Consider the following 288,358-nt stretch of genomic DNA (forward strand, 5'->3'; position numbering starts at 1 on the left):
GGCCCCACGAACTCCACCTATATTTCATATGATTTGTTATATTGTCCCATACATGAATATATATGGTTTAGGTGTGGGGATCTCGACCGTTTCCAAGTTCTCAAACAGGTGGGGTGGGATGACCCACAGGAACTCTCCCTGTATTTCATTTGATTGGTTATATTGTCCCATACATGAATAAATATGGTTGAGGGGTAGGGATCTCCACTGTTTCCAAGTTCTAAAGCAGGAGGTGGTGGGTGACTCTAGGGACCTCGCCTATATTTTATTTGATTAGTTATATAGTCCCATACATGAATGTATATATATGGTTGAGAGGTGGGGATCTCATCCGTTTCAAAGATATCAAACAGGAGGGGATAGAGTGCCCCTAAGGGCACATACATATCATGCGATTTGCTTACATTCAGATATCATATAATCTAGTTGCACTATATGTGTAAAATAAGAAACTTCCAGCTATTTTAACTGACCCATCAAAATTGAGAAAAAAAAATACCCATTGAAATTGCAGTAATATGTTTACACTTTAAAAGCATCTAACTTGCTTTACCAACATTTATTACTGATAAAGAAAATTTATACTGTCACCGGACCATATTTGTTGTTAGATATACTGTTCCCAGCTGTCACAAAGACTCACATTGTATTGGATTTTGACATTAAAATTTGTCAAAAATCATCTGTCTGATTTTTTTTAAAGTTCAAATATGTTTTCACATAGCAATAAATTCATACAAGTGACAAAATCAGTTTGTTTGGTAAGGAGTTTATTTCAACTATCGGTTTGTGAAGGAAAATGTGCCCGTTTGTCAGGATGTTAAATATATAATGACGGGATTAAGGCAGCAACCATTTGATTTTCGGGGGGGGGGGGGGGGTGGTTATGCATTTTTTTTCCGGACAAACAATCTATTTTTTGGTCGACAAGTCGAAAACATTTTTTTTCTTTCAATTTTTTTCAGGGTCAAAAACAAATTATTTTTTTCTCCAAAAAACTGGAAACAAACTTTTTTTTCCAAAAAAATCCATAGCCCCCCCCCGAAAATCAAATGGTTTCAAAAAAAAAGTATCATTATACCCAAGCGCCTGTGCTTTATCCAGTTCTTTAATTTTCCCAAATTTTCCAATTCTTTAATTTTCTCATATTTCCAATTCAGTTTATATTTAAGCACTCCTTATTCTCTATTCTTTATAATTTTTTGCCAATTAATTAGATTAAATTAATGATTATTATTCTATATTCGGGAAACCCCTGATTTTCACGGTTCATGTCACTACGTGCATTCTGTGTTTTTTGTTGGCTACTATTGGCGGGATTTACTATATAAGTAACAGTTTTCAACTCTTTCCGGCGTATCCATTTTGAACTGAAGGACTGTTCATACCGAGGTTCATACATTTGTTTTGAAAGTTTCGTCTTAAAGGTAGGTTTTATTATTTCTTTAAATGTATAGATAAGATATGTCATAGTATTGTTACCAGTATAAATATCAAGTTTTAAATATTACACAATATCGGCGGAGTCTCAATTTTAGTTTGGTGAGTGACTCTCAGGAGTAACTGTCGAAAACCTTTTTTGAGATATTCATTTGACGTGACTCTGTGCTTATGTATACCATCATGCTTTGAACGACAACATTATTTTATTTAAGAATTGAATGCTTCTTTTTGTAAAATATATTGGGGTGTGAAAGCGTTGACCGAAGTACATTTTGTATGAAGCGCGGAACGCGGAAGCGCTTCATTCTAAAAATGTGCGCACGGTCAACGCTTTTACAACCATATCAAGTTACAAAAAGAAGCATTCAATACTTATAATTACATTTTTTAGCTATGATCATAAAAACACGAATTTTATGTATTTTTTTTATTTAATTCACCTGTGCACTTTATTGTTGGGCCATATATATAATATGTATCTTGTCATATTTTGAATGACAAAGCTATTTTATTTATTAATACTACTTTTTCTGTTAAGTCTGTTTGTTTGGGATAAATATATTTGACGTGACTCTGAAATTACAAAAATGTATCCCGTCATATTTTGAACGACACAATTATTTTATGTTATAGTTATTGACCAAGCAAGTCGGTATATGCTATTTAATCTGCACAGCACGAGATGACCCAATAACCCGAACGACGTAGGATTAAATTCATTTACCGATTTGAATTTAACACATGACGCAATCAATTTACGTGAACGTTTTAGAAATTTTGACGTTTTTCCGCAATCTACGGGTCCTAGGAAAGTTTCTTGTAGGGGAAATACTACTTTGGTAAGTCAGTTTAAATTTATATAGACTCATTCGAATTCTAAAATAGCGATTTAATGGTATATTTGTTTTTATCGTTTCCGTTAAATTTATTCCCAATTTCTTATTGTGTACTTTCAAATTGGTGTATAAAAAAAATTACTGCAAGGGTTATTGAGTTTAAATTAGATTAATTGCTTTTGAGTTTCTTTCCCTCAATGCATATTAGAGAAAAAAAAGAAACCGAGGAAGATGTTAAAATATTACCTAAATTTAAAATGTAAGATAAACAGAAAATACATTTCTCTGTTAAAACCTTTAACTTCCCGCACCCATCCCCCATTTTCAAACAGCAATTATACACCAGTACTGAACACTTTCCATCCTATGGGTGGATTTTACATAAATAAATAAATCGTATAACATAAGCAAATTGACGATGTTAAATTTGATGTATGCCTCTTTGTGCTTCTTCGTTACATTTGTTGTTTTATAGTGATTAAGATAATAACACAAAATTGACTGCTGTACCCCTATTTTTGACATTTGTACTATTGTGTCTGTTTGTTTTGTTCACGCATAGTTGACAATGTAACGGAATTTGATGCGACTGTCATACAAGTGAGAGGTTTAGCTAGCTATAAAACCATGTTCAATCCACCATTTTCTACATAAGAAAATGCCTGAACATAAACCAAGTCAGGAATATGACAGTTGTTTTCCATTCGTTTGATGTGTTTGGACTTTTGAATTTGCCATTTCATTTGGGACTTTCCTTTTTGAATTTTCCTCGGAGTTGAGTATTTTTGTGTTTTTACTTTTTATTATCACATAATCATTAACGTAAAGTCCTCGCTTTGGCCTACGGACAGGGCTTACTAGGACAAGTTTAATGAATTATTTATTGGTAGTGTGTCTGAATATTCATACATTGGTTGTCGTGACAATGTGAAATGTCATTTCTCACTGATAAAATAAAACGTGTCAGCTAGTGTTATCTTTAAGTAGATGTGTGTATTTTTCCGCTTTTATACACATGTATAATAAATTGTAAAAAGTAACAACGATTTCGTCGTAATATTCCAAAAATAACATATATTAATATGCGGGATTATTAACTATTGATCAAACTGTTCCTTTAATATTGTATACTTCAAAACTGCCTGTCCAAAATTGAACTTTTACCATTGATTAACATTGAAAGTAAATTATCAAGGAAATTCAATGATCGAGATAACAATCCAGCGTTGCTCGGAAGATAGCGAGTTATACGTTTGGACTAGTAGACTTGTCCTTTTACGACACGGGCTGGAATAGTAAGACGCTTTATATTTTAGTAACCATAGTATGATGCTAGTAGTTTTTGTAGTGTGTATTATAATAATAATAATATATGTTTGATTCAAGCTGATCAATGACGATCAACAGTACACAAATTGTTACCGGGAAATGTATAAAGTGTAAAATAATGTAAAATAATTTTATCTCTTTCCTTATTTTTAATAAATGTTTATACATGAACAGGAAAAGCTGATATAATAATTATTTATGGTGTGCATGTGTTATTTATCAATTCATGAAAAGACAAAAGTCATTTTAATTTTTAAATAGTTAAAAATATTAACATGATTAATAAAGCTATACTGACCATGCATGTATCGTTCCCAGATTACATTAGGGATCATTAGTTTTATATTTATTTTGAATAGGTCTATCTTAGTTTTGTGCACTGTTACATTCAGTGTGATGAGCGTAATGAAAATGTGTATAAACATGATAAATCAATCGATCATCAAATAGTTTTACCCACGTGTGTAGTTGGTGTGTGCAGCTGATATCAGAGATAAACCCGTTACATCGATGCTGATACGAATCGATTAAGATGTGTATATGATAATACTTTAAATGAATGATAAGAAAGAATTAGACGGGCAAACATACATGACATACACTGTTTGGGGTTAATCAGTACTGTACAGGAGGATGAAAACGCAAGTAAAACTGATTATATGTACATTCAATTATTGAATCAATTTACAAAAAAAATGTGCGTGTGTGGGGGGGGGGAGGACTTCAATATTCTTTTGGTAGGGGCCAGCTTTGCTAGTTTTGCCTGATAAAAACGTACATATTTTAAAATAACATTAAAAAAAAATTAAGAATTACCTATACTTATATACAAGCACTCCTCCCCAACCCCCTTATGTCTGGAAGAAGAACAATGTCGATACTTTGTGGTTTAGTGTTTCGCAATTAAAAGGTCTTAAAACCAGACTTGTTGCATCTGATAAATTAAGGATTAGAATAATGTATTGTACCTGCTGTATGCTGAACATTGAATTTCGAATACTTATTTCAAGACTCATGACCACAACGGGTTGAAAATACATATTCTGACCCCAAAAATGAAAGATAATTGTGCACTCCTCCAGAATCCCTATGATTGTCCTTTTGTAGTCATTAGATTTGCTGAAAATTTGTGTGTATTACACTTTTATAAATCAAAGTTCAGGGGTATTAAAAAAAACAGAATTTTCTTATACTTTGCCAAATTGAAGATTTTACTATGCTTTTTTCAGAACAATAATAATTAAGTCCACCGCGCTATTTTTGAAGGTACGAGTCGTTCTAAATTGTCAAAATTTGCTTAGGTCGTTCATGAAAAATGACATTTTCGTGGATAAAAAGAAATCTATTTGACAGAATTTTGAAATAGAATATAAGAAGATATGTTTTAACGTATATTTTAAGAAAATGAAAAGAAAAAATGGTGTCACCGAACTTGTTTTCTTGCTACGAGCAAACAATTAAATTTCCCTATAGGGAAAACGGTACTATATTTATTCTGCCATAGGCGACAATACAAACATTTTCTAAATTTACCACTTTTTATAATATAAACCTGGATAAAACAGTTATGTGTGGTGTTAGTACTTTATTGAATATTCTACTTTAAAAATTGAAGCCAAATAGTATCATGAACAATTTCCAACGGAGCTTGTTTATGTTAATATCCTTGCCCGCCGTCATTTTGAACCAAATTTATGAAACTTTCAAGAAAGTCTTTTCAAATAATTCTCTAGAAAATATTCAATAGGTTTCAAAATTTATATTGTAAATAAACACACTGCAGTTATTCATAGTTAGATAAAAAAAAATTGTACCTTACATTCAATCACAGCGCTCCTAATTTGACTTCCTTCACCTGCCTTCACCTGCTACACCAAAGGCCAACCTAAAGCTGGGAAAATGTAATAGTACCGTTTTCCCTATAGTATATGTCCATGCAGTATAAATTTTGTACTAAAAGATTTATCTCTCCTAATATGGTTTACTTGAAAAATTAATTCTAAAAACACAAATATTTGGTATATTGTAACGTTTATCATGGTCATCGTAAATTTCCCTTTTTCTATTTTTAGATATACTCTATATATAACTATAGTTGTCCGGTCACTTTTTCGCGGGGATCGTTTTTTCTCGTGCTTGAAACTCAATGTCCAGACTTGGATACTTTTAACCTCGTCAGGTCAGTATTTCTTTAGGCCTGTTTTTTTTTTAATTCTGAACCATTAACCTGGTTTTAAACACTTTTATGGTTAGCAGTTTTTTAACGGGTCATTCTTATTAAACCATGTGGTTAAATAGTTAAAGAACATTTCAACCAGGATGAAAAGCATGTTTTATATATTTTAAAACTGGTTTATATTATAGATTAAACATTTTTTCAGCCGTTGCATTTTTCACCTCCCTTTTAACATGTTTATGGTGTAAGCTAAACAGGTTGATTTTAACCAGTAACAAGTTTGAGTATAAAAATCAAAGCACTGTAAGCAGTGTAGGCAGTTAACCAAAAATCAACGTTTCATAATAATGAAAACTGGCAATATTGCTTCAATTTGTTCGCGCCTGTTTCCAAGTTCTCAAACAAGAGGGTGTGATGACCGCAAGGACTCCCCCGACATTTCATTTGATTGTTATATAGTCCCATACATGAGTACAAAATGTATATATGGTTAAGGGGTGAGGATCTAAACAGTTTCCAATTTTCAAACAGGAGGATGTACAGTGACCCAAGGGACTCCTACTATAATTCATTTGATTTGTTATATTGTCCCATACATGAATATATATGGTTTAAGGGTGGAGATCTCGACCGTTTTCAAATTCTCAAACAGGAAGGGATAGAGTGGCCCCACGAACTCCACCTATATTTTATATGATTTGTTATATTGTCCCATACATGAATATATATTGTTTAGGGGTGGAGATTTCGACCGTTTCCAAGTTCTCATACAGGAGGGTGTGGATCTCTGCCGTTTTCCAAGTTCTCATACAGGAGGGTGGGATGACCCCCCCCCCCCCCCCGGTAGACTCCCCCTATATTTCATTTGAATTATTATATTGTTCCATACATGAATATATATGGTTAAGGGGTGGGGGTGTCAACAGTTCCTACGACTTTTGCTATTTGGGAAATATAAACTACTTGTCTTTAGAGATTTTCGGCGATTAAATATTTCATACATTTGTTCTTTGACATCTTAGACAAACGTTCAGGGGATAATAAACTACATAAGGATTCGTAATGTGTTCTACTTCCTATGTGCAACTTCAAAACTTTTGTGATTCGTCAATCATTTAAGGTTTTTCTGGACATATTTGTTGTAATCCAGAATTAAAACTATGAAACACATGTCCAATTAGTTATAAAAAACATAATATCCAGCTAGAACAATGGCACGTATTTCAGCATTTATTGGGTAGAACACAAATCTAGGGTGCTCGCATAAGGCAGCTTAACTGCCTAAAAACCATCTTGCATGACTCGACTCAAATAAAAAATAAAACATTTATTTAACGTCTTCCTCTTTAAAATATTTTGTTGGATTTCATAAAATTTGAGATGTGTATTGAGGAATGTGTCAAATATACAAAATCCCGATCAAAATTGCCGAAGGCCACCATATTCAGTAATAATTATACTTCGATCTCGTAATTCTCGTAGGTGTTTTCTTTAAAGACATGCAGCATATGTAAGTATCGATGTATATGCCATCGTAATTAACTTTATTTTGTGACATATGGTCACCCTGAGCAAAGTGATTATTGATATATATATATATATATACCTGTTTCCTTTGAAAGAACAAAATCATTATATCTGTTTGAATCAGATACATCTATCCAAGTAAGTCAGGTAGGTTGTGTGAATAAACACAGGGATCAAATGCTATAGCAAGAGTAAATACCGATACTTATATACATATATATATACGCCATAATCATATGTACATTGATTGAACGTGTATAAGTATTCACGTTTTTTCTTTTAGAACGACTCGTGTATCAGAAACAATCTCATCCGTCAAAACTGATAAGTGACGTTTGCGGTAGAATCAAATTTACGGGGTCAATTATTAACGTTTCGTCGGTAACCACGACTCGTGTCTCGCCGTCAAAACAGAAACTAATATTTATAGTAAAATACTTTTACGTCAGAATCATACCTACGTGTATAATTATTGACCATGTCAACGTTTGTTCTGTAACCATGACTCGTGTGTCGGGAATAATTCCATCTGTCAAAACTGATACTAATACTTATCATACTTATAGTAAGTAACGTTTGCGCCAGAATCATATTTTACAGTACATTGAATGCAGGTGTATAAGTATCGATGTATCTTCTGTAAGCACGGCTCGTGTCTCGGGAACCATCTCATCCGTCAAAACTGTTACTTTTCATTAAGGTAAGTGATTTTTGTGTCAGAATCATGTATTTTGGTTGCACGTGTATAAGTATTCACGTTTCTTCTGTAGGAACGACTCGTGTCTCGTCCGTCAAAACTGTTACTTTTACTTTAATAAGGTTTTAGTGATTTTTGTGTCAGAATCATCCGTCAAAACTGATACTTGTACTAAGATAAGGGATTTTTGCGCCAGAATCATATGTTACAGTACATTTATTGTACGTGTATAAGTATCGATGTTTCTTCTGTAAGCACGGCTCGTGTCTCGGGAACCATCTCATCCGTCAAAACTGTTACTTTTCATTAAGGTAAGTGATTTTTGTGTCAGAATCATATGTATTTTGGTTGCACGTGTATAAGTATTCACTTTTCTTCTGTAGGAACGACTCGTGTCTCGTCCGTCAAAACTGTTACTTTTACTTTAATAAGGTTTAAGTGATTTTTGTGTCAGAATCATCCGTCAAAACTGATACTTGTACTAAGATAAGGGAGTTTTGCGCCAGAATCATATGTAACAGTACATTGATTGTACGTGTATAAGTATTCATGTTTCTTCTGAAAGCACGGCTCGTGTCTCGGGAACAATCTCATCCGTCAAAACTGTTACTTTTACTTAAGGTAAGTGATTTTTGTGCCAGAACCATATGTACATTGATTGTACGTTTATAAGTAACGTTTGTTCTGTAAGCACGGCTTGTGTCTCGGAAAAAACCCATCCGATCTCATTCGTCAAAACTGATACTTTTATGGAAAACTAGCAGTCCGACTAACTATCTATGGAAAGCAAACGAGGTCAAGATATTTAATTCGTATAGAAAATCGTCACTTTGTAACTTGTAACTGAGAAATTTCAGAATTCTTGGTAATTTGTTACTTGTATCTTTGAACTTTCAAGATTCTTTTTTCGTAAATTGTCAATGTGTAACTTGTTTTTTGTAATACAATATTCTTAATTAGCAAATTGTCAATTTGTTACAGTAACTTGTATCATGGTCGAATGAGCTTTAACTTAATTATGAAAGTTTTATGAATGTCAAAAGAAAGGCAACACTTATTTGAATTAAAGTTCTTCTGACAAAAGCCGCAAACATATTGAGCGAGCGAGCAAACTTTTTTGATGGTATTTTTTTCTTGAAAATGAGTTTTTGTGTGAAACGAGGGGTATTTATATATATATTTTTTTTAATTATGTTCATCGTAACACTTGGTTACTTCATAAAATAAACGAGGGGAAACATGCTCTAATACATATAATTTGATGTATAGGTGCCTGTACCATATACGAATGTCTTGTATCGTTGGTGTTTAGTTCAATTTGTTTATTTTCATCAAATAATCTTTGTCTTGTCTGTGTAAATTTTTATTAAAATCCATTTATGTTTATATATTAAGGAAGCATAGGAGGTGCAGTTCTCCAAGAGGAATTATTAAAGTGGAATTTAAAATCTTTTAATAACAGATGACCACAATTATTTCAATATGGTAAACCGAAGATTACTCTGACGTCTAACGACTGTTTTGCTAGACAAGCTGGGGCTCGGTCGCAGCTTGTCTAGAACAAAACAGCCGTTGGACGTCTGAGTAATTTCCGACTTTAACGAATATTGTTGTGATTATGGTATCTAACGAAAGATTTTTTAACTTTTGCCTCCTAGAACTATGGTGGTCGGATGCGGCTTTTTCGCGTTTTCATGTTTTCTTTTTCACATTGCAAACGCGAAATCGGGAAATCGAAACTGTGTGTTCATTAACTATACTTGTCAACGGCAATGAGCTGACACAACTTCATGATAGCATCCCGATTTTTGACAAATCGATTTATCCTGGTAAATTAACTTAAAGTCCTGGTTTCTATGATGAGTGTATTCACATGTGCGTTTCAATCGATAGAAGCAATATAAGCACAAGAAAAACGTGTATGTGGAAAAAAACCTAAGAGAAACTAATTTTGGAGTGGTATGCTGAAAAGTCAATTTCTCCAAAACAGGAGCGGGAAAACCCAAAGAACTATATGACAGTTGTTATCCATTCGTTTGATGTGTTTGGACTTTTGATTAAATGCCTTTTGATTTTGGATTTTCCTTTTTGAATTTTTTTTTTTCAGTATTTTTGTGTTTTTACTTTTTAATCAAATGTGTGTGGCCTTAAACTATTTAACTATTATATAACATTAATATTTTTTGCAGCCTGTCACCTACATAACAAAAATGGCAGACGAGAAAGCATTAAGCTATATAGAGGCTAGTCCCCAAGAGGATGCGAGTGCATATGGTGCTAATTATGGAGCCCACAGAGAAGGGATGACTAAAGAAGAGGTCGCAGAATACTATTCAAAATGGGGATATAGCGGAAAATATGAAGAGGTAAACAAAACTGAGAAATTAAAATAAAATTGAAAGGTACATCCAAGTGATCGATTGAAACGATGTGAAGTGTGCAGTGACTTTCAGTTAAAAATAACACGTCGATTTACAGTTTTATTGTGATAGTTCTTTTACGTACAAAGAATGTTGCTCAAAAGAGAAAAATGAAAAACAAAAGTGTTAGTTTTGCTACATCTGCATGTTCCGTGTATTTTTTTTAAATTGAAGTAAAATATGTTTGCTATTTTTTCCAATAATCGCTTAATCTGAATGAGTTTGTATGTTGAACTACTATATATAAGAATATGTGGTATGAGTGCCACTGAGCAATCAAATTAGAATTAAATCTCCTCACTCGCTTTAAAAAATGAGCGAGTGAGGAGATTTAATTTAAATTAGATTGACCACTGAAACAACTCTCTCATCCTAGCCACAATTATGGAAGTAAATCTTTATGGGTCAAAATGGGTCTTCAACACGGAGCCTTAGCTAAGTTTCTAGTCTTTACAATTTGCAACGCTTATTCAAACGATTGAAGGCCATAAGATACTCCATTGTGCTTACAGGTACATCCACCACTTTTGGAATTGTAGGATATCTATATCATTTGAAATAATTTCACATCTCCATTTTTTTTTAAATTATATACTGAGTGCCAATGAAAACGCAACACTTGGTTTTTCAAAAATAAAAGTTATATTAGAAATGATAATCTTTCAAAATAAATTGTTTTTGAAAATAACCAATCCTAACAATAGATCGATATAAAACAAAAATGTTTCATTGTCATCTTTTAGACGTTATATGTAAACGAAACATTCAATGTCGAATCATCAACTTACAGTCCTAACAAAACATGTTACAACACCGTTGTGCAGCGCAATCTCGACAGCGCCGTGGTATTAATCATTCCGGACGTTTAATGTGATCTCGAGGAATGTTGTTCCACTTGTCCCGCATATCAAACACAATCTCACTTTATGATATTGGTGGTGGTTTTCATCGTCTAAACCGTGTCTAACCTGATGCAAAATTTGCTCGGTCGGACCAAAATCGGACAAAACACATGAATTTTGGCCAAGATGGGTGCCAAATGTCTATGTAACCGCCACTGACGGTTTTTGGTACACAATGAATGATTTTTGGTCTACAGAATTCGATATTTACGTCTTACGGCCGTTAAGATGTCACTAAGGAAAGACTTTGGTGCTCTTTAACAATTTTTGCACAAATGGTGCTTTACTTAAATTGCTCCAAAGGATCTACTGTGACCACCATTGAACTCTCGTGACCTTTGTACACCCATATCAGAGTCAATATCGAATATGTTTAAGACCAAATGTATCGGTCTGGCTGAGCGTTTCTTGCGTTTTGTACCCGGGATGTCGCTTATCATTAAATGATTCATTTTGGTTGAATTTGTGGATGATTTAGGTTATTGTAGAGGATACAACTTCAGTCTTCTCGTAATTGTATGCAGTGAAAGGCTTCATGTGATCATGCCCAAAACTGCATGTCGCTGGTTGTCAGACAGTCCTGGGATTTACTCAGATGTTTATTGCAGTATCCTCAAAATAAGGGCGGGAAAATTCATGACATCAGCCAAGCTTTAAATGACAAAATCGTGAAAATGATGCGTATGTTGAAAAGCGGTGAACTCGGTTTATGTCCGTTCAAAATAATCCGTACTTCGCATTTGTTCCAAAAATCACTCAACCGTAAAGTTGTCGTCAATTGTCATTTTAAACCAACTGTACAAAGTTCTCATATAAATAAAATAAAAATCATAAGATTTTTTTGAAAAACAAAAGTGTTGCGTTTTCATTGGCACTCAGTATAGTAAACTTAAAGTTCTGTCCTGTCCATCACAGGTCTCGACACGAGTTTGCGACAAAGATATACATTTAGTTTAATCATGCAGTTTGTTTATTCAAATTAATTGAATTTGCTTTGGGCAACAAACAAAGCCTATATAAGCTCTTTACAGATCTAACATTGTTGGGTTGATGTTTAGACGAGTTGTATATACATTATGTACACAGCCATGTATCACCATCATTGATGGCGATCCGATGGATACATCTGTTGTAGGGTTGTCACCGACTCAGACGTACTTATAAGCTCTCTCTTATATATATATATAACATTTTTAGTTCGTTTTTGAAAGACGATTGATTGTATACTACATCTAGGGAATACAAATATTTATTAGTAATTTATGTTTTAACTTTACTAAATAGGATCTTTGTCCAGAGAGATATAACGGTCCAAAATATGGTGCCGAGACCTTAGTAGAGGCGTATCCAGGCAACCGAGACTCTATAAACATCTTGGACATAGCTGCAGGGACTGGATTTTTAGGAGAAGAGGCAAGTTAACATAATAGCATCAATTGTTATTGTTATTATTATAATTATCAGCACATCTCGCTTTTTAATGTAAATCGACTAATACAGAATACTTTCATACACGATTATGTTACCCCTTTTCGCAGATATATTAGGTATTAAATACAAATATATGGCCATGTGCTTGCTTGGTTTTTTACATATAATTCATTGGTTAAATTAGAATTTATGGATTGATATCAGATGTGTTTTGATTTTTCGTATGAAACAGTAGTAAACGTATTTCAGTCTGAAACAGCAATTTCGATAAATCCTAAACAGTAAATTCTTAAAGTTGAAATCAGTTTTTTTTATAAAAATTTCAGACTTGCGGTAAGTAGTGTAGTAATTCAGACATCTGCAACAGATTTGCCATAACGGTTAACACAATCATAATGGCATAAATGGTGTCCATTAAACTGAGAGGAAAAATAGCGAAAAATGTATAATTAAATATATATTTACTTATACAATTCTTATTTTATTAATAGTTGCATAAGCGTGGATTTAGAAAAATAGACGCTTTGGATCCAGCAGAAGGCATGCTTGCAATGGCAAGAAAAAAGAACGTGTATGATAGACTTCTCTGTGAATTTATGTGCGAAAAAAGACTTCCGGTTGAAAATGGTAAGATAGCTCATCTCCTTACACTTATTAGACCTTGTCATCAAGGTTTAGCTCATCTCCTTACACCTATTTGTTCTTGTAGTCAAGGTTGAACTCATCTCCTTTCACGTATTTGTCCTTGTCGTCGATGAGCTCATCTGGCGCTCATCTTCTTACACGTATTTGTCCCTGACGTCGATGAGCTAATCTCCTTACACGTATTTGTCCTTGTAGTTAAGGTTGAACTCATCTCCTTTCACGTATTTGTCCTTGTCGTCGATGAGCTCATCTGGCGCTCATCTTCTTACACGCATTTGTCCCTGACGTCAAAAATGACCTCATCTCCTTACACTTATTTGTTCTTGATGACAAGGATGAGTTTACACGTATTTGTCCTTGTCGCCAAGGGTTGATCTCATCTTCTTACACGTAGTTGTCCTTGTCGTCAAGGTTGAGGTCATCTCATTACACTTATTTGTCCTTGTCGCCAAGGGTTGATCTCATCTTCTAACACGTATTTGTCCTTGTCGTCAAGGTTGAGGTCATCTCATTACACTTATTTGTCCTTGACGCCAAGGTTGAGCTCATCTTATAACACGTATTTGTCTTTGTTAAGGTTGAGCTCATCTCTTTACATGTGTTGGTCCTTGTCGTTAAGTTTGAGCTCATCTTCTTACACGTATTTGTCCTTGTCGTTAAGGTTGAGCTCATCTCCTTACATGTGTTGGTCCTTGTCGTTAAGTTTGAGGTCATCTTCTAACACGTATTTGTCATTGTCGTTAAGGTTGGGCTCATCTTATTACATTTATTTGTCCTCGACGCCAAGGTTGAGCTCATCTTATAACACGTATTTGTCTTTGTTAAGGTTGATCTCATCTCCTTACATGTGTTGGTCCTTGTTGTCGAGTTTGAGGTCATCTTCTAACACGTATTTGTCCTTGTCGTCAAGATTGAGCTCATCTTCTTACACGTGATTTTCCTTGTCGTCAAGGTTACAGGTGAGGATATTATTGGTTGATTATACGAGTAACTATGACTTCAACTGATAGAGATATACATCAGTTCTAAACATAGTTGCGATCGTTTTTGAAGCAGACCTGTCCTAATTTGGATTTTAAAAAAATTACTATTATACAAACTGATGATCTTCAATTCCCGTTTTATTATAAACTGGGAAAAGGTACAAAAGAAATCTTTGAAATTACACGTATATGAAAAAGCCTCAGTAAGGAGTTCGGTGTGTAAAGACAAGCGTATAAGAGCCACTTCCAATGATACAGAACTTTAAGCTCTTTACAAAGACTTTGACCTTGGTATTTGCTGTTTTTGCGACAAACTCGTTGCAGTAAGAAAGAGATAAGACTGGTTGGTCTGTAATCAGACAAACAGTCAAACAAAATAAAACCTACCTATAATTTTACATTTTGTTAATCATCTTAACAACATTGTTATACACATGTGTAAATTCAAGGTCGTACAACCTGTCGATAGCCATATGCTCCCATTGCACAAGATCATATTTTTTTTCTCTCTGATTAGTAATGAAATTTTTACGATAAATTAAAAATGTGGGTGCTGAATGTGTACTGACTGATATTGTAGCCTTGGATAAATGATTTCTGAATTACTTGTTGTGGTTATCGGCTCCTATGAGACGATATTAAGAATTGAATGATGGACAGTCAGTGCGTGAATGTTTCTTACTACCTGATTGGAAGATATTACGAGACGTATATAATCAAAGTAAATTGATTGGTTAGGACGATTCAAACCTGAAAATGTCCTTCAATCCCGTAATGTATCGGATTTGTCCTCTCTATTTTAGCAAATAGATTTTGCCTGGTCATTAATCATGCATATTCATGATATTGGTACACTGGTAACTTTTATCTATAAATAGCCGAATCTTCTGGAGTTTCGTAAACAACAACGTTAAACGATATATACTACTTCATAAAGTGTGACCTCACGTGTGTGCTAAAATTTGTTGATTGATGCACGGGGCTATTCTGGTAACTGAATTAATCTACAAAGCGAGATCACTTTGAAAGGCTAATACTTGTCTTGAAACTATCTTCCACTAACTGTGATTATCGGTAATTCGTATATTTTTCCTTTGATCTAACTGCTAATATTTTCGAGTATCAACGTACTTGCTGTATCACTGAAAATATTAGGCAATACATTGTGTGACGGTCAAAACTACCGATAAACAGAATAATAGGTAGTTTTGTTTTTGATACTTGTTCTCTTTTGTGTTTTGTTAAGTTTTTGATGAATTGTATTGCATAATTTTGATAAATTAAGCCATTTTAAACTGATTTTTATAGTTTGTTCAATTGCTGTTCAATTGCTGTACTGTTATACCACTGCGCCCGTTAGCGTATTTAAACTATAGACTCTCTTTTGGTTTACAATTATCGAAATTATACCGAATTTATTTACTATAGATTTATCATTACCTCCTTGGTGTTCTTATATATCGTGCGGCCGGATTCTAAGGGTTAATACAAGTCCAACTCATTGTTTTGTTCCAGTAAACAATTATAATATTTAATCATTTCAGATACGTATGACTGTACAATCATTGCTGGGGGTATGGGTGAAGGTCACATTCCATGTGTAGCTTTACATGAAATGGTCAGAATTACAAAACCAGGTAAGTTGTGTACTATGGGTTGATATTTACCCTCATACATTCATTCTATTGTAGATAAAAACTATAAGGGGAAACAAAATCCGTGGTTTAAACATTACACAAACGACACGAATGGCCCCGTCTAAAAAAGTTGAAAATCTGTAATTTCAACAAAACATGTGGACACAAATATGATGGTAGTCTCACATTTCAAAAAATAGCTCAAAATCTCAAGGTGTATAGAAAACAAATAGAATTGTATTATAACTGATTTTCAATATTTTTCAAAGTCGTAAACCCTTAATTTCGGCAAAAATGAGCTTAGTAGAACTTTACTTAAACTTGATCTGTAATTCATCATGGTTAACTCACATACCAAAATTCAGCCAAATATCTGAAGGTGTTTAGAAAAAAGTACGTAAAACTGTGATTTCCTAATAATTGATGGAAGTCCAAAGCCCGTCATTTCGACCAAAATTAGCGGAGCGGAACGAACCTTAAACTTGATCTGTAACTCATCATGGTTAACTCGCATACGAAAAATCTCTGTACAGGTTTAGAAAAAAAGTCTTGAGAATGGTTTGTTGCGGAAAGACAGAATGACGGACAAGGGTAAAACTATATGGCACCGACAACTTTGCTGCGGGGCCATAAAAACAGACAGTAACTGTAGACCTTCATATTCAAACCGTCGTTAGGCGCTAAATCCCGAGATGGTGCTAATTATTAAGAGTTTATATTTCATTTTTGAAATCCGCGTATGTATACTCACGACATGTTAAAAAAATGCCAAAACAACGTCAAACACAAATAGATATACCGTAAGAATAAATCACCTTGTTTTTAATTTAATTTCATCCTGTTGTAGGTGGTTTAGTTGTTATAGTCATGAGAGAAGAATATTTGGACTACGTTCAAGAATATAAAGACAGACTAGAGGTTCTGATGCAAGAATTAGAAGATGCGGGAAAATGGGAAAGCGTCTCAAGAGTTATCGTTCCTAATTATTCATTTGACAATAATGGTGTTATATTTAAATATAGAGTATGTTGATTTCTAGGACATCAACTATTGGGATTTTGTTGTTACTATTTAAATTGCGGGTTTTATTTTATTGACAAATGCAAACATGAATCTGATTTTCAATTAAACATTGTTTATCTCGGTTATTTGAATACATGAGAATGACTCTGCAGATATTTATATTTTCCACGTTTAATATCGGATATCACTCTGATGAGGTGTTCCAGTATGCTTACACTTGTTCCGAATGGAGGCAGCTTAGGATGAAATCAAATGTATGTTTATCAAGTAAATGAATCTCAATTGCATATGATATATTATCAGATTTTTCACATCATTTTTCATATCGCATGTATTATCAGCCGTAGGTTCAATATCAGCCAAAGCCACATGGCTCGAGGGCTGATTTTGACCGAGGGCTGATAATACATGAGATATGAAAAATAACATGCAATGATTCTTTTTATCAAATGCTTCGACATTGCAGATTGATATATAAATAGAAATAGAAAAATAGGAGTTCAAAGAATGAAAAGTTTACAGACGTCAAACCCCTAAGATAGTACATTCAAAATGAAATCTTTCTGTCAAATGCCTGAACTGAGAAGAATAACAATAGTATGATCTATTCTAATCAGAACGATTAAACAAATAATTCAACAATATATATACTGTTTGCAAAAGTCATCTTTTTAAAGTAACTTTCTACAATATGTTGGAAATTTATAGAGTGAGTTTATTTTATCATTTTAAGTTCGTTTGTTAAATTGTTTGTTTGTTTGTTATTTTTTTTATTGAATTTTACACAATATACTTTCCTGTATCTAATTATTTGTTTTGTACCCTACTTTGTTATGTTTTTCACTAAAAAAGTATCATTGATGTGTATTTTTCGGAATTTGCCGAGTATCACCGGACTTCATGTGCGATAACGCCGAGACTACTATAACACATGTCATATAGTTGTCTCAGGATAACGTTACGGAAAGGCATGTGATAATATTTGAAGCATGTGATAAATATTTCATACCAGCCCGCTAAGCACCAATTCGAAAAAATATGGAATTGACGTGATTTTAATGCTATTGTCATACGGTAAAAATCATGTTATTAAGCATAAGTATATGATAATGATTTTTATTTGTTTGTATAATGTTATTTTATATGAACAATGTTGCAGTAAATACCCCATGATGATACATTGATTTCAGATGAATATATGAAGAGATAACAAGAGTATAATATATCCGTCAGCTGTGGTAAAATATATATATTAATACGCATTTTAAATGAATTAAAAAATTTAAATCAAGCTGTCACTTGTTTATTTTTCATTTATTTCCTGCCTGTTTAATACATGGAGTTTTAACCCCATGATAATTATATTACTCATAATAACGAAAGAACAAAAAACAAGTTTAACTTGATATTTAATACGTTTTCAATTCCCAAATGGATATAATGCGTCATACATTTACAAGGCATATGACATATTTTGAAAATTATTGAATTGAAATTTGTTACATTTCATTAGTTTGTTACCAAAACAAAAGAGTTATAATTGCATTTGTTTAATCTATAGATAGTCTATCTAAAAATTGGGGTACTTTTTTATATGGCCTTCCAAATGCTGTTTCCATCCCTAACATCATTGAAGAGACATTTGTCGTCGAAATCCGGATCTGGTGTACTAAACAAATATTGACACCTTATTTTTGTGGCATAACATCGTGGCCACAAGTAAAAAAGAATCTGTTTAGTATTAAATTTATATTAAGATTCATTTTGTTACATCTTGTGATCAATTTTATTTGGCAATCGCCAATGGCAGTCAGCAGGGTTAAAGAACATCAGTTGTTCGACCTGTTAATCAAATGCGTTTTGTTAAAATATACTTTTCACTTTTTGGGTCTTTTGGAAAATGTTGTTTGTGCTGTTTTTAGATCTCAATATAAATTTTATACTAAATAGAAAACCGAATAAACTTGTGGCCACGATGTTATGATATATAATGCCTAGAAAATCAATATATAATATATGTTTCATTTAATTGCTTAATCTATTGAAAGGTATATAATTTTAATTTCCAATAGAGGACCTATAATAGGCAAAAGCAATACATTTACAATACTGATAATACATGAGCAACAGATCGGTCAAGTAAAATCAATAAGAAATAAACAACAGAACGACATGATTTTAGTATAGAAATTTTACCTAGAATTGTTGTGTGCCAATCTTAATATGGTTAACATAATTTTATGGTATTAAATTTCTTAAACGTTTTGCAAAGACGATCTGAGTATCTACTTATAAATACTCGGTATACTGATAATTATAAAATAAAAAGATGTGGTTTGAATGCCAATTAGACAACTATTCACAAGAGACCAAAATGACACAGAAATTAAAAGAAGTAATGGTATACATTTTCGCACGAAGAAACATAAATATGTATATCAGTGGACCTTTACTTATAGCCCATTTGCAAACTAACAACAGGGACTATAAACGCTGCATATACTTTTAAGGACATGATGCAATATATAACTTTAAGACTTAACAAGAATGTATCCAAAGAACAAGGATGCCCCATTCGCACTATCATTTTACATGTTCAATGGACCGTGAAAGTGGGTCAAAAGTCTAATTTGGCATAAAAATTAGAAAGATCATATCATAAGGAACATGTGTACTAAGTTACAAGTTGATTGGACTACAGCTTCATCAAAACAGCTTTTACCAAAAAAATTAACATGAAGCGGGATAGACGGACGAACGAACAAACGAACGCACAGACCAGTAAACATAAAGCCCCTCTGCCATCGTAGATGGAGCATACACATAACACGGTTTTGCCATCATCTTACTTTTACAGTATGACATTTGCTCATGGTTGAAGGTTGTACGGTGACCTGCAGTTAACCGTATCGTCTCATTGGCAATTGTCCCACATCAGACTGGGCATACTAATTAATTCAAAATATTATATAAAACCCGATGACACCATACTGAAACTCACATAAGGTCTTCCTACAATTTCTACATGACTTGAGCATAAAAATTACAATACTTAATTTTTACAAGTTCGAATACCTGAGAACCAGCATTTCCTCATTTGAAAATTCAGGTAGAACTAAATACACACAAACGGGAATATAATCTGCACCAAACATTAGGGTCAAGGTTATTCGCCCCCCCCCCCCCTTTTTTTTTATTCAAACGCATGGGCAGATCCAGGATTTGGGCACAATACCACAAAAAAACTTTACTTTATATATATAACAGAAAACTTTACTACCTTAGCTAAAAAAAAATATATTTGTTTTCCAATATTACCCCACTTAAAATATTTCACTCCATGGCTATCCAACCTGGATAAAAATGATCAGAATAATTTGAATGAAACTGGGATGCGAACTCTGATCCCTGCACATACGGGTGTTTATAATATATAGTTATCCCCCTTGTCAACCATGCTACCATCCAGCCGTATGTTCCAACTGTCATAATCGTATGGTTAGTCAACGATAATAATGCCATGTCTACTGGAGCCGAATTTCCTTCACTTATATAAACATCAGTCATTCCTGATAGCACACGTTTAGTCCATATAACTTCATTCGTGCACACTATGAAAAATGGATGAATAAATCTTTCTTTGAAATATTTCATCGCAGAGAATATATACTCTTTTGGTGCGATGTTATAGCCATACCCTCCAAATTTTCGTGTATAATCTCCATTTCGTATGTGAACGCCCACAATTACTTGACCTTGGGATATTTTTATATTTTTCTGAGTCAGAACACTCCTCATCTGATTTTGAGCTTCGATCGTAATATTATCATTAAAAGTAAATAGTTTTCGTAGTTTATTTTCGTTCTTTCTCCAATATTTCCAAGACTGAACGTAACCAATTATCGATAAATCGTTCAAAGGTAACTTGTCCAAACGTTCATCGTAACCACAGTTTTTATCATTCTCCCGCGTCCGGAAACACCAACATGTCTCACTGTTGTAACCATGGTCTTCAAAAGTATTAGAACTTATATCAAAGTAGTTTGTTAACATATTGCTTCTTTGCACAATGAGCTGACTGTTTCTACTTTCCGCCATGGCATAACCAAATGCATACTGGAACATATGGTTAGCTAAGCCACCTACGAAGTTTACGCAAAAAAATGTAGGTCGCGGCTTCCCAATAAAATCATCGAAAAGAATTTGTCCACAACGTGAAAAGCACAGGTATATGTAGTATATGCAAAATAATGCTGCAACTATAAATAAGTATCTGATGGAAGTTTTTCCTGAAAAAAAATCGATTTAAGGTTAAAATTAAACTGAAATCATCACAATATATAGCAACAGGCATTTACAAAGGAGGGAGTACCTGTCGGGGTGACATTCAACGTTGTATGTTTCGGAGAGTTATGTAAGTGTTAAAATAAATGAGTCAACTAACTTACAGCACTGAGTTTCACAATTTGTCTATTAATAATATATATATACCACATCCTTATGACATAGGTGAATAAATTAAACAGACTTAGAGACTACAAACAATCTGTATCTGCTATCAACATCGGAACTATATTTACCAATACTCTTAAAGAAAACATTCCTCGACCTAAACCAAAAATTAACCACTGGCGAGGTTCTCAACTAAGACCAGACGCATTAAAACATGACAAAGCTAGGGATATGACCCCTTTTTCAAAAAGCATTGAACAACACTCTTACTAAAATAATAATTTTTGACGAAAAGACCAATCTACTAACAATACGGAGAAAATTAAAGTTTGAGCACCACAAACACCATAAACAAATCGATGGAGACTTTAGGTGCTCGGCAGCAGTCAGCATTTCCTGTTCTTTTAATAAAATCATTCGAGCAACTCATACTAAAATCAGATGATAAATATATCAAACAGAACGGGATTCGATAGTAAGTAAGAGCCAAAAGTCTAACGATGTTCAAATTTCACAAAACATTCAGAATATACAAATCAAAATAAACCTGAAGAAATGGAGTGCACTCGACAAAGAGTGAGATCAAGAGCGTTGAGGGGATGCATTTCCTGTTGAGACGTGACGGCGTCCAAACTAGGTGCAAGGAACACGACGGAATCGAGTGAGATCAAGAGCGTCGAGGGGATGCATCTCCTGTTGAGACGTGACGGCGTCCAAACTAGGCGCACGGAATATGAAAGAATCGAGTGATATCAAGAGCGTCGAGGGGATGCATCTCCTATTGAGACGTGACGGCGTCCAAACTAAGTGCAAGGAACATGAAGGAATCGAGTGAGATCAAGAGCGTCGAGGGGATGCATCTCCTATTTAGACGTTACGGCGTCCAAACTAGGTGTAAGGAATAGGAAAGAATCGAGTGAGATCAAGAGCGTCGAGGGGATGCATCTCCTGTTGAGACGTGACGGCGTCAAAACAAGGTGCAAGAAACATGAAGGAATCGAGTGAGATCAAGAGCGTCAAGGGTATGCATCTGATGTTGAGACGTGAAGGCGTCCAAAGTTGGTGCAAAGAACATGAAGGAATCGAGTGAGATCAAGAGCTTCGAGGGGATGCATCTCCTGTTGAGACGTGAAGGCGTCCAAACTTAGTGCAAGGAACATGAAGGAATATAGTGAGATCAAGAGCGTTGGGTGGATGCCTTTCCTGTTGAGACGTGACGGCGTCCAAACTAGGTGCAAGGAACATGAAGGAATCGAGTGAGATCAAGAGCGTCGAGGGGATGCTATTTCAAATTGTAAAGATAGTAAAACTATTTGGAAGTATGTCAAAAGTCTTAATCCTAAAAAAATACATAATAATATCACGCATTTAGAATATAAAAATAATGTAATTCAAAATGATGTTGATATAGCAAATACATTTAATTTGCATTTCACAAATATTGCTGAAGGTTTAGTTGATAACAAATTATGTAATAGTCATGATGGTGCCAATTTTGATACACTAAATAAATTTGTAAAATCAAAGTTACAAAGGGGTAGTGAAAAATTCATTATACCAGAAATGAGTATTTTAGATGTAAATATGTATTTAAAAAAACTTGACAAGTCGAAAGCAACTGGTTTAGATGATGTCGGACCAAATATTTTGAGTATGTGCAGCGATGTCATAGCACCAGCTTTGACATATATATTTAATCTAAGTATCAAATGTGGTAAATTTCCAAGTATTTTTAAAACTGCAAGAGTATGCCCAATTTTTAAAAGTGGCGATGCCTGTAATCCTGATAATTATAGACCAATAGCAGTTTTGCCTTGTCTCTCTAAAATCATAGAACGACATATAGCTAATAGTTTGTATATATTTTTAAATAGCAATGACCTTCTTAATACTACACAGTCAGGTTTCAGACCTAAGCATTCGTGTACTACTGCACTTACTAAATTACTAGATGAATGGTTAGCAAATATAGATAATGGAGAGATAAACAGAGTTATATTTTTAGATTTAAAGAAAGCTTTTGATCTGGTTAATCATATAATTTTATTGAAAAAACTTGAATATTATAATGTTTCAAATAGTACACTAGACTGGTTTAAGTCATACTTGTTTGAACGAAGTCAACAAGTTAAGGTCAATAACGTCATGTCTAATACTAAATGCATAAAAACTGGTGTACCACAAGGTTCTATCCTGGGCCCTCTGTTATTTATTTTATATATCAATGATTTACCACTTAATATAGAACATTCATTAATAGATTTATATGCAGATGATTCTACATTACATTGTAGAGGTAATGATGTAATTCAGATAGCTTCTAACCTTCAAAATGATATTCATGTTATTGAAAACTGGTGTTTGCAAAATTGTATGAAATTAAATGCCAAAAAGTGTAAATCAATGATTATTGGTTCAAAACAAAGGCTTTGTTTAACTGGAAACAGTTTAGATATAAATATTTCAAATGAACAAATAGAAAATGTAGATTGTGAAAAACTACTTGGTTTATATATTGACAAAAACTTAAATTGGAATCAGCAAATAGATAAAATGTCAATTACTATATCAAATAGAATCAACTTATTACAAAAGATAAGAAAATATTTACCTATGCATATACGTATTATCTATTTTAATGCTTATATTCTGCCATTATTTGATTATTGTTGCAATATATGGGGAAGTTGTTGTGAAAGTGGAATAAATAAACTTAAGGATGTATTCTTCTGACATTTCAGTCTCGTTCAGTCTCGTTGAAATCTCGTTCTGGAATTATGTCTAAAACATGAAATACAAGTGTAAAATATGAATGAATTTAAAAAATGTAATAATCAAACTCAACTCTGTAAAAAAAATTGGGTATTTCCAATGAGTAGTTTTTGAGTAATACATTTTTCAAATTTTATTACCAATCGAGTCAGTCTTTTTAGCCAAAATATTGAGAAAATAGGTGAGGGATACAAAAAATGATTTTACCAGAAACATGTACATCCCACATCCCTTTTTTCTTTTCAAATTTCTTAGATATGTATGTTTTCAATCATTTATAACAAAGAAGTTGAAAAAATATGCAATTTGTACTTAAAACGAAGAAAAATCACAAATTTACAAAATTGACAACATGGTAAATTTGACACAAAAAAGCATCAAAATATGATAAAACTTTCTTATATTAACACCTACCTATAGTTTTTGAAATTAAAATTTATTCAGATTGGTCCCCTTCATCTTTATTGAAAGTATGACAAAAAGTTTAATTGTGGAAATGTGATTTTTTTTCATGATTAGAGCCCAAAAATAGGTAAAAACTGATGAAAAATGGGAAAATCATGAAAATTGGGTACTTTCAAAGGGCCGTAGCAAAAAAAGAAGTGCACCACCATATGATTTTTTCTTCACCAATTATTTTTTTACAGTCATATGAACACAAAAAACAGGTTTAGAAAAAAAGTTTAATTCTAGAAATTTTTGGCTCCTCAGAGGTGTATATCCTTAATAAATTATTAAAGAAATCTGCTAGGGTTATAGTAGAAGCTGACATAATGACATCATCCAGTTTATTGTTTAAAAGTTTACACTGGTTAAATGTGGAAAAACGAATTCAATACCAAAAGGCAATACTTGTATTTAAATCAGTTAATGGCATGGTTCCTAACTATTTAGAAGAAAATTTTCATTTTACTAATAATCAAAACTATAACTTACGTTCAGCTGATGAAAAACTATTAAATCTTCCAAAACCAAAAACAAATTTTTTAAAGAAAACATTTACATATTCAGGTTCTCAAATATGGAACAGTTTACCAAATGAAATCAAAATGAGTGATACACTTGTATCTTTTAAAACAAAATGTTACAAATTTTTCATCAATTGTGCAGATTAATATGCATTTTCATTATTATTTCAATACAATTGTATATTGTGTATAATATAACTTTATTATACTGTTTGTACTTATAACTATGTTATTATTATTTTGAGGACTCTCAGGAAGATTAGTTTTAACTAATGGGATCATCCTCTTGAAATAAAGATTATTTATTTATTTATTTTATTTATTTAATCTATTGAGATCAAGAGCGTCGAGGGGATGCATCTCCTGTTGAGACGTGACGGCGTCCAAACTAAGTGCAAGGAACATGAAGGAATCGAGTGAGATCAAGAGCGTCGAGGGGATGCATCTCCTGTTGAGACGTGAAGGCGTCCAAACTAAGTACAATGGATGGATGGATGGTTGTTTAACGTCCAGTGGCAAGTCAGATGCATATTCAGGACGAGAACATGATAATGATAAATGAATATTAACCCCGCTTTGTACTAGACCGACACGCTAAGCCGGATTTTTAACGTGCTAGCTCACAAGGTAACAGTTCGCAGGAAGACATGTCACCTTACCCGGACACATTATTCTGACTCCGGGCCGACCAGTCTTTGCTCTAACTCCTTAATGCCGCGTGCTTGGCGGAGAAGCAGCAAATACCAATTTTCAAGTCTTTGGTGTGACCCGGCCGAGGGTCGAACCCACGACCTACCGCACTCGAGGCGAGCACGCTAACCATTACACCACCGAGGCGGTCAACTAAGTACAAGGACCATGAAGGAATCTATTGAGATCAAGAGCGTCGAGGGGATGCATCTCCTGTTGAGACGTGAATGCGTCCAAACTTAGTGCAAGGAACATGAAGTAATCTAGTGAGATCAAGAGCGTCGAGGGAATGCATCTCCTATTGAGACGTGACGGCGTCCAAACTAGGTGCAAGGAACATGAAGGAATCGAGTGAGATCGAGAGAGTCGAGGGGATGCATCTCCTGTTGAGACGTGACGGCGTCCAAACTAAGTGCAAGGAACATGAAGTAATCGAGTGAGATCAAGAGCGTCGAGGGGATGCATCTCCTATTGAGACGTGACGGCGTCCAAACTAGGTGCAAGGAACATGAAGAACGTAAAGCTACACATAAATTATGTATGACTGCTGCCACATCAGCAATCAAGTTACATCATTAAAATAAATCGTTCATACAGATGAAATTGTACCGGTGACATTTTTAATTTGTAAAAGAGAATATCTGATTTCGTGGGTGTAGGTCTTATTAATAAATGTAACCTGTCATAATTCAAGTGTTTATGTTCGATCATCAATTACCCGTAGTGTAGGAAGGAACAGATGGTATCGAATTTGAGTATGGTTCGATACAAAAAGATACATGAAACAATTGTTAAAAAACTGTATCTACATGGCGTTTTGAAAATTCAATTGTATCACCTTGTCTGAATTAATATAAAATAACTGTACTTATTTGGAAGCTATTTGTTTAAGAGATAAGATTGAACAGTTTATATTGTCATTGATAAATTTACAGATCTATGTTTTATAGCCGTTATCCATCCGGCTGTCTTGCAGGTCAGAGGAGTCAGATTCAGCTTCAGAGTTTTCCTCAGAGGAGTCAGATTCAGCTTCAGAGTTTTCCTCAGAGGAGTCAGATTCAGCTTCAGAATTTTCCTCAGAGGAGTCCGATTCGCTGATCCAAGATCGATACCACCTATTTTTTTTAAGTATGGAAAAATTTCATAGCGATCCATAAACTTATACACAAGTTATTGTCCTGCAACAAGAAACGTTTATTCGTTTGCCCGATTGCCCCATAAAATCGATCCTAACCTTCTCCATACACTAATATACATGGTATAATTGACTGGAAACAATGAGTCTTCAAACGACGATGACATACCATTATACGACCGCATAGAATAGCTGGTTGAATAAAAACTGTCAACACACATTCTAATATAAACCCAAATATTGAATTTCCAATAGTATATTTAAACGCAGATTTAAGCTTACCGTTTAATTTGATAGACATGATCATTAACAACAATCAGTTTGGACTTGATCTTCAATCTGTTTTCTACCTGTTAACCGGAATAGACAACATAAAGTTAAACTAAGCCATTGTAGCTGTTACCGGATGTAGTTATAAAGGCGTTGAAGCTGTCCTTATTTTGGTGGGTTGTCACCTCTAAAATTAAAAACTTTACACAGCTTAATTTTTAAATAGATCAGTTAATAAAGGGTTATATTCTCCAGGCAAACCAGTCTTTAAAATTTTGCTTCTTTACGATTGGTTCTGAGTGATTGACGGAGGAGCAAATAACAAAGATATTATTTGCTTTATCCTTTCGGGGATCAAACCACAGGCCTTCTGCACTAAAGGTCAAGCTACAACAGTTACACATAGCTATTTGATTTGAATAGAAAACATTGGTTAGCATGTCAGCTATATGATTATAACAAATTAAATAAGGACTAAATGTCTATAAGAATTCAAACAGGATACTCTGATGAGTCTGATTTCGATGTATTCTATATACATGTATCTATAATAGTGTTTATTCCCAGAAAAATCCAAAAATGCTAAATGGGTTAAAATGGTCTTTTATTGGATATAAATTATACAAGCAGTAAAATCATTATTTGGTCATTTGACTAATGTGTTCATACACGTAGTATATATCTTGCTAATTAGTTTTGCATATACATAATTTCAATATGTCCAGTTTCTCTATCTATCATAGTTTTTAGAGATAACAAACAAAGAGCGGGGGAAAACATCGCGTAAGGACTTTTAACTCCAATGATGCGTCAAATATGGGGATGTTGACCTTTTTGTGGATCTCATCTTGCTGATCAATGTTGGTGTTTATTCTGCCAATAAAGAAGTGTGTAAAAGCTGAAATACCCCGTCTGCTATACTAATGAGGATTAGATTCATGTTGTACGTCTTTAAAATAAAGAGTTTACCACAAGTATTACATAAACAAATCATCTTGTCACATGTATACAGACATGTAACAAGATGTTTTTTTTTTTTTTATAGATTAGACCGTTGGTTTTCCCGTTTGAATGGTTTAACACTAGTAATTTTGGGCCCTTTATAGCTTGTTGTTCCATGTGAGCCAAGGATCCGTGTTGAAAAGGCTGTACATTGACCTATAATGGTTTACTTTTTTAATTTGTTATTTTGATGGAGAGTTGTTTCATTGACACTCACACCATATCTTCCTATATATATGTACACATTGAATCACCTAAATATAAATTACGTATTCCGTATAGTATTTGTATGAAACGGTTTAACAACGAAAACTAAAAATTGACTGTGTCACATTTCAACCATTAAATTGAGTTCAAGGTCAGATGAACCTAACAAGATGTTAAATCATTACCTTGAATATTCACCCATGTAATTAGGTCAAGATTAGGCGAATAATGTCTAAGAGTGAAATATAGTTATCCCAATACTTAAAATAAGTAAAAAATTCAACTGATGAAAAAAAAAAAAAAAAACATTTTTAAGCAGCAACTGAACCTTAAAAAATCGGTCGTGTACAATGCACATATGACACAGAAACTCCAGAACGTAAGTTTTTTTCTTGGTGTTTCACCCAATTTTTCTACTGAAAGCTATTTCATGGCAGACAATTTTTGTTGGACAACATGTAGTAAAAATGGAGATTAAAATCATAAGTCAAATTCACCTTGAAAGGAGTGGGGTTCAAAACCTCAGCAGTGACAGATCCAGAAATGTTCTGGGGGTGGAGGCACTGACTGCCAGTGCCTCAGAGGGGGCCTGCTCAAGTCATGCTCAAGTCATGCTTCAGTGATACCATCAACCAAATTTTCCCAACAAATCTTTCCCACATCACAGTGGGCTCCCCTCTAAATCCATCTCTGCTCAGTGGTGACAGGCTGTTGATTAACTTTAGACCACTTTGCTACCAAGGACCTCTAGAACATTTGTAAACAAGATTTAAGGTATCCATTTTAGATGAGACAATAAGAACAAAGCAAAGTTATATACTAAATCTTTAATATAGAACTAAATTCATAAATAAAAAAAATTAAAAAAATCTTTTTTGCTTAGATAAATTGATATAAATATATAAAATCAAATAAAGAAATTATTGACCACTTACATGTATATATTCTATATTTTTTGTATTTCAGTATACATTCCCTTATCAGGAATTAAATCCCCTTTCAAAAATCCTTGATCTGCCCTTACATAGACATGATAGACAAAGGTTGAAAAATAAGTACAAGGTGTTTTTTTATGGATATTTTGTTCCATGCAAGCTGTGGATTTCTAAAAATAAAAACATTAAAGGAATATCAAGATGGAAAATATTGAATTCCACTACTTCTTATTTCAATTTAGAAAATATTTTAGCAATAGGGGGTCTTACTGTGACCTATAGTTTCTAATGTCTGTGTCATTTTGGTCTCTTGTGGGTACATTTGTGTAGTTGTCTCATTGGCAATCATACCACATCTTCTTTTTTTTTTAAATAGCATACAGGGAACAAAAAAGGCATTCATGCAATAAACATATAATACATAAAAGCTATATATAAGGGAGACCACATGCAATGATGCATAATAATGTGTTAGTTCATGTAGCACTTACACCAAATGCTAACTCTTAGTTCAAATTTGACAATATATGAACATGCAAGACTTAAAAAATGGAATAGGAATCCTGTAAGTTCAGATATTATTGCAAGGTTTTTATAAATGACTATATAAATGTAACTTCTTGATTAATTATCGCAATAATAAGAACTTGCATTCTTATATCAAACACATATTCATGTATATGTATGTAAAGCTTTTCTTAAAATTGCAATAATTAAAGTTGCATTTTTGTTAATTTTTCAAAATTCACTAAAATAAATGCATGTACTAATTCAGATATTTATGATTTTTGTGCGGATTTTCTATCCCATTTGCATAATCAACTGACAAAAAGGCTAGGGTGAATACTGGGATTTTAGAAATTATAGCATACATATTTTGCAATAAGAATATTAATTCAAAATGCAGTTCTTATTAATGCAATCCCATGTTTTTGCAAAATTTAATTAAAATCTCAAATATTTTTTATATTTACAGTACATATTATGCAAAAGAAATCTGGAGACTATTTAAGATTGTACCAAACACTTCACTAAAATTAGTTTGGCTCGTTTAATTTAAAAAAAAAAATGTCAATGTAAATCCTTTTTAAAACAAAAATACACAAAATTTAAAAAATTTAAACCAAGCATTTTATCAGAAAAATTACACTGGTTATATATAGCAGTTTGACAAACACTTATTTTGATAATTGAGAATCTTTAAGGGGCACCAGCTGCCAAATTCATGATCACCGATTTGACTCAACGTAATTAAAACGTTTAGCTGATTTTACGGAGTTATCTCCCTGTAGTGTTAGGTACCACCTTAAAACATGTTCAAGTACAAGTACATCATATAGATTTATAAAATCTTTGGAATGGTTTGAACATATGAACAAATATTATAACTAAAAAATTAACACTCTAAATGTCATTGACACAAAGTAAAAGTCTGGAGCAAATATTTCCAGTTAATAAATATATTTGTCAGTATATAATATCACATGATTTGTAATTTTATATCTCTAGAAACAAAATATCATTCATTTATGTAAAGATCAATATCTGTGAGGTAACATGGCTGTCTGAATAAATTACTAACCATTGGTGACCATCAAGGGTAGTCAAAGTCTTTAAACATCTCCAAGTAGATGTGTCAACAATTTTCATAATAAAAAAAAAGATTTGGATTTCTACAAAATCAAAGAATTCAACATTTTGGGATTTCCAATTGTCATGATAGTAAGGATTAAAAAATGTTCACTTTTCTCTCCAAAATTTCTTAAGTACATAAAGGAAAAATATTTGGGCACAACAAGGGATGCAACCAACTTATCAAATGATATTAATTCTTCATTAAAAAAAGTGTAAAATATATCTTTATACACATTTAATATATATATGCTAATACACATACTCTATTGTTTTGTATGTTACATGTACATTGTATATATAAGAGCTGCATTATAATAATAAATGATATCACATATATTTTCATTACTGCATCCCATTTGCGTGAAAAAAAACAACCAAAAAAACACTTTATAAATTTAATGCATCTCAAAGACCAATATATATGTGAATCCAAGGAATGGATGTATAAGAACCAAAACAATTAAAGCTAAAAATATGACAAAAAAATAATACATGTACATGTAGTATCCTAATTCATCCAAGGTCAGCATTATATAACACATATGTAAAGGTCAATTATAGAATTCTGTGAACAATACTTGTCAATATTATATGATGTATTAACCATCAAACAATATCAGCCCTTGGGCCTTATTATTAATATTATAAGGCCCAATAATAGGTCTTTCTTTTATATTTTCACATAAAAGCAAAAGAAATCACACTTATATACCAGTGTTTCAAGTCTATTTTCATTATTTCACACTTCAAAGAAAAAGTTAGGGGGTTTCAGATCATAAAGGAAAACATCTTATATATTTTTATTGAAATCTCATAAGGTTAGACAGATACCCTGGATGACGCTATAAATATTCATCTAAATGCAAACAAATTGGCCATCAACATACCCTACAATTTTGTAAACTTTCAACTTATTAAGGCAGTTTATAAACAAATAAAGTAAAAGTAAAGATGTAAATAAACAAATTAACAAAATTCAACTACTGACATTGAGGCTTGAAACATCAAAACTTATTTTCAAAACAAAATTAAAATATCCTTTCTGAAATCAAATAGTTTCTATAGTTATAACCAGACAAGAATAGTGAACATGGTCAATTTATAAATTTCTAGAAAAAAAATGTAGTAATTTACAAATCAAAGCGCTTTGCAGAATTTTTCTAGAATTACAGAATTTAAACACAAGATGAGGGAAATTATTTTTTTAAATATGTCACAGAAAGGATAATAACCTGTGGGAATATATCAATTACATAAAATTATGTTACTGAATAGATAACCAAGCTACTGTCACCAAATCAGTATATTTAATACAATATAGAAAATCTATATCCCACAAAAAAAGACTATTAAATAGATAAAGGTTTAAACATTATAATCAATGTCAATTAAATAACAATAAATGTTCAGTGAGCAAAAATATGATTACATATTGGAATGAAAAATATAATAAATAAAATTACAGGTATAAAAATGTATATGTGAATGTAAAATTTCACATGTCATCCCCCTATATGATTGATTATTTACAAAATTAATAGAACAAATCCCAGTTTAATTTTGAAATTAAAACCAGAGACAGATCCAACCATTTTTAAGAGGGCAGGTTCCAAACTTAAGTCCCAATTCAAAAGAATTGATTGTAAAATAAGGGATTTGAAAAATTTTGACAGTATCTCCCATTTCTTTTATATTATCAATTTACCTGCAAAGAGTATAATTATTACTGTATGAATATAAAAGAGAAAAAAGAAATATGTTCTTTGGTATATATACCACTAAAAAAGAATCCCACTGATGGCTATTGGGACCTCCTGTGCTGTGCTGTAGTAAATAAAATGTTTTCATCTTGATTCATTTTTCGAAGGTCTATTGGGTTGAAGGGTGTACCGTTATAACAGACCTTGTAAAAATGAATCAAGGTCTATTGAATTGAAGGATGTACAGTAATAACAGATGGTGAGACCTTGGAAAATTATCCAAGGTCTATTGGGTTAATGGATGTACAGTTATTCCTATGTATGGTTTAACACTAGAAATTTTGGGGCCCTTTATAGCTTTTTGTTCGGTGTGAGCCAAGGCTCCGTTTTGAAGGCCATACATTGACCTGTAATGGATCACTTTTATAAATTGTTATTTGGATGGAGAGTTGTCTCATTGGCACTCACACCACATCTTCCTATATCTATATAACCGACCTTGGAAAAATGAATCAAGAACTATTGGGTTGAAGGATGTACATTTATAACAGACCTTGGAAAAATTATCCAAGGTCTATCAGGTTGAAGGATGTACAGTTATAACATACCTTGGAAAAATTATCCAAGATCTATCAGGTTGAAGGATGTACAGTTATAACATACCTTGGAAAAATTATCCAAGATCTATCAGGTTGAAGGATGTACAGTTATAACAGACCTTGGAAAAATTATCCAAGATCTATCAGGTTGAAGGATGTACAGTTATAAAATTCCTTGGAAAAATTATCCAAGATCTATCAGGTTGAAGGATGTACAGTTATAACATTCCTTGGAAAAATTATCCAAGATCTATCAGGTTGAAGGATGTACAGTTAAAACATACCTTGGAAAAATTATCCAAGATCTATCAGGTTGAAGGATGTACAGTTATAACATACCTTGGAAAAATTATCCAAGGTCTATCAGGTTGAAGGATGTACAGTTATAACATACCTTGGAAAAATTATCCAAGGTCTATCAGGTTGAAGGATGTACAGTTATAACAGACCTTGGAAAAATTATCCAAGATCTATCAGGTTGAAGGATGTACAGTTATAACAGACCTTGGAAAAATTATCCAAGGTCTATCAGGTTGAAGGATGTACAGTTATAACATACCTTGGAAAAAATATCCTACATGTTAAATTAAAGATGTTGGAATTTTTTTTAAATGTCATGAATGTAGGGTTTAAGCTTAAAAATTCAATAATTTTTTAATCAAAGACTTAAAATTTAACCAGAGTTTCTTTTGAATTCATCATTTCTTGAAACAAAAAGTGGAATTGGAGTTGACAGGAGTGGACTGCTCATTATGGGTAGGTGGAAGCAACTGAATCAAGATAAGCTGTTTGCAAAAACTTTGCATATATAAAGTACCCCTATTTCTTATTTACAATTACAATGTTTTAATAAACCTGATTGCTTCTATTAAAACATCTTAAGTTTTAATGCTGCCATGGTATGCATGTGATGCTGTATAAAGTTATAAACTTTGATTATTGGAAAATGTTATGATTAAAACTATGGGTATAAAAGTCATCATTGTTTTTTGAAATTATACAATTATAAAATTCATCAGATCTTAAATACCAATAAATAATCTCAATGTTCAACTTCATTCCATTGCAATCCATCCAGGATAAAAATGATCTGAATAATTGGAATGAAATTGTTTAGAAAAATCTGATCCAATGACATAGGGATATTTGTAATGAATAGTTATTCCCCTTGTCAACCAAGATATGAACCAACCATAGGTTCCGACAGTCATCACGGTGTGATTTGTCAATGATAATAGCGCCATATCTACAGGCGCTGGATTGCCAGCGGGTGTTAGGTAAATATCCTTTTCTTTTCCAATAATCTGAGAAGTCCATTTTAAATCATTAGTGCAAACAATAAATAAAACTTTATTAAAACGATTCCTGAAATAATCCATGGCATTTTTTAAATAACTTGCAGGAGCCAATCTGTATCCAAACTCAGCGAAATGTTTATTTGAATAATCACCATTTCGGACATGAACCCCAATGAATGTTGTACCATCCTTGTAGGTGGCATTTCTTTTGGTCATAATATTACGTATTTGCTTATCAGCCATTTCTGATATCCATGGCTTAAATGTAAAAGCTTTTCGTAGTTCATTTTCATATCGTATCCAGTACTTCCATGACTGAAAATAGCCTTTAAATGAAAGATCTATAGAAGGTAATTTTTGGAAACTGCTATCATAACCACAATCAAGAATGTCTTCATATTGACGGGTGCAAAAACCTGATCCACTATGGAAGCCATGATCGTTAAACGTATTTGGCGTAATATTGAAAATCTCAGTCAGCATCATATCTTTTGGTACAATATATTCTAGATTTCTTTGTATTGACATACTAAGACCAAACGCATACATAAACATTTGGTTTGCCATTCCACCATGAAAGTCTATGCATAAAAATTTGGGTCGATTTGTTCCCATGCAATCTTTCCATAAAATTGATCCACATTTTGTTAAGTAATGATATGTGTACAAACAGAAACTTCCTAGTAAAACTCCTAGTACAATATTTCCTATTAAAAAATAAAATATTCAAATGCAACAACATACATGAATGACATGGAAGTACATGATTACAATACAATAAATACATTGTACCGCCTTCCTCGACCTTATATACAGGTTCAATGCCTTTTTTTATTGTTTGATGGAGTTATAAAAATGGGTCCCTGGGCTGGCATTTATCTCAGAAAAAAAAGTTTATTTATTTACTTGAGACAAGTGCCTCAGGCATGGAAACCTGCTTTCTTCTTTTTTTATTGTGCAAGATATTTTTTGAAATTTCCCTTTAAACTAAATATTATTTCTCCTTATTTCATGTATTGCACTTATTGAATCCATTGAGTTTCTTTCTCCTCCCTTATCCCAACACATTTTCAAATATAAATAAATCAAAAGGGTACATGCTTATAATACCTATAAAATTTGCCATTCTAACATGCACACCAATACATTATAAAATACCATGCTACATGCAAATGATTATTTCATTGATTGTTTTGATTATGTGATTACTTGACAATTTTTTACAGTGACTATTTCAATACCAGTACATATTAGGAGTAATTTTTGTTATGATTAAAATTTTTCCTCAAATGGGACAGACAGACACTCAGACATAATGCCCCTTATTTTAATAGATGGGGCATAAATATTTCTTAGTTATCATATTTGTTTACAAAAGGTATGTTTGCATAAATCAAATTATTGACAGAACAAGCTGGGTTTTTTTTCTCCATGTTAAATTTGCATGTTTAAAATTCTTGACAGTTACAAGGGAGACAACTAGAAGATAATATTTTCACATGCCATCATCAGAACTGAAAAAAATTTAACAAAATTTAGATGAATAAAAACCTATGTCTCTTATTCATCTATGAGAGTATTATAACTCAAGTAAATCAAAAAGCCAAAACCTTTGGCCTCCTGAGTGGAAAGACTGTGTCATTCAGATTTTAAGGTTAAAAGGTGGCAATTAATGTTTTAGGAGTGGGGATCTCCACGGTTTGTGCATTACTTAACTTATTATTGACATATCATAATCCCCCATCCCTTAAACAAACCCATAGATGTTATAGAAAAATGTGGTATTCATCAGGCATAAAAATAAACTGATTTTTATTTATAATTAGTACTACATTGTAGGTAGACCAAAAAATCAGTGACTTTTTTTTAAATAATTGCAATGATTTTTTTTGTATATATATATAGACACAATGTACATGTACAAGAGTGCTAATGCTGCAACTCTCCATCAAAGTCACAATTTGTAAAGTAAACAATTATATACATGTAGGTCAAAGTGAGGTTTCAAAATGGAGCCTTGGCTCACAGTCACACCTAACAGAAAGCTATTTAGAGCTTAAAAAATACTAGTGCAAAACTATTCAAACAAATCCATAGGCGGATCCAGGGGGCCCCCCCTTTCATGGAAAAAAAATTTGGTTGATTATATAGGGAATCATTGAAGCATGCATGACTGGAGCGGGCCCCCTCTTAGGTCAGTCAGCAGGCCCCCCCTTAGGAAAAGTTCTGGATCCGCCACTGAAACCAGTACATTGATTATACTGGGTTTTTTTAAATACTATCTAATGAATTATCTTTTACTTACTTATTTTCCACTTAACAGGACCAGCCATTGTCTTCTCACTAAACTAAAAATAAAATGAAATCTTGGTGTAAATAGGTTTTGTGTCATTTTCATTGTTGTTGATTTTTTTGTTCCAACTGCTTCCTAAAATGTATAACATGAATGACAAATTTATAATTTTATTATATTGAATTATTCCATACCTTTGCCAAATCATAGTTGCCAACGTCAGGACATGGCAAACTGGTGTAAAACCTGCAGCATCTTTTGTCACAGTTTGAAGATTGCCTCTGTGCTGATAGCCAATTTATCACTCACCAAGGATATAATTATAATCTATTTGCACCTGCCAGCTGGAATGGTGAAACAGTTTGGCTGAATGTTAACAGCAACAAGTTTCTAAACTTTTTAAAATGTTTGCATGTCTAATTTCTATTTTCCCTTTGGCTGAATGTTAGCAGCAACAAGTTTCCATACTTATTAAAATGTTTGCATGCCTAATTTCTATTTTTCCTTTTACCATGATTATTTTTGCACATTATACATGTATATTCAATCAACATTTAGATTTCTTCTTGGGGCCTCAGTGGCCGAGTGGTCTTAGTACATTTGTAGTTACTACTGTAATCACTAACCAGTCATATCTGAGTTTTGAACCCACAATTGTGTGATGCACTTGAATCTAATCTTAATATGACTATTATTGTCAGTTTTCCTATTGAAGGTGTGTGGTTTTCTCCGGGCACTCCAGCTTCCTCCACTGATAAAAACTGACAGCCATGAAATAGGCTTTGTGTGGTGCTTAAAAGTAGCGTTAAAACAACAAAAATCAAATCAAGTGATCTGTACAATTTCAGAGCTGAAGGGGGGCGTTCCCCACTTTTAGGTTTGCAGAGGTTTTGAAAAATACATAGTGATGAAAATTGATTGTGTAAATAGTTGGGGCATATAATTATAGAATAACAAGAATGTGTCCCCAGTACATGAATGCCCCACTCCCACTTTCATTTTCTATGTTCAGTGGACCTTGAAAATGGGGTAAAGTATAATTTAACATTAAAATTAGAAAGATCATATTCTAGGGTCCATGTGTACTCAGTTTCAAATTGATTCGACTTCAACTTCAACAAAAACTACCTTGAACAAAAACTTTATCTAAAGGAATGGACGGATGAAGGAATGCTCACACAGACCAGAAAAAATAATGCCTTTCTTCTATCGTAGGTGGGGCATAAAAATGTGTGAGATGCCTAGTTTTTTTTGCCTGTACGTTTGAAGTTTTGAACATACATTTAACAGTAGAAATACAGTGTAAGACTTTTTTATACAAACTGTATTTAACTAAAAAAATAAAGGCACTTGTTTTCTATCCATGGCAAAATCTTCTATACCTACAAATGTAGCTATATATCATCCATCATGTGACTTCTTTCACCACATGATCAAAACTTGTGCATCATCACTTCCATCACATATTACGAAAATGGGTGAAAAAGTTTTATTTCATACTGCACAGAATATTTGGGAAATTAAAATCCAATAAGATGGTCACCCTTCCTCAGTCTTATGGGAATCAAGATTATGTACTTCAGGGCTCATTCTTGTTCAGAATCATAGGAAGAAGTGACTTCTCTTTTAGAAACTGAGAGGGAGAAGTGGTGATATTTGAGAGAGAAGTGTTTGTTCACTGACCACGCTACAATGATTGGTTTTTACAATACATGTACATGTATACATGTATATATAATACAAAGAGACAAGACATATGTATCTAAAAGGCGCTTGAGATACGGTATAAATTTGTGTTACTGTCAATCGCTTAGACAATTTTTTTTTAAACCAGACTCTGATCAGGGCAAAATTTCTTAAATGTATGGTTGCCAGGTCTTCAATGTTCTAATAGCCCAAATAGCGACCAGTAATGAATGTTTTGTTGCCAACCATCTTTTTAAGTTGCCCAGGCGACCAATTCAGTAGACTACATGTAAATTGAGGGCTGTCCAATTCCTATCAGTAGTTCAATCAAAAATTTCAATGGTGGACAAAGAAATTTGAAATTTCAATATTAGCACATATTGGAGACTTTTAAACATTGATTATTGAATAATAATATAATCGATGCATTTTATAACTTAAAAATTATTTAAAGATAGCAGATGATTTCAAAAAGATCATTTTAAATTTAGTGTGAACAATGAATATGGTGGCCATTGTGATTTCCTGTATCAGGTGCGTTCGCACCAATTTTCAATGTGCACACTATTTAAAATTTGAAAAGTTTTTTGTGAACTTATTCTTTTTGTTAATCATTTTTAAGTTATAAAATAAATCCATAATATATAATTATTCAATAATCAAAGTTCAAAAGTCACCAATATGTGCCAATATCAAAAGTTAAAGTGTTATTCAGTCATTTCAAGTGTTATTTGGATACATGTATTAACAGTGTTATTCAGTCATTCGAGGTACTGCTTGCCATTGCTACGGTATCATAGCTCTTATGTTATTTTTTGACGTTTTGAAGGTCGTAGGTCCTTTTATGTTATTTTTTTACTTGCAGTACACAAAAAGTAAAAAAATTACATAAGGAAATAAGAGCTACGATACCGCAGCTACATGTAATCTTGTCATGAATAGAAAACAAGTGTTAAACTCGGGTCACACATTCAAGATTTTTACTACCGTCCTTGACAGGACCATTCACGATTAAAATTTTCCAAAAGTCTGATCAAGATCCTGTGAATCGTGGATGGAAATTCAAACTTTAATTAGAATTTGTAAAACAAATAATTTAATCACGACAACAATCAGATATTGTTCAGGAAGCGTCGACATTCAACTGTTTCCAAGCGAATTTATCCCAATAATCCTGTTCTCAATCCGCTTCTAATCCAATTTGTATCTTTCGCCAGGTAAAATTCGACCGAGTCTGTTACGACTGCGTTTTGATTTTACCGAATGTAATCCCACAGAGATCAGACAGTGAACGGACGCTGACGGAAATTATCCGTTCGAAAACAGCTGTTGACCATAATCCGGATGACCAGGTACTGTCGGAACAGGTCCACTCTATTGCATTGCAACAAGCATTGTCTGGTCTCAGTTGTATTGTATTCTGCAATTGTCGGGACTCTGACGTGGGTATTATTGACGAATTTCGTAATAATAGAGGGACAGCTCTGGACAGTTTCGGCAAAAAAGTTCGCAATCCTCAAAAGATTTGGATGCAATCTTGACTCAATCAGCAGAAAAACAGCAATGAAAAATTTCTCCAGATCATTCCCTTTCCATAGGACACCGTCCAGAATACAACAGAACATTGTTAGGATTTTGATCCGATACAGCAGAATCTGTCACGACATAAACATGATTGTAATCCGACTATACTAAGTCGGCTGAGTTACCCAGAATGTTATGGCAGGGACTAAACTTGGGAATTTCAAACTGGAAGCCCAGACCAGATATTTCATAATTATTTTCTATATGTTCAACTTAACTTTATCTGAAAGTTTAGGGGCCCAGCTCAAAATCTAGGAGCCATGGGCGACTGGGCTCCCTTTAACTTTTTCCCTGTATTGGACGCACCTAACTGTCGGGGTGCTTCGCCAAACTATTCAGACTATTCCCGACTGAATCTGTTACGAACTTAAACGACTGCGTTCAGACAATGATAGGACATTCCAGATAATTGAGGATAGTTATCCGACTTTTTCACTTTTCGTTTTGTATCGCTGTCTGATCTCAAGTGGGAGCAATAATCGGCAATGTGTGAACCCCGCATTAGGAAGGTGTTTCTAATGCCAGTTTTACATGAGTAATGCTGGAAAATCACAATTTAACAGACATAATTGATGAGAAGTCAGAAGAACATCATTGTTGTAGACAAGAGCTCGGAAAATCACAATTTAACAGAATAATTGATGAGAAGTCAGAAGAACATCATTGTTGAAGACAAGAGCTCAGAAAATCACAATTTAAGGTTCATCATAACAAACGGACAAATATGGCTGGATTTACATGCCAAAAATTACTCTGAGTACTGACTTACCTGTAAAGTTGGAAAAGTTTTAATGCCTAGCATCCACTAGATATAATAAAGTTAAATCCATTTTGTGTTTCAGAAAGATAAAATCTCTTTTGGATTTTGATGGGCATTTTTTTTCCTTCATGCAAAAGGTGTGAAAATTGACTAAGTTGTGGAACAACTATGAAATGCTCCCTCAGGTAAAAAACCGGTTTGTATTGTTTTCATTGTCCTTATTGACATGGACACCAGGTATCTTCAGGTGAGTTAAAGAGTTTATCTGAGTCAGTGAGTGGACAGTATCAAAGTAATTCAGCTGTTTGTTTATTTTTGCACCTTCTGAAAAAAGGAAAAAAAATGCCCATCAAAAACCAAATAAGATTTTATCTTTCTTAAACACAAAATGCATTTAACTTTTATATATCTAGTGGATGCTAGGCATTAAAACTTTCCAAACAGCACAGGTAAGTCTGTACACAGAGTAGTTTTTCAGGTAAAAATACGGCCATATTTGTCCATTTGATGAACCTTAACAGACATAATTGATGAGAAGTCAGAAGAACATCATTGTTGAAGACAAGAGATGTCTCTTACCTTTATAACAATATTTTCCTTTCTTTGGTTTAAAACAAATGTTTCTAAGGAAAAGCAATTATATGAAACTGTTAAATTGTTTTTTTACTCGTTAAAACAAGTTGTCCATGCCGCAAGGCAACAGTCAACAAAAATTTAATTAACCGGAAACGATGGAATCAATAGAATTTTAGAAAGTATTCAGGAAATGAGCTCGAATATCCGAAAATATTATATCATATAAAGTTATTTATTATAAAAATATTTTTTATATTCCAAATTAGGTCCCTTCATATTTCTTTTAAATTCAAAGACTGATAGCTAGTTTCTTTTAAAAAAAAATCGATACTATGCCGCATATAAAAGTCTTGTGTGTTTTATAAAAAGGCCCTTGAAACATTTTGTTTTATGGTGTTTATCATGTGTAAATTATATTGTACAGTGCGCAAATGGGAACTTGTACACATATTTTGTTTTGTACTGAATAACCAAGTTATACTGTTTTATTTTCTCCTTCTTTTTTTTCTTTTTTTGGTGTCCAAAAATCCCTATAAAATGTACATTGTGTTTTTATCGTTCAGTAAGGCTAAGTTTTAGATGATGCGTTCATTTTATTAAGATTTAAGATTTTATTTGAACACTCAGACACAGATACATGTGTAACATGAGGTCATACATAATAGCATTATATAAACATGACGAAGATTACGATGCATTGCAAATTTGTAAACTATATAAAAATTTCGTGTGTACTTATGAAATTATAAGCTGGTTCTCGGCTGACTACTACACTTTGTTCATTGTTTTAGTAATAATTTTATTACAAAGCTAAAATATCTCTTTTGAATTTCAGTAAATAAATAACTTTATCGGTCGTCCCACTGTCTATATCACTCTGTTCAGCTCTTAATATTATTCAGTACTGAGACTACTATAACACATGTGTTATAGTAGTCTCAGTTCAGTATCATGTCTTTGTGACGTCAAATACGTTGACCCGGCCTTAATAACTTTGACCCGGACATATCAGCGACGTCATAATGTTTGAACCGACGTTAATAACTTTGACCCGAACTTATCAAGTCATCTTTTGTGTACCGGTGAAGCAAAGAAAACACTTCTAAAACACGCAAATATAGCCCGATAAAACGATTATCAGATTATCTGCATATTGATATTGTAAAATATCAGCTGCTTGACATTATATGAAGGCTTTTTGATCTCGTTCGCTACGCTCACTCGACAAAAAGCTTCATATTATGTCTCGCAGCTGATATTTTACGATATCAACATGCAGATAACCCGATAATCGGTACTTATTTCGAAGCTAAAATATCTCTTTTGATTTTTAGTAATAAATATCTTTTGAATTTCAGTAATAACTTTATTTTAAAGCTAAAATATCTCTTTTGAATTTCAGTAATAACTTTTATTCAAAGCTAAAATATCTCGTTTGAATTTCAGTAATAATTTTATTTTAAAGCTAAAATATCTCTTTTGAATTTCAGTAATAACTTTTATTCAAAGCTAAAATATCTCTTTTGAATTTCAGTAATAATTTTATTTCAAAGCTAAAATATCTCTTTTGAATTTCAGTAAATAAATAACTTTATTTCGAAGCTTAAATATCTCTTTTGATTTTTAGTAATAACTTTATTTCGAAGCTAAAAAATCTCTTTTGAATTTCAGTAATAACTTTATTTTAAAGCTAAAATATCTCTTTTGAATTTCACTGTTTTCAGTTATAACTTTATTTCAAAGCTAAACTATATTTTTTGGATTTCAGTAATAACTTTAATTCAAAGCTAAAATATCTCTTTTGTATATCAGTAATAACTTTATTTAGAAGCTAAAATATCTCTTTTGAACTTTAGGGAAAATAACGTTGGGAAAAAGGGGGGGGGGGGGGGGGGGGGTACAAAAAAATAAATAAAACATAGACGTGTTATAAGACTATAAGTGAATACATTAGTAAAAGTAGTATATATAGACAACATTAAAAGTATTATTCATCAGTTTATCATGTAAGTTTCTTTGTACATGTAACTATTACATGTAGGGTATAATAATGGACAATTATGTACATGTCAATTTTACATGATATTAATGCACATTAGGGTTTGATGAGTGTCACAAAGGTGTAAATCGATTTGTTTCTGCTCTTTCTCAGAAGTATACAGTTTTTTAAAGTCGAAAGTAATGTACAGTTTTGAACGGAAAGTTTTTATCCTCCTTCTTTTATATTATGGTAAGTTTTTTTATTATCTTTTATCTTTTAATAATACTGAATGTTGATTTATAAGAAAACAAATAATCTGTTGCATTTCTTCCGAAAAGTAGATGGAACATTGCATGTTAGTAAGTAAACATATGCATGAAAATTGGTTTGATCTTAAAACGTATAGAAGACCGTACTTTGACCTACAATGTTATACAGTGACTTGGATACTCAAACCACATTTTCTTATATGTTACAGTGAATTTGTATTATTAGGGATTATGTAGAATCCGTGATTTTTCAGAGAATACACAGAATCACTTGACTAAAATCATTAGTAATTATATATAATCCCTGAAAATGACCAGTGATTTTATATAATCACTGAACATTTTAATAATTTTATTATATCAGGAATTATGAATAATTTAATGATCCTTTGTTTGATATTGTTCTTATATATATTTTTAGACAAATAACCATTTTTTACTTTCATATTACTTGGCAGATGAAATAACTTTGCTTTTAAACACAGAGGATGATCTTAAAGATATAACCAACACAGGGTTTTGAGATAAAGTTCAAGATTTCAAAATTTATAATATCAATATTCCCTTTATAGCGATAAAGTGTGACGGTCAAATGGATATGTATGTTTTATTAGTAAACCCACAGACCATGCATGTAACTGTTATTTGTGATATATGTAAAACAAATTGTGAAGAAGATTATGAAACTTTTTATTTTGTTCAACTGAACAAGTGATTCAAACAGAGAGAACTTGCGCAACTAAATGTGTAGAAAAACTAAGGATTGACAATTAGAACAAAATTTTAGAGGAAGCTGACATTTGGTGTTATATTCTCATAGCAATTCCACAGGGTAAAAAAGGAAAGGGAATCCAAAAAAGCATAATGGTAATTGTTCACCAAAAGTCTGAAAAAAGGATATCGCCTGACCAAAAATACATGCATGGTCTCTTGCTCGAAACAGTTCGAGGCTGTTAATTCCCATGGGTTTTGACCTGAAATGGTATATTATATAGAAATAGTAGATTAAAGACGATGTAATACAATTTAAAAGTTTACATGATACAAATTATATTATTTACTAGACATATAAAAAAAAACGCTTTCATTAAAATCGGTGTATCGCTAAAGATTTCGGTATAGAAACAATTTGCAAAATCTGTGTTTCCGTTTATTTGGAATGAGTGTATAATTATTATAAAGAGAGAACTGAACATTAAACGTTGTTGGAGCCTTTTCTTCTATTATGACATTTATTTCTTCTCTTTTAGTTGATCTGAGCATAGGATGTGAGTTATACAAATGTGGGGCACAACGGAGAACAGCAGAAAATTCATTTAATAAAGATAAATATATCTTTTGCAGGTAAATTTGCTTTTCTTTTGGTTTTTTCTTTTGTTGTTGTCTTGTCACCAAATGCAGCGGCGTTATCAATCAATACAAATACCAATGTATAAATAAATGAAGGAAACACGGATTGCAGCAACACAATAAATAAACATAGTTTACTTTTATAAATTGTTATTTGGATGGAGAGTTGGCACTCACACCATATCTTCATATATCTATGGAAATTTATAAGCTCATCATAGATACTGAAAAAAGATAGCTGCAGAAAAAGGAATACGCATGATTGTTTGTTGCTTTTTATCATATTTGTTAAGCGTTTTGATCATTGTTGAAGAAGGCAGTACAATCGGTTTTAATTAGATTGGATAATCTATTGTTGATAACATTCTACGTCTAATGGTCTCTGATGAACCATTGTCTCATTGACAATAAAACTTCATATCATCGTCTTATTTCAATATGGGAAAGATAACCGCAGCAAAAAAAAGCTGTAAAAAAATAATTTGACATGCATTGTATTTCGCGGGTTGATTATATTTTCTTCACTTCATACAGGTCTTTACAAAGTTATTTGGTGTGTTTGAGAAAATTGTCCACTACGTGTATCCATGACAACCACGTTAAGCAAGTTCTGTCAAGATACAGTTTAACCTGTCATAAAAACCCATGGGAGGAAACAATTGGTAAGTATAATTCTCGTTCTAAGCATTTATTTTATTTCACTATTTATTGGTATTTTTGTCCTTTTTTTATGCTCTAGCAGCATTCAAATAAATCGTCTGTATGGCATTTGCTGAGCAAATAGTTATCAAAGGTATCAGGATTATAATTTAATACGCCAGAAGTGCGTTTCGTCTACATAAGACTCATCAGTGACGCTCGTATCAAAATATTTATAAACACAAACACGTACAAAGTTGAAGAGCATTGAGGATTCAAAATCAAAAAAAGTTGTGCCATATACGGCTAAGGACTTGAAATCAACATTTGGAACAAGAACTAGGGAAGAGAGAACAAAAACATCTGCAAAGCCGTGATTTTCCTCAGAGCAATGGTATTTATCATTCATATCTTGTCTTTCAATATATTTTGAATATTGCTAAAGATTACCGATCCATCCTTTGAAAGTATTGAATTCCTGCTTTAATTTCAAAAGACTTTTATATAATGGATAGATATCAGTAACATATAAATAATACAACATTGCCCTTACGTTTGACTACTGCAATGTTTAACATTACACGGCTTCAGATAAAAAGTTGATTTAATACTAGTATTATGCATTAAAAGCATGTGATACGCATGTGAAATATACAGTTCTGTTACCGATTTATGTTTCGAATAAGAATAACAAAATGTTGTATGATTGCCATGATATACGTTTTAAGGCAACTAACACCCCACCCCAAACTATTTGAATTAAGTTCATTATCCTTCATAGATTTTTTTATGTCGTCCCTAAAACAAAATATAAATAAATGACAAGTGTAACATTGCAACTTTGAATTCATGTGGAAGAATCAAGCACAGAACTATCGATACCAATTTAAGTAAGATATTTTCTTTTACATTTCAGATGTGCAAGTCTCTTATTTTGAAAATAATAAAATTAGAAAGGCACAAAGAACTGACGACCTGTATGATGATCTTGGAGAGAAAATGGCCGCCAAAAGAAATAAGAACACAAAGAAAGACGATCAGTTCGATGATTTTGGAGAGAAAATGAAGGCCAGAGCAAATAAACCCACCATCAAAGACGACAAATTCGATGACATTAAAGAAAAAACAAGGAAAAGAAAAAATAGTAAACGTAATAAACCTGACGATATTTACGATGATATTGGTGAAAAAATGAAAAAAGGGAAAGAACAAAAAACAGATGATAAATTTGATGATTTTGGAGAAACCAGACGAAATAAAATACGTCAGAAGGCATTCAAAGATGGAAAGAAAGATGATTTATATGACGATTTTGACGAAAAAAATAGACGCGAAAGGGATGATGTCTTTGATGACAAAGGTGACAGTCGAATTGGCAACAGGCAAACGTACAGATCTCGATTTAATGCCGGTGTAGGAGATAGACGAAATCGACAATTTTCATCTAGATTTGGAAAATTTTCACTAAACGATTACATTGATAGGGGAGATGATGACGAGGATGAAGATTTTACATCGGAAAATGACGAAATTGAATATGATGAAAGTTATGTTAATAACCATATCAGGGGCCATTTTGAGTCTGCAGAGGTCAATGATTTTGATTCATATACAAGTGAAGTAGCAGACGACAGTATAGACAGCTCTGATGAGAGCGATAGGAAAATCGTGCGCATGCACTCAAGTAACAAAACCATTAACGCAGCACACTACAAACCTGCATTTCCCAATAGAAACTTTGGAGCCGATCTCGACGATTACTTTGACGATATATACGATTTCGACAATGAATTACCTGATTTAGAAGATATCATGAAAAGCCGTTACCTTCATGGAAATTATATGAATATGATGTCATATGGTGGGAATTATCCGAATAGAATGTCAAACGGCCACAGTTACCTGAATAGAATGGCAAACGGGGGAAATTATCCGAATAGAATGTCAAACGAGGGAAATTATCCGAATAGAATGTCAAACGGGGGAAGTTATCCGAATAGAATGTCAAACCGGCAAAGTTATCTGAATAGAATGTCAAATAGTGGAAATTATCGGAATGGAATGTTCAATGGACCCTTCAACCCTTTCTTCTTTGATAACGACGATTTGTACGATGACGATTTGATGGAATTCGACGATTTTGAAGATGGATTTTACAGGAACGGTTTTGAAAATGATGCTTTTGATGATATAAATGAAAATTTTCTTAAATACAAAAAAATTGGAAAACAAAGACCCTTAATTAGAACCGATTCTGATAGCTCGAGTGAAGAATTTGGGATGGTCAATAATAGATTTCAAACAAATAAATCTGTTTTCGACGAATATGATTCAAATGAGAATAGGTTAATCTTTGGACAAAGAGGAATAAAATCGAAACTTTCGGATGTCGATGATTATTTTGACGATGTAAAAGATGACATCAATGACGATGATTTTTACGGGGAAGGAACAAAACCTCATCATTACGCTTCTTCTGAAAGTGACAGTGATTCCAATGAACAAAGAATTCCAAATTTTAACTTTTTAACAAAATCTTCTAATAAAAGAAACACAAGAATAAAACCAAGCAAAAATTCAACAAGTTCCCACAGCAAAAGACAAATATTAAGTCAATATAATAATTTCCCAGAAGGAATGAAATTTCCGTCAAATGATGTCCCACTTTCGAAGAAATTAGGTATAAATCTAGATAGCCAACCAAAACGCAGGGCTTTACAAATGAGTGAGGGATTTACTCCTGATGTAAAGAAAGAACGACTGCCCAGAAAAGGTAATTAAGCAAAATTTACATTGGAAAAATTAATAAAATTTCAAAGAGGTCATAGAAACAATTTCATGAAAAATGTATGTCCTCAAAAACACATGTTTTCTCGTTATTTCGGTTTATTTAAAACAAATAAATACAAAGCACTTGATACAAAAATAAAATCTATTAGTTATATTTAATTAGGTCCCGGGACGACCATTTCAGTATCTGATGTTTGCAGGAGAATTTTTGCGGATCGACTATTCATTTTCCTTTAGTAATAAACATGCTTATTTTTTTTGCGTTAGAAAAGTTTTCACTTTTAAACATATGTTGCGTGTACTCTATGTTGCAGAATATACATTTTTAGCCGTAACAAGGCCAGGATATTCATTTTCAAACACCAACCTTTCTAAAATCAAATGATCATTCCTTAAAAAATCACTATTCAGACATGTAAGTTTCTAATACGCATATTGTGAACAGCGTAAACAAATTTGACGTAGTAAACATTTTGTCATTTTGTTTGGTTTTTTTTGGTTACTTATTCTGACATCGGACTCGGACTTCTTTTAAACTGAGTTTTACTGTGCATATTATTGTGTGTTTGTTTTTTTTACATTGGCTAAAGAGGTACAGGGAGAGGTTTGAGATCTGAAAAAAAAACATGTATAATCCCGCAGCTTTTTTTTCTCTCGCAAAACCCGCTACATTTTTACCTGTCTTAAGTCAGGAGCCTATGGCCTTTGTAAGTCTTGTATGTTTCTAATTTTAGTTCATTTTAATATTTCGAACTTAGGTATGACGTCCATCATCACTTCATTGGTGCATGGTCTATATAGTCGGGTTGTTGACGCTTTGATACATTCCCTATTTCCATTCTCAATTTCATTCAATAATAAATAAAATGAAATAACATAACATAAAACGCTTTAATCATCGCACTGACTACACCAGCCACCCAAACCAAGCTCTTACAAAAAACAGACAAACACTAACGACGTGATTTAGATAGTCTGACTTGGTAAAGACATACAATGGATGGAGAAAACACGTTTTGCGAAGGCACAAACCTCTCCAGTTGTCTCTCTGGACCATATGTTTAAAACAAAACAATGAAAATCCCGTTTAATGCTGCTACTAATAGGATGACCGGTAACTTACTTGAACAAGGAGGTATGACAAGCAGACGGTAAAAAACACAATGAAAAACCCGCACAATGATGCTTCCAACAGGATGATCGGTAACTTACTTAAACAAGGACGCATGACAAGCAGACGGCCAACACGTGCTTGCTTCTGTTAGTTGCAATTTCGAAACGAATTACATGTCATGGTCAACACACAAAACAACATTTAATGGGATGTAATTCAGTAGAAACAATATGAATTGACAATTGTTTTTGGCTGTTAAATAGAGCACACAAGTACATAACTGCTGTGTAAGAATTTTTTTTCTCAATATCCTCGATAATTGGTATACACCAAAATAGATAAATTGAATCATTGTAGTTTTTTTAGAACTCGGACTTCTCTTGAACTGAATTTTAATGTGCGTATTGTTATGCGTTTACTTTTCTACATTGGTTAGAGGTATAGGGGGAGGGTTGAGATCTCACAAACATGTTTAACCCCGCCGCATTTTTGCGCCTGTCCCAAGTCAGGAGCCTCTGGCCTTTGTTAGTCTTGTATTATTTTAATTTTAGTTTCTTGTGTACAATTTGGAAATTAGTATGGCGTTCATTATCACTGAACTAGTATATATTTGTTTAGGGGCCAGCTGAAGGACGCCTCCGGGTGCGGGAATTTCTCGCTACATTGGAGACCTGTTGGTGACCTTCTGCTGTTGTTTTTTTATTTGGTCGGGTTGTTGTTTGACACATTCCCCATTTCCATTCTCAATTTTATTTTGTATTGTTTTGTTAACTCGTAAGAACCATGGTATATATAGTACTTGTATTGCTGTCCTGTTGATGTTTCAACATATATCCTTTATTCATAATAATATTTTTCTTCTTCAGCATCCTTTCTAAAGCCAACAAATCATAGAAGTGTCGAACCTTCATTATTTACGAATGAACATTTTCGTACAGAAAGGTTAAAGACGGGTACGTATTTTTCCATGTTATTTAATTGGGGTTTTTAACGGCAAGTATTTTAAAACGCCCTCAGCTTCATATTAACCCTTTTCTTAAAATGTATAAAGTAACAATAAATATTTATTCAACATCACTTGCAAGAAGATTTTTTTCATACCAATCTAATTAAAATATAGATCTCTGATTTCGTTATACTGCATTTGTAGTAGCTGTTTCTCAACATTAAGATATATGGTTTTATTTTCAGGTCTTGATAGTGGCAGCTTCGTACTAAGTCCATACAACTTTGTTCTACTCATATCTGTGCTTTTAGTTATTGTATAACTTATGTCTACATCAAAGTGGTATACAGTGTAAGTTAACCTGTCTGAGTATTCCAACATTCTGCTTTAATTGACGCATTTTCGTGGTCCCAAAATGTGACTATTCTTGTTAAAATAAAAATTAGTGTTCCGACACCCTGCTTATCCGATTTTTTTCTGGTTCCACAGTGTGACGGTTTACACTGTTATTAATACTAACGTTACATGTTTCTGCTTGATGACAATATATTCGAATTTGGTATGCGGAGCATTTAAGTTATGCTAAACTTTCAGGGGCACCTCATATATCAATTTAGGGGTTTGGGGTTCAGTGGCGGATCCCAGATGTTCAAAACGTTTGCCTTTATGGAGGTTCTGAATTCACAAAAAATGAAAAATGAACTACTAAATCTGACAATGGTAAAGCTTGACATTGGCCAATAAAGTAAAATTATTAAGTTTTGGATAAAACGAAGGGAAGCTTCGATATACATTCTGACTGTTTTAGTATGTGTTGATAGTTAACCAAACACGTTATCATTCGTAGACTTTGGTATGGCCACGTGAGCACAATGGCTCACTCGGATTTTACAATGTTTTGTCTCAGATTTCTTTTAAAAATGGCGTTTCTATTTTATATCTATTTATGTATTCATGTATATGTTATGTTGTGTAATGTTAATGGTGAGACGTAATAAACAAAATGTATTATTTTGTATTTTTTTTATTTAAATTTGATTATGTGAACTATATCAAAGAATTGAACTTAAAATAATGTTACTGTAATTACAATGTATTTGTTGCGATTGTATTGGAAATAGGGAAATATTTGCATTATTTACAACGATATTCTCTTTAAAAGACAATAATTGAGTCATAATTCATCATTCAGTAACATAAGTTAATTAAAAACTTTAATTTAAGTTTAACACTCCTGGGAACCAATTATCTGCCTCCTAACTAGAAATGTACTGAGTTTTAAAAAAAAACATCTCATAAGACATAAGAGATGATAAGACATTTGATTTCACTAAAGCCCCCACATGGTGTATGTTAGTACAACATTTTTTTAACAAACTATAAAAGTATGAACATATTTACATTAGAACATTGTTAACAAAGGTGCAATAATAGTATATTTAATTAATACAGATATTTGACAGGAAGTACAAAATATAGTAACATGATTAAGCACAGGTTTTAATAACACTTTTACAAAATTTTGCTATTCCAGTAAGTGTGAATAAATCTGATGTATTCATCAATTCTTTAAATTTCAAATCATTTGGGTTTTTACATATATCTAAAGGTAAACATTTAGCTCTAACATTGTCGAAAAAGGTACATTTGAATAAGTAATGGAACTCATCACCAAGTTCATTAGCATTACACAGATTACAATGTCTATCAATATTAAAAAATCTCCCCGTTTTAATGGGCATTTATTACTAAGGCAACGGAATTTACATAAATACATTCTTAGATCAGATGGTAACACAGTTAAATATTTCTCAAAACAAAAATCAGACTTGTATATTCTGTAATTAAGACATTTTGCAGAATTCATAACATTATTATTCCAGTTCAACATAAGTTTATCACTTAAACATTTCTTGACATTCTTACTAATATTATCAGATTTAGCAATTATCTGATATTAAGAATATAATTGGAATAATTGGGTTACCTTTCTTATTACAAGCAGTTAAACATTTGCTAATCTTAACAAATTGTTTAATTTTATAAATTTACCGCTTATTTTAATTGAAAAATTCCCCTATAAAAAGTGCATCAAGTCCTTTTTGTCTGTTTTTTTGTCTGAGGTATGAAAGGATGTTAAAATAGGGATATGCTGAAACAATTTGACATGTTTTCATCTGGGTATAAAGGGTTACGGAAGATTTAGTGGGAAGTGGGAGTTGGAAAAAGTTTTATTTAACATGCTCGGTTCTAAGGTGTGTCTTTTCTCGTTGACCCGCATTCCTTTATTTTTTCTTGCAACAACTAAATATCCATTCATTATCATCCTGAATCCGACTTTTTTTTTATCACAGTTGGTCTTGTGTCGTTGAACGATGAAGCGGATAGATTTGTTGATTTTTTTATGATGATATTAGTAAGAAACATTGACCATTACGCTATTGTGAAATGTCTAATAACAAGATATGACCGAAAGATGTCACTAGAAGAGCAGGAACTGCTGCCATTCCTAACATCCTAAGTCCACCTACGCTTGTATTGAGGTAAAAGGCTATGTGAGTCAAATCGTTAGTTTTATAAAATCTGTGACGTATTTTGTGTTTAAAAATTTTATTTACCCGATACGATTCAGAGCTCAAACTGATAGAAATACAGATCAATCGGAACTTACGTCCAAAGAGATCTATATTACATTTTGCTGTGTCATTAACGTAAATAAAGACAACAGTAGTATACCGGTGTTCGAAAGTCATAAGTCGTTTGAGAGAAAACAAATCCTTGTTACAAACTAAAACTTAGGGAAACACATTAATTATAAGTGGAAAACCACGAAACAACAGAAACACTAAAGTGCAACAACAAAAAACATGACAATGCAACACACAAAGAAACGAACTATAAGATAACATTTGCCTTATACATGACTTGGTACAGGACATTTTAAGGGAAAATGGTCTGTTGATCCTGGTTTTGTAGCTAGCCAAAGCAACCGCTTTTATGTCAATGTTAACTTCAGGTTGCACTTTGTAAATACAGCTGTTTCTCAAACCACGCCTCTTTTGGGAAGATCTTGAATATTCATAGAAGTTTAATTTTGTTTACATACTGGTTCCCTGTTATGCTCTCTGTGTTCCAGCTCAAAGAGACATCACTTGGGAATGTTACCAGTAAATATACATGAGCGTATTGTTTATATTAAAATATGTTGTAACCCTTCATTCGAGGTAGGCCCGGGGTAGTTAAGAAAATTAGTGGTAGTTTAAACTCTGAAAAGTTCAGGGCTGTGGCACCGTTAAAGTCCACAAGTCCACAACACCGCTAAAGTCCACAACAATTTTCCGCTAAAGTCCACAACGCCGCTTAAGTCCACAAACTTTCCGCTAAAGTCCACAAAATGACCTCCGCTAAAGTCCACAAGAAAACGCCGTTAAAGTCCACAATAACAAGTTCCGCTAAAGTCCACAAAAAAACACCGTTAAAGTTCAAACATTTATTTTTTATTATCAGAAGATCAATTCGCTTTTTTTTTACTCCCAATAGTATATTATATTTCTAATAAAAATCATGAACCCTTGTTTTTTCAAAGTATTTCTTACGAAAGCGTATTAGGGACATAGTAAACATAAAATTTGTAATGACAAATTTTCAAAGTCGAGTTTTTTTAAAACTCGAAATTTCTACTTTTCTCAAACGCAAAATTTCGACTTTACTTCAAACTCAAAAAATTACTTTAAACTCCGAATTTTGACTTTTCTTATGATGCGTTCATACGTAATTCGCTTTACTGTCCGAACGTCGTTAACTTTTAATTCGTAACAACAAAAACGGATTTCTAAGGCGAATTGGTTAGTGCGAATTAGACAATTCAAATCAATTCGAATTAAAAAGGAAGAGTGTGTGAACACGATTAGCGAATTCGATTGGCCTTCGATTCGAATAAAATGTACGTGTGAACAAGGCATTAAACTCAACATATCGACTTTTTTTAAAACAAAAACAAAAAACTTTTAAAACTGAAAATATTCGTCGTTTCCTCACTATTTAAACATAGACTGTTAGTAATCAAACACAGCTACTAGTATTACAATTTTAGGAGGAGAAGACATGGACGCAAATTAAAAAGCAACCGAGGATCCACACATTTTGGCAATTTATTTTCAGAAATTCGTTTGGTTCTAAAAATATGACAAGGATAATCATTTTATATTGAAAAGTTTCATACGGAAAGAACATGCATGTTGATAGAAATTTTTAGTAATGTCAAAATTTCAAGTTAAAGTCAAAATTTCGAGATTTGAATAGTTAAAATTTCGAGTTAAAGTCGAAATTTACAGATTTGAAATGCCAAAATTTTGACTTTGAAAAAAGAAGTTCATTGCTAATTTTATTTCTACTATATATTAAAAGAAGATGTGGTATTATTGCCAATGAGACGGCCTTATTATGTCCCTTTTGTGGGGCCTTAAACTAACGGGTAAAAGATACAAATTAGATAAGAAGCGGATTGAGAACGGGATTATAGGGATACATTCGCTTGGAAACGGTTGAATATCGAAGCTTCCTGAACAATATCTGACTGTTGTCGTGATTAAATTTTTTTTTACAAATTTTAATTAAGGTTTGAATTTCCATCCACGATTCACAGGATTTATCAGACTTTTGACAAATTTTAATCGGGAATGGTCCTGTCAAACTGAGACGGCAGTAAAAAAAACGTGAATATGTGACCCAAGCTAAAGCCCCAGTCCCACTAGACCACGATTGCACCATGCTCACCTCGATCTAAAAAAAATCAGAACGTGGTGAGGTCGCGGTATGGGCATGATTAATATCGCACTAGTATCTGTTAAAAAAATACAAATTTTGATGATCGTAGTGTAGATCGCAGTAAGGTCGTATCACGGTCATGGTGAGATCTTCAAGATCGTGATGAGCGTGGCTAACTTTGAACATAGTATTTTTGGTAATTTACCTTCTGCTTATATTGAAAATATTTTTTAAAACTAAATAAAAATATATATAAAAAATCTTGCATGTCTGCTTTTTTTTTTTTTTTTTTTATCAAAATCACTCACGTGTACGTTAAAATGTCATTTGTTTGAAGTTAAGTCGAAATTTTGATTTTGAGAAAAGGCGAAATTTGCGTTTGAGAAAAGTCGAGATTTCGAGTTTTAAAAAAAATCAAAATTTTGAATTTTTACTTAGTCGTAATTCAAAAATTTGAGAAGGTCAAATATTCGAGATTAAGTCAAAATTTCGACTTTGAAAAATATTTCATTACAAATTTTATGTTTACTATGTCCCTAATACGCTTTCGTAAGAAATACTTTGAAAAAACAAGGGTTCATGATTTTTATTAGATATATATACTATTGGGAGTAAAAAAAACAGCGAATTAATCTTTTGATAATAAAAAAAAATGTGTGGACTTTAACGGCGTTTTCTTGTGGACTTTAGCGGAGGTCATTTTGTGGACTTAAGCGGAAAGTTTGTGGACTTTAGCGGCGTTGTGGACTTTAGCGGAAAATTGTTGTGGACTTTAGAGGAATTGTGGACTTTAACGGTGCCACACAGGGCATATAAACGTTGAAAATATGCCGCACAGCCCGATATTTTGACCTTTGAAAAAAATTGTAGTGCATATGAACTTCCAATTCTAGGATAAAAAAAATCAAAACTTCATAGTAAAAGTGGTACAGTGTTAGCCGTAAAAGGAGTTCCTATGGGAAATTGCATTGTCACTATTTACAGAAATGCAACCTATAACACTAAAATGACAACATTACGCGACAGGACTACAATACAAATAAATATAAGAACATTCGGGACAGATAGTTTATCATTATAATTGTATGAAAATGTGTTTCTCAAATGGTCTCTTTATGAAATGCCATCCTTTAAATCTGTTTGCTTTTTTAATTATATAGTCCAAACTGGTTTGAAATTGTGTATAGTTTATTTTATCTCCAAGATATATACATATTTGTTTCGTCAGATTCTTGCCATTTATAAATAGTTTTTTTTTATTACTTTAAATCAAACAGGACCATTCTTGTACTTCAGTTAAAAGTTTGGAAAATTACACGACCATCCTCAAGACGAAAAATTGAAAGTCCTAAATAGAGTCAAATAAATCGTTTTTGATAAAACTTTCTCTATGGTGTTGTAACTTTGGTTTTTATAAGATATCAAGAGTTTTCTAGATCTTTCTTAAAAAAATTACATTTCTAAATAAATTGTTCATGTTATGCTTTTATAAATACTAAAGTAGTAATGAAATATTAACTCATTTCCTTACAGGAACGCCTTTCTCCAGTTACACAAAGTTTAAACCAAAGAGAAATGCATTTTATCATTTGTACTATCTGATATATATGATCATCTTAATTGGAAACATTTTTTAAATTAGCTATGTCTTCTGAAAAAAGTGATATAATTGCTTGTGAATGCATCCAGATGTTTCCACGTAATTGTTATAATGCATTAATTTAGAACAATCTGTACTATAATAGTTCGTTTTTCCACGTTATTGTTATAATGTATTAATTCAGATCAATTTGTACTATATTTCATATGTAACCGTTTAACTTTGAACTGGCAAGTCAGCATAAAAAATGATACAGCTTGGTTATGTCCTATAAGCTTTAGTTAAATATGTATCTTGCGTTTTGTTTTTTGTTCCAGTTTGACATTTAGTACAGAAAAAAACGTATTGCACATGAAAGCTACACTACTAACAACTTTAAACTCTTTTGACATTTTATTAGGGCTAAAATTTGAAAGAGAACTTTTTATCATTTGATATTGCCATTTGATTAGGGACTTTCCGTTTTGAATTTTCCTCAGAGTTTAGTATTTTTGAGATTTTACTGTTTTTCATTTGGATTATTTATGTCCAGTAAAGTAATTTCTTCCGTTTATTTTTTTTTAAGAAGACATAACATGTGTTTGTCGAATCGTTAGCTTTATAATATCTGCGACGTAATTTTTGTTTAAAAATGTTATTTACCCGCGACGATTCAGAGCTCAAACTGATAGAAATACAGATCTAAAGAGATCTATAATTTCAATTTGATTTGTATGATGCATACCATTAATTTTTCCGTTCTCAATCTGGATTTTACTATTCATGTACCAGATTGTTCGATTTGTAAACTGGGAATGACTTATAGATACGAGGGGTTTATAGCGCTGAATAAAAATCTTGGGATGACTTTCTATCACTCTAGACCTCTGTGTTGGAGATCATTACAACTTTTGTTCCTTATATCTTCTTGTTTCATCTTAGTTTAGTATTGCTTGTGGTTGTTATATTCATATTAAACATCAGGCTCAGAATGAGAATAATTGTAAGAAACATGTTGTATTTTTTTTTATATGTTTATGAATAATAAAGGCAACAGTTGTATACCGTTCTTCGAAATTCATAAATCGATTGAGAAAAAAAACAAATCTGGGTTACAACCTTAAACTTAGGTAAACACATCAAATATAAGAGGAGAACTACAACACAACACTAAAATGGAACGCATACAGAAACGAACTATATATATACCAATGGTCATTATTTTCTGACTATGTACATGACATTTTAAGAAGCAAATGGTGGGTTGAACCTGGTTTAGTGGCTAGCCAAACCTTCCGCTTTTATGGCAATATTAGATATAACATTAATATGACATTAAATGAAATACTACTTAGATTGATAGGCGGCTTGTGTTAAGTACCACTTGTATCAAACGGGAGGATTCGTGTTAGTCTCTTGTGACTTTTGAGTCAATATAAAGAGCTGCGCCGCGTCACATTTACACAATAATAATAATTTCATTCTTGTTCTAACGTCTCAGTTTTTTTTATGCCCCACCTACGATACTATTAATTGGTTTTGGCTTTTAACTAGCTGTCAGTAATTGCGAGTACTCTCAAATCGTATTTTCTTGTTAATTCGACCTGTTGATACTGTTTATAATGCTTTTTTGTCATTTTTTATTTATATGGATCTTGGCTGTATACCAGCTTTGATTATTTGTAATATCTTCAATTTTTCACTTATTCTTACAACATTTGTATAAACTTCAAGATTATAAAAAAACGGTTTTTTTCTAAAGTGAACATTGATTGGTTAAATATTTCTCAGTGTGTTTGAATTTGTTTGATAGCCTTTTGGTCATGACTGTTTGTCTCTAATATTTAATTAACTGTGCATTTGTATTCAGATATCGCAGATCAAATTTATTCGTTCTTTGTGTAATCATACGTTTTTTGATTGAGTTAAGTCTGCTAATTGATATTTTATCGTATGTTTTTATATGTTGTGATGTTATGCTATTGTTTCAGAAAAAGGGAGAAGGTTTGGGCCCATTAAAACGTTTAATCCCGCTGCAAATGTTTGCACCTGTCCTAAGTCAGGAATCTGATGTACAGTAGTTGTCGTTTGTTTATGTAATATATACGTGTTTCTCGTTTCTCGTTTTGTTTATATAGATTAGACCGTTGGTTTTCCCGTTTGAATGGTTTTACACTAGTAATTTTGGGGCCCTTTATAGCTTGTTGTTCGGTGTGAGCCAAGGCTCCGTGTTGAAGGCCGTACTTTAACCTATAATGGTTTAATTTTTAAATTGTTATTTGGATGGAGAGTTGTCTCATTGGCACTCACACCACATCTTCCTATATCTATTTAGTTTTCTGTGGTGTACATTGTGTCCAATTTTTTTTTTGTCTTTGTTTTTAAAAGCCATGGCATTGTCAGTTTATATTCGATCTATGAGTTTGACAGTCCGCTGGGTTTTTTTTCGACCCACTTTTGTAATCCTTTTCAATTTAAGGATAGTTTGATCTGTATTTGATTTTGATAAAATTTGGTAATGTATCATTTTAATTATATTTTTGATACGAGTGCAAGTGAAATTAGCATGAAGATTAAATAGGTATTAATATATTAAGATACTGATATACAGTTTTATTTATCTCCCAAATGGTAGTTTTATGATAACCTTTTTTTCAAAGTTATATACGAATATGACTGTTGTTTCTTTTTTGTTTCACTTCAGTGTTCTGTTATTTTGTTGTTTCCCTCTGTTTTAGTTTGTAACTCGGATTTGTTTTCTCTCAATCGATTTATGACTTTTGAACAGCGGTATACTGCTGCCCATAATACCAATCTATTATTACTTTATGAAAAAGCCAGATTGGCTGTGCCTATGCAATCACCTTTCACCAGAGACCAAATGGATAAAATATTATTGTAAAAACTGTAAATAACTGTAACAGCCTTCAACAATGAGAAATATTCTAAAAGAGTAAGTAGCGCTAACAGTTCTGGACATTACAAAATTTAAAACTATTCGAGCTTATTTTTTTCCCTTTATATAAATGCCGGTTACTTCTCACTTTCCTAGTTTGATACTTACAAATATTCTTACATAAAGTGTATGTCTAGCCATGGCGGTTATTATCATTAATACTATACAGCAATGCTAGTGAACACTTAAAAGAGTTACTATTTAAACTTCAAGTATGCAGAAACCAACTGCACATATAACTAATCATAATTATAATCAAAATTTCCTCTTACATCTCCTTTCTTGCACTTTAGACAGCCTTATAGCAATTACTTATAATGATTGGTATAAGTGTTGCACCTCGTACAAAGAAAACATTCTAGATGCATTGTATATAAAGTGATCAACAAAAACTGGATATTCAGCAGTACAAAAGTTTGAGAGACAACAACAAATACATCTTTGAAAAGAAATAATTTAAAACTCAAAATAAAAGGGTAACACACCACTAGAAAGTAAGATTCCAGGGAATCACTATTTGTAAAAGACTATCTAGTGATAAAAGTACCAACATTGAATATCAGGAGAAGTTGTATGTGTGTAAATGAGAAAACTATCAGCTAGACTCAAACTTTATAACCGTAAAAGACTAAATGACCAAATGAACGAAAAATAAATATCTACCTACGTTCATAACTGCATTACAGCCTGCAGATTCGGTACATCAACATTAGGAATAAAGGGTTTGTAAACATGTTTGTGCGCGCTCAAACCTCTCATAACCATAGAACATGGTAATGAGCAGCACAAATTACGAACAAGATGTAAAACAGACGAAAGGCTAGAACCATCCGATCAGCACAAGTCATAAAAAGACAAAACACGAAGTATAAACGATCCAGGATTACTTGTTGCTACTCGAATATTGTTCAGAACCAAAAGTTCCAAGATAGTTCAACTGCATAAATCAATAAACCATGCATGATTGCCTAAACTAAATAGGTTATCGAGCACCCATCCGCGTTGTTATGGTTATTTCATATCTTTTGAATAGTTTTGTGATGTTTCGTAAATGATACCATAGCTTTTGCTGAAACCCACCAAGACGAAAATTGCATAACAGTCTGAGAAAACCATGACCTTGTTAAAGGGAAATCACACTATTGTTTATACGCATCGCTCTCGGCGCCGCTATAGTGTCGTAACCGTATTATGACGTCGCCGTTTTCGAGTCCGCCGATTTCTAAAATGGCGGCCCGCTCGAATGGTCGTTTCACGAAGGCAGGAGAATGCAAACGACGTATTGATTTAAGTGTAAAAATGAAAATTATATACGAAACGGACAATTTGTTTGAAGCTGAAATCAATGAACCAAGACAGTTAGACTCATGTATCTGGATACCGGGAGAGAGGCGTGTTTTTGAACCATATGAGATGGACAAACAGCTAAAAGCAGGTTGTGTAGACTGTGAATTACCACTTCAGTTTACCAACGTTACCGAAGAAACAAAGTGTGGTCTAGGGTGCATTCTGTATGTGGCATGTTCTTGTGGTGTGATAAATAAAATCTACTCCGGAAAGGTCCATTATGATGCAAAAAAACAGAAGACAAGACCAATATTTGATGTAAATTCGAAAGCAGCAGTAGGTAAGATAAATCGGTAAAAGAAATGAGTGATTCAAGTTTTTGAAATAATGTTACTGTTCCTTTATTCTTTACAAAAAAAAAAGAAAACGTTGTTTTATTGGCACTAATGCCACATCTTCTCATTTCTAATAAGTGAAGAAGAAAACTATCAGAATAAAAAGCTCAACAAAAATGCAACTAACTACTTGAACTAGCTGTTCCTTTGTCCAAAGGACTCCAAACAAACAGTTTATTTATAAATAACATACTGCATGTATGTATTAATGATACTAGAAAAAAAATGACCATCAAAGTTCTATGAATAACATAGTATTTCTCCATTTATTCCCTAAATATTACACTGTAAAACGTTGTCACAGATACAGTATATTTTGAATTCGTACGTTGTGCAATATGACGTCATGTTTATCATTATGACGTTACCGCATCAACCCATCCACCGCATAGCTACAAAGGAAAAGCAGGTGCTTCTTACCTTTTTGTGTATTGCACTGTATAGCATAAATTAATGTACAAATTAAAACAAGGAACATTTTGTAATTGATATGAGAACAATGTCAGAGCATACCAATAACAAATAATTACATGTAATGACAATGATATATTTATTTGTTCAATGAACAGATTGTATAACCATGTCTTTTAAACTATACTATATTACTACAGATTTTATATATTTTTTGAATGGATATTGTTTGAGATGATCCTTTATACGATCATTCTTTAATTTTTTATTACAAATTCGGTTTGCGCCTCCGTGACGGCATTTTTGAAAGACAATGAATTTTTACAAATAACGGAAATGTTTTCTTACATTAATTTTATACGGCTATTCTACACCCTTTACTGACCTTTATAGGTACTGCGGGATCGGGTGTTTTTAAGCTCGGGATTTCGGGATTGACCCTTGCGGGATCCGGGAATTCTGTCTCGAATTTCGGATTGTCGGGAATTGTATAAATCAGAGAAATCGGGATTTCGTGTTTTTAAGCTCGGGATTTCGGGATCAGGAACCTTGCGGGATCCGGGAATTCTGTCTCGAATTTCGGATTGTCGGGAATTGTATAAATCAGAGAAATCGGGATTTCGTGTTTTTAAGCACGGGATTTCGGGATCAGGACCCTCCTACCACACTCTATAGTTTAAGAAATTAATAAAAAAATGTGACCTCCGACGCATAAGCTGATGTTTAACAATTCAATGGCAGTAGTCCTTCTAGTGAACGTCGATTTTCATTGGGTTGGGGGCTCCAGACTTGTGTGATTAAGACAGCGATTTCGGAGTGAGACTGTTATGGTTTTCCAGCATAGGACCGATCCCACTTTTTTCATGTGGTTTCCATTCGGTCCAAACATTGTATCCTAATTTGATTTAAAAAAATTGTCATTTTGCCTGATCTCAATAAAAGAGCGTAAAAATCGTTCAAAAGATAAAAGAAACCCGTTCCATTTTTAACTATTTCTGTACTTTACTAACTAACAACAACATATTGGAAAGAAGTTGTCTAGAAGATGTTGGTACTAATTTCGATATGAGTTATCCGATCATGCGGTGCACTATTTATTGAACGCGCAGAGTGATACATTTATTTCGGTGGTTACCTCCTTCCTTTCTGAATAGTATATGTGAAATATTCGATTTCCCGGACTATGCGGTATGGGCTTTGCTCATTATTGAAGGCCGTACGGTGACCTATAGTTGTTAATGTCTGTTTTATTTTTTGTCTCTGGTGGACAGTTGTCTCATTGGCAATCCTACCACATCTTCTTTTCTATATAAGACATCATAAAATATTTCAAAACATCAAATATAGTTGATCTTTTGCATACAGTATTTATTTAGATAAATAGATCAAACTTAAAAACTCAACTTTGACCACCGAACACTGAAAATGAGATCAATGTCCGATATCACCTACCAGCCAGAAGCGCACATCTTACAATCATTAAATACACCAAATAAAGTAGATCTATTGCATACAGTAATAGTAAAAACAGACCTTAACACAAAAACTTAACTTAAACCACTGATGAAAATGAGGTCAAGCTCAGATGGCACATGCCAGTTTGACATGTACACCTTACAGTTTTTTCATACATCAAATATACTTTAGGCCATTGCTTATAGTTTCTTCAGATATGAACTGGACCTAAACCTATTAATCATATTAAGACAATAATTAAATTTACAAAAAACCTGAACTTTTTTTAAAACTAGTCACTTAAGCATGAAAATGAGGTCAAGAACAATGGACATGTGACAGACGGAAACTTCGTAATATAATGCATCTATATGCAAAGTATGAATCATCCAGGTCTTCCACCTCCTAAAATGTAAAGCTTTTTTAAGAAGTTAGCTAACGCCGCCGCCGCCGCCGGATTACTATCCCTTGGTCGAACTTTCTGCGACTAAAGTCATCGGCTCGACAAACACACATTCGTTGTCCGGTTTTTCATTCTAAAAAAAGAAACATGCTTCTGTAAACCTACCCCCCCCCCCCCCCCCCCCCCCCCCCGAGAACAATAATTCCTTCTTTGTGGTTAATAGTTTTACATACATCCCAAATAAGAGGCGTTTTCCAAATCATCCCAGGAATCATCCCAGGAATCATCCCAAAAAAACAAATATCAAACCTCGAATAAGTCTCGAACGGATATTGGTCGAGGGATGATATCCGGACACGCATTAAACTTTCATAATTTTATCATATACTAACGACCCACTAACGCAACAAGGCTAATAACCAAATAACAGCCCTACCATGCGATATTGCATACTGCTGATATGGGTATTCTGACCGGTTTTTAAGTTATAATAATAATTGATAGTTTTCTCCCGCTCATCACACGCATATATATGTATTTCATATAATCTAGAATAGCAATGCAAGTATAATTTTCAACGTATGATGCACATCAAATTGAAAGTATATCTAAGACTCGATCATTACTTTTATAGCTATGTATGACACTGGTCTTGGACCTGCAGAAGTAAACAGATATTTAGCTAATTTAAATATAAATGGGATGTCACAATCTGCTTTCAAGAAAAGAGAAAAAGAAGTGTACGAGCCTATAAGAAAAGTTGCACAAAATTCACTAGATACATCTTTAGAGGAGGAGAAGAGCAAATCTCCAGTAATAGAAGATAGGTATGTACATTTTTTTACGTGTATGAAGTTTACAACCACATGCAGTCAAACACCAAACTAAGTAACGACATAAACGTTACCAATATCATTGCATAAGATGCGGATTTTAACAAGTGGTTTCTCGCCAGTAATGCTCGCCGAGATCAAAATATGTGAAAACAGAAAACATGAAAAGCAAATAAAAATTGACATTAAGTATAGCTTAATCCGAAGAAGGATAAATTCTTAATCTTTCAAATATGTTAAAACTAAAGAATATTATTAGGGCTCATTCATTCTTAATTTGAACCTTGATTTGCTCAAGTGGGTTAATAATCCAGCGTTCTTCTTTGCATTCAACTGTTCTTTTCATTTGCACAAATGCACTCGACGTAGTGAATAATTTGGGTTTGTTTAAAGCTTACTAATTGATGTGAGAAAGGGCTCCGCGTTGATTGCATCACCTTGGCCAATATAATTGCTTACATCGACGATATTTTATATTTTGTCTTGGAGATGAATGGAGATATTTCTCATTGGCAATCATACCACATCCTCTTATTTTATTAAACACAAAGGTCTTACAGTTTGTTTTCTTTTTAAGTCCATGTTAGATGAATAAAAAAAAAACACTCCACAGAAAACGTTATGATATTCATTGGACAGGTTTTTTTTTTTTTTTGAAATGTTTTTCCGATAATGAGTTTTTCAATTATTTGTAGTGAAAATGGTGAAGATGTTAGTCTGGTAATTTTTTTCAAATGCGTAAATTGTTACATTTTAAAAGAAGGACGAGTCATAAATAAGTGTCATTTTCCACGTCAGACTGCATTCGTTGATCATATATTAGATACCATAAACTTCCACTGTTCAAATGTTGTCAAACAAATGAACACGGACAAAAGATTTACGCTTTATTTTCACAGAGCCCTTCAATTTTCGATAATCAACTTGGATGAACATGTCTCTTTAATTTTCTCGTCTTGACGAAATCACAAAGAAAAGTATCAACATTTGTTGAACATGTCTGTTTAATGTTCTCATCTTGACGAAAACACAAAGGAACAGTATCACGAGATATCTTTGCCATATATATTACCTCCTTTGTAGTGAAAATACAGATATCATCACTCTACTTTGTTGATATCATCCCTTTTTCTTTGTTGCAAAAATGGACATGTCATTTTAACTAATGAGCAACATGTGATAAAGGATCAATTACTAATGTACCGCAAAGGTATTTGCCACCATGATCGAATAAAAACTCAAAGAGCAATAGGACTAATTAATAATCAGTAAGATCATATTTAGACACACCAGACGGGTGCATTGTTTATAGACCAAATATGGGATCAAAAGATTAATACCTTTGTCGCGTTCATTTGGTGTAAATTACTTTAATTATTGAATAAAACAAAAAGCTTTTCAACCACAATTCTGATATTCAACTACAGCTATACAGTGACATGGCTTTTAAATTGAATTTTAACCTAATGGTCAATGCTAATTGGTATATATTTTGATAGGGTTGTAGACTTCCAGTCGACTTAGGGTTATAAAGTTCTAAAATCGGTTCACAATGCACATTAGTTGTAATGCTTTAATTGGTTGGAGGTGACTGTATTCTATACTTATGTCGATTTGGGGTTATGCTGTTTCATTTTGATCGAACTAGACTACAGTCTATATTTACATATATAAATTTATCTATATTAGTGCCGATATTTAATTAAACAACATATCTTCCTTCAGATTTTGATCATTCTAGTCGGTGTGGTTTGAAAGAATAAGAAGACCATCTCATTCTGGGACAATTACCAAGCCATATATCAAAGCAGACAATATTATGACCAATTTATAAATTAGACCGGAGAATGAGCCCTCCTGTAGCATACGTATACAGAACATAGAAAACAAATGAGAGATTTTGATAGTTGTACATGTAATATTATTATGTGTCGGCAAGACATATATAATGACAGTACTTGTGACATTAAATATACGATTGCATTGACAAAAATCGAAGGTACTACTGGTAGCTTGTAGACTCAGCCAGTTGATTACTGGTAGCTTGTAGACTCAGCCAGTTGATATCATTGTAGCAATAAAAGCATTAGATAAACTCCCCCTCCCCTTAAATGTAACACTAGTAATTGATAGAAAAAATAAAGATAATTAAATGATTTCTACATGCATATCTTATTCTCAGGCAAAATTGTTCTACAAAACAAAAATATGTTCTTATTTTGGCGCATTTTTGCGACTGTCCCAAGCTAGAAGTCTCTAGCCTTTGTTGGTTTTCAAATTGTATGATTTTTAATTTAAGTTCATTTATATTTTTGTACTTTTGTGCGACTTTACGTTCATTTTCACAGAACGTGTACACATTTTTGTTTAGGTGCCTTCTGAAGCTCGCCTCCGGGTCAGGCATTTTCTCGATATGTCGAAGAGCCATATTGTGGACTTCGTCTGTTTTTCTGCTCTTTGATCGGGTTTATTTTTTGTTGTTGACACATTCACCATTTTCATTCTCAATTGTAGCTATCATGTAAGCATTACGATAGCATCGTTGTTCCCATGAAATTATTTCTCAGCGAGACAGTTTGTTTTTCATGTAAGTTTCAAACTATTTACACCACAGATCCGATGCCACTGCTGGTGGACGTTTCGTTTATAACCAGCCTAGTACTCATCACTTTGTTGTTGACATTAATATCAATCATTATGGTCTTTTTTTTATAAATTAACTGTTCACAAAAGTATGTATTATTCGAAATACTAAGATGTTTCTCATCCCAGACATAGATTACCTTAGCCGTATTTAGCACAACTTTTTTGTAAATTTTGGGTCCTCAATGCCCTTCAACTTTATACTTGTTTGGCTTTATAACTGTTTTTGATTAATGCGTAATTGATAAGTCTGCTGTACACGAAACGCGCGTCTAGCGTATAAAATTATAAGCCTGTTACCTTTAATAACTATTTACACAACTGGATTGATACGTTTCGTCTCCGAGAATATATAAATATGTATATTTCGAAACTTAGTACACATGTTCCCTATGATATGATCTTTCTTTTTTTAATGTCCAATTAAAGTATTGGCCCCATTTTCATGGTCCACTGAACAAAGAAAAAGATAGTGTGAAGCTCAGGTTAAAGTTTTTGGTCAAGGTAGTTTTTGGTGAAGTTGAAGTCCAATCAACTTAAAACTTAGAACACATGTTAACTATGATATGATCGTTCTAATTTTAATGCCAAATTAAAGTATTGACCCCAATTTCACGGTCCACTGAACATGGAAAATGATAGTGCGAGTGGGGCATCCGTGTACTATGGACACATTCTTGTTTTTATATAAATTAACTGTTAAAAAAAGTATGAATAAATAAAGGCAACAGTAGCATACCGCTGTTCGAGAGTCATAAATCGATTGAGAGAAAACAAATCTGCGTTACAAACTAAAACTGAGGTAAACACATTAACTGTTAAAGGAAAGGCAACGAAACAATAGAAACCCTCTATGCAACAAAAAAAAACAACGACAATGCAACACACACAGAAACGAACTATAAGATAACAAATGTCATTTTCCTTACTTGGTACTGGTCATTTTAAGAAAAAAAATGGGGTGTTGAACCTTGTTTTGCGGCAAGTCAAACCTCGCCATTTTATGGCACGGATTTTCTTAACCGAGGCATATATTACCTTAGCCGTATTTGGCCAAACGTTTTGGAATTTTTGGTCCTCAATTTATGCTCTTCAACTTGAAACTATCTTTGATCTGAGCGTCACTGATGAGTCTAATATATAGACTGAACGTGCGACTGGCGTATCAAATTATACGTCTGGTATACGTACCTTTGATAACTTTTGACATTGTGCATTGAGTTTCTGTCGACTTTACGCTTATTGCAGATACTTTATTTTAACCAACTATCTAGTGTATTTAACACGTGCATTGGTTTGGAGCCATTGCGGAGGTCAACTCTCCCTGAGGGATTTGTAACCTTGAATTTGGTAAGTTTCTGTACTGATTTTCTCCACCTTTTTAATTTAATTGTTTTTCAAATGAAATATTGTTACAGTATGATAACAACATGTTGGACTGGAGTAAGTAGATTTCAACATATTTGGTGGTTGAACGACCGTTAAAACAATCATATCACAAACCATAGTAACTTTTCGAGGTGTAAAGTGATAATGTATTTTTAAGTCTGTAAAGCCTTTTATTGTAATAAATTGTTTCTTATCAGTTTACAAATATATAAATATAATAACTTCTGAAAATATTAGTTTTTTGTCACAAAACATACATGCTTCATTACACAACAATAAAAAAGATAATATCATACAGTTTCACATAAATGCTGACTTTGTTTCATGTAAAAGCTATACAATACGACATTTATACAAAATGTTCAACATTCATTTGATACAATCAACGCTAAACATTTATCAGCTTAAAGCAAAAATATTACATTTGAATAAAGAAGTTTCAGTCAAATCTGAGGTTACGATCAAAGTCATTCACACTTTAAAACACAGGGCATTTACAGTATGAAAAATCGTCTGTTGAATATCAAGTTTTAGGAAATTTTACACTAAACAAAAAACTAAAGATAATATTACTACGAGTTTCAAAAATGTGTCATATATTTTACTTTTTAAAAGTCGTAATATAAAAAAGCAAATCACCTTAAAATTATACAATTTAAAACTCCTTTCTAATTGATCATATTTTCTCTCTATTAACATTTAAAATATCTATAAAATGAAACGTCACCTTGGTATCATTTACTAGTAGTTAGCATTCAAAAGGGATTATTAAAAAGCTGTTTAAATTAACAGAAGACAAGTATAATGGTACGAAAGATCCTTAAATGGAGGAACTTAAGAAACTTGGCTTCAACTTGAGAAAAGAGTTAAATAAGAATAAATACTGCAAAAGGAATATCATAAATTTAAAACAACCTTGGAATTTTCTTCTTGGTGATTTTGCCGCATACAAAAGCACACATATACTAACGAAAATACAAATAAATGATGACAAATAATTGTTTAAATAGTTACCTACCATATCAATATATTAATTTATAGAAATTGGAATATTCAATGTATACATTTTCAATTTTATTTTATCCTATACGATTTGCATATCCGAACCCGTAGATTTATATCCGAGTTGGTCCAGTAAAATCGGCAGACGTAATTCAATAATATAAAAAAGCGCCATATGACACATTACATTAGGAACTTTGTTTGTTTGACCCCGAGGTAGAGTTTTCATTTTCTTTCTTTTATTCAAGAATGTGTATATCAAATACTTCATATGATAAGAAAGCTTTAAATAAGCTAATTTTTCAGTCAATATTAAGACTTAAACAAGTAAATTCCCACATACATCTTTATGGTTTATGTCATTTGCAGAAATATCTCTTTTTTCAAAATAACCATTTACCGTGGGCGCCAATAAAATCAAATGCATAATGGAAAAAGAAGATAGAAATGGTCCCTTGAAATGAAACTTTATGTCATATAAAATGTGTGTGTTGTTGGGCTGCTGTTTCATATTATTCATACAAAATATAATAACTATTGTTATATTATTTGTTTTCCGTTTCGAGGTTATTATTTTATAATTTGATTTATATTATATTAAATTAACTTAAATATTAAGAAATACAAATAGAGTAATGAATAAATGTTATTTATGAACAATTAAAAATGTCAAAAATAACAATTTGGATATTATTCATTTCCAATACATTAAAAAAAAGCAACACATACAATCGCATGCAATGATAGAAAAACATGATGTGGTTAACTTTAAACAAAAATATGTCAGTACACAATTTTAAGGTGGTCATAAGTTTTAACATTTTTCCTGATTTTATAAAAAATAATATTGAATACAGTACATTAAAAAAAAACATTTGATTTTCGAGAAAAAATATGTATGGTTACATTTTAGTGTTTCTTTTTAAACATATCAAGTCTTTGGTAATAATGAAAGACAAAGCAGAACAAAACAATTTGATTGTAACATCACATTAAAGTACAACTCAGAAATCTGGACAAGATGTACAAACAATGTCTAAATACAGAAAATACGAACGATTCTCACAAAATACTATGTAATTTACAGTTTGTTATCCTTGCATAGTATCCTGAATAATGTAGATCACAATTCATACCATTGTTTTCAAATGAAATCTCGGGTACAAATAAACTCGGATTGACTTCAAGCTAAAAAAAAAAGTACATGTTTTATTATATCGTGTGAAATATAATAGATGAGATATGAATTGTATGTTTGTAAACTAGCGGTTCATTAGATGGAAATCAATTATACAAAACTCTTTTTAAAATCGACTACTTCAGTGAAATATTTTCAAAATCAAAAAACAAATTATACAAAACATATCTTTTAATTCACATCAAAATTTATGTTTTTTAGTTAAAGAGAAAAAGTGCACTTAACTCTACAATAATTTGAGAAGTCAGAAGCTTGACTTGTTTTCACTTTGTTAAAAGATCTTTTAATACAAAAGAACATAAATTTCTTTCACATTTTTATCTTGATTTTAATAATTAAAAACCCAATATAAAGAAATGTCGTTATATTGATAGCTGACTAAGCTAATTAAAAACTATAAAAGAAAAAAAAGGAATTATCTTTCAATCTCATTGCGTAATTGTTAGAGAGTAAAATGGGAAGAAAACATTATCTTAAAAGAGTGCACGGATCAAAGTGACTACAAAGCTGTATGCAGATCAAGATTGATTTTTATCCCTGACCTGAAGACCTATATATGTGTTTAAGAAGACAGAAGATAGTGCCCACAAAACAAAATTTAAATGAAAATGTTCGTTACGTGCAAGATCATTTCGATTATAAAATACGCTACCATTATTAAGCTTGAATTTGAAACCGTTTGACTGACTGCATGACTTTGTCATACAGTATGTCTCTTTTACAGATTATTATATTATATTTTAAATGATATAGGTCACGTTATGCTCATAATAGTCTTTCCTTTTTCTAGTGCAAAGAACAAACTGAATTATAATACTTTTTTGCGTCGATTACAATGTCAGTAATTAGTTTAAAGACTGAAATTGTAATTCATACAGAGGGAAATATAAAGCTAGTGTTTTAAAATGTACAGATATTTGAACATATTTTAAGAGTCGTTTATTGTATAATATGTATGCTATACTGCTTTTGAAAGCTGGACAAAACTTCAAAATTATTTTTAAGAAATAAAACACTAACCAAAAGTAACATATTGGGTTTCACATCTAATTTATGATGCAAGCACTTTAAAACATTAGAAGTATCAGAGACATTATATGCATGTTTCTCCAATATTTTGCTTGTCATTGTTTTTGATGTTGGGACTTTCCTTTCCTTAATGTGTTGTTTTAAAATTTTCTGTAAAAAAACCCACATGATAATCATAAACTATTAGGTGACGTATAGTTGTTAATTTCTGTGTCATTTGTTGGTCTCTCATGGTACGTTATCGCATTGGCAATCATGCCACATCTTATCTTTATAGTAAGTATAAAAGTACTTACCTTAAATTTAAAATTTCCTGGTTTTAAGTCAGTAATATCTATCCATTGACAGTCTATATCAGCCATATAGTTATCTGAACAACCTACTGATATACCTACAAAACAAACAATTGTTTTAGAGATTGTTGCTTGAATATTGCTTGGTTAATGTTCAGTGCAAATATTTTATTCCAATTGAAGACAAACATTAGACAGGTCTGAACATTGGAACGACAGGGATGCAGTGCGGGGAATTTAGACGCTTACTAAATTACAATGGTATGTCTGCTTGGGACAAAAAAAATGACTTTTAATTCTACAGATCAAAACACGATAGTTACAAACAGTCTAAACAATCCTGGTATCTTTGATGAGTTTATTTATCCATATCCTTTCGCCAAAGTATGTAGAAGTACTTATATTTCAAGGTACATGTATGCACGTTTGCATTTAAATATCTTTCCATAGTTTCCGCAGGATTTACAACAATAAAACAATTACCTTGTTCGCCATATCCTTGGCAACTAAATTTTGGATGTACACCTCTGTCACAGGCAGAATCTTCTAAACAAAAACTAGCCTTTAATCCTTCTGCTACGCGGTTTCCATTCAAATCAGTGATGTCATAATGAGCAAATATTTCCATACTATGGTAATGCCTATGACCAAAACGTAAAAGATTAATGAAGAGTTTGAACAATATAACAAAATCCACAGTACAATACACAGATGAGCATACTATGATCAGAATTTTGCTCGGATTTTAGAATAATTCGTGTTGCTTAATATTTTAGTTTACCGTGTTAAAGGTTGATTGTCTTTTTATTTTTGTGAACAGGTTGTTGTCATTCTTAGGGAGCTACCATTTGATTATTATGGGGGGGCTAGGATGAAATTTGAAAAAAATAGGCAGGACAGGAGTTTTGAGTAAAAAAAAAAGGCAGGATGAGACACTTGCAAAAAAAAAAAAGTCAGGATGACAATTATTGTAAAAAAAGTCAGGATAAACTAAAAAAAAAAAAAGCAGGACCGGATAGAGTGAAAAATAAAAAGGCAGGACAGAGATTACAACTAAAAAAAAATGCAGGACAAAATTTTTCATCCTAGCCCCCCCATAAAAATCAAATGGTAGCTCCCTTACTTCGATTTTCAGTTGTTGATTACCCCGTGGTATTGTCAGACTCCTTTAAAGTCTGCCACATATTCATTAGAAATTATTACCATATATAAATAATTACTCTCTGTTAGAAATGTTAGAAATTTCGCGACTGATTTTTGTGGCCAGTTTTTTATTTGTTACAATTGGTTAATTTTCTCATGGATTCATTGAGGCCATCTACTTGTATTCCCATATTTTGTATACAAATGTATGATTTTTAAAGTAGTGTATAAATAACTTACATATGACATGCATGCCATTCCCAATCAGCTCGAGTACTTGTTGGTTTGAATTCAGCTGTCCCTTTATTTTTAACAACGCTGGAAAATCGTAAAAGTCTGCGTGTGCTTGTTCTCCAACCTAAATAGTTAAATAATAATAGTTCATATAATATTGTTTCAAAGGGTCAATGATCTTTTTGTAACATACAGTAATTTGGACCACAAAAGAGTCTCTGTGAAAAGCTACAAAAACATTAACACAAGTTTTACATGGAAGGGTCTATATAAGCTAAATAGTTTGCAGTTTTTTTATATCAAGATTTTTTTTACGAGCACTCTTTATATTATTATTTAGTTGATATAAAAACGATTATAATCCCCCCCCCTCACCCCTTTTTTCACAAACATGTACCAAGTAGAACATGTATATATGAAAGTTGATAAATTGGTATCATACGTTTTACCCACTGTAATCATGAAGGAGGAGTTGATTGATTGATTGATTGTTGAAATATTACCATTATTTGATTCATGACTTTTGAAAATACATACGTGAACTAGTTCTTTTTATTTCATAAGCTGATTTAGCTAAACAGTTTTCTTCCATAGCACATGTTAAATAATACATGTGCCTGTCTTGTAGGAATGATGTTGTTTCTACCATATATGTGCTGGGCTCAAGGTCTGGCAAGTCTGTCAATGGTAAATAAAACAATTAAGTAACAATCCACTTTCAAAAAAGTCTTTTTCTAATGAATATTCATAAACTTGGATCAAAAACTTTAATTAAATGTTGACTGCATATTAATTATTTACTTTTCATCATGTTCAAAATATAACATTTGCCAGATGTTGTCTTGGCAACCTCCTGATATTTTGCAGTATAAAAAGGTATGTACGATGCGGATGGATCCTTAGTTGACCTTGTCTTTTGGTTCGAACATATTTGCAGCAGTAAAATTACAATATGTTAAGAGTTTGCGTCTAAATTTGATACTAATATTATATAGATGTCGTATTTCCAATATTTGCAGAAGTAAAATACATATGGTTATATCTTGTATTATTATTTTGGTGTGATTTTTCATCCATATAGCAATGACAATACAAATTATGAAAGGCATATAATTCTTGAATCAAATCACTCCGAATGGTGCTTCCAAGCCAAGGTTTTTGGTTGTGTTATTTTTTGGCAATGGTTAACTTTTGTCGTACGCTTGTCGAATGTATGCGTTTTAGTTTTTCCTCTTTTTTGCACATTCGTAGGATATTAATAACAAATAATATTCTGTTGCATTGACAATTATTTAAAAAAAAAAGAGTCCGTTCAATTTACTTTTAGAGCAAACAATAGCAGCAACAGCATCCGACTGGCCGCACTGTACCATGCCATTATGTTCTTCCCAAGTACAATGACCTAAGGTCTTCTCTGTTCCTTTACATCTAACACGGGAGTAATACTTCTTCTGGTATTTTCCTCCAAATTGAGATGTCTGTTAAAGAAATAAATGCTTAAAAAATTCCTTAACAAAAAGCAAAATCAAAACCACAAACACAAACACATCAAATAATGGGAATTAAATCAAGTTCCATATTCCATACTTGGTAGATGCATTTCCTTTTCGCGGTTGGATTGCAACTGGAAAATCGATTACAATATACTATTTCTACATTCTTTATGAGATCTTTTGGTAGACTTTTTTTCAAATTCAATTTATTTTCAATTTTAAAATTTAGCTCTGTTCTCGCTTTTCTTTATTACGATTTAATTTTCTTTGTTTCTTGTTGAAGAACAATTATACCTTAGCGGCTTGCATTGCATATCCTACTCCAAAATGTCTGCATGCTACCATTGCTTCCCTTATTGACCAATGGTCACCACAGATAACACCCCATACATCTTGGTCCGGTGGTAATACTTCAATTCTTCCGTCATTGTTGTGTCTGCCACCAGATAACTTTACCTGTACCCTCTAAACAAAACGAAACAAATTTAAAAAAGAAATAGTTGCGGTTTAAAACAGAAGTGTATATCAACATCTATCTATATGTACTAAATAGTAATTAGTTGAAAAAGTAAACATTGGAAAGGAAAGGAGTATACTAATTACACAATATACTTCTAAAACAGGCGTCAATTAAAAGCAAGCTAAAAGATGCACGTAGGTCATAGGCGTCGACAGTAGAGACTTTTGTATATTCTCTGATAAGACGAATTCTAACACACAAATGTAAACAGGTTCATTAAATAAGAACACAGTTCACACACCCAAACGTAAGGTCATTGTAACAATTGTCTGTTGGTACATGAAAGGACGTGTATGAATTCACGTAGTATCAATTGGTTCATTTGTAATGTAATGTAAGTCATGCATTCTGAATTATTTCAAAGGAACTGTAATTGATTACATAACTAATCAATTGTTACAAAACACTGTATCATGTTTCTTTCTGTGCATTTCTTAATTTGTTGCATGGCAAGCATTCACCTCCTTGTATACCAATATAGTTGTTGTATGTAATATATTGTTACGATCTAAGCAATATGTACATTATATCATGGGTCACTACAGTAGGAAAAACAGGTTACATTTATTTCTGGTAATTGCACTGCGTGAATCATGTTATAATGATGTAGGTGCATATGTCTTGTATCTGTTTGTAGCTCTAATAATATATACTATCAATAAAATATCTACTGTAACTTTCTTGATTAGGCTTAATCAGGACCGTTAACACTCAAAATGTGAGAGAAACTCAGGAGCAGAAAAATCAAAATGAATTTTTAATTATTTTATGCCAAGGGTTGAAGGCTTTTTAGCCTAAGTGTTTGTAATATTATTAGATAATACACTTTAAACTTTTTAAAAATGTATGTAATAAACCCTCCAGGTGCATGATCTGCCTACCCCTCCAAAGAAACTGAGATCACCCCGATTTTTGAGGGATGAGTGTTGCTCAGGCCTATAGTTTTTATCTAGTGTTTTGTAGAAAGGTGTTTGTCTTTAGTCTTTAGTATCTTATTTTTCTGATTTTTCGGTTTTCTTCGACTTATCGGTTTTTATTCTCCCTGTGGTGTATTCCACCTCAGTTTACACTACTGAATGAATTATGCATTCAGAAAGTTAATACTTATATCACTTTTTTGAAACATAAATACTGAATCTCGGCTTATTTTTCATGTGAAAATAAATGCTCTATGAGAGTTGTCTGTATCCTTATGTTTTTCATGTAAATTTTTATCACATATCACATGTTTGAAACATAGATACTGAATCTAGATTTTTCTGTGAAAATGAAAGATATTTGAGAGTTCTCTACCTTCTTTTTTCTAATGTTAATATCTAATGATTGCACTGCTACATTTAGCTTTAATATTGACAAGTTATAAATGCAAATAGGGGTATGGAGGATATGGACACAAGCAATAAACTTTAAAACATGCAAGGAACCATGCACTTTTATAATAAATAAACATATCTTCCTATATGATTAAAGAGCTATAAAACTAAACGGACGCGTTTCATCATTTTTGTTGTTGTTTCTCTGGGTAAGTTTTTGTCGTTATATAATACCTTATGTCTGTTGTCAGCTCTGTTACCATGCCCATGACGGTGTGCATGAAAGCCGCTAGGAAGTCCAGTGTTTACAGAACTGGTACCAATTCTTTCGTTTACGTTATTTCCTTGGTTTGTGTTACCACCTTCAGGTACATTTACCAGTGTCCTACCTGGACTGTTGTCCAATGATACGGAAGGATCATCATCTTGTGCAATTGGCCTCGGGTTGGACTGTCTATTCGGTTGACGAATAGGGGCTGGTGTAGTTGTCGATTGTCCCAAAATTTGTAGACGCATATTGATGTATTCACCTCTGGTATATTTTGTCGGTCGTTCGCCTGGTTTTGAAATCATGAACTTTCCATCTCTTAATTTCAATACCCATAAAACAACCTCTCTGTCCAATACCCATGAGCCAACAGACAAAGCTGGTAACCCATCAGCTCTATCGTTTACAGTGGATTGACGTGTTACACGCCCTTGTGTTGTTGGTATTACACTTGTTGGTTTGGTTGTTGTCTTCGTGGTAGTTGTCGGAGTGGTTGTCGGTTTAGGAGTAGTAGTTGTTGTCGTTGGCCTTTTTGTTGTTGTCGTCATCGGTTTTTGTGTAGATATTTTCTGTGTGGTTGGTAACGGAGAGGTTTGCTAAGGAATGAAGACAACCATGCAGTTATACAAATTATGCTTTAGGTATAGGATTTATAATTGACAGAATTGAAAGCAGAAAAAGCTAGGAACAGATAAAGATCGTTCATTGATCATTTTGCCTGTAAATTCAGAAATTATTGCGATGTTTTTATTATTGCGAAAAATGCGACAGGGTTATAATCGTATTAATTCAAAGTCGCATTTTGATGTATTTTATATGAATACAAAAGATTTTTTCTCGGAATCTCAAAATTGCAATAGTAAATGCACGCAATAATTCTAAATAAACAGTATATATTTTCAGTTCGAAACAAGTGTTTAAATGTAGACCTGTGCGAGTATATATATATTTAGATCTACTGCTGTCTTCATATTTAACAGATTTTAAAATAGTCATACTTTTTTTAAATTATAACTGCCATGAAGACGTTTTAAATGACTTATAGAATATTGTTGATCATCTCAACGAGATTGATTTTCTCGCTTGAGCCGGGACGGCGAAAGCGAGTAAGGCAATCGAGAGGAGATGACCAATGATAATCTGTTTATCGCTATTTTACCTATGACGACGTTGTCAATTTCATGTCAATTTCGTTAGCAACGCCACGTGCCTGCTTAGTTGCTAGCGATAATTTGCCTTCTCAAGCAAGTAGCATGATATGAAAAATTATCACAAAAAAAGATGAAAGGCAAAATGCACAAAATAGCGATATTTAAGGTTATCGTACGGCCTTTTCCAATTAACAAAACCTATACCGAATAGTCAGCTATAAAATGTCTCGAAATGACAAAAAAAAACATTTCAAACGGGCCTATTTTATCAACTGTATAATTTGATATGTTGCAATTAAAATGCTTCGGAAATGAATGGGTCTGAATGTGTATAAACCAACTGACAGCTAAACAAGTTTATTTTATCTAGTTTAAAGTCATAAGAAACCTCAAATCAAAAAAAAATAATGCATATGATTTTAATAACTAAATGGATAGTTTTCATTATAAAACTTATGTACATATACTTTTTTCTGAAGAAAATTCTTTAATTTATTCATATTTAGAAGAAGTTTACTTTATTTGAATAGCTTCCTTCCAGCAAGCAATTCCCCCGACATATTTTCCGTATGCAAGGTGACCTCAGTGTGACCCATCTCGTAAAAATCCGGTGACCACAATACGCATGGATGTCCTTAAAATAAACTATTATCTGAATTTACATGTTAAACACGTGCTCAATTTCCATGCTTTTTTGTTTATTTTTCGTCAATTGTTGACAAACAGGTGACAATCGTTAAACTTCGGCTTCAAAACACGAACTTTAATTACCTGCCATATTTTCACAATAACACTGACCGATTGAAAAAAAATTTGACAATTATACGAAATTTACACGAAAAAAATGATAAATTCGAGCACAGAAGACTAAGTTTATGATGTTTGTATGCATTGGTTCAAGAATTGGAAGAACATTATTTTTCACCGGTCACTCGTTTCTTATGACTTTAAACGTTCACCCAGTGCTCTTATACTATATTAAGATAAGCTTTGCATGCATGAGAATAATGGGAAAAGCTAACCTAAAAACTACATACATGCGACATGCACTGTTGCATGATCATTCTTTCAAGGCTATAAATATTTAAGATATTTCAGAAGTTTATATTGACATAACCTTTGTTATGCAGTGAGGTCTTAAGTTCTAATTGTTGTGGTATGCAGTGAGGAATATATTACCACGTACATGTAGCTATGTTGAAAAAATGTGACAACTACGTTTTTTTAGGTGACCGTATTTTGACAAAACTGTATTTAATGTGTTCGTGAAGTCAAGTCACACAGCCAGGGCCACCATTAGCTTTGTGTCGCTAACATATCAAATATTCCAGCTGATGAAAGTATGAATGAAAAGTTATCTGCAATTGCGTGCTTAGAATATAAAACCGGCGTGAAAGTGTGCTGTGAATGAAAAGGTCTATCTACTATGCATTAACTTATATATTGTTTAAATAAAAAGCGTCAACTGCACATTCATCTGTTTGGAATGTAAATAAACAGTGCATGTAATACGAGTTATTTGTGATTAGAGGGGGGAATAACTTTCGAACGTTAATTCTGCATTAATTTATGATCAATGCGTGAAAATACAACCATAATAAAACAATGTTTCTTTACTAGATTGTTCGAGAAACGCGAAACTCTTTCAAGTTGGCTTCAGGGAGCTAAATGAAATTTTATTGATAACATTATATAAAATTCGAAAATAAACCACAATTAATTTGATGCATGATCTTAAAAATGTTTTCTTGTTTTTGAAGCTTGAAACCCAAATATTGGAAATCCAAATGAATTTAGAATGTATCATTGAAATGGACATGTCAAAACTTAGGACCTTCTGCGCATATCCGTATGTTTGCGCTATGATAGCTGATAGCTGTGGTAAGTCATGATTCTTTAAATGTAGTTATAACTGAGTATTCAAGTACTTAACATACGTACCTCTACATTAAATGATCTATTGGCCAGATCATCCTCGTTTACTTTCTCTGTCAACAGCTCCTGAACTTCTTCGTCAACTTCATTCTTGTCATCATCTTCCAATTTAATGACACTATCACCTTCTGTATCTTCCAACACTATTGCAGGGTCGTCTGCTTTCATACGTTCGCCTCTTTCATCTTCTTCCACCGTTTGGTCATCTTGAATATCGTTTGAAATGGGGACAAAAGGTGTTGTGATAGGTGGTGGTTTCATTATTTCGTGTCTCATATGGATATACTCTTCTTTAGTAACCGTCTTTGTAGACTCTCCTGGTTTAGCAACTAAGAAACCACCTTGTCTCAAAGGCATTACCCACATTTCAGTATCTTTATCCATTGTCCATTGTCCTATTCGCATTCTACGAGGCAATCGAGCTGCTAGGAAAAATATTGTTGTACCAGGGTTTGGTGTCGATGTCGTTGTTGTCGGCGTCGTCGTTGGTGTTGTTGTCGTCGTTGTGGGTTTAGTGGTTGTTGTTGTTGTCGTCGTTGTGGGTTTAGTGGTTGTTGTTGTTGTCGTCGTTGTGGGTTTAGTGGTTGTTGTTGTTGTCGTCGTTGTGGGTTTAGTGGTTGTTGTTGTTGTTTTGACAGTTGTTGTAGATGGTTTAGTTGTCGTTTGTTTTTTCGTCGTAGTAGTTGTTGGAGATGTTGTTTTTCTTGTCGTCGGCTTATACGTTGTTGTTGTTTTTCTTTCATTTGATAATCTTCCAATTTGGTCTGATGTTTGGGGTCGTCTGTCAATTGGTATATTATTAGCCTCATCGCCTATATCTGATACTTGTGATCGTATATCAAGGGGTACATTATCGGCTTCGTCCCCTAGAAGCACATTGTACGGTTGCGAATTAACAACTTCAACCCTGTCATTGTTTTGAACAACAGCACTTTCAATTTCGTTTCCATCAATATTCGATGTTGGCGGTAATGTCGTTGGAGCAGGTGTTGGAATTCTCAAACAGACAACACCTGCAGAATGTCTTTGGCCTCCGCATGAATTCCGATGACGGCGATAAAATATTCCCCATCCAGGGTTCCAACATGCTGAAATACTTTGTTCAGATCCTCGACAGTAGACATCAGCAAGCCATACTCTTCCTAAAACAGATAAATTATTATGTCATAGGTTTACATAGTAACTTATTTTCAACTATTTGACATTTTTAGAATTATCAGTTAAAATACATTTGAATAGGCCTTAACTTTCATATGCGTATTATTAACCCTCCGCGTTTATATCTTTATATTTAAAAAACGGAATGAAGCTTTAAATAGAGCATTTGCATTAATCAAGTATTTGCTGGCGTATCTGTATCGACGTATCGTATAACACGTATATGAGGAAAGAATAAATTAAGGCTAGTTGGTCCCGATGAAAATATTTTATAATGCATCTAATTTTTATTGAGATCGGGGTAAAATCATTATTGTAAGCAAATCTGTTCGATACGTATACGTCGATCCGTGCACGTATCCTGATACGTAAATAATGCAAATGCTCTACTAGAAGAGCATTTGCATTAATCAAGTATTTGCTGGCGTATCCGTATCGACGTATCGTATAACACGTATATGAGGAAAGGATAAATTAAGGCTAGCTGGTCCCGATGAAAATATTTCATAATGCCTTTAAATTTTATTGAGATCGGGGTAAAATCATTATTGTAAGCAAATCTACCCGATCCGTATACGTCGATCCGTGCACGTATCCTGATACGTGAATAATGCAAATGCTCTAAAGGTCGGTCATTTAAAGACGTACCAACCGTATCATATACGTTGACGTATCTGCATCTGCAACTATACCAAAAAACAGTATGTGATCCCGCAGATTAAAATTTTATGTACGTTCAATAATGTAAATGGGCGACAGATTAATTTCTAATGCAGAAATTTACAAAACAATAAGGAAGTTTCGACTTTTTGTGGAATATGTAATCCGACTTTTAAAGATATTTCGGACAGTTGGAACAGTTTACATGCATGATAGGAGTGAATACGATAAAATCGCTTGTTTCACTGTGTATGAACTTGTGCTCACGTAGAACCAAATTGTTATTTGACAAATAGAGTGATACTCAGTACTGTTTTATCAAATGTACATGTATCTATATGACATATGACAACTCGTATTTCTATTACCTCTAATGATAACATAGCAAATGAAAAATATTCAAAGTTCCCTGTACATGTATATAAGTAGTATAATTGACTTTTTTGTGTTTATTCATTGTAAGATCTTGAAATATTTTTTTTAACTAGATTATTAAGGATTGTGTACGATATTCGTGTACCTGCCCTACATTGGCTCCTTTTTAACGGCATGTAAAAGAAGTCGATAGAACCCTTCATGTTTTTTTTACAAAACACCACTTTCATAAATATTGAAAGTGTATGTTTGAATGTTTCGAAGGGATTCAAATAAGTTTTTTTTAAATGAAGCATGGTCTTATTAATAAGCTCGGGATCACATAATATTTTTCGATATATCTGCGGATGCGGATACGTCAGCGTATACGATACGGTTGATACGTTTGTAAATGACCGACCTCTAGTAACAGCTATTGACATACATCATAGATTTTTTTATAAAGGTTTCTCTTTAAAACAATAGTAATCTTTTGTTTTTCGAGGGTTGAGTTGGATTTGAGAAACACTCACCAGTAACTTTTGTATTGATGTTTACTACGTTAAGCGTAATTATAAAATATTAATATTTTGGTGGATAAACTGTTAACTTTTAATGTATTTACGAGGCTATCAGTTTTAAGCAAGATATAGGGTAGATATTACATTAAGGGATGCTAAAAAAAAATATGCACCTAATATTGTTTAGGCTTTAATCAAAATGTCAAAGATCGAGAAACTTCCATTTTACCAATTTGTTTCTCAACACACAACAAGAACAAAGAACAAACGTTATTTATTATACAACGTCGGTATCTAAGTGAGCATTAAAGGATACACCAAAGGACCATTTTATACTTACCCCTTTACATTGAAATCTTCAATAATATATATAACGCTTTTATATACGTTTAATTCATTTAAATATTTATCGTCCTTATCTTTATCACCTTGCTCAGACGCCCCGTAATGTTGATATCATGGGTTCTAGACGTGATCAGTCGTTATCATCGACATCACAATGTTTAAGGAGAAGTTAGCAGCGACGTCACAATGTGTAAAGAGACGTTATCAGCGACGTCACAATGTGTAAAAAATAGTTATCAGCGACGTCACAATGTGTAAAAATTAGTTATCAGCGACGTCACAATGTGTAAAAAGAAGTTAAAAGCGACGTCACAGTGTTTGGAGAGTTATCAGCGACGTCACGATGTATGAGAAGACTTTATCGATCGTTTAATTTCGTTAAGCAAACAAAATGTCTTAAAGAGGTGGATATTATCAGGTTGCCTATGTATAGATAACTTTAAATATCAGCGATAACTCGCCAAAGGTGTTCACATTCCTGCTTGCAAATACACAAATACTTTACGATATCTATAGGTAGAAAATCCCGTTAAATCATACATTCATGCACAGAAATTAATATTTCCAAATTGATATGTACTAATTCTTTTGAATGATGACGATATGGCCGACAAGTTTCAGACCACCCACTCTTTCCATGATTTGCACATGTCTTTATAATAATTATTATATTGATATAGATCAAACGCTTGTAGTATTTTGTCATTGACATTGTTGTTAATCTTTGAACTTCGTATCATAATGCATTCATTGTTGCATACAGTGACATTTAGTGACAACTCTTTAAATATTTATAAAGGTGTGTTAAGTGGATAATAGCTTATAAGAAATTAAACAAAAATTTCTATGTAAACTTCTTATTTACTCAATGTTCGGACCAATGTTCTAGCTCGATGTTGCACTTGTGAGAAAAGCAAAAACCGTTTACTCTATTCCTATAACTTTTGAAATATTATATACATGTTGAAAAGCAAATGGAATGTATCAGTAGTTTTTGTGCCTTTTTTTTATGTGATTGAGTATACAATATACATAATTTTGATATAAACGTCTTGTTGCAAACTATTATGATACTTGGTATGTGTTGATTACGAGCGAGAAAGAAGAAAAGTTTTCCATATATTGCAAAGTTCGCTTTCGCGTCTGGCGTTAATACAAACTGTAATTCAGGTACCTATGATAAGTTCATTTACAACCACTGGGTCAATGCCACTGCTGGTGGAGTTTTAATTCCTCGAGGGTATCACCAGCCCATTAGTTCTGATATGAATTGTCATTGATATAGTCATATTCATAAATTAACTGTTTACAAAACTTTTGAATTTTTGAGATACTAAAGCTTTCCTACCTGAGGAATAGATTACCTTAGCTGTATTTGGCAAATTATTTAGAAATTTTGGCCCTCAATGCTCTTCAACTTCGTTCTTTATTTGGCCTTTTTAACTTTTTTGGATTCGAGCGGCACTGATGGGTCTTTTTTTAGACGTAACGCACGTCTGGCGTTAATACAAAATTTAATCCTGGTATCTATGATGAGTTTATTTTAAGCGTTCTTGTGTCGGTCATCGGGGACTTTCCAGTTAAAAGAATTGGGAGTCGCCTTCAGAAGAAAAGAAAAAAATCGAAATGAGGATTTGTTATAAGATTGCCAATGACATAACTATCCACCAGATTTTAAATTACGTGAATATAAGCAATTTTATATGCCTTGAACAAACTAACATTTTTTTCTATCAAAAATGAACGTTACAAACATTAATGCATCGTAATTAGACTATGCACTAAACTGCAAAAATCATGTTTTAAAAATTATTTAAAAAGTAGAGTTACTCCATTCATGGAACAAGATTGGTAGAATAGATTTTGCGAATAAAATGTTAATTTCGGTTATAAGGACAACACACTTCGAAATCAAATACTGAGGTCTTTTTGGTATAAACAAAAGCTTTTGATTGTATCTTGCAAAGGAATCGACCTTCGTTTTTTTCTTATTCTGCAAACGTTTTATTTCAGATTTACATTCAAAGACAAACTTTAAGATATCTTTTATTTAATTTGTAAATTGACAAGTTTCGGCAAATTTCAAATTGTTAAAGGTTTTAGTCATGTTTAACTAGGTACTTATATAAGATCACCAAGAAGACACCAAATGATCTACTCAAACGTTTTTTTTTTATTCTTGTAGACAATTCTATCCTTATATGTTAAAATCATTTAGCTTGAACTCTAAATAGATTTATAAGAAAATGAATCTTAACATATAAAAAACTACGCGATCCATTGTTTACAAGTGTTTATCTTTTTATGAAAAATCAAACAGTTAAAGGTTTGTATTATTTAAATATATTGGGACAAATACCCTCTCGAGGGATTCATACACTATCGTTAACATATATTTATCAGTCTTAAAGGATTCTTGAACAGGTGTTGATAGTAAGAAACTACTTGACGTTAAATTAAACTGTTTGAGGTTAACCTCGATTGTGTGACTTGATACAAAATTGTTCAATGGATTGTCCTTTAAAATGTGTTGTCCACGAACTCTAGTACTATAAATAAACTCATCATAGATACCAGGATTGAAATTTTATATTTGCGCCTGACGTTTAACTTTCTAATAATTATAAAAACGCGTTATTATAATGACTGTTTAATATATTAAAAGGATTTGAAATATGACGGTCGGGATGAAAAAGGTGTGTGTGTGGGGTGATAATTGATAACAGACAACTATTTAAATCGTTCAGATGCCCTTAAAGTTTTGGTTTTTTTTTTAACATGCACTCTCCAAAACCCGAATCTGGTCTGACGTGGCTGCGTACTTATACATCCCAAAGAACCAAACGAACGACTACTAATTAGAATAAAACATATACTTTTAAAGAAATTTTGTAAAAGGGCTAGTCTGTATCAATAAAAGTACATTATTTAGTTTATATGAAGAAAAAAAACCGAATTAATTAACGTATTTCAGCTAGAACGGAGAATTAAATGTTCTTTAAAGACTTTAAATATTGATAGATATTTTGCAGTATCAGACTTCCCACGTAACACCAAATGCAAACTGTTCTATGCTTTCTTTCGAATATATAAAAATTATTTACAAAATTGCCATTTACCTTTGATGCAATTAATAGAAACATTTATTTATTCGACAAACGCTGATGTTAGCCAAACGTTCGAAATAACTTAAACATCAGAGATAACAGATTTATTGTTATCGAAATGCTTCAACATTTTTGGCATCTACCAAGGTTGAGTATCGTTAATAGTCGAATAATGCAAAATCATCAAAAACAATCAAAGAATAAACAATCATTGCTTTTAGACTAGACAGATATAGGAATTATATAACATGGATGTTTTAGAAATAATCATGCTTATGAACAGATATATTTACTACATTCACCAGATTTTTGCATTAAGTTTAATCAATTAACAGATGATGAAAATGTTAAAAGTCTCAGCTTTTTGTTTAAGTGTTACGTAATGTATGGGGTGCGTTTTATCATATCAGAATTATAGGCAATCATCACAAATTAAGGGGAAAAAAGATAACATGTTCTTAAACATCACACACAGTTTCAGGTTTCAACCGCCCTGCACTCATTATTTTTTCTCACTCAATGCATTGTGAGAAATTATTTGTAAATTGTGTGAACTGTTTAAATTTTGCATGCAGAGGTTTTTGTAGTTCTTTTGGCGCCCTGGTGGATTTGCCGATTTTTATTGCACTTTCCAAAGTGGGCAACGTTCTCTTAGCGATGGTTCTTAAAACAAACAAATAATTTTCATTCATCAGAGTTTTGCGTGCGAAATTTTTCAACTTCACCACTATCAGCCCTTCATGCATTGGTTTACTGGTTTCCTTGTAAGCAACAACCCTCTACCATAGGAAATATGATGAAAATGAAGCTCTGGGGTATTAAACAGGATATACATATACTCCATACGCAGGTGCTGCTGGGTCGAAATGGAAAGTTCACAATTGTGAAGCCGAAATTATTGTCTTTGTCGTTAAGCTTTGTTATCAGCCGTCCTCGTCTACTCATCCAAACCAATCTTACCATTACAAGATATCTTAAGTTTTGTTGGCTCTTTTTTTGTTGTTGTTTTTTGTGTGTGTTTTTAAATTGTTGTGTCTTTTGGATTATAGCTCTTCATCTATATATATAGCATCACTGAAGAGACATGTTTTGTCGAAATGCACATCTGGTGCAACAAAATTGGTACCGTTGATTTTATTACTACCACTAGGTCGATGCCTCTGCTGGTGGACTATTAGTCCCCGAGGGTATCACCAGCCCAGTAGCCAGTACTTCGGTACTCTATTGTGTTACTAAAATTTGCTGTTACAAAATATTAGAAATTATTATAAATTAAGGAATGTATCTCCCTCATGCAAAGCTCTGATTCCTTTCACGAATTTGACTATACTTTTTGGATCTTTTGGATTCTAGCTCTTCGTCTTTTATATAAGCTTTGGATTTCAAATATTTTGGCCACGAGCATCACTGAAGAGACATGTTTTGTCGAAATGCGCATCTGGTGCAACAAAATTGGTACCGTTGATTTTATTATATAAGCTTTGTATTTCAACTATTTTGCCCACGAGCATCACTGAAGAGACATGTATTGTCGAAATGCGCATCTGGTGCAGAAAAATTGGTACCGTTAATGTTATTGCATGCGTATACCCCACATCTCCTTTTGTTCATTCTTGTAATGTTTCAAACTTGCTATGAACTTCATTCATAGAACAACGTCTACCCGTTGGAACGAAAATTCAGTTGAATCAGATTCTAGTGTACCATAACTCCTATTTCCCCTTGGAACCCAACAGAGCAGACAAACGACAATAGTTTGTATAGACAGGAACTAAAATTGCATTAAACACTTTTAACACCCCCACCTGTGAGATTAGGCTCATTAAATAGTCAGCAATGTGGTACATAATTTTTTAACGGATATAATGATGTGCATATGGCTGGTTATATATATCAGAATGGTATCATTTGGGAACGTCTTGTAAAATTTAAACTGATTTTAGCTTATTAACAATAATGTAACCACCCTCCTTATCACTTTAATTTCCTGAGCCATAATTTGCAATAATCAGCGTAAATTATATCAGTTGTTTAATCGGTTAAACCCAAGTCATCACATAATTCGCCACATAGAACAATGTGAAAGCTTTACCCTAGCATATTATCTCATCATATATACTCCCTATAACTGTGTCATGAAGCTGATATATGTTTCATCTAAAATTCTCTTCGTTAATTAGATTGACTTAGTCTATGAATACAGTGCATTGGTTTCTTGTAAAGAGCAGTCAGCTTATTCGGAAAAATAAAAATAACGCATTAGAGAAGAATTAATATTTATAGAAAAATCATGTAATGCCGTTAGCAAGATAAACTAAAGCCTGATTGTACATTGTACTGAAACCTATGAATCCCCACTTCGTCATATCTACTTCGCTCATCAAGCTTCACATGTTTTTTCTTATTGTTGGTTGTCCATTCCCTTTGTTCTTCAAATTAAGATTTTCTCTCTCTTTCAATACTTGGTTTAGAGCACTACCAATGAATAGTAGATATTCAACATGCCTTCATAGATATATATAGTAATCTTTTATTTACCCTATACAATCAACGGTATAAGTTCAAATTTGTTTTACTAGAAAAGCCTTCTCAACAGAAATGCATAGTCAAATTTAAACATTGGATATCAAAATATAGATAATGGCCCTGTATTCTTAAAATCGATTAACAAAATAGCAAAAATTATATCAAGGTATCTGTATGATTTCCGGATACAATCTATTTTTTTGTAAAATTTTCAAATATGTTTGAAGATATTTGTAAAAATTATTTAGAATACGAATTCTCTGTTCTGCGACTCTGTGGATGATAGCCTCTGTCAGAAATACAACAGGTCTTCCGGCTCGATGGCTTCAATAAGACTTTGAGAACCAGAGCAGCAATTTATATGCTATTACTTTGTAGCTCTGTCGAGTGTCTGAGTTATGTTTTGTGTCAGAGATCAATATACCATATCCCTACTTTAACATTACATGTTTAACATTAATGGTTATGCTAAGAAGTATGATGTGATTTCTTTTCTGTAAAACAAACTTTTTGAATTAATCAATTGAACAATTATATCTTCAGTAAATTGTTACTTTTATACTACAAAGAGGGTACTTCAGAAAAGGGAAAAATCGTTGAACTACTTCAACGTTACAGTGTTCAATTGATTCAGTCTTTTCGCCTGCAAGTTTACATTTTAATAAAAATCTTTTGGGCGGGCACTATGATGCATTATTGGTTTATTTTGTGTGTATCATCAAATAAAAATTCTGTCACGATTCTATTTAAAAAAAAACTTCCATATGGTTAAATTTTACCATCCCAACTGTGCGTATCACGATCACAAAATGTTTAATGAAGACGGTCTTTGAACAGGAAATATGTCATGTACAGTAATGTTCTTGATAAAGAAATATGTATGTGGCGAGATTGTTAAAACATTTTATAAATGCTCGCAAAAATGTTGTAAATAATACCGTAAGAAATACTTCAAATAAAAACTGTGATCATTGTCCTTGCTAGGTGACCTTTGTATGTCTTTGTGACATTGCGTCAATGAATCTAATTAACCAACAGTGGCACTGTGCCATTATCTGTCAAAAGATTCAATCATGGTAAATGAAGTAATTACCAATTCCATTCTTATAGAATAAGAAGATTTATAACACATAAAACGTAATTTATAGGTCACTAATACACGAGTACACTCATTTCAAAGAGTAGTACTTCAAAGTATTTGAAGAAACAAACTAGGAAGACTCTTAGAACTAATTACTAAAACTTGGCTGAATGTTAGATCTCAATATTGCGGAAGAAATGAATTGGTGTGTCTGAATATGTAGTGACAACTGCAAATTATACCATGTACATTGGATCTCCTATAATATTAGAAAAGACAATGCGGCTGTGCAATGCTAGATGATCATGACGTTGCTTTAGAAGTTAGAGGACAGCTATAGAAGTTAGAGGACAAAGTACAGATTCTAGACCCGATTGCGGAGGAAGGAAAGAATCAGGAAACATTGTTAGGGTCATTTTCTGTATATATTTTATCATTTCTACAAATTTGAGTTTGAACAAGAATGATTTCTTAACAAAACTGGAATTCATTTTCGAGCTTTACTGATCGTAAATTTGTCATTTCTACCATCAAATTGACGATGACAAGCATATACATACACAGATGAATGAACTAGTAAATGTATATGGTGTATCATAAAATGAATAACTCATAACAGCTGCAAACAATACCTCTCATATGATCATATAATCATACATGCAAGCTGGAAAGTACACGCATGAGCCGTGTGAATAACCACATCTGCTTGATGACAAATTAAAAATGCGAAAATAAATTTGGTTGTCGCGTGCAAGAATCTGTTATGGTTGAATATACATCGAAAGCTGTCATCAAATTTAAAATAAGTTAATTTTACACGGATTTTAAGTCTACAAGATAATAAAGGTTGTATATTTGTTTTAAAAAGTTTTAATTGTTCACCCTTTGTTTGTATTTTCTTTCAAACATTTGCATAATTGAATTAAATTGAAAACCGTATAATACGCGACAGTAACGAGAAGGACACAATAGGCCACCTTAAGTAATGTTAAACAATACAATCTATTAACGAATTTTTGGTATCACTTTAAAAGTCTTAAAAGTATAAGATAAGCAACATTTAAAAAAAAAAATTAAATGAGATTTTAGCTTAACTTTATTTCTGTTTGATTTTGCAGATTCGCCATTTTTACAGTTAACAACTGAAAAAAAATGTTTTTAATCCATGTTCACATTATCATACGTATCTTTTTAATAAAATGTTTTTCAAAAGAGATCGTCGTCCTTATAATGTGTTACATTTTATTAAAGTAAGTAGATGAGGTAGGAAGGGTGCAAATGCACGAGACAACTATCCAGCAGTGAATAAAAACCCAGGATGTGAACAACTTGAGGTCACTATATGTTTTGGTACATCTATTATAACTTGTAAACAATTACTATGAAGAAGAAGACAGCCAACAGACCAGATAAGATATAAAACACAAACACAAACACATTAAGGAAAACATCGAATGCAGTACAAACTTCAATAACACTTGTTTTGGAGGAAATGCAAGCGGACGTACACTGGTTTAGAAATAAACTTTCCATTAGAGAAAATAGTATATCACACATTTTAAAGAATTGTTTTTCTTGTTTCTGAAACAACATCACAGAGAAAGAAAACGCAGTTTTATGAAAATTTCTTTACTGCATTGACTTTTCAAGTATTTTTATACAACTTAAACTTCGAAAGAAAATATGTTAAAAGAAAAACTGCAGATTAAATACTAATGTATATTTTTGTAAATTGTGAATCTGTCATAATATCGATTGCTGTCTTTGATAAAAACTAAAACATTTTTGATTTTTTTTTTATAAACTAACATCTATTTTGATTCATTCATTTATCATGTTCACATATCGGAATAACTTGAGTTGCGTAGAAAGGTGACTTCTGCATGCCGTTGATCGATCCATCAACGTACAATAGCTTAAGCAAAAAAGAACGGTCATACCAAACCAGCAAAACGAAAACCAGAAATTATAACCCGAATGATGAAAGTAAGAAGCCACAGACAGGATTATGGACAAATAATTAAAAGAAGAATTCAATCAAACAAACATCTCCAAAAACGTTATGTCCAAAAGTGAGAGTATGCTTACCCTGTCCCATGCAATAGCCTTCGTATAGCTCAATGGTAAAAGTCGATAGGTATAAATAATCGAGTATTTGATGCGTCAATTAATTGTCATAGAAAATCTTTTAATTGCTTTGAAATGAAAATCGCAAAATGGAGGATATCCCTTTTATTATTTGGGATTTATACACTAAAGTAAACTATGATAACATTTTTGTTCGCTTTGGGGATTCCGTATATCGTCAGATTATCGGAATTCCAATGGGGACTAACTGTGCACCACTTATTGCGGACCTCTTTTTGTATTGTTATGAGTTACAATTTATGACAAAAATAAGCAAAGACCCATCAAAACAACATCTGATAAACAAATTTAATAATACTTTTAGATATTTGGATGATATTTTGGCTCTCAATAATGACGACTTCAGTATGTATATTAATGAAATTTATCCTGCTGAACTTACTTTAAATAAAGCTAATACTAATAATGACCACTGCCCTTTCCTCGATCTTGATATCTATATCACTAACGGAAAGCTGAATACTAAAATTTATGATAAAAGGGATGATTTTTCATTTCCTATCGTTAATTATCCGTTTTTAGATGGTGACGTTCCCTTGTCACTATCTTACGGTGTTTATATATCTCAACTTGTACGATTCGCTCGTGTTTGTAACAATGTTTTAGATTTTAAAGGAGCACTAGCTACGATATATATAAAAAAAATTAAGTATATATTTTTTTAGATTAATCATTAATTAAATTGGAATAATGAAATAATAATTTGCTTTTAGCAATCAATTTGCTTGAATTTTGTTGAAATAAGCGATTATACATAATTTTTGACTGATTCACTTGCAAGTGAAAACGTCATCATCATTCTAACCGGTATTCATGTGAACTTAACTTAACCCCCTAGCTAGAGACTGACAACGCATGCATTGTACGTGAACTGGTTATTTAAAGAAGAAAAAATGTCAACAATGAAAGTGAAACTACGGTAAATCATTTGATTACTAATTCGATCCACATAAATTATTTCTTATACGGTTAAAAACAATGAGTAACTTATATTTTTAATCTATAAATTCAAATCAAACAGACCTATAAAAATCCAATTGCACGTGCTGGTTTAACATATTCATATCTTTATTTGTGTTTACATCGCTTATATGGTCATCTGAGGTCAAATCGATAGTTAATTAGATGGCGTCTGGATTTAAATACACACGAAACGAACCTACATATCATCTACCCCATGCTCTGTAAACTGTTTATTTTAAACGTTTGATAGATTGGATAAATGTTTTACATTGTTATTAATCAAATATGAGAATTTGAGTCAAATTGGTGACCATGAATTTGACAGCTAGTGCCCCTTTAACGAGAGAAATTTATGTATTACTGAAAAATTATTACACCAGGGTTTTCTATATCACAAACTAGTCAAAACTTTTAGTAAATTTTATCATCGGTATAAAGACATCATTCGTAAATATAGCTCAACATGCAGACTTTTTATACGTTCATGTATTTCACATCCAATTTTTTATGGAAATATTCTTTATAAAGCACAAAGGTGTCAGTATTCACCTCAGAAACTTACAAAACCTTTAAATAGACTGATTAAGAAGGGATACAATTACGATACTGTTGTCAAGTCATTAAAGATTGCATATTTTGGCGTTAATATTGAGTCACTGACAAGGTCTTTGCGTCGGAACTAAAGACATTTATTCTAAAAACAGTTGTTGGCATGACACGGGTTATGTTCTTCTCATATATGTTATGATGGTATGATACTAAACCCCTAACGGGAAGGATTGTGCCTGATGTTCATATGATGAAATCATAATCTTTCAGTCAGTTTAATTGAAGTCTGGAGCTGGCATGTCAGTTAACTGCTAGTAGTCTGTTGTTATTCATGTATTATTGTCATTTTGTTTATTTTCTTTGGTTACATCTTCTGACATCAGACTCGGACTTCTCTTGAACTGAATTTTAATGTGCGTATTGTTATGCGTTTATTTTTCTACATTGGTTAGAGGTATAGGGGGAGGGTTGAGATCTCACAAACATGTTTAACCCCGCCACATTTTTGCGCCTGTCCCAAGTCAGGAGCCTCTGGCCTTTGTTAGTCTTGTATTATTTTTATATTAGTTTCTTGTGTACAATTTGGAAATTAGTATGGCGTTCATTATCACTGAACTAGTATATATTTGTTTAGGGGCCAGCTGAAGGACGCATCCGGGTGCGGGAATTTCTCGCTACATTGAAGACCTGTTGGTGACCTTCTGCTGTTGTTTTTTATTTGGTCTGGTTATTGTCTCTTTGACACATTCCCCATTTCCATTCTCAATTTTATCTCAGTGTTAATATAACTGAAAATTCGGCTCTCCCTTGACATCATTAGCGTGTATAGTCTCAAGGAAACGATAATAGTCAGTCGGGAGGGTACGATAAATATAAGTTGCAATAACTTGTTTCTCAATCCACTATAAATAAGTATGTTTAAACTAAGTATACCCGCCGACGTATTGTAGATATAGACTGCCAAATGTCGAACTGCATTAAAAGTGATTGCAGGTATCCGTAACAGTTATACATGCAGGTGCTGGCAATTAAACCATATAAAACAAACAAGATTGAATAGAAATTGAGATTATCGAACAGTAAGTGGCCATTATATATTAATGTGATGACAGAAAAAGATTTCTTTCCTAACCTTAGATACAAAAAATCTCATAAAGTTAAATTGCATCTGGCACATGGCATGCATCTCCACTGTTTACAAAAACATTCTTACAAATCAAATGAAAATGAATCGGTTTAGTTTCAATACAGATTACCATCTGAAAGTTAGGTTACAACTGCACGCAAGCCTTTTTCCACAATGCATTTTATGTCAAAATGAAGATATCAATGGTATAGTTTTCTAATAAATGTTTTAATTTATACATGTTTGAAATCTGTTGCTTTTGTCATTGAAATATTTATACTGTTTATATATTCATTTTTTTAAATTATTTTCTTGTTTTTATTCCCGTACCAATTATTGGCCCCAAAGAGCATAAACGTACCAATAAAAATCCGACTCCATCAAGAGAAAAAAACCAAGTATATGAAAACCATTAAATTAAGGATTACAAAATATATGACATAACATGGTCAGACTCAAACAACAAAATTAACGGTACGAATTTTCTTGCACCAGATGCGCATTTCGACAATTCATGTCTCTTCAGTAATGCTCGTGGCCAAAATATTTGAAATCCAAAGCTTATATAAAAGACATGCCAATACCGAAGTACTGGCTACTGGGCTGATGATACCCTCGGGGACTAGCGGGGACAAGGTACGCTAAGAGTCAATGATTTTTTCCCCCAAACAAAATTCATTTCTGTTTTAGATACTGTATAACCACAGAAAAAAAGGCCACTTTGCATTAACCTTGCATTGACGGATTGGATTATTACTTATTGCTTCTACGTAAACTGATTGATTTTATACACCATCTAACCTCGGTCACATACGTGCCCTCGTATAGATAACATATGCAATGTATCATTTTTACATAAGTTGTAGCCTGTATGGTGGTTAATGCACTTAAATAATAAGCATACACAATAACACAAATCATAAAGTATCTACACGAATCTCATACAAGTGAATATAATTGTAAGAAATTGTAATTGTTATTAATTGTAAGAAAATGATATATGTAAAAAAAAAAATTGATGTTAACGTGAATCATTTAGCACAAAATATGTTCCTATAAAAATCTGAAACAAGGGCTAAGTTACTGTGTCAAGACAAACTATGATTCTATAAAGCTATTATAGCATTGAATTTAAACATATTAAAAACCACACTAGCCTGATCAAAACTAACATAGAAAGGGACAGTAGACCATTATGAAAGTAACGGGCCTAATTACTGAAGTTACTCTTAGTTTTCTTTTAATGTAATTAATTGTTCTATGTTAGTAATAAATGTAAAAAGAGAAGAACAATGGTAGCAATATATTATATGTAAAAGATATAATGCATTCTAAAATGGAACATCAGTACCCGCCATTACAGTAAACTCTGACTTATTTGACCTTATTTGACGTTACACAATCGTTTAAGTATATACCATGTGTTTAGTTTTATTATTAAAATACTTTTGACAACTATCTTATAGATGTATTCCCGCACAAATATCCCGATAATAACAATATCATGCAATGATTTATATAAAAGCATAAGATTTTAAATATGAAAGCAAAGAACGCGGGCATCACTTACATCATCATTTGATTAAATTAAGCATTATGATTTAATGACGTTTGTTCCATTGCTTTTCTTATACCCGCTTTCTACAACTCCTGATATCACAGGATGCAAACAGACAGAAGATGGAAGCAAAATATTACAAACCTATATATATATAAGAGGTGCAACTGAAAGGTACAAACGCGCTCAAATTAAAACTAGCATGGTTTATATATTTGTGCGAATGTTAAAAAAAAGCTTTTTATTTATATACTGCTTATAATAATTTAACAATTATACACAATTTAAGTATTATTTGACTGTATAAATGTTTTATCACAAACAATGCAGTGTGAATGTTCTTTTCTTTCTTTCATTAATAAATAGCATCGTTGTCATGTAATCAGTTTATACGTCGATCGGGGTCATCGCCTCTTTTATTGACCACTTCGCATTAACCTTGCTTAGAAGTTATTTTGGATAAAGCATATAAAAATAGCATTCGTGATTGTTTAATTAAGTTTTGTATTGACGCTTGCAGATGATACATTTATAACTAAAATAAACATACACACAATATTGTTCTGTTGATATATACATACTTAAAATGGACTCGTCAGCTAAAACCAAAAGTTTCAAAATTATAATAAAAAAAAAGAAAAAAAAAAGAAGATGTGGTATGATTGCCAATGAAACAACTTTCAACAAGTGACCAAATGACACAGAAATGAACAACTATAGGTCACTGTTAAGCCTTCATCAATGAGCAAAGCCAATATCGCACGAGTTCATTCAAAATGAAATTGACGTAAATGTCTCTTGTTAATAAAAAAAATAATTAATTAAATCTGTTCAAATGAAATTAATCTATTTATGATTCGTGGACATGCAGTGATATTGTTTTACTTCATTTACAAATTTGTAAATTCTAAAGTTTTATTTTATTTTCCATTTTTATTTTTATAGTCAATAATGATAATAAAAATGATATCAATAAAGATCAACAAAATAATAAATAAAAATAAACTCACTGCGTCCTCTACCGAATTTACTCCCATGAACATACTGCAAGGCTCTAGGGTACCCGAGCTGACGACAGACTACATGAGCATCTCTAATGTCCCAATTATGGTCGCAAATTGATCCCCATTTATTATCATGGAATACTAATACTGTTCCCTCACTAGAGCTAGATCCTCCAATTAAACGTATATCTCCTTCAGAAAAAGGATAACACTTAATATAAGTAACACTCAGGATAAAAGCAAACACGTTGATTAATTCCATTTTGATTGAATAAGAAATAATAATTAAAAAAAAATCAAATGGGGAGATCCGCCGTCAACTCCTTTCTCCTTCCTGCCTTGGTACTAACCAACGTCTTAATGAGACATTTTACAGTATTTTAGTGCCGTGCATATGTCTTAATACAATATAAGCGCGTGCCACATGACCCATGATACGTCGGAGGTCATGGAAATTTAAAACTTTTTTAACTTAAATTAGCAGTGTCTAAACACCTGAACTACTGAATAGATAGGTGTGCACAAAATGATCCGGAAGATTAACAAAACTTATCTAACTATTGGTAAATGATTTTGTTAAATAAAATCATTAAAGACATAAAAGGTGTCAGTAAATCAAGACTTCATCTTAGTTTCCAATCACCACTCACAGAAAAATCTCAAAATCGTATTGTTTAAATCATAACTTTAACATTGAAACATTAAGACTTAAAATTCCTCTCTCATTCATAACATTATTTACACTGGTTATACAAGCAAAACTCTCACGCGGAAACATAACCAACTCGTCAATTTATAAAAATGTCAGATTCAGCATCTTGAAAACCTTGGAGGCGTTTTCGTGCACCTGCTTTGGCGATGTTGCGGTTATAAACTATAACTCATCGCAGGAATATAAATTCCACGATGCACACTATGCAGTTTAGTATAACCTCGTAAAAAGAGACATTCTGCAGTTTATTTATATATCACAACAAGACCCTATTATCCAACGATGTTTGTAAATTTACATAAGCGTACGTTGATCACTCTCATACTTAAAGGTATCTTTTGATTAAAATCATAAATAATATATAATAACTCGTAGGTAAATGTGAATTGGGGCACGAAAACTTCAATAGGGAAAGACAACCTTGATCAAATATGTAAATCCATACTTATTGGTATACTGATCAGTGTCTATTCTGTCTACGTGTCCTTATGTAAACTTTTAAGTGTTAAAATGTTTCTAATTTGGTTTATGCTATACGCCTCTTTGCAAGGGCAAAATGAGTAGAGAATTTTGGTAAGTTCTCGATAAATTCTCCACGTTGGACTTCAGATCTATCAAATAGCATACCTTTATAATTTGCAATGTCTTTGGAATCTCTATGAGATGTTACTTGTTATCGAAATTGACGTCTCTACTATATTTTTCACAAATGATTATTAAAAAATTAGTGAAAAAAACTTATTTTTTTAAAGAGACGATGTTGTAGGTTTGTTGATATTTAAGCTATTGCATATTATAGCCATTTAAATCATTAAGGTTCTTTCCACATTAACCACAAATAGGTTTTGTGGTATGAAACCAACAATAAAATGACCATTTGCGGTTTTAGAAGTACCATTAAATAACCTTTAATACATGATAATACATTGAATATATAGAAACTTATGCGCATCTTTTGACAAATCTGAGTCTTTATACGAAAGGAAAAGTTCATAATTAACTTTTTATTGAAAGTCTGTTGACGTCCATTTCATTTTTCAATTATTCCGCCGTGGGTTGATGTGTCAATAGCATAACCCAATACATATATAGCTTACTATGCGGTATGGACTTTGCTCATTGTTGAAGGCCGTACGGTGACCTACAGTTGTTAATGTTTGTGTCATTTTGGTCTTTTGTGGATAGTTGTCTCATTGGCAATCATACAACATCTTCTTTTTTGTATTTATAACTGTTAAACTGTTTATATACAGTTAAATTTGACAATCAATTCTTAATGATATTATTTGTCTACCTTGACACACAGTGAATCAACTTCGCACAACAATTACCGAAGGGATTTAGTCCTACCTCACTGTTACGTTCTCTCATGGTAGTTTCAGTTTAATGGCATTGACACTTTGAAATATATGCTCTGTAACATTTCGAGGCTTCACTTAAGAATTTTGTATATTTTTAAATGTCTGACTATTACATAATGATAATTACTTTCTTATATAACAGAGCTTATGTTAACAGCTTTCCCATACTTTTCTGACAGTTTTTCAAGCCTTAATAAGAAAGTTAAAAGATAATTATAAGGTACGTCTTTATTGAAAACAATAAAGTAAACATATACTGCATCAAGGATTATAGTCAGTATACAAATCCTTGACTGTATGAATGTAAAAACTAAGTCTGTCTTTACAATAACGTTCCAAACAGATATGTTATATAGATATAGGAAGATGTGGTGTGAGTGCCAATGAGACAACTCTCCATCCAAGTAACAATTTAAAAAGTATCAACATTTTTACCATGCACATGAAAATAGTGTTCCGATGTCAGTTGAACACAATCATAAATTCAGATACATGTATATAACAACAAACCGATATCGTTATGAAAGTCGGAGTTCGTTGTGTTGTATGTTTGTGATGTATGTATACAGAGTTTTGGCTGCTGTATCCCAATTATTGTCACATTAACCTAGAATGTCTGCTTAGGTTTCTAAGTCAATTTTGTCAATGTGATGGGACCATAAACAACTGCCATACATGCGAGAGGGTTAGGTAGATATTAAACCAGTTTTAAGAGAGATGCAATTTAAAGATACAAAATAGAAATTCAAACTCATAAGTCGAAAATAAGCTGACAACGTCATGGATAAAAAAGAAAACGACAAATAAAATAACAATACACAAAACATAACATAGAACACTAAAGACTGAGCTAATCCAACCTAACCAACAACTGTGTTTTTAACCTACCATTTCTTCGGGAAATGTCAATACCAAGTCGGAAATATGGCAGTGGTTTGTCATACGGTTCATTGGTTAATAACGTTTTAAAAATTGCTGAATTTGTTTATATTTTTGGTCTTTCCCTTTTTTAATCTGCCTTAGAGTTCGGTATTTTTTGTCCGTTTTTTGAACTCTTGTGAGCAAAATCGGAATCCGAACTTGAACTGTTAATGGTGTTTGAGCAGACTGACCACAAACATACAAACAATTGAACAATTCTGTCTGAACGTAACACAGAAATGTAAAAAATAACATACTAGGTATATAAAATTATTAATATAAAATGTTTGCTTCTTGTTTTGTACGACGACTGTAACACAACAGAACTTGGCGGATGTCGACCTTTTCAGAAGTAATTGACCTGTTACTCTGTTATTTATATAACTGCTTAAAAATAACAGGCAGTATATATATACATATTTACGACAATCATATATCAAAATGCTTATTGACCAATACATCTCTATTGGTTGTTGTTTGTTTTCTGTGATATATATATTTGTTTTACATTCGTTTTTTTTGTTCATTTATCCAAAGACATGCTGTTAGTTTCCTAGTGTGAATTTTTACATTTGTCGTTTCTGACTTTTTATAGCTGCAGTGACTATGCGATATGGGGTTTGCTCGTAGTTGAAGGCCGTACGGTGACCTATAGTTGTTAATTTCTGTGTCATTTGGTCTCGTGTGACCCTTAGGAAGAGTTGTCTCTTTTGTAATCATACTACATCTTCTGTTTCATTTGTAGTAGAAAATAAGACGTAACTTTATTCATTTTTAGAGAATGACGCACTGAGTGACATCGTGTAATAGAAATATCTCGTTGTGCTGATGTAGAATATTGCTCCCGTTTTAAAAACAGATATTTGTGGTAAATAACAAATGCATGAATAAGATTCTGTCTAATAACGTGTATACATGAATGATGAAACATATCTATTTATTATACTTCTCATTAAAATTCCAGATTTTGATTGGTTAATACGAGTGAGGCATTTCACTCTATCACATAGCGCGAGACAATTTTGTGAAAGTGATCCTCTCGTGTAAACCAACAAAAAGTCAAAAAAATTAAAGACAATTGTTTGAATGCTAAAATAATACGTTTCCGTCTCAGACCATGCTCATAGCTTATCAATATCATACATATGTTTCACTTTTGTAATTTTTAGCTCACCTGGCCCGAATTGCCAAGTGATCTTTTCTCATCACTTTGCGTCCGGCGTCCGGCGTCGACCGTCGTCGTTAACTTTTACGAAAATCTTCTCCTCTGAAATTACTGGGCCAAATTAAACCAAACTTGGCCACAAATCATCATTATTGGGGTATCTAGTTTAAAAAAATGTGTCCAGTGACCCAGCCAACCAACCAAGATGTCCGCCATGGCAAAAAAATAGAACATCGGGGTAAAATGTAGATTTAGGCCTATATCTCTGACACAAAATCATTTAGAGCTAATCTGACCGGAATAAAATTGTTTATCAGGTCAAGATCTATCTGCTCTGAAATTTTCAGATGAATCGGAGAACCCGTTGTTGGGTTGCTACCACTAAATTGGTAATTTTAAGGAAATTTTGCCATTTTTGGTTATTACCTTGAATATCATTATAGATAGAGAGTAAACTGTGAACAGCAATTATGTTCAGTAAAGTAAGATCTACAAATAAGTCAGCATGATCAAAATGGTCAATTGACCCCTTAAGGAGTTAATATTGCCCTTAATAGTCAATTTTCAACAATTTTTCGTTAATTTTTGTTATCTTTTACAAAAATTTTCTCCTCTGAAACTACTAGGTCAAATTTGCACAAACTTGTCCATAATCATCGTTAGGGTAAGTAGTTTAAAAATGTGTCCGTTGACTCGGCCAGTCAAATAAGATGGCCGCCATGACTAAAAATTAGAACATTGGGGTAAAATATAGATTTTGGCTTATAACTCTGACACCAAAGCATTTAGAGCAAATCTGAGATGGCGTAAAATTGTTTAATAAGGTAAAATCTATCTGTCCTGAAATTTTCAGATGAATTGGACAACCGGTTGTTGGGTTGCTTCCCCTGAATTGATAATTTTAAGGAAATTTTGCAGGTTTTGCTTATTATCTTGAATAATATTATAGATAGAGGTAAATTGTGAACAGCATTAATATTCAGCAAAGTAAGTCTACAGGTAAGTCAACATGATCAAAAGGAGTTATTGCCCTTTATAGTCATTTTTTAACAATTTTCATAAATTTTGTAAAGCTTTATTCGTTTATGATATGCACACAGACCAAGTTGAGCGACACAGGCTCTTAGACTTTAGAACCTCTAGTTAATGAATTTATTTTAAAAGACAATAATTAAGACAGAACATGCATTATAATAACTCAAATAATGTGGTAGAGTGTACTTTAACCCTCGAAAAATCTTGGTAACCTTGGATTTGCCTCGGTTGGTGGTTTTTTTTTCCCGTTTTCAGGGTAACAATTATAGCGTTCCTGCCTACTATCTTCAACATTGTCAAAGAAACACGTAAACTGTGAACAACAAAAATTATTAGCATTTAAAGATCTACAAAATGTCAATATGACGAAAATCATTAAATTAACTTTTGACTGCTTTGCATATCATCTGGAAACTTAGAAACACACTGATAATCTGCAAACAGCAAAAATGTCAGATCGGAAACATAAGATCTCAATAAATGCCAATTATATGGTTCTTGTATTGCCCCATTGAAGAAACACAGATACCAAATGACATATTACAAGATGCAGCTTCGCTTTGATAGTCAATCAGTATTCTCCGTTTAGAATTGATTTCCAATTGAAAAAAACATCTTCTACCACAGAGGAAATGGACAAATAGTACAGGGATAAACGAAAATCAATGTCTTAATCCACAAAGTATATGTAATATGTACTCGTTGCTCACAAGTATTAAATCATAACAAATGGAAGTTATCTAACTTAAATATAAAAGTGCTAATGTATTATTTCGAAATAACATCAAATATTTTGTACCTAAATAAGCATGCTGGTATAGACAGTTTGTATCCTCTGACCAAAGCAAATCGTGATATCATACAGTGATATGTATGATTTTCTTATTGATAAATTGTCTGTTTATGTTTTCTGTGAAGATTTATCACCGCAGCTTAACGTTTATTGTATTTGCAATCTGTAAAACTATAAATAACTGATTCGATTTGTATGCTTTGGATATGTTTCATTTGCTATTTTTTTTTTCTTTCTTCAGTTGGAGTCGCGGCACTGACGAATGTTGTTTTGTTACATTCACATGACATTTCAAGAAACTTCGCGTGTAATTTTGCAACAGTGAGGCTGCTCGTTGTAGTACAAAAAGGAGGGCAAGAATTACCAAAAAAGTTATTTTACAAAACAAATTCTATCATTTTTATTTTAGACTCCCATACCACCATAAGTAGTAATGGATTTATTTATGTACTAATATATTAAATATTGAGTTACTGTCATGGTGTCGTTCGTAAATGGTTCTCTTCTGTGCACTTGCCTTGTTGTCTTCAGTGTATTGTCATATGTTGAACACATGTCTTGCTTTCGTTCGTGTATTGTCCTCTGCTGTACAACGGTATTGCAGTTCGAGTATTGTCTTCTGCTGTTCAATGGTATTGCTGTTCGTGTATAGTCTTCTGCTGTTCAACGGTATTGCTGTTCGTGTATGGTCTATTGCTGTACAACGGTATTGCTGTTTTTGTATTGTCTTCTGCTGTACAACGATATTGCTGTGCGTGTATTTTCTTTTGCTGTACAGCAGTATTGCTGTTCGTGTATGGTCTATTGCTGTACAACGATATTGCTGTTTGACTGTTGTCGTCTACCGTTCAAAGGCGTAGCTATTCGTGTATTGCCTACTGGTGTACAAAGGTGTTGCTGTTGGTTTACGGTCTGCCACTGTACAATACTAGAAGTACAGTTCGTGTTTTTTCCACTGTAGTACACATGTTTTGTTCGTGTATTGTGTTCTGCTGTAGAACGGTATTGTCCATTGTGTATTTTTGTTTGCTGTCGAACGGTATGGTTTTCGTTAATGTATATTTTTTCTTTTTGCTGTGCAACGAAATTGTTGTTCGTGTATTGTATTCTACTGTAAAACGATTTTGTTTTCGTTTATGTATTTATTTTGTTGTAAATCGGTACTGTTGTTTGTGAATTGTCTCCTGCTGTAAACTTAACCTATTGTCGTTCGCGTGCTGCTGTGCAACATGTTATTGTTAGTGTTTTTGTTCCACGCTGTACACCCGTGTTATTGCCGTCGTGTACTGTCTTCTGCTATTCACTTTTCTTGTCTTTACTTTTGTTACCGCACAACTACATACCGGTGGTGCTGTCGTTAGATCAAGGTGCTCTGTTGTACATCTGTCATGTTCTTCTTTTCCTTGTGACGTTTTTCTGATGTTTTCCTGAGCTGTACACATATCTTGTTGTTGTTCGTGTATTGTTCTCATGCAGCTTTGCTATATTTAATTAGTTGTTTTGTCTAGTGTATTGAAGGACTTGAATAGTACTATGTGTAACTATAATACTAAAGTGAATATAATGTTAAAACTTTACCAGTTTATGTGTTGAAGTAGATAGATATGTAGTTACTACATACAAATTACTTCGTTCTTATATATCTCTTTCTAAACATTTGTACAATCAATGCATCTATTTCATTTATGTTTTTTTTTCTGTCTTGAAGTTTAATATATCTTGTGTCGTTTTAATTACAGCTGCCAATTATACCAGCGTGTACTAAAGTGCACAACTATGCATCTATAAATCAGACACTTTTATCCGAGGATCTTGCCCCTTTTTGTGTAAATGATTTAGATGACAGTGTGCGAGATAAGACGAAATGATGATCTATAGAACTGATCTGGCATATCATATTTATGAATGATCAAACCATTATATAACAAATATAGACATATGTCATTATCCTTGGGAAAATGTAGGTCCTTACATTTTTATCTTTTTTTTAATTTTCAGAATTCGTATAATTTGACTCCTCGTGCTCAAATTTTACACACGCGAAATTCAAATAAATATTTCTCATTTCTTTGGATATGATATTTTCTCTTTCTTTTGAAGTTTACTTATGATTTCTAAATATTATAGTGTTTATGCAGTGTGATATATTATAAGTAGGTATTTTGTGAAGAACATAATATCATATCATATTATTCAAATCATTCTGATATCATGGGGTCATTAAAGGATTCATAATTTTACTTTTCGCAACCTGTAATTTATTTTTTTCAAAAGTGATAAGAATATTTTTTATTTTGAAATATAAATTTTGTTTAATGTTTTGTTTTATTCAAAATTTTACAAATTATATTAAAACACGCAAGCACATAAAGACGCAGTTCCAGTTACTCAAATTTCTTGATATATCATAAATCTTGATGACCCAACAAATACACCTCTAGCTCCAGCTACGAATGATACCTAATAATAATTAGCGCAAGGGAATGCAGACAATGGGTGCAGCGTATGTCTCTTCTTTTCATAAAAAAAATACATAAACGTAGAATAATCTAAAAATAATTGAAATGAGCTTCAACCATGATTGAAACTACATCTTATCTGCATCACTATCTCGTAACCCCTTTTTGCTCATTACCAGATTCTTTGAATGAAAGGTCTTCCATTACAGAATTTTGGTGTTGTATGTGAAAATGAGACGTGTCAAGTTGCCCGTCTTACAACAAAGCAAATTGTTAATCATTACAAAGCTTTAAATTAAAGTTATGTTCTTACATCAAAATGATAGTAATAATGAGAAAGATTTATGAGAAAAACTAGACAGGAAATGGACGATATCAAATTTGTTAACTGTACTTTAGGAACAATCGGACAATCTTAAAATGATAATTGACAGTGATGTGCTGGATTAATTTCTCTCTCTATATATATATATCTGTCAAGAATTTTGAATCGAATAACAATCTGTCATTTTCCAGAACTCAGACTACACAAAGTAGTCTCAGTAATGAAGATTGCCGTATAAAATATTCACCGACAGTGACTGCTGACAAAAGTTGACATTTCGTATTGGAAATGTGTTCTACTATAATACATGACTGATGCCCCGCAGGGCGCAGCTTGATACGATCGCAGAGGTCGAACCATGAACAGTTGGGGCAAGTATGGACACAACATACAAGCTTGATACAGCTCTGAATTTGGAATGTGATTAAATAGTTGACACAGATTAGGTTCTGACACAGATTGAAGCACTTAAAAAAAAATGGACATTTTCTTATTATGGTCCAATATCCAAAATGTAAAAACATGGTTAGATTCAGCATATCTAAAACCCCAATAATTCATTTTTTGATGAAATCAAACAAACTTTAAGTTTAATTTTGGACCTTTTAGAACTCAATGTGGACAAATCTGATAAAGGGGTTCAAATATTAAAAACCTAAATACATGGTTACATTCAGTATACCAAAGAACCCCATATATTCAATTTTTGTTGAAATCAAACAAAGTTTGATTTGGAATTTTTTTTGACCAACTTGAAAACTGGGCCCATAATCAAAAAAATATTTTTTGTTAATATCAAACTAAATTTAATTTTGGACCCTTTGGACCTTAATGTAGACCAATTTGAAATACGCGGTAAGATTCGGCATATCAAAGAACCCCAATTATTTATTCTTTGATGAAATCAAACAAAGTTTAATTTTGAACCCTTTTGACCCCTTATTCCAAAACTGTTGGGAACAAAACTCATAAAATCAATTCCAACCTTCCTTTTATGGTCATAAATCTTCTGTTTAAATTTCATAGATTTCTATCAACTTTCACTAAAGTTATTGTGCAAAAACCAAGAAAAATGCTTATGTGTGCCCATTTTTGCCCTCTAATTCCTAAACTGTTGCGGCGTTCATTGTGATTTTCTGTAACAACCTTCACCTACAACAGCTACGGACAGTTATAAGCATCGAGGGTTTTATGACAAAAAAGACATAGTCCTTATGTTTACTTTACGATAAAGATGACAACCGCAAACATCTCGGGATGACATTTGTTCATAGAGCAAAAACACAATTTCTGTTCATTGCCGAAACATTACGCGAACAACTTTATAAAATACTCAAAAGCCAAATATACAAAAATCTATGTATATCTTTGGTTGCTGATTCATTGGAATATACCCAACACCACTGTAATTCATATGTAAGCAAACGGACATAGAGAGTATGGCTAAATATATATAAAATCACTTTTGTTCAAGAAAGTTAGTAGCTATTTTTAATTTATATTTCAAAAAAACATCTTTATTAGCTCAGAACGTCCTAATTTCTGGTCGATGCCCGAATTATTGGCTATACTGAGCGAATTATATCAGTCCAGGTCTCCACCAGTATAATAGATCATAATAGATTAGTATGACTAACTTTATAATAGATATTCAAAAAATTGACCAATTACATCATATATACATTTGTCATTTATAAAAAATTCTTTAGTTTACTTTGTCTTAAGTGTCTTAATCCTTGTATTGGAATGTTATTACGAAACTACTTAGAGTAATTCCTTTTTAATTTCACAATTATAGTTGTGTTATTTTAATGCTATATAGAATAATGTAAACCGTCGAATCATACATGCAAATATGCAATGAATTCGTAGATATAAATTGACTTATAATAGAGCCTTGTTATAACAACATATCGTGGTTGACATAGACTCTTTATTGTGAATCGTGGTTTAAGTGGTTAACAATTTGAAACAGTATCGTCTATAATTGTTTATAAGCATTTGTGTCAAAGTGGTATTTTAAAAACCTAAAATCATTTAATACCACAGTAAATGATTTTTACAAAGTGACCTAACATACGATCAAAGCTTGTTAAGTATTCAAAACAACTCATTCACGAACATTACCCGCCCAGCTCTTTGCTACCTTTACGAGACGGTCGCTTTCATCTCTTACCTGGAGATTTTATCTGATAATAGATTTAAATCATGCCGTTAATAGACCCAATCAAATGTAATGGGTAATAGATTTATATCCCTGTACTGTTAGTATATAAAACGATGCAAGAGCCAGATAAGTGTTGTAGCAAAGCACTTTATAGAATGATACGAAATACTATCCGCCTTCATACTTTATTTATTTGTAAATGCAGTAAATTCCAAAGACGACTGAGTTATGTTTAGGTGATATGTACTTTAAGATAAACAAAGGAAAGACAGGATATTTGTTAGACGATGACACAGCAGTTTTTGTCGTCTTTGTAGATCTGGATTCATGTTAACGACCTTAGTCCTACAGAAAAGGCCAAACTCGACCTTAGTCCTACAGAAAAGGCCAAACGCTTTGCAACAAGTCAGCTGGTATCCCCCGATTTCAAACAAAAGGTACCGATGTTGGTGCCATTAATCAAGATGAAATCAATATAGCAATTGGTCAAAATTAACCTATAGATTTGGTATTTTGCATAGTATCTAGACTTTTGCTATTTAGATTATAACCACAATTCCAACCGTTTTCCCTCGATTGTGACCTACCGATTTATAGACTTTTCACGAGGTGTGTACATACATTCGCAACATGAGGAGACCCATGTGTGAAGTTTGATTTGCTTACCCTTCCAAAGCACCTGGAATCTTGCCTAGTTTTGAGATTGGTTCATGTTGCTTAGTCTTTAGTATGTTGTGATTTGTGTACTAGTGTTTGTCTTTTCGTTGTCTATCGTTTTTGCTATGGCATGGTCAGTATGTTATGCTATGGCATGGTCAGTATGTTTTGCTATGACATGGTCAGTATATTGTGCTATGACATGGTCAGTATGTTTTCCTATGGCATGGTCAGTATGTTTTGCTATGGCATGGTCAGTATGTTTTGCTATGGCATGTTCAGTATATTGTGCTATGGCATGGTCAGTATGTTTTCCATGCACTTATTAGTTTGGATGTCTCTTTAACATCGTTTGTCTCTCTCTCACATACCCTTGCGAATCGTGGTACACAGTAGTGTGGCCTCTAATTGTAGTTTCTTCTTCTATGTGTTTGTGTGTTCTGTGTAACTTGCTGTTTTCCTATTTATTACCAAGCTTATGATTTATAATACGTCGAGACGGCAGCTAGACCCGACAGATGCGTTTGAATCAAAACAGTTTGAAATGCCAGCTCAATTAAGAAGTAAAAGTAAATGAAACTGATAAATGTCGTTTAGAGTTATAATTTTAAGTTTACGTAATTTGTCTTTTCTGAAAATTATGACTTCGAGTAAGATATCATTACGCTTAATTTGTAAAATCATTAATATTTAAAATTCAATTACAGAGTCGGTAATACAGAAATGCATATCTAAAGTACACCATTAATAACAAAATAAAAGCATTCCATCCACTTTCAAAACCGTATGATAGGTATATGTTGGTACGTGCACGTATTGCTATTACGAGAATAAAATATAGGTCAAACCGTGTTTTTAAAAGAAAATACGTAAATGAACCACATCAAAATTACATAAAATCAAATGGGAATGCATAAATTATTTTAGCAAATCAGTGTCTGATTGCAACACTGAGTTATTTTCAGAGTGAAAGTAACTTTCATTCAAACCACCCCTGCAAAAGACATTAAGGAAATAATTGTGTCATGATTTAATAATAGCTGACAATTTAATTACTCCTGCCCCTGCTGACATAAAAATACTTTATGTCAGACTAGCTAACACACACCTAAATATTCTAGCATGACGTAATATATCAACATGGATGAAGGCAATTGTTGCAGGAATTCAACTTCAGCGAATGAGTCGGAGAATTCAATACAGCATTCTGAGACATCGGTAACATAAATTTTGATTAGCATTAAGTGGTATAAATTTCCAGCACTTTAAATCACAACATTTAAATAGAAACAAAACGTGTTTTGCTTGAAAAGCCTATATGAAAATAGCTTCTTAACGCAACGGATTACATAAGTGATTATTTGGCTGATAGCTTCTGTCAAAATCCAAGTTTGTGATCTTGAAATTGAGTTATAATTACTGACACATCCAATGATGACGGTGTGTCACAAAAACGTATAGTATATCAAATAACATAAATGAGATAGCAAAGTAACAACTAGCATTATTTGAGAATGACGGAAGAAGCATCACACTCAGAAGGAAACATTCGATTAAACCATTTGACCAGGTATTCTGTAGTTTCTATGTTCTGTCATGTGTACTATTGTTTGTCTGTTTGTCTTTTTCATTTTTAGCCATGGCGTTGTCCGTTTATTTTCGATTTACGAGTTTGACTGTCCCTTTGGTATCTTTCGTCCCTCTTCTATCAAAAGTATTTAAAGACAGAATTTAATTTCAACTGGTCACAAAAACAACGAGGAATTGTATAGTCATATACGTACATTTGTATTAGTAAGATTATTGCTGAGGAAAACTTAATTACCATTGAGCGTCTTTGTTTTGTATACTAACGATGACCTCATGTGCGTCAAAAGGGTTAACAACTTGTTCAATATGAATGCAAAATTTTTAGTTGGATTAGACAAGACAAGATGTTGAGTCATTTCAGACTGGCGTGATAGATTAGTACATAGAATTTACAGCATTCCAAACTAACAGATCTCTTATTTAGAACAATACACTGCTCAGTGTGTTTGAAATACTGAATAGCTTATGATAGTCATGTAATAAACTTTGTGACGAACGATGCACCAGCATGTGTCAGTGTCAGGAGCATATCACTCTCAAAAGGCGAGGTGCATATTTAATTTATACCTCATAATTGCAACTTCGGGTTAGGCCCAAAATTTTCTCCCGAGGGAGTGTTGTATTATTATTCGTGTTTGAAGTCTTTTCAGCAGAAATAAAAAAGGCACCCTTTTCGGATAGTTATGTTTTATATTATATATCATATCATTTGTTTAGAATGCTGTAGAAAATATGTTGGTGTTCTCATAACCCAACAGAATGTAACAAACATTTCCACTTAATTAGAATTTTACAATGCAAAAAAATATCTACGTGAGAGATGTTTCTGTGACATAAGTCAGAGATAAGATTATAGAAATATCTTATCATTGTGCCAAGACCATTTAAACTACAAAGATAAAACGTCTGGCAAGAAATAGACCTTACTAATTGCCAAATTAACTTATTTATCATTTTTGTTTTAAAGTGTATCTTATATCGTTATTTATGCTACTGCCCATTATATTAAATTATTTGATGTTACGATGTTGTCTTCACGTAGGCCCATACTAAAAAGAGATCCAAGTCACTCATGTAGTCAGGCTTTAGTTGTTGACCTCAAAGGCAGATTTAACTTTTAAACAAACATTTTTTTACTGATTTAGAGTAAATAATTACCAGATATAATAGAACTTTTTGTACACATTAGATGAGCATGTGTTTGTACCTGTATCAATTACCAGTCGTAAATAATTCGTCAATGGTTTTATTTTTTTCTCATCGATGTAATCAGCCTACGCATTCCACACGTATTTATAAATAATGAATTGTTTATTTATTTGAAAATGCTGGGTAAATAGATTTTGTATGCTTCAATCAGATGCAGGCAGAACTTAATATATCTTAATAAATGTATTTACAAAGACAAACGTACGTTTATGTTAAAAGTCTTTAAGATCATGGTCTTAATTCAATGTAAAAGGATACACAGAAACATAACCCTATCAATAATCCATCGTAATAGGTCAAGGTCAGGAGAATTCTGTCAGACGGGCAGGAACTGTGCCATAGATTGATAAACCTACATATCCTTTTCTTTTCCATAAATAGTATTTGAAAATCATTTTCATATAGAATATAGTTGACCTGTTACTTTTATCTGAGACTACTGTTTGTGTTATAGTAGTCAAAGCTTTTATTATCTGTGAAACTTACTTGACCAATGTACCAAGAAAACGATGCATATGTCATATGAACCTAATATAGACTTGTAAAAATTAATATAATTGACATTTTACTACCCCAGAAACGAAAACATAAAGTGGATAAATGAACCACGAAAATGGGTCAATGTCAGAACCATATAAAAGGGATGCTTTACACCCAATACAATTGATTTATTACTTATGGAACACAAGAAACAGATCTGTGAACCATGAAAATGGGATCATGGTCAGATAAATCCTGTCAGACGGAAATTTTCACATTATTATTTTTTATAGAGCATTATATAAACCATAATTGCTGAAAGCATTGAGAAACGGACCAACACTAAAAACTATTCATTGATTTTTCAACAATTATGAGGTCAAGGTCATATAATCCTGCCAAAAGGACATTCAAATAATGTTGACTCATTACTTATTTTGGCTGAGAAACAGAAAGAAATCCTGGACCATTAGCTTTCAAAATACCAAATATGAATTATTCATCCCATTCTACTGCCTATAGTATGCATCTCTATATGAAGAGCTGGCAGTGCCAATGCTAGATTAAAATCCTTTTGTTTCATTCTGTAAAATTTTTCAATCCAGCAGGCCCGACAAAAAAATAAATAATGATAAACCTATTCCAGTTATATATTTTATCAAATACATTTGACAATGTCTCAGATGTCTAACAAATTTTCTCCTTTCTTCATCTCTCTTTATGTTAACTTGACCTTTGTGACTTGCTTGAGAATATGTACTTGGTCTTCAAAATTTGTAAATATAAACTATGTTGATTCCAAAACAAACAAAAAAATATGAATGGCTCTCTTTGTTCATAAAAAAATTCAATGCAAACTTAAGTTACTCAATCTTGTCTTCTAGCTAGTATAGCTCTGATGTAAGTTACGGCAATCATAATGTCTGTAAAATTTAATTTGAATTGATAATGCTTATAAAATTTTGAGAACAAATTTTTCTTGCCAGGCTCAGTACATTCATAAAGACAATGATTCTCTGGGAACAGATTAAAATAGGATTTTACATCATGTTTTTTAAACACTTTCACACTTCTGTTTATAATTATTTACACATATATGGCTTTCAAATGAGTGGAGTGCTCCTGATGAAGGTATATCCAGAAAACAGTTAATATATTCATTGTCATCATAATTTCCACAAAATAGTTATGTCCCTTTATGGAATTACTACACTACCCACAGGTTTCCTAGCATGATCATAGAGTTAACCATGTACTTTTAGAGTGTGACTAGAAACAAAGAGCTTTAAAGAGCTTGAATCACTCACATGAACAGATTTTTTTATTAATATTTTTTATCAAAGTTTTTCTTTTGCTTTCAAGTTCTTAATTAGCAATTTTATATGTGTGGACACAAACCAGTGTGGATAGTAAAAGTGAGAAAAACTGATTTGTTGAGTAAATTTTCAAAGTACAAGGACCATAACTCTGCAAAAAATCATCAGAACATAACAAAATTCAAACTTGATCTGTAACTTTTCATTATTAAACAATACACCAAATATTAAATCCATATCTTCAAGCACAAAAAAAACTGACATGTGAGACTGACAGACAAATTAACAGAGTGCAAACCTAATGTCCTCTTCAACTTCATGGGTAAGGGACCTATTAAAGATTGTGTGTTTCATTCAATAAAAGACATGCATATATGCTGTGAAATCATAAAAAAACAATATATGAAAGTTCAATATGAATTATTATTATTAGTAGTTCTAGAAATAGAATGTTGGTGTAGACTCAGAACCTCGAGGTATAAAAGATTTTTAGGTTATATTGGCACTTAGAGGAGGGGGATGCAAAAAAAACAACAAATACAAATTTGAGTCAATTGTATATTTCAACAATAAATAAATATAGTGGATTACAATATCAATAATTTCTACATAATTTAAAATCTATATTAGTCAACAAATAATTTCAACATGGAGAATTTATAATTCTTTAAAAAATATTTACAACCAAACAAATATTGCACCAACAATTTCATGAATTAAAACATCTCTCTCGCTGTTTTAGTAACATATTAGTATTTATGATTTTAAGTAAATGCGTCTATTAAAGCATTAAATACATATTGATATTTCTGTAGCATAACTTGAAAGGAATAAAGAAAACCATTATAAAAGCATCTGTCATTTCACTGTGTCTCACTTGCACAAAGTATGGTTTTAACAATTGGTCCACAACAATGATTTTACAACTAATTCTATTTGAATGATAACCTCAATGCATTAGGTAAATAAAATCTTGACTTCCTTCAAGAACTGTTCTCCCTTTTCTCCAGCTTTTGTGCAGTAATGTTCAGCAGCTTCTCTATATCCAAGATTAGACAATAATCTAGCATACTCCAAATATACTGCTTCTACCAAAGACACTACAATATAACACAGAATTATGATTATTGATTGATTGATTGATTGATAGATGGTGTTTAAAGCCACTTTCAACCACTTGGCTTATTGTATGAGTGAATGTAATTCCATGTACTACATTTAAGTATAATATTGCCAATGTTAACCAGCCCAGTAGCCTCGGTACTGGCATTAAAATACGGATTTTTTTGTGTTATTAAAATTTGCTGTTACAAAATACTAGAAATTATTATAAATTGAGGAATGTATCTCCATCATGCAAAGCTCTGATTCCTTTCACGGATTTGGCTAACTTTTTGGACCTTTTGGATTATAGCTCTTCATCTTTTATATAAGCTTTGGATTTCAAATATTTTGGCCAGGAACATCACTGAAGAGACATGTATTGTCGAAATGCGCATCTGGTGCAAGAAAATTGGTGCCGTTAATTTTATTATCTACTATTTTTATTGTGTTTTTTTATAATTATCTTCAGTTATGATTTTCTTGAAAGAATGTAACTTTTTTATTGGATTTTATCATTCAGTTTTCACCCATGTTTGATTTAAAAGTGGGAAGATCTGAAAATCAGTCAAAGCTATAACTTTTGATAAATAAAATCGGAATGGAAATGAGGAATGTGTCAAAGAGAAAACAACCTGTGAAAATGGACCATTTGTAACACACATACCTGTATCATCTGATTTATCAAGAAGTCCAAACTGTGTACAGGCTTCAGCAAAACAAGCAGCTCTGTTAAACTGTCTCATGCCATACAACATCTCTAGAACCTTATTGAACTGTCCTAGGGATAACTGGACTAATACAGCTTTACTCTGAAATGTAAAACAAGCAGCTCTGTTAAACTGTCTCATACCATACAACATCTCTAGTAGCTTACTGAACTGTCCTAGGGATAACTGGACTAATACAGCTTTACTCTGAAATGTAAAACAAGCAGCTCTGTTAAACTGTCTCATACCATACAACATCTCTAGAACCTTACTGATCTGTCCCAGGGATAACTGGACTAATACAGCTTTACTCTGAAATGTAAAACAAGCAGCTCTGTTAAACTGTCTCATGCCATACAACATCTCTAGAACCTTATTGAACTGTCCTAGGGATAACTGGACTAATACAGCTTTACTCTGAAAATGTTGATGTATTTAATTCTCAGAAATACTTTTTTTTATGAAATGCATATAAAAAAGAAGATGTGGTATGAGTGCTCCTGAAAACAATTTCTATCGAAGTGTTATTTGGGTAACTGTCTCATTGACTTTTATCAAACATCTGTGAAATTTTTGTGATGAAAACTGAATGAACAACACTGAACTTCAGATGATATTAGGATAAAGATGGCAGTTTCCTTCAGATGATATTAGGATAAAGATGGCAGTTTCCTTCAGATGATATGAGAATAAAAATGGCAGTTTTCTTCAGATGTTATTAGGATAAAAGAGGGACGAAAGACACCAAAGGGACAGTCAAACTCGCAAATCCAAAACAAACTGACAACGCCATGGCTAAAAATGAAAAAGACAAACAGAAAAACAATAGTACACATGACACAACATAGAAAACTAAAGAATAAACAACACGAACCCCACCAAAAACTAGGGGTGATCTCAGGTGCTCCGGAAGGGTAAGCAGATCCTGCTCCACATGCGGCACCCGTCGTGTTGCTTATGTGATTACAAATCCGGTAAATAGTCTAATTCGGTAGGTCAAATTCATGAGAGGGAAGGGGATTGTAGTTACGACGTAAGGAACATATCCGATATCATTTGTGAAACAGTTATTCCATAACGGTCAACCAACTCGTGATGGCGTCCGTAAAATTTACGAAGGGATGATTTCAACTTCACCATTTGGAACTCTTGGTTTAATAGCTTCCTTGTGAGCAGTAACCCTCTATCAAGAAAACCATGAAAGGAAATGCAAGCACGGGAATATCGTATCAATTGGGAGATATATACCCCGTATGCAGGTGCTGCTGGAATGTTGCTACTTAGAAATGGAAAGTTCACAATTGGAAAGCTGAAATCATCTCTTTTGTTGTAAAGTTTTGTCTTCAACCAACCCTCATTGTCAATTTCTAGATGTAAGTCAAGATATGAAGCCGACTTAACTGTATCTGTAGTATCCTTTATCTCCAATTCAATGGGATAGATGCGATCCACATAGTCACCAAATTTTGAATTGTTTAGTGAAAGAACGTCATCTATATAGCGGAAAGAAGAGTTAAAGGATATTGCTAACTTCTTATCTTTCTTCCTAAGAAGTTCCTGCATGAAGTCAGCCTCATAATAATAAAGAAACAAGTCAGCAAGTAGAGGGGCACAGTTTGTTCCCTTTGGGATGGATAAAGATGGCAGTTTCCTTCAGATGATATAAGAATAAAGATGGCAGTTTCCTAACAAAAAATCTTTACCTAGGATCTTCATGTAACTGAAGCATTAATGACTATGTCTTATATTTTAAAATTTTAACCACAAGTTTTCTATAGCTTGTTTCTTAGTCATATTTTGAGACAAATGTAGTAGATTATAATGATCCTATATTGTCAGACAAATGTAGTAGATTATAATGATCCTATATTGTCAGACAAATGTAGTAGATTATAATGATCCTATATTGTCAGACAAATGTAGTAGATTATAACGATCCTATATTGTCAGACAAATGTAGTAGATTATATTGATCCTATATTGTCAGACAAATGTAGTAGATTATAATGATCCTATATTGTCAGACAAATGTAGAAGATTATAATGATCCTATATTGTCAGACAAATGTAGTAGATTATAATGATCCTATATTGTCAGACAAATGTGGTAGATTATAACGATCCTATATTGTCAGACACATGTAGTAGATTATAACGATCCTATATTGTCAGACACATGTAGTAGATTATAACGATCCTATATTGTCAGACAAATGAAGTAGATTATAACGATCCTATATTGTCAGACAAATGTAGTAGATTATAACGATCCTATATTGTCAGACAAATGTAGTAGATTATAATGATCCTATATTGTCAGACAAATGTAGTAGATTATAATGATCCTATATTGTCAGACAAATGTAGTAGATTATAATGATCCTATATTGTCAGACAAATGAAGTAGATTATAACGATCCTATATTGTCAGACAAATGTAGTAGATTATAATGATGCTATATTGTCAGACAAATGTAGTAGATTATAATGATCCTATATTGTCAGACAAATGTAGTAGATTATAATGATCCTATATTGTCAGACAAATGTAGTAGATTTATATTGTCAGACAAATGTAGTAGATTATAATGATCCTATATTGTCAGACACATGTAGTAGATTATATTGATCCTATATTGTCAGACACATGTAGTAGATTATAATGATCCTATATTGTCAGACAAATGTAGTACATTATAATGATCCTATATTGTCAGACAAATGTAGTAGATTATAATGATCCTATATTGTCAGACAAATGTAGTAGATTATAATGATCCTATATTGTCAGACAAATGTAGTAGATTATATTGATCCTATATTGTCAGACAAATGTAGTAGATTATAATGATCCTATATTGTCAGACAAATGTAGTAGATTATAATGATCCTATATTGTCAGACAAATGTAGTAGATTATAATGATCCTATATTGTCAGACAAATGTAGTAGATTATAATGATCCTATATTGTCAGACAAATGTAGTAGATTATAACGATCCTATATTGTCAGACAAATGTAGTAGATTATAACGATCCTATATTGTCAGACAAATGTAGTAGATTATAATGATCCTATATTGTCAGACAAATGTAGTAGATTATAATGATCCTATATTGTCAGACAAATGTAGTAGATTATAACGATCCTTTATTGTCAGACAAATGTAGTAGATTATAACGATCCTATATTGTCAGACAAATGTAGTAGATTATAACGATCCTATATTGTCAGACAAATGTAGTAGATTATAACGATCCTATATTGTCAGACAAATGTAGTAGATTATAATGATCCTATATTGTCAGACAAATGTAGTAGATTTATATTGTCAGACAAATGTAGTAGATTATAATGATCCTATATTGTCAGACACATGTAGTAGATTATATTGATCCTATATTGTCAGACAAATGTAGTAGATTATAATGATCCTATATTGTCAGACAAATGTAGTAGATTATAATGATCCTATATTGTCAGACAAATGTAGTTTGTCAGACAAATGTAGTAGATTATATTGATCCTATATTGTCAGACAAATGTAGTAGATTATAATGATCCTATATTGTCAGACAAATGTAGTAGATTATAATGATCCTATATTGTCAGACAAATGTAGTTTGTCAGACAAATGTAGTAGATTATATTGATCCTATATTGTCAGACAAATGTAGTAGATTATAATGATCCTATATTGTCAGACAAATGTAGTAGATTATCATGATCCTATATTGTCAGACAAATGTAGTAGATTATAATGATCCTATATTGTCAGACAAATGTGGTAGATTATAACGATCCTATATTGTCAGACACATGTAGTAGATTATAACGATCCTATATTGTCAGACAAATGTAGTAGATTATAATGATCCTATATTGTCAGACAAATGTAGTAGATTATAACGATCCTATATTGTCAGACAAATGTAGTAGATTATAATGATCCTATATTGTCAGACAAATGTAGTAGATTATAATGATCCTATATTGTCAGACAAATGTAGTAGATTATAATGATCCTATATTGTCAGACAAATGAAGTAGATTATAACGATCCTATATTGTCAGACAAATGTAGTAGATTATAATGATGCTATATTGTCAGACAAATGTAGTAGATTATAATGATCCTATATTGTCAGACAAATGTAGTAGATTATAATGATCCTATATTGTCAGACAAATGTAGTAGATTTATATTGTCAGACAAATGTAGTAGATTATAATGATCCTATTTTGTCAGACACATGTAGTAGATTATATTGATCCTATATTGTCAGACACATGTAGTAGATTATAATGATCCTATATTGTCAGACACATGTAGTACATTATAATGATCCTATATTGTCAGACAAATGTAGTTTGTCAGACAAATGTAGTAGATTATATTGATCCTATATTGTCAGACAAATGTAGTAGATTATAATGATCCTATATTGTCAGACAAATGAAGTAGATTATATTGATCCTATATTGTCAGACACATGAAGTAGATTATAACGATCCTATATTGTCAGACAAATGTAGTAGATTATAATGATCCTATATTGTCAGACAAATGTAGTAGATTATAATGATCCTATATTGTCAGACAAATGTAGTAGATTATATTGATCCTATATTGTCAGACAAATGTAGTAGATTATAATGATCCTATATTGTCAGACAAATGTAGTAGATTATAATGATCCTATATTGTCAGACAAATGTAGTAGATTATAATGATCCTATATTGTCAGACAAATGTAGTAGATTATAATGATCCTATATTGTCAGACAAATGTAGTAGATTATAATGATCCTATATTGTCAGACAAATGTAGTAGATTATAATGATCCTATATTGTCAGACAAATGTAGTAGATTATAACGATCCTTTATTGTCAGACAAATGTAGTAGATTATAACGATCCTATATTGTCAGACAAATGTAGTAGATTATAACGATCCTATATTGTCAGACAAATGTAGTAGATTATAACGATCCTATATTGTCAGACAAATGTAGTAGATTATAATGATCCTATATTGTCAGACAAATGTAGTAGATTTATATTGTCAGACAAATGTAGTAGATTATAATGATCCTATATTGTCAGACACATGTAGTAGATTATATTGATCCTATATTGTCAGACAAATGTAGTAGATTATAATGATCCTATATTGTCAGACAAATGTAGTAGATTATAATGATCCTATATTGTCAGACAAATGTAGTAGATTATAATGATCCTATATTGTCAGACAAATGTAGTAGATTATAATGATCCTATATTGTCAGACAAATGTAGTCGATTATAATGATCCTATATTGTCAGACAAATGTAGTAGATTATATTGATCCTATATTGTCAGACAAATGTAGTAGATTATAATGATCCTATATTGTCAGACATATATTTCTACTGCTTTAAATTTAAATGTTCCTAAAAAGTCCCTATTTCAATTTTTTGTTTATAGTATATCTACCTTCTGATTGACATGTGGACTACATAAATGATCCACCCATCTCTTCATCACTTCTGCAAACTCACTGTAGCTTAATGTTGACTGTAATACAAATAACCAAAATTAAATAAATTGTTCAAAAGTGTTAATTTTCATTCATTTCCATATTTATAAATAAACATAAATAGCATTGATATCTCTGCAATCAAGTTAAAAAAAAATTTTGTTACTAGATTGTAAATTTGCTGTTTGTGGAAGAAATGAGATCAAGTAAAATGTAAATTACTACATTTTCAGTATTGTAACTATATCCCTTCTTAATAAGTCTTAGCTTCTGAGGTGAATACTGACATTTTTGTGCTTTATGAAGAATATTTCCATAAAATATCAGTTGTGAAATACCTGAACGTATAAGAAGTCTGCTTGTTGAGGTATATTTACGAATGATGTCCTTATTCCGATGATAACATTTAGTAAATATTTTGACTAGTTTGTGATATCGAAAACCCTGGTGTAATAATTTTTCAGTAAAACATAAATTTCTCTCATTAAAATCTAAAACATTGATACATACAAGAGCGAATCATACAAGTTGAGATATATAAACACCGTAAGATGGTGACAAGGGAAGGTCACCATCTAAAAATGGATAATTAATGATAGGAAATGAGAAATCATCTCTATGTACTTTTTTTCATATTATTAAATAAAATCAAACTTTCAGAATATGTATATATTCTTCTACAAAAATCACTTTTTCTTAGTACTTGGGAAGTGAAAAACAAAGTAATTATCAAGTAAATGCACTATACCTTAGCAAGCCATACAGCAAGGTCCCATTCACTATAAGTCTGTAGATATCTACAGGCATCTAACCCTTTGTTTATCAGACACAGTAGCTGGACACCCTCTGAAACAACATGGTAAAGGATAAGAGTTATTTGTAAACACACACAGAGTTAAACTTCATGTTTTAGAGTGCTTTACAGTAAATCTTTACAAGTGTGTGCTTTAAAACAAAACGAAGTTAAGTTTGTGTCAAGTAATCATTATTACATTACATGTCCCTCAATTTTAAAGTTGTGTGTGAAGTGTTTGTGACCTGCTCTTTGTCTTACATTACAGTTACCCCTGAGGTTACTTCTTCCTCCTTTTTTATTTATTTATCTGTGTTCTTAACCAATTGAAAGAGCAACAATTTATATAAGTAACCAACTAAATAATAGTACATGTACTAGCAAAATAATGAATTGGAAAACTTACAAGAATAAAATATTTACTCTTTACATGTTTATTGAGGACAATTAAAAAAGACCAATCTGATCCTTATAAAAAAAATCTCTGACACAGTACAATTTTTTTTTTAGTCTGTCATGTGCGTAGATTATTTATCAACTGAACAAAAAAAATTGAATACAGATTTTAATGATTACCTGACTAGGATAGCATTACTATTTAATCTAAAACAGACTATTTTAATTATCAATCTAAAAAGCAACTTTCATTCATTTTTCTATAATTCACTTGATTACCTGCTAATGTGTTTTATTGTACTGTTCAGCAATAGTTTAACTCATTTATAGCTCTTACCTGTCAATTTTCCATTAGCAATCAGATTAGTAGCTACTAATTTTATGGTACTTTGAGAAGCTCCAGAAAATCTAATACTGGCTACTAAGCAGGCTCTGAAAATAGATATAAAGTTAATATTCATTTACATGAAATAAATGAAAGTTTGTTCTAATCATCTAAATATCTAGAGATTAAAATAAAACTTGTATTCCTGTGCATCATAGCAAAAACTTTTCTAGAAAGTCTTCTTGATGCAGACAGGAACACATTTTTTTTTATCTTGATTTTAAATATCTATCAAATATACAATTGCAGTTGTCCACTAAATCAATTTTCCTTAAAACTATTTTTCATAACTGCAAGGAGGAGAATGAGTTAAAAAAGTTACCTCAAACAATCTGTGTAATAGATATCATTGTCAGGTTCTGTTTCCAAAAATAACTGTACAGCTCTGTCTGTTTGTCCTAGCATCACATAATTTTCAGCACATTTCTTTGTGTGGTCGTAGGTTGCACGTTTACTATCATGTAGAGCAACCCTGTCAAGCTGGTATTTCTTGAAAATAGAAAATTACTACTCATTGATGTTTTCAGTAATATTTCAAGATGCTAAGCATTTCAGGTTATAATAGATATATCACAGACCTTTTCTAACAATAAATATTCACACTATAAAACAAGGTTCAATCCACCATATTCTACATGCCAAAATGCCTGTACCAAGTCAGTAATATGACAGTTGTCTTCCATTCGTTTGATGTGTTTGTGCTTTTGAATTTGACATTTGATAAGAGACTCTCTGCTCTAAATTTTCCTAGGAGTTCAGTATTTTTGTGATTTAACTTTTTATTTATATTTAGCCAATCTCCTTTGTCAATGTCAATGGTTATTGTTTCAGCCATTCCACTCACCATATCCAAGAACAAAAATAGATAAAGCAAGAAAAATAATGTTTACAAATTATTTTACTCTTACTAAAACACCACAAACTTAACTGTATATTTTTTCTAGATTTTACAAATGCTTTATCATATCTTAATATACTATGTATCTTTTGTGATACCTTGTAACTGGCATTATCACAAATAGTGTCGAAGTAGCTCTCTAATGGATGACATCCATACAACTGTTTCTCTTGGAATTTCTTCTCCTGTTCCTCAGGGTTGTCTAGTACAACAAGGTCATTAGTTTCTTTGTATGCTGGTGTCTGTGGTACAAATCTATCACCAGAACTGGCTTGATTATCCTCCTGAGACATGGAATATTATTTTTTATATTATGTGAAATTTGTGAAGATTAAAATTCCTCCTGAGACATGGACTGTCAAATAGTAATTTTATTAATTACGCGAAATTTGTGAAGATTAGAATCTTAGAATACTTTTGTCATTGTTTTCCTTTTTTTCGACTACACAATGATAAGTTAAAAATTGTGCAATATTTATTAAAGAACTTTCAAGAACAAATTTGAAAATTAGATGAGAAATACTTTCATCTGTAATAATCTACCATTGAAATCTCTGAAATGATTTCGAAACAATTCAAATGATTTACATTTAAGTTTTGAGAAAATTCTTACAAAAGTTTGCTATATTTTTGCTATATATAAAGGGAGATAATTCAAATTTAATTTTGAAATTAATATAAACCAGAAGAAATTAATGCCCTTTGTTTTTAAATGAAAGTTTATAGGCTGAACTTTTCTTGGGGTATTGCATTACTGAAAGTTATGGTTAAACTTTAGTTTCCTTGCTAAATAATTTTGACAGAATTGTTCAATATGTGCAAATCCTATATAAAATATTTGTGATTTCTAGATTTTCTTCACCATGTTTTTTTGTTTTCACTTTTTGTAAAGGGCTCAGTGGTGAAAATCTATAATCATAAAAACATAGGAAGCAACACTGCTGTTTGAAGCCTGTTTCAATTTGTGTGATTTTGTTTCTTTACATATTTTCTACATTCTGTCTTTACTAAGCCATGTACAGACCTTTATTGGTGATATCTTCTCTTTACATAGATAGTTCATAGCAACTGTCCAGAATAAAACATCAGATTCATCACCAAACAACCTAAAGTTGTAAAAGAACAATACATGGTTATAAAGTCCCCTAGAGCAAATTTGTGAGTGAGACATTCGGGCGTATGACATTTGCGCCGATTTTGAAAATTTTCATTCTTTCATTTGCGCCGATTTCATTTTTTCATTTGCGCCGATTTTATAATTGCTCCTAATTAGATATACAGGTAATTTAAAACTTGTACATGTACTGCGCTATACCATTGGTAAAATTTGGTTATAATTGTTTTTCATCTATGTTTAAGTTAATTTTGATTCATATTGTTCTGGAACTTCGTTGTAACTTGATAATCATATTGCACATTGAAAGGGACAGCATCGAGGGCCATACATATCGGAAGGTCAGTGTTCTCAAACATAACTGCATATCTTACTAATGTACCATAAAATCGTGTAAAGCCATTACCACGAATTCTATTGTCAAAACACAGATCGAGCATAACCATGTGGTAGATGTCCGAAAGACAGATGCTAAAGAACTACGGATACAGTCAACAAGGAAAAAAGTCTGGAGATGTATCTTGTAGGCCTTCTTATATATATATATCTATTCACATGTAATTTACCTGTTATAAAATCGGCACAAATGAAAACAAAAATCGGCGCAAATGAAACAGTTTTACACTATTTTTTGTGCTCAAAATGCAGATGAAACCCTTTTTAGTGTCCTCATAACCTACTTGATTCGCAAAGCCAGGAGACATCAGCCATTAAATAGTTTAGAAAATGAAATTGAAAAATAGTTTTTCTGATACAATGTAATTTGGCTGGTCTGGGAAAGTTTCTACACTACTTATACTACTGGTAAAGTATCCTTGTTTTAGTATTTGTTAGATGAAGAATATAAAATTTACTTAAAAACATTAAAGGTTGATGAACTCAAAATTTTTCAGAACACACGAAAAAAAAACAATACATACCTTGCTACAAGAAGACACCTTTCTGCTACACCAAATTTACATACTGGTAAATAATCAGCCAAATCTCTGAAACAAAGCCAATAAAATTTGGTGGTATTTCTCATGTTCAAGAAGATTAATTAAAATTCAAACTAACAGTATAATGATCCCGATTTACTTTTAACAAATTAGTTTTTCACCAAAGAACCATGAAAATGAGACCAAGGTCTGATGAACCCTGCCAAACACACATGTACACCTCAATATACTCAATATGCAAAATAAGGTGATCTATAGTAAATGACTGACAGAGATATATAACTTGCAATGATGCAACATCCAAACATATTAATTTAGCAATGAAACAAAAATGTGTGTAAATAGGGAACTATGGCCTTGAGTTTCTCAGGACTGATCAACAGAAACCACTAACATGCATCATTTTTTTTTGTGTCTTCAAAAATAATTTTAACTATGAAATTATCCTGGGAAAGTTTGACTATGACAACCAGCATGTGGCAATATAATGTACCCTATGAAAAAAAACAATTTAAAAACATCTCAATAAATTTGTATGACTGAATTCTTTTTTATACCTATCTATTAAAGCAAACTGTCTGTTTATATCCTCTACAAGTTTACCATCTTCCTCTCGAAGTCCTCCAGCCTCTAATTTAAATGTGTATTTATCACTCCAAGGTTGGTGATGGAGAAAATACTTCATTAACAGTGCTCCCTTGGAAGGTAGAATGTGTGGTGAAAATAGGTTATCTGAAAATAAAAGCATCAATTTTGTGGCATTCAGTTTAAATGGTTCTTCAGGTTATAACAGTTTCTTTGGCGTTTATTAGTTTAATAGGTTTTTTAAAAGTTTTTTCTTGAAAACAATAATGGAGATTATGTGTGTTCTTGTCAACAGCATCAGATGTGTTAATCCAGATTTGACTAAATTTTCTCTCAGAATACAGAATGAATTGAAATCATGGCACTGTATTTTTGATGTGATCTTTTCTGTGCCATTAAATTGTCAATCAGTAAATATAAATAGGTAAATATAGTCAAATTAAATGTCTGAGAGTATTTTAAAGCTAAATGTACTTGTTATTGATGATCAAGCATTATTTTTTATATAGATTCTTGTGACAAATAGAAAATGACTCCATCGTTTTTCTTAAACATAATATAGAAATACTGGTAACCATTGTGTGCAAAGTGATTAAATCTATAAAGACATCCAACATTAAAAACATATCTGTTTCAAACTTTCTTTTACTTTTTTATAGCTAAATGGTATACCTGGAAGTTCCAGATCTTCTATCTTACAATGAGACAATTTAAGTAAGATGTCAAACACTATAACACAACCATCATTTGTAGCTATAACAGGTCTGTCTGATCCTGCCCAATCAATGTCACTTATCTTGGCTATTTCTTTGGGACTTTTCAGTGAACTCAGCATCTCTAGCTGAAATTAAGAAAGAAAAACATCAATATTCAATAAGATGGCAATCAAACAAATAAAAATAAAATTGGTTGACCCACCACATTTCCATGTTCCTAACAAAAGTCTGGAACTTTTCAGTAGTTGCTTGTCATCGCTTAATGTTTATTTGAAGAGTTTAAAAATGTTGATGGCAATTTTGTTTACTTATTTCTGTGTAATTTATTCACTTCATACCTACAAACTTTTCATAAAGCCAATGGGAATCATGTATGTCATAGTCCTAAAAAGACCTTTCAGGGGGCCTTCAAATACATTTTAATGTTGTATTTTGGCTCCTCCATACTAATATAATCCAAATGTCGTTGTAAAATTATTTTTTTGTTTAAAATTGGGGACAAAATTGCTCTTTCAAAATTCAAATTTGGGAGTCTCCAGGGGGGGGGGTCCCCCACAAATAGTGACAGTTGGCAGGTAAGTGTCTTAGAACCATTTAGAGCTGGATATATTGTAAAGACACTTGTCTATAGTTGAAGACTGTCTGGTGCCCTTTTGAGGTCCTGTTATATTTGTTGGGTTTATATTTCATTGATATATACCCAACATTTCAGTTTGTTCATGTCTATTTATAATTATATATTTTTGTACTTACTTTTCCTTCTCTTAATTCAAATACATCCATGCCATCCAAGTATAGGACACCAAATTTAGTATTTCCTCTGCCTGGCGCAAATCTTATCCTTTTTATCCATCCTCTTCTGGTATGAATGGTTCTAAAAATGAAAACGTTCTTCATTTTTAAGCATTTAGGCACTCAGCAGAAAAATGAGAAGATAATTAACTTGCCAAACTTCATCATTTGAATAGATTTTAAACTTTTATTATGTACAAGAACATATCTATACATACAATATATTGTAATTAAATGTGCAAATCTTGAAATGGTAATGCAAGTTGTTTCAAGAGATAAGATCAGGAACTTAGAAGACAACATATACATAATAGTGATATGGGGCCAAGTTTAATAAGTTATTTATAGAAAATTGATAACTTAGAATCAATATCAACTTCAGCTTGTTTAACTTGATTTAGAAAAAAAAGTGTTAATTTGGGGTAAAAATATGCTGAGAAACCTTCAATAACTTTCCACAAGTCCCACAATTTGAATAAATTTTGATTTGTTCTTGTTTATTGAAATTATTCTGTAAGGGACAGTTACCTCTGTGTTTTCAGCTTCAAGTCCCAAACTGACACTTGTCCATCTTGATCACCAAATACTATATTATCTCCCTTCCATGCAATACATTTTATTGTTCCAATATTTGTCTGAAAATAAATTGAGAGGAAGAATTAGGTTATGTATTATAAAATTTCTGAAAAGTAAAATTCATCTTCATTCATAAAAAGTTCTACAGATCTCTTAGTATTTAAGCGACACTTTCTTTACCATCCATATACCTCACAAAAGCAATTTGCTGATATCAAAGGGAACAATTTTTGAATGAGTATCCTTATAGATTATTTATGTTTCTGATGAAACCTTTTTACTAGTCTTGTGGAAGGTTGAGAGCTTGAAATGAGATATTAAAAGCTCTGAAACTTTCTTGAGTTAAAAAAAAGATAATCTGTTTATCACTTTATCTCCTAGAAAACATCATAGTGTTCATCAATACATGATTACATTGTCATGTTCTTACTGAATTCTCAGCCCAGTAGCTTGAGATGGTAAATTATCACAAAGTCATAATAAAATCAAAGCAAAATTTAAAAACATAGTGATTAGCAAATTTACATTTAAGAAAGGCTGCTTAAATTACATATTAATCTAATTTGATTCAACAATATATAAATTATATTCCGAATTCATAACCAAAAAGGATAGGGAAAATGTTTTAAGTTCTTCACTTATAAATACCTTCAAGGTCAAGGAATCTATGCCAAAAATATGAAAGAATATAAAACAAAAAGCAGTATGGTTGTGTTTCTGTTTTTATATACATTGTATTACAATAGTTGATTCATCCATGGCATTTATTGTCTGTTGTCTCTTTTGGTATAATAAAACACTTATTGACTGGATATTTGTGGAATAGTATTAGCTTATTGTCCCCTCAAATACAAATTTTGCCCTCAGCAAAGCCTCAAGGCAATAGTCCCACATCAGGGACAATAAACTTACTTTATTCCACTCATAGCCACTAAATGAGAATAAAGTATTCTTCAAATGTTATAAACTTTATCAAAAAGAGAAGTATTGATTCTTTTGACAAAACAGATAACAAAACACTACTTGATACATTAAATAAAGCCTGGCACATTTTACAGTCGTCTAAAAAGTACTAGTAACTGAAATATTTATTAATTATTATTGATAACAGAATGATAAATTATACATTAGGCAGGGGACATAACATATTATTCAAAAACTTGAAAGACTATATTGACTCATTTATCTATAAAACATTTTGTACCTGAATAATATAATCTGGTTATCTTTTAAAAAACGAACAATATGGTATATATTAAGTAAAATGTACTGTTTTCAACAGTCAAATTTTATAGCTGTATAAGACTGCAACTATACATAACTATGGTAAAAATAAAATAAAATGGATTTATATTAGTGACTTGAGATTGCGATAGATCATGGGATCCAATTCCTCCAAATCTGTGCCATGTCAAGCACAAGTACAAGTACAGAGGAAGTGTGAGACTTGTAAGATTGATAAAGATGTTTATTATAAATGTGACCAGTGTCAGGTATATGCATGTAAATCGTGTAGCATAATTCATCAACAAGCATCTCCTTCTCACAAAATTAGAGAAATTGGATCTAACCAACCAAAACTTGATAAACAGACAACAGCATCTGTGAATGAAGCACAATTTTCAGATAAGAGGAAGTGTGGATTATGTCTGACATCTATGATGACTAGGCATATATGCCTTGAATGTCAGACAGCTATGTGTATTAACTGCTACTTAATTCATTTCCAAATAATTCATTGTTTCAACATGCACATGAGAAATTCAATTTTATTAACCCAACAATGTGGTTGTCAAATGAAGGAAAAATTGATGCTCACATTTTGTTACAGCTGTTTAATGAAGCCAGTGTGTACCCACTGCATTTCTGAACATTACAATCACCAGCTGCTAACCCTTAAACACCAATATAAAATTTTAAAGGGAAGACTTTCAAAAGACTTGGCCTTCACTAGCATTGTTTTAACAGAAATATCTATTCAAAAATTTGAAAATGACTTGATATTCAAATATATTTTGGAAGAAGTTGAAAAAAGAGAAAGCAGCAAAAAGACCAATTACACCAAGTTACGTGGAAATATTGAAGCAGAACAGATTGAAATTCAGACAAATCTTAACGATGTTGAATCAAGCATAGATAATTTCAAACAAATTCTGAAAGCTATGCAAAGCAGACTACAGACAGCCAATGCAGAAGATAACACTTTGGAGGCACTCTTAGAAAGTCTAAATAAACTACCTCAGTTTCACTTTGGTAAATTGTTGCAACAGATTGAAAACCTTGTTCCAAAGAACACTATAGCAACAGCAAGATCATTCGGAATTCAAGTTGAGGAAAGAAAAAAACAATCAAAAATATACATTGAATTAATGACGAGTTATGAAACAAATTTTACTGCAATCGAAAGAATAATTACATTTAATCCTAAGAAAGCATTGATTATAGATTATCCATCTATGAGTTTGTGTGAATTGCTCATAAATGACAATAAGATCACCTCAAAAGATTTATCAGTTAACGTAATGGCCATGTCAGTGACACCTAGCGAAGAAATTCTCTTTAATTTATTTAATCATGATGCTTTACAACTGTTAACAGAGGAAGGATTCAAACCTTTCATGTCACTAAGACCGCATCAAGTATTCATTTGTTCTGTTCATGTGACTGAAAACAGCGAGATTATACTTGGTGTTTATGATAACACTATCCAGAGATGTTCTGAAGACGGAGACGAAAGAAAAACAAAATTAATGATATTTGGAACAGACAAGAAACTAAAAAAATCTCTAGAGTATGATGGATATGGACAGAGACTATTTACTTGTCCTCACAGAATCAAATCAAACATAAACAATGAAATACTAGTTATAGACAGACAGTCTAAGTATAATGGGAGGGTGATATCTCTGAAAAGGGAGGGACAGGTTAAATGGATTTATCAGGGTCATCCTGAGGTTAATTCAGATTACAAACTATTTGATCCTTCAGATATTGTGACAATAACCTTGAGGGGTCAAATGATAGTAACTGACTGTCTTAACCATACTTTACATGTGTTGTCTGAGGAGGGTGCTCTACTCTCATGTGAAAGTGTAAAGGCTAAGGGTATTTTGTTACCATTGACACTTTATATAGATAACATTGGACAACTATGGATTGGTTGTTATGCTGACAGTGTAACTGAGAAAGCCAAGCTACATATAACACATTTTACAATACCCTACTGAATATTGAAATTGAATTAAAACTGGGAATGGTAAAAAAGAAAATGTTCAACCCTATTGTAGTATGAAATTGGCTAGTATAAAATCTATTCAATTGTTGACTTTTATTAAAGTAATCTGTTAGAGTTGCGAAAAAGGGTCAATGTCCATCAAAAGACTTCTCTTAATTTAGAAATTATTGTGTGCAGTTATTATTGTGATTTTGTTATTTAATACTTAAATGCAATTTAAATTTTTATGGTTTGAAAATAATACTATTCAATTCATATAAAATATTTCAAAATGCAAGTTAAAATCATTGCGTTTACATAGGCAGATCCAGGGGAAACCATTAGGGGTATGTCCCATTATAACCCTTTTGTGGGAAAAATTAGGTTGATTATATAGGGAATCACTGAAGCATTGATGACTCGCGCGGTCTCTGGCTTAGGTCAGTCAGAGACCCTTTCCTCCTTATGAAAAATTATGGATCTGCCACTGGTTTACAACTTTTTGGCATTTTTCGCAATAATAACCAGATGCTCCGCAGGGCGTAGCTTTATACGACCGCAGAGGTTGAACCCTGAACGGTTGGGGCAAGTATGGACACAACATTCAAGCTGGATTCCGCTCTAAATTTGGATTGTGATTAAATAGTTGACACAGCATAGGTTTCTGACACAGAATGAATGTATTCAAATGAACTTAAAATTTTTGTTTTCTCTTAGAGCAATTCACTATGCTGTTGAATATTATGCCTCTCAAAAAAATGTTTGAAGAAATTTTCTTTTTATTTATGAAATTTCAAATGAGAAAAATTGAACCCAATTTTTTAATCACATCCCCCTTTCCCTTATTCCAAAACTAATTTCAATTAAAATATTCTAATGGAGTTTGCAACAATTACTACTCATTTAAATACATCATAAAATATTAAGATGTAAAAAAACTGCTTGTTATCACTGAATGGTAAAGATTATTTAAATTTATCAGTTGGTAGTAAAAAGTGAATATACATTGTATATTGTATATAACAAAGATTTAAGTTGATTCTGGACAAAGAAAGATAACTCCAATTAAAAAAAATTCTTGCAGATATTTCTTGCTTACTATACTGGACAAAGAAAGATAACTCTTAATTAAAAAAAATTTGCTATTTCACAATATTGTGAAATTATATATTTCTTGCCATTGCACAATACTGTGCAATTGAAAAGACTTGCTATTGCACAATACTTAATATTATAATTTTAGATCCTGATTTGGACCAACTTGAAAACTGGGCCCATAATCAAAAATCTAAGTACATGTTTAGATTCAGCATATCAAAGAGGCCCAAGAATTTAATTTTTGTTAAAATCAAACTTAGTTTAATTTTGGACCCTTCGCACTTTAATTTAGACCAATTTTAAAACTGGACCAAAAATTAAGAATCTACATACACAGTTAGATTTGGCATATCAAAGAACCCCAATTATTCAATTTTTGATGAAATCAAACAATGTTTAATTTTGGACCTCGATTTGGGCCAACTTGAAAACTGGGCCAATAATCAAAAATCTAAGTACATTTTTAGATTCAGCATATCAAAGAACCCAAAGGTTTCAATTTTTGTTAAAATCAAACTAAGTTTAATTTTGGACCCTTTGGACCTTAATGTAGACTAATTTGAAAACGGGACCAAAAATTAAGAATCTACGTACACAGTTAGATTCGGCATATTAAAGAACCCCAATTATTCAATTTAGATAAAATCAAACAAAATTTAATTTTGGACCCTTTGGGCCCCTTTTTCCTTAACTGTTGGGACCAAAACTCCCAAAATCAATATCAACCTTCCTTTAATAGTTATAAACCTTGTGTTTAAATTTCATAGATTTCTATGTACTTATACTAACGCTATGGTGCGAAAACCAAGAAAAATGCTTATTTTGGTCCCTTTTTAGCCCCTAATTCCTGAACTGTTGGGATCGAAACTCCCAAAATCAATACCAACCTTCCTTTTGTGGTCATAAACATTGTGTTTAAATTTCATTGATTTCTATTTACTTTAACCCTTTCCTCCATAATGATCCCTTTTGACGCCACCCCCCTTACTCCATAATGACGCCTTTTGACGCCTGTGTAGTACCTCAGTTGAAACACTTTGACTACAAAGTGTCTGCAGTTGACTTAATAAAGTTTGTATCCAATATGAAAAGGAATATCATAGGAATATCCAACTTAAATTTATTTGATGAAATAGTTGTTTTTCGCAATGCCTTAATACTTTAAAGCATAAGTTTAGCATTTTATCAAAAAAATCCTATGCGAATCAAGTATGCCAAACAAAAATTTCAATGAAGGAAAGGGTTAACTAAAGTTATTGTGCGAAAACCAAGAATAATGCTTATTTGGGCCCTTTTTTGGCCCCTAATTCCTAAACGGTTGAAACCAAAACTCCCAAAATCAATCCCAACCTTTCTTTTGTGGTCATAAACCTTGTGTCAAAATTTCATAGATTTCTATTAACTTAAACTAAAGTTATAGTGCGAAAACCAAGAAAATGCTTATTTGGGCCCTTTTTGGCCCTTAATTCCTAAAATGTTGGGACCAAAACTCCCAAAATCAATACCAGCCTTCCTTTTATGGTCATAAACCTTGTGTTAAAATTTCATAGATTTCTATTCACTTTTACTAAAGTTAGAGTGCGAAAACTAAAAGTATTCGGACGACGACGACGACGACGACGACGCCAACGTGATAGCAATATACGAAGAAATTTTTTTCAAAATTTGCGGTCGTATAAAAACCTCCCAATAATTTCTGAATTTACAGTATGCTTTTTTATGTAATGCTCAGCCTTGTTATTCTTGACTGTTGAATTAATACTGTGTTATAGGTTTTGTTTTTGCTTGACCTATAAAGGCACAAATAATTGACAAGTTGCCAATAATATTATTGTTGCCATTAGTCTGAACTATGTTAAGTACCTCTTCAGTAGTTGTCTTATAAAATTGAGAATAGAAATGAGGAATATGTCAAAGAGACAACAACCCCAGGAAAGAGTAGAAAACAGCTGAAGGCTACCAATGGGTCTTCAATGAAGTGTTTTATTGCTTTTGTGCAATACACTATGCTGTTGCCTATAGACCCCCCACTTTTTTTTTGCAACTGGTCCAAAACCTGACATTTCTTTATACATAATTTACAAGAAGTGTAAGGGAGGTAAATTAAAACATACACAACATTGTATTTTAAATGTATTTCAATTTGAATAACCTCACTTACACTGCTTTTAAATTGTCTTGACTATCCATTAACCAGATAAACTTAATTCCCCCCCGTTTTTGCCCCTAATTTCTAACCGGTTTTAGCCATAACCCCCAAAACTGATCCTCACCATTCCTTTGTGGTATGAAAACTTGTGGTATAATTTCAGAGAGATTCATACACTATAAATACAAGTTATTGTCTAGAAACTACAAAATGCTTATTTGGGCCCCTTTTTAGCCCCTAATTCCTTAACTACTGGAACAATAACCCCCAAAAACAGTCCCAACCTTCCATTTGTAGTATTGAAGCTTCTTTTAATCAAAGCGCTGTAAGCACTGTAGGCAGTTAACCAAAAACCAAGGCAATATTAATTATGTTGCTTCAATTTTTTTTAAAGATTTAAAAGAACAAACATTAAACATTCATATATATAATAATTGTACATTTATGTTCATTTAATGAATTAAATTAAATCATTAAGATAAATAATTCATATTTTATCAAGGTTTTCAATAGCAATGTATATATCAAGTATATTTTTTTTCATGGTCATGAGTCTTGAGTCAGCAGTGGTACAAATTCGCAATGATTGCAGTTCTTCTTTTTTTTTTTTTTTTTTTTTTTTTAATATTTTAAAACATATTTTATTAATAATCACCTGTTACATTAACCCTCAGTTGCCCAGGGAACAACTAAGGGGGCCCCATTTTTACAGACTCATTTGTCGGGGGAAAAGCAAATGAGAAAAAAAACTCCCACTATAAATTATTAACATCCACCTTTATAAATATTATCTATCCTTGTACAAATGTACCTGTACATGTAATCCTTATCGATTTATATATCTATACCTCTCACCATATATAATTATTTGAATAAAGTATGTTTTTATCATTATTTATTTCTCACAAAGGCTACCTGTATTTATTAAGCAGTTTCAATTTTATCGTACATCACGTCTTTTGTTATGTTAATTAAATTTCTGGTCGAGTGATCATTTACCACGTGCGATTTGTTAAAGGGATGTGTAGTTCATTCATAAATAAAATGGATTAATGATTTTGATTCCCAATAAGGATTAATTTCAAAGATATGGTGAGTAAATATTTGTTTATAATATGATACATCATGTCTTGTTACAATTAGATGATATACATGAAAACATACACAACAGAAATTACATGTAGGGAGTTGAGAGCAGTGTACATATTATTGTTCAATCAGTATCAAAGAGGTCATTGCACTGACCTGACCACGCAAAATATATATTTATATACAAAAAATGTCACACATAGTGGAAAAGGCTTCTATCTTCGTATTCGTTTTAAAATATTTGTGCAAAAACTGCATTTCATGTTTTATCATATTTAAAATCATCGCTTTACTTATCCCTTTCTTTTGATATTTTGCGATATTTCTAGTTTTCCAGATAACCCATTTCATGATTATAAGCACCGTATCTAAAATTTGGGTATAAGATGCATCTGCATTAATGACCCCAAAAATTATACTTATTTCCGATTTTTGTAATTTTTGGATATTTAATTTTGAACAAAATTCCCTTATTTTCTCAAAAATTTCCCGCCAAACGTGTTCCACCAGTTTTCAATAAATAAAAAGATGAAATAGTGATTCTTTTTCATTGCAAAAGTGACACTTCCCGTTTGAGCGATTCATTTTTTGTAATTTTTCTTCAGTGTAAATTATATTATGTAGTAACTTCCATTGAAATTGTTTAATTTTCCTGTTAGCTAAATTGTTATTCAAAGTTTCCCAAATGTAATCCCATGGTAGTTCCTTCCCAAAATGTAAATTCCACTTCAACTGACTATTTGGAGCTGTTTTATTCTCATAAAAGTATCTAATATCTTTAAGGCATAATTTTTTGGCATCAACGACAACTCCATTTTTTATAAATTGACAAGAATTTATTATTTTTATAGGTCTATCAGAATGACTTTGTATGCTAGAATCTGTTTTTAAAACGTCAATTTGTTGAGGTGTTAACGAAGATTTAATGCGACTATATTGTGCAATCCAATTCCTTTTATCTTTAAGACTTTTAAAAATATCAAAAGAAGTTTTAAAGGATTTATTGTTTAAGTCCCATATATCTTTATTTTTTTTTATTCCACTGGAGGCAAAGTTTGCATAATATAATGCATGTCCCTTGAACTTAAATTTACAATTGCCGAAAATATTTTCTTCTAAAAGGTCCTCTTTCGTGACCGATTTTGGATTTTCTGTAAGTCGGTCCAGGAAATTAAGAGTTCTTTATAATATTTGGACATTTGTATTTGCCTAAAACATGTAGTATCCGAACAAGAACATATAAAAAAATCTGTATCATATTTTTCGTCTAGTGACGTTAACCAGTATTTTCCTATTGCATTCCATTTTTGTGTTTTTGAGTTGACAATACTGTACATACTTTTCACTTGTTTTGATTTAATAAAGTCTCTTAAGTTTATCATTCCTATCCCCCCTTTTTCTTTCAGTAAACAGCACACTGTTCTAGCAATTTGGTTTGTTTTCCCATCCCATATAAAGGACCATACAATACTATTTATTTGTTTTTCGTATATATCCGGGATACCTCTCATTTCAATTTCGTATCCAATGACGGACAGTACAAAGGATTTAATAATTAAAACTTTTCCCGTAAATGTAGATCTCTTGATTTCCAAACTTCCATACAGCTTTTTATTTTATTTATTTTTTCTAACCAAATTTGATCTAAGTCCACCCCTAGTGCTTTCACAGGACGCTTAGACCATTTAATTTTGTTAAATTTTGGTTTTTTATTTCGCCACTTGCCTAAATACATGCCAACAGTCTTATCCATATTCATTTTAGCCCCCGAAGCATTTTCGTACAGTTTTAAAGTTTTAAATGTTTCTTTGATAGACTCCTCGCTTTTATTAAAGAGTTGAGTATCGTCAGCAAACTTATTTAGCTTTGTTTCAATAAAGTCCCCAGTTCTAGTAGGAAGTTTTATTCCTTTTATATTAGGATTGTTTCTAATTGATGCTGCAAGTGGTTCTGCTTGCAGGATATATAACATCGGGGCTTTTGGGCATCCTTGACGAATTGAACGGGTTATGCCTACGAATCTAGACGTAAACCCATTCGTATGAATGCACGTCTTAGCGTTAATGAAAAGCATTTTTACCCAACTCCTGAATTTTTCCCCAAACCCAAATTTTAATAAGCAAAAATCGATCCATTCCCATTCCGCCCTATCAAATGCTTTTTGTTGATCTAAAAATAATATCCCACCCTCCTCATCTTCTAACTCACAAAAATCTATAACATCTTGTAATAATCTATTGCCTTGAAAAATGTTGCGCCCTTTGACAAACCCTTTTTGATCGAAATCAATTATTTGCGGTAATACATTTTTTAACGTTTCCGCGAGTACTTTTGAAATAATTTTATAATCCGTGTTCAAAAGCGTTATAGCACTCCAATTTTTTATGTCTTCTCTCTCCCCAGACTTAAACATAAGCGTTATCAAACCTCTGTATTGAGATTCACAGAGCAAATTGTTGTCAAAAATTTCTTTAATAACCGCCCCGAAGTCGTCGCTTATCAAATACCAATACGTTTTGTAAAATTCATTCACAATTCCGTCTTCCCCAGGGGATTTATCAAGTTTCAAAATTTTAACGGCCTTACTTATTTCATCTAAAGATATTTCCATTTCACACATTTTTTTATTTTCCTCACTTAGTTTATGATCTATATTTTGTAATAGATTTTCTGCAGCATCCCTATCCCACCCCTCGGATGTAAATAATTGTTTGTAAAAAGACACTTGTTCTTCTAGGATAGATTCTATATCGTCCTTATACCTTCCGTCTGAACCTTTTATTCTAGTCCATAATTTTTCAGCACCCCTCTTTTTTCGAGTTTAAAGAAGTACCCTGTTGATTTTTCGCCTTTCTCGTACCAGTTAACCTTAGACCTAATTCTGGCTGCCTCAGCTTTTTGGGCATAATAATCTTTAATTTTTACTTTCAAATTATTTAATTCGTTTTCATTTTTGATAGGATGGGTTCCCGTAATATTATCTAACCTTTTTTCCCACTCCCTTACTTGTTTTTCTGTTATGTTTAATTGCTTTGCAACTTCTATGGTTATACTTTTTATCTTTATCTTAGTTTCCTCCCACCATTCTAGATTATTTTCGAACTGATTTTTTTTTAATTTCCAGTTTCCCCAAAAGCTTTCGAACGTATTTCTAAATAAATCCGATTGAATAACTGATGAGTTAATTTTCCACGTTCCGGGACCGCGATCTGGTTCATTTGTTTTTAATTTCATGAACACACCATCATGGTCACTGAACGGAAAATAAACTAGTTTTACCTGTTGTGATTTATTTTGAAGCTCACTACATGTACTTATAAATATATAATCAATTCGTGACCTTGAATTACCCCGGCAAAAAGTATATTGTTTTTCTTTAGGGTATCGCTTTCTCCACACGTCTATTAACTCATTATGTTCAACAAAAGTTTTTAATTCATGTGATCCTATGTCTTCTCGTACAGGCACTGGTTTTCGATCTAAATTTTTAATAAAGGCACAATTAAAATCTCCAAGAACAATATTTCTTTTATTGTTATCAATAAGTATGTCTTTTTCAAAAAATGATTTTCTATCACCTGCTAGATTAGGAGCATAAACATTGTAAATAAAAATCCCGTTATTACCTGGGGTTTTAACATGCACAGAAATTGTTCTACCAATACTATCCCGTCCAGTTTCAGTAATTTCAAATTTAAATTTTTCAGAGAAAAGAATAGCTACCCCTTTTGAATTTCTTGATCCATGATTCCAAAAACTCTCCCCCTTCCATTCATTTTTCCATTTTGTTTCGACATCGCTAGAGCTATGTGTTTCTTGTAAGCATATTACATCAATGTTTTTCTTTTTACACCAATAAAAAACGGCATTTCGTTTTTTATTGTCTACCATACCATTGACATTTAAACTAACAATAGATATCGACATAATACAAAGTTATATTTATAGATTATCGTTGATTATCTCAACAAGAATGATTTTCTCGCTTGAGCTGGAACAGCGAAAGTGAGAAAAGCAATCGAGTTGAGATGACCAATGATAATCTGTTTATCGCTATTTTACCTATGACGACGTTGTCAATTTCAATGTCAATTTCGTTAACAACGCACGTGGCGTCCTTAGTTTCTAGCGATAATTTTTCCATCTCAAGCGAGTAGCATGATATGAAAATTATCACAAAAAAAGATCAAAGGAAAAATGCACAAAATAGCGATAAAGTGAAATAATGCTTTATTATGTTCATTCATTTTACGTGCTATATAATATATATATATATATAAAAATATTTAACTCGTCTAAACATCAACCCAACAATGTTAGATCTTTAAATTTGCTTTCGCAAATTTTTGGTTCTTCCCTCGCCGGGATTCGAACCCATGCTACTGTGATATCGTGACACCAAATCGCCTGCACTGCAGCCGTCCCGCTAGACCACACGACCACCTGGGCTCTCAAAAAAAGAGCTTTCGGTGGGCATATGTTACCTTTCCTCGTCAGTTTTAATCTAGCGGCGTACTACAGTACATGATATATAAGGCATGAAGATGTTATTGTTACAGATCAGCTAAATTATCTATAGTAAAGGATCCTATATTTATACACAAATATATGAATAGAAAGTCTCAACAAATTTACAATCGTAATATTCTTTTCTTACATATGACACCGTCACAGTTGACTGGGGTGAGCATACACCTGTAACCGTTATTTTCAACTATAATTAAGTAAACCACTTTATTCTTTTTTCCAACTTGTGAACTAGGCTGAAGCCCGCATGGGTTTCTAAAAATAATCATGGAAATTTTGTTTTCTTCGATCAAAAAAGAAAATAAACATGTTGTATACTTTACTTTTTCATGTTTTTGACAACATATTTGCAGTTTCATCGTGTAGTTAACGTTGGTGAACATACACAAGTTACAACAATTCGTTGAAATATTAATCAATTTTACATTAAAGGGTCGTAGTTCATGACATAGCCCACGTGTGTCCATGTAAATAAAAATTAACATAGGAATTTTACAAACTGTTTAAAAATAGCATTGATTTGAAAGTTATTGACAAACTTGAATTATACAGATGCATTATAGCAATTTAGATTTTGGCAACAATAAAAAAATCATGTACTATATATATTGTGAATAGTTAGTTAATATGATTTGGGCATCTTGGTAACTTGCTTCTCGCTTGAGCCAGGAGTGGAACTAGAACTTCGAATATGTTTTTTACTCGGGGTTTCATAATCACCTTCACACTCTGAATTTATAAAGTCCTCAAAAATATTTTCCATCAATTCTGTACCGGATTTGCTGATATGAACCCCACTTGGGTCATTCAAGTCAAACAGTGTACAGAACAGTGTTTTGTTTGGAGCAAATTCGTCCCATAGATCAATATATTTTAGCACTTGACTTTTTACACAGAGTTTTTGTGTAAAGCTATTTACAGACCTCGCTGCTGTATTCTTCTTGTTTATCATAGTTGTTCGTATTAGTTGACTGTTAGTAGTTCAAGTTGACTTTAGTATGAGCTTGTAAAAGTATGAATGGACTTGCTTCCCTGGAAATAAAACTGAGTTTGTGTTCTACAGTACAAAAGTTATGAGACACAAATCAGACAAATGATTACTACTACAGACTCAATAGTGACGTCTGACTGACCTGTCCATAGTAAATGTAAATGACTCTCACCTACACAAGTCCATGATGTCGAATTTGGAATAAAATGAAAGGTGTTAGGTCTAGCAAAGTGATATGTATATGTGACGCCTATGAGATTGACCTTGTATGTCATTCAATCTTTTTGAAATGACAAACAGGAATGAATATGGTTTAGGAGTTGGTATCTTACTCTTTTACAGGTTCTCAAAACACACACAAGAGGGTGTGGAGTGACCCTGGGGACTACCCCTATTTTTCATTTGATTTTTTAATATTGTCCCATACATGAAAATATATGGTTTAGGGGTCTGCATCTCGACCGTTATCAAGTAACAAACAGGAGGGGGTGGGGACCCTAGTGACTTTCCCTATATTTCATTTGATTTGTTATATTGTCCAATACATGAATATATATGGTTGAGCGGTGAGGATCTCATTTGTTTCCAAGTTATCAAACAAGATTGGGTAGGGTGACCCTTAGGACTCTCCCTATATTTCATTTGATTAATTCTTTTGTCCCATACATGAAAATATATGGTTTAATTTAAAGGTGGGGATCTCAACTGTTTCCAAATTCTCAAACAACAGGAGGGGTGGGGTGACTGCAGGGACTTCCTCTATATTTTATTTGATTTGTTATTCAGTCCCATACATGAGTATATATGGTTAAGGGGTGAGGATCTCGACTGTTTCCAAGTTCTAAAACAGGAGGGTGCAGTGACCCTAGGGACTCCCCCTATAATTCATTTGATTTGCTATATTGTCCAATACATGAATATATATGGTTTATGGGTGGGGATCTCAACCGTTTTCAAATTCTCAAACAGGAAGGGGTAGAGTGGCCCCACAAACTCCCCCTATATTTCATATGATTTGTTATATTGTCCCATACATGAATATATATGGTTTAGGGGTGGGGATCTGGACTGTTTCAAAGTTCCCAAACATGAATAAATATGTTTGAGGGGTGGGGATCTCGACTGTTTCCAAGTTCTAAAGCAGGAGGTGGTGGGTGACCCTAGGGAGTTCATTTATATTTCATTTGATTAGTTATATAGTCCCATACATGAATGTATATGGTTGAGAGGTGGGGATCTCATCCGTTTCAAAGTTATCAAACAGGAGGGGGTAGAGTGCCCCAAAGGACTCCACATACATATCATATGATTTGCTTACATTCAGATATCATTTAATCTAGTTGCATTATATTATGTAAAATAAGAAACTTCCAGCTATTTAAACTGACCCATTTAAAATACCATTGAAATTGCAGTAATAGGTTTACACTTTAAAAGCATCTAACTTGCTTTACCTACATTTATAACTGATAAAGAAAATTTATACTGTCACTAGGACCATATATATTGTTTAGATATACTATTCCCAGCTGTTACAAAGACTCACATTGTATTGGATTTTGACATTAAAATTTGTCAAAAAGTAATTTTGAGTTTCAGTACAAAATATTTTCTGTTTTTTTCATTCTTTTACATATATCTTTTGGTTTTCAATTCTAGTGTTTATATTTATTTACCATGCAAAGATGTATTTTGTCATCTGTCTGAATTTTTATGAAGTTCAAAGATCGTCAAAACCCAGAATTACCCATATCCGCTTCTGCTTCCAGAGATTTTCGGCGATTAAACATTTCATGCATTTGTTCTTTGACAGCTTAGCCAAAATCTCAGGGGATAATAAACTACATAAAGATTCCTAATGTGCCCTACTTCCTATGTGCAACTTCAAAACTTTTGGATAAATTGACGATCATTTAAGTTTTTTCTGATCATATTTTTTGTACCGTAATCAAGAATTAAAAGTATGAAAAAACTGTTCAAATAGTTATAAATAACATAACATCCAGCTAGATAATAACAATGGCACATATTTCAGCATTTCTGGGTAGAACACAAATCTAGGGTGCTCGCATAAGGCAGCTTAAATGCCTAAAAAAATAAAGAGAACCATTCACTTAAACTAAAGTTATTGTCCTGACTCTAAATGAGTCTTCGGATGACGAGCAGACAACAATATGATAGCTAAAATTTGTTTTGCGGTTGTATAAAAATATTTCTTACAAAGGTATATTTTGCATAACCTAAATGCTCTTCAACATTTTACTTAACTTGGCCTTTTTATATTTAAGCATTACGGATGAGTCTGGCTTTTTTAGTCTGGCTTTCATTATTAAAAATCATAGTATAATTGAAAAGTTTTAATTTTTAGAACCTGTAACCCTAAGTAGTACCTTGTTAACATTGTGAATAAGATTGAGATGTCTAAAATTTACAATTAGGTACGAATATTTCAAGTCAGTAATACAAAAAATCTTTCACCTGAAACTCCCACTTTCATTTTCTATGTTTAGTGGACCTTAAAATTGGGGTTAAAAGTCTAATTTGGCTTTAAAATTAGAAAGATTATACCATAGGCAACAAGTTTCCAAAGTTTCAAGTTGATTGGACTTCTACTTCATCAAAAACTACCTTGACCAAAAACTTAAACCTGAAACTCCCACTTTTATTTTCTATGTTTAGTGGACCGTGAAATTGGGGTGAAAAGTCTAATTTGGCTTTAAAATTAGAAAGATCATATCATAAGCAACAAGTTTACTAAGTTTCAAGTTGATTGGACTTCAGCTTTATCAAAAACTACCTTGACAAATTTTTTTTAACCTGAAGCGGGACGAAGGAACGGACGCACAGACCAGAAAGCATAATGCCCCCCTACTATTGTAGGTAGGGCATAAAAATCAAAGCAATTGTAAGAAATGAAAAGTCTAATTAATTTTCATTTACCTGTGTATAATCATGATAATATGACACAAGTTTTTTCAAAAGTGTTAATTTTCTAAAAATTGTTTAACATTTCACTGTGGTATCATACTTTAACTTTGTTTAAACCTGTTTATTTACTTTTGACCTTATAATAATGTATTTCTTTTATTTTTTATATATTTTTGCATTCAGGTATCACAGATCAAATTTATTCGTTCTGTGTGTGTTAGTTTGCATTTTTTTTATTGAGTTGAGCCTTCCAATTGATATTTTATAGTGTGTCTTTCTATGTTGTGATGTAATACTATTGTTTCAGAAAAAGGGAGAAGGTTTGGTACCATTAAAACTTTTAATCTCGCTGCAAATGTTTGCACCTGTCCTAAGTCAGGAATCTGATGTACAGTAGTTGTTGTCTGTTATGTAGTTCATACAAATTTCCATTTCTTGTTTTTTTATACAGATTAAGCCGCAGGTTTTCCCGTTTGAATGGTTTTACACTACAAGTAGTAATTTTTGGGGCCCTTTATAGCTTGCTGTTTAATGTGAGCCAAGGGTCCATGTTGAAGGTTGTACCTTGACCTATAATGGTTTACTTTTATAAATTGTGACTTGAATGGAGAGCTGTCTCATTGGCACTCATACATCATCTTCCTGTCTATCTATTTACAGTTTAAAAATAAAACTATAAAATTGTATATACAAAATAAAAGTAACTAGATAAATTATAAATATGAGTTTGATTTTACACTTTTCTTAGTTCCTGTTTGTAAATTTGTCATGTTTTATTTTCATGTTTTTATATCAGATTCATATTCAATACATTTCTTTTAATTTTTTTTTTTTAACAAGTATGGTTATTCAAATACACATCATATTGTAACTTGAATATTTGAGTATTGCATATCATCAATAAATTGTATGACGTTGACTGGATTTGTTTTGATTTTTGATGTTTTGACCCCACTTTCAAGAACTGCATATAGTATATTTTGTGGCAGCCAGTTTTTATTGGTGGAGGAAGCTGGAGTGCCTGCAGAAAACCATGACCTTCGATGGGAAAACTGACAATTCTAGTCAATTAAGTTTTAAATCAAGTGCACAAGCAGAGTTCAAACTCATAACCTCAGTGTTGACTGGCTAGTGACTACATAACTACTTGTTATCGGTCGCCCCACTGTCTATATCACTCTGTGCAGCTCTTAATATTATTACTTGATCCCTGCACTGCACTTTTTTGCTTTATCAAAGGTAGTAATATATAGGTATCAAGTAAGTATCATTAAGGATTTGATTGCATTTTTTTATATCCAATAAGATGATGAGGTATAATTTCCAAAGAGATAAACTATCCACATAAGTCAATAAAACATGGATGCTAACAATTATAGATCACCACATAGCATTTAACAAGATGTGAATCCCCATTCTATAGACAGCAATAAAAAGTCCATACATGACAAAATGTGTAATCTTCAAGCTAATAAATCAACAGATTCAAACTGTTAAGGTCACACAATACTTAACTGGCTATAATTCTCTATAGGTTGTTCTTGTTTTGTGCTATTACACCAACGTTTAAGGTTTAGGGGAGGGTTGTGCCCCTCTTGAACACGTTTAATCCTGTCACACCAAGTCAGATACCTGTAATTCAGAGACAACTATTAACATAATTGTATTACAGACTATTGAATTGGGACATGAACATTGTGAGAGGATTAAACATGTTTGTGAGTGTAAACTCTCCCTTAACCTGGGACAGTGGTGTAACAGCTCACCATAAGAACAAACTGTAAAAATAAGTTGGAACTGGATTTGCTCATCAGATACAGAATGCCTAGTTAGGTGGTCTTGTGGAAGTGTGTTGGCCTTAAGTTTGGGAGGTTGTGGGTTTGAACCCAGTTGGGTTAAACCAAAGACTTTATAATTGGTGTTTCCTGCTTCTCTGCTAAGCAAGAGGCATTAAGGAATATGAGCAAAGACAGGTCAGCTCTGATTCAGAAGGTCTAAGGTAAGGTAAGGTAACCGTCTACCTGAGGACTGTTACCATTGAACATGTTAAAATCCTGCTTATTGTGTCAGTCTAGTACTAAACAGGGTTAATATTCATATAAAATAAACATGTTCTCATGCTGAATTTTCATATTAACTTAATCAGCATCATCACTCATCAGATAAACATGAAGCATACAAAATACATAACAAAAGGAGAAGAATAACAAAGCATCATTATAAAAGTACTTTCAGTTACTATACTGTAGGCTTATTTAAAGCCAATTACAAATAATAAATCAATTGTCTTCTCCCATACTGAAATATCAATCAGCACTCATGCAATGGATAAAGTATACAGATGTGTCAGATAAACAGTGAGAGAAAAGCATGAACATATTCAAATTCCAATACCAAAATACAAGTACATAGTAACGACAGAATTTAGGACCATATGTTTTCATTATTGTATATAAATACCTTTTTAGTTTTAATTTATCAAAAAATGAATCAATATTTGTACAGATAAAACAAAGTTTTAGATAAACTTTAAGTTTATTCAAAGGATCAATTATATCACATGCATATTCGATTTCACATCAAATAAAAGATTTTCTGTTATAAGGTATTACTAAAAAAAAACAATATATATCTTTTATAGGAACCATATATTATCTCATGTAAATCACACACTACAAAAATATTTGCAATACAAAATGTATATGTTTAAAAATTGATAAGAATCATATGAAGTCATTTGGTAGGAGAATGAATTGCAAAAACATAATTTAAATAGTCACTTATGCATTAGAAGTATATAGACTAAAAATACTAGAGGGGCTAAGCAATTGGTGCTGTAGTGTATCAAAGGTGTAAGTTTGAATCCCGTTGAGGATCTAGATACCAGTGGTCAACTATGGATTGCTTGGCATTCACACAGTAAAACTGTAAAAGCAAAACTACACAAAGTAGTAATTATACACTGACTGTTACAAAATAAGATTATTTTTATAAATTAAAGCCATTTGCTTAATTAATCTAAAATTGCAATCCCTAAGGTATGGTTCAACTTGGATGTGTTCAGTTGTTCTGATAAAGTCCAAAAACTGTGAGAACGTTCTTCTTCGTCAACATTTAATGAATCATTTTAAGCTGTTATATAGATCTAGGAAATAACTGTAATATTTGTTCTGTCTTTTTTATAAATAACTTAAACAGTGTGGTGCACACTTTTAAATAACCCACAGGTTATTCTGTGTGCCCAACATTTTTTATGATATTTCTTCAGACAGAAAAGATATTACGTTCATTCCTTTAGTAGTTTCACGGATGTAGGTTGATTGTTTTTTAAATATAGGAATACTTAATAGAAAAATGAAATAAAAAATGAGGTCACAGTTCGTTTAAGCTCACAATAAGCCTCCAAATAAAGCATGCATTTTTTAAGGTACTTTTTTTCTGTTAAACTAATAGGAGAAATATAGGTAATATTGGGGAAAAAAAGAAGAACTAAATTCAAATAAAACTTAAATTTACAATTGTTTTGTTAAAATACAGCTTAATTGAAATTAATTATAACTAAAGGCTCTAAAGAGCCTGTGTCGCTCACCTTGGTCTATGTGAATATTAAACAAAGGAAGCAGATTGAAAATTGACTACAAAGGTCAATAACTCCTACAGGGGTCAATTGACCATTTCGTTCAAGTTGACTTATTTGTAGATCTTACTTTGCTGAACATTATTACTGTTTACAGTTTACCTATAATAATATTCAATATAATAACCAAAAACAGCAAAATTTCCTTAAAATTACCAATTCAGGGGCCGCAACCCAAAAACAGGTTGTCCAATTCATCTGAAAATTTCAGGGCAGATAGATCTTGACCTGATTAACAATTTTACTTCATGTCAGATTTTCTCTAAATTATTTGGTTTTTGAGTTATAAGCCAAAAACTGCATTTTACCCCTATGTTCTATTTTTAGCCGTGGCGGCCATCTTGGTTTGATGGCCAGGTCACCGGACACATTTTTTAAACAAGAAACCCCAAAGATGATTGCGGCCAAGTTTGGATCAATTTGGCACAGCAGTTTCAGAGAAGAAGATTTTAGTAAAAGATATATAAAATTTACGAAAAATGGTTAAAAATTGACTTTAAAGGGCAATAACTCCTTAAGAGGTCAACTGACCATTTTGGTCATGTTGACTTATTTGTAAATCTGACCTTGCTGAACATTATTGCTGTTTACAGTTTACCTATATCTATAATAATATTCAATATAATAACCAAAAACAGCAAAATTTCCTTAAAATTACCAATTCAGGGGCCACAACCCAAAAACAGGTTGTCCAATTCATCTGAAAATTTCAGGGCAGATAGATCTTAGCCTGAATAACAAATTTTTCTCATGTCAGATTTGCTCTAAATGCTTTGGTTTTTGAGTTATAAGCCAAAAACGGCATTTTACCCCTATGTTCTATTTATAGCCATGGCGGTCATCTTGCTTAGTTGGCGGGGTCACCGGACACAATTTTTAAACTAGATACCCCAATGATGATTGTGGCCAAGTTTCAAATAATTTGGCCCAGCAGTTTCAGAGGAGAAGATTTTTCTAAAAGATTACTAAGATTTACGAAAAATGGTTAAAAATTGACTATAAAGGGCAATAACTCCTAAAGTGGTCAACTGATCATTTTGGTCATGTTGACTTATTTGTAGATCTTACTTTGCTGAACATTATTGCTTTTTACAGTTTATCTCTATCTAAAATAATATTCAAGATAATAACCAAAAACAACAAAATTTCCTTAAAATTACCAATTCAGGGGCAGCAACCTAACAACGGAATGTCAGATTCATCTGAAAATTTCAGGGCAGATAGATCTTTACCTGATTAACAATATTACCCCATGTCAGATTTGCCCTAAATGCTTTGGTTTTTGAGTTATAAGCCAAAAACTGCATTTTACCCCTATGTTCTATTTATAGCCATGGCGGCCATCTTGGTCAGTTGGCGGGGTCACCGGACACAATTTTTAAACTAGATACCCCAATGATGATTGTGGCCAAGTTTGGTTAAATTTGGCTTAGTAGTTTCAGAGGAGAAGATTTTTGTAAAAGTTAACGCAGGACGACGACGGACGACAACGACGGACGCCGGACACCAAGTGATGAGAAAAGCTCACTTGGCCCTTCGGGCCAGGTGAGCTAAAAATAGAGGCTCTAACGAGCCTGTGTCGCTCACCTTGGTCTATGTGAATATTAAACAAAGGACACAGATGGATTCATGACAAAATTGTGTTTTGGTGATGGTGATGTGTTTGCAGATCTTACTTTACTGAAATTTTTGCTGCTTACAATTATCTCTATCTATAATAAATTTGGCCAAGTAGTTACAGTGGAAAAAGTTAGTAAAAATTTACAAATTTTATGAAAATTGTTAAAAATTGACTATAAAGGGAAATAAATCCTTAGAGGGTCATTTTGGTCATGTTGACTTATTTTTAGGTCTTACTTTGCTGTACATTATTGCTGTTTACAGTTCATCTCTATCTATAATAATATTCAAGATAATAACCAAAAACGGCAAAATTTCCTTAAAATTATCAATTCAGGGGCAGCAACCTAACAATGGGTTGTCTGATTCATCTGAAATTTTCAGGGCAGATAGATCTTGACCTGATTAACAATTTTACCCCTGTCTAATTTGCTTGAAATGCTTTGGTTTTTGAGATATGGGCCAAAAACTGCATTTTACCCCTATGTTTTATTTTTAGCCATGGTGGCCATCTTGGTTGGTTGGCCAAGTCATCGGTGACATTTTTAAAACTAGATACCCTAATGATGATTGTAGCCAAGTTTGGTTTAATTTGGTCCAGTAGTTTCAGAGTAGAAGATTTTTGTAAAATTAAACAGATGAAAACGATGAAGACAAGGGACGAGGGATGGACTTTGGGCCAGGTGAGCTAAAAATAGGATACCAATGAGTTAAAAAAGATATTTCAATTTTAATGCAAAAAAAATGGCATTTCTGCACCAAAGGGAGATATAATTTGGAGCTTTTTTCAATAATATAAACATTTTAAAAGTCATCTGGGGCCAATAAGAATCAATATTTTTGGTTGATTTTTGTACCATGTTCAATTCATAGTGTAATAAATAAAAAATCTAATGAACAAAAAAATGGTCAAAATTTTTCTGAAATTTTTGTACCCTCTAGGCTCTGAATAGACAGCACAAGTTTAAGAATGTGTATCTTCACATATTTTTTTTTTTTACAAAACCTCAAATTGTCAAAGTTCTGGTTTATTTATTTATATACATGTATTGCAATAACAATAAAATTCTTTTACTTTAATTCATTGCTGACTTTGTTTATATATATGTAAGAAAGAATAAAAGATTGTCTAACAGGCAATCAGGCACTGCAAATCCATGGTTTCACAACATTATGAACCAAATAAAACACACACTATTACACAAAAAAGACTCATACCCTATGAAAACCTGAAATTCAAGTTCTTAAAATGGAATTCATATTCTTTATCATTCATATCATATATTGTGATACTTATGTCAAAGTTCACAAGCTATTACAAAACAGAAGTTTTCAAGGTAAACATTCACTTAATATTGTTTCTACTACTTCATGGAGTATACATGTACAAAAGTTTCTTCCCTCAAAATGATAAACACTTAAAAATTCTAAAAAAAGACTGTTTGCAAAATATTTGTATTATCAAAAATAACAAATAAGATATAAGTATACCACAAGAGATTAAATGATTGAATACATAAAATTATATTTAGCCTAACATAGAACCACTTCGTCATTGGGTCTCTAGCCTCATTGAAATTGTCTAATTGGCAATCTTATCACATCTTGTATAAAAGTTCTATTCAGGTTTTCTGCAAAATATTACTTTCTTTCTTTGTTTCTTCATCTGACAGTCTTCTTTTTTTATGCCACAATAATGGTGACAGTCGAGTGTGGCACAGTCTATTAACATTTTTTTTGTTATAAAGTTGAAAACATGAAAAGCTAAGATAGATATAGGAAGTTGTGGTATGAGTGCCAATGAGACAACTCTCCATCCAAGTCACAATTTTAAAAGTAAACCATTATAGGTCAAGGTACGGCCTTCAACACTGAGCCTTGGAGAACCTGGAAGCCACAAGACCTAAAACATGAACATAATAAGTGGGGCATATACAAATTTAACAGAGTAGGAATCAATTGTAATTTTGCTGCAGAAAAACACTGAAAGTTAGTTTAAAATTGCATTTAAATAAGATTAAGAAACAATAAATGTCCCTTACCTCTGGTGGAATTTTAGAAGCATCTACAAATGTGTTGTTTTCTATAATGAAATGGTACAGACTTCCGTCCATATCTGAATACACTAAATGTTCTCTCTGTGTTGGGGACTTGCTGAAATTAGAAAAGGAATATTCCTAGTATTTTAAATAGGAGATAGAAAGAAAGAAAAAAAATTGTAATGCCTGAAAAATAGACAAAACTGTCTTAGACATAAAAATGGTTGAATATGAATAAAGTATGCCCTAACTATACTTGTCTAGAGCTCTTCTCAGACAGATATTTTTCTTTAACTACTTACTTGCATACAAGACTATACAAAATATGTACTTAGTTAAATTCTTGGTTCCTGGACACCCATGAAATCCAACAAAAACTGGTATTGTGGATTCATTTAATTCCCGGAATGAGAAAAACCAGCATTTTCGTAGGTAATTGATTTCGTGGTTTTGCCAATCTCTGCAAACAAAACCTTTTAAAAATGTGTAATTCCTGGAACATATGAATTTGAAGTTCACCTGTACCCACGCAAAGCACATTAAATTAGTATCAAATGAATAATACTGAAGCTGCAGTATACAACAAATAATACTGAATCCACAATATACTATATATTACAATCATAATGACATAATGGTACTTAAGCAAAATACTCTACCTTTCCATGGATTCGATTGTAGAAGTTGTACTCTGTGACATAGTGACTGCTGAACTATTTTCATCACTTTCTGGTGTGTGACTTAGGGCTAACAAATGACTATGTTTCTTCTTGGAAGTTTTCCCACCAAATGATGGCGACCACTCTATTGCAGTTGGTATTGGCAGACTTTTACCTGTCTCTCGTAGCATTGTTAATGTCTTGACATCCCATAGTTCTGTTGGTTTATCTTTAAATCCAATCACGAAATAGTTCCTGTTAAGTAAATACATACATGTAGGCATATAAAGAGCAGTAAACACAAACTGGGAACAGATACACATAAACATGATACACTATTTTTAACAATTTATATTCCTGTGAAACAAATAGACCATTTAAAAAATTCAATTTCATTTGAAAAAAAGCTTATAACAGAGATTGGTGATAACTAATCCAGATTTTATTTAAAAATACAGGAAGCTGTTTAATTTTCCAACAGGGTTTATTTTAAGTTATTTTGTTATAATTTAATTTTGGATGTAACACTTCTTCTGATTGGCTGACGTTATTTTGTTATGAGCCCATAGACATAATTTAGTCATGTGACCGTACCGTCATCAATGTTTTTTATGGTTTTCTATGATTTAAAATGAAATTTAGAATTAAATTATGAGAAATGACTGTAATATTTTTTCTGTCTATTGGAAATAACATAAAAAATGTGGTGCACACTGTTATATAACCTGCTAAGCACGTTATTCAGTGTGCACCAAATTTTTTATGTTATTTCTTCTTAGACAGAAAAAATATTACAGTTTTAAACATAAAAGTTTTTAAGGTAACTTTCTTCTAAAAATCTCTTTATGATGAACAACAATCTTGTAAAGTTTAACTTTACCTTGAATAAGACACTCTCAATATTTCTATAGGAGATTCATGGTCTCTGTTGGGTCTGACATGGGTAATTTTACCTATAAAAAATATAACATTATTATCTTTATTTGGAATTATTCATTTTCAAATTTAAATTCATTTAATGACTTTGTTTGTTGTTCCTGATGTTATTTAGAAATTTCTACCTGTTCCCTTTTTACCTGATAAAGTTGTTTCCTTTCTTAACCTACTTTGAAGGAGGACAGAATGAAAGATAATGTGTCAATGGGATACAAATGTCCCTGTTTAAAAATGCAAGAATCAATGTATTTTCTTTGAAACCATAAAAGGCATAACGCAAGAGTGGTAAAATAAACACCATCAACATTAAAACTTAAACTGTGTTTGGTAGCAAAAGTTATTAGCATTGTGCGTAAATTTCAAATCATTCCATTGTGGCAAAGTAAAGTATGAGTGCAGAAATGTCAATTAAGCAATTTTTTTTTTATTTATAAAGGGACATAGCTCAAGACAGTGAAAGTAGAGCCATCCAAATTGAAAGTTGATCTCTGTTGAACTGAAAATTCTAGTCAATTCAGTTACAACAAATGTCAAAAAAATAATCAGTATGCAGCAAAAATGTACAAGTACCCATTATTACTTACCAGAAGATACATCAACAAATACTATTTCATTTTTCACTTGTCCAGTTGGTCCTGGATTAGGGTAGGAAAAGGACATAAAGCTCTGTAAACTACACCACTCTATACCTCTAAAATACACAAATATAAAAAATACTTTAATTTCATTTCATACAAAAGTTTGTGTATTCGGTTTAAAGGTTTCAGATGATTATTAATTGGTTAACAACTGGTTATACTTCATGATTACTTTGTCTAGTACAATGTAGTATATTCAAAGTTGTAACCTTGAAAAAAGTAGCACTACTGAACCCAGTTTTCTTTTTCTTTTTTTATTCTATATTATTTATCTGTGCAAAAATACTTGTTTTTGTTTTTCTTATAATCCTACATAAGTCTACTTTATTATCTTCTGATGGGGTAGACTGTTAACAAACTCATTATTGAGTACTTTTTTTGCATGTAGCTGCTTTTTAAGTAAAATTATCAAGATTATGTTTCACTTGTAACTAACTTTATAAATGCATTTTAGGCAAAATAAAACAATAAAATAAATATTTATTTTGAATGTATGCGTTTTGCGAGCGGTTTGTCAAAACTATTCAAAATGCAATAAAAAGTCAAGAACGTACTTCAATTTTCTAAAACGTTATTATTTCTTCAGACTTCATGAAAACATAGAATATCACAATCAATCTCAATATAATAGTTAAATAATCAAATAATCTGCGTTAAGTACGCTTAAATAGTAATAAATATCAATAGAATATCAATAGATTGCCAAATATAAATGTGGAAACCCCCTAGTTTAAAATAACATTGAATCAGAATCCAGGAAATATCAGTCACGGATTTCACCGTTTTATGACGAAATAAATACTGGTAATCTGTACATAAAATTCAAATACATACTTTTAAATAATGTTCCGATAATTAAATACTAGATCTAAATCAATCCCCAATTTAGAATGAAGCTTGCTTTATGAAAAACATCCGTTCAGCTGGGCATTTAAAATTAAGCTTACCGAGTTTGTTTTCCCAAAACCCGGCTGACGTCAAAACACGTCCCTTTTCCCGTAAAACCCAATGACTCGCGGAATTTCTCAATAGAAACATAAAAGTAACTAAAATAATACAAAGACTAAGGTAATCAATTCATATCATTTATCACACAATATATACAATATTCAATCAACAATGAACACACATTTAACCGGGTTATTCCTGAAATGATCCTAGTTTGAACTATTTACTATACAAGAAAGGATAACTCGTACATGAAAACTTGTAACGAACTTTGGGGATTTTAGTAAAAGTAAGCATTTCTAATTAATTAAACATTCTCAGGTTTAAGCAATGATATTAACTAATAAAGTCCAATGTGATCACATCAAATATATAGTTTTAAATTGATTAAACTACATGATCTCTGAATTTTATACTACAAAACATCGCAGTTTATCTTAATACCAGACAACGATCACGTACCGAAATACGATCACAACACTGCCCCCCTCTCAGAATGTATTTTGTCCCCAAAATATTACTATGTGTTCAATGTTTAAACAACAATATTATCTTATCAGTAAAATGTGGTACCAATTGTCAAAATCTTTGAATTTAAAAGAATATCAAATTATTGAACATTGTACTGAGGATTTCACCTCTTTTTTGTACATAAGCAATATATAGTTTCATTTTTCTGTACCGAAGATTTCTCCTCTTTGAGTACAAAAAAGGAATTTCTTAATTTTCGCATTTTCTTTTAAATAAAAATGTCTACCCCTAAGCTGCATTTAAAGGCAAACAAAATAGGACATTTCTAGCAAATATAAAACTTATAACTTCAAATTTAAAATGGAGAAACTTTTCATCAGCCATTTACCTTACTGTAGTTGTGTGTACACTGTATTCTTTTTCTATTTCTCCAGATGATATATTTAGAATCTGAATTATACCATTATTATTACCTGTAAAATAGAACAATTTAGATTAAAGTCAGTAAAAAAAAGTGTGTGTCTTCTTGCCATCTCCAAATAGTACAATCAGGAATGGCAAAGTCTATATTTTGGTGTACAGAATCCTAACAACACAGATAAATAAATAGCTGTTGCACAATTTTATGTTCTATAGAATTGTCTGTAAAAGTTTGGTGACATTCTGTCATGGCATTTCTGCATGGTTGCAGGCCATTCAGTGACCCTTAGATTTTTTTTATCTTTTTCTTTTGCACTCTGGTGGATAGTTGTCTCAATGGTAATCATACCACATCACATTATTTCTAAGCAAATTGGCATATTCAATAAGGTTTTATGAGCAAAAATGTTATAATAATCTAGATCAATAGGTTAAAATTGTTTGTGATCCAAGATGACTGCTTTACCTTCCACCCTAATATAATTAGACATCTGAACAGAACATTCATTAAAAGATTATAATATTGTACTTACCAAGAGCCAAGAGTGGGTTGTAGATATGATAGTTCTTTGTTGTCATAGGGGGACACATTCTAATGACTGTTACCGCAGGTGCTACACCAGACAGTAACCCAGTCATAACAAACTTCAGATGACCATGACCTATTGGAATGCTATGATGGCCAATCATACTACTCAATACTGACTTTGGCGCTGGAATGTCACTAATTACAGGAAAATCTAATTTTGTGCTGACACCTTTTGGTGTGGAAATCACTAATGGATTCTGTAAAATATGGAATCATTTTAAAGGAGTTGATATTCAATCTTAAAAATATTTTATATTTAGTGACATTCAAAACTTGCTGAGACAAGAATCAATTTACATCTTACATAAAGGACTAAAGGATGGACATTTTTCTATATGTTTACTTTCAAACATCTGTTTTTTTCTGTGATTTGTGTTGGTTTGTTGAGGTCTCATCCATGTTTATCCAACATTTCTTTTCTGTCCATGACAATAAAGCAAAATTATACTGTAAGTATGTTAGGCTTCATTAAGAATGGGATATTAATCTGACAATTTGTCATTTAAATATTGTTTTACTGTACCAATGAAAATTTAAACTTTTGCATTTTTTGTTTTGTCCCCACGACAAATATCTGATGGCATTTTGTTTAACCACCAATTCAACAGTCTGCACCACAAGGGGAACATGCTGTAACATGGTTTCCTAGAAATTTTTTTAACTTTTACCTGTGCCAACAATATTTCCCAGAAAATCATTCTACCATCTGTCACTGACAAGGTTATTGTCTTCTCTGATACTGGACAACATGTAATACAACAAACTTTACTGTTTCTTGTCACTCTCATTGAGTCTGACTGACATCTCACGTCATACATCATATCCATCGACATTGGAGGAGGCGAGTCATCTGTAACAGAAAACAACATGTAATACAACAAACTTTACTGTTTCTTGTCACTCTCATCGAGTCTGACTGACATCTCACGTCATACATCATATCCATCGACATTGGAGGAGGCGAGTCATCTGTAACAGAAAATAACATGTTATACAACAAACTTTACTGTTTCTTGTCACTCTCATCGAGTCTGACTGACATCTCATGTCATACATCATATCCATCGACATTGGAGGAGGCGAGTCATCTGTTATAGAAAACATCAATCTAGATTTTCATTTAATCAAATAAAATAAGCCTTGAACTTTACTTGTACACCATGCACAAATATATATAACGTTTATCTGAAATTATAGTTATTTTATCTATGATCTTTTTGTGAGATTATTTTCAATCTCTAGCTACTTCAATGAAAATGGTCATTCTCAGTTTCATAGAGTAAGAACATTATAATAAGCAACATCAATGATGTTGCCTTGGAATCGATTTTTTTTTATATTAAGTGTAAGAAATTTGTATGTTAGGATTTCAAAATAAGGATCAAAATATTCTTTAGCATACAAAAAGGTTGTTATTTATTACATATTAAAACATGTTCAGGTCCGAAATATGGTTTAAACTATTTTCCATTTGACATAAATTTATGATACAGAATTCTTTGGTTTCAAAGGTTGCAGAGTTACTTCCCCTTCCAAAAAGGAAATTCTTTATAAAACCTTCTCCAGTCAGGGGCATTACTTAAACAAGTAACAATTAAAATTACCTATACAAGTAATGTTGAAAACGAGGCTAATTTAAATATGACTTATACAAGTTATTTTTCTGAATATTATTTTTATAGGTGTCCAAGAATACAGATTTTACTAGCTTTAAATAATTTTCACAGTTATCTGGTTATTTTTCCCTTGATATATAAAAACTAATTCTTCAGAAACACTAATAAACTTTCCGACGCACTTATCTTTCATACCAACGCTTCTGGGTCAAAGATTGGTCTCTTGGGACTATTAAATTATCATCTTCCTCTAAAATCTTGAAGGTAGACTGATATAAATAGATAGATACTTGTGAATTAATTAAGACCTAAAGTTATTTATAATTTGTAACCTAAATCAATTACATATGTGCCTTAGATAAGTGTTATTGCTATTTTTTTCAAAAATATTTAAAATAACTTAATCAAGTAATATTTTTGTCATTATTTTCAAAGTAACCCTTTATCTCTATACTTCTCTCAAATCTGATAAATTCATCATTTTATGATATAAAATGTTGTTTAAAATCATGAAAACTACATTAAGTCTATGTTTCTATTGAAAATTAAATAACTCTATTAAATAATCTTATTATTTTTAAAATAAAAAATTACTTATATAAGTAATTAAAAAAAATAACTTGTTTAAGTAACGCCCCTGACTGTTCTCAGTGCAAAATTTGATCTCAAGTCATCATATGACAATAATTAATTTTCAATGATGCACAGTGGAATGAAATACAATGACACAAAACAAAATTTAAATAAATCAAATCCAAACCGAAATGCAAAAAAAAAACCTAACTTTATCTGTATTCTGAAATTCTGATAAACTATTTACCAAATGCTCCCGTCCCCTCGGATGCAGGTGTATTGATGACATTGGTTTTCCTTCTAACTCGTGCTGTGAGACTTCCATTCTCATGTAAACAAATAAGAACATCTCTCTGTCTTAAGGATAATACCTGACAAATGCAAAGGTTATATTTTTCAAATATGATCTGCATCTAATAAATCAAATTGTATAAAAAAAACAAAAACATTTCAAATAATTTCAATTAGAGCTTCTGTATTTGTCATCTGTAAACCGAACCAAATCGATTTTTTTTAACAAACCAATTCATTAACTTTGGAACATAGAATACGTAATGTTCCTTCAAATAGAGGTCCAAAACATTCCATACAAATTTTAATTAATTTCAAACAATCATGTCCCATAAACCCTGGAACAGTGAATCTGAAAACTGCTTGGGATTCTAATACATTTAGCAAAATAATAAAAAAATTATCATTGAAAAAACAGTTACTAACACAAAATAAAATATAAGTAAAGTTATCTCCATTACCATAAATTATTATACCAAGACAATTGTATATTTACCTGCACATATGGTGATCCTGATCTTTCCATTTGTATAAAGCCCACAGTCTGGTTAATTTCTAGATCTAATATCAGAATTTCCCTTGGGTAGAGTAATATGAGATGGTGTCGACATGACTGATGATGGAGCAACTGTAAACATTCATTTAAAGCCATGGACTCTATATCAGCAGTTGATCTGAGAAATAAAGATTTAAGATTTTGTATCAGTTAGTTTCCATTAAGCTGTTTAGATTTCTGATCTTTCCCTGTTAAAATTTAATATGTTATGTGATTTGTTTAAATCCAGTAGCATTTTGCAATACAATGTACAATGTATTTGAAAGTAGTATTTGAAAGCAAATATTTGGGATTGATTTCAATATTTTATGTAAAATATATAAGAAAGAATTATTCAAAGCCAAATATTTCATATCATAAATGTTTAAAAAATAAAACATTTTAGATTCATATTTTTTTTCAAAAGAAAAAGCAGATATCATTTTATAATACCATTTGTTCATGTTAAATATGGTGTGATTTTTTTTTATCAGTATGACCAATCTCAGAAATGGCCAGTTAAAAAGAGTCGTTCTAGTAATATATTGCATTCATTTATCTTTTATTCTGATTCATGATTAGTTAACTTTCAAATTAGAAAATGTATCACAAGAATATCAAATCACCAGAAATTTACACTATTAGCTTACAGCCTAATCTATGATTATTTTTTTAACATTTAATACTTTTATATGAAGCGTAGAAAACGAACAAAATCTTACTTCTTTGATGGTTCTCCGACTAGGATTGAACTCATTTTTTGGGCTAGATTCTTTGATGACATGGATTTTTTCTCCAAACTACCATTTGAACTTTCTGCCTTCAGTGAGGAAGCTGAAAATAAAGTTTGCATGTAAACAACTATCAATTTTAGTTATCTTGAGACATACACATGATTATACATATGGGACTAAACATAAACTGTTTCTTGACTAGAACTTCACAATGGTGACTACATATCTTAAATTTATCCTGTATCTTCATAAAGGGACTTACATACAAATATAGTAGAAGTACAAATATATATATATACAATACACATAGATTCTTTGAAAACATCAAATTTATTTGTAAGTAGAAAACGGAAAAATATCATGGATCATGGTTATTTTCTAAAACTGCAATTCAAAATTGCCTGTCAAATGTTTTGTAATTCCTGATGGATGACATTTATAAAAAAAAACAAAAAAACATTTCTTAAAAACTGACCACGAAAAGGGCTCAGTGATCTGTGAAGTAAACAGTAACTATCTGAGTATCCCTAACAAAAAATTGAAACAGGATACCAGGAGGTAATATCTGTATATTACATGCATGTTCATATGTATTTTTATAGAAAAATTATGGATTTCAGAATGAATAAATTTACCTTGACTAGAAGGACTGCAGATATAAAATTTCTTTCCATTATCTGAAGGAGTCTTTGTAATGGAGAAGTCTTCAATGAAAATGATACTATCCTGTCCTAAAACTGAAATCAAATAATTAAATAGCAAATTAAGATATCTCAAGAAGAATTAATAGCAATGACTTAAAAAATGAAATGAATAAACCAATTACTTTGAATATTTTACAATAGTGAATTTTTATTTAAAACTTTAAACTGAGATAGAATTTCTTGCATCTTCCAAGAATGTTTGATCAAGGTAAATGTTAAATACTACAGTAAACTCTAGCAAATAAGAGATTATAATGTTTAAAAAAATATCGCATTTCCCTACATATTCATTTTAAAGATAAACATATAATCTTTGAAGATCAGGGCTGTCCAATAACAACATATACAGTATCCAGGGAGGGCACCTTGAAAATAGTGTAACCACTTTGAAGGCAATTCAAGAATTTTTTTTTCATCATACAAAAAATCTTTCCAAAGATGAATGCCTTTTGGACAAGTTCTTACTGGCGTTTTGCTTTGTGCCGTTGTGCATTTCATTTGCGCCAATTTTTTCTTTCATTTGCGCTGATTTTTTTTTTCATTTGCACCAATTTTTTTCTTCATTTGAGCCAATTTTTTACAGGTAAATTTCTGGTGAATAGATATAAGAAGATGTGGTATGAGTGCAAATAAGAGAACTCTCAATCCAAGTCATGTTGTTTTTCATTTATCATTTTAGACCTCTTCCATTAGCCATTTGTACAAATGAAATGAATTGTCAATCATAACATTGATATAACTGTTGTCCCCTGCTCACTATGGGGAGATGGAAGAAGGCCTACAAAATACATCTCCAGACTTTTTCCTTGACAGTACCCGTAGTTCTTTAACCTCTGTCTTTCGGTCATCTGCCACATGTTTATGCTCGATCAGTATTTTGACAATAGAATCCATGCTAACTTTGGCTTTACACGGTTTATGGTACATTTGAAAGATATGTTGTTATGTTTCAGGACACTAACCTTCCGATATGTATGCCCCTCGTTGATTAAAGAATTGACTCCTCGTCTCGTTTCAGTGTGTAATATGTCCATCATGTACAACGAAGTTCCAGAACAATATGAATCAAAATTAACTTAAACATAAATGCACAACCAGATTTCATCAATGGTATAGTACAGTACAAGTGCAAGTATTAACTTACCTGTAAATCTAATTAGGAGCAAATATAAAATCGGCGCAAATGAAAGAATGAAAATTTTCAAAATCGGCACAAATGTCATACGCCCGTTCTTACAGCAAATAATATCCTCAATAATATCATTATTTTAAGAATGTATATGGTACCTACATGCAACATTTCTGTGGTTAAATGGGTCAAATGAGAATGATAACAATGTTTCTGTGTATGATTTCTTCCATAACTTGGTCCCTGTATCTGCATTCCATAGTATCATAGAGTATGGAGGATGGAGAGCTACCAATAAATCATAAGAGGCATCCTGGTTTGACAACCATTGTAAATCTGAAATATTCAAAATAAGATTACTCATACTAAGAAAAAAGCTGTCAAATTTACAGTGAATTTCGTTTCATAAAGCAACCATTTTTAAACTTAGGGCCAATATATAAAGAGTAAAATGAAATTCCTTTTTTAATCAGTAATGAAATATTGAAATTTATAAAGCATTGGTTGAATGGTTTGAAAGTGAGTTCACAGAAACAACATGGAGAGCCATGAAATCAAACTTCACTTCTATTTCGTCATCAGAAAAAATACATTAAAATTTGAAAATAAAAGGTTTAAAAGTTCATAAATTATTTCACAGAAGCAGTACAGTACATGTTCTTAAAAACTAGTTTAACACAGCCACATTATGTATGTAAAGTCAGGGGTCTGTAATTCAGTGGTTGTTCTTTGTAACTGTGCATCATATTTATTTTTTCACTCATACATTTGGCTGTTAGTTTTCTCTTTTGAATTGTTTTACATTTGTCATTTCAGGCCCTTTTACAACTGACTATGAAACATTGGTTTTCTTCAGTGTGCTGTGACCTTTAGTTGTAATTTGGTCTCTGATGGAGGTCTCATTGGCAATCATACCACATCTCCTCTAATATATTACCTTGTATTGGTTTGTTGCCATCACTGAATTCTGTTTTTGGTTCTCCTTGTTTGACATCCCATATTATAATCAGACCATTAGAATCACCAGAGGCTAGTCTTAGTGTATAAGGACTTCCAAGGTCATGGTGGTAATTCTCATGTGACCATTTCACCTAAATCATACAAATTTACATGAATTTATGGAAATATTTTGACACAACCTTTTGGAATTTTGGAACCTTAATTCTCTTCAACTTTGTAATTATTTGGCTTTATTAATATTTTGATATGAGCATGAGCGTCACTGATGAGTCTTATGTAGACGAAACATGCATCTAACATTGACACATATACATGATGAAGAGAAGAAGTACAAATTTCAATTAGACTCAACAAGAAAAATCAGTCGAAAAGAAAATTCTATATCCATTTTAAGTTACACCAGTTAATCTGACTTCAGATCACTGAATGTTGTTATTGAACAATTGACTCTTAGTGTGGTGTAGTAAGAGAAGCATCATGACATTGAAAAAGTTCTGAAACATGCATGAATGTGAAAGTGTTCTATACAAATATACATCATAAAGTCAAAAAAGGTCATAATATTTTTTGAAAGGATTTTCTATTTTCTAATTATTTTTTTGAACATGCAAATAACATCAAATCAATAATAATTTACTAAACCTATGTGCTTGTACTTTTTTAATTATTTTTCATTTGTTTTACTTTGAGGAAACAAATTTCAATTAACTGAAATACAAAATTCTAACCTACCTTGACTACTGTTCCCTTATGCTTAACCAATACTTGTATGACCTGTAAAATATACCATTCAGTCATTAAATTTGATCTTATGAAATACTTTTATGAGTATCACGACTACAAATAAAATTCAACAGTTCCAGAAAAAAGTACATATTTAATAAAATTGAGGAATGTGATAAAGAGACAACATAAAATATATTTTTTTTTATTTTATAATTAGTCAATATCTTCCCAAAGCTGTGTTCAATGTACAAAAGTAGATTGATTGGCATTCAGCAAGTGCTCAGCTGAATCAGTACTATAAGCCCTATCTTGAGATTGAGATGAAGTGTGAGATCTCTGCTATTCCAGAGGTTATTTATTTGCTTTTCATTTAAATTCAGATCAAAACATGGCATTTTTTTTACATAAGCATGCAATCATAATCATCTTAAATATGTTTTTGATTGCACTATCTACCAGTACATGTAGTATCTCTAATTCTACAAGTGCTTACTGTAAAGTATGGTATTTAGTTTTCGGATGCATAACACTAGTTTCTCATATACTCTTTATAAGGTATGCATGAGAGAGAACTTTTTAAAGTCAAAAATATAAACATTTAAGTGTATTAAAATCAATGAGGCTCATAAAGAATACCCTAAAACTAGCTCAAGTTAACTTTGGGTGATGGTCATATTATCTGAAGAAGAACAAATATATTTTATAATAAACATGTATTGAATTATTCAATTTAAACATGTTAAAAATACTATACCTGAACATTTGTTGGGTCAATAATAGAAACATATCTCTGACATCCTTGTGCTATCAAACCTTGCCATCCCCTAAAACATGTACAAGATAATGTATTAATAATTGAGTATAAAAATATGAAAATATATGATGTATTGTTTACTTGTCATACATGTATGTGTACATGTAAGATCTATGCCACTGGAAAAAAAGAACTCCTTAACCTTTAGTAGAAATTGATTTCACCCATAGACTTTTGACAGATCATCTTGATCTTGTCTCTCAATTGTTAGTTCTTTCTCAATTCTTAGATTTCTATGAAGTGTTTCATGGAATTTTTGTTGTTCTCTTTTGGTGATGGTAATCTGTTTCCTTTTGATATGATTTGAATCATCTAATTCTTACTTTTAAATCCTTGATGACAATTTTTTAATAATCATCAGCAAATGTCCATATGTGTAAAAGTGCAGAAAACAACTGAAGGCCATCAATGGACATATCCTTAAAAATCTGATTGCTGATACATTGTACTTGGTTCATAGTAATTTGAGTTTGGGTTGTTTCCCTTGATTTATTTTTTGAAGGGACCTTAAATGACTAACTTATTTGAAACATATTTTATGACTAAGTCCAATTGTTTCTAGAGAGAGGTGATAATTCAAGGAAGGCTAGTATAGTGGTCAATAAAGCAAGTTGAATTTGGCTGATTTTGAAGAAATTTTACTTTTAGACATCCAGCAAATGGGAAGTAACTCTTGCTCAAATTATGTTTATCAAAACCTTTCTCTTTCACCAAGAGCACCCTTAAAGAACAACATGTCTATCCCTAGGTCATATGATTTTCATCTGTTACTTCAAATGGTTTTACCTTTAATTAATCTATAATCCTTTATTTTTGATGTAGAAAACACTAGTCATTTTGTATGTAGTCTGACAATGCACCAATATAAACATAAACATGATAAAAGAATGCCCTCTGTACAATTTTGAAATATCAGAATTTCCAGTGGCAAATTTAATTTAAAATGCATATATTCAGAATGAGAACATAATGGTGCAATATAAATATTATACAGTCAAACCTGTTTTTAGAGACCACTTAATGCCCTCTGATGTGTTTCTAAATTTATAAAAACACTATAAATAAATACTGCTTAATTTTGATTTTCCGTGTTGTTAAAAACAGGCATATAAGTCAAGGGAATTATCAAACATGAAGATTATGAAAAGAACATTATAGGAAAGTTGTTAAGTTCAATCCCTTTGTTTGTTTTTACTTTTTAAAGCAAGACATTCATAAGAATCTGTGATGTTCCTTAATGTTTATAATAAAATGGTTGACGTGAGGGCATTGCTCAGAGCCAGTAGTAAAAGTCTACAGATTGCTTGAAAGCAATCGTATCCCAAAAATGCAATTGTTTATTTTTTTCAGGTCAAACATTAAGATTTTCCTATCCATAAGTTTATTGCTGTTTTACTGAATTTTATTTGAAAAAAATAATGCCTATTAGTTTGCTAGGTGTAAGTTAGTCTGAGATTACTCTGACATCCGACGGCTGTTTTGCCAGACAAGCTGGGGCCGTGGGACGTCAGAGCTAGTCCCATATCAAAAAGTGGATATTTGCCCACCCAAAATAGATGCGCTGCTTCGTCACTTCTGGATCGGACTGATGGCCTTCAAATTATATAAATCAGGCATCAATCTCTTCATTCTTCATTTATCTCTTCATTTATGTAAGTTTCACCTACCTGCCAACCTCAAACTAGGTGTAAGTAAGCTAGTTTTTCTTTTAAAAAGGCTATTTTATTTTTTTCTGGGGCGCCTTCCTATGATGTCATAGAAAATAAATTAAACAGCCTTTGAAGACCTCATAAATGTTTGGACTAGGTGTGCATGGTCATGATGGTGTAAGTTAGGTTGTCAAAAGTTGAAAGATCTTGAAAGGAGCCAAAAATTATAAATAATTTATGTCAATTCTAGAAATTGTCTTCTGTAGTATGTTTGAAAATTCAAGACTATGGTTTATATTCTATGAGATAGCTGGTATCTTTTACCAATCACAAGCCCCTTTATTCTGTAAATGAAGAACACCAGTAACTGTTTTGGGAGACAGTTTCATTTTTCCCCTTCATGTGAAAATCAGATGTACCTAAGTTAAATATGAAGATCCTGATGTTCAAAACACACTCATAATATACATTTTTTAGAATATTATGGATTCTTGATATCCAATTCAAATTATCTAAATATATTTGCTATTTTCCATTAATATAGCGAATTCACTTAGTTATTTTTGGTAGAACGTGTATAATGATCTATTTATAAGGTACACACAAAACTTAATTTAGCTTTCTCCTCTTTCTCTCTCTCCGAACGAGGGTGGGTCTTTTCACCACCGAACACCACCGCACACCACCGACCACCGCCGAACACCCCAAAAACCAAAAACCACTAAGAAAAACTGTGATATTATACAATAAAACGATAAAATAAATTAAATTACATATAATTTAATCAATTTTCAGATTTTTATGGGCATCATTTTTATGTTAAAATCGATAATCAATATAAGGGAAAACGTCTCCGGATTATCACTTTCAAGATTACATTATGCATGTATGTCAATGTATGTGTGTTATCAAATTCACGTATTTTCATAATTAGTAAACAATTCAAGTATCCTCGTTCTCTGTTCATGGGTTATATTTTGATATGTGTCTCTTTTCTTATTATTGGTACAACTTTAAAAAACAAATGGGGAAAAAATATATATTTGAGGTGTCCAGGAGGGTCTGCAGAGTTCAAAAAGTGGGGTGTTATAGACTCTTCTTTTCTGTTATCTGTAGATATTTGGACTCTTAGTCTCCTAATTTGTTGAATTAATAACTTGAATAGTATATTTAAGTACCATTTATAACGATAAAAGTCAAAATAAAAAACTTTTGGGGTGTTCGGTGGTGTTCGGCGGTGTGCGGTGGTGTTCGGTGGTGAAAAGACCTACCGTCCGAACGATACGAAAGTGTTTCTCGGGACTCACCGATGATCGCACAGGAAAGCTGACACGACTGACTAAAAAAAAATATGTTTCAGTTTTAATCAGTTCACTCTGCTTTTTCATGATTTCATTTTAGTTACAGTAAATCATGTACGTTCCTAGCGATCATATGTAAGGTTGTCAAAATGAAATGATAAGCAATAGCACCTACATAAATCAAAGTGTTATGATCTTATGTCCATCCACTTGCTATCATCATAATTTTTTTGGTAAAGGCTTGTGAGATTTGTGTCTACAGTTACATTGCGTGAGAGATCAAATTCAAAGCATGCTTCCATGTCGATCTGCCCTCTAAGTCCATCTGTCCCATGTGGATCCATCCATGTCTATCCAGCCCCACATTTAAGAGGGGGGATAGTACCTTTATTGGGACTCCGGGATCATGTGTTTTTAAGCTCGGGATTTCAGGATTATTCTTCTTCTTTCAGTACAGAGTGGGACTCTTTCTTGAGTGTATAAATGACCCTTGCTCGTGAAATCATGAGGCCTTTCCTCCTCACTTAATAAAAACTATTTACAGGAAAATTATTTACAAATAAAACTATGTACATCTGGGGTCAAAGGAGTTCTAGGTGTGTGAAGCTCATGTCAAGGCCTCTGGCAGGATGGTAAGGCTGGCCTTGAACTCTTCTAGTGTAGCTGCTGTTGTGGCTTTTTTCAGTAGAATATTCCATTCCCTGGTTGATCTTGGTAAGAAGGAGTACCTTTATTGGTCTTTTAGAGTGCGCTGTTGGTGTATGCGGTGGCCTTCTCTGGTCCTTGAATCTCCAGGTTTGTAATAATTAGGGGGGATTGACCGATTCGAGATCTGGTAATTATTTTTTTGGATTTTGGAATGTCAGGATTTTTAATTTAAGATCAGGACCCCCTCATATCCCCCCTCATTTAACTTAGTGGATGACTAGTCCAAATAACTATTAATAGATATGCCATTTTTGTATGGCTTTTATAATAAAAAAAAAAAAAGTTGGAACGGGAAGCCTTCAGTTGTAGGAAGGCGTAATAGCAAAATCAAAAATATTCTTTCTCATTATAATAAAATGTCAGAACCTCAGCAGGAATATCATCTCTACCTGCTGCTTTAGTCCAAATAATTATGACATCTTGGCAGGCTAGGCGTCAAAGAAAAAAAAATATAATAGCCTTTCAAGATGTCATAATTATTTGGACTATCTGCTGCTTTAGCTATGGAACTTAGACCCCAAATTGTCAAAAAATAATATATATGGACATAAGAGCTACAGTTCTGTAGCTAAAGCAGCAGGAAGAGATGATATTCCTGCTGTGGTTCTGACAAATGTTATTCATGTTATTATACTTCAAATAAAAGATGAACTATATAGACCTTTTTTATTAATAAATTTTAAAAAGTTTTTCACCTTGATTTTAATTGAAAAAAAAGTGATTTTGACTGGACTTCATTTGGTTTATGATTATCATACAATTGTTTTAAATAAACAAACCAGTTATAGACCAAGGATTTGAAAAGACTATAAATTATGATCATTATGAATTATGTTAATATGTTCCTGGAATTATGAAAAAGTTTATTTACCCTCTTAAATTAACCATTTGAACTACTAAAAATTGTAAGAAAGTTTGGTTGGATCATAAAAGAGGGATGAAAGATACCAAAGGGACAGTCAAACTCATAAATCTAAAACAAACTGACAATGCCATGGCTAAAAATGAAAAAGACAAACAGACAAACAATAGTACACATGACACAACATAGATGACATAGAAAACCAAAGAATAAACAACATGAACCCCATAACTTATTCATGTATAATTACATGTAGCTCAAATCATGCAAATCTTTGAAAAAAAAATATATTGTCAAAAGAAATATACTTTTGCCACTTAGTCAAATAAAGCATTTTCATCCTTTTTTACAAAGATTGCTCAATTTTGTCATTTTCTGACTTGTACAAGTTCAAAATTATTAACACATTTTATAATATCATTATACATATTTTGACTTTTTGTAAGCTGGAAACAACAAAAAAACTTTTTTTTTGTCACATGCATGTATGTCTAAGAAGCTCTATTTAAACAAATTTGATTGGAATTTAATTTTGCATATTCAAAAGACAACTCCAAAAATTGTGATTGGAGCCACAATTATGGGAATTGAAAATATTTATATTTTAGCAACTCTCAAACGATGCTGAGGGAAAAAATGACTTCTGAGAATTATAAATCTCAAATTTCTCAAGGTCCAGTAATTGAATTTTTTCTATAATTTCAGTTTTACAACAGTAAACAGTGATGACAGTGGTTAATAAGTCACAGAAACTTGCTGCAGAAATTGGAGTACGACTGTTCTTATTTGTATTTTACTAGTAAGTACTATCATTTACATAATACAGAAATTATGTACTATAAAATATGATTGATTTTTCATTGGTTCACTCCTTTCAGAACTCATTTTCTTTGTAAGTTAGCAGCATGTTATTGTTTTATGATATTTATAACAGGCTATTATTTGAACTTGGAATTATTTTTAATTATGGAACTTGCATAATTTCTTGTGCTTGAAATTTTTGATAAATTCCATGTTTATCTGGGATTTTAATGTTTTGAAAGGTTCATTACACTTTCCATACAATATTGTATTTTGTATAGATGTGTTGTGCAGGGCACAGTACATTCTATTGAAAATGTACTATCTTCTTTGTAATAGAGAGTGGTGTTTAAAAAATTCAAGCACTTGAAATTATGCAAATTCCATAATTAGAAATAATTTCAAGTTCAATAACATCCTGTTATATATACCCTTAAATAATAACATGCTGCTGACTTACAAAAAAATTAGTTCTCAAATTTTGAGTTTAATATATTCTTTTCAGCATAAGTGATGATGGTACTCCATACTTTCGAAAGATCCAACCGGAGGAATTCTGGCTGTACAGATATCCAAGAACACCAAGTTATTACCCAGGATATCTTCTTTGGGTTTGTATAAAGTTGTTGACTGTTTATTGTGTCTTCATTCTCTAGCTGTTAATACTTCTGCAATTCAAGACATTAAACATAATAAAATTGAGTATGAAAATGGGAAATGCGTCAAAAGGACAAAAAACAAATCAAAGTGCAGAAAATAGCCCAAGGCCACCAATGGGCCTTCAACATGGTGAGAAAACTACGTAGGTAGAGGTTTATAAAAAACATATATAAAAGTAGCAAAGACTTCAGGATGTTGGTTCCTCTTTTGAATTGTTTCACATGTTTTAATCATTGGTCCTTTCAATAACTCACTAAGCATATGTGTTTCCTAATTGTTGAAGGCAGTACACTGACCATAAGGTATTTTTTCTCTGCTCGATCTTTTGTAGAAATGAAAGCTGTCTATTTAGATATTTTACATGATATTGGTGATAATATTGATAGGTGTCTGTGTTTGGAATGTCAGCATAAAAATGAGACCCAGAAGAAAAGTTCTAAAAATAAAAAAAGAATTTAAAAAGTTTAATAATGAAATCAATCATATTTTTCAGAAATGCCTAATTTTAAAATGCTGTCCAAAATACTAAAGTAATCATATGTTATTGAAATTATTTTTTTGTAGATTACTATTCTTGGAGTACCAACAATTGTAGCAACTGTATATTTCATCAAACACAGAGATAAAACAGACTGGCAACAGGCTATATTAGGTTTGTTGAATTCTCCAACTAAATTTTCACTGCAAGTAGCTATATAGATGCAGCTGCTGTGAAAAATTGATATTGTATTTGAATAACATCAGGCAAATATTATAGCCTTATACATATTTTTATACAGACATTATACATGTTATGAGATATTTAATGGACTTCAAATCTGGAATAGACAAAAAGTAATGACAATTGTAGCTTTTTTTGCCAGAGAGGAAAGTGCTCAGGGTTCAATGGCAAAAGGAATATCAATTTGTCAAGAATTGAAAGAAATCAGAAAATGTACAAAATTAAACAACTCATTCACCACATAATCAGTCAACTCGCATCATCTTGATAATTTTTGTCAGAAAAATTCAACTTTGAATGTCAAAAACAGTATACATGTATTCTTATTATCTATAAAAATTCTGTAACCTCAAGACTAAAACTGATGTCCTTTTGCTAATTGATAGATTAGCATTTTGTTACTTATGATATCTCAAAATTCATGTAATAATCACATTTAATTTTGTCAGACTGGTCAGTATATATTGGGTATTTGAAATACCAGTCAATAAAATATATTCAATCAATATCAATATGAGTTTCATTTTAGGTGTTGTGTTATCTATCTACCTGACTGCTTCTGTTACAAATTGTATAAAGCTAGCTGTTGGAAGGTAAATTAAAATGCTAGTAATTTTTTAAGGTTTTCCTTTTTTTTTTTAAAGTTAATTTCCCAGTATGTTTAATTAAGGTGGATCATCGCTATATATTTTCTCAGATACAACTCTCTTTTCTTTGCCAAAATGGAGATTTTCAGTGTTTTTTTGTAAATTCTATAAAAGTTGTAAGCTTAATGTGCTATTTTTCAAGCTTAAAATTGTCCAATTTTGCAGGATATACACCCTTTTGGTGAATAAAGAGAATTCAATAAGATAGAATTTTGAAATAAGATATGAGAAGATAATATTATTGAAGAAAATAGAAAGAAAAAATGGTGTCATTGCACTTGTTTTCTTGCTTTAATTAAAATTACCGGTAAACCATTATTCCAGTTTAAAAAAAGAACTGTCCCCTTAAATGACTTCACTGTCATCAAAGTGAGAGGGTTAGCACTATAAAACCAGGTTTAATCCACCATTCTCTACATTTGAAAATACCTGGACCAAGTCAGGAATATGACAGTTCTTGTCCATTAGTTTTTGATGTGTTTTGTTATTTGATTTTGCCAAGTGTGTGAGTATGGACTTTCCGAATTGATTTTCCTCTAAGTTAAGTATTTTTGTGATTTAACTTTTTCATGAACAATTTGATTAAATTAAATATTTAGAATTTGTTACAACAGTCCAAATGATGCAAAAATAACTAATTTTATGTGTTTATTAACAAACAGTCATGCACATTCATTGCATTTCTTGTTTACAATTTGGAGTTAAGTATGGCATTCATTATCACTGAACTATAAAAAAGAAGATAAAGTATGATTGCCAATGAGACAACTATCCACAAAAGACCAAAATGACACAGACATTAACAACTATAGGTCACCGTACTGCCTTCAACAATGAGCAAAGCCAATACTGCATGTCAGCTATAAAAGGCCCCGATTAGACAAGTCCAAATGATGCAAACAAGAAAACTAACGTCCATTAGTATATATTTGTATATACTCTAGTATATATTTGTTTTGGGGCAAGCTGAAGGACACCTCTAGGTGCGGTAATTTCTCGCTACATTGAAGACCTGTTGGTGACCTTCTGCTGTTGTTTTTTCTATGGTCGGGTTGTTGTCTCTTTGACACATTCCCCATTTTCATTCTCAATTTTATTGAATATTAGTTTACAATCCAATAAATAATACAAATATCCATTCTTTAAAACAGATTTAGATTATAGTTTGTTTTTACAAGTCACTTGCATTTCATATGGATCGAATACTTTTACCACAGACAAAAAGATGAATATGTGTCGATATTCTTCCATTTATCCTATTCAGACACTGTCACAAATGGTTAAAGGTGACATGTCAATCACATTACACCTTTGTTTGATATTGGCAATTTTTATTTATCCTGTTTAAGTTAGTTTTATATAGAATTCATAGTTGATAGACTTTGTTTAATATTTACATTGTTTCAATATGACTATATCATATTTTCTAGTATTAGAAACCTTACCAGTTACTTTGTTGCCTGACAACATTTACAAAAAGAAGTGACTATTTTTTCCTCCAATCTAGGCCCCGTCCAGACTTTTTAGAGAGATGTTTTCCAGATGGTAAAATCAACAATGAACTAAAATGTACAGGAAACACAGCAGACATCATTCAGGGATATAAAAGTTTTCCCAGTGGACATTCATCATGTTAGTAGAGTATATATGTTTATTACTTATCATGATACAACTGCATGTTAGAGAATATCCATTCAAATATTATAATTTTATTAAAACTGCTTATTAAGAAAGCCAAACTGATATCTAAATATAATCATGATAAATCTGCATGTTAAAAAATGTCCCAAAATAATTTTATATGGATTTAAATTACACCTTAAGAAAGTCAACCAACTGATACAATCTTGAGAAAAAACATGTTTTTAACGTCTGAACAATGGATATTATTTAGATAGAATTACGTGAAAATAGACCAAACAACTGAAAAACAGTAATGAAATCAAAAGAAATTGTTTTGTAAATTTGTTTTTGATTACTGTGGATTCATTTATTTTTCGTGGGTACCAATTTTCGTGGTTTGAGGAAAACTTACATATTCGTGGATATTCAATTTCGTGGTTTTGGCAAAGTCTACACTCATTCCTTTACAAAATTTGTATTTCATTGAACATTTGAATTCGTGGTTTTCCTGTACCCATGAAATCCACGAAAATTGGTATCCAATGAATATTAATGAATTCACAGTAATCGAATTCACTGGAGACTCCAATGTTGTAATGTTAAAAGATGTAAAATCTCTACAATGACAAGAGCTTACCATCAGATTACACAACCAGATCAACAGTTTTTGTGTGTGTGAAAGTATGATTTAGTTTTAAGAAGATGTAATATGAGTGCCAATGAGACAACTCTCCGTCCAAGTCACATTTTGTTTAAAATAAGCTATTATAGGTTAAAGAATGGCCTTCAACACAGAATAGCCTTGGCTCACATTTGTGTATTAAAAAAGAAAAGCATTTCATGTGTCTCATATGTAATAGGTTGTCTTGGGAGGAAGACAAGAATTCTAGGAGACTATTACAGTTAGGTTTGACAGTTCACCGCAGGATCCATATTCATGTCACATAGATATAATCTTGACCTGTATTGCATGTAGCCTATAAGCCATTTAATTTAAAGTTTCAATTATCTGGCTATACATATTACCTCAGTTCAGACAGATTTACATTAAAGTCTGCAATTATTTTCTTTTTAAACTTACCAGACTCAGAACCTGTAAATCGTTCCATTGTTTAATTTAGTAAATCATTGTCAAGAAGCTGAATTGTACATATTTTTGGGACGTTTAGTATGAAATGATGTAAATTTTGTTATTGTACACACTTATTTTAATTGAAGATTTCCTGTTTTTCAATTATTAAATTGTTTAATCGAACTATGATGTTAATACTTGTATAATTTATTTTTCAGTTGCATTTTCCAGTTTCGGATATGTTGCACTTTACATTGCAGGAAAATGTCAGTGTTTTACATTAAAAGGCAGAGGGCATGCCTATAAACTTTGTATGGTATTTATTCCCCTTGTATGGGCAACCTTAATTGCAGCTTCAAGAACAGCTGATTTTCATCACCATTGGCAAGGTAATTGAAATAAGATAAAAGGAAGGATTATTGAACATGTGGATTTATACTTCTTGTGTGTTTTATCCAAAGACAATTTTAAAAAGGGCAAATGAGAGAACAGCTTAGGGAACATTGAGTTATGAGTAATTCTAGTCAAAGATATTCTGGGCAGATTAATGTGCGGGACTGTGTGTATTTCTTCATCCTTATATTTTGGGACAGGATTAGAGCTAGCGAAAATCAGTAGAAACAGAACAAATTTAATTCAATGGTTTTAAAGGAAAAACAGCAATTAAACTTTTTATAAAATATGAAATAAAAAAAAGCTTTATAGTTTCCAATATAACTTTTAATTGGAAGCTGTCAAATGTGTAAAAGTGTATCAGATTGAAACAGCAGATAGTATGATTTTGTAAGAAGGTGAAAGAGATTTTTTTTTATCAAAACTTGACTTAAATTGAATTCATAATTAACTGTTGTCCTCTCTCAATCGTGATTAGAACAGCAGTGCATCATGTGCCAAAATTAAGCAGAGAATTGTCTTTTGAACACACATATCTCAAAATACAGAAGAAAGAAAAAATAATTGACGGTCACTCTTCTTCAGATCCATTAACGTCATATCTCAGAATAGAGAGGTAGTTTTGAGTGAAAAATGATAAGATTGGTATAGAATTACATACAAAGATTAAAAAAATATGTAAATATCTGCCAACATGTTTAATAATTATTGTCACTGAAATGATTATTGTCTTATAATTTATAACAGCTAGCTCAAGAGTGAAAATGGCAAAAATTATCAGCTTGAAAATATTTATCTCCTATGAAAAGTTCAGAAAATCTGACAACTGTGTTGGAGTTGTTGCCCCTGAAATGTTGATTTGCATAACTCTGTTTATAGTTTTTGGCAGTTATCAATGAACCTTTAGGACTGAAGTTAAAATTGGATCATTCAAAAATGGTCAGCAACACAACAGTAACACTTTTCCCTATGAGAGCCTCTGATTATTATAGATTTCAATCATTTATTTTTTTTAAATATTTATAAAAAATAGTTGTTATATTGAATTTCTGTAGTAAATTATCTTTTAATCTCATTTCAGATGTGATAGTAGGCAGTATATTAGGACTAGTGATATCATACTTATGTTACAGACAGTACTATCCATCAGTATACAGATCTAATTGCCATATACCTTACATTAGTGACAATACTTCACGGGACGTTGAATTACAAGTTATTAAGGATCATATTAATATACCATAAAAATAAAGTAAAATTATATTGAAATCCAGATATAAGAGGGAAATATCTCTGAAAATTTGTTATCATTTGTAAAACGGACTTAATTTTGTGCTATAAGTGTTGGAATGAAATATTAATTTATGAAAGGTTTTTGGATAATACAAATTTTATTTTAAACAGCTAGCATTTGTAGTTTTAATACCACTGGATATATAAAAATGGTTGTTTATTTTATACCGTCTTCACATATTTGTTACTTTTGTTTTATAGTTTTTTGTATTTATTGAGATCATGCTTATTAAAATTGTTTTTGCGGGCAATGTTTTTTTCTCTTTTGAATACAACCAATGAAAATTACTGGCTACAAGCCCTTTGAACCAATAGAATTGAATTGTTACCATATATAAGTATAAACTTGAGGCAGTTTGCTTCTCTTGTTATGGACTTTTTGCCTTATGGAAGTACACCACTAATTCATGGTCCCATTGCTTTCTATGTTAAATTCCTCCGTTTCAAGCAGGCACACCTCTTTTATTTTAAGTTCAAATAAAGTGGCAATCATTGCATTTCAAAGCAACACTTTATGGTGTCTTGTACTGAAAAAATCAACATACCTTGCATGGCATATAAGAAAGAACTGGTTCCCAGAACTTCAGATGTACCAAAACAGGTACTTTAGATCTGACAAACAGACAAAATGTACCCTCTTTTTAAAATTTGGTGCAGTTTTTTTAATATTCAAAACTAAAAGTCCAAAAGTGTTCTACAATGATCACCAGTCCTTCAGCTTTCATTTGATACCAAAAATACCTAAATATTCTACATATTTTGAAAGTTACACTCATGCGTAGGAACTATTTTGTGTTAAATATGTACTACTTTCTGGTATGTGCTTTCTGGCCGGGCCTGAATTAGTGGTGTTACACCTTATATTCAGAAACCTAGTTTTTCCTCACTAACCTCTTCTTTTCAAGTCATATTCCTATTGTCGAACCTGCAACTTCTGTCGCAGAAACCTCAACATAGGGATAGTAACCAAGATGTGTCGGCCATATGTCTATTGTCCTTGACTTCATATTCAAACTACTTTAAAATTATTAGTTAAGAAGGTGGAAGACCTGGATGCTTCATACTTTGTATATAAATGCTCTTTGTTATGAAGTTTGTTTCAGTCATATGTCCAGTCCTTGACCTCATATTCAGGGTTCACCAACTACTTGTGTGATATAAAGTTAATTTCTCTCTTATGAGTAAAAGGCCTTAGGATAACTATATTTAGTATGTGCTTACCTTGTCTGCTGGACAGTTTTCATCTAACCTCAACCTCATTTTATTGATCAGTGATCATGTTAGGTTCTCTTGGTCAAGTCCATAACTATCTCTATTACAAGCAATACTTATATTGTACTGTGTACATGTCCAACTGGTAGGTGTTATCTGACCTTGAGAGGTTTAAGTTATTTTTTTGCGTTTTCTTTTTTAATACTAAGTGCAATAGGTCAACTTTATTTGATGTATGGAAATGTTTCACAATGATGATGTACATGTCATTTGACCTTGACAACCTTTTCATGGTTTATTGCCAAATGTCAAGACTGTTGTTCTTAAAGTAAACTATAAGCAAGTTACCTGTATTGAATGCAGATTGATTGTAAGCTATACATGTCTGTCTGCCATGATTCATTTGACCTCATTTTTAGTTTTCCTGGTTAAATTATTCTGATAAATTATATTAAAGCAATAGGTTAACTATACTTGGTGTATGGAATGATTGTGAGATATACATGTACATGTATTCCTGGTTTGGTTCATCTAACCATGATCTCATTTAAGTTTATACAATACTTGTGGTAAAGTTTTATATTAAGACTTACATAATATAAGAGGGGCATAAAATCTATGGTCAAAAAAGCATGCTACACATTTCAGTGTGTACACTCTTGTAATATATAGTTTAAATTGCTCTTTTTTTAAATTTTATAACATCCTTCTTCAAAATTATTTCCAGGTTTTGAAAAAAAAAATTGGCATATATATATGTTTTGAAAATCTAGAGATAATCATTTCTGTCATTTCTTCAATTGATTATATATACCACTGACAAAAGCAACCATGCACTTTTTTCTACTGTTAATGTTCCTTAATTTATAATAAATTCAAAACCTCTATATCTTGGATAATGCAAAGGTTTCTGGTACATTTCATCAAAAATTGAATAAATGGGGTTCTTTGATATGACAAATCTAACTGTGTATGTAGATTCTTAATTTTTGGTCAAGTTTTCAAATTGGTCTACATTAAGGTCCAAAGGGTCCAAAATCATAATGTGGCATAAACCTATGTTGTGTCAACTATTTAATCACAATCCACATTTAAAGCTGTATCAAACTTAAAAGTTGTGTCCATACTTGTCCCATCTGTTCAGGGGTCTACGTCTGCGGTCGTATAATGCTGCGCCCTGCGAAGCAACTGGTTTAACATATAATATGTAGTAATATCATTTAATATATAGTTTATGTACTCTGAACATCCATGATAGAAGAGGCTAGCGCTGGTAATGAAGAATATGAATCACTCATCATCTGGCCAAAAAAAACACCTGTACAAAATGTACTTGTATCATTTTGATATTTTATTACAATGTATAAATAAATGTAACTCTAATTAATGAATCAGACTTTTAAAAGATTATTCATTGTTATAAGACTGTCATAACAAAGCTTGGTTAACAAGTCAATCCAACAGCAGATTGATGATAATTGTTCAGAAACAAGCAAATGCATGATTCTATCAAAAAGCAGATATACATGTATACAATAACATGTATCACGTCTACATGTACATATTATAGCTATTGCAAATTCTTTAAAATATCTCTAAAAATATTTGCAAAGGATTCCATACTATATTCGTTAAGTTTTCTATGTAGTTTCTTCTTTACATCCTTATTTGCTTTGCTTAATTGCTTGAAATAATTACAAATAGTTCCAAAGTCCATGGAAGATTCAGCATTGTGACATTTCCATTCATACATCTCCCCTTCAGGATAATTCACTGAAAAGTTTTGTGCAATATTAATAAGCCAATTTATAAAAATGTCTAAAAATCTAAAGTCAAGAGAAGATGTCTGCACTAGCAAATCGACAGGAACATTTTCAAATGTGATATTTGTATTATGTTGCAAATACTGAATTATAAAAGTGCATATCATTTGGCTAACATCATCTTCAGTTAGACCCGATTGCAAATACATCGAAACAATGACAGATATTCCATTTCTTAATTCAGTCATTCTTTGAAGTAATATTTTAACATATGAATCTGCTTTTGTCTCGTCAATTCTTGGCACTATGCTCAATAATCCATCCAATAACAATTTCGCTTGAGAATTCACATTATGCAGGTCATTCTGCTCGTCAGGTTCAATACCAATAGTACTGGACTTCATCATATCCTGTCCAATTGTCAAAGTGGTTAAGTTTGATGATAAAATGGAACATTCAGCATCAATTTTGAAACTGAAACTGTCTAACTTCCTATTATATGATAAAAAGAGATTCTCTGTAAGGCCCTCTGGAAAGAATGGATTCTGAATAAGAGTCAAAAACATTATCTGCGATGCTTTTCCAAGTTCATCAAAACTCATTTGACAACATGATGCTGGTGATAGATGTACTGTCATGACTTTTATCTGCCTATCTAAGTCCTCAACAAATGATCTGTCTTTTAACTTTAAATGAACTTCTTCAGCATATCTAGCCCAGTTAAACGCATTCTGTAAACTTTTTGCATCCCATTTCTTGACTTGTTCAGAATTGGCTTTGTTTAAAGTTGTAACATAGGTGAATATCTGTTTCAGGACTGTCTCCACTGACATCACTGCTGGTTGCAATAGTTCCCGCGTTTTTTACTTGGAATTTCCCGCGAAATATTTCGGAACCATGTTATTTGAAAGAAAGTGTTCATCACGAATGTTCTTAGATAGTGCAAATTCATCATCTTCTCTCTTTATTATTTTATTTGGTATACAATTCACATATTAATAATTTTGATAATCATACGATTCAATGTGCGAACACTTACATAAACATCTCCAAAACTTTAAGTTTTAGAAATCAGCACTTTACATGCAATTAAAAACAACTAAAGAGTTCCGAACTGATTTGTTTACATTGGAGAATGGATGACCAAGTAGTTTTATATTTAATGCCACATAAGATTCAAAAGAAGCGATATGATGACATGAAAAAAGCTGCAAAATGCAGAAAATTTACTATAGTTGATGACTTCAGGTGAAGAACCGTTGACAACATTATATAAGATCAATAAACAACCAGTATAAAAAAAAATATCACCAAAAAAATGTTGATTTGGAATCTAGTGGTCATAGGTTTTAGAGAAAATATCCAAACCAGTTTCTTTAACATATGTTTAAAATGAACTGTAGGGTTAAGCAATTACTCGACTAAAACCCCTTTTTGTGCAAATGTAAATGAATATGAAATGATAAATTTGCTTAGATATTAGGTGCATGATGAATATTGGTAAAGGGTTCCGTGGAACTGTGGTTCTTGCTTAGAATTGCTGCTGGCTCCGAAAATTGAATCCATTAATCAGTCTATTACAGGATTTTCTTTAGACTAGAGTGTTTTTTCTTGATCTAGAATATAAGTTCAGCCCAATTTTCATGACAATCATGATTGGAATGTTTACAAAATTCTCATGTAAAAAATATTAATCACAGACCGTCTGTTAATTGCTAAAAGATAAGTCTGTATCTGTTAATTGCAAAAAGATAAGTCTGTATGTCAATTGAAAAATTAAAAAAATATACTTTCAAAATTTTGCTTCAGATATTAATTACAAAAAAAAGCTTCTGCCAGAGTTTCATAAAATTCGTTGAAGTGTTTACAAAGTAATTGAAGTGTCACCAACTTCAACCACAGACTGTATCTACTTGTTTACTGCAAACAAAATCATTTTATCAGTAAAATAAAGGAACATCAAAAATATGAATTTGTCATTATAGCTCTGGATACTTTTTAGAAAATAAAAAATGTGTCGTAAAATTTCGTGAAGGTTTGAAAAAAATATTGATCTAAAAAAAATTTAACCACATTTTTAACCTAAATGTTGATGCTGCCGACAAAGTAAAGGTCTGCTATTTCTTCCTTTTGCGACATGAATGTCACAGGCTCGGCTAAAAGTCAAGCCACACATCAAATCACAGCTGATTATGAATTGCTTTGAACAAAAGGAAAGTAAGAAGAATTCCCAATAGATTCAGACTTTGACTGACAGAAAGATAAAAATATCTTATACGGTCTCACTTGATCAAAAGTAAATTTTGTTACTTTAATAAGCAATTTTTATAAGCAATTACAGCTACTAATTGAAGAAAGATTTACAAATTGATGTGCCTTAAACTAGATCTTTTTAATATATTGAGATTGAAATGATTTTTTTTAACAAAATTCACGTGTATGCCATAGTGTTTTGACATAAACCTAGCTATCAGCCTGACTATATATTATATATAAACTAATTGATGCAAACAAGATGTTACTTTAATTTTGAATATATCTATATCTGTATATTGTTGAACTCTTCAGTCATGACAGGCACAGTACTAAAATTAAATCTACTAGATAGAGGCTTTTTATTGTTACACATCTTTTTAAAAAGTAGAAAAATTTGATGAAACTTGAAATAATAAGCCATTCTCTCTTTTTGTACCATATGCTTAAAACTGTATTCTGAGTTAGTTTTAGAACATATCAGTATACAATTTACACAGGAACAATTTACTATATCCACTTCTTCATGGTTTTAGAAGGTTTTGAAACGTAATATAGCTTCTTGTTGATGACTTATTCAAACTTTGAGTCACAGGAATGCACAACAACAAAATAGACTGGATAATTAAAAGTTGATAATAACTCATATATCTAAAAAAAGTGGTAGATGATGGTTATACTTTTTTTTTTAAATATTAAACAATTGTCCTGTATTGTTGAAGGTCTACCAAGTCTTTCTTGTTCCATGATCTTTTTCTAGTTCCATTTTACGATTTACTTGCCAGACAACCAAAATCATGTTTACTCTTTGCAGGTAACTGAACAGTTAGAGCAAGTTTTTTTTATATCAGTCCAGACAAAAGTAAATGTGTCCATATAACTCGAAACCCAAACCGAAAATGTGTAACATACAATGTTCACTCCATTGTCAAATATATATATTAATATTTGATTTGTGAAAAATGTTTATTATAACGCATACTTCTGTAAATTCAGAAAATTTTGCATGCATTTCATGCATTTATTATTGTGTTTTGGCCTTTTAGACTAAAATGCAATATAATTTTGTTGCTTCATTGTATATCATGTACATGTTGTATAATGAAAAAAATTCAGTTAAATAATATTCATATAAAAAATTTATAAATGCAAGTTTTAATTATTGCAATTACAACCCTGTCTTATTTTTCGCATTAATAAAAACATCGCAATAATTTCTGAGTTTGCAGTATATGACAATTGAATGGACTTACTTTAGAATAGTCCTGAACATGCATGAAATATTACCACTTGATGTTTTAAGCAACCATCAATCAATCAATCATGTATTGTTTATTTTAATTTCAGCCCTGAAGTAACACATATAGTAACTGAATTTGAGACAAGAGAACAAGCAATGAGACACATTGGTTTAAACACTGCAGAGGAAAATAATGAAGAATCACTGGAATTTTTGAAGATTTCTTGGTTTACAGAATCTATAAAGGCTAGAAAACCAGTTGAAATTCAGGACGGTCATCGTCTTTTAGGAAATACACAAGAAGAAGTATGTACTTGTATCATGTTTAATTTGGTAATGATATGAACATGACGAATAACATGTCTCAAGTTAGATATATACATGTAAATCTATTTACATGTATATATTAGCAGAAACTTTTAAGCAAATTTTCAATTGGATAAATGATTTCTTATTTGTCTACCAAATTTGTGTTATTTTGAACTCACCAAAGTCATGATCACTAAGAAAATAAATGACTTGTCTGAAGTTGTGAAAATATATGATTTCACACTCAGTAACCAGCGATCATCCTGTTTCACTTTAATTTGATTCCTTCTAAAACAACAAGGCTATTTGATATGATGAAATTGTTTACATGTTGATCCATGTTCCTAGAGGGGGCAGGACCTTTTTTATGACGTTGGGACCAGGTGTTTTTAAGCTAGGATTTCGGAATTGACCTTTAAAGGATCCGAGAATTCTTTTTTTCAAATTTCAGGACGTCAGGATTTAAATTTCTTAAAATTCAAGACCTTTTGGATTTCATATTTTTAATTCCAGGATTTAGGGATCAGCACCCCTCCTAACAACACCCCTCCTCTTCCTAGCTAGGAGTCTGTAATCACTTATAGTAAAGATAATAATAATAAAATTCTTTATATAACAAATATAACACATTCAATAATTACATGTTAATCTTCCATGAGGCCTTCAAAAACTATTGATACAAATAAAAATATAAATACATACAAAATAAAATACATAATACAGTTAAATATAGCAGCTTAAAAATAAAAGTACATATGCATTCAATAGAAGAAGAAAAATACATTTGTTTCATGCATCTTTATTCTCTTTAGTTATAAAATAGTTTGAACAGTTGGTCTTAAATGTATCTAAATTATCTTATTAATAAAAGATAAAACAGGAAGTGTTATTTCTAAAGATATTTATTATTTGTAAACTATAAGGTATTAAATAGCTTTTACTGAATTGCAGGTACATGCAGAAGAAAGTGATGGGGCATCAGAACCTAGATTTCCTGAGTGGGCATGTCAGAGATCAACACCATTGAAACATCAAAATGATTTTCTAGCTGTAAGAAAACTAAATTTTCATATGAATTAAATCTGTTTTAAATTTCTAACAAGTTATTTTTGACCTTAATATAGGAAGATGTGGCATGAGTGCTAATGAGACATCTCTCCATCAAAGTAACAATTAATAAAAGCAAACCATTATAGGCCAATATGTATTCATATGATTGCGTTGACCCCTTCAAATTTGATATGTGTAATGTAATCCTTCCTTCATTGACTTCAATTCAGTTTATTATTTAAGAAATAATTCATGCTAGCCATAATTTTTGGGAAATTTTCAAATGTCATGTTATATTTTGAATTTTATTTGGAGCAATATCTTGGTAGAAGTGGGACACGTACATTTAGAATCACCAACATTGTACCTTCTATAATCTGTTGTCATTACTCAATATGTCAAACTTTGTCCCCCATAGAGAGGGGGAATTAATTTTTTCCTTGTTTTTATTGTAGACACAATTAGAGATTCTTCAAAAATATGCAGAAATGAAGGATGAAAACCATGATTATTCTAGAGCACTGGCTTTTCGTAGAGCCTCCTGTGTAGTTAAAAGTTTTCCTGTTACTGTGACCAATGTTAATCAACTAAACGGGATAAACCATGTTGGTCCACATAGTAAGAGGGTTATTGGGGTAAGTAGAACTATCTTTGAGCATCAAAAAGTAAAAAGAAAACTTTAAATGTGCAAGGTCAATGACTCATTGATTTTCATTGTTTTCTTTGAAAAAAAATATTCAAACTAAATTTTGCATAATATAGTGGATAAATTTGAATGCTTTTCTTTTAGATAATTTTTCTCATGTTATAAAAGACAATCATAATAATCTAGATAAAATAAAAAAGAACTGAGATAATATTAACAATATTATTTAGCAATGTTACAACTGTAATTGCCGAGGATTTATTAAATATCAGAAATATTTATTGAGTGAATTAAAAGAATATGTTCTTGAAATGTAAATAATCCTATTGGATTTTAATTGCCAAGATGTGCTGAATTCAAGATTTATATTTGGTTTTATTTGGAAATCTTGAATTTATTCATTAGGAATTACTGGATGGGTATTGTGATGAGATCAATCGTATAGTAAATGAAGAATGGTTTGAAAAAATGAAGGTAAGTTTATATTATTTAAAGGTACATATTCTTACTGATATTTCATTATCATGATTATGCATACAAAAAAATCCTATTGTGCTGGCTTTTGTAGCCAATTTGTTCTTCTTAAAATTTACTTCTCTACCAAAATACCTCTAAGTTTAATTAAAGATTTTGGCTAAAATGCAGAAATGATACTTAGCATACTATGGGGCAACGAAAACATTATTATAATAAGTTAAACAATAATGCCATATCTTTCAGAAAATTATTAAATACTTTATAGATTACTAAAAATAGAATATTAACTAGAACACTACTGAAAACCAGGAACAACTAAAGGGAGATTACTATGAATTTTGATGAAAAAAAACCTATTTTTCCAATGGAAATAAAAAATCCTGCCAGAAAAAAATTCTAAACTGACTTTAATTTATTTTTTTATTCTTAAGATAAGTTTTTGCATATTAAGAAAAGTTATATGAGGAATAAGTTCACTAGCTTTAAAGAATATACTTTAAGACTAGACATGGACAGGTCACCATACAATAAACACTCTCCCTTACTCACTACAAAATCTAATCATCAGAAGGCTGGCAAAAGTGGGAGTACATTGGTATGAATGACTACTACATAATACAATATTTCCATGTTTAGCAAATTCCAAGCTCATATATAAAAACATTCTGCTGATTATTTTTTGATAGCCTTAATCTTTAAATGATAATACTCTTAAATTAGAAGTTTCATCTTCCTCAATTTGTCCAGCATATTTTTGATTGCACTAAACATTTCTTTATTCCTGTATTTAAGATCAATGTAAACTGTATTTATGATTAAATGAGAAGAATGGATAAACATAATACTGACAGTAACCCAATTATAAAAATCAAAAATAAATCTAGAAGTCAACATAAGGTTTTCAACAAAAGAAAAGTGTCTGTACAATATGCTAAGATCCAACACATGTCTGCATTTCTCATGTTAAGGGCATACAATAAAGTTTTGATCTCTTATTTACATTTTGATAAAAATTTCCATATAAACTATTTTTGACCTGATTAAATCAAATATGTAATAAAAAATATATCTTCATTTTATACTCTTTGAGTAAGATGAGGTCGAAATTTTGCTAAAAATTTGGATTTGTGGCAGTATTTTCTTTTTCGAAAGAAAGACCTCACTTTTTAGCTCACCTGGCCCAAATGGTCAAGTGAGCTTTTCTCACCACTTGGCTTCCTTTGTCTGTCGTCATCGTTGTTAACTTTTACATTTTGAACTTTTGTCCCTAATGAGGTGCTGACCAAGTGTTGTTACTTTGTACCCGATCCATCATCCAAGATGGCTGCCAGCGGGGGACTTAGTATAACATAGGACCCTATGGGAAATGCATACAAATGACTTCTTTTAGAGAACCACTAAATGGAATGAAATAAAACATAGCATGAATGTTCCTTACGAGTTGTTGACCAAGTGTTGTTACTTTGTATCCCATCCATCGTCCAAGATTGTTCCAGCGGGGGACTTAGTTTAACATAAGACCCGAAGAAGAGAAATACATACAAATATCATCTTTTAGGAAACCACAGAATGGAATGCAATATTAAACCAAACTTTATCTTTTTTTTATATAATTTAAAAAAAAGTCGCTAGTTTGTCAATTTAAAAAAATTGCACTATTGATGTTTTCATGAAAATTGACACACATAATCTTCTGGAATAAACAAACCAAATGTTATTTTAAAAAAGAGGGGTCCATGAACTCATTTTCAAGTTAAATAAGTTTGAATTATAAAAATTAGTCGAAAAATGAATCTATTCCTGATAAATCATAGTTTGACGTCACTAAAATAACAGTTTACGTTTGCAACGTCATTACCTCCCCTGTAACTGTATCGTATGCCCTTAAAATATATCTATTACAATTATGCATGTATAGCATCTTTAATTTTGTCCCAGAAAATGACATTGCCATGCTCATCATTGGGGTATTCAATATACGACTGTTTCTGTATTAGTTCATATAAAACTAGAGGCAACTCTTTTGGTAGCAACCTCTCATAAAAAACAAGAAATAACACATTTTTTCCATTCCTCGTATGAATACTTTCCATTCTTGCCATGTTGAATTCAAACATACAGTAATAAGACTCAATAAAAGATCGGCTAATTATGCATACAGTTTTTCTGCTGTTTTGAATAGCACTGATGATATTTTGTGTTATCTCCCTTCCTGGTATGAAATCTCGCTGATGTATGCATACTTTCAAGTTTGCATTTCCTTCAAGATGTTTGATACATTCTTCTTCAATAAAATTTTGATCATTTTCAGAATAAGAAATAAAAGCATCGTAAACATATTCATTTAGATTTTCTTCAATGTTCCTGTAAGATGTATACTTCAATTTTGCTGTGTAAAATAGGTAACGCAGCTTCCATCGATGTCTATAAATGAACACTGCAAATAATATTGCCAAAAAAGCAATAACCGCTAAAGACACACTTATCATCAAAAAAATATTATTTGTACAGTCTAGTTGTAGATTAAGGATTACTTCTTCAAATGAGTTGGACTTGGACAAACTTCCATTTTCATACTCACATCTGTAGTGCATGAAATTGGTAAAATGTTTATGACTAAGCCTCATCCAGTTCAAAAATGGAAATGTAAAACAGCTGCATTGAAGAGGGTTATAACTGAGGTCAATTTTAACATTTCCATTGTTCTTAAAAACTTTGTCCAGCTTCTGCATTGATTGGTCACTCAAATATTTTATTTTATTGTTTTTGAGATTCAAAATCTTTAAATTCGCCTGAGATTTCATATCTAAATTGATATCTATCAGAAAATTAAATCTTAAATCAATACCTCTGAGGTACCTCTGTCCTATGAAGATTGTAGTATGAAGTCTGTAAATAGAGTTGTTTGACAGACTAATATACTCTAGTTTGCTGTCTTGTATCATGAGGCTATTATTTGACAGATACTTTCCTAGTCTGTTATCCTCTAAATTGAGGAATGTAACTTGTTTAATATTAAGTTTTGTCACTTCCAAACTATTAGCACTAAGATCCAGAATTCTAATGCTAGATGGCACTTGTACAGGTATGTCCTTTTGAGAAACATGTGTGTTTAGATTGTTTGTAAAATATAGTTCTTTAATAGGTGTTTTATTCAATATAACACTTATTTTATTTATAATGATTGACAGAGAGTCAGAGTTCATTAAATTCAAAAGATAACTCACTTTAAGTATTTCAATGGATGTCTTTGACAAACCGGAAATTAAGGCAAACAGCTCATTTTCTTCAATCCACGGATGGACTTGATCTGATGCATTTAGTTGTAATACTTTCAGATTCAGTAATTTAGAAAATACTTCATGTCCTGTACTGTATACTCTAAGATAGCAACGGTTAATATATAAGTCTGTTAAATTGGGTGTATAGGTGAATGTGTCATTTTCTAAAGTGAAAACAGTACAGCTACTAACATTGAGTAAATAAAGATTTTTGAGTGAAGAAAACCCTTTACCAAAAATTGGTTTGTGATCAAGGTAAGAATTAACATCTAGTTCTAATGTTTCTAGCATTGATAAATCTGAAATTGTTATGTCTGGAAAAATTGTGCCATAATCCCAACTTTGAAAATTGTTGTTTTGAATAGACAGCCTTCTAAGTGATTTTAAAGGTTTAAAACTTCCTGGTGGAAAGTTTAATATACTATAGTCAAGCTTATTATCATTCAGCTGAAGATTTTGCAGGTTTTGAAGTCCTACAAATGTTTGTAAATTTATTCTCTTCCATGAATTGAACGATAGATCCAGATCAGTAAGACAGGTCATATATTGAAAGGTTTTATTTGGAATTCCACCAGTTAACTTGTTATTGTTCAATTTAAGATGCTTCAGGTTTCCAAGGCCCTTAAATGATTGACCATTCATTGACTGTAGCTTGTTGAAAGAAAGATCAAGTACTGTTAAATTAGTCATGTGTTCAAAAGTACTGTTTGCTATGTTGGTTATTAGGTTATGTTGTAAATTGAGGTAAACTGTGTTGGATGGTAAATCTGGAATGTATTTCAGATTTTCATATGAACAATCAACAGTAAGTTCTCCTTTCTTGTAGAACTTTACACAGGGGAATTCCAATTGAAAGTTTCTATGTGTAGCATTGTTAATATCGAACAAATTGCTGCTAAACAGAATCAGTACCAACATGGTGAATATGACTGCATTCATAATGTTCAGCTTGACAGGTTTTCTAACTGTTGCATATCTGGAGAAAAAAAAACATTGAATCATAATCATATACTGTTAATTATTCTAATATGACGTGCTTCATTGCTTTGTGAATAAACCTATGTCTTTAATCCAATGAAATTTGTTTGCACATGTGTATATTGACTACTGCAGTCATTTGCTTGATAACAAATAAAAAAGGAAGATTCATGGAAAAGCCTACACAAAACCCCTACACTTATACACATTGAATTAAGAAAGAACCGTAATTGTCCCATTCAGAATCGAAATAATTGATGCAAGATAAACTTTATTGTATTTTTAACATGGGTAGACTTATATTCGTGTTATTTTAGCCCCCAATATTGCTCAGGCAAAAATATAACGAATATAATGCCTACCCATGTTAAAACTACAATAAAGTATATAGCTTAAAATTGAGATGGAAATGGGGAATGTGTCAAATTATTTCTTAAATAAATTAGTGTGTGCATTTATTATTGCAATCCATTGACCAAAGCAAAAATAAAATGTTCTTATATTGCTATCTGATAAGATCCAACAGTTTTATTGTAAGTTACTAATAGACATATTTTAGATTCATTGTATTAACATTTTATACTGTGGATCTAACATTTTTTGTTGGATATGAATTTACATGGGTTCATGGTTCAAATTTTATGTTTGCAATATGCAATATATCTATATATCCTATTGCTATTTTTGCAATAATAAAAAAATCTGAATTAAGAGAAGTTTGATTGACGTAAAAAAAAAAATGTGGTTTCTGAATAAAACATGGAGAAGCCGGTCAGTCGTTTTTGAAATTATTGAAATTATGGAGTGGTTTGAACAACCAATCAAATTGATGATATCTCAGTTGAGTGAGTATCTATATGATCACTTCATCACCTCATAGGTTAATCAAATTTTAGAGTTTATTTTTTTAGGCTGTATTTTTACCTCTTTCTTTATATCTATTGATATCTTACAATTATTTGTGTTTAGAGTTGCTGTTACATTGAGCTACACCTCCCTTTAAAGGTGTCTTTCAACTTACAGACCTTGACCTCATTACCATGGTTCATTGTCCTATATGACGTTTTTTTTTCAGGTTTCTCTTAATGGTAAGCAATATATCATATGTATGGAATGTTTGAAAGGTTTAAATGTCCGTCTGAATGATGTTAAGACTTTGTGGTTTTGTCTATTTCTTAGAAGCTACATGTATAAGCAAAAGGTCAGCTTGTTTTGGTGTAAGGTGTATATATCTGCCTGCATGGCAGGTTTCATCTCACTTAAATCATATTTTCATGACTCATATGTTAACTTATAGTTTTTAACTATATTTGTCAACAATTACTAGTCATATCAAAGGTTCCTGGATTTTCTTAACATCTCAAAAGAAAGTGTATGATATCACAAAAGAAAAGTGATAGTTGAATGACATCAAAAGTTCAAGTGTCACATATTCTTATGTCAAGTGTCACTGATTCCCAAATAGTATTAAGGTATATTGCCTGAATTACATGTCTCTTTCACGTGTTCATCTAACCTTGATTTTAAGTTTATTATTCATATGTTAATGTTCAGATTATGTTATTGGATATTCTAATATGACGTGCTTCTTTCGCTTTGTAAACAACACTGTGATAAAATTCTCGATATATCTATACTTAGCGCAGACTCCGTGGTGTACATAATAATGGCTGTTACAATATACTTCCCACGTAAATCCACATTTATTGAAACCTATTTGCAAACCCTTTTAAAAAATTGCAATTCAGAAAAGACAAAATCACTTTTATTCTTATTCGGATGCATAATAAAAAGAAGTCATGCATAAGAGCTCGGAGAAACCAACAAAATAAAATAAAATAAAATTCCGCGAAAGTCTATTAATGTTTTTGGCGCATTTAAGTCATTTCAAAACATGACGTCATACAAATGAAAACTCTAGAGTTGAACGTTTTCTGTTACGTTAACTATTGACATGTCGTTTACTATTGTATTAAAATTGATTATCAAGGTAGGTTATGTTTGATTTTCTATTCTATTGCATTATTCGCATATGTACTGATTTCAGCAAGTCAACATGGCGGCTCATTGGTTACGAAATGTCAACTTTGGATTTGACGGTAGCTCACGGGAAAAACATATAAATCAACATGACAATTGTTGGTTTTGAGAATGAAACATATTTTTTTTCAGCGGTTGTTCACGAAATGATCCGTGCAAGCTACGGATCTATTAAAATGATGAGCTTTATCTAACAGGGAGTAAAAAAGAACAGCCATATAAACAGATTTACCCACCCTCGCTTCAGTTTTTTTAATGATCGTATTTGTCCTATTAGAATCGAAATAATTCATGGAAGCCATAGATTATTGGAAATTTACACATGGCCTGGGCCGTGATATTCGTTGATTTTATCCCTCGCTAACGCTCAGGATAAAATTCGAATATCACGGCCCAGGCCATGTGTAAGTTTCCAATAATCTATGGCTTCCATGAATTATTTCTTAACTATACACAATAGGCCAACTATAATTGATGTATGGTATGGTTGTAGAGTTTATTGTCTGTCTGGTAGCATTCATCTGTCCTTGACCTTATTTACATGGATCAGTGTTAATGTTAAGTATATGTTATTACTTGTATTAAAAACTTCATATTGTACAGGCAAGACATTTAAGTGTGCACACTCTTGCAATTATTGAACACTAAGCCTCTTTTAATCTTGATAGCATCAAAGTATGCACAATATTAAACAGTATTTTAAACATCAGACAGGCAGATAATTATGCAAACAATTTGAGAAATCTAAATTTTGAAAAATAATGTGTACAATTGTGGTGTAAAAAAAATCTGATACCTATTGCAATTACTGGTATATTGAATAGGGGGTCTGCAAGTATATCAAATCTACAAATATGCAAAAAATAAATTATTTGAATGCATACCTGTTTGTCATATCATGCAGGATTACAGCAATACTTCATATACAAAGTTCAATCATCAATACAAATGAAAGGACTTTATTTTGTATCTTATAAGTGGAAAATATCCTGTTTTAAAGGAAATGATTGAACTATATAAGGATAGAATACATATAAAATTGGATGTGTCTTGTCATTATGTTTTCTAAAAGTTAAGAATTTATGAGTAAGACTTTAAACTTATTGAGATGGAATGTTTTGACCCAATTTTCATTGATATCAGTCATTTGATGTTTTTAAAATGATTTCAAAGACGTTAATAATATAGCAATCATGCTGGGTTTTTTTAATATTGTTATGGATAAACTGTTATGGTTAATATTTTATATTATCTGTTTGCTTTTGTAAACAGAAGAGAGAACATGTACGGTTACTGTTTGATGCTGTCCATGGGCTGCCACCCCAAAGAAAATAAATGGTACTCATAAGACAACCATGTGGAAAGTAATTCATATGACCAATAATTATACCTCTTATCTAATGTATAGGAATATACTGGTTAACCACATTCCTTAGCACATTTCTGTCACAGTTTTTCTGGGCCGTTATACTAACAAAAGTCCAGGCGTCTTGATACATTTTTATGCCCCGACTACGATTGTAGAGGGGCATTTTGTTTTCTGGACTGTGTGTTTCTAATTCTAATGTCAAATAAGAGTTTTTACCCCAATTTCATGGTCCACTAAACATAGAAAATGAAAGTGTGAATGTGGCATCCATGAACTGGGGAAACAGTCTTGTTTGTCTCAATCTTCATCTGATTATGCCTTACCCAGCTAGTTTCTTGGATGTTATCTTTAAAATTTATCCCACATCTCCTTTAAATCATACACGTGTACACATTCAATGGTATCTGCCATTGAAACAATTTAACAGTTTTTTAATAATACATTGTAATAGTGAAAAAACGAATAGGTGTACACTGAATTATCCATTCGTTTTAAGTTGCTACTACAAGTGGCAATCTACAAATATTAAACTTGTCAAAGTCATATAATTTAAATTTATAAAAAAAAAGTGATGAATTGAAACCGTTATTATCTTTTAATAATTTTCTTATATATATATGAACTGAATAATTGTTTTTGCAAAGTTACAACTGAAACACTTTAGATTGCACAAATATTATTTCCTTGTCCAACTTCCATTATTTGAAGTGTAACTTGAATACACATGAACTCATTGACATCACTATTGTGTAAATAAATTTCAATAGGAGGAAATCAAAACAGAAACATGAGTAATGTCATATTTGTCTTTTTAATCAAACAAAATCAAAATATTTACATTATTTTAGTATATGTAACAATGATTATGATTTAGATGATCCCTATGGGAAATTTGAAACAATAACATATTTTTGAATGAAACAGAATTTAATATCAAATACAACTCTTGTGGTAAAAATATATCACAACATAGGCTTATAATAGACTTTGATGATATATTAAGATCTACTATACTGAAACACTAGAGTATAATAGAACTTGAGCATATTGAGAATAGTAGAATGTGTGAATTAATTGTTGTATAATGAAGTTCAATGCCAGAATTAGTTTTCTTGCCTTTTTGCGGAGCATTTCTGTTTCCTTTGGGCAAAGTTGACCATTCCTGATTACCATATCGAGTTTCAAGATTTTTATTTTGTATTTTTGGCTCTCCAAAACTTCATTCACTATTCAGTTGGTACATTATTGGACAAACTTTGCTATTTATTTTAGCTGATCAGATCTTTATCATTTCCACCTGCCCATGTTGAGAGCAGGCATCATTTCAAATGACATGATAACTTCTATCCTAAATATTTTTTTATATATAATTAGTTCAAACAAATTACAATAAACAACAACAGATAGTATTATAATATTAGTATTACTTTTTATTTCACTGCACTCACTTCAACCTTACAGCATTTCACTGAACTGAGTACTTCAGTTTTCTACCCAAAGCCCTTTTAGTGCCTTACTTCCTAGATTTAAAAATAACTGAGGTAATCTTTTTAACTGTTTTAAAACAGTAAACACAATCTGTTGTTATGACCGACGGTCTTCAAATTTATTTATTGAAAGATATATGATGTTTCATCCAGACAGCAACAAAATGACACAAACTATTTAAGAATATTTTAAAATATTTTTCCCCCCCAAAAAAGTACTGTCAGTACTATTTTCTAAAGGACAAAAACTGGAAGGGGAGAAAGTAAGACAATTGATAAGTTTCCTGACTTGTAACAATCAATACTCAATAGGGTTCAATTTCTTTTAAGATCTAACCTCCTGAATAGTGGGATCACAAAAAAAGGTTCTTTTGAGCCTGAATAGTGGGATCACAAAAAAGGTTATTCAAAGATTGAATCAAAAAAATAGATACCTGTGCAAAAATGCAGAAGGCTTAACATGACTGCAATACATGTACATAAATTATAATAAAGAAGATGTGGTATGATTGCCAATGAGACAACTGTCATGAACTTTTGAACAGAATGAATTTATATTTGATCAGGAGCTCAACATTGTGTGAGCAGTTATTGAATCTTTTAGACTGCTCCTTTATGTTTCCATATACATGTACTTCGAATTTTAAGGGGGATATGCTTACTTAAGCAATGTATGCATCTTATTGTAGATAAGAACTATGTAAATATAAGGAATTTCATTGATTTAAACAAAAGATGAATATCAATTTTATATTTTGGTAATCCAAATCAATGTTAGTACTAATCAAACAAATATTTTTAGATCCTACTACTGTGTTGATTTAAACGAAATTTGTTTACATGCACACGTGTAAAAATTGCGGGTTTTATCCAACGCAATCATAGGTTTGAACATAGTTTTCAATTTAGACTTGTTTATATAGATTCTTACATTGATACGATAAGTTAATCGGATTTATCCAATCGAGATAGTTAAATTATCAATTTTAAAGTCCGAGCCTCGTGATGGATGAATCCGATAAACCATGACTAACTATGTAAGAATCTGTTTCTCTAATGTTTAATAAATGCATTTTCTTTTTTGGTCAAGCAAAAATCTCCTTCGTAGCTGCTATCAATATCTATGTAATAACTAGTCTATAGCTACACATTCAATATTCAAAATCTACGTAGCACTACATAGCTGCTACGATATAGAAAGTAGCCCTGTTATAGCATATTTTGATCCATCCAGTTAGCTAAAAAGGTCATGACCCTTAAAATCATCCAATGATCGTTTAAGATCACCACCAACCACACGTTGAATAAATTTTTTATACAATGGGTTTCGGAAAGGGATAAATTTTGATAGAATTAGAGAAATATAGATTCTACCACTGCATCTAATGTAATACAATATTTATCCACTCGAGACAGTTAAATTTTCAACTTTAAAACGTGAGGCTTGCCTGAGCGTTTTGAATATTTAGTATTTAACTGCCGAGAGTGGATAAATATCGTATTACACAAGATGTGGTGGAATCTGTTTCTCTAATGATTTTCTAACATTATGCAGGCAAACTTATTCCTTCTTTTCGAATGATCTGCAAAAAGATGTGTTCTTTCTATGTGACGTCATCAGGCATGGTCGCTTTTTTTTCATGCCGTCGCAATATGAATTTTAGAGCAGAGCAAGAAAATTCGACGTCATAATCGGATTTTAACCAATGAAGAACTGAGATCAAACAAACCACACGTTGATTAATTTTTTATATACAATGGGTGCAGAAAGGGATAAATTGATGAAGAATTAGAGACATCTAAATATACAAGCTTTATTAACAACATTACCTAAAAGATTAAGATGAGATGCCTTTGTTTGTAGAATTGTAAAGATATAGTCAAACTTCAAAACCAAATCTTTATTTCATGAATGAATTTAGCACTTTATGTGAATTGCAATCCCAGACTTAATGCTTTTCAAGTTGTACAAAGTTAACGCCAATAGAAAACTCAAAAAAAGCATAGAAAATGAATTGAAATGTATCCAAATCGTAAGCATTATGGAAGGAAATTTGCTGTATAAAATATAATAAGTAGCAATAGTAAATGAAAAATCTCCTCTTTTGTCATAAACTATTATTTTTATTTTCCCATGTGAAATTGAAATATTGAATTCAAGCAAAAAGGACATTTCTGTTAATATTGAATTTATCTTAAAAAAAATTTCGAATAAACCTTTTTGCATCGATTGTTTCATTGTTTAATATATATTTCCTTATTCCTGTACTTAATACCAATGTTATTTGTGATTAAACGAGAAGAGTATTTCATTAACAGCAACCCAGTTATGTAAATAAATAAAAAATACATCAAGAGGTCAACAAAAGGTTTTCAACAAAAGACAAGTTGAAATACAATATATGCCAATATCTTACTTAAACTCAAAGATAAAAAATACTAACAACAGTCCACACAAAATCCTACATGTAAAACTGAAGTTGAGCCTGCAAATCCCTCCAAAATGATGAAAAGGCATGCAACAAAGGTGAGCTGTACCACCTCCTTCCTTTTTACTAGTTAACTTTAAAAGTAATCTTATGGAAACGTTTTCGGGGGATCCTTATGACTACATTATGCATTTGTTAAAAAAACAAGCATATAGTTTTCATTTACGTATTTAGCAATGCATTTTTTAAGACCTTGAAAGTAATACTAGCATGAAGCTTGATTGATGTTTTTTTTGTAAAATAAACAAAATACCCCTCCCTCTCCCCCCCAAAAAAAACGAAAACAACAACAATCAAACAGGAAAAAGGATCATTAAAGATTCTCGTCCAGTAGAAAAAATGAATTGAGAGAAGTATCTACAAATGAAACATGGCTTTAACAGTAAGGACCACAAAATAAAACTTCCTAATGTCTTTTAACTCATTTGTCACTTTGACAAATCTATTCTATACAATTATGCATGTATAGCATCTTGTCCCAAAAAAATACATTGCCGAGCTCATCATTGGGGTATTCAATGTATGACTGTTTCTGTATTAATTCATATAAGATAAGGGGTAACTCTTCTGGAAGCAACTTCTCATAAAATACTAGAAATAACACATTTTTTCCATTCCTTGAATGAATACTTTCCATTCTTGCCATGTTGAATTCAAACATACAGTAATAAGATTCAAGAAAAGATCGGCTAATAATTCATATATTTTTCCGGCTGTTTTGAATAGCACTGATGATATTTTGTGTTATCTCTTACCCTGGTATGAAATCTCGCTGATGTATGCATAATTTCATATTTCCGTTTTCTTCAAGATGTTTGATGCATTCTTCAATGACAAATTTACAATCATTTTCAGAGTAAGATATAAAAGCATCGTTAACATATACGTTCAAATTTTCTTCCATGTTCCTGTGAGATGTATACTTTAATTTTGCTGTGTAAAATAAATAACGCAGTTTCCATCTGTGTCTATAAATAATTGCTGCTGATAATACTGCTATTAAAGCCAAAACAGAAAATGAAACGATTATTATCAAATACAAATGATTTCTACAATCTCTTTGTAGGTTCAGTATTGTGTATCCAAATGAATTAGGCTCAGAAATACTTCCATTTTCAAATGAACATCTGAACTGCATAAAATTGGTAAAATGTGTATGACCAAGTCTCATCCAGTTTAAAAATGTCAATGTAAAGCAGCTACATTGAAGAGGGTTATTACTGAGGTCAATTTTAGCATTTCCATTGTTGTCAAAAACTTTGTCTTGCTCCATTCTTGATTGGTCACTCAAATATTTTATGTTATTTTTTTTTAGATTCAAAATCTCTAAATTCACTAGAGAACTCATGTCAAAGTTACTATCTGTCAGAAAATTAAATCTTAAATCAATAACTCTTAGGTACTTTTGCCCTATGAAGATTGTAGTGTGAAGTTTTTTAATAGAGTTGTTTGACAGATTTACACACTCCAGTTTGCTGTCTTGAATCCAAAGGCTATTATTTGCTAAATAATTTCCTTGTCTGTTATCTTCTAAATTTAAGAATGCAACTTGTTTAATGTTAAGTTTTAATGCTTCCAAATTATTATCACTAAGATCAAGACGTCTAAGGGTGGGTGGCACTTGTACAGGTATGCGAACATCCGTAGGAATCTGTATATTGAAATTTTTGTTGAAATACAGTTCTTGTATAGGTGCCTTATTCAATGAAATACTTATTTTATTTATTATGACCGCCAGAGAGTCTATGTCGACTAAATCTGAAAGATAACTGAATTTCAGTATTTCAAGGGTTGTCTCTGACAAACCTTTAATTAAACGAAGCAGGTTTTCTTCACTCAACATCATTCCTACAGCACAGTGATCGGATGAAACATTAACTTGTAATATTTTCAGCTTCATCAATTTAGAAAATACTTCATCTCCTCCAACAAACGATATTAAAGTACAACAGTTAATATATACGGTGTTAAATTTGGTGTGTACATGAATGTGTCACTTTTTAGAATAAAAAAGTTACAGTTACTAATATTGAGCATGTATAGGTTTTCAACAAAAGAGAAACCTTTCCCAAAAATTACTCTTTTTGCACCAGAACTTGAATGAATGTCCAGTTCTAACATTTCTAGCGTTGTTAAATCAGAAATTGTTTTATCTGGAAAAGCTACATTATAATTAGAAAATAAGGATCCTAAAACATTGTTGTGATGAATAGAGAGTCTTGTGAGCGATTTTAAAGGTTTAAAACTTCCTGTTGGAATGGTAGATATGTTATATTGAAGATTGTTGTTATTCAACTGAAGATTTTGCAGGTTTTGAAGTCCTACAAATGTTTGTAAATTTATTGTTTCCAATGTATTAAACGATAGATACAGATCAGTAAGACAGGTCATATATTGAAAGGTTTTATTTGGAATTCCACCAGTCAACAGATTATTGCTCAAGTTTAAATGCTTCAGGTTACCAAGTCCTTTGAATGTTTGGTCATTCACTAACTTTAGAGTTATGTAGTTATATTGTAATTCTAGATAAACTGTGTTGGATGGTATATCTGGAACAAAATATAAAGCTTTGAATGAACAATCAAAATTTAATTCTCCATTCTTTTTGTGCAGGGGAATCCCAAATCAGGGTTCCACAGTAAAGCATTAATAATTTCTAGAAAGTTGCTGATAAACAGTATCAGTATCAGCTTGGTATATATGACTGCATCCATAATGTTCAGCTTAGAAGTTTTACTGTTTATTTACTGGAAGAAAAATATTAAATGATATAAATTGGCACTACCTGGTACTTGTAATGAGAAAGATCAAACGAATAAATACAATTGAAAGCATTTTTCTAATTGATAGAGGATTGGAAAGAAAATTTTAAAAACGAGAAAAACCTTTAGAATACAGCTTATCTGATGACATTCTTCTAATTTTACCTGTGCTACTTAAGTTCAATGATTGCTCAATTCCTTTCATCAGTCCACAGGTCTCAAAAGACCTTGGGTAGATATCGTTGGTTGATACGGTGCTTTTTGTCCGCAATTTGCTTTTTGTCCGCTTTTGCTTTTTGTCCGATTATTATGCTTTTTGTCCGATACTTTTGCTTTTTGTCCGTTGCTTTTTGTCCGTTTTGCTTTTTGTCCGATAATTTTGCTTTTTGTCCGATACTTTTGCTTTTTGTCCGTTGCTTTTTGTCCGTTTTGCTTTTTGTCCGATAATTTTGCTTTTTGTCCGACACTTTTGCTTTTTGTCCGTTGCTTTTTGTCCGTTTTGCTTTTTAGCTCACCTGGACCATAGGACTAAGTGAGCTTTTCTCATCATTCGTCGTCGTCATTAATTTTTACAAAAATCTTCTCTTCTGAAACAACTGGCAAAATTAAAGCAAACATGGCCAAAATCATCCTTAGGGTATTTAGTTTCAAAAAAGTATCCGATGACCCCGCCCAATAATTAAGATGGCCGCAATGTCTAAAAATAGAACATCGCATAAAATGTAGATTTTGGCTTATATATCTGAAACAAAACCATAGAGACAATCTAACAAGGGATAAGAACATTTCGCCTCATAAAATAATGTGGAGCAGTCAGAACTTTTCATGTGGGCCAATATGAGCTCTTAATTTCAAAAAAAGTGGGACAATCGGGAATAAGCCCTACAGACATGAGCAATTCTAAAATAAAGACGGTTGATGTATCTCTTTTAAATTTTCTATTAAAAAGTGTTTTACTTTTACGAATGCACTATATTGTATCTGTATCTAAAATATTAAACGCATTTATTTCGTGATAGAAATTAAGTAAATGCTTAAGTAACCATTTTATTACTTTTCCCCCTTTTTTCGAGTTTGTCAAACAAAAATAAACTACTTTGTTGAAAATGCTGTTGTGTTAACCAAAGTTTCCTTAATCTTATTACTTGAATAACCTCGAACTTCCTCGTCATTTGGATATAGTTGCTAAATAATTCCGAAATGTATGGATTAATACAGTTTATCTAAATAAATAGCTACACATGTATTACGTAAACTTTGTGATAGTGTTCCAAAAATGAAGTTTGTTTGTTTGTAATATTTGTAATATTTGTAATGTTTAAGAAAAATAAAGTTGTTGGAAATATGACGAAAATATTACAAGACTTAAAAAAGTATTTTTTTAACTGAAATTTTGCAAAATATTTTGGAGCGACTGTCAATCGGTCATTCGCATATAAGTGCAAATGGTGACTATATATTATTAGCGGGAAGAAGAAACTGTGCGTTTAAGCAATAGCATGTCGTAAATGTGTGCACTTCCACATGTAGCAAACGCCGACACCATTTAACATAATGATAAAACTATTCAAACGAGAAAACCATTGATTTACAAAACACTATACGACAAACAAATACAATAGCTATTGAATTACAGATTGAAACTCCGTTCCTGACTTATTCGTATGATTATCATATATAATATTAGCGCGGTTAAACATCAATTTAGAATTTCAATAACGAAACCATCACTCAAGGATTATTTGATTTGATAAATTTCTAAACTTCTAAAGTTTCGAGCATATAAAAAAGAAGATGTGGTATGATTGCCAATGAGACAACTATCCACAAAAGACCAAAATGACACAAACATTAACAACTATAGGTCAACAATGAGCAAAGCCCATACCGCATAGTCAGCTATAAAAGGCCCCGATAAGACAATGTAAAACAATTCAAACGAGAAAACTAACGGCCTTATTTAAGTAAAAAAATGAACGAAAAACAAATATGTAACACATAAACAAACGACAACCACTGAATTACAGGCTCCTGACTTGGGACAGGCACAGATTTAAATAATGTGCCGAAGTTAAACATATTAGCGGGATCCCAACCCTAACCTGGGACAGTGGTATAATAGTACAACATAAGAACGAACTATAAAAATCAGGACGTGGCCGGGTACTTATACATCCCGACACAAAAAGACACAATGAACAGATCTAAGAGTACTCGCAGTTATCTGACAGCTATTTCAAAGCCACTAACAACTAATAAAAAGTCATGCCTCTGAGACTTAACGTTCGTTTAAGTCTTTGAATATCCCATGTATTCTACAAATTGGTGTACGTACACCATTGCTCACACGTTTGATGATGACAGACTAACTTACGACCAGAATGAATAAGAATTAGTCTATATAACAAGATCTAAAATATTTCTAGTGTAAAAGACTTTAACCTCGCCACATTATTTATGTATGTGCCTGTACCAAGTCAGGAGCCTGTATATTCAGTGGTTGTCGTTTGTTTATGTGTTACATATTTGTTTTTTCATTTATTTTTTTGACATAAATAAGGCCGTTAGTTTTCTCGTTTGAATTGTTTTACATTGTCTTATCGGGGCCTTTTATAGCTGACTATGCTGTATGGGCTTTCCTCATTGTTGAAGGCCGTACGGTGACCTAATGCTGTTAATGTCTGTGTCATTTTGGTCTTTTGTGGATAGTTGTCTCATTTGCAATAATACCACATCTTCTTTTTTATAAGAATGCCATTTCCTCACACGTACAATTATTACTTCATTTTCTTTTTTTCACTCATCTAATTATTATGTCTATTTTAATTCAATATTGTATCCATATAAATGTATATGAACGCTTACATATATATAATTATTGCGATATCATATATAAGAGAGAGTCAAAGTGTACCAAAGGATAATCACACTAAAAAGGGTTGAATCAAACCAACAAAGCCGCAGCTGAATGAAAAACAACAAGATACACAACAGTCCACAAAACAAATGGTCCGAGAACACAATTAATTCGTAGTGCATTTCTTTTAGAACATAAATGAAAATTAAAAAAAATCCAACCTGCGCTTTCTCAATGAAACTTTTACAGTGTGTTGTACTAATTTTGGGACAAATTATATCAAAATTATAGAAAACTTCATCGCGTCTAACTCAAAATATGGACAATTTTGTGTTTAGGGTGTCTTGAAATCTTTTGACAGCTTCCGAAGTGCTAATTTTTAAGGTTCATGTGGACCCTATGGCTAAAATGGCCGTATTTTCACCTCAAATTTTTCTCTGAGTACCGGCAAACCTGTGCACATGGAAAAGTTTTAAGGCATAGCATGCCCTAGATAAATAGAATTCAAATGCATTGTATGATTTAGAAAATTCATAACTTAACTGGATTTTGCCATACACTTTTTTTCGTCTCTGCAGAAGATGATAAAATTAACAAACAGTTGAGTTTACCTTGATATGGTCCACTCAGGTACACAGTTTAAATAACCAATTATTGTCAGGTATCTATTGTCCATCTAATGTCCATGTCATTTAAAATGCTCACTTTAATTTTTATCTGTGGGGAAGTTCTCAAACCAGTTTCCCAACTTAGTTTATTTTGGCACCTTCTGTAGGAATGAAAAAAAGTGCACGGCAAAATCCTGGTAAGTTTTTATTTTTCTAAAACATAAAACATACTTAAAATTCATTTATCTAGGGCATGCTATGCCTGATTTTTTTTTACAGATGCGCTGATTTGTCTGTACTCAGAGTAAATTTTGAGGTGATAATACGGCCATTTTAGCCATAGGGTCCACATGAACCTTAACCTTTTTCAGCTGGACCAAATCACTACTTTCCTGTAAAATTCTACGTTAAAATTCTGGACCCAAATTTTTTTACATTGTAATTTCACCACCCCCACCCCCCTACTTACAATGTGAGGCATTAAACAAGGAAAAATAAATTTGGAAGGGGTATAAAAATTATTGGCAAGTAACCCACTGTTATCACTAGGGACTAATAACGAAAATCAAGGGACGACAATTGTGGTCTCGGACGAAATTATTGAAATTTAAAATCTGAGCAACAAGAACCAATGCAACTGTGATGATGTATCGTTAACTGGAAGAGTAAGATAATCCTGCTCCGTCCATTAAGTTTTAAAAAGTCATGTATTAAACTCAAACCCTCGAACACGTTGTCTTGGAAGATAATTATTCCAAGGGGTCCTTAATAGTTGCTTTTTGATAATCCTATAAGGAGTTTATAATTTAACTCCTTGCGCACACTTTCATAAGGAACGAAAATTCCCATCTGCATCTTTTTGAAAAGATTGCAAATATTGTTTAAATTATATAGGGCATCCTATTTCAAACCCAGCGTCTCGGAAAATCTCATTTTAGGGCACTAGACAATGATTACATTTGTAGTGATTCGATAATAATACATGGATTTCTCACAAACATCGTTAAGGCGAAATTTAAAGTTTGTCTTGGCTGATTGAAGAAATTTCACAATAAAAACTGAAACGTAAAAACGCAAAAACGCATAAAGATGTTTATTCAGGACAATAACTTATATAAAACAACAGCAGAAATACATATATTGTTTCACCAATGGAGGTTGTAAAATACTGTAGGTGATACTTAAACGTAATGTTCTATTTTTTTTTTGTCGTTAAGGGGACTGGAGGGTATTAATCCATTATTTTTGAAATATACATGTAGGATTTTGCTTGTTTTTCTATAGATGAACTTTTATCATATACTAAATAGAAAAATCAAATAAAAACATGGGGTTATCGTTCACTTAAGCTCACAATCTGCCCTCGAAAGAAGCAACCATTTTTGTTAAGGTACTTTTTTTAAGTTGAACTAATAGGAGAAATAGAGAGATATATATATCGAAATAAAAAAGAACTAAATTACAGAAATCGATTTAATTTTACAACTGTTTAGTTTACGTAAAGCATATTTGAAAAATATCTATAGGTCACCGATGAGTTGAAAAAGACATTTCAATTCTAATACCAAAACAAAATGTCATTATTGCACTAAAGGGAGACAATTTGGAGCTTTTATAGTGATATAAACATTTGAAAAATAAATCTGAGGCCAAAATCATTCGATTTTTTGGGTTGATTTTTGAGCAAATTCATAAAGTTATAACTAATAGTGTAATAAATAAAATTTGTAATGAAAACAAAAATGATAAAATTTTTGCTTAATTACCCTCGAGCCTCCGAAAGAGCAAGTATTGCAAAAAAAAAAAGGAATCATCCTTTAACGGAAACAAATCTTGAAATCATAAGCTATTTGGCGATGTCTAAAGGCTATTTATTTCTGAAATCTAAATTTTGTTTTGCTGTTCTGAGTGTTCAAGATGTTACATGCAGCTAAAATATTGGTAAAACATTTGAAAAAATACTGATCTGTATAAAATTTACACAAAAGTAAACGAATGAAAGCCACTGGAATGCAGTCCAGGACTCGGATAAATAAGCACATTTAAACAAGAGTGCACACACTGAAATGTCTCGCCTACTTTACTCATTATTAATATTATGTTGATAGCCCTAAGTATAAAGATTTATTACAACTGCCACATAAACTTAACATTAACCAAGATAGCTAAACAAAGACCAAATGATTTATGAAAATGAGGTAAAGGTCAGACGAACCATACCAGGCAGACATGAACAGCTAACAATTCTTCGATACAACAAATATACTTGACCTATTACTTATAGTTTAAGAAAAACTGACCAAAACACAAAAACTTAACACTGTGTAATGAACCGTGAAATTGAGGTCATGGTCAAATAAAACCTGGGAGACTTATATATAGATCATAAGATATTTTCATGCACCAAATATAGTGACCTTTGCAAATTGGCATATAATATTAGATAAAAAGACCAAAACTCAAAAATTGAACTTTGACCACTGAACCATGAAAATGAGGTCAAGGTCAGATGATATCTTCCCGCTAGACATTTACACCTTACAATCATTCCATACAACAAATATTGTAGACTCATTGAACCGTGAAAATGATGTCAAGGTCAGATGACACCTGCCAGTTGGACATGTACACCTTACAGTCCTTCCATACACCGAATATACTAGCCCTGTTGCTGATAGTATCTGAGATGTGGACTTGACCACCAAAACTTATTCTAACCTTTGTTCACTGATCCACGAAATGAAGTCGAGGTCAAGTGAAAACTGTCTGACGGGCATGAGTACCTTGCAAGGTACGCACATACACTGCACATATAGTTATCCTATTACTTATAATAAGAGAGAATTTAACATTACAAAAATTCTGAACTTTTTTTTCAAGTGATCACTGAACCATGAAAATGAGGTCAAGGACATTGGACATGTGACTGACAGAAACTTCGTAACATGAGGCATCTATATACAGGGTATGAAGCATCCAATTCTTCCACCTTCTAAAATATTAAGCTTTTCAGAAGTTAACTTACGCCACCGCCGCCGCCGCCGCCGGATCACTATTCATATGTCGAGCTTTCTGCAACAAAAGTTACAGGCTCGACTAAAATGACAGGTTATATGAACTGAGTGGCAATAAAAGCACAAGTCTAACACTTGCTTTTTAAAAAAATAAAATCTTTATTTAAAATGGAAATCTTTAAACAAACAAAAATTGAATATGAAAATTTACAATTCCAACAATAGATCGATATTAAACAGAAATGTTTCATTATCATTTTTCGGCTACAATTGGTATATAACCATCCAAATGTCAAAATATCAACATAGAGTATTTACAAAGAATGTTTCTGTTATGTTGTGCAACTAAATCTCTACAGCAAATGGTAGTGACAACACAAGATGTTAATTAGGATCCAGCGAAAAGTCGAAGGTAGCAAATTGTCGGTGTGACTATCGCTGACGGCTTTTGGTAACACACGATATGGTTGTTGGTCATGTTGTTATCACCAAGGGAAGGTCATCGTGCTCTTAATTTCCACACAAACTGATATAGCTCCAAAGGTTTAACAATGAACACCAATGGACACTCGTGTCAATTGGAAGGCCACGCGGAATCAATATCGGAGATGTTAAAGACAAATGCATCGGTCATGCTGGGCTTTTGTTGCTTAATGTCTAAATGGACATGGCCTATAATTAAAAGATCCTTTTGCGGAATTTGTGGATTATTTGGTCAACTGTATACAGTCTACGAGCAATTGCATCCTGGGAAAAGCCTCATTAGATAAACCCAAATTTGTTTGTAATTGGTTGTCAGAAAGACCTGGCATATAGTCTTATATTTATTGACCTTACTTATTTACAATAAGGGATAAGCCAGCGAGTAAGTCAGCAAAGGGTTAGGGAAGTTCCTTGGTATATAAAAAAGTCGAAATAAACAATTGCCGGCTGGCCAAGAGATTCTCCACATGGGGTATGATGCCAGAGGTAGAAGTAGGCATTGCCTTAAAAAAGGCACAGATCACTTAGGCCCAAGACCCGTACGAGTTTGACAACAATGAATTAAAAGGGTAAGGTGGTACCTCTGTTTGCAACGAAGTCGAAATACACTTTAATAATTGCCGGCTGGCCAAACTAAAAGATTCTCCACGTAGGCCATTTTACCAGTGATAGAGGAGGGCATTGCCATACAAATTTCTTATAACACTTATGCCCTAGACCCGTACGAGTTTGACAATAATGAATCAAAAGGGGGAGATGGTACCTCTGTTTACAACAAAGTCGAAATAAAGTATTGCCGGCTGGCCAAACTAAGAGGTTCTCCACGTAAGCCATTTTACCAGAGATAGATATGGTAATTGCCTTTAAAATGGCATATAACACTAATTCCAAAGACCTGTACGATTTTGCCTGCAAGGGGTTAAAAATAAAAGGTGTTACCTTTGTTTACAACGAAGTCGAAATAAACCTCTACCTCTGGTATAATGATCCACGTAGAGAATTTGGCCTACCGGCTACAGTTATTTTGACTTTAATGTGAACAGAGGTACCACCTCCTCATTTTAGCTCTTTACTGACAAACTCGTACGGGTATATGCCATATAAGTGCTATAGGCTATTTTAAAGGCAATAACCACCTATACCTCTGGTAGCATGGCCCGTGTGGTGAATCTCGTAGTTTGAACAGCCGGCAATATTTCATAACGACTTTGCGATATACTAGAATACCCTCCTTTCCTTTTGCTGGCATAAGTGCTATAAACCATTTTAAAGGCAAGGCCCACCTCTACCTATGGTATCATGATAAACGTGGATCATCTTTTATTTTTGGCCATCCGGCAATAGTTTATTTCGACTTTGTTATATACCAGGGTACCCTCCTTACCCTTTGCTGACAAACTCGTACAGATCAATTGAATAAGAAGTATGGGCCATTTTAGATGCAATGTCCACCACTACCTTTGTTATAATGGCCTATGTGGTGAATTTCTTTGTTTGGCCAGCCGGCAATAATTCATTTCGACTTCGTTGTAAACATAGATACCACCTCCCCCTTTTAACACTTTGCTGAAGCACTGGTACGGGTCTACGGCACAAGTGGCCATTTTTGAGGCTATGGCCACTTCTACCTCTGGTATCATGGCCCATGTGGAGAATCTCTTCGTTTAGCCAGCCAGCAATAGTTTATTTCGACTTTGTGATATACTTAGGTACCCCCCTTATCCTTTGCTGATTAACTTACACGGGTCTGGGACATACGTGTTATGGCTATGTTAGAGGTAATGCCTACCTCATCCTCTGATATAATACCCCGCGTATAGAATCTCTTACTTAGGCCAGTGGGCTTGATGTATATTTTCGTTGTAAAAAGAGGCATCGCATCCACCCTTTAACCCTTTTGCTGACAAACTCGTACAGGTCTAGGGCGTTAGTTTTATCAGCCATTTAAAAGGCAATGCACACATTTAACCTAGGATTAATGGCCAACTTGGAGAATCTCGTACTTAAGCAAGCCGGCAATAATTTATTTCGACTTCTTTGTAAACAGAGGTTCCAACTCCTTTTTAAAACCCTTTGATGATACCGCGTACTTCTCTAGGGAATAAGTGATTTAGGCCATTTTAGAGGCAATGACAACCTCTACCTCTGGTATCATGGCCCACGCGGAGAATCTCTTAGCCAGCCAGCAATAGTTTAGTTCGACTTTATTATATACTAGGGTACCAACCTTACACTTTGCTGACTAACTCGTACGGGTCTAGGTCATACGTGCTCATGGTCATTTGATAGAGGCAATCCCTTCCTCTACCTCTCATATTATGGCCCGAGTGGATAATGTCTTAGTTTAGCCAGCGGGCAACAGTTTATTTCAACTTCGTTATATACTGGGCTAATTCATCCCCCTTTTAACTCAATGTTGACAAACTCGTTCGGGTCTATAGCATAAGTGCTATGAGCCATTTTTAAGAGAATGACTACTCCAACATCTAGTATAAGGGCGCACCTAAAAATGTCTTAGTTTGGGCAGCCGTCACTATTTTTGGTGGACTGTGTGATATATTAGAGTATTTCCCTTACCCTCTTCTTACCAACTCGTACGGGTCGAGGACATAAGTGCCATGGCCCATGGACCATTTAAGAGGCACTGCCTACCTATACCTCTGGTATAATGGCCAACGTGGAGAATCTCTTAGTTTGAAGAGCTGGCAATAATGAGGTTTATTTTTACTTCGTGACATACCGGCGAAACTCATGCCCCTTTTAATTAGTTGCTGATAAACTCGTGTAGATCCAGGACATAAGTGCTATAAACTATTTATATGGGTTTGACTACCTCTTCTTCTGGTATAATGGCCTACCTGGAGTATGTCTTAGTTTAGCCAGCTTTCAATAGTTGTTTTTTAGACTTAGGGATATACAAGAGTATACCCCTTGCCCTCTGTTGACCAACACCTACGGGTCTAGTATATTAGTGCTTCGAGTCATTTTAGAGGAAATGCGATATATTGTAAAAGACATGAAATTTCATGTACAAATCATTTATAATGTGAGTATGGTCTATATTTAACTCCTAAAAGGACATGGTATTTTGAAGTTCAAAATGAAACCTGCCAAAAATATACACATTTTATATCGGACATAAAGCAAAATTATCGGACAAAAAGCAAAACTGACAAAAAGCAACGGACAAAAAGCAAAAGTTTCCGACAAAAAGCAAAATAATCGGACAAAAGGCAAAACGGACAAAAAGCAACGGACAAAAAGCAAAAGTTTCGGACAAAAAGCAAAATAATCGGACAAAAGGCAAAACGGACAAAAAGCAACGGACAAAAAGCAAAAGTTTCGGACAAAAAGCAAAATTATCGGACAAAAAGCAAAAGCGGACAAAAAACGAATTGCGGACAAAAAGCACCGTATCAGTTGGTCAAAGTTTTTCCTGGCTTATTGAAGGGAATGAATTTATATTTGGTCTACAGCTTAAAACTTGAGCATCACTGATGAGAAATTTACTGTTGAAATTGGGCATTGTGTAGTTGTAGCTGTTAACATAATGATAAGTTAGTGTCAGAGCATATTTTTACATTTACTGTGCAGCCACTGCCTGTTTGTTGATAGTTTATTTGTTTTACAAAGATTTATTTTTTAAGTTTATTTTTTTTACAAATATTTATTTTTGGATGTTTAATGTCCAGTGGCAACATTGTACATCTTTATCGAATCGGAGGAAAGGATTTAATATGTTGTATGCAACTTATTAATGATGAGTTGTTTGTTGTCAGCAATATAAACCTCTGCGTTGCCACAACTTCTTGTTGGCCTATAGTTCAAAATATTGGAACCATATTGCATGACCAAATTTCAGTCAAGGTTTTCTTGACCTAAATGAAAGGAATGACTAGTTATTGTTACATTTATCCTCAATCAAGTACAATACATGCAGTGAAATAGTATAGATTTTCATCAATTATAAAGACTTTTTTTTAATTAATATTTAAGTTGACTAGTAGATGTTTTTTGATATCTGTTGTTTTATTGAATATACATGCCACCTTAGCAAATTCTTTTACAACTGTTTTAGTTTTTGAAAATAAATAAATTGCATACCTGTTTTTCATATGATGCTCAATTACAGCTATACTTACACATACAATATAATGAATATATAATTGAATTTGAATCATGTCATTTGATTTATTGTTTAATTAAAAAATATCCTGTATGACAGGAAATCATGTATGTAACTATTTAAATTACCGAAAAAAATATTGTATTTACTGCAAAAAAAATATTAAAAAATTTAAAGCGGTATTAGCAAAAGGGTATCTTGTTTTTATATTTCTTTACTGACATATCAAATTCTATATCAAACAGTGATTTGGTATTTTTTCTGTAGGTTAATAGTATTGAGTTTACAGTGTTAGCCTTCATTTACATTTGATGGACTGTCCTTTCTTGTTTGTTGATACTCTGAATTATTACAAACCCTAATGAGCAAATGAGTATTTTCGTAAATGTCTAGTAAGTCAGGTTTATACTTTTCACATCCCTAGTATCTTTTTGTTTTGAGGTATGAATAAGTTATAAGTAAATTAAACAAAAACTAGGAATTGATTACTCATCAAACAATGGAGAAGCACCATGCAACACTTTCAAAAAAGTAAAATCACACAAATACTGAACTTAGAGGAAAATCAATTCGGAAAGTCCATAATCACATGGCAAAATCAAATTACAAAACGCATCAAAAACGAACTGTCATATTCCTGACTTGGTACAGTTCTTATCATCCAATGTTTAGAAAATATATAAGGGAATTTGAAATTCAACCGAAGTCCTATATAAATAAAGGCAACAGTAGTATACCGATGTTCAAATCTCATAAATCGATAAAAAAACAAATCCGGGTCACAAACCAAAACCGAAGGAAACCCATTAAATATAAGAGGAGAATGACGACACAACATTAAAATGTTCTCATTCACAACATTGCATGATTTGAAACAACAAAAACCACTAATGAAGTTATTGATTCTAGACAAATTATGAAATATACTTGTGATTTGGGTTTTCTAGTTTCAAATCAATTGTTTCAATGCTGTGGTGTATACTAGTAGCCTTTTTTGTGACCCAGATAATGCAAATGTTTTTGTTCGCAGATTTCTAGTCTGTTTCTTTTAAATTCCTACATTCTATCTAAAGAAAAACAGTCATTAAACAACAGTTGATTTGTGAAGTTCCGCTGAACATATTTCCTTGTAGATGTTTTTTGCATTTAAGGTAACTGCATATCAGTCAGGATTCTACTTCGTCAAAATTATCTCAACCTTACGCCAGTTCATTTTCACAATCATAGAAATGGAAGCCATTGTAGGAATGACGCCCTGCCAATTTTGCTCTTGAAAACAGATAAATTTATCCAAATAGCACCATGACGATCCTTTTATGTCAGTTGTACTTTAAAAGACAAATGTATATACTAGCTTATGAGCACCAGTTAATGATCTTGTCTGCATTGATTCAATTTAAAACTATTGTCTGATCGGTTGTCAGGCGGAATTTATAAAAGTCATAAACATTTAAAAACATTCTAATTAAATATTTTTTGGAAGGGCAGACTAGAATTTTTTAGTGGTTAGAGACCATAAACCATTGTTATCACACACAAAATTTTATATTTTTTTCGAAGATATGCATTTTCATCATCCAACTTGAAAGACTGGCGTCAAGTACTTTTAGTTAAAAAAAAATGAATATTTGCATGACTTGTGTAAGATGTTAAAGTATTTCTATTTTCATTTCAACATTTGCATTATCAAAATTACAACAAGAACTATCTTTAAAAAAGATATCCGACGTATTTAAATTTGAGTATATGTTTAAACGATCATTTCGATAACATTCAGAAGCACAATGACTTAATGATGCATGACCTCTTTAATAAAATCTCTAGCTGAACCCCGCGGAAATCTCACATGCGTAGGTGCGTTCTAAAAGTCATGTACTTTTGTACAACAAAGTTTACATTAAAAATTATATAATTGTCCCGAATAAACAGCTGTCATGGATACAAAGAGCAATTGGAGAAACAATTATTTTCAATAAAAATATAAATCTTTGTAAGATCTAGTTCGAATATTTATAGTTTTTCATTTGCTTTCCATAACGATATAATTAACGAGACGTTTTTTCAAACACAACCAAATCACCCACCATGACAGCATTTTGTCTAATCACAGAAAGGATTTTTGAGCATGCGTATTCTGTTGCCAAAGTTAAGCGTCCTGAAATTCAAAGGGCACAAACCGAAACTATACCGACTACTCGGAAAAAAGAGAAACATATCTCTGTGATCACTGTTTATTTTATTGTATTATAGGTCAGTTTATTTTATTGTATTATGGGTCAGTTTATTTTATTGTATTATAGGTCAGTTTATTTTATTGTATTATAGGTAAATGTTTCCTTATCTATGTACATAAGATTAATTTGAAATGAATTATTAAATGAGAAAAAAACAAATCACTAACTGCAACCCAATTTGAAGAATCAAACATACATCAAGAGCTCAATATAGGTGTGTCTTTACACTATGTTCTAAAGAGTCCTGTTTGCTCATATACAAAAGTATTTTTGTCTAATCATGTATGTATTGCATCTTTAATTTTGTCCCAGAAAATGACATTGCCGTGCTCATCATTGGGGTATTCAATGTAGGACTGTTTCTGTATTAGGTCATATAAAACTAGAGGTAACTCTTCTGGTAGCAACCTCTCATAAAAAACAAGAAATAACACATTTTTTCCATTCCTTGAATGAATACTTTCCATTCTTGCCATGTTGAATTCAAACATACAGTAATAAGATTCAAGAAAAGATCGGCTGATAATACATATAGTTTTCCGGCTGTTTTGAATAGCACTGATGATATTTTGTGTTATCTCTTCCCCTGGTATGAAATCTCGCTGATGTATGCATAATTTCATATTTCCGTTTTCTTCAAGATGTTTGATGCATTCTTCAATGACAAATTTACAATCATTTTCAGAGTAAGATATAAAAGCATCGTTAACATATACGTTCAAATTTTCTTCCATGTTCCTGTGAGATGTATACTTTAATTTTGCTGTGTAAAATAAGTAACGCAGTTTCCATCTGTGTCTATAAATAACTGCTGCTGATAATACTGCTATTAAAGCCAAAACAGAAAATGAAACGCTTATTATCAAATACAAATGATTTGTACAATCTCTCTGTAGATTAAGTAATACTTCTTCAAAAGAATTCGGCTTTGAAAAACTTCCATTTTCAAATGTACATCTGAACTGTTTGTAATTGATAAAATGTTTCTGACTTAGTCTCATCCAGTTCAAAAAAGGCAAGGTAAAACAGCTACATTGAAGAAGGTTATTACTGAAGTCTATTTTAGCATTTCCATTGTTCTTAAAAACTTTGTCTAGCTCCATTCTTGATTGGTCACTCAAATATTTTATTTTATTGTTTTTGAGATCTAAAATGTGTAAATTTTCCAGAGAACTCATCTCGAAGTTACTATCGGTCAGAAAATTAGATCTTAAATCAATAATTCTGAGGTACTTTTGTCCTATGAAAATTGTAGTATGAAGTTTGTGAATAGAGTTGTTTGACAGATCTATATACTCCAGTTTACTATCTTGTATCAAAAGGCTATTATTTGCTAAATAATTTCCTAGTCTGTTATCTTCTAGATTTAAGGATGTTACTTGTTTAATGTCAAGTTTTAAGGCCTCCAAAGAATTATCACTAATATTAAGAGTTTTAAGGCTTGGTGGCACTTTTACAGGCATATCCAATTCATTAAAGTGTACATTTAAATTATTTGTAAAATGCAGTTCTTGAATAGGTGTTTTATTCAATACAACACTTATATTATTCAGTATGTTTGAAAGAGAGACTGAGTGAAATGAATTGAAAAGATAATGCATTTTCAGTATTTCAATGGTTGTATTTGACAAACCAAAAATTAAAGCAAGCAGTTCATGTTCATCCAAATCTGGACTATACGAAAGCCATTCATTTAGTTGTAATACTTTCAGCTTCATTAATTTCGAAAATTCTTCATGTTTGTGTCCGTATACTTGAAGCAAACAATGGTTGAAATATACCTGTTCTAAATTTGGTGTGTTCTTGAACGTGTCACTTTCTAGAATAAATGTTTGACAGTTGCAAGCATTGAGTGAATAAAGGTGTTTGAGGTAGGAGAACCCATTCCCAAGGACTGCTTTATCACCGAAACCAGTGCTAACATCCAGTTCTAAAGTTTCAAGCATTGTTAAATCAGAAATTGTTTTATCTGGAAAAATTATACTATTAAATATTTTGGGCGAAAAATTGTTGTCTTGAATAGAAAGCCTTTTGAGCGATTCAAAATGTTTAAAACTTCCTGTTGGAAATGTTGATATGTTGTATTGTAGTTTATTGTCATTCAGATGAAGATTTTGCAGATTTTGAAGTCCTACGAATGTTTTTAAACTTATTCTCACCAGTGTGTTGAACGATAGATCCAGATTAGTAAGACAGGTCATATATTGAAAGGTTTTATTTGCCATTTCTGTCATCTTGTTATTATTCAATTTTAGATTCTTCAGGTTTCCAAGTCCATTGAATGTTTTGTCATTCATCGATGTAAGCCTGTTGAATGATAAGTCCAGTACCTTTAGATAAGTCATGTGTACGAAAGTTCCGTTTGGTATTCGGATTATGAGGTTATGTTGTAAATTGAGATAGACTGTGTCCAATGGTAAATCAGGAATATGTGTAAGATTTTTATGTGAACAGTCAATTTCAAGTTCTCCTTTCTTGTAGTACTTTTCACAGGTGAAATTCAATTGATAGTTCCACAGTGTAGCATTGTTGATATATAGAAAATTACTGCTGAACAGAATCAGTATCAGCTCGGTATATATGACTGCATTCATTGTGTTTGATTTGGCCTATCTGTAATAATAATATGGTATACTAGCAAAATATTTTTGCACTGTTAAGAAAAATCCTGTTCATAAATAAATCTGAAATTTGTATAGCCCTGTTGCTACACAAACATTTGCTCGTCTGAACATACATCTGTCTGTACATCACAATTTGTTTCAGTTTTCTGAACTTAAGTTTGCCTCAAATGGTAAATATTAACACACCAGTGACAGATTTTTCCAAAAATAGCATGGTTTCATATATATGCCTTATTAAAAAACAAGGAAAACCTTAAATTTGTCCTCTGAAGTGAAAATCAGAAAAAAGAAAGCAGCCAAAATCAGATGGGGTAGGAGTCATTTAGTGTCCACTACATTAACGGTACAGGCCATATGTATTTACTATTATTCAAAATATCTCCATAGGGAGTTCAGAAACACAAAGAGGTATTAAATGGCCAATTGAGTTCAAGTTTAAAACTATACATCTCTTTTTGTCATAAATCTGTAAAAACAGACTTTTTGCAGACCTGGCTTGCAATTTATGTTTCCAGAGCTTAACAATGAAGTCTATTTATATTCCTAAAAAATGACAATATTATCAGTAAAATATCTAAAAGAAAAAAGAAAGAGAAACAGGACTGATTATAAGTTCTTAACTAAAAATAATCAATACTTGATGGCTTTTGTTTAACTTTATGTTTTTTTCTAAACCCTAACCCTGACAGTTCAAACAATTGTTGAATTCTATACTAGTATAAGGTCTGGAAAGTAGTTTAAAACAAAATCAAAAGTATCCAAACAAAATTGCAGAAAGCATAATAAAGATATTTCTTTTTATGATTGCACTGTACTTTTCCTTCATCTATTGTATAGAGGCATACAAATTATCTACATAAACAATTGATAAAAATATTAAATTTCATACCTGTTTGTCATATGTTCATGTAAACTTCAAGACAATTTGTATATAAAACTTGTATAAATGTAGACCACAATATATTTTGTACTTTCATATAAACTATAAATTTATGTATAATTAAGTAATTTTTTAAGTGGAAAATATCCTGTATTACAGGATATCAATATACTTTTAGGGAAAAAAAAAATCAGTTTAGTCTTGAAAATCTATAATTTTAAGAGTAAAATTTTTAAAAATGATTTAAATAATGTGTTTTACAAAGTTTGTACATGAGTCGTATGCTGTAATATTGTACACCATAGTCCACAACTCTTAGTGAATACTCATATTTGTTTTAATTATATATCATGAAATGTAAACATAACATTAAGATTGTAGGAAGAAAGATCTGTGTTGAACATTTTTGTGTTGTACAGTTTATGAGTTATTGGATTTTAAAAATCTTCAGATATAAGTAAATTTTAAAAATGTTAAGCACTCTAGTATTCTTTAAAATAAAGTTAACTCCACCATCTGTCCAGTCAGAAACAATTATCAGTTGTTATTTTATGTCATATCTTATAGTAATGTTTTAATCATTTATGTCATTTGATTATTATGGCAGTTTTTTTATGATGATCTCTGTTGAATATGTCGACAGGTGACTTACAATGACTCATTTTTTTTTGGCACTGATATTGTTGGTGACAGTATGTTGACATCTACTAGATGTTTTGGTTCATTGTGTTGTTTATTTGCTATCTCATTGACATTTATACCACGCTCCTTTTAGTAATTACTTTGCGAAATGGTATCAATTCTTTTAATGTAGAAGATTTGATAATTATAAATGTAAAAAGTAAATGTGTTGCAAAGTTACAACTAAAATTAGTCTCATTTGATGAGTAAATATTATTTCCTTGTCTGACTTACATCCTCGAGTGTTTTTTGTCTGTGTTGAAGCCTTTTTATTCGACTGAAAAAAAAATTGAAAAAAATGGTCGTATATTAGTATCACGTCGTCGGCCTCGTCCTCGTCGTCAGCGTGGTTACGAAGACGGGTTGTTTCAGAATAATAAAGTTTGAATAAGTAAAAAGAAATCAGTAAAAATTTAACACAATGTTTATAACCCTGAAAGGAAGCTTGAGATTGATTTTGGGGTTTATGGTCCCAAAGGTTTAGAAATTAGAGGACCAAAGGGACCTAAAACAACATCTATATAGTTTCAGGACAAAAAACATTTATCTAGTTTCAAGACATAACTTGTGTGTTACTGTGTGGGTCTCTCTGTCATTGTACAACACGTTTCCATATAGCACCGGGATGGCTGGGATTCAGTTTGGGGGTAATTTTCCTGAATATGTAGTAATAAAGGGCCAAAAAGAAGCATTTTTCTAGTTTACTGACAATAACTTTTTGTTAAGTGTATGGATTTCTATAAATTTTACAAGTAGGGACAATACCTCTAAAGGAAGGTTGGGGTGGGTTTTGAGAGTTATGGCCCCAATTGTTTTGGAATTGGGGGCCAAAAAGGGACCCAAAATAATCATTTTTGTTTTCAAACAATAACTTTTGTTTAAGTGTATGAATATCTCTGAAATTAAACCACAAGTGTCCTTACCATGAAGGGATGGTTAGTATTGACTTTAGGGGGTTATGGTTCAAAATGTTTCGGAACTAGCAGCAAAAACGGGGTAAAAACTAGGTATTTCTGGTCAAAGGACAATAGGACAATTTAAAAGCAGTGGAAGGGAGGTAATTCTAAAACATTTAACATACAATGTTGGGTATGTTCGGATTTACTTACTTACACTATTTGTGTATTATGTATAAAGAATTGCCAGGTTTTGGACAAATGGAAATAAAAAGTGGGTAGGTAGTTGTTTTAAATTTTTCCTCAAATTTCAGAAATTCCAAATTTTTTAAAAGTTGAAAGAAAAAATCTTTAATTGTACAATATTGCGCAATAGATTTTGAAGATGTTGACATTTGTTTTGTGTCAGAACCTCATATGATGTCAAAAATTTGATTGAATACAAATTCAGAGCTGTATCAAGCTTGAATGTTGTGTCCATACTTGCCCTAACTGTTCAGGGTACGATTTCTGCTGTTGTATAAATCTTCTCTCTGTTGATCACCTGGTGTTTTTGGGGGGTTTTGTTAGTGCAAATTTGACCTTGCCTGCTTAAAATTATTATATTAGATATTTTTGGCCCTCTTAATCCTAAGCCACTATCATTTTGGTATATTTTCTCTATTTGACAAAGTTAACACTTTTGTTTTGGTTATTCTTATTTGTGCTGGAATTTGCATCCATTAATTTAACTCCAGATTTTAGTCTCTAATTTACCAGAAAAAGTTTTAATTGCAAAATATTAACCAAGGATATAAATAAATATCTGATTTAGCTCTTTCTACTGGTAACCAGTTGATTAAAATCCGAACAGAAATGACTACAAAATAATTTTGAAAAAAAGTACATATATCAAGTAAAAATGCCAGTAACAAAGGCCTATGCCCATGCACTTCAGTTGTAAATACAAATGGCTGGTTGCAAGAAAATTTGTTAAAGCTAATTTCCTAATGCCTATAGAGGAAAACTTTGGTATTGTTTGTATAAACATTTACCCAAGCTTGGTAATCAAAGATTTACATCTTCATACAATATACTTAGGCACAGTTAAACCTGTATATATTATACTAAAATTGATTGAACATTATCCCAAATACAGTACCATATACAAACAATAACCCAAAGCTTGCTCCACATGCATTAGGAAATATACTTTAACATATCAATGATTTATGCTGTTACACCAATAACATTAGAATAAAAGAGGGACGAAAGATACCAAAGGGACAGTCAAACTCGTAAATCTAAAACAAACTAATCTATTTACAGCTTTTCACTGGTGTTTTTGGAGTCGGACCTTCCACAGCTAAGAAATGGATAGAGAGAGGTTGGACATCCATTAAAGATGCACAAGAGAGTACAGATATATCCAAAGATTGGAGGGTACAGTGGGGTAGGCATGAAGATTCAAAATTTTGAAACAAAAAATTATAAATTAGAACCTACATAGATGCATTAGTTGAAAATTGAAGAAGGCATATTACATTAAAAAAAACAGTTTTTGATATTTTCAATTTAAAAATTCAATTCTTTTTACGGGAGAGGAAACATTTTTTGGCTTAGATGGCATTTCACACAATATGTTTCTCCAACAATAAAGTATTCTATACATATAATTCAAAAATACTTATTTTGTGGTAGAAACAAGGAGTATTTGCTTGATTAATATTGAGACATTATGATCCTCTCCATACTTTCTAGTGACTATCCTCTAACCACACCAACAGTGATTTTATTACTGCACTTATACATTGATGATTTATGGGAGTTGTTCAACAATTTTCTTAAAAAATTACACCTATTGATAAAATATCTCTTTGAGACTTTAAATATGGCAGAATTGGTTAAATCAGAAAATAACCTTTTCATGATTATATGTACTATGAAGTTGATGCCAATGAAACTTTTAATATACAATGAAATGTCCAATTGTTATTATATTTCTTTCAAAATTATGTAAATTCCATAACCTTTGAAGCATTAGAATTAGTTGTTCTTCCTCTTCATATGTAGATTGATTGCACATGATTGAATGTAATGATACTTTTGAAAGGTCTAGCATTTCATGATGACTTGATGAACCAAGTGAAATCCAATGAAGCCTTTCGATTCACAGAAATTATCCAAACAGAGGCAGAGAAAATACTACCTGGAATAGTAGTACAATTGACAGGAGGCTTTAGAAGGTAAATAATTATCCTGTATTGTGAAGTACTTTTAAATTTTTGGTTCAAAATTTGGAGATTTAAACTTTAATCAGATTTTGATTCCCATAAAAATCTTTAAATCCACTTATTAAGCATACCATGACCATGAGCATAGAGAGCTTTGCTCATAACATGCGTCTAGCAAGTTTGTCTGATATTATTTTCAATAATCTCCTCTGATTCTACTGGGCCATATTTATGTAACTTTAACCACAATCATCATAAGGGTATCTATTTGAAAAAAATAGTCATATTGTCCCACCTGCTAACCAACATGACCAACATGGTAAATAATGTTGCTCTAACTATAGAAGAATAAGATAATGAAAAACTGTAAACAGAATGTATTTTCAGAAAAAAAGGATCAATATTAAAAGAGATTTTAATTTACAATTTTTAAGAGTGTACATGATTGTTAAGATGCATTTAGACCAGGCTTTTATGAACCTCTTGTCTGATAAGTGATTATTCTGGAACTGCATATTGAAAAGCCTATAAGCACAACTCCTAAATTTGGTGAAAGATATTGTGATGTAATGGCTAAATGTCAGTGATTCTCTTTGGACAATTTGGCTTTCTCCACCAATAAGAACTGAATTAGGCATGAATCCAACATTTCGCTATTTTGTGCATTTTTCGTTTGATCTTTTTTTGTGATAATTTTCATATCATGCTTCTCGCTTGAGATGGAAAAATTATCACTAGAAACTAAGGAGGCCACGTGGCATTGCTAACGAAATTGACATGAAATTGACAACTTCGTCATAGGTAAAATAGCAATAAATAGATTATCTTTGGTCATCTCAACTCGATTGCTTTTCTCACTTTCGCTGTACCAGCTCAAGGGAGAAAATCAATCTCATTGAGATGACTAACAATAATCTATAAGTATATGAAATAATTTTTTTCAGAGGTAAACATCAGGGCCATGATATAGATATTCTGTTCACCCATCCACAGGGAGAAGAAACGGGATTCTTACCAAAACTGCTAACAAGACTTGAAAAACTAAACCTGGTTTTATGTGGTTCTCACGAATCATCCTCATTTCATGAAAAGGTTTTGTATGAGGATTTTAAATTAACTGCAAGAGGACAATTAGACCATTTTGAAAAATGGTTAGGAATTTGTAAGCTCCCTAAAGATTTGGTCTCTTGTGATGATACTCAAATTCCTTTAACAAATGGACAAGAAAAATGTAATGAAACAAAAGTAGACACAAATAGTTTAGATGACTATGAGCCAAAAGCAAAAAAGCAAAGAAAGTGCCATGGAGAAAATACTCCTTTCACAATAGCTACAAGTGAAAGGGACTGGATAGCTCGTCGTGTAGACTTTATTATGTCCCCTTACAGTCAATATTATTATGCTTTGGTTGGATGGACAGGCAGCAAACAGTTCAATCGGGACCTCAGATTGTATTCTCAAAAGGTATTAAACAGGAAGTTAACAAGCCATGGATTCTATGACTTTACAACAGTAAGTCCTTTATATTCAGAAATTATTGCGATGTAATTCCAAATAAATGTGATATGGTTATAATCACAATATTTTAAACTCGCATTTTGAAATTTTTTATCATGTTTATAGGAATTAAACAAGTTTTTTTCAATATTGCAAACATTAGAAATACATTCTAGTCTAAAATGACAAAATTTCAAAATAAATGCACACAATAGTTTTTGAATTTACTGTATATTGTTACAACATGAACTAAGCTTTTGTATGCACAAAATATATAGCACCTTTGTTTATTTAATTTCTTGTTTATTCTAAATCGATGAAAGCCAAATGGCTCATTATATTTCCTAGTAAGCAGAAGATAAATACGCTCAGATAGATATATTTCTTCAAAGTTATATTTATAACAGTATCTCTTGATAGACTTATAATTGATTTGACCAAGAAAATATGTTTTATATGTACAAGATTAAAGAGATATCCAACATATAATTGAAATCTGTTTAAAAGCAAGATTCTAGTGAGAGAAAATTTTAAAAAAAATATGCAGCATTATATATATACACATATAGACTCGGAGAAAACAAAAATTATAATTATAGTTTACTATTCAAATCAATGATACATATTTTTGAATAAATAGAATAATCAATTTTTAAAGTTTGTTTAAAATGTTAAAAAATGTATACTAGTAATTCAATAAACTACTATCCAGTCAAAGAAGTAATAACATTATATTTTCTTTCAGGGCAAAACTTTACCAGCAAATAGTGAAACAGAGGTTTTTGATAACTTGAATCTTCAGTATCAACATCCCAAAAACAGAAATTGTTGACAAGTCAACGACTGTTTGTACAGATCCAAGATTGTGCCATAAAGACAATGAAATAAGATATTCACAAAAAAAACAGAAATCTTAAAATAAAATCCAGCATATATATATAATCAAATGAATCACAGATTTATGATAATTTTTTGAATATCAAAATGCATTAGGCCGAAATAAATAAAACATGTGTTTCCACTAACCCTACCTACTCTTATTTTTAAGGGCCTACACAAACTCTTTTAAGCCATTTTAGAACAAGCACTGTAAAAGTCAGACAGATTCCATAGTAGTAACCAACTAAATAATGTTTGTGAAATAAAATGATGTGTCTACTTGCACACCAAATTTTTTCCTGCACTTTAGCATGTATTATTTTTTTTGGCCTTACTTTTCTACAGTTGTCATTGCATCATGATAAGGTGGGTGTGTCAGATTGTAGGTCCTATCCCAAGTGTGGTCAGCAGCAGACGGTCATTCATTCAGAGGGTCAGTAGAGTGCTGTCTTGAATATGAAAGAATTAACATTTGGAAGTTCAACAATAATCATCCATTCAATAGTCAATCTTGTTGAAAAAAGAAGCATCTTTTGGTCAGGTTGTTGTCTCTTTGACATAATCCCTATTTCCATTTTTATTTTTTTTTGTCATAAAGTTTTCCATTGATTTATAGTTCTTATTTGTATATTAAATGAAAAATACTGATAAGGTAGAAGATACACACCAAATATGATATGAAAATTATTCTATAAAGTATTGCACAATTAATAACAGGAAATCTTCAATTGCATAGTATTGCACTATAACACAGTATTGCCCATAAGCAAGAAATCTTATATTGCACAGTATTTGCAAAAGCAAGAAATATTCTATAGAAAATAAATAGAAATATTTCAACCCATTTCAAATTTTTAAGATCTTTCACCATATTCATTTTGTGTCAGAAGCCTATATTATGTCAAACATTTGATCACAATCCAAATTCAGACAGTATCAAGCTTGAATATTGTGTCCAAACTTGCACCAACTGTTCAGTGTTCAACTAATATGGTTGAATCAGTCTGCACTCAGCAAAGCATTTTATTATAATTTATAATTTAAAACTTTTAACGATTGAAACCCCCTTCAATTTTTATGATTGATTTTATAGTTGAAACAAATTTTAAATGATTTATGGCGAATTAATGTGTAACTGTGATATAAATTTGATAATGAATTTCATAACCAAAATATTGTCAATTAAATATATTTTAAAAATATTCAACATGCATTTTCAACTAAAACATTTGATTTGTCATATTTTAACATTAGTAAGAAATTTAAGGCTGATAACATTTTATGTATCATGTTTAAATTCCTTTTATAATCTATGTATATATACAAATGATTATGCAGTTGCTACATAATTCTTGCTCATTTGAGTAACTTGTTCTATTGGTGGGGTTTTGATCCTGATATGACACACTAATACTTTGAAAATGTTATATGTTTATCCTTCATAATTCATAAGTATGGTTCAATGGAATAGATGTCAACTGTTTTTCTGATGGATTTATAAGAAATTGACAAGGCAAGAATTTGGACTTATGAAGTTGAATCAGTTTAAAAATGCAATTTTGTATTTTAGTTATTTGTCATGTTATTAGTTATTGTTAGTTTTAGAAATAAAATATATTTATTTAGAATTTTATTATCTTGTTGCTGTATGAAATAATAGAAAGAAAAACCTTTTGCACCAGAATATCTGTGTTAAAAGGGGAATAACCAGTATGAATCCAGAAAATATACAGACGCATCAAAAGCTAGCTATAAACTGTGTTGAAACAAATATAAAAAGACATAGGTACAGACAACAATTAACATCAAAACCTTAATTTCATTTTGAAAGCACGACTGATAGAGATAACATGTGGTCTGATTGGTGCCTTTGTCGACGAGTGGTATAAATAGTTCAACTATTGCATCAGTAGCCTGTTGTGAGTTCAAACTTAGCACATTGCAGGTGTATTCGACTCCAATCTTATAAGACAAAGATTATCAGTTTTCCTATTCAAAGCCAGTCGTTCTCCAAGAGCACACCAACTTCCTCCACAAATAAAATCTGATCACTGCAAATTAGCTAAAACACCAATCAGCTAGCGTATCGAGAGGTATGGAAGATTGAGGGGTTTTTTTAACAGTAAAAGGAAATGTGATCAATTTTGAGAACATGTGATCAACTGTGCTGATTTTAAAATCATAGCCTCTCCATTAGGATAGATAAAATTTGACTTCTGATCCTATACACAGCCTGGCGGCTAGACAGATCTACCTATTCTTAAAAATATTAATGCTATCTAGAGAATCAAAAAAGTGCTTGAAAGGTTGTTTCTAATGAGGTTATTTCAATAGCCATGCTACATAACATATCATTCAACATTAATATGTATCTAGGGAAAAGCTGCTGTTATATTGAATGCAGTCTTGAAACAATAGCATTTAGTGGTATTTGTATCATAAATAAATACCTTGAAGTTAAAGCTCCATATATAACATATTGGACTATATATTTTGATATCTTTTGTCAAACATCTGTTATTTTACAAATCAAATTTCATGAAAATAACAAAAGCATGAGATCCTTGCTGTATTTCTGATATTCATCAGTAGGGCCAGTGATGAAATACTTGAGAGACAACTTTTTGAGCTGAACAGTGCAGGGTCGAATCATTCAAACATTAATTTCATTGTGTTAATGTATTCCTAATTATCAATGTAATTCAATTGTTTAAACTTGAATGTTCCATAAATTTTTTTAAAAGGTGATATTATAATTCAGCAAACATATTTAATATGTTATTCCAGAATAAATTGTTATACGGTCTTGAGACTACTATAAAATAGCAGTATCTCAGTACGATCTAATAAACATGTTGTATTCTGTTGAACAATGAGACATGATCGTAGGATAGAAATAATAAAATTATCAATCGTTTAAATGATGAGACAATTACCAATGGAAATAAACTCATCATAGATAGCAAGATTGGAATTTTATAATTCCACCAGACTCGCGTTTCGTCTACAAAAGACTTATCAGTGACGCAGGAATAAAAGAAATGTTAAAAAAAGCCAAATTAAGAACGAAGTTGAAGAGCACTAAGGACCCAAAATTCCTAAAAGTTTAGCCTAATTCAGTTAAGGTAGTCTATTGCAAAAAGTGATCCAGATTCTCATCATAGACATACATGCATTTCACGCTTTAAAGTAAAGGTGAAAACTTAGATTCGTTTTAATTTGAATTTATTTCTTGAAACAGATCAATTGGGGAAAACTTTCTCTGCACCAGTTTTGTATTGTATCGTCGCTTTTTTATGCCCCACTTGAGAGTGTAAGTGGGGCATTGTGTTTTCTGGTCAGTGGGTCCGTTCGTCCGTCTGTCTCAATTCAAGTTAAAGCTTTTTGTGAAGGTAGTTTTTGATGAAGTTGAAGTCAAATCAAGTTTACCCTTCGTACACATGTTCCCTATTATATGATCTTTTCAATTTTAATGCCAAATTAGAGTTTTGACCTCAATTTCACGGTATAAGCACTGTTAAGAGATTAATATCACTAATATATCCTTTCTAAAATACACTTAAGATTATCATTAGAATATAACATGGTAATATAATAATGAAAATGAACAGTGGTCATACATGTGCACAAACCATGGATATGATTTCAACCGCACAGTGTTTCTGACGCTCGATTTTCAAGGCAAACATGTAGGACGTTTATGGTGACTTGAATAACACAGGAATCACTCAGATTACAATTCTACCTTGACAGGTAAGTTTGTATTTAGCCTATAAAATACTTATTCAGCCTTGAGAATTGAAAGGTCAGTTTATCCCATTCATACAATAGAAGTTTACCTATGAGGGTCAGAATGGGGTTTACAGAATAGAAAATACATGTAAAGGCAACAAAAAAATTAGAGGATAGAGAAAATGAACAACAAAATAAAGAGAAAGAGTAGAGAATAATGTGGTGCAAAAGTATAAAGAATAACTAAGCAAAATAACTGAAAAGGTAACTAATGCAATACTGATAATATAACGGTCAATGTACAGAATTGATAAATAATCTTGTAACAGAAAGACTAAATAGTAGAATCATTTTCATGGGAATTTTACAGAATGAGAGTTATTTTTGTCGAGCCTTCGACTTTAGTCGAAAAAGCGAGACTAAGCGATCCTACATTCCGTCGTCGTCGGCGGCGTCAACAAATATTCACGCTGTGGTTAAAGTTTTTGAAATTTTAATAACTTTCTCAAACTATACTGGATTTCTACCAAACTTTGACAGAAGCTTGTTTATGATCATAAGATAGTATCCAGAAGTAAATTTTGTAAAAAAAAAAATCCATTTTTTCCCTATTTTACTATAAATGGACTTAGTTTTTTCTGCGGAGAAACAAAACATTCACTCTGTGGTTAAAGTTTTTAGAATTTTAATAACTTTCTCCAACTATCCTGGGTTTGTACCAAACTTGGACAGAAGCTTCTTTATGATCATAAGATAGTATCCAGAAGTAAATTTTGTAACAATAAAATTCCATTTTTTCCGTATTTTACTTATAAATTGACTTAGTTTTTTCTGTGGGGAAACATTACATTTACTCTGTGGTTTAAGTTTTTAAAATTTTAATAACTTTCTTTAACTATCCTGGGTTTGTACCAAATTTGTACAGAAGCTTATTTATGATCATAAGATTGTATCCAGAAGTAAAGTTTGTAAAAAGATTACTCCGTTTTTTCTGTAATTTACTTTTAAATGGACTTAGATTTTCTTCCTTCATAAAATAGTAACAAGAGGAATATTTTTATTGATTTTTTTCCTCATTGTTGTTGAGCCTGCGATTTACAGCAAAAATAGGCACTGGGTTCCGCGGAACCCTTACAAGTTTTTAAGGCTATTAAAAGAAAAAGCCCTAAAAATTTAAAGAACACAGATATTAAAAAACCTGAGACTACTATAACACAAAACACATGTGTTATAGTAATCTCAGCATAACAACGACAAAGGGCCTATCAGAAGAAAATAGAAATTTGTCTTTCTGATGGAAGGTACCCTTGGTAACTGATTGTCCACAACACACGTTTCATCAGGTAAACAGACAAAATGTGCCATTTTAAATCGTGCCAATGCCGAATCATTGATTATTGTTTGTAAATGGTACTCTTAGCCTAGTAGTATACCAGCGGTTATACGATCCACAGCAAGTAAAATCACAAACATACTGAAATCCGAGGAAAATTCAACCGTAAAGTCCCTTATCAAATGGCAAAATCAAATGACAATGCACATCAAAGGAATGGACAACAACTGTCATATTCATGACTTGGTACAGGCATTTTTAAGTGTAGACAATTGGTTGTCAAGAAATGCAATACTTTTAAATGGAGTTTTATGCGTTGTTTACTTTGGAGCCATCTTTTCAAGTTTGCTTCATATATTTTTCTTTTGAAGTTTATTTTTTAGTTATTTTGTGGCTTAACTTCAGATAACTATTTACTTTTGGGCTAATTATTTTTTTAGGATTGTAAAGCTCTCAATTCTGATTAAGGACGTTAAACTTTTCTCGTTTTTGAAAATGCATGACATTATTTATCACAGGGACTTTAACATAATCAATCCAAATGTCCGTTTCTTTCTTTTTCATTATAATTATCACTCACCAAAATCTACGACTAACATATAACCGGCGTTTTCGATGGGTTTTTTTTATTGGAGGGGAATTCTATTTTGCTATATGGAGGTGAACTGAAATATCAACTTTTTCTAACATTTGGAATTTAGTTCTAATTTTAGGTTTCTTATATTTTCTTAACACGAACAGTAATCAGACTTTTCTTCATTTTTTCTTTCAGTGCTTTTTGTCCTCTTTTTTCGTTCACTTTTTCTATGTTAGAATAATTTCTTTTCCCCATTTGTTGTTTAACTGGCAAGTATCTCTACCGTCAAGGAAGGAGACATGTAAGTAGATCGAGTGCATTGTTTGCATTTCCGGAAATTACTTTTAAGTGAAAATACTATCGAAAACATCAGTCAGGAAATAACATGTACACTGTAAGATGTAAATCATTTATACAGTTAGAACCAAAAATGCACGCTTTGATTGCAGTTTTACTATTTTCTTTTTATTTGATTGAAGTAAATTCCGAACAGAAAATACATTATATTGCAGCTGAAGAAATCTTGTGGGATTATGCTCCAAGTGGTCGGAATCTTGTATCGTAAGTTTTCTAAGATTATTTTTTCTAAACATGTTACGTTTATACGACTTTCATAAAAAAAAAAAAGACGAAAGATACCAAAAAACTCATCAAAGATACCAGGATTAAAATTTTATATTAACGCCAGATGCATTTACAAAAGACTCATCAGTGACTCTCGAATAAAAAAATGTTTAAAAGGCTAAAAAGTGTACGAAGTTGAAGAGCAAGCACATTCAAACTCATGTGTTGAAAACAAACTTGAAAACTCCACTATATAGGAAAAACAATGAAATGACAATAGTACACAAAAACAAGAAACACAATACACAAAACTAAAGACTGAGAAACCCCGTCAAAACTGGTGGTTATCTCAGGTGTCCCAGAAGAGTCAGCAGATCCTGCTTCACATGTGTTGCTCATGTAAGTTAGTACGTTGTTAAGCTCGTAGTTTACTGTTCAACGAAACTTTGTAAAGTCTCTGTAAATGTTCCATTTCAAAGTTTTCAGATAAACTGTATCCGATAGATTATGGTGATTAAGATTTATGAAACTAGAACAAAACTTTCTCAATAGTAAGGGGAAAGAAGGTGTGGAACATTTGTACCTTAACAATTTATGCTTTCGTCTATAAAAGAACATATAAAAAAGCAACTAAAATAAAGAAATGTTGTTCAATTCATCTTTTTTTTAACTGTCCAATTTAGCATTGGCTTTGTAAATTCCATTACGTAAGCACAAACTAAAACGATTAAAGCAAGTATACTGACATCCAGATTTTCATAATAACTGGTGCTTACTATGGGTAGATATATAATAACGGATAAGTTAGTTATTTCTAATTACTTTATAGGTCAACTGAGAGTGAGCTGAAAGAACAGAACATAGAACACGTTTACAACAAAATCCTATATAAAGAATACACCGATCGATATTTTAACACAACTAGAGATTCTCAAGAGTATTTAGGTTTTATTGGACCAATTCTAAGAGTTGAAGTTGGAGATGAACTGATTGTTATTTTCAACAATACCGCATCACACAGCCTTAGTATTCATCCGCACGGAGTACCTTACACAAAGGCAAATGAAGGTATTTAAACGTATGGTAAAAGTTTTACACCTATCCCAGAGAACATGGCAAATTTTTCAATTTGCTTCAATTGACAGTGAGAAAACTATCTTCCTTGCGAACACCAAAAGATAAGGATCTGACCACACACCTTTTAACAATACCAAAATCCTTACAGTATTTTAGGATTTCAATTGGTCAGGATGACATAACGTGAAGTAAAGGGAACAACCAGAGATTGTTGCACTAGTAAAAGTTTTTTAGTCTGAAACAGTCATACAGACTAGCATGTATCTGAAAGTTTAAAGAAAATCTACTTTTGATGGGTACATTGGCACAGCATGTATTTATTTTCCTTATTTTTTTTTAATTAATCAAAGAAAACCAAATTATTCAGAATTGCATATATGATGATTTGTATAGTATTTTGTTCGAATTGATTTTATTTTCACCTTCTAGCATCATATCGTTTTGGTTCTCATCTTTTTTTAATTTTCAATAATTACAAGTTTCATAATCATTGTTCAGACTTTTTTTCTACTTTTATCCAACAGGTAGTGCATATGATGTTCAAGAAGGTGTTTCACCGGGTAGTAGTTACAGATATTCTTGGAACATCACAGAAGAAAGTGGTCCACAATTTGGAGAAGGATGCATTTCCCATTTGTATCATTCAGATGTCGATTTTATAAAAGATGTCAACACGGGTTTATTTGGTTTCATCCTTGTGTGTTCTAGTAAGTTGTTGTCTTGATATACAAATAATGATCATAATTTAAACATTCTGAATGTAGTTCTAATTTCAGGTCTCTTATATATCATTTTAACACGGACAATATTCAGGCGTTTCTTCATTTATTTCCTTCAAGTGTTTTTGTCCACCTTTTCTCATTTTATCTATGTTAGAATAATTCCACTTGTTGTTTTTCTGTCAAGTATCTCTACCGTCAGAGAAGATGACATGTCAAGTATCTCTACCATCAGAGAAGATGACATGCAAGTAGATCAAGTACATAGTTTGCATTTGCGGAAATGAAAAGTAAGTGTATTTGTCTTGATATACAAATAATGATTATAATTTAAGCATTTTTTTTAAATCGTAACTTCAATATTTTATTTAGTAAGATTTATACAATGTTAAAGACTGTGGAAGTTTTTGTCCATATTATTTGGACAACTGTTTATTGTTGGAGATTTTTTTAGTTGCCCTCTAGAAGTCTGTGACGGCACGTTTTGTGGTAGTTTTGTCGTCTAATTGATGTTTTCCCTACATCTCTTTCTTTTGATATTTGAGAATACTTCTTTCCGCGTAAAACAGTTGCCAATTCTAAGAAAAATCTCGATTTTTTTTTCATTTGTTTTACACAATGTATTTAGGACACACGTATAGATGTATACAAATACGAGATAGAAAACATAATAAATACTACAAGGAAAAAGCCAAGTAAATTAATGTTGTTTTATTTATATATACTAGATAGTAAACAAAATAAATGCTACTAGAACACACCCGTGATATCGCGGGTCCGTGACTGAATTAAAGTATATATAACAATGCGTAAGCCTTATTTTAGTATTGGTATTATCATCTGATAAAGTCATACCGATTATAACACAGTTTTCTCTGCTTTTGCAAGATATTTCTGTCAAGTTGAACCCGTCGACCTGGAACTTGTGAATTATTGGTATCTATAAAGGTCCTGGAATGGAGTATTTTTTAACAGCATTGTAAATAAAGTTGAATTCTTGTATTCGCTGTTTACGTCATGCCCGCTAACAAATTGAAAACTGTACCTATGTATACGCTTTATTTTAAGTCCTGATTTTTAGTTTTCGTATTGTTATCCTAGAAAGTCTTACTGATTACAATAGGGAACAATTTGACAATGATTGAATTAAGGAGTGTCAACCCTGTGATTATGACCCGTTTGCCTAAAATATCTTTTGGTGATGCGCCAGTCAAATGCGGAACGTACAGATGAGGTAATAGGTATCAGCCAGGTGAATATAATATTGGTATCGGTATCGGACTCGACCTGGAACTTGTTAATTATTGTCAATAATAATTATGTGGGAAACAAAAGGGTCTGGAGTGGTGTAATTTTTAATCTACACCATTGCCCTATATTAGTTATATTTAAAGTTGAATTCTTTGATTTGTCGTTTTTTTCCCGATGACGGCTGACAAATTGGACCTCGTAATTTTAGTATAATAGATAGGTTAGGGCCGATAGATAAATGTTGTTGCCTTTTCTCCATCTTCAACGTTCTTTTCTTAGAAGACAAAGTTGTAAAGAGAGACGAAGATTCCTTCTTTTACTTCGGAGAAATTGACGAAAACCTGAGCCATCTTGCTAATGTATCTAAAGATGATTCGAACACGCTTCACAATATAAATGGCTTCGTATATGGAAACTTACCAGATTTAACATTCTGTGTTGGTGCCAAGACGAGGCTTCATGTAGCATCACTGAGTAGAACTGATGATGTCCACACTGTCAGGTTCCATGGACAGTCATTTAAATTTAGAAACAAGAGGTAACATAGAGAATATCTCATTATGAAATAATTAATGTGTTGCTGTCTCATATATATGCATTCAATGTTAGACCGTTGGTTTTCCCGCTTGAATGGTTTTACACTAGTAATTTTGGGGCCCTTTATAGCTTATTGTTCGGTGTTAGCCAAGGCTACGTTTTGAAGCCCGTACGTTGACCTATAATGGTTTACTTTTATAAATTGTTATTTGGATATAGATTTGTCTTATTGACACTCACACTACATCTTCCTATATCTATATAACAATAAAGCGTGGTAGTAATCTTAATTCTTTTAACGAAATAAAGTTATATAAAATGAAACATGATTTACTCGTTCTGCTGCAGAAAAAATTTGAAAATATGAATAATAAAAAAACACCAAAGTGGACAAAAACAAGCTAACAGTATGATAGATCAGAAGCTTGAAACAAAAATGAACAGCTGACCATTAATTAACTCGGGCTTAATGAACTAACTGTGTATTCCAAGTTATTTTTTTAATTAAAGTTAAATATATAGTACAAAACGACAAACTGCTAAAATTCTAACTTCACTATTAAATTATGGTACAAGTATATGATTTACAAGTTATCGCTTCACAAAAAACTCGAGGTTCAAATGTCTTGTCCTTTTTTCAGGTATGATACGCTCCCAGTATTTTCTGGTGTGTCTCTTACTGCGGAAGTTGTTCCATCTGAGGAAGGAGTATGGCTATTTTCATCAACATCTGCATATCACATTAAAGGTAAGAATCTCGAGAAATAGATAAAAACAGACTTACCATGACAGTCGTTGAAATGTTTGCCTTTTTGAAAAAGCAATACTGTAAACCAACTTATTTTCGCGAGCGATTTATTTTAGTGACTTTCACGAGTAGAAAAATAACGCGATTATGAATCGTCGTGAATGTTTAAAAAGTATATTTTTTGGTAAATTTAAAAGATAGATGAAGCATTCGCGAAAACAAGTTGTTCTACATTAACTGTTTCGAGTAATTGCATCGAACTTCGACGTATCTTATGCAGTTAGATTGGTATTGTTAATATTCTGCAACTTGGTTGATGCTTGGTTAGTTAGACTGATAGTCACCGACTGTATCACAATCCCAGTAGCTAAGTACTCAAGTTTTGTGTTGGATCGAAAATACGGATCAAGAAGGGTGCACTGCAGATCGCATAATGAAAGATGAATGTTACATGATGTAATGTAAACTGTATTATAGTAATATTAACTGGCTGTTTATGTATTGGCACTGGTATAGATTCAAAGTTTGCTGTATTGGCCTCGAGACCCGTAGGGTCGAGGGCCAACACAGCTGACCGATAATCTATACCAGTGCCAAAACAGAAACAGCCAGTTCATAAAACTTTTATTAAATAATCCAACTTGTTCAATACAGACTTGTTCTGAATGCTGTATTAAATACATCAAATGTGAATATAGTGCCAACCATTCTATACAAACTGGCAATGATGTAAATATAGGGTCAATATTTCCAATACAGACTGGCAATGAATCCTGAATTACATGCACACTATGTGTCAACATGCAATTCAGGATTCAGTGCCAGTCCGTATTGGAAAAATTGGACCGGGCCGAAAAGCAATATAGATCACGTGATTTATATGACCATGACGACGTCACCAGTATGACACATGCCGTTTTGGTAGTACTAGGGCTGTTTTAATCGTATTATTCAATAAGATGTTGATCAATAACAGGTATTCATTCCTATATCCACGAACCAATTCAAAATCTTATTCAGTACCAGTTTTCTCTTCCTCTCGTTTACAGGTGGAATGCAAGCACTGGTCACTATCAAAAAGTGTGGCAATCCTAGACCAATAATAGATACTTCAACAAAAATAAGAAACTATTATATTTCTGCTGAAAACATGTCATGGGATGGACGATTGAGGTATTGTAAATTACTAATTTCAAGTTTTTTATCCAGCACTTTTTGGTGTTAACTAGCATTTTAAGAAGTTGTATCGCTCAGTTTAATCTATATCTAAAAGGAAGATGTGATTTCCTTCCTTCATGATTACAAAGAGGAAGAAAATATTGACATTATTGTCGCCATATTTTTTATTTTATCAAAACAAATTAAAAAGGATATGTAGAAGGTTATTATTTGTAGGTTTGTTTTCAAGATTAGCTTCGAAGATGGGAGAAGAATATTAAAGCTACCCAAAAATATTAATTGTAGCATACATAATCTTAACATTTTTTAAGAACCGTATTTAAAAAAAAAACATTGTTCAAAGTTGAGTTCAACTTGAAAGAGCTTAATTATTTTTTGAAAAGTTAAGACACAACTGAAACGGCTGATAAAAAAGTAACAAACTTTTAAAATTGGAAAGATGGGCAAACAATTTCATGTACATGTGCACGTCTTTTGTTAACACAACGTTTAAATTCAGTAGATTACAAAAGTATTTGATTGAATTGCTTTTTACAAACTTCCTTATAGCTGATGATAAATAAGCTATGTGAATAATTCATTGTAGATTGTTATATTCAGCTATTTTACAATGTTTTATAACTGTTTAAATTTGACGTCATAAGTGTTATAATCATAATGGACAGTTTATTGTTTTTATTTATTTCAGAAATAGTTTGTTTGCTTATACAAACAGAAAGTTTGATAAAGAAGCTCAAAGAAGTGAAAAAGAATCCTATTTGGGGACAGTTTTTGGTCCAGTGATTAAAGCTGAAGTTGGAGATGTTATAAAAATCGTCTTTTATAATAAGTTAAACAAGACGCTTACAATCAAACCAGCTGGCCTTAGGACTAATAAAGAATATGAAGGATTGATCTATAACGACAACGTATCTGGTAAGCTCAGCTCATAACAGCCATAATTCGTTGTCATATTTTTTATTTTACGCCCATGTGTCTTTTCGCTATAATTATTAATACTGGTAGTAGTATTATGAATAGCAGTATAACGTGATTGTATGTATTTGATTGTTTTTAACTTGAGCAATATTTCCAAATTTGTTTGTCTTCAATCCTGCCATTTAGATGGGATTGTAATGTGTGACTTGACAACATCTTTAATCTAATTTATATGAGGAACTAACTTGAAAGACAGAAAACAAATTTGAATTTCCAATTGTGAACTTTCCAATAATATGCAGCCATATTCCAGCTCATACTGCACACGAACTGTCTCCTACTCGAGACAACATTTCAGGGCTTGTATGTTTGTGGTAGAAAGGTGCTGGTAACAAGTTAAATATTGAAATAAGGGTTCCAATTGATAAATAATGGTTATGTCTTCGAAAGTTTAGGGACACAGTCAGTCGGTATTATGAGACGGTTGACTGAATTGACTACGATGAACACGAAATATCTTGGAGGAGTTCGTGTTGCTCAGTATTTTTTGTTTTGTAGAATGTTGATTGCATTTTTGTCCTTTTCGACGAGTCATGGAATTTCCTGCTTTACTTTGGTTATTTTAATAAAAGTTTTGTATTGTCTTCTAAGTTTTATTTGCCTCTTTGCATAAGGTACATGTGTCCTTTGGCGTATGTATAAAATGTAGTCCTGGTATCTATGATGAGTTTATTTGTATCACAGTTCCTAAAATAGTTCTGTGGTTCTTTCCAATACGCTCAGTCGACGTGCCGAGTTTTTGAATCAGAACTATATCTAATAAAGTTGTTGCATTTACCGGATCTGATAATATGATGTCCCTTTTTTTTACGTGTGGTGAATAAAAAATATATCAAGATGTTTCCACTAACGTATTTTTTTTGTGTCTTGATCTTTAAAATCGGTATAAGAACTCATTAGATATATTAGGCTTTATTTAGTTTGAACGCTAGCCTCACATTTCGTCTGCAAGAGAATCAGAGGTGCCGAATCAAAAAAGACACAAAGCTAAATTCAATATTACGAATTTAAAGATCTGTTATGACCATATATTTTAAAGATAGTTATCAAAGGTAGCAAGATTATAATTAAGCACGCCAGACGCGCGTTTCGTCTACATAAGATTCATCTATGACACTCATATAAAAATGCTTATAAAGCTAAAAAAAAAGTACAATGTTGAAGAGTAATGTAAAAACCTGCGCTACATGAGGCCTTACACTTTTGAAAATTTCAACATTTACAACAGTTAGTTTACAAAAAATAAACATATCAAGAAAATGTCATGTCAACCACAAAAGTGCTAACTATTGGGCTGGTGATATCATTGACAATAAATCATCCCTCAGCAGTGGCATCGACTGATTGGAAGTAAAACTCATCAATGATACCAGACTTAATATATGTTATAATAGAATCACGTAGAGTATACGGCAGACTCGCCAATGGCGCTCAATACATAGAAGTTACAAAGCAAAGCGAATTGAAATATAACGAGGTAAAATAGCATTGATAATGTGTTCCAAATACGGACGCAGAAATATAAACATAGAAACAAATTCTAGTTGTTCGTGTCAAAACATACTAACACCTTAAAGATATAATGTATTGTTTTAATAATACGTATTCATTGTCTTTGTCAAGTTAGCCACCTTATAAAAGCATTTTTGTTTTATTTCAATCTGCAATATATTCATTCAATATTCATTATTTAATCATGACTAAAGGTAAGATACAAACAGCTCCAGGAGAAAAGAGAACATACTACTGGTTCGTACCTGAATTCTTTGGTCCAGTGATGGGAGAAGATATGTGTATCACACGTTACTACTATGTAGATCTAGAGCGAGAACCAACAATGGTAGGATCTATACTGGTCTGTCAACAATATTCTTTAGACGCCAATGATAACCAGGTAAATAAACTCATCATAGAAAGCCGGGTAACAATTGTATTTTTCGTTCAAAAAACAAATATCATCAATTACGATTCTAATTACTAGAGGCTTCTCGAACAGCACTTTGTCCGGTATCGATCTATTTTTTAGTTTGACGGAGCACAACTGTTATATTAAAACCTGTCATTAACCATTACAAAATAGACATTTAGAATTTATTTTCTTTGTCAAGTCCTCGATTCTGACATTTATTGCTAGATTGCTGGAAAGAGTACTCCATTCATAAACTTATCAATGTTTTCCCTTCCATATTAATCTATCGGGGCGCTTTATGCTTATGATTACCAAACTTCTCAAGCAGGTTAATAAGGAGTAACGACTGATGTCTGCACTGTAGACATTAAAGAACGCCATTAAGAATTTGCATACTAATGTGCTGCGCCAGAGGTTTATATCAGCAATCTTTCGAAAACTCTTATAACTCAGTGCCGATCAACCATTTTTTAACGAGTAATTGGACAGTGGTAAACTACTATTGCCTAATTTATGTCCTTTGAACAAAAAAATGACAATTTAGACAATTGCACTGTAAGCGCTCTCGCATGTCTTGACAGGTTTCTATGTAATTCAAATTAAAAGATAATATTTAAAGAACAGTTCTTGGACACTCTGCAAACTCATTGCTCATCAACTTTTGGTTAAAGCTTTATTTTTCTTAGAAATATGAATAATATAAAGAATTGGACTGTATATGCTCTCACGTGTACTTATCTTGCTATTTTTTACAAGATTTTTATCTGAGGTTTATAAATATCAGCAATGTCTCGCAAATTTGTGCCGATCGATATTTTTTTCATAAATCTTTGCCCCTTGGAAATATTAATTCTATGGGAAATTACATTATAAACACTCTTTAGTGCACAATACTATCAAATTTATATCAATCATTAAAGACAATCGAAAAAATCAGCACTAGTCAATAATTTTAGTAATGTTTCTAAGAACTTTAGATTTTATATGAAAATTTCATCGAACGTGCCCTCAGGTGCACAATTCAAAGATTTATACATCAACGTCACTGAAAAGTTTTAAAGTCAGAGTTGATCAACTTAAAAAAACAAACAAAAAAACTAATGCTCTTTGGAAATATGAATTATATGGAACATGTCGAATCAAACTATTCTTCAGCCAAATTTTCTGTATGGCATCGATATGAAAAAAACCTAAAAACAAACCCAGGAAGGTAGGGATAGTTCAAGGGATAGTTTATACTTTATTCTATGTCTATTGTTTGCAGATAATTGGTGGGGAAGATTACTTTCTTTTTGTACTTCCAAGTATTGCCAATACCACGGGTAAGTATGCTCTATTAATCACTTGTTCATGTGGATTTTTTGTACAGTTTTGAACTGTCCTTTCATTTGCGATTAAGTTTATCATCTGCAAAGTAAAACACACACAGTATAGTTTTCATCTGCACTATCAAATATAATGGTTTAAAAGTTGTCTCAATATTATAGTTTAATCGATTAATATATTATCCAGATATGCATATTTTAAATTTACCGTTTTCGACTTAATTTTGTAGAAATTTTAAGCACGCATCAATTTATTAACCTATCATTTACATTGTCTATTGTTGTTATTGATAATACTTGTTCTATGTACAGATATAAATGGATTGAGCAAAAAATCTTTTCCACCACTGCATCTCTGTACCGGAGAGACATATAGACTCCATTTCATAACATTTACAAAGAAGCCTGTGACACTTCTCAGTAAAAGTGATCCATTTGTCATGGACGGTTCCTCGATGTCAGCTGTTGGACTAATACCTCACCTGCCAACTTCGGTTACACTTCAACCAACTCGAGAGGGTAGAGTTATTTTATATTATATATAAGAAATAGTTTAAGTGTTTTCGAGAAATTTAGTTCTTCAATATATCATTCTTATATCAAAACAAACTGTCTTTTTCCACAGTAACAATGCACGAGCATTCGGAATTAAATTGGTATATCAAAACAAACAACACAAATGCACACACTCACTGGCGCATTCTACTTCCATCTTATTCAATTCGCTGCATTTTTTAAAATATGAAAGAAAAGAAAGTTCTGGCAAATAACGACGAATTGAAGCCGCTTATACTTTTATCATTTAGTTTTCCTATGTTTTTTTCAGCATACGGATTCCTCTGATCTTTTAATAATGTTGTATAATGATATTTTTTTTTTACAAATAAAAAATAAAACACCTATTAAAAAAAAGGAATAAGCAACATAACCGAACTGTTCCATGTTAAATAAGTTTAATAACAAACACATGAAGCTGATAGAGGGAAGATGTGCAACCTATTTTATTCTGATTGTGTGCAAAAACCCTTTTGTCATACTGCGTGGATCCTAGATATATTGTATTTTACGAGATCTTTTTCTTTATTTTATCAAAGCATTACACACGTAGATATAGGAAGATGTGGTTTGAGTGCCAATGAGACAACTCTCCATCCAAATAACAATTTAAAAAGTAAACCATTATAGGTTAAAGTACGGCCTTCAACACGGAGCCTTGGCTCACACCGAACAACAAGCTATAAAGGGCCCCAAAATTACTAGTGTAAAACCATTCAAACGGGAAAACCAACGGTCTAATCTATATAAGCAAAACGAGAAACGAGAAACACGTATATTATTACATAAACAAACGACAACTACTGTACATCAGATTCCTGACTTGGGACAGGTGCAAACATTTGCAGCGGGATTAAATGCATATATACATGAGTGTAACTGTTTTTTTGTCTTTCAAGGCTTATCAGAAGTAAAAAGTTTTCCCGATGAAATGTTTGGGTTTTCCATAAATGTCAGTCGTTGTGGACGTAGCATTACAAATGTAGATTTTAAGGAAATTGATGAGGTGACATATTTAGGGATCATTAAGGATAGATGGAGTTATTCTGGAAGAAAATTAAGTACAACAAAATGGAAACAGTAAGTTTTCATTTTTCAACATTCTATTACCATACAGTATGAAAGATCTTACTAGTTGAAGATGGAACAACTTTAAAATTTTATAATCACTGCCCAAATAAATGGCTCTATTAAGGTATGCGGAATCTTCTGTGAAATAAAAAGAAGTTATCTAAGGTACCAGGCCTTTTTCATTTAATTCACCATACGTGCGTTCTGTCTACATAAGTATCATCAGTTACGCTCAGATAAAAATAGTTAGAAAGCCAAACAAGTACAAAGTTGAAAAGCATTGAGGACCTGAAAATCATAAAAAGTGTGCCAAATTCGACTTATGTTGTCTTATAAACATGTAATAACAAAATCATAAGGGTATCGAATAAAACACACTTTTGTAAACAGAAAATTTATAAAAATCACCATTTAATTGATATTCAAGTCAACAACAAAGTACTTTCTACTGGGCTTGTGATACCCTCGGTTACGAAACGTTCACCAGCAGAGGCATCTACCCAGTGGTGTAATATAAGAAATCGAGAGAAACCTCTATAGAAAACAAAATTATCTCACAGACAAGATCTATAAATAATTCAACATAAACAACATCATTAGACAACTCCTTAGTTGAGTTAGTGCCCTTTAATAGCAATTTTAACCAATGTGTTGCGTTTTTGATAATATGATCAAAACTACAACAGATAAAAAAAACTATAAATGCAAAAATTAAATGCCAGAATGATTAACTTACAAGTCTTAAATCCAAAATTGTCAGTGTTTCCACAATATCCATTCCAAATCTAATGTTTGTATCGATCCATTATGTCCACACAAATGTTCATCATTATCAATTTATTAACGGTGAGTTCAATAAAAGTTTGGATAAATCATGTCAGTACCGAATCACTGATTACTTGGCTGACCATTGATATTATTATGATTTTTCAGATTGCAAATTGGGGACCTGAAGATGTCTCCTAAATACAACAAAGCAATGTTTGGATATCTTTATCCCAATTCAAATCGTTTGGACTTTACAAGGAGACTCAAGTACCAAGGATATTTAGGTCACGTGTTCTATACCAGTGTTGGAGAAAGTCTAAAAATAAGTATGTCATATAGTAATCAAAGGTAGTATAATCTTATACGCTAAACGCGCGTTTCGTCTTCATAAGAATAATCAGTGACGCTCAGATCAAAATAGTTAAAACGCCAAACAAGTACAAAGTTGAAGAGCATTGAGGACTCAAAATTCCAAAAAATGTGACAAATACGGCTTAGGGAATCTATTCCTGGGATAAGAAAAGCCTTATTTTTTTTATTAAATATAAAGTTTTGGAAGAGTTAATTTGTAAAAATTACCATATCATTGATATTCATGTCAACACTGAAGTGTTGACCACTGGGCTGGTGGTACATTCGTGGACGAAACGTACAACAGCAGTGGAATCGACCTAGTGGTGTACATAGTTATCAAAGGTACCAGGATTACAATTTAATCTGTCAGACGCGCATTTTGTCTACATAAGACTCATCGGTGACGCTCAGATCAAAATAGTTGAAAAACCAAACAAGTACAAAGTTGAAGCACATTGAAGACCCAAAATTATAAAAAGTTGTGCCAATACGGCTAAGGTAATATACTCCTGGGATAAACTTTGCCATAAAATACTCGCCAAAAAACACAACTTGGCATTAAAAATCTTACACATAGCAATTGTCAAGAAAATATACAAATGATCTACACATTTTTAGATTACAAGTAAATAAAGCGAAAGTGCCAAAAAAACTGAATATGAATAAGACTATAATACTATCAAAATATGCAGTAAGATTGGGTTTTTTTTCTATGCAAAAACAAATATTCAAAAATCAAATTAATATCTTTTGAAAACAATTTTGACCTAATTTCTATTTAATTAACGGTTATATATGAATGCTTCTCTCTACAATTGGAATTGGAATGTACATGTAAATTTTGATTGAATTGATTAATGACCTATATTTCAGTGTTTCAAAAATTAGAATATCCTTTGATATCACATTTTTGTAAGTATTCCGCTGCATCTGTTGCGATTTATTGCGAACCCAATTACATCTTACCACAAATTTACCTGATAGTTACCTGTCCATTTAAACTTTTGGCAGTTCTATTGTCCTATTGCACACATATAACAGGTATTGTTCTCTGAATAGTTTATTCAATGGGAATAATAATTGTCTTCTTAGAAAATTTATCACTCATTGATTGATTTACCTGAGAAAAAAGGTAAGCTTCTGATTTGCTGCTGCTGTGGTCAGGGTTCGCAATAACAGTGTGCCAAAATATGCCAGTTGCACATCCTTGCATGTGCTTTGTCTTGAAGAGGGTGCTAAAAATTACAACTAAATTTCAAATAACAAAACAAATCATTGTTTAAAGATAATGTATAATACGTCAGAAATATAGAAAAAGAAAGATGAAACAGTGTTTAGAACTTTGTTGAATTGTATGTTTTGTCTGAACAAATATTTGGGGATCTTTAAATGAAAAACCATACAATTTGACGAAAAAGTTGGATTCGTGAAAAGAAAAAATCCCGAAACTGTCTCTTTCTTATTCAGACATACAGAACCTTGCTGACAGAAATTTCTCTATTTATGTGCCTGGTATAATGGCAGATTATACCGATTTCTTATCACCAGGACATACTAGAAATATTACTTGGAATATTCCACAAAGTTCTGGCCCTAGATCTGGGGATGCAGAATGCATGGCAAAGGCAAGTGAAGAATCCATTTATGTCTCACATTTTGATTATATTCTTGCATGATTTATAAAAATAGTATTTAAAAAAATACAAATGGCAAAGGTAAATTAAAAATGGTACACACAGACTTGTATATTATTGAGTATTTTTAAATTAAGAAATTATAAAGAAACTAGGATTCCCCTGAGGCAAAATTGATCTCAGACTTTGAAATATTTGTTTTGTTATAAAGCTAATGTTGCAGTGTATTTAATAATTTCTGGCTATCAAATATTTATGGATGAGCGTTCTTGATAAACGTATCAAGAATAGCGATTTAGACGCACGAAATGTATTTACAATCGGAGAACCGTAGTTACTCTATTGATATCATATATTAATTACAGCTAATCATTTTTGAATCTTTTATTTATGGATCGAAAGTCATATGAAATCACTTTTTAGCACCCATACGCTCGAGTGCAAATGTTTATAAAAAGAGCGAAGGTTTTCCAAAATAAATTTACATAACTAATTAATAAACAGACACAATACGAGAAATTGATGTTCTTTACATAAAAATATTTTCAGACTTACTTTTCAAACCTGGTTATTGAAAAAGACATATCAACTGGTTTGATAGGACCAATTATCATATGCAATAGAGGAGTGAAGGCTGCAACCGACTTCAAACATTCAATAATTTTCTTTGGTGAAGTGGATGAGTCGATGAGTTGGTTTTTCAAAGAAAATGTAAAGAAATATGGTCCTGGATCTAACACAAACTTAAATGACACAGAACTAATAGAGAATAATAAAATTAAAGGTATAAAATAAATAATTTGTATTCAATGTACTTTTTCTGATCGACATTCTTCTTTCTTAACCATGAAGACAACATGAATAAATTGATCAGAAACCACAGCCCCTTACACAAAAATTCCTATAATACGGCTTTAATTAAAAAAAAAGGTAAACATTGACACTGCATAATGTTTGTTGTGATCACCAGGACCAATCTGTTACCCTGTACGATAGAACTTAGCTCGATGTCAACAGTTTGCATAGTCTCAGATGTTAAGATACCCAGGTAGTCATCTTATTCGTTACTTAAAATTGTTTGTGTACTATTCCTGAATTTGACATTTGTGTGTATACGCATGGCGGGAAATGCATGTATGTTATTTGGCTTTTTTAAACTTGTTTGGATTTGAGCGTCACTGATCAGTCTTTTGTAGACGAAACGCTTGTCTGGTGTATATAGAAAATTTAGTTCTGGTAGGTATGATGAGTTTATTTGTATAAAATAATACGTTAACCCAGTTTTTTTATTATTGTTTTAATGACATTTTGTATGTATTTATGACTCGTTGAACTGCTTCCTAAAATCAAAAACTTAAAAGATGTTGCTTCAGTTTTATTTTCATTGTGTTTTTTTTATTTGGCATTCTAAATGTCAACGATTTGAGCGATGAGGGGACAAATTAGACGTCGGTTGTACCAAAATATAACTCTGATATCGTTGAGCTATAATTTAGCTAGACAGAGGCTATATGAAGCCAACATCAGAAAACCTTTGTTCATAAATAAAGGCAACAGTAGTATACCGCTGTTCAAAACTCGTAAATCAGAACAATAAGTCAGAAATCGATAACGCAAAACCAAATCCGGATCACAATCCAAAACCGAGGGAAATACATCGATAATAAGACGAAAACAATGGAAAAACAGAATCACTGAACTGCCACAAAAACAAATCTTCACACCATGCAAGCAGAAATGCTTCAGTTTGATTTTAAAATTCGCAATTATCTAAACGTTTAAAAAACATCAAAACGACATACATTCCCTTTTTTATGCCCCACCTACGATCGTAGAGGGGCATTATGCTTTCTAGTCTGTGCGTCCGTGCGTCCGTTCGTACCGCTTCAGGTTAAAGTTTTAGGTCAAGGTAAATAAGACTTTTGACCCCAATTTTACAGTCCACTGAACATAAAAAATGAAAGTGGGAGTTTTAGGTTAAAGTTTTCGGTCAAGTTAGTTTTTGATGAAGCTAAAGTCCAATCAACGTGTTACTTTGTACACATGTTCCTTATGATATGATCTTTCTAATGTTCAAAACAAATTAGACTTTACATCCCAATTTCACGGTTCACTGTAAAAAGAAAGTAAAAGTGTGAGTTTCAGGTTAAAGTTTTTGGTCAAGGTAGTTTTTGATGAAGCTGAAGTCCAATCAACTTGTAACTTAGTATGCATGTTTCTTACGATATGATCTTTCTAATTTTAAAGCCAAATTAGACTTTGATCCCAATTTAACGGTCCACTGAACGAATACAATGAAAGTGTGAGTTTCGGGTTAAAGTTTTTGGTCAAGGTAGTTTATGATGAAGTTGAAGTCCAATCCATTTGAAACTTAGTAAACATTTATCTAATGGTGTGATCTATTTAATTGTAATGCCAAATTTGATTTTTTACCCCATTTTACGGTCCATTGAACATGGAAAATGATGGTGCGAGTGGGGCATCCGTGTTCTTTGGACACATTATTGTTATTTGAACTACTTAACAACTATACACATCTAATAATGTCTTCCTCTATTATTTCAGTCGTTAATGGAATGAGCGTAGGAGCTCTTCCGGATATCAGCTACGAAGTAGGAAAATCACAATTCATACATTTCTTCAATATTGGCTTCAGATTCCAATCTATACATATGTCGGGTGTCGCGTTTTCAAAATCCAGTAGTTTCTATGTTGGATATGACGTCATAGCATTACATCCTGGAACAAGTGCTTCGGTCAAAGTTACACCAAAAATAAGTGGGAAATGGAGACTAACTGGTTATACAACAGATATGCATTGGAACAAATTATCTGCAACAATGAACGTTCCGTCAAATACAGGAGGCGCCAACTAATTTTATGTTTGCTCGTAAGAAATGTAAATACATGTATAGGCTAAGTTGATATGTGATCAAATACATTGTGTAACCTCTATTTAAATTTAGCAAGGATTCTTTATGCATAAGTATGTGTAGATTTTTTTTTCATTAGAAAAAGGTTTGTTCAGATGAATTCCTCATTTCTATTGACTTTTTAAACCATAGAGTTCCAGGGTAACATTTGATTGCTATTATTAACATTTGTCATTGTATCATTTTATTTACACGCTTCGAACTGGAAGCTAAGGCCATGTAGGTTCTGCAAAAATTCAAATTGGAGCATAATAGGCACATTACATGTATGATGCCTTAGTTCTGTGGAAGATTGAACTACAATCGGTAAAGAAAGATAGCCCCAATTTTAAATAAAAATATCTCATCATTGTTTTTTTTTAAAACAGCACCATGTACTTTTTGTGTTATTCCTGTAGAATTTTCACTTAAACATCATTTTTTTAATTGAATATATGAGTTAATATTTACTTGATAATTTCTTAATATATTCGTTGATTATTTCTTAATATATTCATTGATAATTTCTAAATATATTCATTGATAATTTCTTAATATATTCATTGATAATTTCTTAATAATATTCATTGATAATTTCTTGAAATATTCATTGATAATTTCTTAATATATTCATTGATAATTTCTAAATATATTCATTGATAATTTCTTAATATATTCATTGATAATTTCTTAATAATATTCATTGATAATTTCTTGAAATATTCATTGATAATTTCTTAATATATTCATTGATAATTTCTTAATAATATTCATTGATAATTTCTTGAAATATTCATTGATAATTTCTTAATATATTCATTGATAATTTCTTAATAATATTCATTGATAATTTCTTGAAATATTCATTGATAATTTCTTAATATATTCATTGATAATTTCTAAATATATTCATTGATAATTTCTAAATATATTCATTGATATGAAAAGATGGAAAAAAAACGATTCTGATCGAAACTTGTGTGAACTCAGATGTGTCAGTTGGGTAACCAGTTCCTGCTTTAATTGTGCATCTATCTATCTAGTGATTTGTCTACATTTGTAATGTCACAATCGAGGAAAAGAGAGCAGAAGATTGATAAAGACAGATTGAACATATCATTTGAATATGGAAATCGATTTAGAAAAAAATGAAATTATCAAATAAAGCTCTGCAATATTCAGTTTATGAAAATATACGATTCCAGTCAATTTCTGATAGGTATTTCAAGATCTAATATGACTTGGATATCAAGGGATTATATGCACCAACTAATTGCAGCTCATGTCGACTGGAAACATAACAATACAATAGCACATTTCCCATTTTCTTTATCAATTTTATGTTCTGCACTCGCTAGTCAAATTGAGATCAATGTTAAAAACAACATCTTTACAAGCCTATGGTTACGTTCCAGTCCCCTCTTCTCTGCCCTTAGCAGATTTTGATAGAATTTTGGATCAATAGGTATATTAATTCGATTGGTCGCAGTAGTAAATGGCTGCATTCAATCAAACGCAACTTATATATATATACATGTGAAGATGTAGAAAATGTAAATAAACAATTGCAACGTGCTAATTGTGCACAGGTCTTATCCCAAAACATAGAACAATATTTAGTAACAATTCTAAAGTTCTTTATCCACTAATCAAAGTTCCTGAGTATATATCTCGTGCAAATGTTTGAATAACAACGAATATTTTCGAATCCTAATACACAAAATGTGTAAACACTAGAAGCATTAATTTTAAATCTCCTCATTAAAGACAGTTCAAATGCTGTCATTGGTTAAAATACTGTTGTGCGAATGGGAGTGACTTTTATCTATTGGTAGATAGCGCAGCTTTGTTATCACAAATGATAGCTTAATATGCCAAGTGTGGAGAGGAGAGGACTATAGGTAGCGGAGATAGATGATGAGTAAAGTTAAATAAATTCACTGACAACACATAATGTTTTGTTAGGTTTGTAATGGAAATTAATGTAGGTCCATATTGACAGGTTCTGTAGCGTTGTTGTAGCATTTGTCACAAACAACTGCCGAGGGAGATATAGCACAAATATTGAACTCTTAGGCAAATTCAGAAAGGGGAAGTACATAAAATCTGATAAAATCGAACGTTATAAACAAACTGGAGTAGAAAATAACTGTCATATTCCTAAATATATACAGGCAATATGTTATAAATCCTTATAATTTTATGGTCCTCGGTGGCCGAGTGGTCTAAGTTGTAACTACTGTAATCACTAGCCAGTCAACACTGAGGTTGTAATTTCGATCCCCGCTCGTGCGGGTGCTATCGACCCAAATCTTAATTGACTAGGATTGTCAGTTTTTCTATCAAAGGTCGGTGGTTTTCTCCAGGTACTGCGGCTTCCTCAACCAATAAAATCTGGCCGCCACGAAATAGCCTAAATTCGGTGCTTAAAAGTGGCGTTAAAGTAAAACATCAAACAATCTAAATCAAATTATAATTTTATTATAAATCAAAAAAGTAACAGTTACAAATGTTATTATGAAAGAACTTAACATCTGATTGTAACAAGTTTAAAATACCATTGCACAATACGTGTTCCACATACAAGTATAAAAATAGTTACAGTCATAATATACAACCTTACTAGCAGGTACAGATCTCTATAAAATGCATTTATTTCTGTTAACACTACATATATCTGAATCTGATGTGATCTACCTCATCTAAAAATATCTAACTTTCAGAGTATGCTTCTTTCCAGTGTTAAATACTTACTCTAAAAACATAAACAATAAACTCATCAAAGATACAAGATTTAATATTTGGTACTCCAGTCGCGCTTTTCGTCTACAAAATACTCATCAGTGACGCTCGAATATAAAATAAATTAAAAGGCTAAATAAATAACGAAATTGAAGAGCATTGAGAACCCGACATTTTGTTAGGTTTTGCCAAATACTCCTAAGGTAATCTATTACATTGGATAAAAAGATAAGGTGGTGTTGTATTATTTGTTCAACCTGTGCATCTTTTATTATAACTCCTTAAACTTGATTCCTGGTCAAAGCTAGATAAAGTATGGTTATCTATTTGATACAAGATATTAAACTAATTTTAGTATATTTACTCTGGCAAGGGGCCAATTTTAAAATAAATATTAATGGTGAAAACCTTGCAGCTACTATATTAAAATTGTTTTTATTATATTTTGTTTCTTTTTCATTCGAACACCATAAAATGTTTTCAATATCTTGCTTAACCGGATTGAGCTGTTAACCAAGTGTTGCAAAGTCCTTCTAATATTTACCATTGATATGTTGCTCGAGGTTTGAGGGTAAACTGATTTACTAGACAACATCATAATGGTCCTTAAGGATCCATAGCCAATAGGAGAACTTGAGTCATAAAGTAACATGATTTATTACATGTGACCCTAAATGATCAGTTAGTTATTTATAGTATTCAATACATCTTTCTAAATAAAAAGATCAATCTTAAAGTTTTCAATTTAAAATTAAAATTAAAATCACAAAAATACTGAACTCCGAGGAAATTCAAAACCGAAAGTTCCTAATCAAAAAGCGAAATTAAAAGTTCAAACACATCAAATGAATGGATAGTTATCTTTATAAAAACTGTAAGGATATAAAAATACTCTTTCAATTGATAGGTTATATGATTCAGTGGTATATAATATAAAAATAGTTGTTTTCACTTTATAAAATTTTCTTTTTTCACACACTTTTTTTTAATAAACAAAGATCATGTTGTCTTTAAAATGTAATTATATCTGGTCTTTTCATGCTGTATTGGTTTTTTTGGCGGGAGTGGGGATTTGTAAATCCAATTTTCTTATTGCAGTGGATTGGAATATTCTGTTCGACAAAGGGGTTAACGAAAAATGATATAAATATAATATAATTTTTCGTAAATGTTCTCTCTTTGTTAAGTCATAACTTTATTTTTATATAATTACTATTCATAGAACATGATTAACATTACATTTGGTTGATGCTCTCCTAGCCTTTGTGTTTGCAAAAGGAAGCGTTAGATATTTTCGACTTGAAATATTCAGCTCGATCATACACAAAAAGCAACTTTTCTATTTTCAAAAATGTTTATTCTTTAAAAAAAAAATATTCACTAATAATGTAGTATTATAAGCTTTCGTGTATTTTAAGAGCATATTTTAATTGACAAGACAGGTTATTATTTCTTAAGAAGAGAAAATAGTTTTACATTTATTTGAACTAAACAATATAGCTGCCCCTTCTCTACAGTAAAATAAGCAGATTTCTTTCTTTCATGAATTACATTGTGATTGTACAATGCTGTAAATATAGATTTAGTTACATACATTTTAACGAAAATATACAATTATTTTGATATAGTATCGGAATTGCTGTAAATAGCAATAAGTGACAAAAATACACATTGTGATTGTCCAACTCAGTTGTGAATTCCATTATATATACATGTATATAAAAGGTGTTTGCATGTACGAAGTATGAAAAAATTATAATCTAGTGTATCATATATTTGAAATGGATCATTTGGATACTGCTTTAAACATCATCTTCTATATGTAAAACATACATGTAGTTTGCTATTTGAATAAATATTCAAGCGGAGAAGACCCCTAAAAATTCCTTACTTCTAAGGATGTTTAAATCTTAATATTGTGAATGTAAAAAGAAACCTAACTCCAAACTAAAATAGCAATAGCCCTCTCAATATTGGTATAATGTTACTTATGTAATACGACTCAACCCGAAGGTCAAAACAACATCGGTTATGGCGGGTTTATCCAAAATACATTAAATGACAAAACGCACCCCAAATGATATTCTTGGCAACATGTATACTAATTGCAAACATATTATCATAACAATACTGTAAACATTGTAACATTCAACATGTGAAACAAATTATATGCATTCTTAAATATTGATGGAACAAGGAAACACCTATAATGATTCATAATGGGAGGACAGGGACTAATTTATAACATAATAATCACAATCAATATATATATTAAAATGTTTAAATTACCTGGAGAAGCCAGGATGTATCACATTTTATATTTAAAGAATATAAAGCAATAATGGTTCATAAATTATGCACTGAAAATTGTCTTAAATCGATTCAAACAAAATCTCCTTACATATTTTGTTTATGATATCGTGTTCTTACTAGAAGGAGGTATGTTCAACAAGAAAAGTTCCTTTGATTGAATTAAAGGTTATTATATAATGTATCATTAGACGGAACATTTCAGAAGACCACCTGAAAATTATGTATCAATACCGTTAACTTGGTTGAGTTCGGTTTTTTTGTATATGATTCGTAGATTCCATACCCAATCTTGAAACAATTGGCAAGAACAAAATCCAATCTTGTTATGATAGATAGAATGGTTAGAAAAGATTTCCCTTTAACAATTGAAGTTAACTACGACAATAAAACACATGATATTGAAGGAAGATGAAATATTAATAACTAATGATATGCCAGATGAATGGTTAACAGGTTATTTGGATACAACTTTCTCCATTTCATAGGACTAAAGGCACTTCTAAGTTGTGAAATAGATACAAGCATATTCAATTTTACAAATAATAATTCAATACACTGAAAGTCATGTGTATAAATTATAAATGACACTTGAAGTAAGATTTGTGTTCTTAAGGTGTTAGCTTTCAATTTGGTTATTGTGCTATCTTTTAATCTTAGCTGATTAAAAAAAATAGTCAGTGTTTTGAAAGAACGTTGGACACATGTACACAAATTAGTTATAGTTATCTATCTATTGTGGTTGTATCTCCATTTTCTAATCTGTTGTTTGATTTGGAATATCAAATTCTTTGCAAAATAGATAGTTGTCATCTGTAAAAAATAAAAACATCAAGCAATTAGTGTATACATTCATGAGCAGTGAAGCATGTTAATAATTCAAATCATATTTTATGCATTCAAAATATTATTTTTCTTATAACAGTCATGGTTAATCTATGACTATCAAATGCTCATTTCATTTAAAAAATATCTGTCTAATTTTCTTTTTCTTTCGTGTATGTATACTTCAGGCTAAGATAAAGTGATTTGTTTTAGTTATAAAATTGAAAAACAGTTTGAGAAAATTCATTCCAGCATATAAGTGGTCTTTTTATGAACCTTTACAGCGTGAAAATTAATTACATTACTATTTTCTTTACGTTTAACATTGCGCTAAAACCAGTGATTTTTTATGTCCAAGTATACTATCATGTGCCCTTGAAATAAAACTAAACTAACATATGTCATTAGCTGGCTATAAACCCAGTTTTAAACCACCATTTCTACAAAGGAAAATGTCTGTATCGAGTCAGGAATATGACAGTTGTATTCTTTTGGTTTGATACGTTTGAGCTTTTGATTTTGCTATTTGATCAGGGACCTTCCGTTTTGAATATTCCTCGTAATTTTTGTGATTTTACTTTTGTTTGAAAACAGATTTTCTTTGAAATATTATCTATGTCCAAGACAAATATGCTATGCCCTTGAAATGAAAACAAACAACATATGGAACTTGATTTTTCAATAAACATGTGGTTCGGGGAACATCTATCTTTATATGTTTCAATTCATAACTTACCTGTACAACTAAAACTACAGCGATGATTATACCAAACACTAATGAGTTCTGTGCAATAATATCTCCAATGCCTTTTAAACATCCTCTAGTATATATCTGATTGCTTACTTCTGATGGCTACAAAACGAAATCGATTAGAAGATTAGCCTACGGTTAAATGATTCAAGTATAATGAAATTTCTTGTTTCATAATTTTCATTGAATGTTTATGAAGAGAACAGAACGACTCAAGTTTTAAAAAAAAAAAATATTTTTAGAGTCTACACAATACCTAGACAATCTCAAAAAAGAGTTCATATCCGACAATAATAAAATTTAGTCTAGGGTTATATGAAATTCTCATTAAAACTGGAATAATACAAGTAAGTTGTTCAAAAAGGATAAGAAAATTCTATCTTGTCAATTGTTCTGATGTTCACCTTTGCTGACTAACAACAATAATCTTAGGAATTTTCGATTTCATTCTTCTGTGGGTTCATGCGTCTTTAATCCTTTATACAGCTTGCTCGAAGCAATGATTTTAAAAGCAAGGGAAACTTTTTTTGTAACAAAGCAATCTTGTAGATAGACAGACACTTTCAATACTAAGAATTGGCAAAGCTAATTAACATGACAGTGTATGTTCATGTCTACTCGTGTCTGTGGTCCTGGACATGCTGGACGAAATGCGCGTCTGCCGAATAAAATTGTAATCCTTGTATAATATGATGAGTTTTTTGGAAAATGACGCAGTCATTGTTCCATAACTGCCGACCTGAACTTCATTACATTGCTCTGCCTACCGCGCTTGGTTTCGTATTTCCTATTTTCCAAACAAACTGGAATCTGCTTGTGTTATCATTATGCATCATTGTGTAGTATTAAACCAGCCAGGACCCAGTTTACACTGGTTTTTGCTTGTATTCCACTACACTCGAACAAAGTGTTGTAGTTTGACGGGAACCAGTTTTAGAATTTGTAAACTACAAAACGTAATCGGTTATTGTTCATTCCGTTTTGGTGTTTCATACCGACTTATATGGTTTGAATAAGCTTAAGACCATTCAAACATTAATGTGATAGGTATATTAAAGATTGTTTTACAAAAGGATTGAACTGTTTTACTTTCAAAGTCGTACTATAGGGATATCTGTCATATACGGATTTCCACTCTCACCGGTTAATTTCTTCTTTTACACGTGCTTTGGAAACTTCCTGTTTAATCGCAAGTTTTAAAATTGTTTTTGAGTGAATTAAACTTATTTTAACAATCATGAAGCGTTCCAGAATCATTTTAAAGCAGTTTCTTCTTCTCTTTGATGATGGAAAATAGGTTTTCTCAAGAAATTACCGCAAACGATCGCAGAGGAATTGAAACGTACAAGTCAAGTCGGCACCTGGTTAAATTGGCATCTAGTCAAATCGGCACCTATTCGACGTCAATTCGGCATCCAATAATATTTGATATAATATTTTCTATTCAATTAATTAATTACTGTTACCAAGTACATAGTGAATATGTTGTTGTGTATTTTGGTAAACCACGAAACGAAAGTGAATATGTAGTGTATAAAGGTAAACAACGAAGCCCTTACCAAAGCTGTTGTTTTAACAATTAGACAATTTGTGTAATTGTAAAAACAAGTCAATTATTAAAATAAAATGGAAAACTATGAGTCCCTTTCAATAAATCAAACTTTCATGCCAAATAATTAGCAAATTTAAGGTGTTTGTTTTTCAGTAAAGTTTAAACAGCATTAAACCAACAATCCTGTAAAATGCTCAACTGGTTAAAATAATGCAGAAAAATACACAATATCTCATGTATTAGTCCAAATAATTATGACGTCTGGCAAGGCTATTTTATATTTTTTCTGGGACGCCTTCCTACGACGTTCAGGTGCCAATTTAACTAGGTGCCAGTTTGACTAGAATTCTTTGACAAATGTTTGAAACTATCTGAGTTTCATTAGACCTTTGATAGCAGTAACAAAAAGATTATTTACTTAATATTTTGTGGGAGAAGGGGGTTCAGACTGTGTGGCATCAGGTCTGTTTGTGCCCAATACATTTTCGCACCCTACACGTTCGCACATTCACACTCTACTCATTCACGCCCAATTTTAATTCAAATTCAAGTTGAATAATTGGAAAATTATGGTTGTTGTTTTAAATTGCTTTGGTGTAAATACTGAATGTATTTATAGCTTGGTATGAGTAAAACATTGAAGATTTTAAAGGAAAAAACACAAAAGATAATTGTTTTTAACAGCTTGGTCCCATTGATCTGAAACAACGAAACAATAAAACATAGAAACCAAAATATAGCAATCCACTAATATAACCAAAACATGATAAAATTTATTCAACACGCAGAAACAAACATAGTCAGAATCTCACTTCATTTTGAAACAAGTCAATGAAACAAGTTATAGCAATACACTAACCAAAACATGATTAAGAGTTATTCAACACAAAATAAAACGTTGACAAAATACCACTTTATTTAGAAAGGATTATTATTATTTTTAGCAATACCTTATCCAAAACATAATTAAGATTTAATCAACACAAAAAAAAAAATTGCTGTCTCACTTTATTTTGAGACAATGACAACAATTATACTTATAAGAAAACACTTGCTTACATAGTTATTAAACACAAAACCAATTAAGATTGGGTGCGAACATGTAGGGTGTGAAAGTGAAAGGGATGAAAATGAGTGGGCGCAAACGTGAATGGAAGCGAACAGACTCAAATTCAGACTATGTACCAGTGAGAAATATACAAGCCTTTCTACGGTATTTATTTGTACAATTCAGCTAGTCTTGACCTATTCATTTGTCTTAAAAAACCAGCCAGTTGTCACCTTCACTTCACACACACACACATATACGAATATCAATTATATGCTTACGATACATGTTGCATTGTTAAACTAATTACAGTATGTGAAAAGACTTGCATAAAAACTATCCCAATATTAGAGACAGTGGCGTCATTTTTCTTCAGAGCTTTCAGCTCTTTGATTAACGACTTTTGACACCCTTATTGTCTCGCTCCCAGTAACAAATCTGTATTCATAGCTAGCCAAGAACAAACTATAACGTTCACAATAATGGACAATTTTGATTTTTTTTTTCATATTCTGTATATTGTATAAGAGACTATAAATCGTGATAAGGCAGGAGAAGAAATGCAGCGCCCTCCTCTTTCCCCTCAGAATTCTTTACTAAGGTTCTTTGGAAGCCCAAAATGATGATAACGCAAACTACGGAGTTCTGTAATTCCTCTTTTGTGACATTTTTATGAAATATTATCTTCAAATTGTAAAAACCAAGTTTTACGTGGTTTGTAATAATTATTTTGTTGATTGGCAGACCGGTGTTCTTTTTATCCTATCTTAAAACATATTGTATGAATTTGTTTTAATCACCTATATGAAGTTATATAATTTGTTATTTTCAATACATGTTAAAATTTTCCTGTGAATAGTCCCTATACAAAAAAAAAGTGATGTTTAATTTTCTCGAGATATCTGAGCTCTCAGACATGTGAACATGTTGTTCCCTCTTTTTTTATAAGAGTACTAAACAATAGTTGTTTTCCTCTTTAGATTCTTTTATTTTCGGTCATGAAATGAGCATACACCTTTTGCACAAACAGTAATTTCTTCCAATTATCTTAGATCAGCAAACAATAAATAAATCAAGAAACTAGAAATAGAAAATGAATACTTACCGATTTGTTAAGTACCCCTGCTCCACAGAGTAAATTCTTAATTTCACCCTATAAAAAAATTAAAAAAATTGTATAAATCTTTCGTATTCCAACCGTTTGAAAAGGATATCTTTGATTTGTCTGCATAGGAAGGAAAATATTTTATGCTTAATTTGACTATTTGTTATAAAATACTTACAATTAGTCTTATAATTAGAACATAAGAGGGGTACATTCCAAAAAATAAAATATTTAAGCTCTACACTTACGTCCTTGTATTTACAACATGATTCTGGAACAGCACATGCTAGTTTATTAAGATCTTTCATAGAATCTGACACAGAACAATTAAAGTACATGTTTAGTCCCCACTGTTTGTATCCTTCATCGTCATTACTAAATCCACAACATCCAATCTGAAAAAGGTAAGCATACGTGTTAGTTAATTGTTACTACCGGAAGGTTTTCAAAACAAAAACTTGAACACAAAAACACTAAAACATACATTTATAAACTCGATCGAGTTAAGCAATTTCAATTGATATTCTATAGTGTGTCCTTCTATATTGTAATGTTAACACTACTGTTTCAGGTTAGGGTGAAGGTTTGCGCTTTTTGAAATGTTTAAATTTAACCCGCTGCATTTGTCGGCACCTGTCTACAATCAGGAGCCTGTTGTTCAGCGGTTGTTGTGTGTTGATGTGGTTAAAAGTGATTCTCATTTTTATATAGATTAGACCGTTGTTTTCTTGTTTGAATTGTTTTACGCTAGGCATTTTGGGTCCATTATCGCTTGCTGCTCGATGTAAGCCAAGGATCCGTGTTGGAGGCCGTACTTTGACCCATAACTTGTTAACTTTTTACCATTGTTAATTGGATAGAGTGGTGTCTCATTGGCACTCATACCACATCTTCTCATTTGTATTAATTCATTGCAATTCTGATAAATAATAGCAGACATAGAATTTTCCGTTCCTTAATGTTGTTTCATTAAAACGCCTCATATTTTACAGTTTTCTATATTAACATGAACAACATTATTACACAAATCAGAATATACTTACTAAATCTTGCTGTACCAATTCTATAAAGTCATTAACATCTTCGTCTGCATCCGGGTATAACTGGATGCCATCTTTAAACATGTTTTCGGGGTATATTTTTAAGTCTTTGAGCACATCCGGTTGGAAATAAAATAGGAACACAAATATGACGAACAGAAGTTCTATGAGAATTCCTCCCGTAATACACCAATGGTACTGAAAAATCATAATGGTTAATAAATTTATTATAGTTTTATATATAAACTCATCACAGATACCAGGACCAAATTTAGCATATACGCCAGACGCGCGTTTCGTATACAAAAGACTCATCAGTGACGATCGAATCAAAAAAAGTAGAGGTAGAAAAGCCTTAGTATTTAAAAATTAATAAATTTGTAAATAGTAAATTTATAAATATAACCATATCAATGACAATTCATGTCAGCACAAAAAGTGCTGTGCTGACTACTGGGCTATTTATACCAAGTCAGGAATAAGGCAGTTGTTGTCGAATAGTCCGTTTCTATGTAGGGTGGTGTTTGTTTGTGTAGCAGTTCAGATTTCCTGGTGGTCGTTATAATCTCTCTTAAAGTTGATGTTGTTTCCTCAGTTTTGGTTTGAGACCCGGCTTTGTTTCGGATAAATCGATTTATGACTATGGAACAACAGTACTATAGTAAATTTATGCAATGTTTATGGTGAACGGTTGCATTTTTGTAATTTTTTAATTCGAATTTATACATCAGGGTTAAATAAAATTCATATATTTTTATGAGTTTAATATTTTCAGGGACGCCTGTGTTTTACATATATATATGTTGAAGGCCGTACGGTGACCTATAATTGTTAATGTTTGTGTCATTTTTGTCTTTTGTGGATAGTTGTCTCATTGGCAATCATACCACATCTTCTTTTTTTATATTATATACGTAAAAATAAAAATCAGAGACAACTGCCTGTGTGTTGGATTAAAGTACTAGTATAAGGGTAATTTGTTTAAGAGACAGCGTCCTGTGCATCGGGTCAATGACACTAGTGTATTATCAATTCCCATTGTTATCATCAAGAATCAATATTTTTAACAGCGTATGATTAATTTGTTAAAGAAACATAATTTATTACGTAACTAAACATGATTTATTACGTAACTAAACATGATAAATTTTGTAAATACATGTGATTTATTATGTAGATAAATTCAGTTGTTCAATGTTATTTTTTACCCGAACAAAGAACCTTAGACTGCACCTTCCTCAGGCGTTTATGATTATATTTTTTTTAATTATTTCCATGTTTATAACGTGTAACACAATCTTATAACTAATAATAAGTCCATAAAATGTAAATAAATTATCATGCATATGCTAAACCTGACTGACTTCGAGTGAATTTACAATCTTGTAGAATGTAATATCCACGATTTGACGTACGACAGACGTAAAATCGAAGATTGTCGTACGATTTTTTTTTGTGAAACAATTGCAAGGCTCTATGGAATAACACACACTGAAATGTCTCGCCTTCTTTACTGATCCTTGATACTATTTTGATAGACCTAAATATAAAGCTTTATTACAACTGTCACATAAACTCAACATTATCCAAGAAAATGAAACATTGATCAATGAACCATAAAAATGAGGTCAAGGTCAGATGAACCATGCCCGGTAGACATGTACAGCTAACAATTCTTCAATACAACAAATATTGTTGACTTATTGCTTATAAATAAGGAAAAACAGACCAAAACACAAACACTTAAAACTTAGCAATGGACCGTGAAAATGAGGTCAAGGTCAAATAAAACCTGTGTAACCGACATATAGATCATAAAATATTTCCATACACCAAATATAGTTGACCTAATGCATAAAGTATTAGAAAAATAGACCAAAACTACAAAACTTAACTTTGACCACTGAACCATGAAAATGAGGTCAAGGTCAAATGACACCTGTCAGTTAGACATGCACACCTTACAATCATTCCATACACCAATTATAGTAGACCTATTGCATATAGTATAAGAAAAACAAACCAAAACACAAAAACTTAACTATAACCACTGAACCATGAAAATGAGGTCAAGGTCAGATGACACCTGCCAGTTGGACATGTACACCTTACAGTCCTTCCATACACCAAATATACTAGACCTATTACTTATAGTATCTGAGATATGGACTTGACCACGAAAACTTAACCTTGTTCACTGATCCATGAAATGAGGTCGAGGTCAAGTGAAAACGGTCTGAAAGGCATGAGGACCTTGCAAGGTACGCACATACCAAATATAGTTATCCAATTACTTATAATAAGAGAGAATTTAACATTACAAAAAATCTGAACTTTTTTTTCAAGTAGTCACTGAACCATGAAAATGAGTTCAAGGACATTGGACATGTGACTGACAGAAAGTTCGTAACATGAGGCATCTATATACAAAGTATGAAGCATCCAGGTCTTCTACCTTCTAAAATATAAAGTTTTTAAGAAGTGAGCTAACACCGCCGCCGCCGCCGCCGGATCACTGTCCCTATGTCGAGCTTTCTGCAACAAAAGTTGCAGGCTCGACAAAAACACATAAATTGTTTTGAACTACCCGCATTAGCTTTCAATATGAATGCTTTAAACCGAAGCTTGATAAGCTTAAACGCAAGAAATTATATCTATTTTGCGACATTTGATTTATTCATACACCGAGTAGTTAAAGAAACAACGAATGGCCTGTTGCGTGATGTTATCATTTGACCGTAGTGTTAACACAAGACAATCTTTGATATGAATAACAACATTTCTATACTCTAGTACTCAAAGGTTGATCAGAGTACAGACATATGGTAATTCGGTTCATTGGGTTCATTCTGGCTATTCCTACATTTTGAATTTTATAGGTAAATTAGTAAAATTTTATGTAGGAGTTCCCAGAATTTGTATGTAAACAATCAGATTATGTAGGATTATATTGTAACAACACTTAACTAATTATTTAAGGTAAATCCAGGTAATTCTTGTGGAAAATAAAGAAAAAGAATATAAATTTTATTACAATATTTTAAATTCATTCAATATTTCAATATTTTATATATAAATTTGTTAAAAGCAAATTTGTGGTAAATAATATTCAAAAACACAAAATGAATTTATAGGCTCAATGTAATTTACAAGTATTTGAAATTATATACAAGTACATTTGTAAATGATATCAATTGAAATATAAAGTTATCTAAATTGTAGTAAATTTTCTTTGAAATAAAGCACTAATAGATAAGAAATAAATTTTGAGTTACACTACATACTCATTGAAATAAAGCACCAAAAGTACACTAAATTGACATTAAAGCAGAGCACTTATACAGTTATAAATTTCACTTAATTAAAAACACAAGAATAAACAAAGTCTGAATGAATGTTCAGCAGATGAGAAGCAGCATCTACATACTAGATTGGCACAATTTCATCTTTCTGTAACCTTGTTTTCAATGTTTGAATACATAAAATAGAAAATGTGGTATATTTCCAATTGCAACAACTCTCCACAAGAGACCAAAATGACACAGAAATTGACTATAGGTCGCCGAATGGCATTCAACAATGAGCAAAGCCCATACCGCATAGTCAGCTTAAAGACCCCGAAGTGACAAATAGAAATACATCTCACAAAAACACCAAGTGGACGTGGACGAGTACTAATACATCCCCACAACAAAATAACAATTTGTACAGATCTGAGAGTACTCGCAGTTTACTGTTAGTGACAGCTAGTTTAAATCCGATAACAACTAATAACAAATTTCATGCATCTCAGACTAAAATATCAAGCTGTTCACATCTGACATCCTATGGATTTAGAAAAAAAGACATCACAAAGTCTGTCATCTATTTCCCTGTATATTTTCTCTTTCTTGGACCATGTTTACCACCAATTTTGTATTGCTTAGTGTGAAGCAAGAGCAAAGAAGGCTTCTTCTTGACTCAACAACCTAATCATGCTGAAGATGTTTGGGTGTGGTGCATTGGCTAACTTCTTTAGTTTATTATGTCAACTGATTTGTTGTTTAAAAATCATTTTTTATTCAAATAATGAAACCATTCAAACCTTTGAAGCTTAAGTTGAAATTGGTGGGTACTGTTAAATGCTTTAAATACCTTTTCTTTTAAATGATTTTATTTTCAAGAAATTCCATATTAGAAACACTTTATCATAAAACTTGATACGGGTTTTCCAACTACCAAAACATAAGCAACATTTTTTACATAAATTTCATATAAATAGTTATTTTATTTAAAATTCACAGTTAAAGTTACCTGGGACCTAATTAGAGACTAATGATTAAAACAACATATCTTGCAATAACAACATCTATTGTTCTTCCACTAATCCCCTATGTAGGAATAGCCAGAATAGAAAAATACAAAATGTAGGAATAGCCAGAAGACACCGGTAATTCCTGGTCTCCTCCAATCCGGCAGTAAAGCGCATGCAATGAAGACGATCCGTGTGGCTGTTTGGGATGTATAAATACCCTATCACTTCCGGTCGTGTCATGCATGTTTTTAGGAATGTTGGTCTTTAATTCTCTACAACTTCGTACTTTATTTGGCCTTTTTAAATTTTTGGTGGATTCGAGCGTCACTGATGAGTCTTTTGTAGACGAAACGCGCGTCTGGCGTATATACAAAATTTAGTCCTGGAATCTATGATGAGTTTATTTACACGCTAAAAAAATCGCTTCAGCTTTTAAAGTTGTCAATAGTTGGCATAGTGCAAGGGGAAGTTTTATACCATCATGAAAGTCGACCGCTCTCAGAACCGACGTATATATGATTTAATGTTAATCTGATTATACAAAATTTATACGCTACTTTCATGACTTTACAATAAGCAAACAGTAATAAATCAATCTATATACCCCAGACACACGTTGCGCGTAAATATTCCATATATATTTTATGAGATGCCATATTTTAAAATTTGTGTAAATATTATTTCATGACATACTCAAAATCAACTTGTATTCAATTGTCCCGGCCGATATAATTCAACATTTCCCTTCCTTAGTGTAACAATGCTTTATCATGTAACATATATCCTCATAAAAATATTATATCCTGTTTATTACACTCAATTCAAATTGTTAAGTAATTTTACGCGCACTACCTACTTCGACAAGTGTTCTTTTATTTTAATTTACATTTCATAAAAACAAAAACATTGACACGTAAAAGTGATCAGCCAGCATTTCATCATCGCTATAAACAAAGAGTTACGTTCTAGTCCCCTCCTCTTGTGAATATGTCAGCATCGTTTACGTAGAAATATTGTTTCTCGTGAAACGCTATTCAATTCTCACGCTTTCTTCTTTTTTCAATGTGGTAAATAAAAAAAGTCTATCATGAGACATATAACGTATCCTGTTTCTAATTGTTTAAGTTATTTCATACCTATTTGTTCCGGGGTTTTTTTTTCTCGTTGCTAAATTCTAAATAAATAACCAATTCATCAATACTTTCTAAAGTTTTAGTCAAGTCGTTATCAATGACATATATCTTTTCTTGAAACATATAATTTTTTGTGAAACACATTTCATAAAGATTGGTTAGGTACGTCCTTACTAGTATTGTAATGTTGTATTGATAGTGCGATTGTTAGTTGCTTCAGGTCCCGTGGCAAATAGCTTAGGCATGTTCGATGCTGGAACAAATTTACAATAAATGCATCATACAGTTGCTGGGAGGTTTCCTACAGTGTAGAAGGCGTGGCACTATCTTTAAACGAGACATCGGAATTAAGGATGTTTTCTTCTGACTATTCAGTCTCGTTAAAATCTCTCGTTCTTGAATTATTTCCAAAACATATGATACAAGTGGAAAATATCAATGAATTTTAAAAATATTATTATCAAACATAACTCTGTGAAACAAAGGAGTAGGTCCGGTAAGGCCCCTTTTTGGCCCAAAAATATAACAGTTTTACAAAATTGTTAAAATGTTAACTTTTAGTTTTTTATTGGACAGTAATGCTTCTGCTACATAAATATGGGCTGTTTTTGGTAATACAATGCTCATATATCGGGTTGTAGCACCAGTAAGTCATGCTAAATAACTGAAATCTTCAAAATTCTATCATTTTAGTTAAATTTTAGACGGTTTACGTGTAAAACGAAAGTGGCCGCATTCGTGTTCATCCATAATATTGCAATGTAAGTTGTATTTTATGATAATACATAACATATATATATAAAGGTTGTGGATGAACACGGATGCGGCCACTTTCATTTTTGCCAAAAACCATCTGTAAAGTGACGTTTTTTGGCATATTTGAGAGATTTTTCATATTTGAGCCTCAATCGGATCGATTTTAATGACTTAATTAGTTAAAATCTTTCACATAAACTAACTGAATCAAGTGAAATAGACCCTTAAGTGTTTAAAAAGTGGTCCAAATCCTTCGTCAGATGAAACTGAAATTTGAGGCCAAAATTAGTCCTTACCGGACCTACTCCTTTGTATTTACAATGAATTGTTTTGGAGTAATCCAGTTTTCAAATTTTACGAACAATCAAGTCAGTATTTTTAGCCAAAATTTTGAGAGAAAAAAATGATTTTACAAGAATCATGTACATCCGTTATCATTTTGGTCTTTTCAAATTTCTTAGATATGTATTTTTTCAATCATTTATCACAAAAAAGTTGAAATAATATACATTTTGTTCTTAAAACTGAGAAAAATCACAAAAATACAAAATTGACATGCATCAAGGTAAATTTTACACAAAAAAAGCGTCAAAATACGATAAAACTTTCTTATATTAACACCTACCTATAGTTTTTTTAAGGAAAATTTATTCAGATTGGTCCACTTCATCTTTATAGAAAGTATGAAAAAAAGTTTAATTGTGTAACTGTGATTGTTTTCACGATAATAGCCCAAAAATAGGTAAAAAGGGATGAAAAATGGGAAAATCATCAAAATTGGGCATTTTAAAAGGGCTGTAGCAAAAAAAGAAGTGCACCACAATATGATTTTTTCTTCACCAATTATTTTTTTTACGGTCTTATAAACCCAAAAATCATATTAAGATAAAAAGTTTAATTCTAGAAATGTTTGGCTCCTCAGAGGTGTACATCATTAACGTCCCCATTCCGTCTGACGTGGCTACGTACTTGTACATCTCACACAGAAAAACAGACGCCCCACTGTAATAAGGGTTTAACGGTCGGTCGGTCGGTCGGTCGGAAGCCCTGAATACCTATGTGACCCTATTTCTCTTCTCCGGCACCCTTTGGGGATAGTTTTTAACATTTTTTACAAAAAAGGGCGACAAGCTTGATTTATTTGTATACAAAAGTTAATTCGTTCTTTTCTACGATGGTCTGACAACTGACCTGTCATATATCATATAATATTGCAGATTAAAAACAAAAATATGATGAGACTTTGTGATAGCTGCATGTAATAGACGTTGCTTTTGATGTTTTAGTTTTATTGAACGGAAAGATTCAATCAAAAGGTTTGGAGAACCGACTAAGCTTTCTTGTTGTGGCGAATTAACCTGCGCAAGACAGTGGTAATCCGTTTGGTAGCTATAATGTTTTCACGATATATAGTCAACACGGCAAAGTAAGAGGTTTGTATGGACGTTAAACTGATTTAAAGCCATCGCATTATGTGTACTTGTAACATGTTTGTTTTTTGCATCATGAGATATTCGTTTGTGTTTGTACGTTTATTTCTTAGTCGGATGATGGTAGTTGGTGGGATTATTTATGATACCAAATAGTATTGGTAATTTCTGTCATAAGTTGTTCCTGTTATTCTTTTTATGTTTCATTATCTTTATAAAAAAAAAAAAAAAACAACAACAACAACAACAACAACAACAACAACAACAACAACAACAACAACAATGAACAACAACAACAACAACAACAACAACAACAACAACAACAACAATGAAGTCAATTGGTGAAGTTCCACTTCAAAAAATATTTTTTTTGTAATATGATAACACTGTTTTAAAGATGTAACACGTTTTAAAATTCAATGATGGCAATAGACAGTATGCAAATGCCCTATTCGAGCTAAAGTGAGGAACGTTTCAAGTTCAAATGGAAAAGGGACATGTTTAGAATCACGCCTAATCTGAATGACAAACAGAGCGCGCTTCGAATGTTAACAAAACGTGAACAAAGGATCTGTATTTTAACCACATTATTAATCATCCCGAAAAGATGCATCGGAACTAATGTACTGTGCCGACAGGACATGTACATGCATGCACCTTGCTCAGTCACAAATGATATCCCTCATACATGGAACCTTTTCAGGGCTGGAGAGTCAATATAACCATATGTATATACCCAAGAAACCTCTGTAGATCGGAACGGGCTTGGAACATATTTTGAAAAGCACAAAACTTACATGAGAAAACAACACTTGCGGATTTGAACGAACTCCAATAGTTGCTAATTCAACAGTAGAACTATTGAGTTGTGTACCAATGTGTAAAAAATTTCGAAAGTTAATTGTAATATTTCGTTATCAATGCCTTAAATGGGCGTTAAAATGTATTGCATGACTCACAAATTATCATTCACTTTAGCAAATGAACCTAATAATGTCTTGTGTAACTGCATCATAAAATGTATTCTGTATTTAATCAGGTCATAAAACACACGAAATTGATCTCCTTATTATGTCTGATATAACCAGGATTTTCTGGTGTTCGTGTACAAATTAAAATCAACAGTTCCAGATACCTCGATTAGAGGGATCGTAAACATAGTAAATAAAACAACATTGCGGAAGTGTAACTGTCACTTTCTTTTCGTCGTCTTGACCTCGTCTGTTAATCGTCTTGTCGCCGTAGTCTTGTGCACGACAGTTATGTAAGTCTCATCTTTTCATCGTCTTCACGTCGTCTTGTTGCCATCGCCTTAGACAAATATGTGATTCCCATTCGGTTTGTTATATTTAGAATTTACAAAAGTTTACAGTTGACTAGATAAAATGGATTAAAAGAGGTAAAAAACAGTTGAAGCAATAATAGTCACTTTTTATAATATTTCGGATTGACGATTTGGTAGATTGTTGTTTCTTAATAGCTTGAAGTGGCGAGAACAATGAATCATTTTGGTCTGCTTTGCGGACAGAAATATATAATCCTCCAAACGAAAATTTCACGTAAGCCATTGCGTGTTGGTTAAGCGTGATTTGATATCTGTGTCACAGATGACGACGTATATTTTCCAATTGTCGTAACCACAACCATGTTCTATTTTCTTCAATGCGACCTCCAGATTACCAACGGTTTTTATTACTGACATGTGTAACATAACGTATGTCATTTGTGAACAGGGCACCCTGGTTATTGGTGGGATTCGTATTGCTTATTTTTTTGTTGTGTTTTGTGTACTGCTTGTCTTTTCGTGATTTTCGTTTTTTGCCATGGCTTTGTTTTTGACTAATGAGTTTGAATATCCCTTTGGTATTTTTTGCCTCACTTTGGTAACATAGAAGTTTTTTGGAAAGCGAATGAATTCAATATGAGACATACGAACTGCAAAAAAAGGGTTTTTGCAAGCATTCTTCACAGCGCAAATAGCACAACACTTTTCCTCCACGAGCCATTGTATTCAACGTGCTCTTCACTGACCGGAAACACGAGTATTCTTTATACATCATGTACAGATAAACGGACATCTCTCGTTATCAAGGTTTTAACTGCCGGGCGGGTGATATCTAGATTTACTATTATGTACGTATTTTATCAGCTTTGCTTTATTCACAACTCATTTTTAATGTGATATTTTTTTTTATACAACCTTCAACCTTTATGCGATGAACAAATGGATTTACATGTATGCCAGAAGTTCAAGTTATATTGAATGTTGTTGTGTTATTTCTAAATTTCTAAATGCACGACGTTAGAAAAACAATAAAACATTGCATAATCATGATTATACTTATACTTACAATTTTAAGAAAAGTTATATTTTCTCTGAGAGGACCGAAACAACCAAAAAAGCTGATGATACCAAATATTCCTCCAAATATCACTAACCAAAACGATAAGTCTAATAAAACGTCTAAAAAGCTGGTAACTTTTTTCTCTTTAATAACTAAAATCCATATTCCTACGCCTACAGCTGTAAAACTTAATATCTGAAAATAACAAATGTAGAATGCGATGAAAAATAACTAGTAAAAATGTTCGACAGATTTTCGCAACAGGCAAATATAAAAAAGAAGATGTGGTATGATTGCCAATGAGACAACTCTCCACAAGAGACCAAAATGACACAGAAATTAACAACTATATGTCACCATACGGCCTTCAACAATAAGCAAAGCTGATACCGCATAGTTAGCTATAAAAGTCCCCGAAACGGGCAATGTAAAACAATTCAAGTGAGAAAACTTACGGCCTAATTTATGTAATTTAATGCCTATTGGATTCTTCGTATCTAAAACCATACAAATATTGTATATAACATATCAAAGTAAAATAATTTTTCATCTTTTATTGCTTCTAACATAAACCTATACATTCGGCAAAACTTGTACATGATGTACTTAAAATCTAAAATGTAAGTTAAGTTGGAGAAGTTCGTTCTAATGAAAGTATACGAAGTACATGTAAGACTTTTAGCCAAAACGGAAACAGTGAAATTTGTTCGGTCATCTTTGATTGCAATATGTAGGGCTGATTAGCATTGTATAGCAAGGTTTTTTGCTAAATAGGGTATAGATAATCCACATTATATCGGCTCTTGTCCCGGACAGCTCCTTTCTTTCTCCTCAGTGCAACCATAGCCATGTTAATAGAAAAGCGAACCATACCAATTTACAAGTCCTATGATTGATCCGACAACGGACGGAATCCACGATGAAGCGAGTTGTCCTTTTGAGAACAAAGGAATATAGGTTGGTGGGATAATGTTAAGAAATTAGATAATACTTATAAAGATTGCTTCACTTCTAAAAGCTAATAAATTATGTGAAATGAATGAGTGGACATCATGTTCCATCATTAAGATGGATGCATTATTCAACTTAACACGTGATGGTAAATCACTATTGGAAGGGTCAACAACATTCTCTATGTTTACATGTTATTCATTTATTGCTATTTACATTTCAAGAGAAATTCATTATTTTTTTCTGTCCCGTATTTTATATTGAAGAGAAACATGTTAACAAGTAATTTATTACGGGAAGGGACACAATACTTCCCCTTGTAACATCTTAAAATATAAAATATGTTTTTATTACAATTACAAAAATAGTTTATTATTATTTTGTTTTTCATATTAACGAGATGCAATGTATAGACAACATAATTATTAAGGACGTGTAAACATTGATCGCTTTTAAACTCTGAATATTTCATGAAAATTTATCAAATTATCTATTTCCTTAATTTTGAAGATAAAAAACCCAATTTGTCACTCAACAGATTCACTATGGAAAAGGACAACATCTAAACAATTTAAACTGATTTTTATTTTCTATTAAGATTTCATGGGGTATGTATTAGTTACCCTATGAAAAACTGTTGGTTAGTATGTAGATACACTATGGGTGGGACTAAATGCACGAGAAAGCTCTATTAATGTCCTCAATATTGAAAAGATGAAATCGATTTGTCGACTTAATACATGATAAAGGTCGTTCACATAGTTTTTTTTAAAAGGAAATTTGAAATTCTCACTGATAACATTATCTCTGCATCTTTTTAACAAGTCCCAGGTAAAATAAACACACAATAACTATTCCTTATAGAGAGATACAAAAGACTTTTTATGACCTGTATTAATTTTAAATTATAAATCATGTTTTCTCTGGCTTATGTCGTCGAAAATATTTGAACCATACATTTGACATTCTTTCATCACTGAAGCAACCCGTGCTTAATGTTACGGAAGAGGGGAGAGAAGGCGAAACCCAAAATCAAAATACTCAAATTTGTTCAGAAATACTTATTTCCTTTCAGATAGTCATTCATATGTATTTCCAACATGACAACGGATTTGTATAGTGAGAATACAAATCCTTGATCCACCCAATTCTTAATTGCTGTTAATGAAAACGAATATAAATACTTTAAACATTCTTAAGTTGACTTAATGTATTTTGAATAAAAGCTATTTATATTGTAACAATATCTGCATGGGTGGGGTGTGTGAAAAGTATCAATATCCTAGGTTTATAAAGGTTATTAATAATTTACAAGGTAAGTCAATGTAGATATCGAACATCTCCCGTATCAGCTGTTTAAAACCTTGAAAACAGTTGAGCTAGTGTCTGTTTTGGAAAGATTATTACTATGCACACCACAGTCAATGATAATTGTTAAGCTTTAAATGCAGTCGTAGATACAGTTAAAATTAGCTCGCCCAGATTGATTTGATCATCTAAGAGACACGGTACCCGGGAGGGGGTCATCTTTTCAAAATCTTGATCAATTGTATCAATGAGTATATAATATGCATTCTTATCCACTCACCTGAACTTTTTGATATATTAAAGTAGTCGTTCAAACAGTCTGTACAACAATGGAAGTTAAGTGAATATAAGGCTTCCTAAGTAGAATTATTGACGACAGACTTCATGTCAGAGAGGTTCTAGATGATTATAGGTATATTAACTTAATTCTTACACTTCAAGTCAACATTGGTTATTTTCTGTTTATCTGGTATTGCTTGACACTTTAAACATGTTAAATAAGTGTAATTTTACTTTTAATAAAAGATTCAGTTTATGCGTACTTCTTTATAAACCAACCCTAAGTGTGCACTTCCTGGACGTAGGTTGGGTGTGACTTTGTTTACAATGTTTAAATCGATTTACGAAAACCAATTCGGTATAATTTACCAGAGAAAAAATAATGAGACAATGCGATAATAATGATGTGTATCATCATCTTTCGTAGTTATATAAATATCTATAAAGTTAATACGATAATAATTAGGTATTTGTCAATAACGGGGGAAAAAAATACTGTTTTGTTTTTATATTACTCGATTTATCGTTTCGTCAGAATTTATTTCAGCATGTTCATTTTTTTTTATAAAGACATTAGTCCATTAGTCATTCTCTTTATAAACATATTATTTTTGCCATGTTATGTTCTGATTCCAGTGATTTAGTTTTAAACTCAACGCAATACTGGAAAATCCAAATTGCTTAGTCATTCCTGGAGAAAGTTTAGAAAAGAAATTCTATTTTCATGTCGTAATCCTATACTGAAGATTTTGAACGTATGAAGTTTATCTGATATGTACACTGAAGAGTATGTACAAAGTTATAATATATGACTTGTACACAATTTCTATCTTGATAATATATATCTGACAATTTTTTGTTTTTAAATAAATTTAAATCTTTGAACATAAACGAAAAATTCGCAATGGTTTTATTAAAATCTAATGATGCAGATCGTAACAGAAAATTCTTCAAGTTATACATTTCATTTTGATAAGCAGTACACAGATGCATGTTTCCTTCACTTCTTTCTTATGCTTTGTTTATATATCATATGTATATTGAGCCGATCATCTTTTGTCTAAAGAGAAATTTTATTAGAATCAAGATTGAAAACATTTATAAAGTTCAAGATGGAAAAATGAGTCTATACATATTTATCTCGAGATATTCATATATACGTCATGTATAAGTTCAAGACTATACAAATTATTGCTGTACTCTAATACCCTTCAAATTCACTTCATATTAAAATTGAACTGACTCAACCCAGCAGCCGATCTGAATGTACGTGTATTTATTCATATATATACATGTTTCCATGTATATGAAAATATGTAATACACGTGTGATGGATTGCATAAATCTATCAATACTTGATTATGAACAGAACAAGATATATAAACAAATAGTTCGTAGTTCGAAGAAAATAAACACAAAAGACACAAAAATAATACAAAGCACACAATCAATATAAAACATCATTATTCATACACACGAGCACTTCTAAATGATTATACAAGGATAAACAAAGATCAAAGCTAGGCACGATTTTCTATATTGACCTATCTATTTGACCCAAATAATAACCCCCCATGTTGACTATTGATTAAATAAGTTGTAATACTTACCAAAATAATAAAATTGAAGAAAAATAAAAAATATTTCACACACAAACTAACTTCACTACGATCTAATCGAGACGCCATGTTTTTGTTGTTTTCAGCTGATCTATATTTACATATCCTCAGATAATCAATGCACAAGCTGTTTCCTTAATATAAAAATCGCCAGGTAAAAATGTACACAGTACTAGTATATAGTCACGATTTTATAATGAATCACACATGTATTTAAATAACCGCTCCAGGTGATTGTACCCATGTCCTCTCAACAATAGAATAGATTTTTAACGTGTATTTAAATGTTTATAATTGATCAAATAACAATAGGCGGAGTCCTAGTTTCATATTTCTTCAACGGGAACCAGGAACTTAAATTAGTGTGCGTATATTTTATAACGCGATACTACTGTGCTAAATCAATTGAAGCATACACACACCAATCTGATATGGTAAATCTATGACAAAAGGATAGAAAAAACCAAACCCAAATAAGCAAATTATCTTGAAATAATTTGGTCTCTTTGTTTGTGTATTATTTAAAAAAAAAGAGAGAGATTGTACGAGTCTTGTTATAATAAAGAATGTTCTGGGGCCAAAAGACAAGTCATGTTAAGCATTATTTTAATTTATTTATGTTACTTTTCATTCTGCATATGTTCTGATATCTTTTCTCAGACTTTTTTTTACGGTTTTACGCTAAATCCGTTGGATGTAACTAAATGATATTTTATCGAGAGGAACATGATTTATTTATTAGTTTTAATTGTCTTTGAATACCTTTCAGTGATTTTCAGTGCTCCTTTACCTTATGTGAGTAATTGCGAGAACTCGGATTTCTGTGCTTTGTGATTAAAGTTTAACTGAGTTTTAATGTTAGTTATTGTTGTGCCTGCTCGTACTGATCCCTTGAGTAACTTGTAGCAAATTATTAATTTCAACAAAGCTAAGTAGACATGATAGTAAAATATTATAAGATTATCTGAGATTACTATAAAAACATATGTACATTGTCGATGTATTTGTACGAGCTTTCAGTTAAAACATAATATATAAAAAAGTGGAATGGGAAACAAGTTTTGTAACTTATATTAATCCCTTTCTACTTTCCGTGTGCGAGTGTTGCCTTGTATCGGCATTAGCCTACTCTTTTTTCGAAATCTACAAGGGTGTCTATAACGTGCAAGAGATATGGCTCTCTCTTTACACGGGTCAGCCTTTTATCGTCTCCTTCCGACGGACTATCATCGCTCCTCAAGACCATACTCGCAAATGGTGCCAAGGGAGAGCCGAAAATTGAGTTGCTGAAATGTTCATCCCGAACGAGAATCAAACCAGGAACCTATATGTAAGTAGTCTTTAAATATAAAATAGGCCAGAAGGCGAGGCTCGCTTGTTTCGTAGGGAATACATTTCATACTTTCGACAATGTAAATAATTTATATTGCTTTTATCAAGCAATTTACATACGACACTTTAAGCCTTAGCACTTTTCAAATCATAGCCAATGCGTTTTCAAACAAATCGACATAGTTTAAACGCGGACCGAGAAGAGAACCCCAAGATGAACTGTTGCGCAAAATGAAATATCAAAAATACCGCCTTCGGCTCAACATCGAAGCGGGGTAAACCTGTTATATATATAGTACAAGGTGTCCTTCATTGTTGTTTAGCCAAACTAAAATACGGAATTACAAAATAATTTGGAGATCTTCACGATCAGGAGTCATTATTTTTACCACAAATAACAATTAATAATAAACGCTTTTAAAAACGTCACTCGATATACAAATGTAGTTAAAACGCAGAATTGAAGAAAGATAAAAAAAAAAAAAAAGATTGACTTGGTTTAACATCTACTTCTACTAGTTTGTATAAAATTATAATTTTATGAAGACATATTCATCGGAGTATCTTTTTAACATCAAAAACAGTGACGTGGAGTCAAAATGCTATAAGTTGTGACGAAATATTTGCAAAATTTATCAAGTCTAACGATAATCACGTTTCCTGATTTGGTTGATATTGCAATGTATCATTTTAAATCTGAATTTAAGCTCGAAAAGGGGAAGTAATTATTTTTTTAAATGCTGGTCCAACTCTGTTTTGCGTCGGACAGGGAGACAACACCCATGCTGGTATCTCTGATGAAAAAAGGGCCAATTTGTGTTCTCCAAGTCTTCGTTCGTCCTTAAAGAAATTTGTTATGGTTGTTTATTTCTGTGACAGTTTTGTTTCTTGTTGAGAGTTGTTTCATTCGCAATCATACCACATCTTCCTATTGGTATATTGTGTTCACTTGTTTAATACTAACAAAGTAAATAGGATTGAGTCATGATCATCAGTTTGATATTTTTCATAATTAAATCACAATGATCAAATAAAATTTAAATCGTGCATGTACATTGTCTGATAGTACCTTTGCATTAACTATTGATAAACCATTTGCATATCAAGAACCTAAGGTGATGTTAATATTCTTCCTTAAAATCCTAAAATATCAACAAAGAAAAATAAACGAGACGCGTTGGCATTCCGTGCAACTCGAAAAAGATCTCATCAGCCAAATACTGATTATTTATGTTCTTATTCGTAACCTCAACCGAACATAAAGCATTTATCAATATAATACAAAACTCTCAATTGGGAGTAGCCACTTGCAAAAGTCAGTGCATTTTTTCAGATAATAAATACACGTTATTCTTTTAATACCAATGAGTATTATGAAAAATTAATTGTCTGTCTTTGACTAGCACATCAATATTTGCAACCCATCCTGGACTATCAACCTGTAAATTTTTATAATTATTTATTTAGAAAAAAGCCTCTGGAACACTTGACCGCAATGACTCGAATGACTTGAACTACCTTAAAACAACCTGTGCATGAAATGCTACCCGCATTCTTTATATATCCAATCAAACAGACCTATCTATAAATAGCATACACACGTGTACCTTACCGAACAAAACAAACTTGCATCGATAAATGTACAACTTTGATAAATATAATTATTTGGATCATACCAGCACATGCACTACTTTGAAAACCTAGCGGATCTCTTTTTGATACCAAGAAGGAAAAAGAAAAAGATCTTAGATAGCATTGAAGTTGCGGTGTTAAAAAAGAAATGTAACACGTAAACGTCAATGAATTGTTGGTAAGATCAGAGAATTTATAAAATAATTAAAAGCACGTTTTATACCTCATTAACAAGTAATAACAGACGAATGCGGATACAAATTTTAATATAATCATTGTGCAATGTTCCATGAAACAGTGGTTTTATTTGAAAAAGCGCATATTTTTTGTTATAGTAATTTAGAAAATAATTTTTAAAATATAACACCAGTTTTGAGACACACAATAATGCTCCATTTTATTCTGCTTTCGAAATTGGAGGTTATTTTCCTGGTTAGGAACGAATGAAAGCACTTATACTTTTGAAGTGGTTTATCAAACCATTTGTTTGTTTCCGTAATATATAATAAAACAAGTTTGACCTGTTTGATACTAATTTACTTCCGGGTTTGGTGGCCGGGTTTTGTGTTGCTAAGTCTTTAGTTTTCTTTACTGTCACACAATTATCCTTATACTTCTGTTTTTCTTTCTGTCGATTATCAAATTGTTGCCATAGTCTTATCAGTGTGTCTTCTACTTATTAGTTGAAATAACTCTGATATGTAGAACAGTGTATACTTCTGTTGCCTTCATTGTATTTGTACTCTCTTGTCTGTTTACCCAAAATCAGAAAAAGCTATTTGGAAATTTATCAAATGAATTGTTTGATCATTGGCTTTCCGTATTATGATGTTTTATGGTGTGTTTTTTTTTTACATAGGAAGCAAAACTCAACCAGGACGGTTCTTTATTTTCAAATTAGTTGTGTAAGAAAGAATTCACCATAATATGATAATGGTAATACTCCTGAATCATCATACCTTAAACTGTTTTGTCATCGACTATCGATAGCAATGATTTTTTGCTCAACCAGTCTATTAAAGGCCTTCCAATACAATCGAGATTTAAATAATCACTTGATACACATTTCGATACACAAGATGAAACATAACAAAACGCTATATTTAGTATTCAATATTAAACAAAATACATTTTTTTTTCTCTATTAGTTTTTCGATTTATTTGATTTAGACATAGTGAACCTTAAGTGATCCAACAGTTTAAATGTATATCTAAGTACGACGCGATAAGTTGGCGTTACAGACGAACGTTAACCTAAATCTGACTCAGTCAATGAGAGACTTGAACGCGCAAGAAAATGGTCTCATTAACACTGTTATAAAAATGATTCTATATATTTGGACGCCTTATAGATTAACAAGAAAAATAAATTGAAACTGCATAGAGAAAAAAATGTATCATTTATTTGTCATTCGAGATTGGGAATGTATATCATCATTTATATAAGAAAAAAATGTACGACACTTCTGATAGAAACTTTGAATAGGCCCCGAGTCACCTTATATTTAAAAAAAAAACCAGGGTAAACGTATTATTGTATTACACACATGCATTCCCCACCATGCGTAAACAGACTTATGTCAAATTCAGGAATAGTACGCAATATATAAAAAAGAAGATGTGGTATGATTGCCAATGAGACAACTCTCCACAACATACCAAAATGCAACAGAAATTAACAACTATAGGTCACCGTACGGCCTTCAACAATGAGCAAAGTCAATACCGCATAGTCAGCTATAAAAGGCCCCGAAATGACATTGTAAAACAATTCAAACGAGAAAAGCCAACGGCCTTATTTATGTACAAAAATTGAATGGAAAACAATTATTTAACACATAAAAAAACGACCACCAGTGAATTACAGGCACATACATACTTAACGTAGCTGTGTCAAACGTGTTAGCGGGATCCCAACATTCCCCTAACCTGTGACAGTGGTATAATAGTACAACATAAGAACCAACTATAAAAATTAGTTTGAAAAGGCTTAACTCATCAGACTGACAAAAAACAAGTGTACGTGGCCGGGTACTTGTACATCCCAACAACAAAAAGTTACTAGGAACAGATCTGAGAGTGCTCGCAGTTAACTGTCGTCTAGTTCAAAACCATTAACAACTAATACAAAAATGGATTTAGTGTAAAGACGTCATAAACAGTCAGAGAAAAAATGACCTTATGTAATGCCAAGATACATGTATCAACATATTTTAGATCCATGAATGTGTTTAAGTATATAACATACTAGAATTATTTAGTTTGCTTTTAATCAACTGATAACAAAATCAATATTTATACCAATACAAACAATATTCAATGATCTTACTGCACTGTTGAATTGGAAACCTTTTAGAATAAGTTTATTTAAAGGAGCGATCGGTTTACAAGGGTCATTTCTAAATTTCCGGGCACGGTTAATAACATTTCCGTAAAAGATGTGTTATCCCGTTTTTATAAGTTTTCTACATATCAACCAAACTTCAAAACAAAATCATTATATCTATGGAAGTTTTTAAGTAATTTATGGTTACAATATCCCTGCTTTTACTAACAATGACTACTGCCCTTTCCTCAATCTTGATATCTATATCACTAACGGAAAGCTGAATACTAAAATTTATGATAAAAGGGATGATTTTCATTTCCTATCGTTAATTATCCATTTTTAGATGGTGACGTTCCCTTGTCACCATCTTACGGTGTTTAAATATCTCAACTTGTACGATTCGCTCGTGTATGTAACAATGATTAAGATTTTAACGAGAGAAATTTATGTATCACTGAAAAATTATTACACCAGGGTTTTCGATATCACAAACTAGTCAAAACATTTACTAAATTTTATCATCGGTATAAGGACATCATTCGTAAATATAGCTCAACATGCAGACTTCTTATACGTTCAGGTATTTTACATCCAATTTTTTATGGAAATATTCTTTATAAAGCACAAAGGTGTCAGTATTCACCTCAGAAACTAACAAAACCTTTGAATAGACTTATTAAGAAGGGATATAATTACGATACGGTTGTCAAGTCATTAAAGATTGCATATTTTGGCGTTAATATTGAGTCACTTCTCTTGAACTGAATTTTAATGTGCATTTTGTTATGCGCATTTTCTACATTGGTTAGAGGTATAGGGGGAGGGTTGATATCTCACAAACATGTTTAACCCCGCCGCATTTTTGCGCCTGTTCCAAGTCAGGAGCCTCTGGCCTTTGTTAATCTTGTATTATTTTAATTTTAGTTTCTTGTGTACAATTTGGAAATTAGTATGGCGTTCATTATCACTGAACTAGTATATATTTGTTTAGGGGCCAGCTGAAGGACGCCTCCGGGTGCGGTAATTTCTCGCTACATTGAAGACCTGTTGGTGAACTTCTACTGGTTTTTTTTATTTGGTCGGGTTGTTGTCTTTTTGACACATTCCCCATTTCCATTCTCAATTTTATTTAATAATTTACCAGTAATACATAGATTACGTTCGTTAAAAATCAAAAATATCATAACAGACACGACCATATCGAACGAGCTGTAAAATATAAACACCGTAAGATGGTGCCAAAGGAACATCACCATCTAAAAAAGGAAAATTAACAATAGGGAACGAAAAATCGTCCCTTTTGTTGTAAATTTTAGTGTGTAGTTTCCCGTTTAAAACCGAAATAGCTTAATCTAGTAAAGGACAGTTATTACTATTTAAATTTGATTTATTTGAAGTAAGTTCCTTGGGGTAAATTTCTGCAGTATATTGAGAAAATTCTTGATCATATGACGAAAATATATCATCAAGATATAACGGTAAGTGTTGTTGAATTTGGCAAAGCTAAATGCAATTTCGACGGGTCTTTACTGAGTTTAGTTATAAACTGTGATACGTAGCAGTACAAAAACAAGTCTGCTATTAAAGAGCGCAATTAGTGTTATTTTTGTGTAAAGTTGGAATAGAAGCTTTTCGATACAACGAAATATACACCTGTATACTAAGCAAATAACAAGACTACGGGAAAAAAAAATTAAGGATGGTTAACAATATATCATATTCATCAATTATATTTCTAAAGAAAGCAATTTTCTTTCTTTGACATCGAATACGGGTATTTAAATACTTGAATTGTAATTCAAAATGTAATTTTATCAACTGTCTTTTCAGTGATGCTTCAAAACAAAATATTTGAAAAACCAAATCTGATACAAACGTTGAAGAGTTGAACTTACCAAAAATTATAGCCAAATCAGGACAAGGGAACAGAGCTTTGCCTGATGAAGATAATTATATTCTTGAATGTTGAATGAATTTCGAAATTCTGCTGTTGAAAGAGCGTCAGTGACGTGTTGATCGAGACATAATGAGCCGTTGATGTAGTTAATTATAAGCTTGGTATTTTTACTATATAGTTATAGATGTTGAATGCACTATATATATATACATGATACTTTTCTTTATTCAACTCATAAATGATTCAGCAGTATTAAATAATACAGAGTAATTAAGAAAGGATCTAAAATATAAGTTCGTTAGTTATAAAAACATGTCAAATTTGGGCAGTCCAGTATCAATTAGTTTTTACTTATACTTTAACTGCTTAATATTATATTGAGTGCTTGTAATTTTCAAGTAGCCTAATAATAGCAAAGTCCTTGAGATCAGATTAAAGTATTTCTAGTTTCAAATAAACTGGCATTAACACATATTGTGCCTTTGATATTGACCTAATAGGATTTGACCTTTAGTCAAACATGTCTACTTTTTTCATGTAGACATACCAACTAGAACTGTAGTGAGATGATTAAAGCTGTAAAAATCTCCTTGGCAAGATCAATGGATGTTTCATATTTAAAGCCTTAAGATAGTCGTAAGCACCAGTCGTGCCCCCTTTAAAGAATACTAGTTGCTGTACAGTTTTACGGCCTATATTGTAGTTAAAATTCATCTACCTCCATATTTTATACAGATACAAAAAAAAAATGGCACTTGTTATCACCTTGATGATACTTTTGCTTCAAACAGTCAAATCAAACTTTGAAAATGTAATACTAGAAAATTAATTATACTCAATCTGATATAATCGATTATAACAATGGTGATTTTCTTTTGGTCCCTCTTTGCATGTCTGCAGTAACGCTTTATATTCAAATGAACACGCTGATAAATTACCAATTCAGTGATTTAGTTACAATAGATCATTGAACATATTTAGTCTTTACAACTTCTTATTATATATTGAATGCATAATTAAAAAGGCTACTTGAAAATAACTGCTCCAAAAAGTTATGAGGATGAAAAATAAAAAATGACACTCTGTACATATGAAAGACACTATCACGAATGGGTTGATGTATACGTTTTGTCTGTGTCTAAACTAACTATAGACATTTTTAAACCGTCTAAGATCGAGATTTACCATTAACGTAGTCTGATCTGTTAAGTACCGACCATGACCTATTTCGGAATATGACTCTTTTGCTATAAGACCTTTCACGGTATGTTTTATCCGACATTCATGTATTTTGTTATGAATTTTGTATTTGTAATTCTGATCGGATATTGTTAATAAAATTAACGGTACCAGGTTAATTATTCACCCAGTTCATTTGTAAGGTTTTAGTTTTAAGCCACTATATGTACACTATCTATTTGTTTTACACTTTGATTTGAAAAAAATACCAACATAGCTAGATAATACAATTAATTATCTAATTACTAACACATTTCTATACTAAAATTCGTGTAATTGTTTTCAAATACATCAAATGACATAATTACTATCCCGATCTTGAACAGTATCAACATTTTTAGAAATTTACATGTGACATCAACTTTATGGTTTTGAACCAGTCGCGTGAAAGACAGTTCGTGGTTCTCTTGTGCTGTTTTGTGTGCTGTCCTTGATTCGATTTTATTCTGTGGTTAGCATGTCAAAACGTACTATTGTATTGTTCATTTGTGTATTTTCCCCCTGAATGTTCCTGCATTTATTTATATTGTATTCTTGTCATGTAATTGTGTCATTTAAGTGTTATGTAATATTGACATAAACGTGCGAGGTGTGGCTAGCCACAACACCAGGTGTAACTTACAATTTTCTTAAAATGTCCTGTACCAAGTCAGGAAAATGGCAGTTATCTTTTAGTTCGTGTGTGTTTCATTGTCGTTTGTTTTTGTTCACCTGAGTGTTTCTGTTGTTTCGTTGTTTTCCTCTTATAGTTGATGTGTTTTCTTCGGAATAAGTTTATATCCCAGATTTATTTTAGTCCCAATTGATTTATGACTTTCGAACAGCGGTATACAATAATGCCTTTATTTACCAACCTTTTTTGTTTAATACCAGAAAGCTATCTTCATGAATTACAAATAAGAGTTTCAACTATATCTTGGATGGTAAACCAGAATTAGTAAACAAAACAATCTAACGATAAGTCCATATGAGAAACAGGGATTAGAAATGGTTGTTTTTAAAGTAAATTTAGGTTTGGCTAGTCAAAAAATCCAGTCCAATCTTAAAATTTTATAAATGTACATAAACCAAAACTGGAATATGACAGTTGTTATCAAATAGTTCGTTTATATGTTGTATGTTGGTGTTTGTTTTCGTTGACTTCAGTGTTTCTGTTGTTCAATTCTTTTTCTCTCATAGTTAATGTGTTTCCCTCAGTTTTAGGTTGTAACCCGGCTTTGTTTTCTAATTGATTTATGTCTTATAATACTGTTGCCTTTATTTATTTAGTTAAAGGCATCATGGTTATATAAATAAGAAATCAGAAAATTGCCACTTGAAAGCTTATACCTTTTAAATATTTAAAAGTGCCTAATAAAATTTGGTTTATATTAAACATGAACTCAAATAATAGTGTATTTGAATGTTTCCCAGAATTAGATAAAGTAATAAAGTCATAAAGTCATGACTTTTTACAATCATTTACATATTTTGATATAAGAAAATAAATGTATGGGGAAATACGTTTTTACATTTCATAATAAACAAATTATCTTTTAAAACTGAAAAAAGTTGGATAATAATTATATCTAAAGGATATTTTTCATGACACTATGTCATTACCAGAAACACAATATTATATACTGATGGAATTTTAAGGTAAACTTGATGGCTGGATTATCCAAGACGTTTAGATTTACATTAAAAGAGAAAATTTGATCTAGATGTACAGTAAATGTTCATAAAAGCGCCTCGTCCACACAAGACCCACCAGTGCCGCCCAAATATAAAAGATCGAAATTGAAAAAAATACAAAGTGGTACAGCACTGAAGATCAAAAGTTGAAAATGTTGTGCCAAATACGGCATTGTTTTTATGCTCGGCATCATAAAATTTTTATTATATAGAAATCTGTCTTGCTTTTTGATGACGATCTATGTAAATTCACATTGCGATAAGACGTGTCACGGTACTTGTCTATCCAAAATACATGTGTTTGATTTTGATGTTGTATTTGTTGTTCTCGTGGATTTTTGTCTGAAGCTTGGTCCGTTTCTGTGTGTGTTACATTTCAGTGTTGTGTCGTTGTTCTCCTCTTATATTTAGTGCGTTTCCCTCGGTTTTAGTTTGTAACCCCGATTTTGTTTTTTGTCCATGGATTTATGAGTTTTGAACAGCGGTATACTACTGTTGCCTTTATTTGATGTAGAAAGCTATATCTTTAATATTTCTTTCGTCAAGTTAAATAAAAAGGGAGAAGAGATTTTTTTTCATTAGTATTTCATAACTTAAAATTATCGCCAATTCTTATAATTTGATCATGCGAGTTGAAGTCGTGGCGAGATTGCTCGTATGTGTCTTGAGAACAACCTTACCAATCTATATTTCCGTGAATTGTGTTATCAGTCAGTTTCTCAGAAACCGACAAAGATAACTAAATACAGAAAATCGTTAATGAGAGATAAAGTATGTGGACAAGTTGATTTATATGAGTTTTTATCTATTTTTATAGATATTCTCAACTAGTTTAATAGATATAGGAAGATGTGGTGTGAGTGCCAATGAGACAACTCTCCATCCAAATAACAATTTAAAAATTAAACCATTATAGGTTAAAGTAAGTTTGTATTTTGATGATACACTCTTGTATGTGTGTCTATATTGTCACCGCAGAATATGTGCGTGAAACCAGATCAACAATTCGAGCCGAAGCCAACATTGAAACGCAAGGTAGATATGGTTTTAGCATTTATCAAATTCATTTATGGTTATAGGCTTTGTATATAAGTTTTAGATTATGTTTCGCTTCATCTACCTTGCTTGGGGAAACTATTTGGTATTTGGAGTATAAAGGCGGTACAAGAGGTGTTTTTCTCTTACTGAAGCATATCTATTTTCATTTGTTGAATTTTTCATATTTAATTGTTTTCTACGGACTATATTTTCAAGTTTGTACACACCGATTTCCTGCATGTTGTTTACTTCTCATTTCTACCCATATTTAAGCAGCAATAATGTTTATATTCAGTTCTTACAAGCTTGGTAACATTGATAACTATTTTTTGTGTTTACCCTAATATGAACATCGGAGGTCTTTTGAGGTAAACTCGATAGTTACTTAGATTGAATCTTGACTAAAATAGACACGAAACAAAGTCACATAATATGAGCCGATGCCCTGTTAATTTCTTGTTTTAGACGTTTTATAATTTGGATAAATGTTTTAAATGGTTATGAATTAAATATCAGAATTTGAATAAAATCGGTGAACATGAATTTTACAGCCAGTGCCCCTTTAAGTCTTAATAATTTTGAAAGGCATGACTTCACTTGTAACATTAATACAGGCAGCACAAAAAATACCCTTACAATACCAAACACTTTTAAAAAACAACCGAAGAACAACATAACCCCAACCAAAAATAAAAACACAAAAATTTAGGCGAGGGCCTGTGTAGCAAGTTCATCATTCTACAAATAGAGGAACAAGTTGAAAAGAAGGGAGATCACTTAAGGTAATCTGTTTCTGGGGTTAAACAATCTTTTCAAAATCTGGTAGATAGTTGATTTATAAATAAGACTATCTCAATGATAAGTCATGTCTACACAGAACAACTGGATTTGTGAATTTATAATACTTTTGAATATTTTTGGAAATGTTACTTTAAATTGTGTTTTATTTCCTAAGGTAAACTAATTTTGTTGTTGAATGGAGACTAACGAATTCGTAGTAAAGGTGATTTTTTTTTTCTGGTCTCATCTCAAGAAGGCATTCAATCAATATGTATGTAAAAAAAAAAAAAAAAAAAAGAAAAATCTGACAGAAAATATTACAAAATCCCTTGATAATTGTTACTGGTTGGATCCAAATTTTTTATATTGACTTTTTGGTGGTTCCGTGTACCAAAATGTGGTTTGAAGACAAATACAACCACTTCACTCTATAAAAAAAGAAACAGAAAATTAATGTGCCAACAAGAACGTCTGAAATTATTTTAGGTATTCGTACTGATAAGGTCGCAGTAATGCAAAGAAATTTTGGTAAAGGTTCATGGGAGTCTCTATTTTCATAACCAATCATTCGGCAATGAAATGCATTAAGACCAATGCTATCTTATTTTCCTGTTCCTGTTCATCTCCTATATATTATTCTACCTATTCATAGTTTTAGTCCCATTTTTATATCGTTAGAATTGATTCCCAGTTTACCTTCTTGGGTTTCACTTCCGACCAGTTTATCGTGACGTTCATACTTAATTGTTTTAATGTTAAACATAAATATTCAATGTATTTTTCATGTCTCATTATTGTTTTGTATTCTTTCAGATTAAATCGCCAACTAATATGAGAGAAAAGTTCCTGGAGAGGGTTTATAAAGAAAAGTGTACATTTCAGCTCGACCCGAGGAGGTTAAAGATATAGAAAATAAAACATTTCAAATCCTACGTGATATTCTAGACAATGTTGGCAGAGCAAACACTGCTTTTAAAATAGGAGAAATTATTGAATCTGGGAGTTTTTATGAAGGTACCAAAGTCGGGCCTCCAGATGAGTTTGATTTTATGATTATCTTTGTAAATCTGTCAAGGAATGAAACCATAGAACTACAAAAGGGATGTACACCGTGGTTTCAAAAGATCAAAATTGTCGATGCTGATGTAAAGACCATCTATAATAAATATCTAACACATAACAACGAATTTATCGGGGAAACATCGAAGATCGTATATGATTTTTCGAAACAGCTTTTTTCCGTATTAAAAGTGAAACTATTTTCAATCGAAACAAGGAAAGGGAAGATAACAGCCATTCCTCATCACAAGCAAAAGTTCGTTGGTGATTGGGGAAATTAATTACCCTGGAAAGTGTATCAATTTATCATCCTACATGCTAAAAACTGCCTTAATGTTTTATGGTCATGGAGACATACAATGCTCTAGTTCACATTTCAGCGACTGTATTGAAAACATTCTCAGTTATATCGAAAGTGATTTTTTTAACTTAAGGATGCCATGTTTTTTTGCCCGAGATATGGATACGTGGGGAATTCTTTTTGAAACTCCTGGTTTTTTAATTGGGAATTTGATCGTCAACTTACTGAAATAGGCGACAAGATTGGAGGCGGGGATATCCTATTTGCCTTATTATGGATTTATTTCTCGTATAAATCAACTGAAGCCGCAAAATTTGTATTGGCAGAGGAGTCTTGTGTTAATAATTTTTATAGTTCTTTCTTATGTTGTACTGTACCACTGTCTCGGGTTAGGGAAGGGGTGGGATCCCGCTAACATGTTTAACCCCGCCACATTTATTTCTGTATGTGCCTGCCCTAAGTCAGTAGCCTGTTATTCTGTGGTTGTCGTTTGTTTAAGTGTTACATATTTGTTTTTCGTTCATTTTTTTTTTCTTAAAAAAATGTTTTACATTGTCTTATCGGGGCCTTTTGTAGCTGACTATGCTGTTTGGGCAGGTTCAACCCAACATTTTTTTCCTGTACCAAGTCAGAATTATGGCCATAGTTATATTATTGTTCGTTTCTGTGTGTGTTACATTTTAACGTTGCGTCGTTTGTTTTCTCTTATTTTTTTAGTGTAAATTCACATTGCAATAAGACGTGGCACGGTACTTGTCTATCCCAAATTCTTGTATTTGGTTTTGATGTTATATTTGTTATTCTAGTAGGATTTTGTCTGATGCTTGGTCCGTTTCTGTGTGTGTTACATTTCAGTGTTGTGTCGTTGTTCTCTTATATTTAATGCGTTTCCCTCGGTTTTAGTTTGTTACCACGATTTTGTTTTGTGTCCATGTATTTATGAGTTTTGAACAGCGGTATACTACTGTTGCCTTTACTTTGTTCATTGACGAAGGCCGTACTGTGACCTATAGTTGTTAATGTCTGTGTCTGTGTCATTTTGGTCTTTTGTGGATAGTTGTTCATTGGCAACCATACCACATCTTTTTTTATATGAAACTGAGGGAAACACATTAAATATGATAGAACTCTGACATACAAGAAACACAACATTAAAATGCAACACACAAAGAAACGAAATATAATATAACAATGCCCATTTTCCTGACTTGGTACACTAGCTGCCAGTGAATTTTACCGCTATGTCAACTTGATAATTTGACAAATGTTTGATAGACGTTATGTTAAATATTATGTTATCTGATAAAAGTGGTACTTATCATAAAAATATGTATATATAATATCATTTGTCCTTCTTTACATCTTCTGACAATCTCAGAGGCACATTGTATAACAGTTTCACTAAGTCGTTTGGTGGTTTTGAGGAGGTTGCAGCTTCTAGCATAGTACTAGTAACTAATTCCTGAGCTTCATTTCCTACCAGTTTTCAGAGACAATTCTCCTTCAGTAAGTGATAGTTGGCCAACCGAGCCTTGATAACCATGTCTTCTCCAGGTTGACTAGCTACATCAGTACTTGACAAGGCAAGCATGGCATACTTGTCAAGCACGTCCCTCTCTTCCTTGACAGTGTCCGCTCCATGATCGCTTGTCAAGGTCATGGGGGCAAACCTCCAAGCAGTTAATTTCTGATCGGCTGTCAGTTTCCTCCAGTGCTTGGGCGGCCAGAACATTTGTGTTGGTTTAATAGAAACCCGTAGCCTTTCTCCGGTCCATTGTTTCCTCCTTGTCGGAAATAGGGGCATCCCTTCTGCCTTTAATAGTGTCTCCGTCCTCTCTGAAAATGAAATCTTGGTATTGACTTCCTCGTCAGTTTCTATATCAAAGACCTCTATTTGGCTAACCATTATTATCCGCTTATCTGACGTCTCTGATGTTGCCTCCTCTTCTTCCTCGTTCTCGCTCAGCATCGGTAAATATCTAGCAGTCTCCCCGTTGTCTTGCTTCTTAAGAGGGCTGTCTTCAATTGGAACTGGTTTGCTTGATTTTTTCTTTTCTGCTGCAACTTTTTCTGATTGTTCCTGGTTTGTTGTGATGGTCTTAGCTTTTTCTGGTTGTTCCTTTTCTTCTGAGATAATTTCTATGTCGTCTACCTCTCCAATGGAGTCCATGATCTCATACTCCGGCTCTTCTCCAATATCGGACTTTTAATTAAATGGTCGTTTGGTAAAGCTGAATGTAGATATATTTACTGCAACTCATTTAAAGCCTTCTTCTCTAATGAGAAAAGTAAATATGCTAGATATACTAACTGGAGGTGTGATGAGATGATTGAAGCTGTTAATTTTCTCCTTGATATAATATTTACGTACGTTTCGGAAACAAAGTTTATCGACAAGTTGTAGGTATCCCCATGGGCACTACTTGTGCCTCTTTAATAGCAGACTTGTTTTTGTATTGTTACGAATCACAGTTTATGACTAAACTCAGTAAAGACCTGTCGAAATTGCATTTAATTGATAAATTCAACAACACTTACCGTTATCTTGATGATATTTTTTCGTTAAATAATCAAGAATTTTCTCAATATACTGCTGAAATATACCCCAAGGAACTTACTTCAAATTAATCAAATTTATTCGGTAATAACTGTCCTTTCCTGGATTTAGATATTTCGGTTTTAAACGGGAAACTACACATTAACATTTACGTCAAAAGAGACGATTTTTCGTTCCCTATTGTTAATTTTCCGTTTTTAGATGGTGATGTTCCTCTGGCACCATCTTACGGTGTTTATATTTCACAACTTGTTCGCTATGCCCGTGACTGTTGTGACGCAACCTATATATTAATGGTAAATTATTAAACCAGGGATATCGTTACCATAAATTACTTAAAACCTTTGCTAAATTTTTACATAGATATAACGATTTGGTTTCAACTTTGGTTGTACCTGTAGAAAACTTGTTTCAAACGGGAAAGCACATCCTCATTTTTACGGAAATATTTTAACAGCGCCCGGAAATTTAGAAATGATCCATGTAAACTTGTTGCTCCTTTAAATATGCTTATTCTAAAAGGTTACCTATTCAACACTGTAATAAGATCATTGAATATTGTTTTTATTGGTATAAATATTGATTTTGTTATCAGAAGATTAAAATCTAACTAAATATTACTAGTATGTTATTTACATATATATTTTCATGGATCTACAATCTGTCAATACCTGTAACTTGGCATTGCACAAGGTCATGTTTTTCTCTGGCTGTTTATGACGTCTTTACACTAAATCCATTGTATGTTGGATGTGTACGGATTGATTGTTTAGTCTTAGAGGCATGATTTTTTTATTAGTTGTTAGTGGCTTTGAACTAACTGTCAGATAAGTGCGAGTACTCTCAGATTTGTTCATTGTGTCGGGATGTATAAGTACCCGGCCACGTCCACTTTTATTATTTGTCTATTTGATGAGTTAAGCCTTTTTCAACTGATTTTTATAGTTCGTTCTTATGTTGTTCTGTTATACCACTGTCCCAGGTTAGGGGTAGGGTTGGGATCCCGCTAACATCTTTAACCCCGCCACATGTATGTGCCTGTCCCAATAGTTATCAAAGGTACCAGGATTATAATTTAGTACGCCAGTCGTTCATTTTTTTACATAAATAAGGCCGTTAGTTTTCTCGTTTAAATTGTTTTACATTGTCTTATCGGGGCCTTTTATAGCTGACTATGCGGTATGGGCTTTACTCATTGTTGAAAGCTGTACGGTGACCTATAGTTGTTAATGTTTGTACCATTTTGGTCTTTTGTGGATAGTTGTCTCATTGGCAATCATACCACATCTCCTTTTTTATACTTTATTTAAAATCAAATATACAAATTGTGTATGCCCAACATTACATCAGGCTCCTTTTCCTAAAGCCCCAGTCCAACTAGACCACGATCGCACCACGCTCATCGCGATCTAATATCGTTTTGATCGTGGTGAGAAAGCGGTATGAGAGGTATGAAAATGTAAATTTTCGCTGCTTTCAT

General features: G+C 32.0%; 12 protein-coding genes across 23 annotated transcripts; 5 read left to right on the forward strand and 7 right to left on the reverse strand.

The window, feature by feature from the left end:
• Positions 1-1,386: 1,386 nt before the first annotated feature.
• On the forward strand, positions 1,387-18,340 carry LOC134714551 (uncharacterized). 5 transcript variants are annotated; one of them, XM_063575895.1, is made up of 6 exons: positions 1,387-1,427; positions 10,198-10,374; positions 12,615-12,743; positions 13,253-13,388; positions 15,934-16,026; positions 16,874-18,340. In XM_063575895.1, exons 2-6 carry the CDS (start codon positions 10,219-10,221, stop codon positions 17,056-17,058), a joined length of 699 nt encoding a protein of 232 aa, XP_063431965.1. In that variant the 5' UTR covers positions 1,387-1,427; positions 10,198-10,218; the 3' UTR covers positions 17,059-18,340. The 5 variants fall into 5 exon arrangements, with proteins under 5 accessions (XP_063431965.1, XP_063431963.1, XP_063431961.1 ...); XM_063575893.1 differs by lacking the exon at positions 1,387-1,427 and adding an exon at positions 3,311-3,574; XM_063575891.1 differs by lacking the exon at positions 1,387-1,427 and adding an exon at positions 4,138-4,253.
• Positions 18,341-20,271: 1,931 nt separating this feature from the next.
• On the reverse strand, positions 20,272-41,756 carry LOC134714552 (galactoside alpha-(1,2)-fucosyltransferase 2-like). Of its 3 annotated transcripts, XM_063575897.1 has the most exons (4): positions 41,615-41,756; positions 37,018-37,060; positions 27,349-27,416; positions 20,272-21,338 (listed from the first exon to the last, which is right to left on the reverse strand). In XM_063575897.1, the coding sequence occupies exons 3-4, from the start codon at positions 27,371-27,373 to the stop codon at positions 20,383-20,385; spliced, it is 981 nt and encodes a 326-aa protein (XP_063431967.1). In that variant the 5' UTR covers positions 27,374-27,416; positions 37,018-37,060; positions 41,615-41,756; the 3' UTR covers positions 20,272-20,382. The 3 variants fall into 3 exon arrangements, with proteins under 3 accessions (XP_063431967.1, XP_063431966.1, XP_063431968.1); XM_063575896.1 differs by lacking the exon at positions 27,349-27,416 and having other exon boundaries at positions 20,273-21,338; XM_063575898.1 differs by lacking the exons at positions 20,272-21,338; positions 27,349-27,416 and adding an exon at positions 29,411-35,419.
• Positions 41,757-43,623: 1,867 nt separating this feature from the next.
• On the forward strand, positions 43,624-58,471 carry LOC134714553 (uncharacterized protein PF3D7_1120600-like). 2 transcript variants are annotated; one of them, XM_063575900.1, is made up of 7 exons: positions 43,624-43,841; positions 45,112-45,205; positions 45,746-45,873; positions 46,767-48,623; positions 50,621-50,707; positions 50,946-51,051; positions 57,001-58,471. In XM_063575900.1, exons 1-6 carry the CDS (start codon positions 43,793-43,795, stop codon positions 51,020-51,022), a joined length of 2,292 nt encoding a protein of 763 aa, XP_063431970.1. In that variant the 5' UTR covers positions 43,624-43,792; the 3' UTR covers positions 51,023-51,051; positions 57,001-58,471. The 2 variants fall into 2 exon arrangements, with proteins under 2 accessions (XP_063431970.1, XP_063431969.1); XM_063575899.1 differs by lacking the exon at positions 57,001-58,471 and having other exon boundaries at positions 50,946-51,716.
• An 11,685-nt stretch (positions 58,472-70,156) lies between these two features.
• Positions 70,157-98,426, reverse strand: LOC134714554 (lysyl oxidase homolog 3A-like). 3 transcript variants are annotated; one of them, XM_063575901.1, is made up of 11 exons: positions 97,504-98,426; positions 97,075-97,092; positions 80,404-81,539; positions 77,278-77,907; positions 75,505-75,675; positions 75,039-75,195; positions 74,255-74,395; positions 73,724-73,841; positions 72,824-72,981; positions 72,344-72,438; positions 70,157-71,008 (listed from the first exon to the last, which is right to left on the reverse strand). In XM_063575901.1, exons 1-11 carry the CDS (start codon positions 97,757-97,759, stop codon positions 70,883-70,885), a joined length of 3,006 nt encoding a protein of 1,001 aa, XP_063431971.1. In that variant the 5' UTR covers positions 97,760-98,426; the 3' UTR covers positions 70,157-70,882. The 3 variants fall into 3 exon arrangements, with proteins under 3 accessions (XP_063431971.1, XP_063431972.1, XP_063431973.1); XM_063575902.1 differs by lacking the exon at positions 97,075-97,092 and having other exon boundaries at positions 97,504-98,425; XM_063575903.1 differs by lacking the exon at positions 77,278-77,907 and having other exon boundaries at positions 97,504-98,423.
• A 15,832-nt stretch (positions 98,427-114,258) lies between these two features.
• On the reverse strand, positions 114,259-166,321 carry LOC134714556 (WD repeat-containing protein 11-like). Its single transcript, XM_063575904.1, has 29 exons — positions 166,225-166,321; positions 164,192-164,261; positions 163,444-163,485; positions 162,689-162,842; positions 161,914-162,087; positions 160,554-160,655; positions 159,907-160,018; positions 159,146-159,323; positions 158,606-158,729; positions 156,838-157,019; positions 156,114-156,366; positions 155,549-155,633; positions 153,688-153,794; positions 153,048-153,120; positions 152,168-152,422; positions 151,512-151,623; positions 128,169-128,275; positions 127,602-127,722; positions 126,805-126,973; positions 126,105-126,279; positions 125,530-125,595; positions 124,520-124,601; positions 123,594-123,779; positions 122,920-123,086; positions 122,550-122,644; positions 121,772-121,869; positions 120,981-121,061; positions 115,456-115,705; positions 114,259-114,787 (listed from the first exon to the last, which is right to left on the reverse strand). The coding sequence occupies exons 1-29, from the start codon at positions 166,287-166,289 to the stop codon at positions 114,645-114,647; spliced, it is 3,828 nt and encodes a 1,275-aa protein (XP_063431974.1). The 5' UTR covers positions 166,290-166,321; the 3' UTR covers positions 114,259-114,644.
• Positions 166,322-167,185: 864 nt separating this feature from the next.
• On the forward strand, positions 167,186-176,226 carry LOC134714557 (phospholipid phosphatase 5-like). Of its 2 annotated transcripts, none has more exons than XM_063575906.1 (8): positions 167,186-167,315; positions 169,477-169,570; positions 170,078-170,183; positions 170,797-170,884; positions 171,483-171,546; positions 173,108-173,232; positions 174,514-174,684; positions 175,770-176,226. In XM_063575906.1, the coding sequence occupies exons 2-8, from the start codon at positions 169,497-169,499 to the stop codon at positions 175,931-175,933; spliced, it is 792 nt and encodes a 263-aa protein (XP_063431976.1). In that variant the 5' UTR covers positions 167,186-167,315; positions 169,477-169,496; the 3' UTR covers positions 175,934-176,226. The 2 variants fall into 2 exon arrangements, with proteins under 2 accessions (XP_063431976.1, XP_063431977.1); XM_063575907.1 differs by having other exon boundaries at positions 167,195-167,336.
• A 2,411-nt stretch (positions 176,227-178,637) lies between these two features.
• Positions 178,638-179,789, reverse strand: LOC134714564 (uncharacterized). The gene has a single exon (XM_063575914.1). The coding sequence runs from the start codon at positions 179,787-179,789 to the stop codon at positions 178,764-178,766; it is 1,026 nt and encodes a 341-aa protein (XP_063431984.1). The 3' UTR covers positions 178,638-178,763.
• Positions 179,790-179,835: 46 nt separating this feature from the next.
• On the forward strand, positions 179,836-223,957 carry LOC134714562 (DNA-directed DNA/RNA polymerase mu-like). 2 transcript variants are annotated; one of them, XM_063575913.1, is made up of 9 exons: positions 179,836-179,935; positions 182,557-182,755; positions 183,710-183,808; positions 184,264-184,443; positions 184,860-184,928; positions 219,049-219,172; positions 219,833-219,965; positions 220,898-221,465; positions 222,196-223,957. In XM_063575913.1, the coding sequence occupies exons 2-9, from the start codon at positions 182,606-182,608 to the stop codon at positions 222,280-222,282; spliced, it is 1,410 nt and encodes a 469-aa protein (XP_063431983.1). In that variant the 5' UTR covers positions 179,836-179,935; positions 182,557-182,605; the 3' UTR covers positions 222,283-223,957. The 2 variants fall into 2 exon arrangements, with proteins under 2 accessions (XP_063431983.1, XP_063431982.1); XM_063575912.1 differs by lacking the exon at positions 179,836-179,935 and adding an exon at positions 180,013-180,204.
• LOC134714560 (toll-like receptor 4) lies at positions 185,685-192,193 on the reverse strand. Its single transcript, XM_063575910.1, has 2 exons — positions 192,115-192,193; positions 185,685-189,188 (listed from the first exon to the last, which is right to left on the reverse strand). The coding sequence occupies exons 1-2, from the start codon at positions 192,123-192,125 to the stop codon at positions 186,836-186,838; spliced, it is 2,364 nt and encodes a 787-aa protein (XP_063431980.1). The 5' UTR covers positions 192,126-192,193; the 3' UTR covers positions 185,685-186,835.
• Positions 212,734-216,266, reverse strand: LOC134714561 (toll-like receptor 4). The gene is made up of 2 exons (XM_063575911.1): positions 216,173-216,266; positions 212,734-215,272 (listed from the first exon to the last, which is right to left on the reverse strand). Exon 2 carries the CDS (start codon positions 215,251-215,253, stop codon positions 212,938-212,940), a length of 2,316 nt encoding a protein of 771 aa, XP_063431981.1. The 5' UTR covers positions 215,254-215,272; positions 216,173-216,266; the 3' UTR covers positions 212,734-212,937.
• A 4,373-nt stretch (positions 223,958-228,330) lies between the features above and the next one.
• On the forward strand, positions 228,331-248,521 carry LOC134714558 (hephaestin-like protein). The gene is made up of 15 exons (XM_063575908.1): positions 228,331-228,532; positions 229,365-229,603; positions 230,137-230,319; positions 231,862-232,120; positions 232,761-232,867; positions 233,917-234,040; positions 234,735-234,961; positions 236,731-236,918; positions 238,198-238,255; positions 238,571-238,777; positions 239,713-239,893; positions 240,818-240,978; positions 242,474-242,631; positions 243,190-243,424; positions 245,206-248,521. The coding sequence occupies exons 1-15, from the start codon at positions 228,357-228,359 to the stop codon at positions 245,514-245,516; spliced, it is 2,814 nt and encodes a 937-aa protein (XP_063431978.1). The 5' UTR covers positions 228,331-228,356; the 3' UTR covers positions 245,517-248,521.
• Positions 248,014-271,386, reverse strand: LOC134714559 (tetraspanin-33-like). Its single transcript, XM_063575909.1, has 7 exons — positions 271,032-271,386; positions 266,890-267,078; positions 256,929-257,123; positions 256,134-256,280; positions 255,886-255,933; positions 252,166-252,282; positions 248,014-251,417 (listed from the first exon to the last, which is right to left on the reverse strand). The coding sequence occupies exons 1-7, from the start codon at positions 271,107-271,109 to the stop codon at positions 251,334-251,336; spliced, it is 858 nt and encodes a 285-aa protein (XP_063431979.1). The 5' UTR covers positions 271,110-271,386; the 3' UTR covers positions 248,014-251,333.
• Positions 271,387-288,358: the final 16,972 nt, after the last annotated feature.

The sequence above is a fragment of the Mytilus trossulus genome, chromosome 4, assembly GCF_036588685.1.
Source record: "Mytilus trossulus isolate FHL-02 chromosome 4, PNRI_Mtr1.1.1.hap1, whole genome shotgun sequence".
NCBI classification, from domain to species: domain Eukaryota; kingdom Metazoa; phylum Mollusca; class Bivalvia; order Mytilida; family Mytilidae; genus Mytilus; species Mytilus trossulus.

Coding starts and splice junctions, on each gene's coding strand:
- LOC134714554 (XM_063575901.1), bottom strand. CDS start 97,759: ATGGAATTAATCAACGTGTTTGCTTTTATCCTGAGTGTTACTTATATT. Junction 74,396..75,038: donor TGCTATTGTTTGCTCTAAAA/GTAAATTGAACG, acceptor TACCATTGACAG/ACTTGCCAGACCTTGAGCCC. Junction 71,009..72,343: donor CAGGAAATTTTAAATTTAAG/GTAAGTACTTTT, acceptor TTTTTTTTTTAG/CTTGAAGTCAATCCGAGTTT.
- LOC134714558 (XM_063575908.1), top strand. CDS start 228,357: ATGTACACTGTAAGATGTAAATCATTTATACAGTTAGAACCAAAAATG. Junction 242,632..243,189: donor ATGCAGAATGCATGGCAAAG/GCAAGTGAAGAA, acceptor AAATATTTTCAG/ACTTACTTTTCAAACCTGGT. Junction 243,425..245,205: donor AGAGAATAATAAAATTAAAG/GTATAAAATAAA, acceptor CTATTATTTCAG/TCGTTAATGGAATGAGCGTA.
- LOC134714564 (XM_063575914.1), bottom strand. CDS start 179,789: ATGTCAGTGGAGACAGTCCTGAAACAGATATTCACCTATGTTACAACT.
- LOC134714557 (XM_063575906.1), top strand. CDS start 169,497: ATGACAGTGGTTAATAAGTCACAGAAACTTGCTGCAGAAATTGGAGTA. Junction 170,184..170,796: donor ACCCAGGATATCTTCTTTGG/GTTTGTATAAAG, acceptor ATTTTTTTGTAG/ATTACTATTCTTGGAGTACC. Junction 174,685..175,769: donor TTTTCATCACCATTGGCAAG/GTAATTGAAATA, acceptor ATCTCATTTCAG/ATGTGATAGTAGGCAGTATA.
- LOC134714561 (XM_063575911.1), bottom strand. CDS start 215,253: ATGAATGCAGTCATATATACCGAGCTGATACTGATTCTGTTCAGCAGT.
- LOC134714559 (XM_063575909.1), bottom strand. CDS start 271,109: ATGGCGTCTCGATTAGATCGTAGTGAAGTTAGTTTGTGTGTGAAATAT. Junction 267,079..271,031: donor TCTTCAATTTTATTATTTTG/GTAAGTATTACA, acceptor TGTTATTTTCAG/ATATTAAGTTTTACAGCTGT. Junction 255,934..256,133: donor CATGTTGTAAATACAAGGAC/GTAAGTGTAGAG, acceptor ATTTTTTTATAG/GGTGAAATTAAGAATTTACT.
- LOC134714556 (XM_063575904.1), bottom strand. CDS start 166,289: ATGAAACTGTCTCCCAAAACAGTTACTGGTGTTCTTCATTTACAGAAT. Junction 128,276..151,511: donor CTTCTAAAATTCCACCAGAG/GTAAGGGACATT, acceptor ATTTATTTTCAG/ACAAATATTGGAACAATAAA. Junction 115,706..120,980: donor GTCCACATGTCAATCAGAAG/GTAGATATACTA, acceptor TTTACATTTCAG/AGTAAAGCTGTATTAGTCCA.
- LOC134714551 (XM_063575890.1), top strand. CDS start 8,558: ATGTTTCTTCTGAAAGCACGGCTCGTGTCTCGGGAACAATCTCATCCG. Junction 8,630..10,197: donor AACTGTTACTTTTACTTAAG/GTAAGTGATTTT, acceptor TATTTTTTGCAG/CCTGTCACCTACATAACAAA. Junction 12,744..13,252: donor CTGGATTTTTAGGAGAAGAG/GCAAGTTAACAT, acceptor TTTTATTAATAG/TTGCATAAGCGTGGATTTAG.
- LOC134714552 (XM_063575896.1), bottom strand. CDS start 37,045: ATGGCTGGTCCTGTTAAGTGGAAAATAA. Junction 21,339..37,017: donor TCCTGTTAAGTGGAAAATAA/GTAAGTAAAAGA, acceptor ATTTTTTTTCAG/GAAAAACTTCCATCAGATAC.
- LOC134714562 (XM_063575912.1), top strand. CDS start 180,092: ATGGATGACCAAGTAGTTTTATATTTAATGCCACATAAGATTCAAAAG. Junction 183,809..184,263: donor ATCAAAATGATTTTCTAGCT/GTAAGAAAACTA, acceptor TTTTTATTGTAG/ACACAATTAGAGATTCTTCA. Junction 184,444..184,859: donor ATAGTAAGAGGGTTATTGGG/GTAAGTAGAACT, acceptor TTTATTCATTAG/GAATTACTGGATGGGTATTG.
- LOC134714553 (XM_063575900.1), top strand. CDS start 43,793: ATGTACAGTTTTGAACGGAAAGTTTTTATCCTCCTTCTTTTATATTAT. Junction 48,624..50,620: donor AGAACGACTGCCCAGAAAAG/GTAATTAAGCAA, acceptor TTTCTTCTTCAG/CATCCTTTCTAAAGCCAACA. Junction 50,708..50,945: donor TACAGAAAGGTTAAAGACGG/GTACGTATTTTT, acceptor TTTTATTTTCAG/GTCTTGATAGTGGCAGCTTC.